The 287,561-nt window shown below is 41.0% G+C and overlaps 10 protein-coding genes and 1 long non-coding RNA gene across 23 annotated transcripts; 8 read left to right on the top strand and 3 right to left on the bottom strand.

Moving 5' to 3' along the window:
- The first annotated feature begins 37,163 nt into the window (after positions 1–37,163).
- LOC101923650 (cysteine-rich venom protein TEL1) lies at positions 37,164–55,712 on the top strand. The gene is made up of 8 exons (XM_027789200.2): positions 37,164–46,004; positions 48,933–48,994; positions 50,285–50,404; positions 50,876–50,963; positions 52,081–52,226; positions 52,967–53,061; positions 54,591–54,679; positions 55,597–55,712. The coding sequence occupies exons 1-8, from the start codon at positions 45,830–45,832 to the stop codon at positions 55,605–55,607; spliced, it is 786 nt and encodes a 261-aa protein (XP_027645001.1). The 5' UTR covers positions 37,164–45,829; the 3' UTR covers positions 55,608–55,712.
- A 32,944-nt stretch (positions 55,713–88,656) lies between these two features.
- CRISP2 (cysteine rich secretory protein 2) lies at positions 88,657–98,807 on the top strand. Its single transcript, XM_027789232.2, has 8 exons — positions 88,657–88,736; positions 92,309–92,370; positions 94,006–94,134; positions 95,404–95,494; positions 96,032–96,177; positions 96,737–96,831; positions 97,546–97,634; positions 98,303–98,807. Exons 2-8 carry the CDS (start codon positions 92,311–92,313, stop codon positions 98,425–98,427), a joined length of 735 nt encoding a protein of 244 aa, XP_027645033.2. The 5' UTR covers positions 88,657–88,736; positions 92,309–92,310; the 3' UTR covers positions 98,428–98,807.
- A 15,240-nt stretch (positions 98,808–114,047) lies between these two features.
- Positions 114,048–133,487, top strand: RHAG (Rh associated glycoprotein). Of its 3 annotated transcripts, none has more exons than XM_013300621.3 (11): positions 114,048–114,270; positions 120,655–120,838; positions 122,109–122,259; positions 122,456–122,603; positions 123,362–123,528; positions 124,423–124,560; positions 125,361–125,482; positions 126,126–126,211; positions 126,835–126,908; positions 128,654–128,735; positions 132,315–133,487. In XM_013300621.3, exons 1-10 carry the CDS (start codon positions 114,135–114,137, stop codon positions 128,729–128,731), a joined length of 1,284 nt encoding a protein of 427 aa, XP_013156075.1. In that variant the 5' UTR covers positions 114,048–114,134; the 3' UTR covers positions 128,732–128,735; positions 132,315–133,487. The 3 variants fall into 3 exon arrangements, with proteins under 3 accessions (XP_013156075.1, XP_013156074.1, XP_005239266.1); XM_013300620.3 differs by lacking the exon at positions 132,315–133,487 and adding an exon at positions 129,060–130,324; XM_005239209.4 differs by lacking the exon at positions 132,315–133,487 and having other exon boundaries at positions 128,654–130,324.
- An 8,362-nt stretch (positions 133,488–141,849) lies between these two features.
- On the top strand, positions 141,850–150,221 carry LOC101923828 (cytochrome P450 2K6-like). Its single transcript, XM_055810138.1, has 9 exons — positions 141,850–142,233; positions 144,027–144,189; positions 144,752–144,901; positions 145,194–145,354; positions 146,181–146,354; positions 146,921–147,062; positions 147,775–147,959; positions 148,162–148,303; positions 149,981–150,221. Exons 1-9 carry the CDS (start codon positions 142,048–142,050, stop codon positions 150,166–150,168), a joined length of 1,491 nt encoding a protein of 496 aa, XP_055666113.1. The 5' UTR covers positions 141,850–142,047; the 3' UTR covers positions 150,169–150,221.
- A 117-nt stretch (positions 150,222–150,338) lies between these two features.
- GLYATL3 (glycine-N-acyltransferase like 3) lies at positions 150,339–164,913 on the bottom strand. 4 transcript variants are annotated; one of them, XM_055810141.1, is made up of 6 exons: positions 164,263–164,913; positions 163,706–163,813; positions 162,360–162,486; positions 161,514–161,640; positions 157,737–160,626; positions 150,339–155,391 (listed from the first exon to the last, which is right to left on the bottom strand). In XM_055810141.1, the coding sequence occupies exons 1-5, from the start codon at positions 164,338–164,340 to the stop codon at positions 160,020–160,022; spliced, it is 1,047 nt and encodes a 348-aa protein (XP_055666116.1). In that variant the 5' UTR covers positions 164,341–164,913; the 3' UTR covers positions 150,339–155,391; positions 157,737–160,019. The 4 variants fall into 4 exon arrangements, with proteins under 4 accessions (XP_055666116.1, XP_055666114.1, XP_027645013.2 ...); XM_055810139.1 differs by lacking the exon at positions 164,263–164,913 and having other exon boundaries at positions 163,706–163,936; XM_027789212.2 differs by lacking the exon at positions 164,263–164,913 and having other exon boundaries at positions 157,750–160,626; positions 163,706–163,936.
- A 3,242-nt stretch (positions 164,914–168,155) lies between these two features.
- On the bottom strand, positions 168,156–174,135 carry CENPQ (centromere protein Q). 5 transcript variants are annotated; one of them, XM_055810142.1, is made up of 9 exons: positions 174,115–174,135; positions 173,091–173,217; positions 172,313–172,370; positions 171,579–171,693; positions 171,244–171,312; positions 169,895–170,024; positions 169,510–169,629; positions 169,158–169,235; positions 168,156–168,717 (listed from the first exon to the last, which is right to left on the bottom strand). In XM_055810142.1, exons 2-9 carry the CDS (start codon positions 173,211–173,213, stop codon positions 168,589–168,591), a joined length of 822 nt encoding a protein of 273 aa, XP_055666117.1. In that variant the 5' UTR covers positions 173,214–173,217; positions 174,115–174,135; the 3' UTR covers positions 168,156–168,588. The 5 variants fall into 5 exon arrangements, with proteins under 5 accessions (XP_055666117.1, XP_027645014.2, XP_027645015.2 ...); XM_027789213.2 differs by lacking the exon at positions 174,115–174,135 and having other exon boundaries at positions 173,091–173,265; XM_027789214.2 differs by lacking the exon at positions 174,115–174,135 and having other exon boundaries at positions 171,579–171,690; positions 173,091–173,265.
- Positions 174,136–175,413: 1,278 nt separating this feature from the next.
- Positions 175,414–197,946, top strand: MMUT (methylmalonyl-CoA mutase). 2 transcript variants are annotated; one of them, XM_005239210.4, is made up of 13 exons: positions 175,414–175,529; positions 175,994–176,405; positions 178,510–178,877; positions 179,581–179,738; positions 181,180–181,351; positions 183,621–183,869; positions 185,155–185,266; positions 186,589–186,704; positions 187,370–187,485; positions 193,374–193,505; positions 195,754–195,901; positions 196,013–196,180; positions 197,528–197,946. In XM_005239210.4, the coding sequence occupies exons 2-13, from the start codon at positions 176,027–176,029 to the stop codon at positions 197,654–197,656; spliced, it is 2,247 nt and encodes a 748-aa protein (XP_005239267.1). In that variant the 5' UTR covers positions 175,414–175,529; positions 175,994–176,026; the 3' UTR covers positions 197,657–197,946. The 2 variants fall into 2 exon arrangements, with proteins under 2 accessions (XP_005239267.1, XP_027644996.1); XM_027789195.2 differs by having other exon boundaries at positions 175,423–175,488.
- A 2,793-nt stretch (positions 197,947–200,739) lies between these two features.
- Positions 200,740–203,633, top strand: LOC129784872 (uncharacterized). The gene is made up of 3 exons (XR_008748063.1): positions 200,740–200,879; positions 202,351–202,485; positions 203,502–203,633. It is a non-coding gene; the product is annotated as an uncharacterized LOC129784872 (long non-coding RNA).
- LOC101922254 (opsin-5-like) lies at positions 200,893–229,342 on the bottom strand. The gene is made up of 4 exons (XM_005239211.3): positions 209,317–229,342; positions 205,762–206,055; positions 204,824–205,155; positions 200,893–203,944 (listed from the first exon to the last, which is right to left on the bottom strand). The coding sequence occupies exons 1-4, from the start codon at positions 209,387–209,389 to the stop codon at positions 203,597–203,599; spliced, it is 1,047 nt and encodes a 348-aa protein (XP_005239268.2). The 5' UTR covers positions 209,390–229,342; the 3' UTR covers positions 200,893–203,596.
- Positions 229,343–236,430: 7,088 nt separating this feature from the next.
- LOC101924349 (zinc finger protein 91-like) lies at positions 236,431–242,696 on the top strand. Of its 3 annotated transcripts, none has more exons than XM_055810819.1 (4): positions 236,431–236,572; positions 236,785–237,414; positions 238,053–238,736; positions 239,088–242,696. In XM_055810819.1, the coding sequence occupies exons 1-4, from the start codon at positions 236,530–236,532 to the stop codon at positions 240,530–240,532; spliced, it is 2,802 nt and encodes a 933-aa protein (XP_055666794.1). In that variant the 5' UTR covers positions 236,431–236,529; the 3' UTR covers positions 240,533–242,696. The 3 variants fall into 3 exon arrangements, with proteins under 3 accessions (XP_055666794.1, XP_055666795.1, XP_027645032.2); XM_055810820.1 differs by having other exon boundaries at positions 239,387–239,522; XM_027789231.2 differs by having other exon boundaries at positions 238,053–242,696.
- Positions 242,697–243,634: 938 nt separating this feature from the next.
- CDC5L (cell division cycle 5 like) lies at positions 243,635–278,740 on the top strand. Its single transcript, XM_005239212.4, has 16 exons — positions 243,635–243,794; positions 246,040–246,143; positions 247,052–247,213; positions 248,058–248,185; positions 249,007–249,106; positions 249,362–249,580; positions 250,717–250,861; positions 250,986–251,174; positions 252,576–252,724; positions 255,342–255,504; positions 256,953–257,117; positions 258,931–259,011; positions 259,371–259,616; positions 262,266–262,463; positions 276,271–276,483; positions 278,239–278,740. The coding sequence occupies exons 1-16, from the start codon at positions 243,750–243,752 to the stop codon at positions 278,341–278,343; spliced, it is 2,412 nt and encodes an 803-aa protein (XP_005239269.1). The 5' UTR covers positions 243,635–243,749; the 3' UTR covers positions 278,344–278,740.
- The last annotated feature ends 8,821 nt before the right edge of the window (positions 278,741–287,561 follow it).

Below are 287,561 nucleotides of genomic sequence, written 5' to 3'. Positions count from 1 at the left end.
CTATTTCACCTGGTCAGACCAGGAGCCTGGAGCAGTGTCTGCCATCAGTTCCAGGCTGTGACCTTGAACACAGTGAAACTTCATGGAATAATTTTTTTTCTGATTATGCAATTGATCAAATCCCAGTGAATAACAGCCAAACTGTAGTAGATTTTCAAGTTCATCAGGTCCAAGCAGGTTTTCAGCCTCCTGTACTGTTTTGAGGCAGAGATTATGGAGAAAAAAATAGAAGCTGAACTCTGAGACAAATGTCTCCTCCTTTTACTGCTGCGTTACAGTAGAGCTAACGACTGGAGACATATTTGTATGGCTCATACTTTACCTTAACAGAATTCTTGAGAAGTGGCTTTTCCTTAACAGAATTCTTGAGAAGTGGCTTTTACAACTGGCACAGTAAGAGTTTATCTCAGAAAGAGGTCTGCTGGAACAATAAAGTAATTGTACTGCCGTTCCTACACTAGGGGTTACAAGGCCTGGTTATTTGAGCAAGCCGCACCATCTGAAACGCTAACCCCTGTCTCCTGCCTGCACAATTCAGCACAAACAGCCTTGCTGCTCTTGCCACTGAGATAAACCTGGCAGAGCAGAAGGGGGAAGGTCCCCACCAGCACTGCCATTGCCTTTCCCAGGATTTCTTCTGCCCTGAGCCCAGCTTCCCAGGGCTGCTCCAGGCAATTTTTCCCCCCATTCAAACCCCCTCCCACTCTTCGCTGGAGCGATGGGAGCCCAAGAGTCCTAGGAAGTCAATCATGGCCAATAATCTCCTGGGCTGCATAAAAAGAAGGGTGACCAGCAGGTTGGGGGAGTTGATGCTCTTCCTCTACTCCACTCTCCTGAGACCCCACCTAGAGTACTGCTTCCAGCTCTAGGTCCCCCAGTACAGGAAAAACATGGACCTGTTAGGTTGGGTCTGGAGGTCTTTTCATGTGGCACCTTTCATAAGAAAGGTGGAGAGAGACTTTTTACCCAGGCTTGTCATGACAGAACAAAAGGCAGTGGTTTTAAATGGAGAGCAGAGTTAGATTAGATATGAAAAAGACATGTTTTATGGTGAGGGTTGTAAGACACTGAAACAGGTTGCTCAGATAAGTCGTGGATGCCCTGTTGTTGGAAATCTTCGAGGTCAGGTTGGATGGGGCTTTAGCAACTTGATCAAGTGAAAAATCCCCTGCCTGTGGCAGGTGGGTGGGAGCTAGATGATCTTTAAAGGTCCCTTCCAGCCCAAACCGTTCTATGACTCTACAGTTCTGTAAGGGAACGTGTGAGATGATAGAAGGTGCTTTTGAGGGAGAAAAAGACTGGGAGTGGAAGAGCATGCTGCAGTCGCACTGCAACCTCGCAGTCTGATCAGCTGTCAAGGGGAGGTTAATGAAAGGTAAGAAAGGAGGAAAGGTAGTTTTCTTTCAGGAATAACTTCTTGAAATTCTTCACTGCTCTTCAAATGTTCATCAAACCTTGCTGGTCTTATCCCTAAAGCCCCCCTTCACATGCCTGGAGCTTTCTTTAAACCCACATCTTCATCCTCCAGAACCTCACTGATCCTTCTTTTGACTTATCATCACATCTATCTCCATAAAAACCTTCACACTTCTTCTGTCACAGTCACAAAATGCGATTTTTCCTAAGATGTCTCAAATCAGCTCTGCTACAAGGCATGGGAAAAGATTTAAGATGCCACAACAGCCTTAGAGAAATCACTAACAGTTGCAAACACGCTATTTCAAGGGAATGCAAGTGTTCCTGAACATCTGTATTGGTATGTGCTCATGCACAGTGGGGTGCATGATATAGCCTACATAGTAGAGACCCATACTGCTTGAAGACTTGTCTTTCCTTTCTAATTAACTGTTGAGTAGTAAAATAATTAACTTAAGATGGCTTCTACAGCTGTTTGACATTTCTCTTTATGACAAAACTCAGATCATTGTGTGTGGACTTGTATGTTCCCTTCACTGAAAAAGGGACTGATCCCAGTTTGGAAGAAAATGTAGTTGGTCTAAGGATATGTATCAGCGAGGCCTTATGCTCCCTGGTAGGTGTTCAGGAATTCTGAATTCTTTACTTTAGAACTGGGAAAATCACAGTTTTCTCAGTCCATTTTAGCAGGAGCCTTTTGTTTTCAATCTTTTAGGGGTATTTTCTACAGCTGGACAGAGGAATTCAGGGGAAAGGTCAGTTGTGCCCCAGGGAATATTTATTTCACAGAGGTACTGCAGCCAGCCTACAGCAGCTCCTTTCTGAACACTGACTGAACTACAACTGTAAGCAGATTTAAATTGCTGTAAATAATACCCTTAGTCCACAATTTGTGGCAAATATTAGAAACCAGGAATTTTATCTTCACACCTCTGCAGAATTTATAAATTGTCTTATTTTGAAGAGGTTCAGTCACGCATGGGCAGGGAAATTGACATGTTAAGGACCTTGAGATTTTGCAGAACCTAATTTTAGGCTTCTTTCTCCAGAGAAGATTTTCCAATTTTAAATTAGTTAACCATGCCCACATACAATACAGTTGTCACTTAAGGGTGAGATTCACACAGTCAGTGGACTCTGTGGAGAGACACTAGAGCTAATGGCAGCCTTGCACCCCAAAGATAAATTTACAGTGGGTTTCCATCACAGCCCCTCTCTTAAATTTAGATATGTAAGCTACTTAAGTGTCTTCTGATAATAAAATATGTAGCTACAGATGAGAAACAGGGGTTTTAGGGACATTAAAATCTTTTCTATTACAAGGTATTTTATTACAAGTGAACTAGAAGTAGATAAAATACTCAGGACTTGGAGATATGATTTCAAATGATGACACAGACTGACTGGGTGCAACAGAAACAGCTGGTTTTCCACAGAACAGGGAAGTGTTCTGCAGCTGTCAAGGAATACAATGACACTGCCTTACATCTCTCCAGCTAAAGTAATAGTTCATTATTTCACCAAAAATTCAATTGCTTCAATAGGAGAGACTGGAAGAACTTGACTCCAGATCACATTTTTCATCTAATCTGCATTATATCTTTTATTTAGTCTAATTTGGAAAAGTCATTCCATATTATGCATGTAAGGGGGCAGAAAATAGAGGAGTATTTCTGCTTGCACTGTATTCTGTGGTGCATTTTCCTATAGTGCTTTCTTCCCTGATGTTACTCTTGCTCCTAGATAAACTATCTTTTAAAAAAAGTAGCCTCCCTTCAGAGCCCAAAGAGCAAACAGCTTTGAGGGTATTGTGAATAGGCTCTTTGAGGGTATTGTGAATAGGCTCCCTGGTGGAAAAACAAAATCAAGGAAAACACAAGCACAGCCGTTGTCTCCTCTCCTCTGGGATAAATGCTATTGCCATAAAACCCTCAAAGACTACCCTCTGGAGACGCTGTAAACAGGATGTGCTCCACATCTCATACATCTTTTTTGAACATTACTTTATTCCTAGCAGTGTGTTCATTAGTTCTGGAAGTGAGAAAGGCTGCATGCTGTGGGATGTGATATTAAAGATGAGCAAGTCTAGTCTTCACACTGTCATTAGGAGATGACAAAGATGATCAGGTTCACATCCCCAAGCTTCAGATATTGACAATCCAATTGCCTATGTCTGAAATCACTGTGTGGTCAGTTTGTAGTCCATGGAAAGAAATAGATACATTTAATATGTTGTGTCCCACCCTTATTGGCCATCCAGTTAGGATAACATGAATTGCAACTAGAAACTTTCTCTCCCAGACTTTAGAGAGAGTCTAGATGAAGAACTTAAATTAAGACAGCTATCCAGTAGGTGTCTAAAGGTAGAGGAAATGGATCATGCCTGAAGTGACTCTCCACTTGTTCAGTTGTCAGACTCTGTGCCAGCGAGATAGCTAAGTTAAGCCTGGTCCCCTGGTTGTCCTGCATGTGCTACATGATGGCACTCAGGATGATGTGCTCCATAACCTTCCCTGGCACCAAGGTCAGGCTGACAGGCCTGTAGTTCCCTGGATCCTCCTTCCTGCCCTTCCTGTAGATGGGTGCCACATTGGCTAAACTCCAATCTTCTGGGACCTCCCCAGTTAGCCAGGACTGTTGATAAATGATGGACAGTGGCTTGGCAAGCTCCTCCACCAGCTCTCTCAGCACCCTCGGGTGGATCCCATTCAGCCCCATAGACGTGTGTGTGTCTAAGTGGAGCAGCAGTTCTTCTCCTCCTGGACTGTGGGAATTTCATTCTGCTCCTTGTCCCTGTCTTCCAGCTCAGGGGGCTGAGGACTCTGAGGGTAACAGTAACTGGTCTTACTATTAAAGACTGAGGCAAAGAAAGCACTAAGCACCTCAGCCTTTTCCTCATCCTTTGTGGCAACATTCCCTGCAACACCCAATAAAGGATGCAGATTATCCTTGGCCCTTATGAATATTGAATCATGAGTCATGACTACTGTGTTTGGTGTTGGGCCTCTCACTGCAGGAGGGATGTGGAGGGGCTGGAGCGTGTCCAGGGATGGGCAGGGGGCTGGGGCAGGGGCTGGGGCACAGGGCTGATGAGGAGCGGCTGAGGGACCTGGGGGCGTTCAGCCTGGGGAAGAGGAGGTTCAGGGGGGACCTTATCTCTCTCTACAACTATATGAAAGGAGGCTGCAGGCAGGTGGGGGTAGGCCTTTTCTCCCAGATAACAAGCAATAGGACAAGAGGAAATCCCCTCGAGTTGTACCAGGGGAGGTTTAGTTTGGAGATTAGGAAAAATTCATCACTGAAAGGGTGGTCAAGCACCAGAGCAGGCTTCCCAGGGGTGTGGTGGGATCACCATCCCTGGAAGTGTTCAAAAAATGTGCTTAGGGACCTGGTTTAGTGGTGGACTTGTCAGTCCTGGGCTAACAGTTGAACTTGATGATCTTAAAATGTCTTTTCAAAACTAAGTGATTCTATGATTCTTTGATTCTATGAATGAACTGTTAATGCTAAGGTTTTATTAGGGTAAAGGTTATTGCTTACATTTTATAGACGCTTTCATATTGCAGAATAATTTAACTCCAGCAATCATTCAAGCAGGCCTCACTGTGCTACATATTGCTGAAGAAATGTTTGAGTTAATGCTATGAGTTGTGACCAACTATCTCCCTCTCGCTTGCTCTCTGTATAGATACTGTAGTTTGTTGCTATGTAATCTACCTACAGTACATAGGCATACAGAATTATATGGCTACATGGAGGTAAGAGTTCAAAAGCCATAAAAACAAAGCACCTCTTCCAGAAAGGAGAACATTGTTAAAGGTTAACCAAACTTTACAATTAAATGGGAAGCCCTGGTTAATGATCCATATTTCAGTTTCTTTCCTAACATTTTAACTACTCTGTTGAGCAGCTTGCTGGTACTAATTTATTCATCCTCACTTCAGTTCTGAATCCCTTTCACTTCAGTCAAGCCCTGAGCAAGCAACCAAGGGAAAGGTTTCTACAGGGACACAGGGATGGAAATAAAACAAGAAGTTGGAAGCAGAATGATTTCGTGCTGGGGTTCTGTCTGAAAAGACCAAACTTCCATTTAGGAAGAAAAGAACCTCAGCCCTTTCCTTCCACATTTTTTGTACCTGTTTTAGCTACTGAAGTGTCATCGGGAAGTGGACCATTGCCAGCTGCTTCCAGGAGCTTCTGTTGCTGATGTTTCACTTCAGTACATCAGAACAGCAGCCAGGCTTCACTGTGGTGCCTGGTCTCTGTGACACACACAAAGCCTGTTCAGAGGATGCCGATGAGGTCAAGGTCTGCTTCCTCAAATGACACAGGCAAGGGAACATTATCTTTGTGAGTCAAAGTTGAACCTAGGCAGAAAATGAATGCTTATGTGCTCATGTACAGTGTATCAAGCTCTGGGGAATTTTATTACTGCAAAACAGAGACAGCTACAGCTCTGAAATGACTATACAGTTGACTAAGGCAGTTGGAGAACTGAACTTTAAAAAATATAATACCTAATCCTATGTAAGTTCCATTATATGTTGGCAAAATATTTTCACAGTTAAACAAAGTGTGTACCAACACACATTTACTTCATTTAAAACAGAGATGGCACTTTGTTGTCCGTATGGGCCAATATATTATAACGGACCCATCCATTAAAGCACCTCCTAGCTCTAATCATGTAAAAGTCTGCAGCTGCATAGGTTTATCCAAACCATTTTCTCAGGTGGTTAAGCAAGGACAGACTCCATTTTCCTTGCACTGACTTTGTAGATACCATGTTTGTACTTAAAAATAGACACAATTTATGTATTCCACTCTCAAGGTCATTGATTGATCAAAGCTTGCAAGTATACTCAGCAGTGAGTTCAGCTAAAATCAAAGACCAGAATAATAAGGAGAGTTCTGGCATTTTAATGAATTCCTTGAAGGTTTGAACACTTTTATCCAGGTAGTAGAGGCTGTTCATTTTAAACATAGAATCATAGGCTGGTTTGGGTTGGAAAGGAACCTTTGAAAGTCATCTAGTCCAACCGCCGGCATTACTGTTCTGGTTACCAAACCTTTATTCTCACCATATTTAGTTTCCTACATAAAATGACAACATTCAATATCTTTGACGATCTTCAGATATGAAGTATGTTGATGATATTTCTGTACATGGGTAGTATCATTACCTTACTAAATTAATTACTTTTTAGACAGAAGTCATCCCTTATTAATTACTTATAAAAACCTTGTTAAATTAAGAACTGAGAGTTGGGTCAGAGACTGATTTTCTGTTCAATTCCACAATGAATAGGAGGTGGGACTATATGACTCTAGAATTCTTCCTTTGAGGCAGTACAACTGGAGCTCAGTCATACAGACATGCAAGATGTCAGCCAGGATATTTGATGTTCCTTTTCCACCCCAGTGACTACACTGCTAATTTCATCAGTGTTCCTACTTTGTACCTATTCCTATGTCTTAAGAGTGCCACATTACTGAAACTGATGATGGTATCTCCTTTTAAATTTGCTGTCCTTGCTTTTCATAAGCAGCGAGATTGGTAGATGTACAGTATACCTATATAGTGACGTTTTTAGTGATTTTTCTTTATTCCTAGCCTGAGAAAAAAAAGGAAAAATTAAGAGTCTAAATCATGGCACTTGTTCATTCATAAGCTTCCCACTTCAGGAAAAAGTTTCTTGCCATGAGGCCGTATGTCTTTTTGCTGCATGTAACATTGCAGTGAGCTGTGCCCGTTTCAAAAAAAAAATCAGGTTTGGGAAGGAACTGTTCTCCACATTAAGGCTATTAGGGATGACGGTCAGCCTGGAAGGGAAGAAGGATGTTTTCAATAACAAACCTGAAAATTTGTTTTGGGTTTCTTTGTCAACTTTTGTGGTTAAATTTTGTGAGAATATTTATGTAAGTAATAATGTTTGAAATAAAAACTTTTAGATTAAAAAAGCAAAAGTTCCTCTTTAAAACGTCAGTATAGAGGAAAATGCAAACTACATATATGTGTATATATTTAAGTATATATATCTACAGACATATTTGTGAAGGTATTTAATTTACAGTTAGTAGACTGATGTTCAATGAAATTTCTGTCATAGGTAAAAAACCAACTTGTTCTGTAAGCTTTTGTCCTTTTCCTAGGTGATCCAGATGCAAGCACAACAAGAAAATAATTGTTCCCTACTTAGATGTTACACTTTAAGTTATTTGCTTGCAAAGTAGGCCATTGAAGTAAGCCCTGAAGGTCAGTTCCTCCAGTTCTGGCAAACAGTGAAGTGAAAATCCTTTTGAAAGCCTATTAGTCTCCCTATTGTGGTCTAAAGAGGAAATGGGTGTTTCCAGATTTCAGTTCATCTTATCCTACAGCAAACACTAAACTCTCCGGTATGAACTACACTATTAAAATGCTGCCTTCTTCTCATTTGCTTCAAAGAGAAATCAAGTTGCTACCTTCAGATGTAGACAACTGTGTTTACAGGAATGCTACAATAATATTTAAGGCATAAGTTCTGTCGCTGTGTCCTGCTCTACTCCAAGTAATTTTGTCCCACCCTTTTTATCTGTCGTGATGTCTGTGCTTTTGGTGGTCTACACTTTTTACACAGATAACCTGACAGTTAAAGGTAGTTACTACTGTTGTGTCATCTTAGTCTGTAGTATCAAAATCAAAACCATAAACATATTACATGGATATGACTCCACACAAAATTGTGAAACTCATGTTTAACTCCTTAAGCCATATTTTTGATATGAGAAAAATTTAAGCTGATCTAACATTCGTTTCATGATAATATTCTAAAGTAATGAGCTGTTACTTCTGGATACATACCTGAGGCCCCATAAGTAGCCTTGCTTATGTGGTAAGTAATGGCAACAGGGGTTATGTGGAAATAGTGTCCAAAGGCATTAGTGGTGAATTTTGGTCCGATCATGCAGGGTGTGTAGGCAGAATGAAGCAACATCTCCAGAGTTCATGAATGGTGTACTTGGAGACAATATGCTGGTGCAGCAAGCAGGAAACCCCAGACAAATAGTGAGAATCTCTGCAAACACCTTAAAGAGCAACCCTATGGTGCCACTGGCTTAGGTGGCTTAAGCCTAGCTAAATGTTTTATGGATAACTGATATGATTTATAACGATATTTATGAACAAAAGTAAATCTCTTTAACCCTCACATATCACTTTGAAAACCAATACCTTGACTTCAAACTCATTGCACGTGATTTATATATCATGAATTATCTTGCTTGCTTTAAGCTATGCCTAAAAAGGAAAAGCAAGCTAAAAAATTGAAGCACGTAGTTGAAAGCGTGACCTGTTGCTTGACACAGATTAAGTATTTTTCGTCTCCGTACAAAAAGGAATCTACATTTAAAAGATACTTTACAACTATCAGACTGTTGATAACCTTGACAGAAAAAAAAAAAACCCCAACAGACTGGGACTGAACTAAAGCATTTGCTTATTTCTGAGGAGGACAATTCTGATCTAAAGTACGTCATATTAGCAAGATTAATTTGGGAAAATTATTGATGTTATTCAGAGAGATTTCAAAAACTAGTGTAAAAAAAAAAAGTGGATCCTATTTTTAGGATCCATAAACAAGGACTACATGGAGTGTCCTGCAAGCAAATTAAATAAGACATTGATTTTCTCTTTATCATCTTTACTTCAGCATTTTGAAAAGTAAGAATTACTTTTTCTGATGGAACATATAAAAATAGCTTAACAGTTCATTTTTCCTACAGATCATTCTATCAACATTTCTGAAGGAAAAACTGAAAAACATTATTTTTATTATAGGTAGTATTGGTTCTTTGAAACTACCTCTTCATTTGAAAACTAATAATTGACAAAGAAGATTCTTCTGCTCCTTGATTTTTGTGAAATAATCAGATATTTTCTACATTAGTGAGCATAAAAATAAATATAATTTAACTCATTTATATTTATTTTATCAGCTCATTATCATCTGATGAAAGATCTAGTTCCCATTCATAAACTTAAAGCTTTTAAAAATTATAGGAAGTTTTACATAAGTCTCATAGTTTTTGATCAGGTAATTTGATGTAAGTTGTGATCAACTGGTTTGTAATCAAACTCATGGGATTTGCTAGAAGACTTTTTTTTTGGCTTGCATAGAAAATGCTTAGCATCTTAAATCCTATCTTCAATATAATTTGCTATAATGGACAGATAATGACTCTAGGAAATGCTGACAGTAGTGTTGAGTTAGAATCTGTAAATTCAGGGTATACTTATATGCTTTGCTTTCCTTTAATTACAGTTAAATCAGTTTAAAATAATTTTCTCATTTTCACTGGCTGAAATTAATCAGTATTCTCAAAAAAAGATTATTACAGTTGATGACCAAAAGCAGATACTGCTTTTTTGGTACTGCAGATTTCTTATTATGATTTTTTTAAACTCAAAGGAAAAAGATAGGAGAGAAATTCTGCTTTTTCACTAAGTATTGTCTACCTTCCAAAATCCCAAAAAACCTTGGAAATTTGTATGCATTTATACAACTTGTCCTTACACTAATTTATCAGTTGATTGATTGATTGATGGATGAGTAATACTGATTCTTTGCCTGAATGTAAATGTTTACATAATTTTTAATTTTGGGGTTGGAAGGGACCTTTAAAGATCATCTGGCTTCAAGCCCCCTGCCATGAGCAGGGACCCCTTCCACCAGACCAGCTTTCTCCAAGCCCCGTCCAGCCTGGCCTTGAGCACTGCCAGGGACAGGGCACCCACAGCTGCTCTGGGCAGCCTGGGCCAGTGTCTCACCACCCTCACAGCAAAGAATTTCTTCTTTATATCTAACCTAACTCTACCCTCTTTCAGTTCAAAACCATTTTTCCTTGTCCTGCCACTACAGACCCTGATAAAAAGTCTCTCTCCATCTTTCTTATAAGCCCCCTTTGAGTATTGGAAGGTACCAGTAATGTTTCCTCAGAGCCTTCTCTACCCCAGGCTAAACAATTCCAACTCGCTCCGCCTTTCCTCATAGGAGAAGTGTTCCAGCCTCTGACTATGGTCCTCCCCTGGTCCTGCTCCATCAGGTCCTTGTCTTACTTGTACTGTGGGTCCCAGAGCTGTATGCAGAGCTCCTGGTGGGGTCTCACGAGAGTAGAGGGGCACATTCCCAAGTCTGTGTTGATACTGGGGATTGCCCTGACCCAGATGCATGACTTTGCAGGTGACCTTGTTGAACTTCATGAGGTTTGCACAGGCCCACACCTCAAGCAGTCAAGGTCTTTCTGGATGGCATCCCTTTCCTCTAGCAAAGCAACAGTACCACTCAGCTTGGTGTCATCTGCAAACTTGCTGAGGGTACACTTAATCCCACTATGTCACTGATGAAGTTATTAACCAGTACTGATCCCAGTACAGAGCCTTGAGAGACATCACTCGTTACTGGTGTCTGCACGGACATTGAGACATTGACTATAACTTTGGATGTGGGCATCCAGACAGTTCCTTATCCATATAACAGTTCATCCGTCAAACCCATGTCTCTCCAATTTATAGGCCAGAATGTTGTGTGGGATCATGCCAAAGGCATTACAAAGCCAAGACAGAAAACATCAGCCTTCTATCAATTTATTGATTTTTCATTCATTCTTTCTTCATCAAACAAAAATAAAACAGTGTTTTGGTAGAATTTTTCTTGGAGATGATTTCCAACATAAAAAGCATTCCCCTGACTTAAAAACAGAAAAATCATACCTGAAAATTATTTAGTCAATAACCAAAGAAGAAAAGAAAAAGAGTTGTTGAATTTGTGTTCCCTCAGCCAGAGACTATTTCAAAGGTACTTCACTGCTTCTAATTAGAAGGTGAATTAACAATTCAACGAATATTTTCACCTGCCTTCACATTTGCAGGGTTTTTTTTTCCTAATTAAACCAAATGTCACACACACGCACACAAAAATATCTTAGATATAATTCCCATCAAATGTCAGTAACATAACTGACAAAATGCATTCAAATCAAAACCTGATTCCAAATATCCCTAATGTCAGGGAAAATTCAGTTTCAGGCTCTATTTTGTTTCTCAGCTAGAGGACTGTCAAAGAAAGGAGTGTGCATGTGCCAATATGGGCATACCAAGGCATTTCAGTGAACCCTGAATATACCTATATTTCTTCTGATTGTTTGGAGTTATGTTTCTTCTGACGTTTAAAAGTTGTTTCATATGTGAATGGAAGGGGAGCAGCTGACACCACAGGAAAGGAAAGATATTTAATGTTACAAAGATTTATTGCAAAATGTTTTTCCATGCCAGACTTCCCTATCACTAGGCTTAACACAGTGTCATTAATATAGCAAGTTTTCAGGAGATATTGATGTAAAGATATTGACTTCAATTTTGTGATGATCCTCCATCAAACAAATCCACACCCATGAAGAATAATGTACTATTTGCCATGTAGGCAGAGCAGTACTACTAGGCATTACTAAAGACAGTTGGATTGAACTCTTTTTTTGTATCCATTATGATTCACAACAGGATTTTTCGTAAGAGGATTTGATGTCATTCTTTTTTCCCCCCAAGATTTTAAAAAAATATTTCAATATACATAAAGACCCTAAGCACAGTTTTGGGAACAGAAAGTAAGAAAGCTCCAGAAGAACAATTCATTAGACCCACAGCCTGCTCTCATCAATTATTTTACAGATTTTCACACTCAGGTAAGGAAAAGTTTAAGGGTAGGCACCATTTGTTTAATGAGGCATAAGAAGGCAACATGAGAAAGGAACAGCAAGCTTTGCAACTCAGAATTAGGTCCTGTTACATAGTAACAAAGAAATTTGTTTTGCATGACTTGTGCACTTCTAATCAAGTCAAATCTCAACTATGAGAGAGAATTCCTGGTTTATCTTCCAAACCACATTGCTTGAAAGGTAGGGCTGTTGAATTCAATGAATGATCTGCAAAAGAAAGCAAGGAAGGTCTTCTATGCAGCATGGAACAGCATGCAATAAAGAATCATCAGACTGGAGCCAACCTGAGGCAACAAGTACATAGTGTTTGGTGCTTCCTGGCACAGATAGATCAAGGTAAGCATTTGTGAAATTTACTTTCAGCACTTCAGGTTCTGAGTTAACTCACGCTATACCTGCTGGGATGTCTTTGTGGTGTGGGCATAAGCTGAAAGCATCTTATTCTCCTTAAAATAGTCAGAACTTTTTTAAGTTGCAAATTTTGTTGCAGAATAATATGATTTATTACAAGTCCTCAGACTAAAGGTCATTTCCTAAGGCTTTGGAGGTCATATCCTAAGAGATTTAGCAAACACTTCTATTCAGAGTCCCACTAACACCATGTATTCGTCCACCTCAGTGGAGCATTGCATGTTGTACTGTACTCACTTAAACTACATGTCATGTTCAGAGGGTTAGTGAAAGACTGTGACTGCTGCTTGAATGAACCCATTCTCAGAAGCTTCACCTGTATTAGTGAATCCAACAGTGGTGGGGAACACGGTTTTGCACTAGAATTTGAATTTTTCCTATGATGCTGAGGTGTTAGAATGGTCCCTGGATCTGGCTTGGATCCGTAAGCACCGTCCCATATGTTTCTTAGGCAGGGTTCAGGAGTTACACCAGATCTTGTCTGAGCACACAGTGAGGTGCACACTCCCTCTTTCAGAGCACGAATGGGGCAGATTGTGGCAGTTGGTCTCATGGCAGCAGAATAGGAGCTGACAATGTTTAGCTTACCTAGGTAGTTTTCCAATAATGAGGGGTCTGTTGGCATGCCCTTGCCATCTGTGGATATGACAGAATGCACTAAATCACCACACTGGTAAACACACAAGTCCTAGGGCAGTGGTGCGGTTGAAACTTCTCAGAGATGACCTTCAAGATGAAGCCATGGCAACCCACTCTTAGGTAAATATGAAATGGTGTTTGTGTCCCAGATATGACTTACATGATTTCAGGTTGGTATAATTGAGTCATGCTTACTTCAGATAGCGTATTATTAGCCTCGTTAAAATGCTATCATGATATCTAGTCACCTTTCATCTGTACACCTATTTTTGGCAGCCATTGTTTACCTGAACAATGTTCGAACCCACTCTTCACCCTCCTATGTTTGCCAGATTTCACCGGCTGCAGCTAAACTTAACACTGTGCCCATAGGCGCAAGGGCATGGACCAGCCATGCCATACTATCACAGCTTTGTAACTTCCCAAACCGGGTAGCCACATCCAAACAGTCTCTAGTAATGGGTTTTGGCCCATGTTAACCCCCAGATCATGCCCAGGAGGTGTTTGGAAGAACACAGATTGTCCCAGGCCGACATCAGGCCAGGACCCACGCAAACGCAGCAACCATGTGCTCAGGATCATTTCCTAGCATTGCTTCACTTAGTGCCATCAGACTCATTGTAGGTATGTAACCTAAAATGATGTGAAAATCACTGACTAGATAGAGAACAAAAATGGAAATTTGTGCCCCTAACAGGGGAAAGTTGGTGATAGTCTTGGAGCTCTTCAGCCAGACACGTGGTCAGCAGAACAGCAATAGGTTTCGCTGTATTGTCTGAGCTCTGTTGACTGCAATGTGATCTGAATACCTAGCGCACACCTACGTGTAGTCACTTGTAGACATCTTAATTTGTCAGCTAAATCGCATCTGCAGCTCAGTAGCTCCACTGCCCACAAAATTATTGTTTAGCAGTGAGAGTGCTGCAATATAAAGTTGCCAGCTAGCATGATACCACATCTCAGTTTTCAGAGATATTAGAGGTGACAAAAACTCCCTTCAGTTGCAATAATTATAGTGTTTCCCTGTCCAACCACACAACCTCCATGCCAAACGCAAACTACAAAAATCTACGTTAGCTATTGCTTCATTTAGCATTAAAGCTCCAATTAATAAATTTAATGTTTATGGTTAGGATGCATTTGCAATAATAAGCATAGTAGGCTGGGATTATAATTAAGCATGTTCTGTTTTGCAGGATTCAGGAGCTGTTGGTTAATGAAGCTCGATGTGATACTGTCAGTAACAAATCTGATAATTGCTTACAGGGAAAAGGCAATTTCAACAAATGCTCCTTCATGCAGGTGGCTGGTAGAAATTGCTTTCAGTCAATTATGCCTTCAATTACTTTGGATGGATGAGGCAGGATCCTTCAGCTCATTATAAGCCCAAATCCACAATAAGTAAGTAAATATTTTGACAGTGTTGAAACTGTCTTCTGTAAAAGCACGTATAATATTTATAAGCATTGAAAAGGTCACATATTGTATAATCATCATCCATTACATTCAGTGCCAGCTAAAGGAAATTCATTATTTTGCTAGCCAGTCGATATCACGGGAGTAATATTTTAATACTGTGAGCAGTCAGCAATTTTCTGAAATAGTGTTGGAGATGATACGGCCTATAAATACCTGTGTCTCATACCACCTCTAAAAAAGGAGGAGGTTAAGCAATAGGAAAACATGTACCTTAATTATGGGATAAAGTATATGCTAATATATACTATATTGGAAAAGCCATATCTATCCCTTTTGGAGCATTTTATATCCCTTTACATTAGAGAAGAGGTTGAATAAAGGTAAGAAAATAGCAAATATTTTGGCCTTCTACAGCAGCAAAGGTGAGGGAAAAAAGGATACTCTAGCTACCCTGAAGATACATTTGCCATGGCCCAGGTTCAAACTTTGTAATCCTTGCTTTATCTCCCTGTTTATCCGGAAGGAAATGCAAATATGAGATTACTACCACCCACTTTCAGGACAACTGATTATAAATCATCACTGAGATGTCATGGAAGAGACTTTTTTCAGGTGAACAAACCGACACACAACAATCATGCAACCAGGGTACAGGTACATGGAGCAATTACTATAAAGGTTAAGGTTATTCTGTGCAATCCTAATTTCTTCAATTTTCATAAAAGATTTGTCCTCAAAGCAGGAAATAGGGCATGAAATCCCACAGCATATGTTGAGTAAGGAAATAGACCAGAAATCAGCTTGCCTGAATGTCCCAGGCTCTCTGAAAAGAGATTTCTGTTAAGTAAACTTTGATTTTGAACTGTAGGTACAATGACTGTCTCAAGAAAAAACAGATCACTTGAATCTGTGAATCTGATTGTTATAACAGCACTTCGAATCTATAGCACTTTAGTTAAATTCGATTTTTAAAAAATAATGGTCCAATGTCAAACCTCTGAAAATATTTTTATAACTGCAAGTGAACAACTTAACTAGATTTTATTACCTATTTCTAGGGATCTAATTGAAGCAAATGAAATTGAAGGAAATGAAGCAAAAGGGGCTACCTGCTCTTTTAAAAGGCCTTAATATCATCCTTCATAATTAATGTTGTGAATGCATAAGGCCATGAACTTTATGCAGGGTTCCTATCTTTATGTTTACTCTGAATATTAAATATCAGTACCTCTCCACCACTGCAAATATTTGCATTATTCCTTTCTCCCGTTAAATTGCAAGATTAGAGCTACAAAGCATGCCATTAAAATGCAAGAGAGAGATGCTGAGTGCTCATGATTAAACAAACGCAACCAACTTACTTTCTGTTTAAACTATGTGCACATGATCTGCCCCATGATCTCATAGTTTCTTTTTGCTATGAGCTGATTACTTCCAAGGTAGCACCTTGCATACATTCAAGAGAAAGGGTCTGTAAAGGTTGCTGAACTGTTCCGTGGTGAATTGTTAAAACTTAACAAGCAGAGAAGTTGTGATCCATTCACAAGCCTCTGACTAAGCTTTGAAATTACTGAAATTTGGCTAAGATACTGCTGCCTTACTCTAACAAGGCTTTCAACTTGTTATCCATGGCACCACAAGGTCTCTGAATACTTCTACTGGTTCAAAGAAAATGGTGATTAAACATGAACTGGTTAAAAAATGAAAGACTATGATTTTATCTTATCTTTTTATATCTAAAATTTTGCTAGTCTCCTTCCTGCTTTCCCTTGTTCAAGGAGGACAGTTGGGAGAGCTCTTCCTGGTTAAAGAATATCAGTGCTTGTATGATGTAAATTTCAGTCAGGAATCCGGATCTGTACTCAGAGAAAAATATAATATTGATTTTCTATGATGAAAGATAATTCATGTTTAGCAAGAAGTCAATTCTTGTTACTGAGGAATGGTATATTCTGTATTTCTGTTTAACATAACTCCCTTAACAACCCAACAGCAGCTGTTAATAGTTTACAGCTCTTGGCCAAAGTCTGGAAACAACTTATTGTGACAAGAAGTATAGACTGCTTTTTAGAGGACATTTTATGAACTGAAAAGAAACTAATTCAGTTATCTGTAATATTGGTGGGACTAGACTTAAGAGCTCAGAAAGTCCCTTCTAATCTTGCATCCTTGAGTTTCCTCTAATGTGGAGCAAACATCTGTCCTACATTATATTTTGAGAACATGATTTGACGTTCTGGGTAAAATCTTTTAACAATCTAATTGCTTATTCCAGCCATTTTTCCAATCTGCTTTTCAGATGCTGCCTGACCATGAGTGCTTCAACTTCTGTCCTCTGGCATTTGCAAAACTATATTAAATATTACTGAGACCCAGTACAGAACAAATTGCCTAAAACCCTTTTTGAGACTTAACCTCTGGAGAATGCGAGTGAATTCCTCAAAGCTAGCTGGGAACGGCTGTACTGTGAGGGAGTCCTCAGCTGGTAAACAGTCAGCGTGGCTGCAAATTGCCTATTCCATAATATACACATGGTATTAGAGAGAACACAAAGATAGCTGCTGTGCTCCTCGGCTGACAGAGTGGCTTTCAGTGCTAAAAGCTGTTCTCTGCACTTTCATGCATACCAAAACCATGCACATCTGCCATAATGTTGAGTCAAACACTAGTATAGAAGGGCCTCAGCATCAAGAACTGGATTCTGTTTGATCTGCAGTGCTTCTACCAGTACTCTGTGGTGGAATTTGTTTTTCAAGGGCAATGTAAGATATTTATTATTTTTTTTTTAATTCTATAAAAATAAGTCTAAAGCTACTTTTAATGCATTTTCATTTGCTCATTAAAATGGACATAAAATATCAGGATTATTTAAATATGACGCTCACTTGGGAGTTACTGGGAGTCATTCTGTGTTAAGCCAGGCTGAACTGATTGTGAAATGATTGTAAGAGTGTATTTGATTTTAAATGATAGTGTCTAAGTAAATGGCAGAGATTAGCTGAAATTTGCACCAGGTGTGGCATAATTTAATAGCTAAAGAATACCTATTACAAAGATTGTCTTCAGAATATATATGAGGCTCCACAGATCCTGAAACCAATGGTACCATGACTGCCATAATAATTTACTGTAATATCAGCAGGTAAATTAACCCAGAGACAGCTTCATATTCTGACTGTGTTGATCACATTGCATGCTACTGATGTCTATAGCAAGAGCCAGGCAAAAAATCTGAGCACAGCTTCTACCACTTGGAAACAGGCATGACAAAGTCAGAAAAGGTTTCTCAGCATGGATGTGATCAGGTATTGCTCGAGATACAAACTCAGAACAGGTACAAATAAAGACGAGTATCTCAAAATACTTCCTATCTTTATACCATTTATTCCTACAGTCTTCCTAGAGACTGAAGATGCATTCTCACCCCTTTCATAAAAAGTCCATTGATTTTAATTTTTAAAAATGGACATTGTAGATAAAGGTTTGTTTATTTACCAGAATTATGGCAAGAAATATTTTTCTGTATCAGTTCCAAATGAGATTATGAACTATTTTTGCTGCTGAAATATGTTAGGCAAAAACTTAGTACCATTTGATTATCTTGGCTATTTTGAATAATCTGCAACTACAAAAGCACTAAAAGCCCAATATATGTCAAGCCTGTTACGTTACGCACACAAAAGTGCAGAAGCTGAACTCAGTGGATTCACAATCACTTTTCTGTTTAAATAAGCATATCTTTATGTCTAGATTAACCTGCCATTCCCAGTAGTAAGCAAAGGTGATGATGATGTGGTTTTCCAGTGTAAAATTGAGCTGGAGTTTGTATCTTTACACAGAGGACTGAGCTGTTATGACTACTGGGCAATTTGGCTCCTCCAGTGCCTGGTGATGGAGATACAAAATGCACAGAAATATTGAGCCATCCACCAACATGTTTGGTTTGCCATCCCACCTCTACTTTACAGGAGTTTGTGCAATAGGACTATTTCTGCTGTAGGACTGAGACAGTTTCCATGGTGTTCTAATTATTCCATATTTTGGACAGAAAGATATCCCTGTTTTTTTCTACCTGAGCAATGCACCCTTATATTGAGGGCCCATAATGATTTAGACCCTTATTTGAAAAGTGATTCATATTCAAAACAGCATTTAAACAATTATCTAAGAAAATGGATGTATTAAAAACTTGTTATAATCAGAGGATTGTGAATAAAAATGCCAGAAGTATCTATTATTTCACCTTGTCCTTAACGAGAATGAACTGGAGCACACATTTCAGCTCTCTGCTGAACAGTAAGCATGGCTTTGTCTTTTTGTTACAAAAAATGGAACAAATAAAAACATTATGTAAGAAATCTCCCCAAATGGTAGCGACAGTTGTGAGAAGTATCTTCTGGAATGTATCAACCCCACCCGTGCCTCCTTGAGTCAGGTCTGCATTCAGATCAGCTTCATGGGCCATTGGGAGGAGGATCCTCTGGTCAGGATACATGGAAACTTTCCATGGGTGTTCGCCAAGAACAATATATCTACCTAAGGTATCACATCGTGTTATGGATGGTGACTTCCTCCTATTCTACAGCAAGAGCCTACCTTTAGGCTAACAAGCAGGGAGAGCTAGTCAGGTCATGCTTAGAGACAGCTCAAGGAAGTTGTTCTGGCCTTTAGTTCATAGAATCATTGAATGGGTTGGGTTGGAAGGGACCTTTAAAGATCATCTCGTTCCCACCCCTCCGCCATGGGCAGGAACACCTTCCACCAGCCCAGGCTGCTCCCAGCCCCGTCCAGCCTGGCCTTGAGCCCTGCCAGGGATGGGGCACCCACAGCTGCTCTGGGCAGCCTGGGCCAGTGCCTCGCCACCCTCATCATTAAAATTTCTTCCCAATATCTAATTTAAATTCACAGTCTTTTAGTTTTAAACCATTGCCCCTTGTCCTGTCGCTACAGACCCTACTAAAAGTCTGTCTTCATACTGAAAGGCCACAATAAGGTCTCCCTGAAGCCTTCTCTTCTCCAGGCTGAGCAACCCGAACTCTCTCAGCCTGTCCTCACAGGAGAGGTACCCCAGCCCTCTGATCTCCATATCCCTTCTCTGGACTGACTCTAGCAAATCTGTGTCTTCCTTGTGCTGACGGCCCCAGAACTGACACAGAGCTGTGGGGGGGTCTCACAAGAGTGGCACAGAAGGGCAGAATCACCTCCCTCGCCCTGCTGGCCACGCTGCATTTGACACAGCCCAGGGTACGGTTGGCTTTCTGGGCTGCAAGTGCACATTGCTGGACCATGCTGAGCTTCTCATCCACCAGCACCCCTAGGTCCCTCCTCCTCAGGGTTACTCTCAATCCATTCTCTGCCCAGCCTGTACTGATACTGGGCATTGCCCTGACCCAGGTGCTGCACTTGGCCTTGTTGAACTTCGTGAGGTTCACATCAGCCCACCTCAAGCCTGTCAAGGTGCCTGTCCTCTAGTGTGTTGACCATGCCACTCAGCTTGGTGTCATTGCCAAGCTTTTGCTGAGGGTACATAGTTGTCTCATTACTGCTAACAAACCATAAACCAACACAGAATTTTATTTTCACCTTGAGCCTTTCCATGCTTTCCACCGTAGAGAATTCAGGTCCAAATGTGGCCTTTATAGGAGACAGCAGTTACTAAACCTTTTTGGATGGTTTGCATAGTAGTATTCAACCTGTGGCTTCTAAACCCACCAAGAACTATTCTCTTAGCCTAAGAACTGCTACTAACCTCCATATATCCTCCCCCAGCATTTAACTCCACTACCTGTGTGATATACAGAGCACAAATGTACTAAATTTACTGCAATGTAAGGTGAAGCAGCTTTGTTTATCCATGTAAGCAACAGCATGTAGCCCTTCTATTCTACAACTGGGACTATACAGTTATATATCTATGTATATGTATACGTATCCAAGTGTTGTGAGCATTGCCAGCCCTGCCTTCTGCCTCTGACTGGGCCCAGCTACTGCTGTTACATGCCAGACAGTATGGCTGGATCCTAAACTATTAGTTGGGGGTGGTCCTTGGTCCATGGGAAATCCTAAACTTTACCCTGGGTTTGTCTGGAAAGTGTTGATGAGCTATGGCCTGTGTTAACAGTTTAAACAACAGACTTTGCATTGCACTGCAATGCATAGGATTGTGCCCTATGTAATTTAGAAGTATAAATATATAGGCTGAGCCATTATCTGCAGAGCTGTAAAACTGGAAGTTGATGGAAATTATCATGAAACATCCCAGTACTGGGGATTCATGTGCAGATGGGCTGAGGGACACACCAAGTAGACATGTCTAGTCAGTATCCCACAGGTATTTTAATTTTCCTTACCAGGGTGAAATCTGGCAAAATTCAGATTTTGTGTCCAGCTCTGGTAAGTCAGATGATATCTTTGGCTGGAGCAACATCCACAGTCAACACTTACTGCCAACATTAAGACAATCTCTTCCTACATTTACATATGTTTCATTACTAGTTATACAATAAAGTCACACTCTTTGATGCATTATGTCATTTGTGAGATAGTTTTACAGGAACTATCCAGGTGATCAAACTTACAGCAGTTTAGGGAATTCAGAAATGTTTGGTTTTTTCCTTTTCTGACATGAGTCTACCAACTGTACTCATCTAGCCAGTTGTTTGGATCACGTCTACCTCAGACAAGTGTGAACTTGAAATTTGATGTACACCCCAGACAGCTGTGGTGTTTCCTTAGAAATCTTTAGAGAAGACCCAACATGTGGTCATCAGAAACCCCCTTGCAGACCTGAAAGGCTTCAAGTATTGCTGGCAAACATTTGTCCCAGGCTGACACCTAAATTAATATAATGTAAGATCTGAAAATACAAATGGATATCTATTTAAATTGTATTTTAGGGCTCTGCTGCAGTTTATGCTGCTTTGTCTACTCACTTGCCAAAGGGACAAGATGAGGTCACTGGCAAGCACACTGACATGCTGTGATGAATAATTCCAACAGCTACCACATGCTTATGATAGTATTTGTGGTAAAGATGTTGCTCATGTTCCTGAAGCAGTGGTTCTCTAATGTTTTGATACCAGAAGCCTCATGGACTCAATTTTCATTAATCTTCTGGTGGAGGCAAGAAAAATGATGCAACCATTTTCGCATAAATGTCTTGACACCTCATCCTTGTCACCACGTATTACAGAAGCTGTGATTTGGAGAGTGTCTCCCTCCATGGAGAGATTCAAAAGCCATCTGAACATGGTCCTGGGAAACTGGCTTTGTGTGGGTCTGCTTGAGCAGGGGGGGGCTTGACATGACGTCCCTTCCAACCTCAACCATTCTGTGATTCTGTGTCTTCCAGACCACCAAATTGTGTATCAGAAATTAGATGGCTGCTCATTTTTACTGAATGTCATGGTATTATGAAGCAATTAAGAACTCCTAAAATTGTGTGAAATCTGGTCTGCCACTGTCTTGTTCAATGCTGACTTTGGGGAGAGAAATTCTTTGCATCCTTTGGCTCAGGGTCAGCTTGTCACAACCTAAAGGGTTACCCAGCTTGCAGGTGTAGAGAGATCGTGACCGCAGGTTCATCGGATTCTGAAATACAGAAAGGCACAGAGGCCTTTATGCTTTAAATTTCTTTATTACAGATTAGCACAAATAATCACCAGTAGCAAGTATACTACCACAAAATCACCGCTAGCAGGTATACCTATGATTAATAGACATAATATATTTATATCTCAAGTTATTAGAAGTTCTATCAGCAATCAATCATATAGTAGCAATTAATAGCATGGCAGCAGTTAATAATAGCATCTACCAATCATATTGCAACAAGCACTAGCAGCCATAACCAAGCAGGTATATATTATTACAGGGTACTGCAAACTTATAATTAGTGAAGCAACTTATCAACAATATAATAGCTGATACACTTATGATAGATTATTTATATGGCTATATAATACCAGTATCAAGTGAATTAGATTTCAAAAGGGGAAAAACCACCTCAAGGGGAAGGGAAAACCAATCCTAAAGGGGGACCCTACCATTTCAGAGGTGGGACGACAAGCCGATCTGACCCCAAAAGTGGACTCAAAGGGGGACCAATAAGATAATGGATGGAATCTCACTTCAAAGATGATCTGTGTCATGGAGTCTGGAAGTGACCAGATGTCCCTGGTGAGAATTCAAGATGTCATAGAAAGTTCATGCAGAGAAATCAGCCAGGAAGGCAAGGCAAGGCAAGGCAGGGCAAGGCAAGGCACGGCAAGGCAAGGCAAGGCAGGGCAAGGCAAGGCACGGCAAGGCACGGCAAGGCAAGGCAAGGCAAGGCAGGGCAAGGCAAGGCAGGGCAAGGCAAGGCACGGCAAGGCACGGCAAGGCATGGCAAGGCAAGGCAAGGCAGGGCAAGGCAAGGCACGGCAAGGCACGGCAAGGCACGGCAAGGCAAGGCAAGGCAGGGCAAGGCAAGGCAAGGCAAGGCAAGGCAGGGCAAGGCAAGGCACGGCAAGGCACGGCAAGGCAAGGCAAGGCAAGGCACGGCAAGGCAAGGCAAGGCAGGGCAAGGCAAGGCACGGCAAGGCACGGCAAGGCAAGGCAAGGGAAAGGTATATGCAGAATGGGAAGCCCTCAGAGGCAGACACTCCATTTTGGATAAAAAATATGTCTTTTTTATATCATAGAGACATACGAGCTTATAGGATATCACCAGTTTGAGGAGCCAGTAGGTGCTCTTAATTCTGATTTTTCACCTGAACCAGCCAATAGATGGTGATGGTTTTGGTTCTTTGAAACAGTTTTATTTTCACAGACTGATTCCACTTTTTCAGGCAATAAATTGCTGTTACAGTTTCTTGTGCTTATCAATGGTATCTCAGGATGCCTCTGTCTTCTGGGTATCCCAGCTATACTTCAAAGAGGCCAGCTGCAGTTTTCAGGGATGTGTCTAGTTTGAAGGCTTAGTTCCCAAGCTCACAGCTCCCAGGCTGGCAGGCAATTTCTCTGCCAGTATTTTTCAGCAGACATTTTCTTCTGTTCAGTAATTTTTGCTTTCTTACCAGGCCACCTTTAAGGCTGCTCACATTGCAGCCTCCGCAGAGGAAGATACAGTCTGCTTGTCCTACATGTTTCTCTTTCTCAGCTGGAACTTCAGTCCCTTCTGAAAGGGATGCTGTTCTCTTAATGTACATATCTACCTCCACCTGTGTGAGCACCTTTATTTTTTCTTAAGAAAAGGGAGACTTTATGGAAAAAAATCTAAGATCCAGTTCTACTTTAGACAGGATTTAGGATGGATAGTACTACTTATTTATGCATTATGCTGTGGAGCTGAGAGAGGTCAAGAAGGTAGATATTATAAATCATCATTCACCCTTTTAACCAGAGGAATAATTAGTACTGATGATGGTGAGAAATGCAGAAAATCGGGGAAAAAAAAAGGAGAGGACCTGTAGAAAATAAGGGCAGAAACTACTGTTAGCCACTGAACACAATGTCATGAGCAGTAAAAAATGCCATGGTTTAGAGTCAGTAAAAACAGGCTGCTTTCTGAGTGGTCTGAGAAATTCTAGCATTCCTTGTGTTTTCAGCCTGTTAGTCTTTAAAATATTTTTTGTCAATATGTATTGCACTTCCGTGTAAGTCAAAGGCTTAATTTGTTCTTAGGTGCTTAGGTAATGAAAACAAGATCTTTGCAAACAGTTAAGACTTAGAAAAATCTGTGCATAAAAAAGTTTGTAAGATAAATTTTATTTTATCTTGTTAAATATTATGCCTCTGCCATGAGCTACCTTGAAATGTTGTCTTCATGATATTTTACAAAGGAAAGCTAATCTGGTATTTATGACCAACTTTGAATTGTCTGCAGTGAACCTACACTCTGTGTGTGTGTGTGTGTGTGTGTGTGTGTGTGTGTGTGTCCCAGTTCCCAAGGACTATAAATCATGTATCTGATGTCTATGTTACCTGACTAAGGGCTAAGGTGAATCACAGTTTCCCTTATAGCACATGAAATTGAGTTCTTTTTATAATCAGTTGTGGATTTTCTGCATTTTTCTGAGATTGACTGTACTTACCAGTGGCAAAAAGAAAGGAAAGGATTTGCAGGAACTACAAGAAGTCAAAAACAGGAACTTGCGGGATTGCAGCAGATCGATTTATAGTGTTTACAGATTGTGTGCCCAGATAATTTCAAAGCACATGGTATAAAGGGGTCAGATCAGCCTCATGCCAATATTTTTTGCAGCATCAGGCAAGACTGTCACTTAAGACCTAGCCAAAAGATTTACAATGTAAATGGCTAGTGCATATGGGCATGAGATTGCCTAAAGTCCCCAGCTGCCAGTGTAGACAAAGCCTTAATTAGCCAATAATGCTGGAAATTTGTGCGAGTATGGAAGTTTTCTTTATTCAGTAAGCAGTTCTTCAAATATTACTGAAATGAAATCAACAACCGGTTTGACAAGCAACCGAGGAATGTAGCTTTAGCTCAGTATTTATTAACTAAAAATTCAATCAGTCAGCTAAGTTAAAAGTTTATCATTATATTGCATGAAACTTTTGGTACACTAAGCAAATGAGAACAAGTTTCTTTTAAGAGATTAGATATCTATATTTGGGGATCTAATTCCTTAAGGAAAAACTTGATTACGTGGCCAGTTTTTATAGATTTAGAGAAATACAGTGCCCATGAGAGTTATAAGCAATTTTAAACACTGCAGACAGTTGAACTACCCGTGCACACTGGGCTAAGAAACTCAACAGGTCCTAAAACTCTGGACACACACAGTTCTTAGTTAGAGGTGTTAAAAATATCAGCTTCTATATTCAACCTTTGATAAAGCCACCAAAGCAGACAAACCTCCTTCAGTAGTTTATTTTATCCTTTGGATTAATTGTGTTACTCAGCCCTTATTTTCTTAATGTCTGAAACTGCTGCAAAGAATGCTAAAACTTAGGCAGACAAGTGAACTTTATCTTATAATTCTAATTATGGAAGTCAATGTGAAAGTAAGTTTGCTTGTTTTTCTCGAATATTTTCTGACTGGTATAAACTTCTTGGCATTCTTTTGTGTATAGGCAAAAGAGGAGCAAGAAGTATAACAACAGTATTTCCAAAAGCACAAAGTTTCTGAATTATCTGATGCACTGGAGCAGAGAATGTAAAGCAGCAAACAGCTAAGCAAGCTGGTAAAATCTACACTAGGAGAATGGAAACCTGAATCTGATGGCACTGAGCAGCTCTGAAGGCTGATAATCTGTATCAGCTGCCAGCAATAATTTTCACTCTCCTCGGCTAAGATAGAAAGGGGATACTAAGGCAAAGCAAGAATCAGAAAAGGGTGAAGAGAAAGCCTTCCTTCAAAGATGAGATCTACCTGATGAGATTCAGGGCATTGATAAGGGGACTCAGGAAAGGGTTAAGGTTTAAGCTGTTTCATACTAAAAAAATGACAGTTTAAAGTACAGAGTCAGATTCTCATATACGCAAAGTCTTTGTGTATATGAGTGTGATTTTGGCAATGTAAACAGGTGAGATGGGATAGTAGCAAGACATTTGCTCACATTTGAAGTTCCCTTTAGGCTGTCACAGTAGACCAAAGAAACCTTGGTAGAAATGGAAGTTAGGTCAAAGTGTGTAAGGTACATACAGGCATGCAAGAATGATCAGCTCGGTGTTGATAAGGACATTTGAGATGTGTCCAAAATACTATTTTGAAGCACTTGCTTTGTCTCATTTGTATGCCATTCTCCTTAATTCTGGAGATGCCTGAATAGTTTCATAACCTTTCCTTGACAAAAGGGAGCAAACTCTCAAAATGTGTATTGTCTAGAGTTTTCCTATAGTTAAAAATCCTGTTATCCAAGTATACACCCCTCCTGGCTATCTTCACTCCAGGACTAGTTTGATGAAACCTAAACTTCATGTTTAATGGTCCAAAAGCATCCAGGACAGTGGTGGGAAACCAATCCTAAGTATTGCTTGAACTATAAAATTTATGCTGCATTGGAAGAACCAATTTGCTGTGTAGCACTGCCAATAGCAGCAACAATGGCAGCAATACATCCCAACATTGTGCCAGGATTTTACTACTTGCAAGAGCTAGGTACTGCTGAGTACTGCTGTTAGGATATATGCTCAGTTTCAGAACCCATCTAATTATGCTACCGTTAAGTTCTCCCTACAACAGATAAGGCTATGAAAATGAGTGAGACCAACATTTCTCTGCCAATCCTAGAACTTTATGTAACTTGGAATTCAGTTGTCTGAAAATTAGATAGACTCTAGGTATTCATTTCTCCCTTGATTAATTGGGTAGAAGCTGCAGTACCAGGGAGCAAGGTTTCTTGTCTTCTTTGCAATAGATAAGAAGAAATGATTTTGTTTCATTCTACATAATTTCAAAATTTCAGAATAAATCTAGTGATCTGGATTTACACACCTTACCCCAAGAGAATCCCCTGCAGACACTGTCCTCCCCTTTGCAACAATGGACTAAGCAGTAAGTGAGTAGATGACAGTAACACTTGTGAAGATTCTGTGTGGCTTTAGTAATGTTGAGTTGGTTAATCCATTCCAAGTTCAGTCAGGAGGATTTGACTTGCCTGCTTGCTTTAAACAATACATGTTTTTATTAACAAATGCATTCATATCTAGTATATAACGGACTACTTGTCATGTAAACCGAGATGGGATTAACTGTTACGGCCTTTTAAATTCGGAACAAATATGAGTAAATCAGTGTGAATATTACCCATGACTGCTTGCTTTACTGTGAATCAAAGAAGTCAACAGAGCGTGGTATCTGTGTTACATACATAAAAGAATAAAAACTCCTACCTCAGTTTTAAAGAACATTGAGTCTTGCAACCTTTGCTAACAGGTACTTTCAGTACATATTGACATGGTCTCAGTTTCTTGAATTTAGGTACACTTGTAAGGGTGAGATTGAGGTCATCTAACTTTAAGGGTGATATTCAGCACTGGTCTGTAGGTTGGAGTATCTACGGTGTAATCTGTACATCTGAGCAAGATGACCAAGTTACTGTTGCTACCAGTGGAAAAATAGGATGGGATTAAACGTTTACATGTAAGGTCATTTTAAGCACTCAGAGGTGTCTCATCTAGCATTCAGCTGCTTCTCCAGAAGGCTTTGGATACGCTATATAATCACCCTTCCCTGTTAGACCCATGCCCAGAGGCATCTCAGATTGCTCTAGATACCTATGATGTATGGGCAAGCCCCTATGTCCACAGTGTTGACAACATGAGATAGTCTTGAGTGTGGCTAAACCCAATGAAGAAGAATGTGAACATCTCACCTATTTTATATGGACCTTAAAATGAGTTTGGTCCCCTCAAGCCCCTATTTTTTTCTGTCGTCTGTAAAGGAAGAATGGGGCTGACCAGATAAGGCATTGGCATCTATATGCTAGTCATATAAATATATGCAAATGAGTCATACTGTCCTACTCGTGGAAGTGGCATCCATGCCAAAGGAGTAACTGCTTCTTATATCCTCTGTTAGTATTGTTGCCGTGGGGCTATTCTCACTGATGTCAAAGAGCAGCTGCATAGAGGGGTAAGAGCCATTCACTCACCCATCCATGGTCAGCTGGAGTGCTGCCTCAGTGCATGTCTGTGAGTATGATACTATTTGCATCACCTGTTGGGAAAAAGCCTCTTTTTAAAAAGCAAGAAGAGACATGCTGCTTGCTTTATATGACTTCAAAGAATAAAAGTGGTAAGTGGTAAATAACACACCTAGGAGTGCAATGACTTCCCAACGTTCAAATGCGATGGCTCCTGTGGACCCATACCAACCTTACAAAACCAGTGTCAAATGAGCTGGTATCAGTGGAGCATATGCATACATTTTGCTGGTTAGCCTGGTGGAACAGAATTTTGTGAAATAAATGAAGTTGATAAAACCTGAAGAGATGGGGGGATACCAAGCCCTTAGCAAAGAGATGATTGTGGCTGAGCCCAAGCTGGAGGTGAAAAATCCCTTCTTTGCCTTTTCCCTTCAGTGTTCTCTGACACTGCCCCTTTTCCCTGTCCTACTCATAAGCACCATCCCAAGCCAACCGGTTGTTAGCATGTTCAACGCCATCCATTCACAATTCCTCTGAGAGATAAGAGCGTCAGCAGGATGCACTAGGGGCAGGGTGTCATTCCTCCAGGACATGACTACTAGACATACCTGCACCCCTAACATGCACATAACCCATAACACAGGGATGCTAAATTAATCCTCTTTCTCTTCTTCGCATGAGAAAGGTTAAAGATGATTGTGAAACACTCATCCTACTGGCCTGGAGCAGCTGAGAACAGTCCCTCTAGTGTCATCAACCCAAACTAAAAAAAAAAAAAAAGAGGAAAACCACCTCAGGTGTTCCTGCCCAGATTATAACCACAACTCTGGGCTTCACGAGAGATGCAGTCTTCGAGGCTTAAAGAACACAACTAATGCTAACTGCAGAGTAATCCATGCTAGCTGCATGTCCCCTTTCCTTTCAGCAGGTTTTTGCAAGTACGAAGGCACTTGCTCACACTGGAAACAGAGACACTCTTGCAGCCACCCACAGATCCAACACACCCATACACCCATACTATCCTGGTTCCTATAAAAGCATCATTGAGGTAGAAAAATACTGAAGAGGGTTATATCATTGGCACAGAAGAGATTAGTACTTGTGGTACAATACAAAATAGCTGTTATAAGAACACATTTCCAAATTTAAATAACAACTAATTATGCCTACTGTGCTGTACAACTATAGTATGGCTGTATTATAACTTATCTATACTGTATCATCTTCCAGTTAACCTTTATTTCCTATTAAGTCTTGCTGTCTATTAACTAGGAATATTTCTGCTTTGCCTCTCCTTGTATGTCAATCAAATTCCCTGCTAAAACAGCTGGAACTTCTTAATCTTTTTTTCCTCAATGTTATTTGCCTTGACACCACTTGAGAAAACTCAAGAAAGATACTGTTTTTACAAAGGTGCTTCCAACTTTTGACCACAATGTAACTCTCAGAGATACTACAATGTTTTTGGTTTTGTTTTTTTGTTTTGGGTTGTTTTTTTTCCCATGTTTCTAAACTCCTAAAGAAAATTCAAGGTGTCTTGCCTAGCTGCAGATTTCTAAACGTTAGGGATCTGATCCAATCTAGTCTGTCCATGATCACTGGAGAAAATGAATCTCTTGCAGAGAATGTTTATCCTACTGTTTGGAGAAACCTGGAAAGGTGTGATGAACAGCCTTCCTTCAACGGTCTCTCCATCTACCACACAGGAAGCCTACACAATCCGTTAGACTGAGATCCTTAAGGTGAAAAGATTCTTAGGTCAGATGAATTCTACCCTCTGTCAAACTACTTTATAATTGCCTTTCCAATGGAGTAATTATGAATAAGATGAACACCAGATCAAAGGAATGAGATCTGATTTCTCCAACATTTTCTTTTGTATATAAGACCCCCTTTTTAATTCTGGAAGAGCCAAATAAAGGAATTTTCTTACCATGTAGGCAAATGTGATTCAGGAGCACACTTGTAACTTTTGCTCAGGCAGAAATTCAAGGATTTGAAGTACAGAAAAAAAGGAAGCCTAACATTTAAGCAAACTGACATCTGTTTCATTAACAGACAACCTGGATAACTTGGGTTTGTGTGCAGGAGGTTTTTATTTGTCATAACTCTGCAGACTGAAGGAACTCTTTAATCAGCTTCAGCAGAGCATATTCCCCTAACTTTGGTATTTTTTCCCTCACCGCATTTAGCAATGCAAACAATATTGTGAATACCTGGAAGCATTGCAGCAGATTCACAGTAGCAACCTGTCATAGTCTGCCCATGTGAAATTGTTTCTGAGACAAAATAAAAGGAAATTACCAAAAGAAAATTACTGTCATTTGGGAAATTCATATTAATCGCCTACAGTCATAGTCAATGTCAACTGACTCATCAAGGAATATTTAACATTAAGGTTTGAGTAGTCCCCAGAAAAACAGGCTCTCTGTTTTAAGTCAGCTGCACGCTGTAACAACTGCCAGAATAGGGTTTTCAGTAAGTCAGGCGCTCCATTGATCTGGAAATGACAAGATTTAGGACATACACTTACACAGAACAGAGGTGGGGACAGCTTGGAAAAGTTAGCAGGGTATGGAAATTTTCAAGAACGTAAAGCTGAGGTTTCCATCATGGACCATATGGGTGCCACTAACAGGCACTGCTAAATAGGTTACCCTGTATAACTAAAGCTATTGCAGATTGGCAGCAAGCACAGAAAAATGGAGAGGAAAGAGTGCTGGGGAGAAATACAGCAGTTATTCAAGCAGAGACGGTTTCAATTAAAAAAAAAAAAAAAAAAAAGCAGAATAATCAGTAGCTATTGTTGTCCATGAGCACCTCTACACAGCTAGACTACAGTAGAATCCCCCCATCTCAAGACAGTCAGAGGAAAAGGAATGAAAAAAGGCAGAAAGACCCAAATCATCTGTACTAATCCCTGGGATCTCTATGATTGTCATGGTGGCCTGGTTTCTGCAGGACACAGCCAATATATTTTTGCCATTACTGAAATTTTTGCTTATCTGTGGGAAACTACTCTCTTCCCCAACATTAACGCTGATGAAGCTCTTATTTTCCTTTCTTGTAAGCTTCTTACAATGTAAGAACAATGAAATGGGACTTTCTTTTGGCCTCACCTCTTCCTCCCACCTTGATTTACCCCCCATACCCATTCCCTTGTGTATTTTTATATATTTTTTTTTGTGCATCTCTGAGAAGAATCTGTATCTGTCTTCTCTACAGCCCCTGCTGAAATAGAAATTAGACATTCCTGGCTGGCCCTCTCTTCTCTAAGCTGAACAAATACAGCTTCCTCAGCATCTCTATTTATGTCATAACTCCAGCCTCCAGTCAGCTTCATGGCCTCTGTGGTACTTGAAATTTGCAAATATCTTGCTTATAATGTGTGCACCAAGCCAACAACACCCATATTGAGAAAATCCAATGGATAGATGGAAATCATTAAGTGTTCTAAACACTGTTTAGATTATAAACCATTAATCTTACAGTGTCCAGGTTACGTACCTGTAGTATGCAGTCAACATATGGCCCGAAATTCATGCTAATTTATAGTAAAGTAAAGATGGCTCTTATTCTGTGTGTACTAAAATGAACAAAGACTTCACTGGTGCAGGATGAGTACCAGTAGGAGTAAAAAAGCAGTGATTTTAAATGTACTGCATTGGTTTTGGGCTTTGGAAAGATCTGCTTCTTTTGTTTTGGGAGTTATTCTATTGTCCTATAATATTGTTCTCTTATTAGAGAACATTCAAATGGCACATTAAAGATTCTATTTTAAAAAAAATAAGATACGAAAGAGATGGAGTAATTTAGAAAATTCTTTACATGTCTATCTGAGCAAATCAATTTAGCTGTGAGTTTTCACTTTCAAAGCTGCCTTGAGAGGATGAAGGTAGAATTCAGCTGACCTGCCCTTGAGCATGTATACAGAGGTGTCCATGTTCAAGTTAGGTTCCTGGGCTCCTGCTACAGCCAGTGCAGGTTGAGTCAACATAGCCAAAATTAATAGCTCTGCAGACTCCATTGATTCTCTCAGCACTGTAACGGGTAGAGTACCTGTCTAAGTCTTTCCCAAATAATGTCCAAGCATGGTTCAAGAACCAGCATGAGGCAGAGACCATCCTGAACAGGCAGTGTTACTGCAGTCATCCAGTTTGGAGGCTGACAGGCTCACCAACTTGTCTCACAGCTAGAGATCAGCCCCTGGCACAGATTTATTTGCTATGCTTATATGTGTATACACATATGTATATTTCTGTATGTATGTACAGAGAGGGGGACAAGGATAGAGAGCCTATGTATGTACATATAGGACAATATATATGTAAATATATACACATACAACAAAGCCTTAGAGGATACAGAGCTAAGACCTAAACTCCAGCCCTTCCATTTCAAAATTTATTTACCTTTTCTTTCTTACAAACTAAATGTGTGACAGCATCACTTATTTGGCAGCATTTAGGCTCATATTTGTGTATTTACTCTTTTTATGTGCTGTGCCTTTCTTCTGGGCTTACTGTGCAAGTTCAAGACCTGAAAATTACCGTTCATTTTATACATTAGGAAAACTCTGTGCTTCTAAAATCAAACAAGGTGTTTCAGAAGAGAAAAACATTGTACATGGAACCAGCATATAGTTCACAAGTCTACCAACAAAATTATTGATGCTTTCTCTAGACTCATTTCTCTAGGCTCTGTTTTGGGTGCCAGCAGGATCCTTGATGGCAATTGCTGAGCTGTGGTTGGATATTTAAGAAATTACTCATCTGGACGAGGTATAACACCAAATGAGTACCCCTTGACATATGAAAACTCATGGAGATTTATCTTACTGAAGCAATAAACTATTTCTGTGCAGAGCCATTGCTTCCTAAGCTAAGCCACTATTACATTACAGCTGAATGACACAAGGTTACGCAGCTACCAAAGCATAGAAAAAAGTGTCAAGAACCTCAGAGGAAAATGAGACATTTATCAGTCCTGGAAGTTCAGGGGGATGGGTAAAAACAGTGATTAGCAAAATGGAGAAAGTGTAAAATTCCACCTGTAAATAACTATAAAAATAGTGTGAATATTTAATATGGATTTGGGGGATTTTTCTTTGTTTCTTTGGTCACAGATTCTTACACAACCTTGTTCAAAGTTTTATTTAATTACTCAGAAAATTTTAAATAAAAAGTAAAGTCACATCTGGCTTTAACAAAACAAAAAAAGAAAAATCTAAGTAGAAAGAAAAATCTTCATTAAAAAGTCAAAATTTTTGAGTGTTCAGAAGAAATTGGGATCCTTTAGTTATCTGTAAGACAGACATCTGTGTCAAAGATCTCTGTAATCAACAGAGTAGTACAAGCATTTCCAGAATGCAATGCATCTTTAGTTGTTCAAGTGGGTTAAATCATGCTCCATTGATGCCTTTTTCAGCTTAATCACTACAGGATATCTATATGACTAGCTTAGACCAGACATTAGACTCTAACATATGAAGACTTTGTTAAAAATTATCTTAGCATGCATACCTAAACATGGTTATGTTATCCTCTGATATAAAAAAGAAAAACACCATCTGTTTTGTATAACTGATCAATAATAGGCCCTTGTTCTTTTAGAAATGGAGTGAAAGCTAATATGAAAAAAAACATTTGCAATGGAACTGTAACTGATTTTGAGCAAGGCAATTCTGGGCTTCGTGTGCAGATCTAGTGAATACAAAGAAGCTATTGAATGGTGAGACAATGGCAACTTCTTGAGATTATAAAAAAAATAATATAGAGAGAGCCCACCTTTGTCTATAATTTAATCCCCAGATGTACTGTCATGTAGCAACATTAAGGCATAATGAATCTGCTCTGTTATTTGCTTCGCTGTGGGCTTGGAGCCAGGGAGTCATTCTGCCCGAGAGACAAAAGACACTCTGTCTGCACAGAGATCCCTGCATCTTCCCGACACGTTTCCTCATACATTTTGTGAACTGTCTTTCCCCTCCCCTCTCCCTCTGTTATGTTAGCTGTGAACTGCAGTGAAAATCTGTCTGTGACAGACACTTTCGGTACTTGGTCAGCTGTCAGACAAGCGTGAGGTGAAAGACTTCAAATATGGCATTGGGCTCACAAACACACATACACACACACATAGAAACAGCCATCACTGGCTATTGCTCAGGTCCAAGCATGAAAACAAAAACAAAACACAGGAAAAAAATCAAATCCAAGGAAGAAAGTGCTTCTATGTAAGTCTCAGATCTTGCAAACAAAGAAGGCGTATTTAATGGTTTCATTAAAATCAGATTCGTAAGATCTAAACTCTAACTGCAGGGTTAGTAACATCTTCCTTCCATACCCAGAACTCACCTGTGGCAGTATTTACTCGAGGAGGTCTCCTCTTTGAAAGTTATTTCCATTAATGCCTAGACAAACATAAGGGAAAAAGGCTTGATGAGAAACCTGTGAATGGATGAATGGCCCAGGCTGAGTATGACCTACAAATCACCCCATCACAATCCACCTTCATTTGGGTACTTACATGGCACCTGGCATTGCATTTTCATCAGTCTACCACGGCAAGGGCCAGGCTGTTAGGATGCTGTATCCTTACTGCATTAGATTAGTACACTGCAGTGAAGTCCACATGAAGTGTTCATCCAATGTGCTAGGGCTCCAAAAGATATACCCTTTTTGGGTCTTGTACCATAATAAAAAGGTGTTGTCTTCTACAGGACCAGCTGAATCCTGCCTGCAAACACAATGCAGGATTCAGGGAAATCAAAGGAAGCATCTCAGCATCTCAGTCAGAGATCAGGACTGGAAAAGCCTTGTTTGCTCAAGGTCTAACCAAATAAAGCATCTGTACTGGAGTACACAAATGGCACAAGAAACTCCTTGATTTTCTGGAGACTCTGAGAGACATATTTTGGATCCACTGGTTGCATGACTCTTTCAGCATAATCAAGAAATCTAAACAAACACCATGGCCCCCATTACTATATCTAATATTCAAAGACATTCCTAATGTCTCTGGATGCCTGTAGACAACTGAATCTGCCAGTGATTACAAGAGTCAGGACATGCAGGTCAAGTGTAGACACCAGCCATTAGGTGTGTGAACTTGAATCCTGCCAGAGGATCACTCAGGCACTGCAGAGATACAGGCGCCTGTAGAGGGTGGTTCACCCTTTCCTAAGACTCAGAAAAGACCTGTACAATAGAAATTGGATAGAAGTGTCTGAATTTTATGCTCATGGAGTATGGATTAGAGTTCTAAGAGGGACTATATGCCTAATACTTAGACAGCTGAGTCTCCATTTCTTTCCCTAAGCTTAGCTATTCCTGGCTGTGTAAGATGCCCTGGCATATCTGAGACAGCCACCCAGGGCTGTCAGATATGACAAAACATGAATGGTAAGCTCAAACTTCCTGATCCAGTAGCTAATGTTAAGGCAGAATATCTTACAGCATCTGAAGACAGTGCCAGGCGATGAAGTTGAGGTAACTGAATTCAACATCTGAAGGAAAGTGACTGGATCAGAGACTGGGCTATATTCAGCTGCCCAAACTTTGGTATTTAGTGTCATTTTAGAAACCATGAAGATATGACAGACAGCTTCTGGGAAATCCCCAAGGTTTGGAAGCATAACTGAGGCCAGGTAACATAACTCATGATGCCTGAAACAATAGGGATGTGATTCACTTGCCTGAAAATAGACATTTAGGGTTATTTTACGTACTGCAGGATGCCCTATCTAGCCTTCACCTGACACTCCAGAAGGGCGGTCTCCTATAAATGCTGTGCAATACCTGTCAGTACCATGCATATGTCTCAACCATGCTATAGCAAAACTAGGAACAGACATCCATGTTTCAGCAACAAAATCCTCTCTTACATGTCTCCACTTCAAACTTCCCTGAGCATGTGGAGATCCAACCCTGCAAGTTGTCACCCACACAGCACAGAACTGCAAGTACCAGCCAGCTAAGACACAGCTAAGCAGTACGGTGCAGTATGGTGTGTGATCAAAGGCAGATAACCCTCATCCCCAGGCAGGGCTCATGGCTCCATAAATGGAGACATTTCTTCCTTCTTGCAAATAATCCAAGCTTGCTCAGCCTTCTTTACTCTTACTACTGAGGACATACCCGAAGAGGATGCTCATCCCCTTCTGGTGGATGTAGAGTATACAAGATCTGCATCGTGCAAATCTCTTGTAATGACATTTTTTGTAAGAGAAGAAGGAGAAAGGAAGGGCTGGCTTTGTGTACAAAAATTAAATTCCATTTGTCACTGAGCCACAAACTTCCTGCATTTGACAAGCAACTGTTTTCCTCTTGTTTCCTCTTATTGCATCCGGCAATTAATATTACTTCCCCTTTTCTGAGATAACTTGGCTGGACACATTCATTGATGCTTATTAAAATATGTCCAGGAATATTTTTACCACTGAAATTTTTAGAATCCTCAGGGGTTCTTGCCAGAGAGATAACAATCACAGTTACAACCCAACAGTACTGAACATTCTCACTTCTCTTCCGCCCCTATGGTCCTTCTTTTTTGCTTTCTCATGAGCACGAAAAAGTCCCTCTTAACCTTCACAAACCCAGCCTTCATCTAACAACAGAGTTCACTTTCTCTTCCACACTTTAGCATTTGGCATTCTCTTCTTGCCCTGGCTCTGACTGGATTCTACTTTTTCTCAGACTGTCTTCTCAAATGTGTCTTTCCCCAGCGCAAGAAGCCAGGGGACATGGCACACAAACCAGAGAAGCTACAGAAATTCCCTGTGAAAAGAACAGAAAAGACTTAACTCTCCAGGGGTTGTGCACCAACTTTGAATGTGCTAGTCCCTTCCTTCACCCATTTCCCTCAGCTTCTGCTACACTTGTGTATCTTAACAAGGCTAACTTTTAGTATCTCTTTCATTAATTAGTTAAATAAAAATATTTTTTTAAAAGGAAGAACTAAAAAAAATGACCATTCAATAATCATAAGATAAAAAGGTACTTCTAGGATGCAGTATGATTTTGTGTAGATGTTAACTTCAGGATGGGATGAAGCATGTCCCAAAGATATCTTTTAATTTCCAAAGTCTCTGAAAGGAGTCTTGCTCAAATGTAGGTGGCTGTGTTTGTTTAAATTAATTCCATTTCAGGTACCAAAAGGACTTGGAGCATGTGGTCTTAATGGCCCTTGTAATATTCTTTCATTCAGAACTTTTCACCATTTTTCTTAGTAAACCTTGTTTTTAAGTGAGTTCAAAGGGGATGTGACTATATAAGCCACTAATGCCAGGGGCAGCCACAGCTATAATGTATAGGCTGCCAATACTTGCTTCTTTAGAAGAAACAAACTACGTGATTCAGTAGCATTGTCTGTTTTTCTTTCTTACATTGTAATGACACTTAGTTTTGGCACAGTGGTTCTTTAGCTGTTTAGGTTGATAGATAAAGTTTCCTGTATTGCGTATGTCTATTAACATAGAATACCTGGGGGAAAAAAAAAAAAGATTCAGCTTTTATTACCTTTATATGTGTAGAATTTAGTGTGACAATGAATACAATACTACTTTAGAAGCCAACTGGAATCATGTCCAGGTACTTGATACCAGGATATGTTTTTAACCTGTAGAAGGAAAAGAAATTATTCCCAAAGATTTTGGGGTTTCTTAATAAAACTGGAAGCACATTATTCATAGAAATGATTGTTAAATTCTCCAACTGTGATGAATTTATGCCTGAACATTTCCTGTTCATGGCATCAAGACAAGGCCTTTTTGTGGGAGACAGTTCAAAAAGATTTGGGGCTTTTCTCTTTCAGTGAAAGGCCACAGGGTGCAATTCTGCACTTCCATTAACGAGGGCCTACATGTGTTCCTGGAGATATTGAAAAGGTCCACAGAAGCTCTGTTGGCTCTTGGAGCCTTCTCCATCCTCTACACGTTGATGAAGGACATAATAAATAGTAAACAAGATACTGGGCTTCAAGTCTGAGTGGACACTCTGGCTTTGGCCGTAAGAGGAGATGTGACACTTTAGTTTTCAGAGTCCTTCATGGATAACACATATGCCACTGCAGCCAGGGAAACAGTGATGGAATTTCTAGCCAAGTTGTCTTGAGTCAGCCCAAAAGACGTGAAGATTTGTTCTGATGTGCATGCTTGGGGAACTGCAGGTGCTGGAGGAAAACAAATTTGCACTGTGAACACAACTGACCTTGCCCAGTGGATTTTCTTCTCTACTCTGAGTCATGGAGAGATAAATGAACATATCCAGGGATATAGAAAAACAGAAATATAGTTTTGCCACAAAATCTTTCTCCACTCAGATTTCTTGATAGAGTTACTTTTGAATTCCAAGTCTACTTCATAATAAAGTACATTACTAGTCTTAAACACAAGATTTTGCTATGTCTGTAACAGACCCTTGCATTTGACCACCTCAGGGTTTAATCAGGCTAAAGGTTAGGCTGTGCCTAAAAAAACCCTTCTGGAAAAAGAGAAATGGGAGCCTCACCAGTCCAGTGCACCGTTAGGTGAAGGTACTGAATTTTGGAACATACCCATGGATGTACTCTTTCCTTAAAAGACCCATGTTCAACAAAGGGTAAGAAATGTATATATCAGACATTTATAAAAATTCACAGAATGCTTCTTTTCTATCATCTTTTCCAGGCCCAAAACAGTTATCACAGATGTTCCCTTCTGTGACATCAAACAGGTTCTTGACATTTTTTAATCGGAACTGATTGATAACAGCAGGCATGCTGGGAATTAACTGTACCAAAGATCTAAATGAGGCCTTATAGAAAAGCATGATATGGTACAAGGATATTGGTATACAACCTTGTTACATTACTAAAATAGTGACAAGTGACATCTCACCTTAAACATGGAAACACTTCTTTCAGATAAACTATGGAAATCTAGTTTTATTTTTAGTTGCATTTTCCTGTGTGACTGCCTAATAAAATAGATCCTTGAAACATAATCCTTCTAAGTAAATGTACTGTTGCTAAATGCATTTTCTATGGTAGAAGTTTGACGTCACTAAATAAAGGAGTTGTTTAACCTTCTTCTAAGTCATGCTTGCTTAGAGTTACTGGCTTTAGTACTCTGGGAAGACCTCCAGAAGAGCCTGGGTATTGTGCTCTGTCTGCAGAAGGGGTGATGGAGAGAGAAGAAAGAGTCATTGGCCCTTGAAAGAAACCGTATCATCTTTAGGATGGAAGCACTGTGCCCCAGCAGTTGCCTTTGCAACCAGCCTGTTCCTAGAAATGCAGAGTGGAGCTTTCAGGATACTGTTCTGCAAAGGTTGTACTTAATGGCACAATATTTCTATCGGTTTGCTGGTAAAACTGAGGCCTTCGGAAACACGAAAGTGAGGCAGAAATAAAAGCTGAGGCATCAAGTTTCTTTCAGGATTATTAATACAGTTTGGACTCTCAATAATGGACTCAAAATATTTAATCGAGCAGGTGTTCTGGGGTTATACTGTTCACAATGGAATTATCTCCCTGAGATAAATGCAGATGATATGTAGGAAAGAACACACTTTTGTTCAGGGTAATAAAAAAAAATTATATGCTTGAGTAATTGAGGACATTTTCGTCATATGGAACATAAGAAAAGAATGTGGCCCATTATGTCTAAAATACCGGTGGGAAAGCTGCCAGCAGGCCTCCTTGGGCTTTAGGAGCAATACATCTATTGACTGTTCCATTTGCGTAACAGGCATGAAATTCCAGATGAGCATTTGGGGTTTTTGCTTGTGGCGAACAGAAAATGAGACAGCTCCACCCATGTGTAAAGCAGGACTGCTGAACAGAAGAGATTGTGTGGTTGGAAAGGTGAAATTTCTCGCTCAAATGTTTTGACATTTGTAATTCAGGTGTCTGTTTTCATGCATGAACAGGGATGTCATGCAAGGTTGGCCTCTAAGTAAGATGAATGTGGAGGCTACCTGCCGTTTTAAAGGCTAAAAATGAATTTTTAGATGAATAAACTTAATTGAGATTAATCCTAATCCATGAAAACAACTATTTTTTCCTCTACTGGAAAAATTTGATTCTTTCTGCATCTAATTCTTTCTACAATCATGAAGTGGAACAAGACCAGGAACATCTAGATATTTGGAGACTGCCTCTAACATATGGGAATTTTTTTTTGCAGAGTGAGGTTTTGGAGGCTTCTGTGGCTTCTAGATTAGGTCAGGCTCTCTTTGTAGCCAGCAAGAACAGAAAAATACTTTCAGAAGCTGATTTATTTAATACAGTTGTCTATGGTAGGAAAAAAGAAAGATGTCACCTACTTTCATGACTATTGAGGGACTCCAGAGACCTATTTTGTGCTAGCTATGCATTATCTGGACATCTATAGACAGGTGAGAGCAATCTGAAGTATGATTCTTCATGTAGTTTATTAGTGCTTTTTGTTCTTACTGTGATAACCTCTGGGACCCTGTTCTGTGCCAAGAAACCATTTTAGAAGATGCTGTACAAATGAGAACAAATGGATGCTTTTCCTCCTAGCTATCTACCAGACAAGATAAAAGAGGGGTACAGATAAACAGGGTTTATAAATGGAGATTATAAGGACAAAATAAAATTATTTTGACCTATTTGTAAGACAATATCCACAGACTAGAACTAGCTAACCTCACTGAAGTATGTTGTAGGCATAAAAGTAAGGAAGATCTAGAGATAGCTCTGCAAATGTTTACTAACCACTTTCCCATAACAAAACCAAAGATGCTGAAAATTTATTATCTAATAGGTGAAAGCAAAAACCAGGGGCTGTGGAAGCCATGGTCAGATCTGAAGAGTGGGTGAAAGATGACTTCAGGAGACAGAGAGGGTCTGAAAATGTCTGAAAAATAGAAACAAGTAGCTTATGATTAATGAGATGGAGCTGGGATAAAAAAAATCATGGTTAGGAATAGTCTTTATATTAGCAATGCCAGTCATACAGACCCATTATAAATGCCTGAGACTTCATGTGATTTACTAGAAAAGTGAGGTTTAGATAATCATGTTTTCTGTGTGCGTGACCACTTTGCTTCCTCAGTGGATGTGATTTACTTCACCATCCTTTAGTCATCTTCAGTATAAAGTCTAGAGCTGAGTTAGTTGCTCTAGGCTTTGTTTAGAGAAAATGAAGTAAAACAGATGTTTGTAAGCTTTTGTGGATATAATATATTTTAGATAAGTAATACAGGATTACATGATTCACATCCTGGAAGTGTCCATTTTTTCCCATATGCTATCAGGGGAGAAGCGCCTAACTAGTTTCAATGACATCAGAGAGTTTAATTTCCCAAATTTAGTGAAAATCACCATAAAAATAAGGCTTTTTTGGGTGGGGGAGGGTATTAGATCAACTATTACTAAACATTCAAGAATTTACATTTCTGTCAGATCTTACTTTAACAGTATGCTTAATACTAAATTTTCCGATTAGGGATAACAAAGCATTTCAGTTCAGTGTAATACTAAAATTAATTCTGAGAACAAAACAGTACAGAATAAACTAAGGAGAGATCACTAAAAACCCAGTTGTTTCCTCTCAAGGGTTAGTGCTGGGACCAATAATATAACCCATCCTCATTAATCACCTGGGTGATGGGACAGAGTACACTGTCAGCGGGTCTGCACATGATACAAAACTGAGGAGAGTGGCTCACACACCAGCTGGTTGTGCTGCCATTCAGAGACCTCAGCAGGATGCAGAAGCGGACCATCACGAACCTTACAACCTTACAAAGTCAAGCAAAGGCTTAAGCAAACACCAGGGTTTGCCCCTGAGGAAGAATAGCCCCATACGTCAGTTCATGCAGGAGACCAACTGGCTGGAAATCAGATTTACAAAGACCTGGCCATCTTGCTATACAAGCTGAATATGAGCCAACAATGTACCTTTGTGGCAAAGGTGGCCAACTGCATCCTGGGCTGCAGAAGGCAGTGTTGCCAGCAGGTCAAGGCAGGTGGTCCTTCCCATCTACTCAGCACTGCCTGGGAAGCTGCATCCAGTTCTGGGCTCCCCAGTGCAAGACAGAAATGAACATATTGGAGCAACTCCAGAGAAGAGATGCTATGACAAAGGTACTGAAGCATCTCTCATATGAGGAAAGCCTGAGAGAAATGGGTCTGTTCAGCCTGGAGAAGAGAAAGCTTAGGGTGGATCTTATAGGTATGTAAAAATATCTGATGGGAGTGTGTAAAGGCAATGGAACCATAATCTTCTCAGTGATATCCAGGGAAAGGATGAGAGGCAGTGGCAACTAACTGAAATGCAAGAAATTATATTTAAACTTGAGAAAAAAACTATTTTACAGTGAAGGTGGTCAAACACTAGAATAGCTTAGCCAGAGATGTTGTTCATCTCTGGAGCCTTTCAGAACCCAACTGGACTCAGCCTTGAGCAGCCTGTTCTATGTGACCCTGCTCTGAGCAGGAAGATTATGCTACATGTTCCCCAGAGGTCCCATCGCAACCTCAACTCTTCTGTGACCCTGAGATCAACATAACTAAGGCCTCCAGCAAGAAGAGATTTCTTTAAAAGGGCAAATTTTACTTGAAGGTAAATAAGATCCAAAGTCTAGAAATGGAAGGCATGGAAATTCAGACTAGAAGTGCTTCATTCAAATAAATCTATAGTTCAAATAAGAGATTGAACTCTAGAGCCAGAGAGGTAGTTTCTAAGCCTGTGTTTATGCAATGCATGTTTTTGACAGTCAAAATAAAAACACTTGATACAGCCACCTTTTATCATCCCTGATAACACATTTTAGCAGTTAGTTTTGCTTCAGAATCTTGGGGGTGAGGATGTCAAGTCCTCTGTGCAGAGGGAAGTGGCAGTCCTCCCACTAGAAAAGCTTTAGTAGAAGTGCTTTATATACAAGTTAAAGTCAACAAGCAGGAAGAACTGGGTCTCCATGCCCATTCTGAGAGTTATGATGTCGTATCGTAACCAAAGAGCCCAGTATAGGCTAGGATCTGTGTGGCTGGGGAGTAGCCTTGCTGAAAGGGACATGAAGGTCCTTGAGGATAACAAGATGAACATGAGTCAGCAGCATGTTGGTGCAGCAACGAAGGCAAATTGGACACAGGGCTGCAACCTCAGAAGCTAGCAGAGATAAAGTTGTCATCATCCCACCCTACTCACTGCTTGTCAGTCCACACCTTGAGTATGGTGTCCAGTTCTGGTACCCACAGTTCAAGAAAGACATGGACAGATTGGAAAGGGGGCAAAGGAGGGACACAAAGATGGTTGAGGGGTTGGACAATGTACCCTCTGAGGAAAGACTGAAGAAGTCAGGTTTTTTCTCCCTGGAGAAGACAAGGCTCAGGAAGGACTTCATGACAGTATTCCAGGACTTAAAGGGCTGCTACAGAGAAGACAGAGGCTGTCTCTTCGCAAGGAGCCACATAGAGAAGGCAGGAGGCAACAGGTCCAAGTTGCACTGGGAGAGGTTTCACCTCAACATAAGAAATATGTTTTTCATAGTGAGAACAATCATTCACTGGAACAACCTCACCAGGGACATGGTAGAGTCCTCATCACTGGAGGCTTTTAAGGTGTGTTTGGACAGGCTGCTAATCTCATCCAGGTTCCCTTTCCCACAGACAAAGATCTTTTGTTGATCCAGATGATTTTTTTGAGGTCCCTTCCAACCTGGGCTGTTCTATGATTCTATGATATAAACTATAGGAACAATTTACGAAATGTCATGACAGAATCTCTGCGCAGGAATGTTATTACAGGATAGGCTGTTGTTCTGAATCATTCACTTGGGTTTGTAGACAGGCCTTACACTTACATGGGAAGTTGATTCAAGACATCTCCGTGTATACAAAGCAGAGAGACGAATGACATGAGCATAACAGGATATCCTCTTTATCTTAGGATCCACAGCTCAGTGATTGCCTGAATACGATCTTTTTCTTAGTAATGGTTATAACGATTATACTGGTAACACTTAGTCCCTCTAACAATTAGAGGTTCCCACTATAACTAATTAAACTGTCATATCTGTCAACAAGTGAAATAAGGCAAGTCTCATTTGGTGCCTTTCCAGTGCAAACAATACAAAAATGACACAACCTTAGAATAGTTTTTGTTATACAGGACCTCTGAAGCTCATCTGTTCTAACACCACGTTCAAAGCATTGCCAACTTTAAAGTTTGCTCAGCACCTTGTCCAATTCTGAGTACCTCCAAGTAAGCAAAAACTACCTCCTAGTCAATCTACTTCAGTGCTTTAACAAGCCTCAGTGTAAAAATTATTTTCATTTATATCTAGTCAGGGTAGCAATCTGTGGCACTTACCTCATGTCCCTGTTGTAAAAGAGTCCATCCCCACCTTTCCCCTTTCCATCATGGTGGCCCTTTGTTAGGCTTACTGCAGTTTGTTAGTGTCTTTCTTGTACTGGGGGTTCCAAAACTGGACAGAGTAGTCAGACAGCTTCAGAAGTACTGAAAAAGTGGCTGTGATCACCTTTCCCAGCACTTGCACTACGCAATGTCTAACGCAGTGCAGTACATGGTTAGCCCTCACTGTTGCAAGGGAGCACTGAGTCATACGCAACTTGTTGTCTACCAACAACCCTCAAACAATTTTTGCTAGAGCTGCTCCTTGGACAGTTGGTCTCTCCCAATTGTTTACTTTCACATCTTTTCCATCAAGTAATTTCTTCATCTTTTTGAGATTCATTCATCCTTATAATCTAGCATATCAACTGCTCCCTGCAATTTGGTTTAACCCCCAAACTTGCTGACAGTATGCTCCTTTCCATGTAATTACAAACCAACAAATCATACCACTACCATTTTGTCTGGTAGAGCCAATAAACAGGTTTCCCAGGTAATGAAAAGCAAAAGATTATTCTGAAGGCACACTTCACCAGGGACTAGGGCAGGATTTGAGTGACCATGAGGAAGGAAGACCTGAATTTAAATAGAAAAATAACAACATTTTATATAAAAGCAGACAATGACAACTGCTCTCGTCAGCAATTACTTGAGACTGAATGTGGACAGAAACAGCCAATGTGCACACAAATTCCCTCCTGATCTGGCAGTATTTCCACCCATTCTCATCTTACCTCACCCAGCCTGAAATGCCAAAAAAAATATATGCTTTAATGTTAGTGCATATGATAATCTTTTAATCTTTATCCAATACTGGGTAAAAGTAGTAATTACAAAAGTATCTTTGTCTCTTTTTTTTTCACTTTTACACTACAGGATTGATGTAAAGAAGCCATAACATGAAGAGGAACTTGGCCCGGGATTTTTTTTAGCCCCATGGAAAAATCAATAAGCAAGATTCCATCTTAGTAACGATAGTATCAATCTGGAGACACCTCAGTAGCCAGCTGAGTTGATTTGCATTGCTGGAGATTAAGATCAAGTCTTACTACAACTGGATGTGTCAATCACTAGCAGTGAGCCCTTGTACCTGGGGTTCGCATGGACTGCAAACTCACATACAAGGAGCAATGCATATACAACTCGTTCCAGTGTAGTTCATCTCTTCCAGTACCAGAAGTAAGAGGAAATAAAAATGGAACACAAACAAACAACCTTCTTCTTGGAAGAATGTGCATTTGACAAATGCACGGTTCTATCTGGTCACTATTTGAATTTTATATTACCTGTGACGCTGAGTCACCTTGTCCTATCAGGAAACAGAAGAGTTATAAATCACCCTCCAGTGAAGAACACCAGTCATTTCCACAACCACCTGAAGAAAGACAGAAGAAACATCTGATCTTCCTGGAAACAAAAGGTACAATTTATATTGATTTCGTTTAAGTATTGCAATTTTTTTCATGTATTAAAATTCAACCTAGTGTCAAAAGACTTCTTGAACAAATTAAGACAGTCACAGAAGGAGGATTTTATTCAGTGAAAAATAAGGATTACATAGGCAGTGGTGTAACACAAGATGAAAAAAGGGAGAGAAAATTGATGAACAATCAAAAACAGATAAAAAGCTGCCTGTATGCAAGAAAGTAGTATCTTGGCAGATTATATGTACATAGAGAAAGAGACAGAGACAGACAGAACATATTGAATTGGATATATATTCAGTTCAGTATATTCTGTTGCTGTATGTAGCTATCACCACCTATTTTCAGAGTGGGGAAATTACCACCTTGTGCAACTTCCCACTCTTGTGCAAGGGGGCTGATAAAAAGGACATTGTGCAACAATGCTATAGAAGTGCAATGACACTTTCTATTATTCCCCTTTAGGTCTTTTTCAAGGATAACAATAACAGGGATGTTCTTTTGTAATAGATACTCAATTGTATGAATAATTTAGGATACACCTTTTTTTATCTGTTTTTAGGAGGAGAGATGGGAAAAACATATTCACACAAGTTTGCTAAACTCATACAAACTAGGGATGCTAAAGCACCATCTTTCAGTGGCAGATCCCTGTACACAGATGGAGTTGCAGGAAAGTCAGTATGACTTGGCACGTGTCCTGATTTATGTTGATTGAGGGGGAACAGGGGAGGGGGACAGAGAGACTGATTTTAGGACCAGTGCCTAGAAATTAATGCAGAGCAATTAAATTTACATCTCATAAACCATAAGCATTTGGTTGAAATCAGTGGAATTGCCAAAAGTATGTTAATATCTTTGAGCAGGAAACCCACTGGGTCTTAAAAAGCATTCCAATGGCATTTTGAAACTTATATCATGTATTACATTACCAATTAAATTTAATTTTAAGTTAATTCATAGAAAATATTACAGTGAATGAATACTTTGCCCATGTCTTTAAGTTAGATTTTTCAGTTTGGTTTCCAAAATAGAAAGCTTCACAATTTCAATAAAGAGTTATTTTTCCTTTAAAACAAAGAATTTGGTTTAACATGTTACAGGTGCAAAAAAGGTTGTTTTCTATTTGCATATCATCACATTTTGCACTCAAAAGACGTATTTTTGCTTGTAACTTGGGTACAGCTAAAAAAAATAAACCACCACCTCTACGTACTTTCTAGTTAGAAATTAAGTGAATTAAGATTTTTTCATGCTATTTGGAGTATAATCTTATATTGCTAAACACCTAGGTCATACACGCTGTGAAGTTTTGTAACATCTCTGAGAAATTAGTGGTAGAAAAGTTAGTAAGAAAAGACTTCTGTGACCATAAAGTACTCCAAGGAGGCATAGGTGATGTCAAAATTAAACTTAAGTGATGCAACGTAATACTAAGAAAAGGAAATCAATGACTTCTACTGTTAATTACCAGTGTGTTTTTCTCCTGGATCAACTAGGTCTTTCCTCAACTACAAGTGCTTAGAATAAGCCACCCTATTTTGAAGGCTGTGAGAGTTTAATTGTACCGATGTGGCCAGTTTGCCCAGTTTTTTGGCCTCTAAGCAACAGCTGCCCACAGCCACAGCCCACTTCAACGGGCTTAGCTCTTTAGTAGGGTTGTAGCCGTGTCCCTGCCTACAGGCTGGGGACTGTGGGTTGCCCAAAGCAATGTGAGCAAGCGAGTGAGGAAAATGGGCCTTGCTGTACCATTTGAAAAAGCAGAGTTTTTCTTACCCACACGTACTCCACGAGCCGGAGCACCTTGTGTTTTATATAAGCTGGTTGCCTCGAGGTAAAGTGGCTTTGCTGAATATGAAAAGATCAGCAAAGCCTATTGGCATTTCCCCAAGAATAAATTAAAACTAAAACCAGCAGTCCCTCAAAAACAAGTAACTTAGGCTAATAATATATCTCTGCGGTAATGTGCCCATAAATTCCCTGGGAGTGGGAAGCTGGGAAAAATGCCAAAATAAGTAAATTTCCCCCTAGTCACCTGCTTGCCTGCCCAAGGTAACTAAGGAGAAAACAGATGAACATAACTCCTATGACTGATTGCAATCAGACACCTGAACACTGAAGTGACTTACGTGACCTCCCGGATCATTGCAGTGGGATGGTATGGGGCTTGGAGCCTCCTGAGCAAGCAGAGCCTTAGAGTCCAGCCTCTGGTGCTTGCTTCTTCCATGAGAGAAGGCTCTCATTTCTGCTGTTCTTTCACGCTACCTGTAATATAATTAAGAGCCGTCTTTGAAAAAATAAAAACCAGAAAAGCTTTCTGAAACAAATCTTTCCCAGGAAGCCAGCGCTGGTCCATTTCTGGTCCAGGCAGTTCTGCTTCAGCTCGTGCAAGGCTCTGCTGTGCTGGTTGTTAAGGGTTTTGAATCCTGACTCGGAGACCTAAGTGTAGAGGTCTGCATCTGGGCTGAGTGTCTAATTCCCTTTTAACCAACGCAGTCCAGTCAAAGCCAGCAACAGGGAGTAGCGGAAGCGTCAGACTAACACAGACACAAACAAGCTAAAAGCAGCATCCCTCCCCAGCCATTCCACAGGGTGGGAAGGAGCAGAAGGTTTCCTAGAGGAAGGGAAGCATGAATGTCCTTCTGTACTGTGAATGCAGGTAAAGGTATTTGGACAGGATTACAGCAGGGAGCATGAGATGGACAAAGCAGTTGATTCATAGAAACTTGGAAATGCAGAGGGGGAATGAATTTTATTTTTTTACTACTAAAAATGGGAGGAGGAGAGAAGGAGGAAAGAAAGTAAACATTACCTTGCTACTCAAGAAACAACCAGGAAATACACAGGAGAAAGAGGCATTATATATTCAGAGAATCGAAAGCTTCACAAAAAAATAAATGAAATCCTCCCTCTCCTCTTTTCAGAGATGATTCTGCCAGTGGTATTTCTGTGTCTCGCAGCTGTGCTGCCTCCGTCCATTGGAGAGGTAGGATCCACAATTTGTACTCGGAAAACGGGGGTGGGACCCGAGGCACTTGTGGTCTAACTGAATATTGGTTTTCCCCTGTGCACCGATCACATGCAGAAAGAGTCTGAGTAGATGTCTAGGATCTGGAAAGCATTTATCCTTGAAGTTTGTTTAACTTCAAAGCAGTAGATTGGTTCCACACTTGCACACTAAACTGTCTCTAGACTCAGTGTTACTTATGAGTTAGGTCAGAGATAGCTATGTTTTCCAGAAGCTTCCATAGACACATCCAGTAATCTGGATCTCCCTTCCTACTAATTCCCCACAGTTTTACAGGCAGCACTTGCCTACTACTCTCCCTTTCTAGTCCGACAGATCCTTGAGCTATGTGCCTCTCCGTTTGTGCACAGTCCCATCCTCTCCACATGTATCACCGATTTCCCTCAAACAGTTAAATGAACTAACATACTCAACACACACTTAAAGTAGTTCCTCCCAACCCATACTTAGTGTGAAGTTTGAAGTTTGCTACTTCTACTTCAGAAAAACTACTGTGACCAAAGGCTTGATTACATTTTCCCCTTAATTACTCAATTTCTGCTCTCCATACTTCAGTCTAGAAGACTAGTGAGAATGGTCATAAAGAGAAGGCTCAGTTCTTCACATGGATGTGTTTTAATGAGAAAACACAACAAGAGTTTGGAAAATGCTGTCAGTTTTGGCAGGAGTGGAAGAAAATCTATGGCATGAAAAACAGTTGCACTTTTTTTGTTCAGTGGGATGTCCTGATGAAGTACCACAAGAGGTCTGTTATGATCTTGTGATTAAACAACAGGTTCCTAGAATAAAAAACATTGATAGGCATGTTTAAAATACTGAAGAAGGGGAACACAAGTTAAGCACATTCATGTCTTCAGATGATTCTTAGATCCTGTTTCCTCAAAATCTCATGAAGGAAATTATGATAATAGTAAAATCAGTCTGATTCAGTTGCCTAAATTTAAGAGTCTACAGGCACACGAGGCATTCCAGGATATCTCAGCCATCACAGAAGGTTGGCAGATATGACACAGGAGCTAGTGTTATTAGTGTTAACCTCTACACTGTGAAACCACTGAAAGTGCTACTTCACATAGAAGCACCCCTAGCGACGCTTAGGAGATAAAGCATCTCACAGTACCTCCTCCACCACGAGGATTCTCTCTTTGGCTGATAGCAGCATCTTGGTATTTTAATATTTCCTAGACAGGATACAGGATTTAGTTACATTATAATTAAAAAGAAATATAACATGTTCTTGCAATTTAGGAACCTGAAGGTCTGGATGCTTTGTCAACTAGCAAAGCAGATCAGCAAAAGCTGATTGTTGACAGACATAATGCCCTCAGGAGAGGAGTGAAACCAACTGCTAGCAACATGTTGAAGATGGTAAGTTGCATGCTGTAAATATATTTTTAATGTGTAAAGGACTCTGAGAGATACAGGACTGTATGCAAGGCCACATTATTTTATGTAGCCTCAAATTCACTCTCCAGACATTTCCTAAGGGTTGAGCGTGGCCAGCACCAAGAGAAACTTAAAACTGGGTAGGTGGAAAAAAAAGTCTGGAAACTTCTCTGGTGTATGAACAATAATGTCTTTTTCTTCTGGAGGAAAAAGAAAAGGAGAAGCCATGGCATGGTGCATTTCTTTCTTATGCATTATTCATCAGTCTTTACAGTTTCTATTCTCTTGGGTGCATAGTGATTTTGTTCCTACTTTCCCTGCCCCCAAAAAAAGGGGAAGAAAAGGATTTTTATTTTTTTTTTCTGATTTGAAGCATAATTTCAAAATTTTCCTTCAGGAGGGGTTATTAATTAGTACACATCTGAATTACTTCTATTTTCTTTTTTCATTAAGGCATGGTGTCCTCCAGCTGCAACGAATGCCCAAGAATGGGCCAATCAATGTACTTTAAGTCACAGTCCCGCTAGCATGAGGAGAACCAGTAAGTGAAGCATGAGTGCTAACTGAATGATGTCATACATGTCACTGATGTGACTGGTTCAGTTGTTGGGGTTTGGTGGGGTTTCTTTGAGATGCCATTTATATTCAATGTGATTTTGTTGGTGCATGAGACAATGGCAAAAATCTAGATATAAATTTGTCCAGTAAGTAAGAAAAGTTTAATCCCATTCTTATCCCAATTGTATCAGTTTTACATAGATGTATCCCATTTTCTTCAGTAGGTGGGGGAAAAAAAAATCATAGTGAGAAAGCACATTCTCTCAAAATATCCATCAGAAAGAAGAGAATCAAGACCCAGTTAGCTGCAGAAACCATCTTGCATGTGCTGGATGAAACTGTCTGGGAAGGAATGGGAAAAGGGTGAAGGTCCAAAACCATCTGGTGGTACTAAGCATAATTTCTAAGACTCATAGGTTTTAAGTCCCCCGGCAGCTTGCAACCTATAACTATCTCAGAGACTCATATAAACACTTCAGTCACTGGATATTGAAATTACAGCTATGCTATGTTAAAAATAGCCATGATCAGTGCCTGATGTGTTGTTGACTGACTTCTGTCTATGCTGTACAAAGATGTGGACTGTCCTTCAGTCCCCATACTGTCTGCCTAAAAGCCAAATCCTCTGCTTCTTGCTGAGCTGAATCCCAGGTGAGAACTAATGTGTACACAGTAGGGTTGGACCGGGATAAAACAGTAAGTGAAGACAGTGTAGACACCTTCTTGTGTACCAGAAGTAAGCTTTGAATTATTTGGATTTTCCCAAGACTACTGAGCTGTGACCTGAATAATTACTAGGTTGCTAACTTCTAAAGAGCAAAATTACACTCATGAATCTGTGGTGCACGTATGCAGGTGTAGCTACAGAGATGCAGAGGGTATGGCAACAAACAGACTACCAGCCAAACAGGCTGGCCATGCTGCAAACTTGTCCAGTGACAACTTCAGTATTGACAAAAGGTGATGTCCCTGAACTGGGAACAAAACCACTCTGCTGTCCAATCTAGGATGAGGACTTCCATGGAAAACATACCACATTTTACTGTCTTTTTCTCACAAGTGTATCTTTTATGTATTTCTCGATACCTTTCTTTTTTCAGCTACACAGTGTGGTGAAAATCTCTTCATGTCATCTGCCCCTTTCTCATGGCCAGATGTTATTCAGTCCTGGTATGATGAGAAGGAAGATTTCAAATACGGAACTGGAGCAAAAACACCAGGTGCTGTCATCGGCCATTACACTCAGGTAGATGCAGCTTTTTTATATTTCAGGCTGAATTTCAGGCTGAGCTAAGCAACTTTTACCCTCTGATTATCTTTAAAGGGAACAAGTACAATCGAGACATGAGAGTTATTCTGACAAAAGATGAAAACTTTCAAAGTAACAGAATTAAAATGAAAACAATAGGCTAAGTGTCCTTACAGAGTAGAGAGTAAAGATACTGATATTATAAAACTTCAGGAAGAAACAAAGGGAAGAAATTTATTTGCTTGTTTAACATCTGACAGCTGCTCAGGCACTGGAAGAATAGGGTTGTTTAACTATCAGGGAGAAAATATAAATAGGTTTGTTACAATCTTCAGCTTTCCATTGACTCAGAGAGTTTCCAGTTGGATAATGGTTTATGATAATCTCCTCTGTTCACCTGCACAAAATACAGGATGCAAAATTTTATATGATGATTCCTACATCTTCTTCAACAGTTTTTAATGGAATGAAAACATACATAATTGAAACAGTTTAACTCAAATGTTTTATAAATGTGTGATAAATTATTATCATTATATCCTAAATGTTCCTTGGATCAGAGGTGAAAACAGGGGGAAAAAACTTTTTTCTAGCAAGGTGGGACTTGCATTTTACTTTAAAGTGTAAATAAAGTGCCTTAACTTGGTTGCAAATGTTTCTGTAATGCATATTGTACTTTAATGATTTTTAAATGAGTATTTTTCATTCTCCCATGATTCTTTTTCTTATATCTACAGATGGTTTGGTACAATTCTTACCAAATTGGATGTGCTGTCGCTTACTGTCCCAACAGTAGATACAAATACTTCTATGTCTGCCAATACTGTCCCATGTACGTATAAATTCTTATTCTGGAACTTCTTTTTACATTATCAAAATTAGTCAGGAGATGGTGAAATCTGTAATAGTACACATCACCCATAGCTGAGGAACAGGTCTGAAGAATGTATTAGGAATATGAGACAACAGAAACATACTCATCAAAAGAATTGTCAAAGAAACAAAAGCATAAACCACATGCAAGTGACACTGATTTTCAGATTAAATACCATTTGCTTAAAAATCCTGATTTTCATAGTAATAAATCACAAATATTTTCCATGTTCTACTTAAAATCTTGGTTCAGAAAGGCATATCAATGTGTACAGTACAGTTGTGACTATAAATAATACTAAAACCTAAAAGGTTGAGTGGGAATTTTGAGGCAGAGTGATGATTTCATAAACTACCTAAAATTTACTTTCATATTCACATTCACATTGCAATATGTTGTGGTGGGTTGACCTTGGCTGACTGCCAGTGGCCACTTGATCACTCTCCCTCCCCAAGAAGATAGGGAGAAAATATATGACAAAAAGCTCGTGGGTCAAGGTAAGGACAGGGAGGTCACTTACTATTTACTGTCACAGGCAAAACAGGCTCGACTTGAGGAAATAAACTTAATTTATTATCAATCAAACAGATTAGGATAATGAGAAAAAAAAATCTAAGCCCACCTTATGCCCACCCCTCCCTTCTTCCCAAGCTTAACTTCACTCAGAGTTTCTCACCTTCCTCCCCCCAGGCAGTACAGGGGGATGGGGATGGAGCTTGCTGTCCGTTCATTGTACCTTGTCTGCACCGTTCCTTCCTCCTCATGTTCTTCTTCTGCTCCAGAATGGGGTTCCACCCATGGGAGACAGTCCTTAACAAACTTCAGTGTGTGTCCTTCCCACCAGCTGCTGCTCATGAACTGCTCCACCGTGGGTTCTTTCCATGGGGTGCAGCCCTCCAGGAACAGACTGCTCTAGCGTGGGTCCCCCACCAGGTCACAGGTCCTGCCGGGAGCCTGCTCCAGCACAGGCTTTCCATGGGGTCACAGCCTCCTTCAGGCAGCATGGATCCTGCATGGGATCCTCCATGGGCTTAAGGGTGGATATCTGCTCCACAGGCTGAGAGGCACAGCCTGCCTCACCATGGTCCTCACCATGGGCTGTCAGGGAATCAGGGAATCTCTGCTCCGGCACCTTGAACACCTCCTGCCTTCTTCTGCACTCATCTTGGTGGCTTCAGAGCTGATGGGCTCATCTTTGGGCAGCAGCAGGTCCAACCTGGAGCTGGCTGGCACTGGCTCTGTCTGAAACAGGGGCAGCTTCTGGTGGGTTCTTACAGAAGCACCCCCTGCAAATCCCCCCTGCAAATCCTGTCATATCCCCCCCCCCCCCCCCGCCCTAACCTTTCCAGAGAAATCCCACACATATATATAAAAGTTCACATATAGCCAAAGACTGAGTGTAAATTACTATAGGTATGCATCTGTATATTATTCTCAGACATGTTATAGTGACATTATAGTTTATGTTGGTAATGTTGATGTTTCAGGGGGAATATACGAAGTTCAATCCCGACACCCTACAAAGAAGGAGAACCCTGTGGTGATTGCCCTGATGCTTGTGACAATGGATTATGCAGTAAGTTTTAAACATTTTTTTTGTGACTTGGGTAAAGTTGATGCTTTTAAAAATACCGATCTGTTTATGCAATTGGAAAAGTTTTGAAATTATTTGTTCAAATACAGGGCCAAAAGTGCTATTACAGACCCATGCTTCACTGTGCTAGGTGCTTTACCTAGGTGGGATGACTTGTGGAGTGAAACTAAAGAAGGAATCTGTGCTAAGTGTGGGCAAATGTTAGACAGTGGTTAGTGTGCATTGGGATGCTGATACCCTCCAATTCATGGATCAAGATATGCCCTAGATATCTTCATCAAAGATGATAATGTCTGGGTTTCCATATGGAAACTCTCATGAATACTTCCTAGTGTAAGAAGACACGTTGGCTGCAAGTGAGGTCAAGTGTATGTTTATACTAATGGTAGCACAAAATATGAGCCATACCAGGAGAGGCAATTGTCATCTTTGAATCTAGGATATGCCAGGGAAGGAGGGGACTCTTTTATCTTTTTTTCTTCTTCTTCCATTAAACAAAGGTGACTGATCAAGTAGAAGTAGCAACACACCTGATAAGACCAAGTAGCAAATCTGAATTTTAAGAATTCTGACAGAAAAGCATATGGGCTGAGTCTCATAATGCAAGATTTACTTTCAATCTTCTGTTACGGAATTAACCTAATTGTCATAACAGGCTGTTGAATAAAGGAATAAACCTTCAGACCACCTTGCAAATTCAGTGAGAAATCTCTTTGAAAGAGTTAGAGATTTTTGTCTGGGTGATCAAAGGTTTTGGATGCTGCTATGGAGTAAATGGCAACAAAGAGGAAAAAAATTTGAGAGAAAAGAAATACTGATGAAAAAAATATTCTGAAAGGAAACATCGTGCATTTTCAATTCCCATTTAATATTAATATTGTGTTTCAATTATTTTTCAGCCAAGCTTTGAAAGTTTGAAGACGTTTATTCCAACTACCTTGGCATAGTCTCCTGGATTTCCCATAGCTTCATCAAGTTCACTGCCCTGCTTCCTGCCAATGCAAAACTGAAATAAGATAAAAGGTGCAGCTTTTCCCTTCCTGGACATCCATCTCCTCAGTGACTTTTTTCCCAAAAATAGACTCAACCCTGCCTCAATTTAATTTAAATTTAATTTAAATTAATAATTTTGCCGATAGTATAAGATTGCACTTAGCATAAATACAGGTAACCAAATCTGCCTTCTAATGAAGAACAACTGACTGAGAAAAGGGCTTAATTCATACTAAAACATAGCTAAGGGGAGAGGTATTTGCATTTCAGAACTTTACTTTTAACACAAGTCTTGCAAAATTATTTCTTAAATATCTGGGTTTGCTCTATCAATCATTTAGTTACACATTTTTCACTGACCACTTCACTGTGATTTTCATTCTTTCTTATCACCATGAAATACAGTTCACTAAACTTTCACCAACTTTGTGACTTTATTAGCATTAGGTCTTGAAGGGAGCCTGATTCATTAGCAGGATACGCAGAAACAGTCCATATGAGAAACTGAAGATTTCCTAGGCAAATACAGTTCCTTCAGACTCTTTCAGACAGAAATGAACTTTAGCATAAACAACATGCGGTATCCACTTCTGTGACCTTTGGGAAGCAGGTGTTCTTCTGTGAAGTCAGTAGTGGGACTAAATGTTATTTTAGTCTCACCTGGCAATGGTTTCGCATTCCAGTCCTCTTTTAGTAAGGAAGCTGCTGTCATAATTAAAATTCTCAGTCCCAGAGTCTTTGGCACAAAATAACTTCAGCACACATTTCTGACTCATTCAGTTCATTGGCAATTTCAACACACATTTCTAAATCATTCATTTCAGTGGCATTGCTTCTAGCATGAAAGATGAGCATTAAGTATAAAAGCCTGGATTCACTATTCAAAGTGCATATTGTTGGGGTTATTTTTTTCTCATTCATCTCCACCACTTTTTCCCTCCCTGATATACAGCCTTCTCATTTGAGTATATCCTTACTAGTAAATTAAGCAATGCCAGGACATAGATGTGAGTACTGGGATGTGGCTTACTGCACTCTTAAGTAAATAGCAGAGGTCCAGGTAAGAATGATGATGCAATAGCTCTTCCAAAGTTACCATTAAGGAAATGGATAGACCTGTTACCCCCACTCCTGTAAAAGTCCATGGGTCTAGAAATCTCTTCCCTGCTGTCATAAACCATACCTCAAGAATTAATTTCTCAGTCACACACAAGAGGAAAGAAGTAATGTAATGAAGTCAAAATTAGCCCTCACACATCTATCTTATCCATGAGGACACAGGGAACTAAAGGTCAATAAGTCTGATTTAGATATCCAGGAAGACAGTGGAGCAAATTGTTTACCTGACATTTTTTAATCAGTAGAGTAGAAAAATACCATAATGGATTTGTCCTGAGCTGATCTTGCCAAACCAAACTTTCTTCAGTGAGTGACTCAGACGAGTGGATGTTGTTTTGGCTTTGGTAGTATGTTCGACAAAGCTGCGGATGACATTTGCAAACTAGGGAGATGCAGTTCAGATGAAAATAATAAGACATGGCACATACAAGCTGCTGAACACACACATCTCCTGTGCAGGGGGCAGACACAAAGGCATCTGGCAATGTGGTTAGATGTCTGCACAGGCGGCCAGTACCACCATCCAGAGCTAATTGCACAGCTCTTGCATGTCATGTCCGTGACCTTTGCCAGCCACAAGTTACGATCACAGCTGAAGACAGCTTTTGCCAATGGATGGAAAGCCCTCACTGAACATTTTTCTTGGGTAAAGGTGGGTCAGATCCTTGCCACAAGCATATTTAGGTCATTTTCTTGGACAAAAACAAGTTCTAGGTTCCCAGATTACTTCCAAGAAACATGAAGAGATGATTCTGTGCTAAGAAATATGCAGGGATTTTAATCCATTGCAGTTTAGTATAAAATGGATAACTGGTACTTAGGAGATGCAAGATATGGGGAGGTAATAACAATCAATAGATTTATAATGGTATATAACAACCCTTAGAGCAGGAACCCCAAGATGTCCTGTGCTGTGCCACAGAAACATTAACCTGCTCCTGTTTGCTTCAAGGAATTTTATATTATTCTTCTCTCCAAAGGGACATACCTTCGATAAGTGGAACACAGAGTGTTTCCCTCACCCATCCCAAATAACATTTAACTTGGGGCTTACAGTACCTTCTTCATAAATGTTGGCTGTTCTGCAGACTGGCATTGTGCCAGTCTCCTATTCCCCCCAACACATTCTTCCCCTACAAAGCAAACTGGTAAAAGGCAGACCTCCAACAACAACCTTTTTTTTATTTAGGCATATTTTGGAAGGAAGATAACTATGACCACTGCTTTATGTGAGGTCCAGCTACTGGTTTCTAGGGCATGAGAGAAGTTTAGTGACTGACTCTGGTACCCAGCGGTCATGTTGCAACCAGGCAGTGCTGGTAAAAGATTTAAAAGCCGTTATACTGTATGCTTTGTAACGTATTGCAAGACAGCAAGCCTTGTCCCTGATAGCTCCTTGTGGTCACTGGAGTCTCCACATCAGAGTGTGCATTTCTCCTAGTATGTCCTGTCCTGGGTGGTTTCACTTTTCAAGGTAAAACTCTTGAAACCCTTCCTGCCTTTACCAAGGATCCAGAGGGCACAAGGAGCTGCCATGGGGAAAACCCATAGAAAGGGGTCATTTCCCATTTCTCCTTCTCGCCTACTTCTGATGGAGCTCCCTTCCGACAGCTGGCTGCTCTAGGACGGTACCTAAAGTATGTCCCATATCATGGGCCCCTGGTTCATGTGGAAAAGTACACGGAAAGGAAAGGAGAGGAAAGGAAAGGAAAGGAAAGGAGAGGAAAGGAGAGGAAAGGAGAGGAAAGGGAAGGAGAGGAAAGGGAAGGGAAGGGAAGGAAAGGAAAGGAAAGGAAAAGGAAAGGAAAGGAAAGGAAAGGAAAGGAAAGGAAAGGAAAGGAAAGGAAAGGAAAGGAAAGGAAAGGAAAGGAAAGGAAAGGAAAGGAAAGGAAAGGAAAGGAAAGGAAAGGAAAGGAAAGGAAAGGAAAGGAAAGGAAAGGAAAGGAAAGGAAAGGAAAGGAAAGGAAAGGAAAGGAAAGGAAAGGAAAGGAAAGGAAAGGAAAGGAAAGGAAAGGAAAGAATTCAGTCGGCATGAGCCTAAGTAGTCAAACTGCCTGACCACAAATCAGTTTAGATTTATGTCTAAACTGCAAGAATTCTTTCACTTGTGCAATGGCGTAACAAGAACAGCAAAACCTGCTGATATGCACAGTTCAGCTAAGGCAGTATCCTGCCTCTTGCTATTTGAAAAATATTGTCTTTTAAAGGTAGGTGGAAAAATCCTGTGGCAGGCAGAAATGAGTTTGCTCTTTCCCCAGATTTGCTATCCGATAGTCATGACATCCTTTTAGTGCTAAAAGAGAAACTTTAAAGTTATCAATAGTTATGAAACTTCTGGATATTCCTAGGATGTATGAAGCCTTCTGAAAGCTGTAAGACAGATGCATTTTATACCTCTCTCATGCCGTGAGCCTTAATTCACTTAGTTTTCAGAATCTGAAGAAATGTTCTTGCAACCTGCAAAGCAAAAACAAACACACAAAAAAAGTAGGCTTTTAAATGTGTGCCTAGAGCCTTGATTGATTTAACACTTTGAAGTGCTACAACGTTTCAGTAGTGAGGATGGAAAAATTTTGAAGTCTTGTTATGTGTGGTGGGTTTGAAAAATCCCTCCTGAAACCATGCATTGCTTTTGACTTAGGCTTTGTCCTGGCTGCATGAGGCAAAAACTCTTTCCCAAAGTTCAAGGAGAAGGTATTCAACATGTTTTACAATAAAATTTCTTCTCTGTGAAAAGGAGCTGAAAGAAACAGAATGCACATCCACCTGAGCAAAGTAACTACAAGAAGGATCTCTAGTTTTTAAATAACATCCCTCAACACAAAGCTACCTTTCCTTAAACCAGTGAATGTTTTAAACGGCAGGACAATACCATTTAACAATGCACCTGTACATCCAATAGGCTTTATAAGAGAAGTAAATAGTGAATAAATGGCAATGCATTTCAAAGCTTGGCGAGACCTATTATAACCTCCAATCTGTATACATGTAATCAACAGCAGGAGAAAAACGACTCCATGTTGTCTTTCTTCAAGACTATCTTCACATGAATAGGCTTTTTTTTTTTTTTTTGCTTCTTTTTGCTTGCATCTTTTTATTTATTTATATCCATATAACATCCAAGGACCAAACTCCACATTTTAAAAGACAGAGCTAGCAACCAGACAATCACGTGGCCTTAATACAAGGATAACTCGGAAAGTGGGCAACACAAACCAACAAATCTCACAAATGAAATTAAACTGTTGAAAACTGACTTTTGATGATATGTCCAGTAAATTTCTTGCAGTTCTTTCTTGATATTTGAAAAGGGAGCTCTATTTCTTTAATCTGCCTGACAGCTTTCACCAAAGTTCTGCCTGACGTGTATCACAAAGGCAAGAATGTACTTACTGCAAAAGGCATCAATCATCATTAGATAATACAGTTGACAAATATTAATGTTTTAAAATATGCTAATGAAATTTAACATCCTGTCCACTTATTAATGTAACTTACTGACAGTTACATTTTTAATGTAACTATCAATTCTTTTTCCCTTTTTCACACTAAACATAAGTTATTAACATTTGAGGAAGCCAAGAAATGTCGGCTCTGCAATCACTTCAATATCCTGCTATGTAAACTTATATGAATTCATTGATCAAAATGTGGAAAATCACGTAGAATTCAAATACAGTCCTAAAGAAAGTCCTAAGCATTGAAAGGAAATACAGCTTGACTTTTTGAAATGCATGTCACAAGTAGCTGAAATTGCATGGTAGATAAAACTTCCCATTCCTGAGCTAAAACTAACTGGATGACAACTAAAAAGAGAGAGGGTGCAGTGAACATACAAAGATTGGGAGTATAGGACCATAATGAAGTTGAATTTAAACCTTTCACACAAGTTTGATTGCTACATTGAATGAATGCATTGTTTTTTAGTATATTTGTTTTCCTGCATTTTTGCAGAAGCACATACGTTTGGCTTAATCTTCTCTCACATAATTATATAAATACAGAGAAATTAGTTGGAATTGTAAGTTTACACAAAACAACAAAATATATGGGGGGTTGGGGTGGTGGGGGTGGTGGAGGTGCTCCCATCCAGTTAATTCCTCTCAGTGCTGTTCATCCTTCCGTACTGTTTGTCTAACTTTTAACCTGTCATACGTAACATTGCTTTCATCAAACACATTTCCTCTGAGGCTGAGTCATCACCCGCTACATACTATGCTGTATCTAGTACCAGACTTTTCACAGTCTGCATCAGGCATGTTTTTATTCAGTTCTGCAAGAGTAATGATGGCATAAAAAATATAATGGACTTCATAATGGCCTTAAAAAAACTGGGACTTTTGTACTTCAACTATTAGTCATGTTGGGCAGACAGGTGTCTTGTCCACTTGTATGGGGATAATCCTCATTAATTTTGTCTGTAACAGTTAGCCACAGATAAGCCTTTAGACCAGTGTTGTACAACAAAGTGATGAACATTGTTCACCTCTTTCCATGCCATTTTTGGATGGATCTTCTGACTTATGTCTGTCGACTTGCTCTGCTACATCAGCTTGCTGGACAGGTAAGAAAGATAAGACAACCTTTAAAGAAAACAGAAATAATCTACAGCTAGTTTTGCATATTTGTAGTTTATTGTTTTATCCTTTTGCAGTTGTAAAAGAATACAATAGGTGTATTCAGATCTTACGAGGACCAGAGATCATCTGTGCCCTCAGCTGATCCAAGAAATGCTGCAGAACCTGACATTTTCCACCCCAAAATCCAGCCGTGGCATCCACAATCATCTGTTTGGCATCCAAGCTGCCTGCACAGTGCCTTACACAAGAGGTGAGTGTCTCCAAATTAGATGTAAATTGCAACAAAAGACTGATGAAGGAGTGGCTTCTTTAAATTTAACACAAAACAAGGTTTTAATCCTCCCACTCCCTCTGTGCTGTGGCATGTGTAAGGGTTACAGATTTCCCTTGGCATGGCAGAGAGCTATCAGAGGCAGTTAGGGCCATACATCTGGATTTAAGCAGCTGTATTTGTCGCAGAGCTCTCTGCAGGAGTCCTTTAATCTGAGTCTCGGCCTGTCCACAGACCAACCCCTCACTAATATGTCAAGAATAAACCTTTTAATTTTTCAGCTGTCAGTGGCAGGGAATGTCCATTGCTATAAGTATAGTTATTATTCTGCCTATAATATGTTTTGGCCATAGTTTGCAAAACTTATCATTTAGCAGTAGTGCCGTGACAAACAATTTATGTCAATTTTTCCATAAGTTTTGCTGTTAATGCTGTTCTGACAGCACCATGGAAGCAAAGTTACCTGGGGTGGCTTACAGAGGTTACCACTGTTGGAAGAAGAAGATCATCTCCAGTGCCACCACTGTGTTTCCTCCTTACTGAGTTGATTCCATTTCCTAACCTGACAAAAAACTATCCACAGTCTGGCTGCTACTGAGACATGAAGACACAGAAAGGAACAGAATCTCCCGCAGCAGCAGTGGGGAACTATCAGATGGCTTCAAATCAGCTTCGTCCCAGGAGTGTATTTAGAAGAGATGGCTGAGCTCCCTTTTTCTCTTCTTTCATCTCTTTCCCCACTTCAGCTATTGGCACGGTCCCTCCTAACCCACAATAAGTTGATGTGCTTGTAGTCCTTATTAAGTAGATGAGCTGTGAAGGGAAAAAATTAAAAGGAAAGAATAAGGAAGGCAGGACTGTGGGTGGGAATTGGTCCAGCAGGCTCACCTCAACTGCAGGAGCTGGTTTGGGTGAAGATTGCCCCATTTTGGTGGGAGGTGACTTTGAGCTCACTCCAGCTTTTTGCACGAGTGAAAGCAGCATCTTATCCCAGCACTTTCTTTGAAAACACTGAGGTCTTCATGTCTGAACAGCCAACTGCAAAGAAAGGGGAAAATCAGCTGTGTGCTCTAACAGAAACACCTGGTGATAAATCCCAAGTATGAGGAAGATAAGAGAGTGCCTCAACAGCTGAGCTTTGTCCACCTGGGGCTGGGCTATGGTACAGACCAGCTGTCATCATTAGGTAGGAAGATTTTCCTGTCTATTCTTCTGCGACCTTCCTGGCTGCTAGACAAGGCAGGGCTCTGTCACTCCAACCGTGACGGGTAAAGATCGCTCAGCAAAACCACAGTCTTTCACTGTGCATCAAACCACTTCCTCTTTACCTTTCATACACCCACTCCCACCTAAGCAGAGAGAAAGCCATTTAGCATCTAAATTTTCTGGAAATGTAATTTGGGTCTCCCTGTGGCCATGAAGAGGGATTAAACACTTCCTAAGGAGAGTGGATTGGCTGCGGATGTCAGTGCCCAGTTCTCCAACGTAGAAGACGCACAAAGCACAATGGTGGTGTGAGTCCTTCAGCTTCCCCAGGACTGGGGCACCGTTGCTGACAGCTGTGCAGCTGATCTACTGTTAACTCAGTCTGTGATGCAACTCAGAGAGAGGGACACATCCAACATTTCTTAAAAGAACGCAGTCCTGCTGCTGCAAGAAAACCCCAGCACTGTACAAACCAGTGCCTTTAATCCCACAGTCCTCAGCAGTAAAGAAAAATGAGTAAGTGAAACAGTCGGGATGTAGTCACAGTGCTGCACTGAAATAATTCCCTGGCGTTTCCAGAGCTGCTTGTGCTCCTCCACCCTATGCACCACACTTCATTCTGGGGACACTTACCAACACGTACACCCCTATGCATGGGACTCTTGCTTCCACCTGAAAGCAGGATCAGTTCAGTTCACACACATAAGGGTGTGAAAATTAGGTGCTTAACCCCATTCTGCCTCAGGCAGCTGTACTAATAAATTTTGCAAATAATTTATCTCTGTATCTTGCATATAGAACATATATTCTTTGCTTGGTTGCAATGTTTGTCCCACCTAGTTAAGGCATAATGATTCTCTGGACAGCAGGCAGGAGTTTCTGTAGCACCCTCTGGGTCAAGCTTCAAACTAGGTTACCTTTCCCTTAACACACCCTTTGCTACAAGGGTGAGTACACCAAATGTATACAGATCAGAGCTGGTCTTCATTTTCTGTATGTCCATACTCTAAAAATCAGTTTCATAATCTACAGCAAAGAAGGCCCTTTAAACAGCAGTTTAAAGCAATCTGATGGAAAGCAAGTATCATCTAAAGACTTAAATACAAATGTTTAGCTGTGTCAGTTCTGGAAGATGGTTGAAAATACTACACGGAAACGATCTCATTACGTAGTGAGTCTTTGCTTTTTGAAAGCTATTTCTCATGACATCTAATACTCACAAATAAAGGTGATTCTCAGTGTGAGTAAAGACCTGCGCAAATAAAAGTAGAGGAAACCTATTGCAAGAGTCTTGAGACATGAAGTGCTCTGTAATAACTGCCCATGTATATGCTCTTATTCTGTAATAAACATGAGGTAACAAAAGGCATGATGAAAAAGAGATGTATCACCTCCTATTTTTTACTGTGTGTGGAGAAAGAGCAGACACTTGAGGAGTCACAGTGGGTAGCCATTCATTGCCAGCTCTAGCTTATCCTGGGATAACTGGATTCAGGTACCTGCATGCTCAGAACCGAGACTTTTTTTGTGTTATTTTGGGGGGACTTTGTCCTTTTGACTTTTGTATTGGTGAAAATCTTTCCATGTCAGTCATGGTTCATTCTGCCTGGTGACCACTATTCCCATTGATGAGGCCTTCCACGACCTCCGTACAAGGTCAAAATTTATGAGCCATAGTTCATAAACCTACAGGCTTGCTTCGAGACCATGACTCGAGGAATTTTTTTCTGTCTAGTTTGGTCTTGTTCAGGGTCTTTCAGGAGGTTTATTCTTAACCAAGGTACTGTGTGGGCTAGAGATCAGGAAAAGGCACTGAGCACCTCTTAGCCATGTGTTAAAGAGCACAAAGGTGTAAGTGCAGCAGCTACAAAGGAGCAATCCCTCTCTGCTACTGACATCAGATAGACATGCACTTGGAAAGGTTTCATTTCTCAGTGCCATTTTTTAATAGAAGGGGAAAAACTTTGTAGAGGGTTTTTTTTCAAAAACGTATGAAATACAAGCTTTTTTGTTAGCTGCTTCCCAGGAAGCTGACATTGGGAAAAGTTTCTTGTGAGACTGACTGGCAGAGGTTGGAACCCCTTGCCCGGCTTAGACTGGTGAGGGGTTTGGTGTCACTGAAAATCCTACCTTTCTGACCTGGAAAAATATAGAAAAAGGATAGTGCATCAAGAAAGCTGCATCTTACTCACTTCCACTTCATTAGATCAGTCGTTTTCCCATTTAAATTAGCTAGGATGAGGACATGGAGCTGAATGGACTTGCAGTGACAGGCAATCTGTAATATTAAGTATGGATTGAAAGCCAGTGCATCTATCACAGGTTTTCTTCCAAATTTTCCACTCTTTATATTTCAGCAAAGCCTTGCCAATGTGCAGACAAGTGTTAAAAATGTCCCGAATTAAAGAGGGGTTGGGCATATTATCACAATTTAGTTCAGCATCATTAGCAAGCTTCCTCTGTGCCACTGAAATAAAATAAACCAAGCCATACTCTTATGATGGTATACCAACAAAAACACTGTTTGTGTCTTAGTACCGTGAGTTTTAACTGAACTAGTCACCCAGCCGGCTTTAGGAATGGGAAACAGCACCAAGCAAGGTGTGGGGAATCCCATGTGCTTGCCTCCAGTGACACCATGGCTCAGTTACTGATGTGTTACTATCTCTACAGGCTATCCATGCTGTTATTAATTTAATAACTGAACACCACGTGGCTCTAAATGGGTTTTTTTGGAACTGATTTTATCCTTGGCTATAGCTCAGGTAGTACCAGCAGCCTTCACTGCTCCACAGAGTGCAGCTGCCCTGGTATTTACCCCCTGACCTGCATGGGGTTTGTAGCCTATGCAAGAGCTCTGGGTTGCCCCCAGGATCAGGCACAGCCTCAGGCGGAAGGGAAGACTGACCGCTCGGTCACACAACAGACTCACACCATTACCACCAGGTGAGCCAGTACTAACAAGGAGCTGCATTTCCCTAACCCACCCCTGATTCTCCCTCCTCACCAAATCCACATCTGGTGCATAGTGAGTAATGAAGATGGTTTGAGCTGTCTTCAACAAAAATGTCCTGGTGCTTAATTAACCCTTGCTGAGGTAAATCAGCATGCTAACCCAGCAGAAAATTATTCCGCCAGTCGTTTTTTTCTTAGAGGGGATCACTCCTCTCCTCTAATCACAGCATCAAAGCTAATCCAAAACAGGACCTTAAGCAACTGGCTGTGTTTGACTTGTCTGTATCCTGCACCTGTCCTGAGCTGCTAGCATTAAACACCCACATCCACACAAAGACAGAAAACTTCCTGAGGCATGGGGAATGGCTAAACAAGAATTTGTTTCTAGTTTAAATGTGCCTTAAGATCTGCAGCTGCAACACTCTAACAAAACAGAAAGCAGGTCAAAAGAAGCACTTGTTAAATGAAACCCCTCTGCAGTGTTACTGCTAAGATTTTTAGCGCCGGGGGAATGCATTGCGGAGTCTGTCGTGTATTTATCTCTCAGCTTATCAGAGGATTGTGTCAAAGAAAATGATAAGTAAAAGATAAGTTAGTTCAAGACTGACAAGACCATGTTGTTTAGGTTGCTTGAACAGCAACACAGCAACATGTTAACCAGCATCGTTAGCAAAATTGTAAATAGGAACTACATGCCTGGTGGCACTTGTGAGGAGCAGCCACCATCTAATGAGTGCCACGGGTCTTTGGTTAGTGCCGTGTACTGCCAGCTACATCTGTGAAACAAGGCGAAGATAAAAGATAAGGAATAATAAAGTAGGATGTCATTAATCAGGTTCTACAAAAGTAGCATATCAGTAGATAGTATTTAATAATACATCGCCCCGAGCAGCTCGATGTCTGAGCCTGATCTCATCTTCTGCATAAAGCATCTCCCTTGAGCCCAAGCTGTCTTATTTCACTTTATGAACCGCAGCATCGGACCTGCTTTGCTGTTAGTGGGTGGTGGCAGGAGGCTTGTCCTGCCAGGAGGTGATACACAAAACATAGGTTACCCTTTTGCTGCATTTAAGGAACTAACAATAAATAACAAGGCCATTCAAGTTAACACATCACCTAATGAGCTGTAACTGCCAACCAGTCCACCCATTACCAATTAATAAGAAACAAGATTGCACATGTTAGGCACTGAACACACCTGTTAGCCCAGAGGTATCCCGCAGCTCCTGCGTCAACCAAAGCAAATGAGCTTACCCATTAAAGCATCAGGAATATCAACATGGGGGGTGGGATCCGTCCTGAATGACTTCAGCCATCTACAGCCAGTTTGGTCATATTGACAGTCTTTAATGAGGAGAAGGGAGAGAAACTGGTAATGTTGTGGAACAATTCACGGGAAACTCAAATTTTTTTCTCCAACAGAGGCATTATGTCATATTCTGGGTTGGCAAAGATTGACACAAGCTGGTGGGTACTCTACATGCTACAGAAAAATGAAGGAATCATTTTAGACTGTTAAAAACAATTTCTATAGGTCCTTGTCTTTGCAATCAGTGAGGCTGTTTGCCATTATATATATTGGTTCTGGCTGGAAGAGAATTAATTTTCTTCATGGTAGGTTGTATGGGGCTGTATTTCGGATCTGTGACCAAAACAGTGTTGATAACACACTGGTGTTTAAGCTGTTGCTGAGCAGTGCTGACACAGTGCCAAAGCGTTCTGTGCCTCTCCCCCCACCAGTGAGCAGGCTGGGGGGCACAACGGGCGGGGAGGGGACACAGCCAGGACAGCTGAGCCCAACCTGCCCAAGGGATATTCCAGACCATACAACATCATGCTCAGCAATAACAGCTGGGGAAAGAAGGAAGAGGGAGGACATTTGGAGTGATGGTGTTTGTCTTCCCAAGTCACCATTACATGTGATGGAGCCCTGCTTTTCCAGGAACGGCTGAACACCTGCCTGCCGATGGGAAATAGTGAATAAATTCTTTATTTTGCCTTGCTTGTTCAGGCAGCTTTTGCTATGCCTATTCAACTGTCTTTATGTCAACTCATGAACTTTTGCACTTTTATTCTTCCAATTCTCTCCCCCATCCTACTGAGGGGGAGCCAGTAAGTGGCTGTGTGGGGTTTAGCTCCTTACCGAGGCTAAACCACAACAACCATAAAAAATTTCCATCAGGATGTTCCTGTCCATAATAAGAGGGTTGGAACTAGGTGATCTTTAAAGGTCCCTTCCAACCCAAATCATTCTATTACTGTGTAAAATGTATTGTTCCATATGAAAAGCAAATCTTTTTCGTGCCACTGTTTCCAGCAGTGTGTCACGTGGAGGTGAGTGTATGAGCTCAATTCTGCAGCAGGCATGTTTTGAAGACAAAATAGCAGTTGTGCAGCATTACCTGAATATTTCATATATATGGAATACATATGGTATGTGTAGTATTCATGCTGGTGAAGAGGTGTTGTGTGACTGTGCAACTGGGAAACACATTAACAACTGCACTGCATTCTAAAAATAGCCCTCAGATCTAGGGCAGGAATAGGTGATGTGTCTACACGTCAAAGCTATGAAGCTTGTTGCAATTAACCAAGCAGCTGAAGAAGTGGAAAGGTGCAATTTTCCATTGCTTCTCACAGAGGAAACAGCACATTTTAATCATTCCTACAGACCACAGAGAGACACCATCAAGAAGGCTCCAAAGGTAACAACACACTGATGAGAAGATGAATCAGTTGGGAGTCAGTTTTCCTCTTGGTGACTTTGTGCTGCAGTTTCCAACAAGCATGAGCCAGCTCAGGCAGGCCTTCCTTACATGTGTCCATTGCAGTTTAACACACTCCCTGTGTATTTTAGAGGGTATGTATACACTGCTGGTCAATCACCAATGGCATCCTACAGCAGGAAGAGTAAATGCTGTCTCCATGGCATGACCTGAATCTGTTCTTTGCTTTATACCTTTTTCTAGATCTTCCTCCAAATGCTTTCCACCCATTCTTTTTTTCCATGCCTATCTATATTGATAGGTTACAGAGAGCCAGAATACAGGCTTGAACACTGATGTGATTTTCTCTACCTTTATAATCTTAGACTTACTATTTTGTCTTAGACCAACTAGCATTGTCCTCCAGAAAAGCCTTGACATGGCTGAAAGGTTAGTAATGCCAAGGGCCCTTCATTACCAGCAGCTTGGAATATGTCACAGTGGTTCAAAAGGCTTTGCTTTATATATGTGTTCAGCTTTTTATATAGATTCTGCTATACCAACCAGAGCTAAACCAGCTGGCCTTACCGCCCAAAAAGTTATCCGAGACACATAGTGCTATAGAGATAGCAGCATTTCTATCCTTACAGTTCCCCCTTACCTCTCTTCCTGAAACAGTTGTTTTCCTCAACCCTGTCCTCAAAGAGATATAGAATAGTGAATGACTTAACTCGCATGATACTTTTTTTTCAAGTCTTGGTGATGCCAAGGCAGTCATTTCACTTCACTGCTCATCCAGCCTCTCCCAGACATCTGCTGCAAGAAGAGATGAAATGCAAACCTGACGTGCCTCTGTTACGTCTCAAGGCAGCACAAGGAGAACAGCTCTGAAGTAGACCCCTAGCTTCTAGAGCTGGATGAGATGAATCCCACCCCAGCGGTCTAGATCGTACTGTTGCAGGGACAGGTCTTCATTATCATCTGCAGCCTCAAAAGCCTTGTGTGGAAGCTAGCTATAGTGAGGCTAACTAATGGCAGCAGGCTTGGCTGGGAGGTGAGGGATCTGCAGAGCATAAGGGTCCTGGCTGAAAAGCAGGAGACTGAATAGTGGAGATACTGGCAGGCAGTTAAACACTCCGAAATTTTCTGCATTGGGTCAAAAGGAGAAGTTTAAGAAGTACATTAAGGTTAGTAGTCGCAAAACACTTCAGAGAAGTGACTGGTCCCATTAGCTGAAATAGCTAGAGATTCCTCCTACTTGAATCCTGAAAGCACAGAGATCAGCTATCTCCTCCTGAAGTGCAACATCACAGGTTCATAGGAGACCCCATATTCTTGATCTCCTTTCGATTACAGTACAGATGATGAGTTTGGCCCAGAACAGACAGTGGCTGAATGCATTAGCTGGAGCACAGGAGGCAGCAAGATGGAGAGGTGCCATCACAGAACAGTGCAGTTAAGGAAGTCGTCTTACTACAAAGCACATTTGTGACTAAAACCCACACAGATTTTCTCCGTGATTTTCTCTGTTTCCAACTAGACCGGCAGGTCACAACCATGTGGCATCTGTAGATCCAGGGAAGACCAGTGATTTTGCAGGCTCCTCTGGTAGAACTATAACCACCTGGGAAAAACTGTGACAGAAAAAAATTGGCAAAGGTGTCCACAGGAAAAAACACAACTGAGAGGAGAGGACTGGGGAAAAAATGCATGCTTACTCCTATGCTAGCTCAGCCTGGCTCTTCCTTGTTGTCTCAGCTGGCTTCACATAAATGCTTCCTTGGTGCAGACCTGAGTGTGAGTCTAATTTCAGGCTATTCCTTCTCACCGGCTTTAGAGGAAAGGAAAAGTATTTACCTGTCCAGTTTAAGAGCTGCTGTGAGAATCTGTTGCTTTTGATATGGTGCCAGAACATGTAAACCATTTGGTGTGTTATACTTCAAATTTCTGCTGACTCTGTTCATATATATTTTAGTCCAATTACCAGAAGAGTTTATTTCCTCCTAAACTGCCTTTGTCGACTACTTCAGTAACTAAACAATTAGACTAACTTTAATAAATCCTTTAGGAGGCAATTCAGCATTGACAGAGCCTGTTAAGAAATGTGTTTAGATAAAACAAACTCCTATTTTTCTCCAGCATTTTTCTTCAGAAAGCTTTGGCTTCCTCAGGTGGATGCCCTAAAAACTGTACCCTCTCTTCTGGCATCGAAAAACAAACTACCTGGATTTTCTTCGTCCAAGATTATTACCTAACTACCATAACATTGTTCTAAAAACAAGTAAAAAAGCTTACAAAATGCTCAGAAAGCCCTATAATATATGGCTCCTGATAGGGACAGAGTCCAGCTAAACTAAGATTCTCTAGTTGCTACAGATTTGACTGCAGATATTTGTTTTTTATTGTATATTAATATAAATTCTCCAGCATTGAAGCTACAAAATCAACCCAAGCTGCATCGACTCTCAAAATGATTTAATATTTACAACAATGTGGATTTCTATGGACTAAGATAAAATCACTGGGCAGTGCAAGGAATGTAATACTCCATAGAAAACACTGAAATTTGGTACCAACCCTGGTGACGCAGGTGGTCTCGTTCCTTCTCAAGAGGAAGACACAGATCCTTTCAATCCCAGCTTAAAGCAGGTCATATCCTGGCTACACCAGACCCTGTGTGTATGAACTGGTTATTTATTTTATGTGCCTAAGCCTGACACATCTGGCGTGCTGAAGACTGGTGCAGGACTGGGTGGCAGCGGGGGGTGCCAGATGATGCATAGGTTTGGCAGATGTGTGACTAGGTGAGACTTTTTTGCATTTTTCTGTCTGTCACGTCGCAGCTAGAATTATAGCAGACACGCCAAGCTCTGCAAACCTGCCCAGTGTGTTCAGAAACTTGCCTTCATTAAAAATATAGGAGTGCCCTCTGGTGGAAAACTGAACATCAGTGTCACTAAAAATCACTTTTTTCCTCAAATGCAAATACATGCAAGTTGTTGCTGGTAGACCAAAAGAAACTGCAGGACCCAAAGCAATTCTTAGTTATGTCCCTGGATATTTTCACCTAACCATTGCCCCTGGCTAGACCTGGAGATTTTATTTTTTTTTCATTAAAAAGTGGGTTGAGATTTCATCTTCTTTCCTACTCTAATAAAAGCATTGGGACACATCTCCTCTTGGTATATTAGGGATTGATGTTTCATCTCCTGAAACTGAAAAATACTCTCTGTTTAACAGTTACTGAGTGTAACACATTTTATGTTGCACATATAATTTTGGTGGGGTTGTAGCATATGGAGTTCTGGTTTAGATGACTAAACTTTCTCTGTATGTACAGGAGAATTAGGCACTGCCAAAAGGCCATCCTCTGTCAGAGATGTGCCAAAAAAACTAATCCTGCCTGTAGGGAGAGCTATTCAGCTCCTCTCCATGTTTTTTGAACTTTGGTGAACAATCTTGTACAAGTGTATCTATAATCATAAAGGATGTCTAGACTTAAATATACAACATTTAGACCTCCATGCCAGGGCAGAAGTAACCCACCCCCTCCACTGGTGACAGGGGAAAGTCTTGGTCTCTTTAATGGCTGTAAATTCCTCACACTCAGGGGAGAGCACAGTAAGAACAGAAAAACAACCCCTGTTCATCCCAACACTAGACTTCTGTCAGCTTGGCCTTGTTATAGAGAAATGGTTTCCATCTAGCAGGATCCCTTCATTGTCAGAATTATTTATTTGAAGCTAACAGTCACGCACACAGAATCTGATTCACCAAGATGCTTGGTCTTTTGGCTTGAATATAAAAACTCCTGTGCTTGAACTTAGATGTGTGCTTAAATATTTGTCTGGATCAGGGCCCAATGCTATCAACTATTTTTTCTGTGAAAATTGTACTCAGAAACTAGTTCAGATATCCTGAAGAGTTTTGCACACTTGTGGGCTTTCCCCCAGTCATAGTCATCATTACTACAGCACAGCAAAGTACTCCAGTGCATGGTATCACAGAGTACAATGTAGTTAATAAATATGCTGCTAGTGCACCCAGAATGGGGTCATGCCAGAAAAGAAATGGCTGAATATCTGGTAAGTATGTGCAACAAGGCTTTATGTATCCTAAGGGACGTAATACAGCACAAATGCAGCACCAAGTAGAGCGCATCAGTGTCCAGGCCCGGAATGGTCGGGTCTGGGGAGATTCTTTGTGATTCCCGGAGTGAGATTAAGACACAAACGAGGTCAAAAGCCATAAAGAAAAGAAGTTTAATGGTACTCGCATAGAGGCAGGAAATGGAGAGAAAGAGAGGAAAAATAAAGTAAAGAGAGGTGCAATAGCTACCACCGCACGGAGCTGGGGGTCCCATCAGCCCAGATCGACTTCACGTCAGGTGGGGAATTCCACTCGGTGCTGGTTGTCACGGTTCTTTTATAGATGTTCAAGAGTTGTTCACCCAAAAGTCTCTGCTCCTTCCAAGAGCTGTTTTGCATAGCCTCACCCCTCACTTGGCAGCAGTGCAAGCACCCATACCGTCTTATCAGAGAATTTTTCATCCTCTGGGGTCTGGGCGTACTTGCTGAGATGAGGGTACAAAACAGGAGATGTGTGGTTTTCGTGGTTAAGCGGATGCAGCGGTGTTTGGGTAAACGTCCGTGGTTCACCGAAGCCAGATATAGACAAGTTCTCTACAGAGTCTCTGTGTCAGTTAGCGGTCAGCCAGCAATGTTGAGACAGATAGCACAGTTCTAATAACGTCCTTCACAATCAGGAACTCATTTCCAATTTATCAAGTTTATGAGTTATTTTGGTGCTAATTTCTACTGAAAAGAAAGGTGGAGGAGGTCCATACAAAACCACAATGACTGGTTTCAAAAGTGAGAAGATTGTAAAACCTGATTTTTATGTTTGGCAAGGTCTTGTCACTTGCCTTTCAGTAGCTGCAAACAACACCTGCAGCATTATTTTAATAATAGTTCACCTTGGGTTTTTGTCATATGAAATTTTCTTCTTAAAACTCATTGCACTATGTTTTTGAAATATTTTGTGGTTTTGAAAGTTATTAGGCCAACTCAGGGAAGAATAATCTGTCAAAGGAATTAAATACAAATACATTGTCTCAAATTCAAGGAATCCAGCAGGGGCTGGGAAATAGTCTGAAAGCATCATAGCTTTATCCTGCCCTTCAGTTCTTCCTAGGAGTTTACTTTTGGCCTTTCCTGCAGATAGACAATGAGGTTAGGCTGACTTTTGCTGTGACCCACTTGTACCATTTCCATGTTCTTATTCATTTATCTATTTAAGCTTGGATTCACTAGGACTCTGCTACAATGCTGCAAGACCAGCTGAGCAAGTTACATGCAGAAGTAATGTTAGCTCTGCCTTGTAGAGCAAAATGATGGCTTGTCTTCAGCCTCAAGGCTCTGAAGACTTCCTTGCAGACTGACAAAGCTCAGGACCAGTTGGAGCTGACAGCAGGGCTCTCCCCATGGCAGGGGTGCTGAGGGGGACCATTGGTTTTGGGACAAGGCCAGGAAGCCATGTAATCCTAACTCTCAGAGTGGATCTATGTCTTTTATCATATCATAAATACCTTTGACATTACAAATAGCACAGAAAATAAGCAATAACTACAGGCAGCACATATTCAATGCAGCTTTTATGTGTACGTATCTCTGTATTTATATATCAATGCAGCTTTTGTGTATCTCTACATTTATAGAGAGAACAATATAACAAGAAAAAAGAGACAATAAAATACAGAAGAAAGAAACGAGTCAAGGTTTTTCATGGGAAATACAACCCACCTACAAACCAGTCACAGTTTGTACAGAATGTGTGTGTTACACATGCGGAATAACTGTGTATTACCGACAAATGACATGTAGCACTGCTGTGGTTTCACCCCAGTAGGGAGCTCAGCGCCACACAGCTGCTCCCTCGCTCCCCCACAGTGGGAGGTGGAAGGGAATTAGAAGAGACAAAGAACCTTTTTAGATAAAGACATTTTAATAGGTAAAGAAAAAGTGTGCACACAAGAAAAGCAACACGGTTTCGAATTCATTTGCCACTTCCCATGGGCAGGCAGGTGCTCAGACATCCCAGGAAAGCTGGGCTCCATCATGTGTAGCGGTGACTTGCGAAGAGAAATGCCATCACTCCAAATGTCCCCCCTCTTCCTTCCTCCCCCAGCTGTTTTTGCTGAGCATTATATTTTGTGGTCTGGAATATCCCTTGGGTGGGTTTGGCTCAACTGTCCCGGCTGTGTCCCCTCCCAGTCCCTTGTGCCCCCCAGCCTGCTCACTGGTGGGGTGGGGTGAGGAGCAGAGAAGACCTTGATGCTGTGTCAGCCCTGCTCAGCACTAACAAAAACATCCCTGCATTATCAACACTGTTTTCAGCACAAATCCAAACCATAGCCCCACACCAGCTACTGTGAAGGAAACTAACTCTATCCCAACCAAAGCCAGGACAAGTGCTAACAACATCCTATCAACAACAGAGAAAGAAAATATTTAATTAGTGATAAAATAAGAAGACAAACATTTTGTGACAGGGTTCTCTTTACTGGCACTCAGCCTGTCTTCAGGCAGAGATTTCCATTCCAATACCCCACCAATATTGGAAATTTTTCTCTGAAGGAACATAATCTTAAATGTCTTTCCATATATTTATTTAAGGTTACATGAGTGAGAAAGAAAATAATGTACAGCTCATCATACTGCAATGTGCAAATGACTGGAACAGCGGGTTATGTTATTTAATAGATAGTGTTGTGTTTAAAGTTTGATTTTATGTTATTTTATTGTTTACTTTGAGAGACCAACTTCTTGGGAGTGGGTGGGGGCTGCAGTTGTCTCCCAGAGCCAACTCAGCAGAGACTAAATTCAACAGAGAGAAAGCCAGTTTAGGCAAACAGCTGGCTGGAATGTCTGTGGATTCTGCAACTGGGCTTTTCAAAATTTCTTCCAACTCTATTTTTTATTTATGCAAGTACCTTCAAAGTCAAATGTAAATTACTTTTAATTGCTCACCATTTGTTTATATCCTTAAAAGAAAAAATGAAAAGGGTCTTCTATAAGGAAAAAATACTAGGTAGGGTGCTTCAAATTAAAATGACAAATCACCAGGGGCTTCTGGAGATACTGTCATCACCCCATGGAAAAGTAAAGCAGCACAAGCCAAGTCTGTAATTTCAGCTGCACTGACATAAAAATGTCCTATAGTGATACAGCTGCCCCAAATGGGAACAGGTCTGTTCTATTAATGTCTAATAAATCTGTGTCAGTATAAAGCCTTTCTGTCTGTGGGTTAGTGTGTGTAGATTTGAACCTGCAATCAGATATCAGAAAACCCTGAGCTTTATATTGCTTTATATTTTGTATCTCTTGCTTGAATAATTTCAGAGCAAACGGACCCAAAAGAGAGGTCGTAACACAGCAGGTGACTGAACAACGAACTGGGAAGCTGGAGGCATCCATAGAACCTCCCTCCAAACTACCTCACCCTCACCCTGGTCCACACATTTGACCAATATTATTGTCACTATACAAGGTTTTCCCTGTGTTTGCTCAGGCCTATCACACAGGAGTAAGGGACAAAGAAAGAAAAATAATTAGGAAGGAAAATCAAGGAAAGGAGTTGTCATTTTGTGATGATGTTCTTTTAAGGTAAATATACATTAACTTGCTTATTGATAAGCTGAATGGAGCTTGTGATTTATTGCTTGGCACTAAAAATATTCCTGGAGCAGATGAAAAAATGCCCTGGTTGTACAACATGAAATATTAAAGAAAAAATACTTTGGCAAACAGAAAGTTTCATGGTAAACACTGTCAGGCTCTGTGGGAGTGGTACGTCACTGACCCAAAGTGTTTGCTTTCCACAAAGCAAAGGACAAGGAAGACGAAAGTCCACAAGACTGTAATCTGCAGATCTGTCATATGAGAATGTCACAATGTAAAAAACTTTTTTCTGTTTCTTTCCTAAAGCTACACAGATCCGGGGATGACCCAGGCAGTGAAATTTAAACACCCAGTCACACACAGAGGAAATGCAATAAACCTCCTTTTTTTAAAGCTGTCTTCACTGCAACAGAAGACAGGACAAATCCATCTGCAAGACTGAAGGTAGCAGTGAGGGGCAGAGGTGTAGTCAAGTCTGGTGAAATTCACTATTGATACTTAAGAAACTAATGGAACAAACCTATGAACCATGAAAAACCAACTTCATTAAAGCAGTCACCTCCTGGAAGAGGTGTTCTAGAGCTTTGGGAAGATGAATTTGGAACTTCTGTCTAAAAAGGAAACAAAAGGAGCATTTAAATCATTGGCCTGGTTTGATCCAGGAAAAAAATCTGGATCACGTTATTGAAAAAGCAATGCATAAATCCATAAATGCTTTGCTAATTACAAAACACTTCCAATATTTCAAATTTCCATCAGGCAGGTCTGCGAGGTGAAGAGGCCTCATGGTATAGCTAAGCCCTTACAAGAGAACTTTTACATTTCCTTGATGTATGCAAAGCAGAAATGTGAAACAAATTACTCTGCTGCTCTGGTATGCAAGCCACTGGCACATAAGACAAGCAGCTGCTTGTGTTCAACTGGAGCTAGGCAGAAGAATCGAGGCTAAAACAGAATAATTATATCAAGTGACTGGATATGATAAAGTAAATATAACCAGTATGAACTGGAAAATGGCAGGGGCATTTGATTGGGTTGCAATGGCACTCACACCTACTGTATCAATAATACCATACGAGGGCAAGGTTGCCTAGGGAATGTTATCAGAAATATCAGGTTTTGCATACACTGGAAGCAAAACTTGGATCAAAGGGGGAAATGTAATTAGGAGAGGAGACTGAGAAGAGAATATGGGGTGCAAGGGCAGTGAAAAGGTGGGCTCAGACTCAGAAAAAAAAAGGAAAATAAAGAATGAAATCAAAGAACAATAGTAAGTGAATCTTCTGGCAGCAAGAGTGTAGACACCTGCAGACATGCCAATCTGCAGACCTGAGTCCACCAGGGCTGTTGAGGGTCCCCCACTGGACAACCCACTGAACTTTGTATTAGGTCAACAGCTGGCGGGGTGGGGGAAAGAGGCTTATTTCTTGCAGATACTTGAAATTTTCAAGTTTTTTTGCTACTAGAAATTTACAGCTGTAATAAGCCCAGTAGCATCATTTCTCCATCTAGAGCAACACTTTATCTCAGGCAATGGGAATTTTGGTGAGGATACATTTGGCCCACACCATATATCAAGACCTTCCTCAGTTTCTCAAGGTGATTGTGAGACTGAAAATATTTGGGAAAAAAAAAAGATAGCAGGAAGCAGTCTGAGTAACTGGAACTAAGGGATTTAATTATTCTTCCATTTTGAGGGGGAAGGAGTAACCAGACCAACGTGAATAGGTGATCAGAATAAAATACAGCATGCAATATCATAATAACCAAGGTCAGGGTTCTGGGTGGCCTATACACTGCAGTGCATATTTCAAAAAAACAGGAGATCCATAAATCAATATTTCTCCTTCATAAAGCAGCAATCTTTAAAAAATGACAGGACAAATAAAAAAAGGGGGGAAATCAACAAGCACCTTTAGCAGAAAGCTACAGCGAAAGCTTTAAGATTTCATCAAAATGCCTTAAATGACAGTGTTAGAACTTTAATTGTACTTGAAACAAGAAGCCTGAAAAAGTCACCATCCTTGGACTCCCGTAGCTGCTTTTAAGTGCTCCCCAAACCAGTCGTACACATTTTGTATGTTTCGAATCCAGTGCATTGTTTCCCCAAGGTTATGAGATGGTTCTTTGACAAGAATTTGCTGAAAATAATTGGCTGGAAGTTATTTTTCAGATCTAGATAAAGACTGTTCCTTTCTCCTACCAGACCTTTACAAATGGCTCATGGGTTGAGATAAAGACAGTTAACAAAGAAAGCAAAAGCCAAGCATGCAAGCAAAGCAGCACAAGGGATCCATTCCCCACTTCCCATGGGCAAGCACGTGCTCAGCCATCCCCAGGGAAGCATGGCTCCATCACACGTAACCATTACTTGGAAGACAAATGCCATCACTTCAAATGTCCCCCAGCTTTATACGCTGAGTGTGACACCATATGGCCTGGAATATCCCTTGGGTCAGTTGGGCTCAGCTGTCCCAACTGTGTCCTCTCCCAGCTCCTTGTGCTACCCCCAGCCTGCTCGCTGGTGGGGTGGGGTAAGGAGCAGAAAAGGCCCTGGGTTGGTGTCAGCCCTGCTCAGCAGTAACAAAAACATCCCTGAATTATCAACACCGTTTTCAGCACAAATCCAAACCATAGCCCCATGCCAGATACTGTGAAGACAATTAACTCTATGCCTGCCAAAACCAGCACACCCATACCCTTCAGGAATAGAAGGGAGAGGCCAGGGAAGACCTACATGTCATCCAGAGCCACTCTAGGCACCTATATCTGTGCAGGGTTTGCAGTTTCTAAAGGAATGCAGGAATACACCTAACGATGCTTCCTAGGGGAGTGTCTTAACCATGGGGCTGCAGAGCTGATGTCAACATGGGAGAACAGCCTCCTCAAAATAATGTACAAATCCCTTTTGGGGAGGTCTGTGAAGAGCTGCTATGTCTTCTCCATTGAATCAGAGAGAATTCAACTGGATTTCATGTAGCCTGCTTGGATGCTTTAGTCCCATGCCAGTAGGAGGAAGGAACGGTGTTTCTCCAGCCCTGAAGAATTACTTCCTGACAAAATTACTGGCTGATGTGACCCAAAACCCCAATACTTTCATGGTAACTAAACCAGTTCTCTTCAGCTAGCTCACAGTTTTCCAAATGAGGATACCAAAGCAACTCTATCCTACTTCTCTAGCTGAACATTCTGGGTCAGAACCAGCAATAATTTTGTTCACAGTTGTAGACCCACTGGAGCTTTCCCACTCTGAGAAACTGGTTTGTAGCTGCATCCTCAGCCAGACTACAGTTCTGCTCTCTCTGAGTACAAAGCCTATTTTCACAAATTGGTTTCTTGCAGTTTTTTACGGGGCTAAAAAAACCTCACAAATTCAAAGCAACCCAGTAATGCATCACAACAGTAATTTCTTCACCCTAGACCATCCAAATAAAGTATTCCTTTTCCTCAGAAAAGGCTAGTATGTAGTTCAGGAGTCATCTAGGTTTAGGGCCAGCTCGTTATGGCTTGCAAAAGGGACAAATTAAAATGTGCATCATGTCAACACCTCTATCTACCCTTTCTCTGTAGGGTCTGTTCTCCTAAGGATCAGTGAATGTCAAGCATTGCTGACTCCACAATGCAAGCTGACATAAAAAAGTGGCATCCTCTCAATATCTCTTCATATTTGGTGTCAGGGGTGGGATGTGAAAGATCTGCTGCTTGCAACATCAGAGATATTGGTTGGTTTTTTTCAGCTCTAGGTTGACTCCCATCTGTGTTCTCCCCCTCTAGACCACAGTTTTGCTATTTGTCTGGCAAGCACATTTGACTGCTTAGTTTGAGCTGGATGGATAAAAAATCAGTCCTGGAAGAGCCTCCACCTGCAATGAACGGCCCTAGGCTACTGCTACACTGCATAGCACTGATTGTAGGCTTCTGACGCTCTGCTTTGGTTTTATGAGCGGTTAGCCGCCCTGCATTTCCTACCCTGCCCATTTCCTCTCTGCACACAGCTGCAGCCTCTGCAAATCCACATCCACAGCTGTCACCACAGAAGTGGTCTCTCCTGGTGCTCTCCAGCTGTGCTGATGCAGTGAGGCACAGGATTCCCATCCCCAACGTCCCAAATGTAAGCAAGGCACTAGCCGAAGGTATTAAGCTGTTAAGAGCTGAGGACAGGAGAAGAGTGTTAGTACCTATTTCTTTTTGCACCTGCAGGTTGTATAGCCAGGAATTTTTTGCGGTGACTTCTCATTGCCAGCAGTGGACATGAGGAGGAAAGCATGTGTGCTGTTCTAGGAGCTGATGGCTAAATTGCTTATTTAGCTGCTGACAGGGTGGTCGATGGATACAATAGAGCAGATTAAGCTCTAACCACCTGAGCAGTTAGGCTCTCTCCTCAAACCTCTAACCACTGTCAGGCTTTCTCCTCAAAGTACAGTTGCAGGTGGGGATGAATTCAAGAGCTGTGGTGCCCTTCAATGCCCCAGTTTTGTAGCTGGCCTTGCTTTGAGTATATCCATGTCTTGCTTTTGCGTGGTTCTCTTTTTATGCCCATTTCTTTCTCCTCCTCCTCACTAATTCCTCCTTACTGTATTTTGCATTAAGGTTCTACCATGTCCCAACACGTACCAGGCAAACCGAAGAGAAAAGTAGGTTTGGTTCCAGTTTTGAATGGAAAGATCAGAATGTCAGAACACAGGACAAAGATGGCAACTTAAACCAGACATGGTCAATAAATGCACTTGACTTTGGAACAGTAGTTGAAACAAAGCCATCAGGCCCATATCTCTGAACAGAATTGTTCTGAGCAAGATTGATTTGGATAGACATAATTTATGAGACTCAGTTACACAAGGAAACCAGAAGGCTGGGAGTATTTATTTACTGTGCTTCTAAAACAACTTCTGGCTGCTGCAAGTTTAGTTTTGCATGACTTTTCTTCTCTCTGCAGATTCATTTTGAGATAACTGGTCCAAACTAACCTTCCTCATAGATAACAGATCCTTCCAGCTCCTTACACGCCATTGCTGAAGAGTAGGAGGTGAAATTCAATCCTCCTGGACTGAAATATCTACAAAGCAGACTAATTGCTCCAAATTACTCTTATTGTTAGTTGAGAAAAATACATGTTTCTAATCCCAGATTTTTTGGTCTGTTTTAGGGTGAGACATTTGTGGCAATGTATATCGCAGAAGTGACTGGTTTTCTTCAGTGACTATAAAGGGGTGTTCTTCACTGTTTTTCTTCAGTGACTATAACATTCAAATGAAGGCAGCTATACTATAAATATATACAGTCTGGCTGTAAGTTGAATTCCACCCTAGTTATTAAAAGATTATTGTGGGTATGTGGAATCATAATGGCAATATTGCAAGTCATGAAATAAAAGGTAGAGGAGTGCAAACTTAGAAAATAGGGATGCCTTAAGTGCTACTGATCTCATCTGTCTTTCCCTTGGAGATTCACCTGATTCTACAAGCATAGCTTTTCCAAAGAACTGTTCTGGGTTCCTCTCCTTGGTGGAGCTAGATCAATGAGACAACACAGCCTGATACACAGTAAACCTGCTGAAGTGTATACATCTTAACATAAAAGAAATATCACCCAAGACACACCCCCATTGTCTCATCTAAGTGTTTAATTCACTTGGGAGTCCCCAATCTCCTGAGGTGCCCCATAGTATCCTGTCAGGGCTCCAGCCACAATTTGGAAGGGCAAAGGTCTTCCAGTTGTGCTTTGTAACATCCTTAGCTCCACAAGGGTGTCTTGGACACCTTGTTTTACATTAAATGAAACCAAGTGCCTCCATATGAGATGCTGGATTTAGACTTAGGTGTCTAACTTAAATGATCTCCTTCCTTCTGTTGGGACAACTAGCTCAGTTGTAGAAACTTACATTTAAGATACCCTCTCTTGGTCAGACACAACTATATTTTATGACTTCTTTCAGAAGAGTCTATTTATTGATTTATTTGCTTTTCCCCACCTTAACCATAGAGAAGCCCTAATACATACACATGTGCTTAAATACCATTGATACTAGTCTAAATAACTGGATACTTTCTGATAGCAGAAACTTGTAAAAGATGCATACCAGTTTCAGCCAGGAAATACGTTTTTCTTTACCAGTTATTTTTCTACAGTTCATTATGGAACAGAGTGTTCCAGGTTCTTCCTGGATTGTGTGTACCTTTTCTAGCAGATCACATCTCTCAAAAAGACAAAAACATTACAGGACACAGAAACAGAAGTCTGTGCCTCCCTTTCCAGTGCTTTTTCTCAGGGCCTTTTTCATGCAACTAAATACCCGCTCTTGTTTTTTTTTCCATCTAGGCCTATGGTTCCTGCACGTCAGACTGTGGAATGGCTCAGCTTCAGCAAGGTGTGTGGAAAGCTCTCTCAGTCAAGACATGCTGTGAATGGGTATGTAATATACCCTCTGGTTATGTAAGTTAGATTCATCTTTTATCAAGTAGTTTCCCATTTCAGACTGTTAACCTTTATGTTATTACAAAAAAGGTGAAAAGCTGCTTCATGAACAGGCTTGGCTGTGGCCGAATGCAGTAAGTTCAGTAATTATTGTGAGTTAAACTGCAATGAATCACCAATATCATTTCCAAATGACTCTTCATGCTGGGATACTGTGATTTTAAATAGAGATTATCAATATTTCTTTTCACTGCTCCAAATGTTTCTCATTTGCCTCCTGCAAGCAGTCCAATAGAACAGGCCATGAAGGACTCACTGACTTGCAAATCAGATTTTTGTGTTTTCTTCTACATTTAAACATGCCTTTCAGTCTCAGCAAGTTCAAGATTTTTTTACCAACTGTACAGTGTTACAAGACCAGCCTTTCTGTGCCATCTACAATACCTCTGATATACTCTTTATGTCAAATGCATGAGAAGGCTAAAATGCTTATATATGTGGAATGAATTTAGGACTGACACATTTTTAAAGAATTCACAGAAAAAGTTCCCACATCGTCATCACTCCTGTTAGATTCGAGAAACACTTTTTCCCAGCAAACACACGTAGCAACCAAAAAGGTATTTATGAAAAACTTCAGCTTGTATAACCTGTTTTACACAGAGATATTTATGGCTGAAGTCATTAAGCATGTAAACCTAAAGATGAGCCTTAAAATCATTTTTATCCATGAATAAGAAACAAATATCTCCAGATTGCCATTACATTTCAGGTATCTGTGATAGTTTGTATTGCTCTGTCTTTCACTCTAAGTTAGAAGGAAAGGGATGTATATTCCACTTCCTTTAAAAAAAAAAAAAACAATACACTCAATAAATCATCTATATCAAGAGTCAGTTTGGATTCTGAGAAATGATGTTGTTTGCTTTGTTTCCTGTTGGCCAGATTTATTTCAAATAACAGATTTGTTCTAAAACATCAGCTGGGCATAGCTATGTTTTGTTTAGTTACATCAGACAGAGGAAGACATACGTGAATAAAAAACCAACACTGTTGTTCCACATGATGTTTCCATACAGAACTCTCCTGTGTTCACTTTCTTTGTATCCTTCCATATTATTAACAGTCACTTAAAACAGGCACTGGTTTACTTGTTTTATGCGAGAAATCTGACTGAAGGGATGTAGCTTATCTGTCTCATTGACCTGTGTCTGACAGATTCTTTTATTCTAATCTAACATTTTAAATGCATTAGTCATGTTGCTTCCTAAAGATGACTTTAAAAGTTTTAGTTATTTACAAGAAATAACAAAAAGTTATTTACAAGAAAGTGAGATGAGGAAGACTAGCTCAAATGCAAGTGCTTTCACTACTGAGTTGTCCCAGGAGTTGGAATGAATTTTGCTCCAGATTTCATTTCTGGATCCAGATCCTTGATGTTCCATAGTATAGGTTTAGAAAATGTTTCTAATTAATTACCGGATCTAAATTATAGCTGAAGTGCTGATCTGTATGCAGTTAAAAAACAACAATGCTACATTTTTACATTGCTCAGCTTCACCACATTTTGACAGAGAAGATAAAAAAGAGCATGAGTTTTCATTTTTTTCAAAATTGAGTTTTGAAATGAAAAGTGTATGATTTTAGTAATGGAATCATTTTGGACTTCATGCAAATGACTTAACCACCCATATGTTAGACTTTAAGAACAGTTTTTGAATAGTAAGACTAGAAAGGAATGAAACTTATTACCCAAGGAAACCATGACTTCTTGCCACAGACTTTTAAGAACCATGCAGAAAAACATCTGTCAGGTGCAGCCTATTTATAATACATCCTATTCTGGGCTCAGAAGGGAGGGAATTGGCCTAAGTTGCTGTGCTTATGCACTGTTACTTCATTTTGTGTTTTGGAGTTTTCCCCTGGCTTACGAGCAGTCACATAGGCAGTGGTTTCAAGTGTCATGAAAGGAGACTTACTGCAATCACTAGGGCAATCACTGTCTCATCTGGGCACTGCAAAAAAGTTGAATTCCTTTAGTGGGGGAAATCCCTTGAGGGGGATCTAGAATCATAATTTTTTGCTTCAGGATGAATCTTTTCATAACTTCTTTGCAGCCCTGACGACTGCAATTTGTGCATTGCAGTCAGTGCTGTCTCCATGTGCTTGAGAGGTCTTGGGTTTTGCAGAAGCAGGAGAGTTTAGAAAAAAATAATATCCCTGAGCCGAAAACATCTAGCAGTATCTTATCCCCCCGCAAAGGGGAAGCATATAGAAAGGACACAGTAGGACTTCTTGTTGGTGTGCTTAGCTCTTACTTCATATGCTCTTAATTGAAGCCACACGCCTGAGACCCCAGACTTCCAATGGAAAGAGTGACCTGTTGGTTACACCTGCCTCACCCACTGAATGCTGAGAGTTAAGACAATGAGTTTGCAATAAATGCTTAACTTCCTGACATCCAATGTTGAATCTCATTTCAAATCTGGTCGTCAAACCTTTATTCAATAAAACTAGCAAATTAGCACATACTCAGTGGTAATTCCTATTGTAGTGATCATAAGTGAGAGAATGGCCAAACAAGATAGACTCATATTTGACCATGAAAAACCAAATTATTTTGGGTTTTATTAACAAATTTTTTTTCTAAGTAACAATATACTAGGTTTGTTATAAGTTTCTGAATTCAGTTATGATGCCATCATTCTCTTTAAAAAATTATTTCTAAGAATCAGACTAGACTTTCGAATAGATTTTTTGACAAACAAAATCTGTATAGGAAATTAAAGGATTTTACCTGGCTAATCCTTGCAGGTAGTTGGAGTGACTAACATGATTATGCTGACAATTTTATCTCTTATTTTATTAATTGCCGTCATGACCTTCGTTCCTGGGGGGGGGGGGGGGGGGGCGGGGAAGTAAAACACACGATATTTTCCTCTCCTGTGCTCTGTTTCTAGGGTACTGATTTCTCTAAGGAAGAATGTAAAAGTAATGAATTCCTGTTTATAAGTCACAAAAAGTTAAAAATCTCCCTTCTTATTGCAAAGCAAGAGATCAGGAAATTCAGAAACACTTCCTTCCTATTTTGTAGGCTATATAGAAATATATTGAACTATTACATCTATTTATAAGATGATTTGTCGGTGGCAGAGGTGAGCAGTTATTGAAATAACACTGCCTCAGGTAACCACAGCCAGGCAGTTATGGGTGTGCTCAGCTCCGCAGCCTCACTTGCTGCGAATTTCCTTGCTAGCGGCCAAAGAGCAAGTAACCAGAGCAATATTTATTCACAGTAGTTTTAAACTTACAAGACAGTCACATTTTATTATGTATATAAACACCACAAGCTCAGTAGCAGCCACTAAAAGGACAAGACCAAACCAATCTCGGGGCTGAGCAGAAGTCTCTCTCCAGATCTAGCTCGTGGGCAATGGGTTGGGTCTTGCTCAGCTGCTCCTTACCCCTCACCGCTTCAGACCTGATTAAGCCATTTCAGCAGAGGCTTAAACTCAGCAGCCAAGTCACATGCAGGTTGGCCTCCCACAGTGGACCTGAGAAACCACCGGTAGGCAACCATGCCTCCAACGCCTCCTTAATAAAATTAAAGCAAAAGTTGACCCTTAAAGACAGTAGCTGTGCCACAGTGGGCAGTGATGTATCCCGTACATCCAAGTGGGCTGAAACATGGTGGGCAAGACCTGCGAGGAGCAGCTTTGCTCTCTGAAGATTGAGGGCAGACATTGAGTGGTATGTCTCTGAGGAGGGTGGATTTGCTCTACCTGCTCTCCGTGCTGGCTGAACACACACCAGCTCAAACCCAATGCTGCGGTAGTTACACCACCAAATTTGCACGTTGCCTACACCCAACATCTCAACCCTGGTAATCCAACAGCCTTCAAAGACACTCGTAGCTTCTGCCTTTATGTGCCTTGCCTTTGACTGGGCTAGCTTTCTTTGTGTGGCATTTACTCCCATCTGGCAGTAACTGCTAGAGTTATTGCCCTGCTGGTTATCTCCCCAGTAATAAGCTGGGGTGGAAGGTGAGTTGGGTTGTGTGGAAGAAGTGGATGATGTTCCCTTCTGCAAAACAAAGTTGGCTAAAAGGATTGGGTCTTCAAGGTGTGTTCTTCAGCTAAGAAAAAGTCTATGTGAAACCTAAACCACACAGAACACCATGAATTTTAATTAAAGGCACTGGTTAAGCTGTCATTAACTAAAGAAACAGGAATTTTACCTTCATTGCTTGAGGTCAAAATAGATTCTTGTAGTTTAGATTTATATAAGGGTTGGAAGAACTGCCACAGTCAAATCTCTCAAGCTGATATTTTTTTTAAAGAACTTTCCATAGATTTATCTTTTTTAAAAATACATAAATTTGTAGAACCCTGTGGAATTAATTTTAAATTTTTTTTAATTAAATTACTCCAGTCCTTCAGGTGATCCACATGAGAAAATGGGAATTGATATATTAAATTGCTCTTTGTACCATGGTCCCAAATGTCAGTTTTATTAATCTTTGATTTCTTCCTAATAATTTTACTTGTAGACCATCAACTGTAGCATATCTAACAGACCTTCTTTGTAGAACAAATGGTTTTCACTATTTAAAAAGGTGTGGCACATTTTAAAGAAATATTTGCAGTAGTATTATTTAATTTTAACAATACAAATAAAGCTCAGGTGACTGTGGAAAATCAATTAAAATTACTGAGTACAGTGGATAGGGTAAAATAATGGAACTATCTCCCAGAACATCAAGTATCTGGAAGTGCTAGACCGTCTCCCCTTACAGTCAATAGAGATGCAATCTTAGTAACTGTGATAGGCAGTTAATTAGGCTTTCTGATGTCGATAACTCTGGTCTCATCAACGCTGTCATGAACAATTCAGATAATAAAGCACTCTTGCCCTTATCTCAGAGCATGGAAGGAAATGGAAGAGCTTATCACAAGCAACTTTCTGTAGCGTTGCCCACTATACAAATAAAGAATTAAAATGCTGGCAACAGCATGTAGCTGGGAGAAATACTGCAGCAAACAGTAAGCAATGAAACAATGTTGAATTGTACTGTGCACTGCCTTGACCCAGCAGAACGAAAATGGTGCTCGGTGTGCAAGGCATCACAGCAAAGGCAAGGACAAAGAAGAGAACTGCAGGAAAGGAATGAGATGTGCAGATGCTTTGTGCCTTCTAAGAGACAACAGGCAGCATGGAGGGAAGCAAGACAGGTTGTGTTTAAATACAGAAGGGCTGAGCACTGAGAACCTGTCAAAGCTGACTTTATGGTATTACCTTATAAATGAGTGGAAGCAAAGATTCTGCAAAAAGGAAAAGTGAGCTGAGTGATGCTGCACTGAAGCAAAAAAGCAAACAAATGCCACACGGTCTTCACACCGCAGGGGGAAGATGCACACGTCTGTAGCCATTCTGCAAATAGGTTACTCTTAAGTAACACATGAAGTGAATAAAGCCTAGTGCCAAAGCTTTTTGGCCTCGGTGAGCTAGTGCAATATAAATTTCATTTTGCAAACAGACATTTAGGAACCACTTGGAAGAAAGTGTGTAGCCCAGTGTGTAGGTGATTCTGTGCATGCATGACTAAGAAGTGAGTTGCTGACTTATGTCTCTGCTTTAAAATATTTATTCCACTCTTTTGCCAGCCAGAAAAGACAATTGCAAAGCAAACATCCCTAAACGTTAGGGTTTGTTTGTTGAACACATCAGCCCTGCAGCTTGCTTATTGGGCTACAAGTGTTCTGGCAAAGTCAAAGTGCTGCAAAAGGACAGATCTTTTATCTTCTCTCTTTCCTTGCCCTGGATACAAGCAAAAAAAAAAAACTAGAACAGTGCAGCTGGATTGGTTCATTTTCAGTCACCTGTTCCTCTAAGAAAACTTTTTTCTTCTAAAATGTGCAGCCCCAAAGCTGATGTCATTTAATGGCAATAAATATTGACAATGGAAGGGAAGGGAACACATACACACACACACACACATATACATATAGATAGATATATATATATATGTATACACACACACAGAGCTCTAGAGTGAGGAGAGCCTTCCTCACTCCGGTCACTCTTTCTAAGATACAGAAGGATTCTGGCTGGACAAAGGTAATGTATGCAGAATTTAATTTCAGTATTAAAGATTTCTTCTATAGAGTCACTTGGTCAGTATTGATTAGGCACTGTGCTACAAAGGCTGATGTAGTTAATATTTAAGCTGTGTCAAATGTGATAATTAAAAGAAAATGTCTCCTTATAATACTGCCAGAGGAAGAATTTAAAAATAAATTGTATCTTCTGCTTAGAAAACACACCTCCCGCCTGTGTGGGTGAGAAACAGCTTCAGTGAAGTCTAATTCCCATATTTCTTTAGATTAGAAGGTAACACTTTGACTCACTTGCTCCATTCTTCAAACGTGAATGGAAATTGATCCATTTTGCAGAGGGTGGCCAATCATGGGAAATGCTTTTCTAAGGTCATTTTTATTATTTTTATGTTGAATTTATTTCACTTGACTGTTGGGATATACTAGTACAGCTGAACTAAGAATTTTTCATCTAGAAATGCTAACTATCTGTCCAAGTTTTCACGTACACATGCTATCAAAATGTCTACTATATCTTATAGCTTGCAGTAAGTTGATTGCATTTTCTTAATGCAGAGTGATTTTTTTATATATAAAATGAAAGTTAAAAATGTAAATTCAGAGAAGGTAGCAAAAAGTTATATCAAAGAGTAAGATAAATATAAATATCAAGACAAATACTCCCACTCTTACAAACTTTCAAACCTGCTATGCCCTGAGAGCTTTACCAGCTGGTAGGAAAAAAGCTCTACTGAAGAGTGAAGTACAAATACTAAACATGAAAATCCTGGACTGTATCTTTTTAATAGAACATTGTTTCTAGATTTTTAACCATAGATTTTATTTTATTTTTTTTACATCCAATCAAATTTGCATGAAATGTCCAATTTTCAAGCAGACCTACCTAAAAGCTTTCTTCTATTTCTTTATTCCTTTATGGGAAAACAAACTAAAGACTCAATATTTGAATGACATGAAGTCTTTGGTGTGATAGAATATGTCTTGTTGATTTATAATATGCAATGGAATACAGCACTGAAATAAATTACCAGTCTAGCTGCAACCTAGTACCAGGAGCATCATAGTCATCAGATCACATTCTTTTGGTGCGTACATGGGCTGGACAGACCTCCTGAGTTAAAGAGTTGTTAGTCCAGGCACAATGCCATCATGATGTAACTGTGAAGCCCATTGGATTCAAACCTACATCTCTGCGTGGTGGTGCTGTGCTACCGTTTTTCTTAGTGTCAGTTTGGGTACGAATACACCAAGCTCCTCACCTTGTGAGCTCATGAAAGACTACAGCATGTGGCACAGAATAACTCAGCAGTAGACCTTTTGGTCTGAACTCAGCCAACTTAATCTCGCCTTGCTACCACACAAGTGAAGAGACAATAGTGTTTTCATTTTTCTTCTTTGGTTTAATTTCCTTAGAGGTAGGTTGAAACTCTGCATAGCTGAGCATCTAAGTAAAGAACTTACCTTGTTCCAACAGTGGCTTGATCTGCTATGTGGACTCATGCCTTATATTTGTTCATGAACACTCTGCTCTGAATATTAGCCCTAAGATCTTTCACCTGGGTCTAAAAGTCACATGGTACATTAATGTTCTTTGGCTGATTGACCTCCAATCTTAGTGGCAAGTCTAGCCTGTGTTGTAAAAATGATTAATGTTTCTAACTATGCCTATAGTTATCAGCATCTAAATTCAGAGGAAATCACTCCTACCCTCGAAGATAAATGCTGGTAAGAGGCTTGCTACAGCAAGCCCTTTCCCATGACATTACACACTGTAACATATATGTTGGAATATTCCTACTGCAAACCAGTGTGAAATATGCATAAAATGAACATAAAAGGGGTCTCACCAGCAAAGGAAGATGTTGGAAAAACTTCATATTTTCCAGTATTCTGGCAGGCCTTTCCCAGGCCCTCTGTCCAGGCTTGAATTTGGTTGGAAATTTAGCTCCAAACGAGGGTTATAAACGGACCTGCTTGTGCCCAATTAGAGACCACCATGTATAGAACTTGATCCTCATAAAGATGAAAGTATTAGAGCTGCTGCACTATTTGCAAATGAGTCACACCAAAGCATCTAAGAAGAAAGGTAACACTTTCTGAACTGCCATCAGTATTAGTATTATCATTATTTTCCTTATAATAAGCAGCAATTTCTGACACGCAGATGTAGGCTGACTCATTCACACAGGACCAGATAGCAAGCAAATCCACTGACCTCAGCAATGTAAACCCAATGTAAATAAAAGGGAGATCAGATCAAAAATCTAGAGGCCATTTCAGGTGTTAAACAATGAACGGGGTATGAAGAATGCTGTAAATGGCACCTCTTCCAAGTCATCGCTCTAGGAACGAGAAATATTCGTTCTACCCAGTGGAAAGGGAATGAAATGTAAGTTGTTTTTCCAGGACGCTGGTAACTTGCTGTAAATTCTTTGAGGTGTGAATCCATCCTTGAGCTCCTGCTGGAAGGAAATGCTCTCTGCAGTCTTTCTTAGCTCATTCTTCTCACCTAACGTCAAAATGTTTATTTATTCACTTAGCAGAGATGGATTGGTGGATTGGTTGTATTTTCATTGTATATTTATGGTTTTAACAGGTGTTATCCCAGTAGTTTTCCTATCCAGCAGCATTGCCAAGACCTCTACCACTGACCTGCACTGCTCACACTGTGGATTTTTCTCAGAAGCCAGCTCTAAGGTTTATTATGTTTGACGATTTTTGTTATGTCTATTTTCCTTGCTTGCTTCAGTTTCTTTTAAAGTAGCCTGTTGAGCTCAAAGTTCCCTTTTCTCTGCATTTTGTCACATCTTTATTCTTTACCAACCAAAAAGACATGATTTCCTGTATATCCTCAGTAATGCAAAGATATATAACCTTTGCTTTTTCTGACACACAGAAAAATTATCCCATTAATATAAGTGGGTTTCAGATTCTCTGTGTACATACTGTGGTATTTGCTTCTATAAGGTGTCTCAGTAGCCAGAAGGCAATAGCCAACATTATTTCCTGAAGGTTTGGTTTATGTCTGTGTGTCAGGTGTAACTTGAAGGTGATCATCACCATTTGCTTGAGCCATTATGATGCTGATTTAATGAGGAAACAGGGAGCAGGAAAGAAATGGAGACAACTGTTTTGTGTGTTCCAAAATAGCTTCCCAATACAGGTGATGCTTGCTTGAGCAGGACACTAATGTGACCCTACTGAACAAATTAATGGGCTTTTATTTACATAAGGAGACAAAGACGAAGGGAATGCTGCAAATTCAAGATATCTTGAATAAAGAAGTTAAAAGGAGGTTGATCCATCTCTTACAAGAAACATGCAATTATATGCTACTTATGGTCCCTGCTTCCATGCAAGGTGGTCTTCTCTCTGTTTCAGCAGTGCCCATGCACCATCATACACTCATTTGCACGGTTTTGGCACATCCCACTGTACTAGGTATCAACTAAAATAATCTATGTGTCAGGCTTGAATTGCAACAGTTTTGTATCTTGCTCACATACCACATTACAACACAAACTTTATGCAACAGAGATTAACGGATTTGGGGGTTTGTTTTTTTCTCTGTAGAAATGAGTCTACTAACTGCAATCATTCTCCTGGCTGCTTTGCTACACCAGTCTGATGGACAGGTAGGAGCATTCGTTTATGCAAGAGAGCTATATCTGAGCACAGCGTTTTTCATAGATTTTTGTATTATTTCCTCTGCCTATCAAAATATTCTTCTTTTCACATGACTCATTTTAAAAATACATTTTCTCAACAAGTATGAACTGAAGCTATTTTGAAATAGTTAAGTATCAGGAATCTAGTCTTCACCTCTCCTTAAAAAGGATTAATCCTGTAAGATGTAGATATCTACTGTGCAGGCACTTGTGTGTGAGCTATTTATTGAGATCTGCTTATTGAAGAATAAAAAGAAATAAGTACTTCAGTTATGCCAATTGTCTTTTTCTTCAATAAATCTCAGGTGAGCTATGTCCTAAGTCGCTTGTTTCTTTTATCTGAGTATAGCAGCAGCCTAAAATATCTGGCTGAGGTGTTATTTCTACCACTGTAATTGTCTTAAGTTAAACAAGGTGTACGACGCCTCTGGGGGGAGGTTCAGCTGCCCGCACAGAAGTGTCTTAGTGCAGCTTGGGACTCTCCTGAGTATCCGAGCCATCACGTGCAGCTGTAAGTCACCTATACCATTCTGGAGCAACAGCCTGAGGCAAGGGACGACTTTCTGGGCATTTCAAGTGGCACTAGGTGCCATTTGGAGCCACTGACTACAGTCTTTAAAACCCAGAACTGAGCTCTGAAGGCATACAGTGGGAGTCATTCATATTACTCGGATATTTCAGAACTCAGTCTCTCTCATTCTGTGCTCTTCTTACTGGCCACAAAGGCAAACTGAGGTATTTTTTAGATATTTACACCTATGGTATACATATCTAAAATTAAATAAGATGAACCAGTGTCTAGAAAAGAGACCAGCACAACAATGGCAGGACTCACCTCACTGACTTAAGCATCAAAGTATTAGCTGTCCAGGTCTCTGCCAGAGTCTCCCTACAAAGGATGGAGAAAGATGTACTTGTAGACAATGGTTCCTCCAGTCCTAAAAAAAGAGTTCAGATTTTGTGGGAAGAGCTACCTCTGCCCTTTTCAGTAATGACAAACAAATTGAAGGTGTCCAAATTTGGTTGGGATGTCTCATTTTTAGACTTTAAGTGGGAAGAATCTTTTCCTGCGGGAGTTTTAGGCTGAAAACTCCAATATAATCATTGCAACTTTTTCTCTGCAAGGATTCACTATGTAAGAGACAGTCTAAATCATTGTTTTCTTGACCTTAGGTATTTCAGAAGATGGTGTGCAAACAGTCCTAAGCTCTGATCCAGCTTCACATATTTCCAAAGCTTACAACTGACAAGGGCTAGGGAGTTTTTTGCACACACAAGGTCAAAGCCGGTCTTGAGTTTGGTTCTAGGTCTTGAGGTTTTGTTCTAGAGCTAAACTTTCTCCATGTTTGATGTGGAGACTTCTATGAGGTAGAATTCCTATCCACACATTTTGTTTAGGATCATGCCTCCTAATGAAAAGTGCAGTTCAAATCCAGGATGGAAAAAAGAAAAATCAGCAATTGTGAGAATAGAAGAACCAGTAAAGGAAAGTTGGGAATTTCCAAGAAGCTTTATTTTGACAAGAAGTTCATAATTTATCCTGTTTATTAAACTTCTGCTAACTGGAACCTTCACTGTCTGATTTTCTTCCCCCCCCCCCAGGGTTTTCAGTATAAACAAGAAGACATCTTGTCTCCTCATTTTAAGTCTCATAACCAAAAAGACATCCTTGACCAACACAATGAAATACGGAGATCTGTAATTCCCACTGCCAGCAACATGTTGAAGATGGTAAGCTATGCATTGCAACTAGGCAACTAGCCCACTTTCCACATCGTCAGCAGAAGCCTGTAGCCTTCTAAACAACCCACTCTTGGTGAGCAGAGAGGGCAGGAAAGGTGCTCTGGGACTGAGGTGAAGAAATCAAGAATTTCTCCCTTTGTTTCTGCAGGCTTCATGCTTAATTTTACACACCTTGATACTGCAATTACTAGGTTTTTTCCATTATTTTTGCAGATTTTTTTTTAAATAATATATATATTTAATAATAATTTTAAATTATTTCAGAGGTCTCAGGACAGGCCACAAGTGCTTTTCGAAGCCTCTCCCCTAACCTACATGTCTTAGTTTCTCCACTTAGAAAAACTCAACTAAGCAACGTAGGAACTGCTCCATGCTCAGGGTTATTTGTCTGCAGGAACAATAAACACAGGTTTGCCTCAACCACATCTCTTTATTACTGTCAGGCATATGTTAACATAGCCTGCACAGTGAATCACGAGTTCTTGCCTTGCCTTTGTTCGTTGCAAAAAAGCACCTTTTCAGGGAAAGCATTTTAAACGGGGAAAAGGTACAAAATGCAGCGGCAGCTCTCAGGCAATGGATAAGAGTCTAGTCTGTGGGATAAGCAGATCCCTTAGAAGAAAACCACCCACCCTGGATGAAGGGAAGGTGGAGCAGGAGCAACAGCATGCCTCGGTCAAGGGGAGTAAAAAATTACCTAGATCTACACAGCCATTTATCCTCAGCTGAGTTTGCATCACCCATCACTGCTCCCATCCCTGTCACCCCTGATATTCTTTGTTATCCCTATCCCACGAGCAGATGAGCTGGTCAGTGATTTATGGCTAAGCCTGTATGGTGAGACTTGCAAACATTCCCCAGGTTCAAAGTCCAGCTGGTGTCTGTCACTACACCTTAGCTGCAGCTGAGCTGAAAATCAGTTTTATATCATTCCGCGCACTGCACCCTGCAACGTTAATGCAGACACAAAGCCAAAATAAGCAACAGTATGTTATAAAATTCCTATTAATCAGGGCCACCTAGAGATCAGACCTGTGTGATAGCGTACAGAATAACCCGCCCTGCAATTTTTAAGAGCTGAAGAAATGTGTTCCCCATGTCCCAGTAGTGTAAACTGGCATGACTCCTCTGCTTTCTGTTGAGGACCTCAGGAGAATTCAGCACACAAAATTCCTAAATTGCACCCTATTGTTTTTCCCCCTGGTGGGCTGCGTTAGCTGTCTGTGACCTGGGTACTTCTTCCTTCGTGTCTTTCAGGTGTGGAGTGAGAAAGCTGCCAAAAACGCGAAGAAATGGGCAAATAAGTGTGGGATGGAAGTGAGTCCAAGCAATCAGAGAGTCATTAATGGTGCGTGAGAAGTATGGAGCCTAAGCTGATGGGTTAATGCTAATTTACACGACTCCTGTGCAGGCGAACTAGAAATGAGGATAACTCTTAATCTGTTGTGGAATATCTTTTTAGGATTATTAAACACAAAACCATCATCTTTGTCAGATAAATACTCTTAAAGACAAATTGTTGGAACTTGACAGAGAGAGGTACTGTGTGCTTGCCCTATATTTGTACCTTTCTTGAAGCGTCCACTTTTGGCTTCTGCTGGAGACAAGACAGCACAGTAGATGGCTGTTGGTATGACTAAGTACAGATACTTTTGTGTAACATTTTGTAGTCAAATACCTGTCACTGAAAGCTCACCAAAACCAGAGTAAGATTTCCTGCAGCTTTCACAGGATCAAGTGTACTATCCTCTTCTTAAAATCACGGGGCAAATAGGGTGGCATCATAGAGATATTTTTTAGGATGTAGCTACAACCCTTATGTCCTACCTCCCACCCTATAGCTTGCTTCTCTCCTAAGTCATAAAATAAACTTACTTCTACTTAGGTGTCACCTGTGGTGAGAATATACTGCTGTCATCTTACCTAAAAACATGGGCTGAAGTAATTCAAGCCTGGCACAGTCAGTCCTCCAATTTCAAGTATGGACTTGGAGCAATCAAGAAAAATGCCAATATTGGGAGCTATACTCAGGTATGGAGATTTGAAAGACTGCAATGATACACTAGAATTACAGGAGTACATTTAAGGGAGCTGGGAGATATTTATCATTAGAAAAAAATGATCATTGTCATCAAACCATTATCTATCATTCACACTCTGATCCAAAGATGAATGATAAATTAAAACTCTTTTTCATTTAATTCTAAGACAATGGAACCAGTATTTTGGAAGAGCTGTCCAGAAGACAAATATTATTCTGTACCAAAAAAAAAAAAAAAAAATAATTAATACCTTCAATTTCGAAATAAATATTTTCTATATAGGGATTGAAATAGCTGATTAAGAAATGTAAAAGCAAAAATATTTGAAATTAAACTTTAGTGTCCTGCCAGAAGCTGTGTTCAAAACCATAGGAAACTGTAGGACACAGTTAACTTATTTTTCTATTTACTTCTTCTGACAGGTAAGCTGTAAACTTAAAAGCTAAACAGAAAACCCAAAAATGTTCTGGTTCTGTTATCTGGTGAGGTCTTTGATGAGAATTCAATAAAACACGACTCTAAAATAATGTGTTTTTTTTATTCTACAGCTAATCTGGTATAACAGTTACCAGGTTGGATGTGCAGTTGCCTACTGTCCTAGGAGCGAGCTCAAATACTTCTATGTTTGCCAATACTGTCCTGCGTACGTACTGACTTTTTACTTATTTAAGATGAGATAACTATGGATATGTTTCCAAAAATTTCTATAGTCCATTGGTCATGTGTAGGATAAAATTATTACAGTTCATTTTAACCATTATAATTTTGAAAATACTGATGTGAATTGTGGGTTTGACATCAGGTTAAATAGTAATATTTATGTTATTTTCACATTGAACCAGATACTAGGGAAATTTTAACAACAAAGATCTATCCCTGTCAGAATCAGGCATCATGCACAAATTATCCTGTAACGTTGACCACAAGCAAGAAAGTCAGATGCAAAGTGAAAGCCAACAGCAAACGAATATTCACAGAGGCAAAGAGCACGTCTGAAAGGCAGAGGGCATCTGCTGAGGTTATTTCCTTATAAGCCACAATCACTTGAAAGCCATTAGAAAAGCAGAACTAGGTAGAGCATAAGATTTTTGTTAATGATAATGCTATACAAATGCAAATAATCAATTAATCATCTTTCTCTAAAACTCATTGTCCCTTAACGTCCCTCATTCTTTAAAATCAAAATTATTGTATTCAATGAATATCTGATACTAAAACATAACTGTCTATGAAAATTATTTTATCCAAAAAAATTCCTGATGCCTTCTATTGTGATAAATATCATAAACTCCTGCTAATGGCTTAGAGCTGTGCTTTGATCTTGTTTTGTTCTGTTTTTTTTCAAATTTTCCAAAAGAGGAAATAATGTAATGCAAATAGCTACACCTTACAAGAGCGGACCAAAATGTGCTGACTGTCCCGGTCACTGTGACAAAGGGCTTTGCAGTAAGTGAATGTCTTCTCCTTACAACAAACCTTGCATTACCTTAGATAATAATGTTGTTCTTATGTAGCACTTTACTTTTTGTATAGTTCCTTCTTGCTAATCAGGACAAAAAATCCTAGAGCTGCCGCTTTCATTCCCCCTCCACAAATAACAGTGGTTAAACATCCCACCAGAACAGGCACAATCTTGAGCAGTGAGGTTGGACCAGATGACCTCCAGAGGTCCCTGCCAACCTCAGCTATGCTGTGCTAACACTAAACTGTGTTGCTGCTGACCAATAGGTGCATTATCACCATCAATCTTCCACTGTCCTCTTCCAGAAAGCTCCAAACAAGGTGTCTTGACATACATCTGTATCTAAGGGCACAAACACATTGATAGGCTTCACATATATGTAGGTACATGAATATCTGCATGGCCCCCTGGGTTCTGCAGACTTCCATGTGGAGCAAGTTGAAGCATGCAAACAGATGAGAACTGTGAGATATCACCTTTCTCCCTGCATTCCCTTTTCCATAATATTCAAGCAATTTTAACAGCAGAGCAAAAGTACGAGGACTATATAAACATGAAAATTTGGAACTTTTGGAAAATACAGAAGTATCAGACCAGGACCTGGTTTTCAATTGATATTCCATTGGTTTTGTTTCTATCTTTTGTATTTTAGCCAATCCTTGCAAGTATAAAGACTCCTTCGAAAACTGCAGAGAACTGAAAACTTTGCTTACCTGTAGCAATTCACTGATGAAGAAGTGTCCTGCTACCTGTAAATGCACCACTGAAATCATATAGTGACCTGGTGAGTGTCATTACAGCTGCTGTGAGACTTATTAGGAAAGAGCAGAACTCACTGTGAAGGGTATTCACTCTGAGTGTCCAGATTGACTCAGATTTTTTTCTGAAATCTCACCATTACTTCAGTCCTAAATAAGTCTAGTAGCTCAAAATAACCTCCGATGTTATTTTAGACTTTACAGAAATCATGCTTCAGCTACTGATGCCTGCCCTTGTGGTTTTCCTTGCAGTAGATCTTCCACCGATTCATTTATTTTTAATGGGAAACACACTTTGCAAATGCTTCACTTTTTTTTCAGATTATGTTAAATGCCACTTAACTTTCCTCTGTTACCTTTTCTTTATCAATGGAATATGTTTCTGCTAAATAAATACATGATTTACCACTGGTTCACAAACAGAGCTTTTCACTGAAGTTATTTGTAATTCAGTTTTTTCATTTGGAAAATTCCTCATGGTTATTTCAAGGTTCTTCAATATTTCATGTGAGTGGGGATGAGACAGAAAAATAAAGTCAAAGCAAAAAGTGATGCATCTTTTTGTACAGCCAAAATAAGAGGCACAAGTTGAATCTGCCAGCTTTTACTCTGTGGCCTAAACACAAAGTTTCTGTCACATCTGTGTCTGCAGGTGATAAATTATATATTTTTTTTTCATATGGCACCAACAGTCAAGAAATATGAAGCTTTTTAAAAGCATTTATATAAAGAAAGAGGTATAGTATATATATATCCCTTCCCATCATCTCTGAGTAAGTTTGCCACACACTTGTTTGGAATTCCTATTGCAGCATGCTGAAAAAATATGCTACCATAAAAAGAAAAAAAAAAAAGGAGAAAAGGAGAAAAAAAGAAAAAACGAAAAAACAAAGGGAAAAAAAGGAGAAAAAAAAAAGGCAAGAGATCCAAGTCCCCCCCAAATCCCCATCAAAATACCTGATTTTCTCCAGAACTTCCCAGCAACCACCTTAGTGCCAGTTCCTACCAGTGCATGCCTTAAGGTGTCTCCAAGAGGATTAAGTTCAGCTGAGGGCCTCAGGTGTGCCTTCTCCCGCCCCTGCTTGCAGGCAGGCCACCAGCTCCTGCCCAGGAAGATGTTTATGGATCTGCTAGTGTCCCCTTAGTTCGTGTATTGCTTCTAACGATGCATTTCCTTCAGTTTTTCATTTCATCTTTCCAGGCCCTTTGCCATGCAGGACATGACTTCAAACGGCTGTGTACGTCTATTGACCCACAACTGAGGACATATATTTGTTACCTGTCAGTGGCACTGGTTACTTGGAGAAACTTTCTGACACATTTAGCAAGGGGCATTATCACAGTCATACCTTTTTAGACACTGACAATATTATTGCAATGATAAAACTGTATTGGAGAATCATCTTATAGCTTTGACCTTTATATTTCGAGCTTTCATGAAAAGGTAGATACAAAGGAAATAGAAGCTCTTTGCTTACGGTTTATAAACCCTGACTGATGCTAAAAAATGAACAAATATCTGGAACAGCAGCTTCTCACTGAACAGAGAAACTCCTTCACACTAACCTTCCTCCTGACAGTTTTCCCATCCTGGTGCCATGCGCTCAGGTGTCCTACCAGACCTTCAGCTGCTCCTCAAGATGAGTGCTGGTCTCCATGAGAATTGAATCACATTTACCAGCCCTGAGCAGGACTGATCCATACCACTTACCACCTTCCCTTCCTATTTTAGACCGGTAAAAATAATTTTCTCTGCAGGACTGCAATTCTGGTTAGAAACACAAGAGGGTGAACCACCCCCAGACATTCAGCTGCATCAGTTTTTCATTTTGCTACCTGTGTAAAAGGCTCCTCCTCGTACTAGAAATTAAAGTTCTGGGCCTTAATTTAATTAGAAATTAACAACACTTTCACAGAATTTCTTAGCTAATACTGGATGAATAAAACAATCACTGCATTATAGAAACGATCTGGTAGTGGCTTCTTCCCCTCCATTATTTCATCCTGCCTCTGTTGGCCAAATTACTATCATATTAGAGCAATTTATCCCATCAAATTAAGGCAATTTATGGTGTCCAGGATATCACTGACTAATTCTAGTAGGTTTCTTGATCTATTTTTGTGAATCTCGGTTTCAACAACATGACTGTGTGCCACTGTTTGAGGTTCCTAAAACCACAGTGGTTTTCTGTAGAAAGTGTAATTCAAAGGGCGTAAATTTCCTTGGAAATGCTCAGAAAATACTGTTCTATAAAACCCTAGTTCTCTTACAGGAGGATACATAATTCTGGCAAAACTCTCCTGTGTTTTCTGGGATATTTTGCAAGATTTAATTTTTGCTTTACAACCAAGGAGATGAGTGTTAAAACTCCTTACACACACACACTTTTCCTTTCCCCTACCTCTCTCTGGGCTAATGAACATTTAAAGAAAAATGATGTTATTATCTGAGATTTCGGAGACAGCTGCCTTCCCAGAGAGCCAGCTTTTAGGCTCTGGGTATCCAGCTAGGGTGTTTGAGCATGGCAGCAGCAGGAGCTGGAAGAGATCTGCGTCATGAAGTGCCACCCTGGAGCATCATTCATTCTGCTGGGTTATTGCAGGGTATTCAGGCATTAACCTTCTTACTTTCACAGGGGGATTCAAAAGGTTCTGCTTCCCTATTGCTGTGGAATAGAAGAAATAGCAGGTGGGATGTAACACTACCTGTGTCATTCTGTTTAGTTGTTCACGTTCTTGGAAAAGCCAAGATGTTTCTGATACGAGTTTCTCATATACAGGTGAGGTAAAAGCAATATGAAATTCACTGAGATCCAGCATGTCAAATATAATTTTTCTTCATTCTCTGACTGTCTTTTCACAGATTTGTTTTTTATACCGATGCCCTGAAAGTCATTTCTTTTGTGGTACTACCTTATGCTTTTTGTCATGTGCTGAAGTTACACCTACAGAATTATGCTATTTTTTAGGTGTGGTTTATGCAAGAAGCTAGTAACACCAAGAATTTCCTACAATTTATATTCTGGTTCTCAAGAAGCACATGTGCTGAGAGATGATAAGAGCAACTAGTACGGTACAAGTCTAAGTCTTATCTGTAGAGAATGATATGAGAGCTCTTCAGCAGTTAGCTTACAGTTTTGAACAAATGTTGTGAAATAACTTGAACAGTCTTAAGGTTTGTGAAGAAATAAATTTTTTTATGTTTAAAATGTGCCAGCTGCACTAGTCACATGATCTAATTTGGCTGTCTGACCATCAGCCTGTGAGCCAAGCAGAATGGAAGGTCTTTCAGTATCACAAAGTCTTGCTGAAAGCAATGGACCTAAATCTTCCCTGTTTTCCTCCACCTATCCATGTGATAGAGAGAACAACTCTTCCAAAAATCTTGCCTTACTCATGTCCTTCACATATCGCACCTACAATAACAGGTTAGGCAGCTAAAGCTAAGACTTTATACTAAAAGGAAAGCCAAGGTTGGAAACCTTTACATGGCATTAGAAAATTTTGTTGTCAGAATATCCAGTTAATGTCCAGGAAAGAAAACTGTAGCAAGATGCTTGAGCAAGACCAAGCAGCAAAGGACCATCAGAGCAGGGACAGGACAAGGATGTTCCCCACCTCTCAGCTGCTCCCAGCTCTTCTAGGCTAGGCAGCCAAAAATTGGATTCCTCTAAACGTAAAGGCCACAGTTAAACTGTGAAAAACGGGAGACAAACTTTCTCGCTCAGAAGCTACCTGACAGCTACTGTCTCCGCTCCAGGCTCCAGGCAAGACATTCAGCCTTCATCCTTCAGTCTCACCAACTGCAATGCAGAGATAAACTGACATAGTCAGCCCAAGGGAGATTAATTAGTGAACGCTGATAGAGAACCTATGAAACACTAAGACCTGTTAATTATAATATCACGTTTGGAAGCCACACCTCCAGTATAACTATATCTCACTTTAACCACAAGTCAAGGGGACACAAGGCATCAGGAGATACAAGTAAGGAAGCGACACTCCCTGCCACGCTGACCCATCGGTGATGTCTGAAGGTTCACGGGCTGGTCACTAGGCTCAGTCGTCTGGTCTTGGGTCTGTGCAATGCAGCCATTGGGCTGTTCCCTAGGACTAACACAGATATTCTGACACATGCATCAATAACAAGTCTTGAAGAAAGGCTTTTTTTTTTTTTTTTTTTTTTTTGAGAAGTTGAGGTAACAGGTTGGCGTGGAATTATTGTCGCATGCATTAAGGAAATGGCCCATGCTAACTATTCATTCTGTTACTGATGGGCAACCCAAAACTCAACACGTGTAACTGAAAATGACTCTTTAAAATGCTTGTTGTCAGATTTTTGGGGTTTTTTTCCACAGTAACAGAAGCAATCACTTTGAATCAAATGACATTTTTCTCATTCTGTTTTGCATCATTGACACTCCTCTGCTTTCTTCTCTTAGACCACTTCTGCATAAAGTAGGAAGTAAAGGTGGAGAACCCAAGCTGCCAAACTGACATCAGATTAAGGCTTTTACTTGTTTTGTTGAGAGATTTTGATTTAAACCCAGGATTTTTTATTTTATTCATTGACTTTACAACACTAATTTTTATTTTAGGGCATGCATAAGAATTAACCTATCATCTTTAAAATTCCTTTCCCAGTGTAAACAAATTCCAGAAACCTATGCTGAAGGTAACAAAGGAAGTATATGTGAAACCATGTTAATTTTATTTAGTGATACACAGCATTCTTTGTGCAGGCACATATGATAACTCAAGTTTTCCACAAAGTGATTCCTAATCATTCAAAACCTGTTTATTCTGGCAAAAGTTGGAATGTAGCCCTTGTGATTTTTGCACAGGATTGAAACGCTGAGGGGTAAGGGAGAGTTTCTGAGCACTACTGCTTCTGAACTACAGAAATTACACAAAACCAGTCATTTCAAAACAAGAATGGATTCACATCTTGTGCAGATGTGACTGTACAACTCTGGCCATATGGTGGAGGAGGCTTTCTGTATCAGAAAACATAAAAATGTCTCCTCTTTTTATGAAGCAGACTCCTCAGTTAGTGCTTTGTTTTTAGGAGTGGTTCCTGTCCAGGTGTCACTATTTCTTGTGTCAGGAGATGTTTCTCAACATATTGGTTATCACAAGTGACAAACTTGCTTTTTTTTTCCCTTCCTCCTTTATTGCACAGAGGGTAATGCATTAGGAATTGATTAAAAGGAATAAATCTGAAAGAGAATCAAACTTTTGCATGAACATTTAATATCCTGGAAATCTATCACATGGAAAAGTTTAATCATTCCGTTTAATCACAAGTTCTAGATGTCCTTTGCAGCATTCATGCCCAATTTGTGGCTTACAGGCAAACCCCCTTGAAATTTTTTTCAATCCTATGCTTGACACCATACATATTATCTCAGTCTGATGAGGAGAACAAAATACAATACCGTTCAAGCACAGTCCGCATGATAGAATGATCTATGGGATTATTTTTTTTTCAACTGTGAAGTGTGAAGAATTCTCACCTCTCAACATTTCTGTGCTGGTGGAAGTTCTACTGCACAAAAGCTTACAGCAGCAAGACATGTCCTTCATTAGAGCTTCTTTTTTAATATTAGAAATGTTAACATAAAAGCTCTTTTGCTACTAAAAGCTGTGCATCCAGCTAGGAAGGAGTAGGCAGGGTGCTCCATTGGTTTATGAATACAGACTTCTCATCTACAGGTAAACTAACTCAAAGTCAAGTTCTGTATTCAACACCTTGATCCATAAGGCAATGAAAGTCTAATGATACACAATTCTAGCCACAAATACTTCCAGTAAGTAGAACAGGCTCCTAATTGCTTGTGACAACAACCTATGTCAGAGCCAGTCAGTTAATATCTGGCAAGATCCAGATGAAGATCTGGGACCATCTAGTTTACACACACTCTCTTCTGGAAGTGTAAGGACAGCATTCTTTCTCTTGTTTCAAGGCAAAATCTGAGTATCTGAGGCAATGGCAGGAAATGGGGCAAACACCTCATGTCTGGCAGTTTGGTAAACCTGGACAGATTTACTTGCAAGCCTTTCCAGATCAAAATCAGGTTCTGAGTCTCCTCCCTGCTATTTTTGCCAAAGCAGGCACTATTGTTGTGGCTTGGTGGTTATCTGGCAGGCTTTTCTGGAATTCTGTGATGTCATGACTGTCCAGAGAACTATTGGTGCAGGTTAATGTGCACTCCCACATTCATAGGCTTTATCTGACAAGCCTGCTGCGGCAAATGAAGAGCCTGGACGTAGCTTGATGCAAGCGAGATGTCGATTTATTTTACACAATCACGAGTTTATATATGTTTTCAGAAGCTGCGCACTTTAAACAGATTGGTTCTTTAAGCTAAGCATTACATACTAGGCAATCCCTGATTGGTGGTTAACTACAGAGGACACTTTCATCAATTAACAGCAAGGTGTTACCTCTCCTTGGTGCCATCCGTTCCTCATTCCTGGCATGACTCATCCTGCTGATTGTTTTCTGTTCACATTCCTTGTCCTCCCAGGGTTTGTGGCCTACAAGCTCGAGCATATTCCTTTCAGCTAACTGATTGCCACTTTATGGTCCTGATTTCCAGGCCCCCTCCTGCAGCCTGCCTCTCCCACCACCTGCCCATGGCCCCAGGAGCCCCACTTTGTCTCAGCCTGTCTCATCTCAGTGAACCTCTCTAGGCTTTTTTTTTTTTTTTTCCCCTGGGTGGTCCTTGGATCATCCTTTATATAATCGATGAACATAAGGATGGGTACTTTTGAAACACAACAACAACCGAGACCATTTTTACATAATATTGATCACAATACGTCATAAACCAATCTTAAATCTTTGGGGCTTAGATTGTTCCAGTAGCCTTACACTAGCAGCCATGGTAGATCCAGTTAGACAGATCAGTTGAACAAAGCACTACAAAAGATTGTCATCCAGCCCTTATATGAGATGTATAATGCTGGTAAGCATATGTTTCAGATGTACCTGGAAAGTGACTACTAAGAAGCATCTAATGAGCTATGGCGTTGTAAAGCTCGTATCTTTCACAGGTTGGTATGGACACTTCAGAGACTGGACTTTTCCATTGCAATTATTTTTCCTTAGATGCCCATTTATTTGCTCTCAATTCATTGCAGTACCTCCAGTGTCAGCTTGTCCCAGAGGGGGTGTTGTATTTTAGACAGTAAGTTGGGTTGCAGTTGGTCATTGAATTTGTGTTTGGCTCATTGCCAGGAAATAATAAATTCATCTTCTCAGTTCAATAGCCCAGAACTACTTCTGCATATTCAGTGATTTAGTACCTATTTCCTGGTAACTAAAAAACAATCACATAAATTAATCAGGAAGGTCAGAGGTCACGTCTTCCATTCAGTCAGCATTCAAGCTGCAGAGTCCCTACTTGCCTAATATTAAGACACCTGAAGGAGATGTTAATTGTACATAGGAAAAACAAGCAATGAGGGAGTTTCATGTAGGAATTTTTAATGTACTGACTGTTCTACCTACATTTGCAATTTGTGCCAAGGTTGCACTGATTAGAACTTGTGAATCAGTGTTTATACATGTACAATATGCACAGTTTATAACAGGTTTTAACTTGTGGTGTGGCTCGGAGTTTACAGCACTTCTTGAGTGCTGAAATCACATATCTCTCAATCTTGACAAATCCTCACATAGGTCAGACCAATTATTTCACGCCTTGCCACTAAACGGCACCTTGCTGCTGTGCCACTAAGAACATTACAGCTTGGCCTCTTAGAGGCTGATGTTTATACAAATGATGAAAGTGCCACAAATAGCGGGAGGTCTTCTGGGATCAGCTCCCTGGAGCCTGTTTCCTACAGTCTCAGTCCACAGGCACCCTCTCTGATCTGGTGCTATGAATGGATTGCTGCACAAAAGTAGCACTGGGAGTTATATTAGCTAGGGAAATTGAAGCTAACACATCTTTTCATTGAGGAATATTCCCTAACCACCCTCTTTGACTTTTCATGCATGCATTGCAATTATTGTGGTAAACTTAGCATTATGTAGCTCACATAAGATTTCTATACCATTTGTGTACTCTGCAAGATTTAGTGGAGAGAGAAGTGCTTAACCTTCTGAATAGGGGGGCACAGTGAAGTGGAAGAGATGGGAACAGACCCTCTTGCTGAAAAAGAAAGCATCCTGATTTTGCTATAGTCATCACTGCGGTGATGCGGCCTTTCCTTAAGCAAATGGAGCACGTGGGACCTTTGCAGGAATAGTACAGCATTGTACTAAGCAAAATTGTAACTGTAAAAGACCGTCAGGGGCAAAAAAATAGAGGATTTAGAAAGATGATTTATCTAGTTTTCAGGAAACAGGGAAACAGACACATTTCACAAACACATAACATTTACAGCTGACAGAATAGACAACCTTAAAACTCAGAAACACAAAAAATTAGTAAAAAATTATATGTTCCTGGGCCACAAGACAGGGATTGTAAATCAGCTTGTCACAGACAAGGCAAAGAGACGAATACACTTAGGATTGCAGCTACATCACCTGATGTCATAGCTCTCTAGAGTCACTATTTCTCACAAGTACTTTTTTTTTTTTCCCCCATTATTCCTCACAGGGCAACAGATCCCCACCCATGTGCAAACTGAGGCACCTAAGTTGATCTTTAAAATTATTAAAGTGGTACATGTGATATGTGCATAAGCCCAGAAAAATATCTTTTGTAAGTATATAAAATGCTTTCTACAATGTGACACTTGGAAGCAAGGGAAGCAAGGGGGGGGGGTGGGGGTGGGCAGGGCGAATCAACTATGTAAACTAAACTGTTAGGGAAGAAAACAATTGGTAGAGGAAATTTGTATTAATTGCTGGAAAGGGTGAAACTAAGAAGGGAAATCAGCGTGTCACAGAATCTGTGCAGATGATCAGGACTTTTACCCAGAGCTGAAAGTCCACTTCAATTTTACCTCAACTAATAGATGAACACAGAAGGGGTTGCTAGAAACTGTTTTGAACATTCTTTTGTGCATAATGTGATCTTCAGGTGAAAGGTAATTGAGAAGAATTCACAACTTCCTTGACACTCGAAAACAACCCTCCAAACTCGGTGCTGCCAATGACTCCATAGCTAGCACAGCTAAGAAATCCTGAAACAGCATTGAAAAATAATTAAATTTAGGTGCATCTTTCCAGGTTTTTTTAACAGCATCCCCACTACTGAGCTTCTACCAATGTCTTTGCTTTGGTAGAATAAAACTTTGTCTCCATTTAAATCTTGTCCTGTGTTTTGGGAAGTTTTTGTTTTTACATGGATGTAACAAGAACACTTTGAAGGCAACAAATCTAAATCAAGGGATGTTGTAGTGTCTGCAACCCAAGAGAAACCTGAAGATTGCTCAGATTGATGTGCACTTGCATTTGTCGATGCCAGTAAGAGCTGTATCATGAGAGGTCAAGTGAGGAACAAAAGACTTCTCAATTTCCCTGATGAGTGCCCTTTCCTTGTGCTCTTCTGGCAAGATGCAAAGAGTAAAGTGAACTCAAATAGAGGTGTATTCACAGCTCCAGGCTGTATTTTGAAAGCCAGAGACAGTCCTCAGTAAGAAAAGACAACTGAGATGATACTTTGCCATGTCTGAAGTTATCTACTTGTGCTTTTTCAAGCAGATTAATTCCTGCTTGTCTTTAGACCTAAGTAAGGGACTTCACATTGGCAGGAACAGCATCTCTGCAAGAGCCACCTCAAGTGCCCAGATATGATTAAGCACAGAGGACTGATGAGGAGACAGAGAAACACTGGTGTTAACACAAAAAAGGACAATAGACTTACATGATTTATCACTAACATATTTTGCCAAGTAGTATCTGAGACTTAAAGCATCCATCTCATGTATACAATTTCTTAGTGCTTTGTCAGGGTAATCGGTAGAGCTTTAAGGTGCATATACAGCATACATGTTTCCTGCTGCACTCCCTTTTTTATCACAAGAGCACTAAAAACTGCCCCTTGTGTCGGGAGAATGAACCCCATTATCTCTTGTAAACAGCTTTCCTGCAACTTTGGGATACACCTGAACTGAAAGCTTCTACTTCTGCATTTTATTCCTTCTTTGCAATAAAAGAAGAGCACCAAAGAGTGAAGATTTTAAGCCCACCATGCTCCTCTTCAACAAGGTACACTTTAGCCACACACAGCTTAACTGGATGTAGTCCTCTAGCCTGCTTTGTTTAGAGGGGAGAACTAATAGACTGAGTCATTCCTTCTAGTCTTAACCTCTACCATTTCTTTGCATACTGGAGAGAGAAAAAATGTTGTATAGGAATCAAGAAAGATCTTTCGTAGAGAAGAAAGTCTGTGTAATTTCAAATGGAAAAATAAAAAACAGTTACTTCAGCAAGACACCCTGTAATAATGAGGGAAACTAAAACATTGTCTATTAAGCTGTGATTGCTATTTGCCCATTCCTCTTGTGATGGACATCTTTGTGTGCCCTGTAATAAATTTTTAGTGGTGCATTAGTGACCCTATTTTCCCTGCATGTGTAAGAAAGCAGGTAAGAGGCTGCAGGGGGTGATACGGATCCAGTCAAGACAATCTTATTGTTGTTATCCAAAGAGTCACAGAACACACTTACTGTTACTTCCCTCTTCAAGGTGAAGAAGGCACTTTAAGGACACTCTGCAGTTACTTGGCCAAGCTTTCAGCCTGAGGCGAGGGAGGTGTCTGCTGACTTAAAGTGTTAATGTTTAATGAAAAAGCTCTTCTACTGTGACACCACAGAAGTGGGATAAATGTCAATGTTCTCAAAAAAACTTACTCAGTTCAAAGATCAGGAGAAGTAGGAAACATTTCTTGTTGCAGTGTGCAGGCAAGCTGTACCTTACCCTGCCTGTCTGGTCTCTGTAGCTATGTCCACAATAACAGCCCACACCAAGAAGTAGCTTAACGATTGGCGTGCACCCAAGTCATACTCCATGTATCCACATCATTGGCCAAGGAATACTCATAGCTGAGACTTCAATGAACTGAGCTTAGAGTTTTAAATAACACCAGCCTCTTCAGCAGACCATGTCAATTCCCTTCAAGGAGGCATCCTGAAGCTGATTTCAGCCTGTGTCAGCCAACAAGCACAACCAAAAGGGCATTGAGTGCCAGGTCCTTGTGTTCACCTGGCCTATTTAGATTATTTTAGATATCTTCCTTTAAGATGAAAACAATTGCCTTTGGAAGTTTCTGTTTCTCTCTCCTGACTTAAAATGGAAGAATTGCTCGTCAGATCAGACACAGAAATGTAAAGCATATGTCTAGTCAGATGAATGCCACTCCTAATGATGCTTGAGGGTATTCTGTAGGATTATTGAATGCAGCTTCTTTCTCATTCTTTAGGTAAGGCTACTGCTCATACTACTCCTTTATCTCTCATTTTTATTCGTCTGCAAGCTTGAAAGTCTGCCATAACTTTTCACATTGATTTACATAAAGGCTGTGATCTCCTCCATACCATATCTTTCCACCAGATGGAAAAGTAGGATGAAAAACCCAACAGCCATTTAAAAGACAAATACCCACGCTTAATAATTAAGATCCAGGTATGCAACAATATTTATCAAAGAACACCCTCACCTAGTCTATTGCATTTATAGCCATCACAATTGTGCTGAAGCTAATAAGGACACACAAGGGAATTTCCTAGATGGGAAAGACCGACAGCTTTAGATGTGTGTATTTTTTATTGCCCTCTTCAGCAGCCGGATGGACATCTAAAGACTACTGGCCTTTGAAATGAGATGTAGCAGGTGACCATTCCCCATCGCTTGGCAAGCTTGTGTCAGAAACAAGAGCATCAGGAAAAAAAGATGGGAATGACAGGCATCCATTGACATGGCAGTGGCTTCAGCCAAGAAATATATCAGGCCAAAATCCAGGACCTACTGACTTTCTCCTATGCACAAAGTTTCCACATGGATGTACGGCTGCAGGATCAAGACCTTGTTTTCATGATGTAACAGGATAAACTTTTTGTACTCTCCACAGATGATATGACCAAGGGCCCACAGCCACCTGTAGAAGTTTTTCAATTTAACAGGAAACTTCATTCACACACAAATCACCTAAAAGGGTGGAAATAATCTCTTTTCCTCTAGAGAAATGAAGCTGTTTCTTTTTTGACCTGTGTGCACAGAGGACAGTGTTTATGGATCACTGTAAATGCCTAATGTTTCCCATGATTTCTTTTCACTCTTTTCGTTGAGAAACCTGCCCGGTGCACAGCGGACCTGGCAGACAGAGGAGCCTGCAAGCTGCAAACGTGCCTCTTCCCTGTCCTGTGAAATTCTCATCCAGTATCAGGTCTGCACGAGCCACGAGGAGTTTAGAAGTGCCATTTTCAGTTCTCAGGTAGAGCAGCATCTTGTCGCAGGCACAAAGAGCAATCCAAGCTTTTGCAGAGGAAAGCTAAAACTGTTCTCCTTGCCACCATTGCTTCAGACTCAGGGCGTGGCTATTCACTCTTCTTCCCCTGGAGAGGCTTGGGGAGAATACCTAAAAGGCCTGCCGTACCCTCAAGCAGCCCCCAGCCCCAAACATGATACAAGCCAAAGCCCATCTCAATGGGAAAAAAAGTGAGACAGGCAGTCAGACCAAACTGGTTTTTCCCAAAGAGTCCAGTGAGCAAAGTAGCCCAGCTCCACTCTGGATAAAGCATCTTCTTCCTGCTGGCAACTGGTGTTGTCAGTTCTTTTTGCTTAAGCCAGTAATATCAGAAGTTAAATGTTGACAGATTAAGCTTCATTCATGGCAAGAGAGAAGAGTTTCATTTATTGAGAAGAGCAAATATTGGAGTACATAAGTATTGGCATACATAAATATCGGAATATAATTCCTTCAGAGTCCCAGTTCACATGTAAATCACCTGTACATGTATAGAGGCTGTTTATCCGCAGCTGCTGGACATTAGTTAGCCTCACTGGGAAAATAGATAAGTTGGTCTTTCTGGCCAAAAAAACCCCAGAAAATAAAAAGGGGGGACAGGAGGAGGGAAAACCAGACATTGAGCAGTCTGCTGAGGTGGCAGTGTGAAGTTTGCTAAGTGTAGCTCTTAAGGACTGTGTATTCCAGTGGCACTGGTACATCAGCTTCCTGGCACATAGAGCCCTCAGGGCACAGCTTTTGTTTGTGCTCACAGGTAACATATCCCTGTCCCACGCACTGCACAGGCCAAGCAAATTACAACAGAACAAACGAGCACATTTGGCAAGTCCTTGAAAATCTTGTATGGAAAGCCCTGTCCCGAGTCAGCTTTCTGGAGTTCAGGTGCTTAAATTTGAACCATTCCCTAAAAGCTTATGTGACAACATATATCTATAAAGTTATATATATATCTAAGCAATGAAGGGAAATGGGTATCTCTAAAACATTATGCAACTTTTCCTAAAACAGCTGTTTAAGAGAGTTGACTAATCATTTTCTTGGGATGCACGTAATTTCATACTAACTACGAATGCAGTACAACATGAACAACTAAGACATGCATGAATAAATACTCTTTCAGTATGGATTGTGTGCCTTCGTGTTTATGTGCCTGCATGCAATTGAAGATATAAAGTAATAATCTTAGAGAAAGTCCGGAATGAATGAACTTGATTTGACCCATTTTAAAATTTAAATACATACTGAAAGGCACATTCCTCAACAAGATTTCAACAAAGAGCCTTTTCTGCACCCCTGAAAGGACTTAATATAAGGATCGCACATATGTCATGTAATATATTCACTAGAGAAAATGTTATGTAATGAATAACACAAGATATTCATGGCTGAGCTATGGGGAAAAACCAATGAACTATACTCATGATTTTGTTCTTTTTTAATGACTCCCTGTGCAAATGAAGGATCTCACAGGTGCTTACAATCAAACATTGATGTCTGTCTTATCCCATGGTACAGCAAGGATTGACAATAGCTTTTTAATAAAGCTCTGCTTCCTCTCTTTGAGCTGTTCAAATTAAATACAGTCACTAGAGAGAAAAAAATATGTGTATGCTTATTTTAGCTTTGCCACTTGCAAGGTTTGGTTCTGTGATAGACTGGTATGTCCTCCTTGCTCGACAATTTGCTTTCCATTCCAAATCCACAGAGCCATGTAGAAAAAGCTGACATCATTTTAAACTTATTTGGACAGTGTCCACATTGGTCTAATTTGACCTTTATACTATAAAACTCAACAGCATCAGGGCTTTTATCCTCCCTAGGATTACCACAGCGGTGTCAAGTAGATTTCGTGCAGGAGTTACCATGAACAGGGCACCATTCTGAAAAGGTGCCTGTTGTCAGCCAACCCACTTGGCAAGCTCAAGACTGGCAAATACATAAATTGGCCTCAGGACCAGAGAAAAGGCCATGGAACTGCCTGATATGCCAGCATACGTGTACCTTAAAAAACCTGGGCTCTTTAAATCTCATAGCATGTGAGCAGTTTTCCAACATTAGTCTCACCAGGTCAGCAGCTTGATGTAGCATCACCTCCCAGAATCTATAGATCATGCTAAATTTATACCCAAGGACCAATGCAACATTTTATTGCTCTATCTTGGCACTACTATTTCATGAGCAACTAGTCTACTACTGCAATATTATCCCTTTTTAAAAAAAAAAATGCAGTTGTTCACAAAATAAAGGCTCATGCCATACAAGTTTGGCCTGTCTCCTGAATACTGGATTAACAGAGGCCAAGTTACTCGGTATCACATCAATAAAATATTTTATCCACAAAAATTTTAAGAGTCAAGACAAATTTTGACAAACAATGTGAATCTTAAGAAAAAGTGATCATCAACAGTAATCTAAGTGAACTTTCATCTGCTCCTTCATTCACGAGAAAGTTGACAAACTGAGTTTTTTAAAACCATTTAAGAGATTTCATCCCTGACCTGTTTTCATTGTCTGAGCTGAGGGAAACACAAAGTGCAATAACTAAAACTGAAAAATTGAGCTGTTTCTTCAAATTCCTCTAGTAATAAACTACAGCTTTATTTTTTCACAGCTAGGACTACCTTCTTTTCTAATGAAGAAGCAAAATTATTTTCTTTTAAAATGAGTTCACAGTAAAAGCTTGTGCTCAGAGTACTTTATTCACTGTGAAAAAGCAAGTACTTCTTCAGCCTACTGAAAGAGATTGTCTTTGCTTGTCATACCCTATATGAAGAGATAGATTATCCATGTCTTTATAAGCATATTTTATAGCCATATTTTATCCATGTCTTTATAACCATAATAAAAAATATTTACCTTTTAAAAGAAAAGCTACAACTTGAAGAAATTATTGACTACAGGAAACACAATCGACTGTTGCTGTGTTCCTTACTATGTGCAACAAACCAGGCTCTGTGAGACTTTCTTTTAGACTAGTTCCTTTTTAAAATACATATAAGACAGTGAGAAGCATATCTGTGGCTAAATGAGCTGGTTTGCGTTACAAATTGAAAAAATATGTAAGCTGGTATTTCATGCAAAGAAATAACCTGGAAAATAGAAATTGCTACACTGACCCACACTATTTCCCTCCCATAGTGGGTGTGACGGTGTGTTTGCCTGTCTCTCTCAGGAGGTTTTTTGGGTCTTTTTTTTTTTTTTCTTTTTTTTGCTATATCTCTCAGATCCACTGAATTAGTCAGCTCCGCTGAAGGCAAGAGTCCTTTATCCAGCTGTCACAGCCACCTGCTCTCCTGCAATGCCTTCAGCCCTTGACACCAACATGAGGTTCAAGTTCTCAATCCTGGCTCTTCTTCTGGAAGTGATCATCATTGTTATTTTTGGGATATTTGTGGAATATGAACTGCATGCTGACATTCAACCTTTATACCCACGTAAGTGTTGCTGTCTAAGATTTATGGAAGTTAGAATTTATTTCAACTAATGCAAACCAAGATTTCTGAATAACTTATGAGACCTGCTGGTATAGCTAGAAAAGAAAGGCATGCTTTGGGGCAAACTAACTTTTTCTACTGTATGAAAGCAGCAGGCTTCAAAGACAAATTCAAGTTGAGCACATACAAAATTCTGAAAGTGCCTAACTGCTGAGAAGTTAGCTGTTCTGGGAAAGAAGAGTCTTGAAAATGCGCTAGTGTTTTAATAGGAGGTTAAAACCTGGAGAAATATGAATTGCTTTGAACAACTCTAGCATTTTCCAGAGATGGATGGTAGTATTTCTTGCCAGAAGTTATATCCTGATTACTGTATTAAATAATCAAAATCAACAGAACATTTATTTAGTATCATCTAGGTTTCAAAAGTTGTCTTATGAGAACATGGAAATTGGGCAGCATATGCTTCATCATTGCAAAATACGTTTCCAGAAACTAAACTCCATGAAGGGCAATAGTTTTTGTCACAGGGTGGAGAACCCCCTCCTATCTTTCAAAGCAGTGGCTGGGTTGTAGACACTAATGGTTCAGCCTGCAAACATTTCTGTTGATTTGTTGTTTCTGCAAAGGCTTGATAAAGTTTAAGGAGAAAGCTTTTAGCCTGAGAAGTAGTTGCTGACTTCTCCCACACTCCTCTTCCTCATGCAAAGATCAGACTGTTGTAAATAAATAGAAAAATAAGTCTGCAAAGAAGCAGCCTGTGTCTTGCTGGAAGTATTGAAGGTTTGGTTTTCATTTTCTTGGCTCTGATGCCTTAATGACTTGTAGCCCCCATTGCAATCCTCTTAATGATGATTGATTATAACGGTACAGGGCTCCTTGCCTGTATGTAGTACCCACATCATTTTGAATGCATCCCTCTTTTTGTCTCCTTAGAACTAGCCTTCCAGTAGCTGTTGCAGGGGAATGTGATCTCAGGGTTACTTCTCTCCCTATAGTCTCGTGTTGTGTATTCTAACACAGAGCACTGGCCAGTTGGGAGGACAGTGAATGCATGGCATTATTCAGCTCCAGATGCAAGTCAGCTGATGAACATCAGGAGTTAATTACTCACATTTGGTTTAGCTCCACTGAGGTGCAGCAGTAGCCCTGAGAGACAGTAAATTAAGCTATGTCAGAGCTCATTCTTTTTCTGAGGCACAACTTGGCCATGTCCATGATATTGAACTCTCCCAGTTCCTAAATTAGGTGGCCTTATCTAGACAGTATATTGGGAATAACTCTTAGTCCACTGTCACCCAGAAGGTGATAGCTGGCCTAGGCAAAAACCATGCCAGAAACCAGACTAATAATTTCACAGCACAGATAATTCTACTCTGGCACTGTTATTTTATTGATATAGCTATTGCCTAGAACACCTGTTCACCTACCTCTTCTCTGGCTCTTCCCCAAAACAACATGACTACAACAGATACAGCCACAGAACAATAGTGTTTTGGGCATCCTTGTATACTTTGGTAAGCCAAAAGGATGTTATATGGGACGTGGGTCCTTCAGACTCGGGTTTAGGTCTGTTTGCCCTGCAAGAACAGAGAAAATTACCTTCTCCGGTCTGAATATCATACCTGCAGGCTCTGGTACTAAGTTGGCCTGCATTTTCTTGGTGCCCCCCTTACCAAGGAAAATTGAAAAAGGTGCATGAGATCCTTGTGCTTCTGCCAGCAATTTAATAGTCTTCAGTGGCCCATTAACAGCACTGTAGTGCATTTCTTAGTAAACTTCAAGTCTTCTCGATGGAGATTGCCTGTGCCACGCACGTCACCAGGGGTAGTGTGCTCCCTGGGGAGCTCCTGGGATAGGCTGTTCTCACACCTCTCCCATCCCTTCTGTGGAGCCCTGGTTTTTAATTGAATATGTCTATTTTAAAAAGGTGTCAGAGAGAGGGCAGGAACGTCATCAACATCAGAAAGAAAGGGATTCTTCTCACCAGATGTTAACACTACAATATAGGCCTTTAAATGTAATCTATCCAGTTAGGAACCACCCATAATTAATTCTTCCCTAATATCAGCATCTAAAATATGTGGGAGCAATTGCCTGCTGTCCCCCATGCTTTCCTGCACAGGCAGTGTATGACTGTGCTAGGCCTGCACATTGCTCCAAAGCTGTCCACACTACTGAACCTCTAGCAAGCTTCTGTCAACATTTTGGCTCATGCAAACCACCACCTTGACCTCCTCCAAGGTATTTCTTCAGGCATAGCATTGATAAGGGGCTATGCTCAATAGGTAGCACAGGTGGGAACAGTGTTTGGGGAGAGAAGAGCACGCAGCTGTGCAGATGTGAGTCAGCCTGTGCCATTTGCCTTTTGGCTAGGCTCTGCAGTTTACCAAAAGAGACATAAATTAAGCAAACACTTCAGGTGCAATGTTGGACTTATAGATGCTGACCTAAGGGTTGATGGATCTTGTTCACAATAAAAAACTGGAATAAAAGCAGGATTTCCTAATATTTGACTTTTCATTTTTAGGCCATCTTCCTCTCAAACTTCCCTGTCTACAGAGTGTACCAAAGGGCACAGTTTGCCTGAGGACCCAGCAGAAAGTTAATGCTATGGTTATATAGATTTATTAGGACATATCCTGAGCCAGGACTTCCCCTGGGTTCACAAAATGACGCTTTCAAACTGCTTCCCGTGCTATCCCCATGGATGTTAACCTATCTGTACCTCATAGATTTAGTTGTTTCATCCAGGGGCCAGTTTATATTCTCAGAACTGCAGTGCAGGGCCTGCTGTTGTATGCCTTAAACACCTCAGCACCACGAATTCAAGCTGTTTCAGTATTTTTGGACTGAAGAAAGATGAAAATAATAATTGAGGATCACCTAATTTTGCACTCAGGTAAGGGGAGCTGAGCTGAGTTCATTCCCAACACACAGCTTTGCATTATATCTATTTCTGGTGCATGCAAGTACAGCTATGGTGAATTGGATGGACAACTTGAGGAGTGCTGTGCCACTAGAATGGGAGGACAAAGGCGTGTGACAGTTCTGCAAGCAGTCCTAGAAGACTTCTTTAGTACTGGTATCCAGTACGTACTGCCTTGTGATCGATCCATGATTCATGGCTTGGGGAAACTGATGTGCTACTCTTGTTCAGGGTTCTACAGTTTACTGCTTTAGGCAGAGCAAAATCACAGCTTTAAGTGTAAACCTAGATGCCACCAGCATCTTTGCATTGAGACCGACCACCATGCAGAGACCGTGATGTGGAATTAGTATGTGGGTCTTGCACAGTCTTGCAGAATCATGCATACTGGTTTCGCTCAGGGTCTGCTGGAGCGTTTTCCCAGTCTTTATTTTCCTGTTTCACAGAATAGAAGCACTGTGTTTTATTAAACATGACTAGTGACTGAAACTTTTTTTTCCAAGTCATGCTGTTTTCCTCACCATTTAAAATCATTCCAGACCTACTCTTCAAAGGGATGTGTAAGGTAGTCAAAGCACAAGGTATAGGCTGAACTCGTTGAAATTTGTCCTCAACATCCATAAATTAACCTAGTTTTAACCAGGCCTTTTAATCTTTTGTGTATGTAAATCCAAACAGTTAGAAAATACTTATATGAATCCTAGCTAGCCCTCAGAAGGACCCAGGATTACATGTCAACCAGATGCTTGTTTCAAACAGAATTGCTTCTAATCTTCAGGCCTGGGGTAAGATTTCTAAAAGCACCTTTCAAGGGACTTGAGCATGCAGGAGCCCTATTGATGGGCACCAAGGATTAAACTCCTTCCGTTATCAACATGCTTTTGAAACCTGTTCTTTCTCTCACATAGTTACTTAAGCAGTAAAGCATCTTTTACTAATATTTTATGATTCTTTTAATCTACTAATTTACTAAATACATGATTTACTGAGATGTTGTATACATGGACGGGACTGTTTTGATGAGAACAGCTCACTTGTTTCATCTGCAATGATTTAACCACGAGATTGCAAACAAAAGCAAGTAACACACTGAAAGCTAACAAACCATAATCTCCTCCGGGAGACTGGAAAAATTTTCTGACCTGGAGCTGACTACCCGGAATGGGCAAAACTAAAACTGTATTGGAAGGTCCACGGCATAGGCAGATTAAATAATAAAAGGAGCAGAAGTAGGTAATTTTCTAACATATCCCTCATTTGTGCATGAAACTCGTGTCACGTAAACTGAAAACTGTTGAAGTCATCTATCACTTTGACTTGCCATGCTAGGCATTTATTAAATACAATTCCATTTTCTTCTGCTAAAGTCAACTTTTGTAGATATTGTTGTGCAGCTTTTATGGATTTTCCCTCTAGTTCTGTATTTTTTTGGTAACATTTACAAGCTTTTAATAATGTAGTTTTATAACAGTCAGACAAATAGCCCAGGACACTTCTCAGATATTAAGGTGCTGATTCCACAGGTTACTGAGTGAATGGTCACTCATAGGAAATTATTTTTAAAAGGGGAAAAAAAGTTTTGCTCAGCATCTAGTTTCTACTTAACCTTGAAAAAGATGGAATGAGATCTGAGGTTACTCCTTCCCTTATTTGAGAAGAGATTTCTCATGCGACCTGCCAACATATTTTTGCCCCACTTAAAAAAAATCAAGGTGGGTGATCACCTGTACCTGAGATCATCAGGGTAGTGTTAGAGGATTGCTGGGAAGGCTCTCCACTCTGAGTCCTACCAGCACTAACCACTGCTACATGTGTTCCAAGGCATTTGAAGGAGAGTTGCTCTGGATGTGCAGTCCTCCACCACCACAAAGTCAGGTACGAAGACACAGCTCTGTGTTCCTGCGGCACAGGTTGCTGGAAGCTGGGAGGGTGCACAGATGGATGTACCCATCAAATGATCTCGTACTTTAATACCCTTTCCCTAAACACCCCCTGCTGACTCCCTGTGACACAGGAGTATGGGCAAATTAATCTGTGGCTGGAGTTCTGCATTCACTGAGACACTAAAGACTTTGCTGCTGGTAGGATCAGGAAGGTTGTATTAGCATGGGTTGTGTGGTCCCCAGCCGTATCTTTTTCATTTCTTGCCAGGTCTTCTGAAGAAAGGGAATATGTTGAGCTCTAAGCAAGGCAGTTATTTTCACACACCATTGCAATACAAAATATGCAAGTATATCAAAAGCAGAAGCCCAAATGGGGAAGTTAATTGATTGTATGTCTTTTAAAATAAGTAGTAAGCACACAACACAAAAGTTTGGATAGTAGGTCTGGAAATCAAGGAATATGGAGGAAAATGGGAAGCTTTCAAAGGACTGCAGGGGCCTCAAAAATCCCTGTTAAAGTCAGGAAATAAATGTGAAAATGTCCAGCCTAAAGAGAAAGCAAAAGAATTGGGGATGTCTATCCTATTGATAATAGAAAAGATGCATTTCTATGGTGTTTCTTAGATGCGTGTAGCCCAGTGTAAAGGATTTTATTACATGTGTGTATGTACTTCAGCACTAGGTCAGGGCTGGCATAGGATACTGCAAATATAATACAGTTTATTGGGAATCTCCAGTAACTTCTTACACTTTTGGGCCCTCGTTTGGCTAAACATGGTAATGCATATGGCAGAACTGATTATGTTTAAAATATATAACGCATATGGTAACATGGTAATGCATATGGCAGAACTGTAAGAATGATGAAACTGCGTAACCGGGAAATGTAACTTTAAGCCAAATATTACACTAAACAGGTCAATGTCTCAAGCTTTTCCCGCATATTTGCTTGTAAGAGGCAATGAAATAGAAATGAAATGTTTTCTCTGTACTGAGGTTCTTATTAACAATAAAATCAGACAAAATGCTTTAATTACAGGACTCTACACTTGTTCGGTGTAGAGCCCATTAAATTATGTAAAACACTTCAGATTAACAAAAAATTTTTCAATATGGTCATGTTTTTAAGAGTATTTTTTAGGGATCACAAGCATACCTTTTCACTGGGCCAGCTAGCACTCTACCAAACAAATCCCATGTACAATTTTGGAGTTACCCAGAACATGCTGGATGTGACAACCTTTATTTAAGGGATAAAAGAACTTTTCTGTAAGGACATAAAGCTGTGATGTTAGCTTCACATGCAGAGAACAGTTCCAGGCATGCTAAATTTGATAGTATAGAGATCTAGTGTTCTTTCCATAATGATATAGCAAGGAATAAAATCGATAATCAGGCCTTGCATTTTCCAGACACTCAAACTTCAATAGTAGACTGGTCATGAAGTGGGGGAAGATGGATCACATTGATTACATGAGTTTGAAACTCTTTTATATTAAATCCTCACTTGTCCCTAGCTTTCCTCCCTTCATAGTCACTCTCCAAAGTCACTACACAGACATGTTTTCCTTTCAGTCTTTCAGGATGTCCACGTGATGATATTTATTGGATTTGGTTTCCTGATGACCTTTCTGAAGAAATATGGATTCAGCAGTGTTGGTATCAACATGCTTATTGCTGCTCTCGGACTCCAGTGGGGAACCCTGATGCAAGGATTTTGGCACATGGAAAGAGGGAAAATTCATGTTAGTATTAAAAGGTACATATGAGTTTACCAAAACTGACATTTCTATCCCTTAAGATAGCAGGAGAAGCCATAAACTAAATCTGTGGGATCAGACTTCTAAGTTCACTGAAATCTGATGGATCTTTACTGCCCATCTCTCAACATTCATCTGCCCATCACCTCTAAAGGGGCAACGCCTGGTGCACTGGGCCACAAGAACCAAAGGGTGGGATGGAATTTGAGGTGTTACGTTGCACATGGGCTATAGGTCATATAGAGGGATTGCTTTGCATCTATGGAGCTGTGGAAGCTAGAAGTCTTCCAGCAGTAACACTGCACCACCTGCAGCCAGCAGGCATGAAGGAATCTGTCCTTCCATGGCACCTGGGGTCACAAAAGAAAGGCTAGAACAGTGTGTCTATCCACTCATGAGGTTTTCTCCTACTTCTCAAGGAGTGATTTGCCTGAGCACCATACTGCAGTAAGTTTTGGACCCCAGTCATAGAAAAAGAGACCTCATGAGCAATGTCTCTAGATGCTTTTAATTCCCCTCCTATCCATCTGTCCTCCTTCTACGAAGGTCTCAGGGTGTTTTCCACATCAGCAGTTCTGTTTGCTGAGACAACACATAGACAACTTCGAAAGGGACAGCATCCAAACTTTACTGAGGGACAAGCAGAAATAATGTAAGCAGCTCTATAACGCTTACAGACTAGCATCTGTAAAGGGACCAATAAGTTAGTGCCCCTCTGTGCTGCAAGTTTTTGACCAATTTGTGGTTTTATTTATCCTTGCCATTCTCCATAACCTGTTAACACTGGTCCTTCCTGACAGCTAGTGCAAACATTAGCACAGTGATAGAAAGGCATGCAAGGCTTTTGAAATGAGATAAACTACCTGACCAAAGCTAAGACCCCCCCCGTCATCTTTGGTGTTCAAGTAACAGTCAGAGCTGGAAATACCCCTGCACATCCACAATGCACGTCTCACAGATTTTTCACTGTAAATTCCACCAGCTAGGCATATATATGGTATAAGCAGAAGGTAACCTTGAGACACTTTTTCCTCAGTAGCTTGTAAGATCCCTACAAATCCCATCTGGAAAGGTTTGATAAAACTTTCATCCGCAAAGATTATCTTGATAATTTTGTATCTGAAGAGTTAAAGCTCTGACATTTTAATGAAATGACATCTTTGGTATTATAGCCTTATTTCAGGTCTCTTTAAGCTGATTTTTTTTCCTGTGCTTTTGGTTTTGCTTTTGTTTGCTTTTATTTGTTTGTTGTTTTTTTTTTAACTTCAGCATGATAAATGCAGACTTCAGTACAGCAACTGCTTTAATTTCATTTGGAGCAGTCCTGGGGAAAACAAGTCCTGTTCAGATGCTGATCTTGACAGTTCTGGAAATCACAATCTTTGCATGCAATGAACATCTAGTTACACGAGTATTTGAGGTACATCTATTTGGTAAAAACTGTTTTCTGTTTATAACAAATGTTTTCACTTTATAATATTTCCACTGAGCATATTCTAGGCTCTAGTTTCTACCATAGAAAATAAAACATTAAAGTCATTCAGACTTCTCTTTCATCAAGTCCTCATCTTTACACAGTATGAAATCGGTGGCATCATTTTGGGTCCTTATTACAGGCCACAGATGTTGGAGGCTCTATGACTATCCATGCCTTTGGAGCTTATTTTGGTTTGGCCGTAACCCTAGTCTTGCATCGTCCTGGTTTGAAAAACAAACATCAAAATGAAGAATCTACCTATCATACAGACATATTTGCCATGATTGGTAAGTGATGTAACAGTGAGTGCTGATCCGCTGTTCATCCCTCTTTCATCTCTATATTGTAATGATTTCCTATTATTATTCTGCATCCACTTTCTTAAGTACATTCTTAGAGGCATATTCTTGTTTGTCTGATGCATGCACATTGTTTTCAGCGACACACAAATTTTTACAGTTTCCCCTTCATTAAAAAAAAGGAAAGATGAAATTAAAGAGGTATTTTCAGTGTATGTTTGTGGTGACTCCTGTTTAATTAAATCTTCTGTTACAAGCAGCATTTCCAGGGAAACTGGCCATAATTCAAAATATTGAGCTGTGCCAGTCCCACTAATGAGTGTTAGAAACCATACATCTATATGTCCATGAGATCTATCCATAGATCACTTTAACAGCTAAAACTATCAGTTATATCAACAGATGACAAAAGATTTACATGTGAGCTGTCTTGCTAATGCATCCTACTCTGCTATGGTTTTCACAGTGGTGGTGAGCCCTGGCAGTGAGTGAGGCATGACAAGGGGTCACAACATGTTCAAGTCTTCCAGTAAGATTTGAAAGAGACCATGTGTCCAAATGCTAGCTGCCAGTGGCAAAATCTTCTGCATAATCTATTACTTCCTCAAGCATTTTGGCTATTTCATGTTTCTTATCAATCACCTTCCTCCTTTCTTGTACCTAGTTCTGCTGTGTTGGTTCTTTCACAGCTAAATGTCCCTTGTGACTGAATAGTCTCTGTTTTGTTTTGACTTACATTCATCCAGGTACCCTGTTCCTTTGGCTTTTTTGGCCCAGTTTTAACTCTGCCATTGTACCTGAAACACCTCCCATGATTACAGCAATTATCAACACTTACTTTTCTTTGGCTGCATGTACTGTTGTAACATTTGCCCTCTCCAGCCTGGTGGATCAAAGAGGCAAATTCAACATGGTAAGAATCACATCACAACCTCTGTTAAATTGAGTCACCCATCAAAAATAAGGAAGATTAGGCAGATTCCCAATGTCCGTGAGCTCTCTGGAACCTTTGCTCATATTGTTGGCAAAATCAGAGCTATTATACTTCTAAAAGCTATAATGTGAGTTTGGGCCCTGAAGCAACCCATCCTGCTTTAAGTATGTGGGATTACTCAGTGGGATCACTGCATCTGGAGAGTGAAAAGCTCTTTGACATTATAGTGGGGGTCCTGCTCCCTTGTTCTCTCTTGTCCACAGAACCTGCTGAACCACAGAGACATTAGACCAACGTTCAGGTGGACTTTGGGGTTTTATTCTGAAGAAGATCCTCTGTGAGTTGCCATATTGCGATAGCCAAGACAGGTTTCTCAAGGCAATGACCTGTTCCCTGGCGATCTCACAGTGCAGCTGTACAACAGGCAAAGCCAGACTAGGTTGGAGCTGCCAGGCTCCCAAAAATCTAGCCCTATGTTTTCACTTATTTCTTTCCAGCAATTGTAGTGTTTACCTGAGCCGGTCATGAGCTGGCATAGTTCCATGAGCTTTGCAGAATTCCATACTGTGGCAGAAGGCAGTTCTCACTGACTCAGCCTGGTTTCTCAAGAGGTCAGATGAGTTTTGGTGACCTTGCAAAAATTGGCCTTTATTAAACTGGTCCCAGCTAAACTGGGTTAGTACAGCTTTGAACCAACACCTTGAACACGTAACAGGGAACCCTGCTTTAAATTCCTGTTCGTTCTTCATTGGAAAAATCCCGCCTGAAGAAAAGGAAAAACTTCTACATGCTGAAAAGCTTTCAGAGTCACTCAGCCCTAAACCAAACCTCTGTTCCACATATATCATCTCCACCTCTGTATACTTTTTGCAGGTTCTCATTCAAAATGCCACCTTGGCAGGAGGAGTAGCAATGGGTACCTGTGCTGACCTGCCAATCCACTGTTTTGCTGCCATGTGCATTGGGGGCATTGCTGGAATCATCTCTGTCCTTGGGTTCTGCTTCCTGACTGTAAGTATTGAGGACCCACCTCTGCTCTCAGTTACTTACTGCTTCATTGGCTTTACTGGAGCTCCTTTGGTTCCCTAGGAGTCTAGAAACTGGCTGACACAGTAGAGAGAGAAAGCTCTAGAGAACAGTTATTTTTAAATCACTGTGATTTAAATATATGCTTATGAGCTAACTTCAGTCCGTCACCTAGCTAAAAAACCAGAAAGATCACGAAGATTTTAGGGCTCATTAAAGCTGGGATTTCTGTTCAAGGAGCTGCCAGAATTTTGAATTCCATGTTTCGATGAAATAGGACTAATTACATTTCAGTCTTTTAAAGCCTCTAAATAAATCTGTAATCAAAAAATACTTTTGAAGTAGGAAATGGAATTATTTCACGTATAAAATGTAGAAAAAAAAATAGTCAGACCAAAAGTGTTTAAACTGGCATTTCCTGATGGAGAAACACCCTGGAAGAAAATACCTGACAGGTGTGTATGTGTTACTTAGCCACTGCTTTCAGCCTTTGCTGCAGTGGCTGAAAGGATTAGGAGTATCAGTGGACTGTCCTGTGTCTTGTATCATTATGTTTATGACGGTAGCTTGGACATTTGTACCATTATAAGGACATACTTGGTTTTCTCTGCATGTAAACTATTTCACAGTGAAGGGAAAGACACAGGTTTTATAGCTAAACTTTGTGTACATGAAATAAGTTAAATTGTTTCTTCTACTTCTGCACTACTTTCTTTTGCATATCATTCTAGACATAATGGAAGACTATAAACTTACTATAAACCTCATATTTCCCCTTATTTCAGCCTTTGCTGGCATCCAAGCTGAACATTCATGACACTTGTGGAGTTCATAATTTACATGGTTTACCTGGAGTATTGGGAGGTATCACTGGCATCGTAGTAACTGCTATAAGTAAGGACACTGGGTGAGTTATAGAGGAAAGAGAGAAAGGAGTTTATTGAATGTCTATCCTAATTTTGCACCTTCCATGGATCTAATTATGATATTTTATTTTTTTTCAGAAAAATGCATCTTTGATTTGATGACATTGTGTTCTGGTTTAAATAGGACTCTTAATAGCCTGCTACTAACACACTGTTTATATACTTGTTCCAAATTAAAAGCTCAAGTAAAAATAAATCAAATAAAGACATCATAAAACAAACAAACAAACAAACAAACAAACAAACCACCCCAACAATTAAATGTAGAAGAATCTTTATTATGATTCTACAATTACGCTGCTGGCAACTGTAAGATCTCCAAGAAAATTTGCAAAATGGGCTATTTCCACTATCTTAAAAGACCCTAAGAAGATGGAATGTTGATCTTTTTGACATTCTTTCAAGGCTTACAATATATTAATAACCTTTTCAAAGAACTTGTTTTCTTCTTTATAAAACAAAACCAAAATAAAATCACATTTTCTGTCCACAGCGATGGCAGGGTATTTTTCTATGAGCCACCTTGCCCAGCAGAAAGCAAGTACAATGTTGTAAGACCTATTATCAGTCTTAATGTGTAAAAAGTTTTTGATTGTCAATGCTTTGTTTTTCTGCCCTTTTCAGGCCAGGTAGCAGATTTACTCCTAGTATGCAGGCTGCTGCCCTGGGCAGTACAATTGGAATTGCACTGGCAGGTGGAGTATTGACAGGTCAGTATGATGCAACTGAAATACATGTGAATTTAGAGGTTTGCCCATGGACAACTTAAATGTATCAACAATTTCATGTGAATAATACAAAATAGAAAAATAGAAATAACGCATGATGGCACACTGGCAGAAATGTAAAGATGGAAAAGCAGTTTTCCAATAATTTAGTCTTCAAATGAAGCCTAGATATCTTACTGAATACATGCCTCAAAGATACTGGCTTGTATATATAGGAATGGTAAGATGTTCTGGATGAAATTCTCTAGATTCAGACAGAATTCTCAACAGAAACTAGTTTGAGATGAAGACATATTTGTTTCAGTGTGTCACATGTTTCCATGTGATTGTGGATACTTTCTAAACAAAAATTTAGGCTGAAATAGAAAATCCCAGTCTGAAATCTGGGAAAGATTTAAGGAGATAAAAACAAGGTCTTATTCATATCACAAAGAAACCTGCTTCGCCTCTCATAATGAGCGACCTGATATCCCAAAATGGTTGGGCATTTCTGTAGATTAGGAAACAGATTAGGTCAGAAAACTTAGGTGATTCCCCAGGGCACGAGGAACATTTACTTGGGCATTTTATCCATTTTTTAACCCCTGATGCTGTTTTTCCTGCAGGTGGTATTCTAAAGCTGCCCTTCTTGGGACACACATCTGACCAGAACTGCTTTGATGACTCTGTTTATTGGGAGGTAAGACACAACCTCCCTTTATTTTCATTAGGTTGGAAGATGTACAGCACCCTGCAGTCCTGCTCTTTTGAGGTTTTTGTGGTTTGCACACAAGTTTCAGCTTTCAAAAATGTTGCTGTGTCTCAGGCTGTGAATGTATCAAAGCCACCTTCAGGGTCTTTTTTGGACATGCTAGCTAGTCATGCCATTTACATTAGACTAACCTTGAACAAAAAGCAGAAACAGACCCAATAAACTGAGACCTCAGTGGAGGTCTCAGCCTCTTCATCTCCCTTTTAAGTGCTTGTTGGGCCAGGTATCTTCTTCCCTCTTGCAGTTCAGCCACATGATAATTGCATTTTTGGCTAAATGGTGCTGCTTTTCTAGTGTCATTTAGAATTTCATGCTGAACGAAATTTAGAGCGCTTTTTCAGTATTTGAAGGGTGAGTGCCCTTAGGCTGAGCGGAAGCTCTTCTGCTTCCTTGTTGAGTGATCTGCCCGCTAAAATTTTCAGAAGATGGGCCTCCTGGCACTATCATTTTATGCGTGAAGACACAACTATGGGGCTTAGAAACCAGTACATCTGAAATGCCCTGCTCAGCTCCCTTTACGCTCAGTGAAGAGGTGGATCTAGATTGCAGGTCATTTGAACCCTTCCCGATCTATGTTCGATTACATGAGTTAAAACCTTGAAAGTCTGTATATTCCCAACGATAATCAAAAACCTTTCATTGCCTGCCTCAAATGTAGAGCTCTATACTCTGAAGACCTAGATTTGATTGGTTGAGTCCCACATACATCTCAGAGTTGGATGGCTACAATCACGTTGTGAGCAGAAACTCAGACATAACTTTCCTCTTGGCTAGCCTAAGAAGCTCCCTGTACTAGTTGTAGGCTTTCTGCACCTCCCTTCATTAGGGACTGATGACAGACTCTTAATTTAGGCAAGCTGAATTTTATCCTTTATGCCATGAAAAACTCAGAAAGACAAGTAAAAATACATGGTCTGCATTCCTTGTAAATGAAATGTGATTTTATTCATTTTTAATTAGATTTTATTAGGGTTTTTTTAATGGATTAAACTCTAGTATGAACCAACCACACAATCTGGCTTCTGGTGAGACAAAGTTTACAGGCTAAGGGGAAGTTTTGAGCCAAAAGATCAGCTGTATCAATGACAATCTGAAAAAAACCTACAACTTTTAATGACAGCTCTGCAAGTCATTCGCTGTTTGACCTTGGGAAAGTCAAAGCACCAGGTTTCAGCAAGACCTGAAATAGGCTGCCATATGTAAATAATAAAAAAATTGTCAGGAAGAGGAAAGTTTTAAAGTGTGGCTGAAGAATCCACAGCCTGTATTATCACAGTGATGATAATGCAAGCCTGCTCAATTGAAGGTCCTGTAGTATCAGCAGAACTGCTCAGGAATATTCTAAAAGAGCATTATCAGGTAATGGGAAAGGACATGGATATTTTGCATACAGCATCGTTTACATTTCATTAGAGATGGTCACTTTGTTTCTTTAGAGCTCTTTGAAAATCCCAGATATTAATTTGCATTCATGTAGCTAACAGCGTTAAGGAATTATTCTGTTAAGAAAACCCTGCAAACATACCTCAGAATTCAGAACTGATGGTTCATGTCAGGCTGGGTCAATAAATGGACACAAACAGAATGACATTTTTAGTGCACTTTAGTCTCCTTTTATGGCAAAATGAAGTCTATAACTCATCAACCAAACTCTCCTCTGATTTTCATGGCAGGTCCCAGAAGAGGAGAAACCATGTGAAATTCACTCCAACAGCTACCATGAGCACATCAGATCTGAAGCCACCATATAGAAAAGTAATCCATCTGTAATATTTGTCCTAATTATGCTCTTTTCAGTTTCTAATGCGAAAATCCAACACCTAGTTATTGTCCTAATGACATTAGGTTTTCAAGAAGGGGCTGCAGATAGTTATATTTTTGTAATATAAAGCAAGCTTGATTTCAGTATACATAGTCATTATGCCAAGCTCAGGTGAATTAGCTAGATCCTTCCAGTATATTTGTTTATCAGAAAAACCAACCACAAGTTGCTCTACAAAATTATCTGTATCTTACCTCCTGTCATCTCTAAGTCGATATAGCCATTGAAACAACCTTTGTGTTTCAAACCTATCACAGGACATGATACTTAACTGCAAGATCTCTGAGTCACAGTCACACCGTTAACTGCATGGGGTAATCAAGAAGAATTTGGATTCTAACAAGCTTTCCACCAGAGCATCCCAGATTAAGTGTTTAAGCAATAGTGTCCTATTTTTGGATGAGGGAGAAAATTTACTGTATTTTGAAGATTGGTTATGGCAGATAACAAAGGGTTGAAATAATTTCCATGGCAAAGCACAGAATATAGTGATCGATGAGGTATACTAAATGGCAATATGAATATTGAGATTCTTTGTTAATATGTTTCTTGAAAAGGAGAAGAAAGTGAAATGGTGAAAAATTTCATTCTTAACATAGATTTATTTAGACTATTTCAAGGACACAATCAGGGAATTGAGTAGGAGCTATGTAAAACAGGTAATTACATATGTCTTATTATATCCAGTGTAACAATTGGATAGTAGCTGATGTCAATAGATATAAACTGGACTAAAGGCAAAGTCCAAGAAAAAGCAAAAGTGTGAGTTGTTAGGAACTGATCAGAAAGCAACCGTGTTCAGCCTACAGAAGACTCAGTGAGAATTGTCTGGTGAGTCGCTACCTTTGAAGGCACCATCTCCTAAAACAAGAGAAAGCAAAAAAAAGAAAACTGAAGCTAAATTAAAGTAAATTAATTCCACCTGAGAAGCGATGATACAGGCTTGTATTGAGGTATCTGAAGGAACTCTATGAGATGACAGTAGCTGGGAGCAGTCACACATCTGTGCCTACCTACATGGAGTCATCCATTGACAGGCAATGGATGGGAGATGAAAATCTAACAGAAGCATCACAGTGCCTCTAGGCATTATTTGGACACAGAGAGCTACCACTGATGTCTCAGAAGGACAAGCTACAGGGGATAAACTTTTATATTGGCACCTCATTTCAAGTCTTACTTAACAGATTTAAGGGGAAAACCCCTCTCACATAACATAGCACAGAAATTTTCAGTTCTGCTGATGTATTTTTCCTTGAAAAAAATCTAGAAAGATACTAGGCAAGGCTGTCCCATATGCTGTATCAGCTGTATACTGCTATATATGTCATACTTCTATCTATGAATGAAAATACATTTGTAACAGTTTATTTCAGACATTTCTTTTGAATATGTGCAATGACTGACTCTTTTCTACCTTGTTGGCTAAAAAGGCATCTTTTATCCCTTCAAAGTTTTCTCACAATTGTTTTTGTAAAAACTGAGATGGCATTTAACAATGTAAATATTGCATATGTAAAGATTTTAGAAGTATTTTGTGCATAATTTACAAACGCCAAGTATTGAAGTACTTGACAAAAATTCCAGCAGACTGTAAAAATCTTTTCAACATATGAAGTTCACCCCTCAAAAACCTACTTGGGGATTTGGAGGGTCTTTCATTCACCTACAGTTGTAACTTCACTGTGAGCGCTGACCGCAAAGGAACACCTGAGTGAGAAAGCACCACATGCTGCAAGCCCATCTTTCAGAATGATGACCTCAACAGTTATCTGTAGTCCTTTAAAACAAAACGGGGGAGGGGGAATAAATTATGCAGGTTTGTTCTCCAGTTCTCCTTATCATCCTTCCATAGTAACCCAGACCCTCATCCACTAAATACACATTATTGTCCTCTGCCTTTTTCAGAAGATTACTGACCCAGAGAAATCAGTCCTGCAGGTTCTCTCCAAAAACAGAGTAGGGAGATGGATCCCTTTACACAGAGGTTTATTCCACCTCACCTAGCTATTGTTTTCAGGAAATTCTTTGCTTCCTTTTTGACAAAGAAGGACCCTAGAAGTAGGGCCTGTAGCAATAAGACAGAGAGTGATAGTTTTAAACTAAAAGAAGGTACATTCAGACTAGATATAAGAATTTTTCTTTTTTTTTTTTTTTTTTTTTTTTTTTACAATGAGGGTGGCGAGACACTGACACAGGCTGCCCAGAGCAGCTGTGAATGCCCTATCCCTGGAAACATTCAAAGCCAGACTGGACAGGGCTGGGAGCAACTTGACTTAGTAGAAAGTGTCCCTGCCCATGGCATGGTGATGGGATTAGATGGCTTTTAAAAGTCCCTTTCCACCCAAATAATTCTGTGATTCTAAGCCTAGCTTAGCCTGGGAAACTATATTTTAGAGATGGCTGAAACCACGTAAGGAGTATATGACTTTAACAACCGGAAAAAGGATTACAAATGCATCTGTGAAAAACACTTTAATAGGTTCATTCTGTTGTTCACAATACTTAAAAACTAGTGAATAATACAGAAAAAGCAGTAGGACCATTAAAAATTTAAAAAACATGTTTTAAAAACATCAAAAAAGAAATGGGACCAGAAGAGACCTCTTGCACAAGGTGGTGCACCCACGTGACTAAACCCCCACATGAAGTTAAGCTAAAATAACAGGATGCCAGAAATTACAGATCATTATATGAGAAAATTGCAGGGTAAGACAGGAAACAATCCAACCCTCTGATAAGAATTACAGAAAAACACATTTTTTGTGCGTTATGAGTTACATAAGAGGCCTAATAGCACAGATAATTGCAAGGGAAAATTGGGGACCTTATGGGGAGCATAACCTTGAAAGGCCAGCAGTGCCCCTGTAAGCACAGCTGAAATACCAGCTTTGGGTATGGCTGTAGCAAATCTGAGATCAAACAAAAATTAGTTAGTAGTAGGCAAAGCAATAGGAAAAGGGACAATGAGGCACAGAAAACAACCTGCAATGAGGTCTGTGTGGGGTTTCTGTCAGGCAGTCCTGAGATATATTGCTGCAGCTTAAAGCAAGATCTTATTTTGATCATCCATACATGTTTGATTTCCTCCTGTGGTCTCCACCCTGCTATGGTGGAGGGTTGCTGATCATGCACAGCCCAAAACTCATCCATTCTCTATGGTCAGAAGTTTTAGACCAGTGCCTTGGCTCAAGACATGAATCCAGGCCTCAGACTTTTTCCACCCTGTATGAAAAGATTGGACACAGTTTCCCAGCATTTCAGACTATCCTTCACCCCTCATAGAGAATCTATGCAACAGATGATGCACAAAGATGTCCATGGTGGTATCATCAGGAAATGAAACACAGCAATTCTCATACAGATAACCTTTGTTTAATCAGAGCTTTATGCATCACTTTCTTTTAAACATGACTGTGCCCTTGAAGCACATGGTTTCCCTTAAGTTTCTTTACCCTAACCACTCACCTCCATAATTCTGATGTCAGTGCCATTTGTTTTTTTTGTCTTAGGGTGTCTTCTTTGGCTGATTATTTCCAGAGTAATCAAAGCTTCGAGTACCCTGAGTCAGCAGAGCTTTGTACATATGTGCAACTTGTGTGATATGTTACTGGACATTATGGAAAGGTGCCCAGTCTTAAAGAAGCTTAAAATGTTTTGCCAAGAACCCTTTTGCACATCAATGAGGGAGCCATACATTGGCAGGCAAGGAAAGAGAGAAGTTAAATGAAACACGTGGTGGAGGCTGAGCTTTGAGGATGGGACTGAAAAGTAAACCAAAGTACAGCTACTCTAAATTTGAAGTTCATGGTGACTAGCATTTTTCTTTCTTAAAGACAGCCAATGCTTTGTCCTCTCCAACAACCACTGACCACTCTGTCTGACCTTTGTTCTCAGCTTGACTTGTTTTTACATTAAAAAATATGAATCTTATTTAAGCTTTTTAAGTGAGTAAAAATTAAATCAGTACTGACATTTGTTAAGCTGTGCATAAAAGTACCTGAAAAAGATGAGTTAAATGGCAGCTACTGTGTGTAACTTTCAACTTGAAGTTAGATTCCACCATAAGGATGCTGAAAGCTCTTTCTTAGATTTCTGTCAGTCTCAGAAGAAACCTTAAGAGACTGTTCATATTTTCCAAATCAGTAGCATGTCAGAGGTTAGGTCAGCTATCCTTTGAAAGGTATTTTCTGTATCCGCTCCTAATCAGAAAAGAGATGTCTTAGTCTCTAAGTGTCAAACTGACAGAAGCCACTCAGATTGGTGGTTTTCAATCTGAAAACTTCAAATCTAGTGTTTTTAAGGTAGTGTATCTTTTTTTAAAAGATATTAAATACAGATAGATTAAATTTTAAGGAAGTAAAATAAAGGATTAGGATTTAAAGAAATAAAAAGTTTCATCTTAATATTATTTCCTTTTATTAGCAATTATTTCTAATTCAAACTCAATATAGGTCAAGTTTATTGACATTCAGCCCTTTTCCAGAACACCAGTGGATGTTCATAACTTTGAAGACCGTCTTACAGATACATAGTACTACCTCTTTCAGAGCAATATCTTTGTATTTCATTAATGAAAGGTAATTTTATTTCAAAGCTAGTTACTGAATATTTGCCCACAAAATTTCTTAACATTTGTATTCAAACCTGTTGCTGATTAAATGCATGAATTAATGATCAGATGATCAATTGTATTGATTTGATATTTCTTGGGGATGTACAGTCTTCTTTCTCTCTCACTGGGATCAACTTGTTAACAAAGTGTGGTGGGTTGATCTTGGCTGGATGCCAGGTGCCCACCAAGATGCTCTAGCACTCCCCTCCTCAATAGAGCTGGGGAGGAGAAAATAAGATGGAAAAAAAGTACTTGTGGGTCAAGATAAAGACAGGTTATTGAAGCAATAGCAAAAGTTGCACATGTGAAAGTGAAGGAAAAAGATGTTATTCTCTACTTCCCATCAGCAGGTGATGTTCAGGCACTTCCCGGGAAGCAGGGCTGCCCTGCTTGTAGCACTTGCTCCAGAAGACAAACACAGCAAATAACAAATGCCCCCCCATTCCTCCTCCTTTCTCTTTTTTATATCTGAACAGACATCATACAGTATGGAATATCCCTCTGGTCACTTTGGGTCAGCTGTCCTGGCTAAGTCCCCTCCCAAGATCTTGTCCACTCCCAGCCTGTTGTTGGTGGTGTGGGGGGAGGTTGGCGAGACAGCCTTGGTGCTGTGGGAGCACTGCGCAGCAGCAGTCAAACCACTGGTGTGATATCCCCACCTTTCTAGCCCCCAGTACAAGCACAGCACTGTGAGGGCTGCTATGGGGCTTGGCCAGACCAAATACACAAAGTATGTATGGTGAGGTTATTGCCAAAAAAAATTGCAAAAATTACTAGCCTCCTGCAGAAGTTCACCTTTCACACTCCCCTAGAAGTTTTCATCCCAGACCTAGACCTCTTCCCCTCCATTGGGTTTTCCATCCACCCATAGTCTTGTAAGGTCTACACTGGAACTTTGCTCAGATGTATTTCTGAATGACAAAAAATACATACATTCAGTAAAAAAACATATGAACAGTCCACTGCCACATATGTGTCCCTACACCCTATGTATCTTCTTATCAAGCAAGCAGGCCAGGGATCAGCCTCCAATACTGCACAGGTCACATACCCACACAATGACACTTTCTCCTCCCTGACCTCCAAGGCAGACCTTGGCTCTTTACACATTCCTCCTCCAAATACACAGAGATGCACACGAATACAAGTACAACCTACTGCAAGAAAATGATAGATATTATCCAGTACAGAAATACTGTGCAAGCATCTTGAAAAGTATCAGGGGAGTTCCTATATTTGGAACTAAGAACTGATTTACTTCAGAATAGTAAACATGAGATCCACTGAACTCTTAAACAAAACCAACTTTCTCACTTTAGAAACAAACTGTCTCCAGCATTGTCTTCAAAGGTGCAGAGATGCTTACTTTATTATGGAGGGCACAGCTAAAGTGACCAAAGCCCCCAGTTTTCCAGTGAATTTGGCCAATGACCCTTATGTCTGCATCCATTTGGAGTATTTGTTTCTTGAGTTCATGTTAGGTGAGGAGAATTGGGACAGTGCAAATGACTAGTCCTGCTCACTGACATGACTAAGCACCACAGAATTTTCTCCTGTTCCTAAAAGAACCTGGCCAAGTTCTCCTCATGCATCATGTAAAGCACCATAAAGCAGCAAAGAATTTGACTGTCATAGATTTAACAGATGCTTTAGAAACAACTTATATGGTTCAAGACATGTGACTAGAGACATTGCCTGTCAGACCTGGGAGGAGGCACAAATATTGGCCCAAGAGGATCATGAATTTCCACTTCAAAATAAGGCCAAGAGGAAGCGTTCCCAAGCAGGGAAGAAGCACTGACAGCCTGTCACTCACATCTGGGACAATCACACCCTGTGGGGCTCACTCATTACCTGCCAGCACTGCAGGAACCAGAGACCTGCTGGCAGAAATCAGCAGGACTGAGCAGGCAAGGGCAACGGGGTGAGGAGGGTTACCTCCTCCCACTGCATTTCTAGAGACACCCCTAGCTCCCACAATGTTCTTCCAATAACCCAGAGAGTCTTGTACAGGCAGGTAAATGCTGCGCCTGTTCCCAAGCTCTGCACAGACACAACCCTGGGCCTGTCTCCTGGGAAACTAATCAGCTGCTGCCTTTCATAACTCAAGAGTCAGTATCTGGCTCATTCTTTGTTAATAGTTAAATCCCAGGTATACATGGGAAGAGCAACATTCTCAGTGCCTTTCTACCTCCTTTGGTGAGGTGGTGTAGAAGCAAGCCAACTGGCAAAGAGCTGGACATAAGCCCTGGGGTTTTTCCAGGACACCTTCCAGGTAGGTGAAATGTCCTGGTCTTTCTTCCAAAGACCCCGAGTGTAGCAAAAGGCTTGGGGCAAGCCTGTACAAGAGCAGGCTTGCTCTAGCTCCTCTTCCATGCTCCCCACCAGATGCTCATGCTCTTTTCCTCTAGGTCTCCCCACTCCCACCCCCTGGGGGGCTGAATCCTCTCCTATGCCTTTGGTCACATCTCTGCAGGGATCCTGAGGCTGTAAAGGGTCAAGAACAAGGGGCTCAGCCTAAGAACCTCACCTCACACAGCCTTCATGTTCTTGCCCCAAGGTCATGTACAATTTACTTCTCTATACTTCTACTAGAAAGCTCTTCCAAACAGTTCTGAAGGCTGCAGCTCATCTCTCATCAGTCTCAGTGAAAGCCCTGGATCATTTCTTCTCCATGCTTTCTTCTTCCAACACCTCATTCAGTGCTGCTCACACTCTCAGACTCCGAGACACATGATTCAGACTGTACCTCAGCCCTTTTTCCCCCAACCAACAGAGAACATCTTTTCCCCAGTTTTCCCCTCAGCTTTGGCTATCCATTTAGAGATAATCATACAAGTTCTTCTCTCCATCTCTTCCTGAAATGGTTACAGCTGGATGTCAAAAGCAATTGCCACAGCTGAAGATACAGATCTTACTGTACAACTGGCTCAAGGCTGCCCTGCTTGAGCAGCAGTGTTGGACCAGATGACCTCCAGAGTTCCTTCAACCTCAGCCTCAACCATTATGTGAAAACCAGAAACATGTAAGGCATGGGTTATCAGATTCATTTCAGCTTCTGGGCTCAGAAGTAAAGGTGCCCCTTGTCCTCTATTCACTTTAAAAGGAAGCTGGGGTCATCAGTTCAATACAGACCTTACCATCTGGCCAGATCAGTCTGAACCTACATTTAACTCTGCTTGAACTTCTGCTAGAACAAAGTGGCAAGACAAATTATTCAGCTAGCTCAGAAGAGCTTGGCACTGTTCTTCCTCTCTTGAGTACTTCTGATCAAGGCAACTTTCCACTATAGGACCCACAGTGCAATAAGTCCACATCTAGGTTACTCAAGAAGAATCTTCACAACTGTCTCAGATCCTTAGTCAGCTGAGCTTCTGCTCTTGTCAAGACCTGGCATACCCACCATCTTCCATAAAGAGAGAAGGGAATGCCTGAGCAATGAGCAGAACCTCATCCTTCTTCTCCCACCTCCTCCCAGTCTCAAAGTTAAAGGCAGTGTTTGAGCTGCTCTGCCAGTGCACAGGACCAGTTCAGACTTTACCCATTAAACAGTAACCAGCACAGGGTAAAATGAGTGCACATGGTAGTGAGAGTGTCTCAGAGATTCTTCAAGGGTAAAACCCCATACAGGCATTTTTCATTTCTTAGAGATGAAGCTCATATTTCTGTTTGTGTAAAAGTGCCATTTAATGCCTGAAACCTCTCAAGTTCTGGCAGGAGATTGCACTGTGTCTGAATTTTCATCTTCTCAGCTAAGCCTTTGCTGAAATGCAATGGATTGAGTCAGTCTTGCTTCTGTAAGGTTACTGTTTATACTCATTCTGCTGCTGATTCTGAGAAGACAGCATATCTGGAATACCATGTAAAAGAAAAGTCCTTCCCAGGACCCAGGCCTTTACCCATCGCTGGAAACCCTGACATCATGGATCTAAAGGGACCTTACCTGGCAAGGCCAGAGGTAACTTCTGTTGTCACTTTTCTTAGAGCTCTAAGGCAATCACTGACACCACAAAAGGGGTACAATTTTTTCTCTGGACAGGTAGATGCAAATGCAGCAGAATTTATTACCCACAGTAACTGCTCTTCCCATCATATGATCTTGTGTCAGTGCAGGGGAATTCACTTGCAGCCACATCAAGATATTTGACCTATTTCTGTGGAGCACAGGAAGTGCCTGGATTCTCCAGACAAGGGTCACTAGAACAGAAGGACCCAACAGTTCCTACAGGAATTTCTACCAGGGGCTGCTGAAACATTCATGGAGAAGCCCAGAACTTTCTGGGGCCGATTGGTGGACTTGGCCATCAGGGAACTGCCAGAAAACAGCAGCTTGATCTCCTCCCTCCATCCTCACTATGGAGAAACTTTCCAAGTTTCCCAAAGCAAAGTAGGAAACAAACACTGGTTATCCTTTTGAATCTGGTGGCAGTAAACTCCAGGACTTCAGGTAAGATGGTCTGTGAGAATCAGATAGTGTGTGATTTTTGGGGTCCTCCCACTGCACTACTCCTCAAAGCCACAAACAGAAAACCTAGAAGTTTCAGGCAGTTTCTGCACCCTGAGCTACTTCCACCTTGAAAAATGGTCTCCTTCTGAGTTGAGGAACATTTCCAACATATCCCTAAGAGTTCTCAACTCCTCAATTAAAAGTTACCTACAGAGTCCGTGTAGCAAACAAAGTTAACCTCATAATTCAAAATGAAGCCATTCTTAACCTGTTTTCCCTGGATTTCATTCCCATGTGAGCCATGCCATCTGTTCTGGCTGCAGCCCTTGCACCTTGCCACTAAAGGCAGTAACTCCAGATGCACCTAAAAGCATCTTCTTTTATTGTCACATTTCTGGGAAAGCCCTTCAATAGGAGGCAGAACATCCAGTTACACATTTCACCAGCATCCTCCAAGATTATTTCTCACTAGGATGTGTTACCAACAACAGGACTTCAGTAGGTAGCCCTTTCAACCAAGCAGGCTTGGGATAAAAAAAAACCAGGTTTCTCCATCAGCATTCTAGCTCAGGCTTCAAGTCCTCATGTTGAACACCTGAAAGCAGGAGCTGTATGTAGCTGCAAAGGGGATGCATCAAAGGGATCTAGAAGCTGTAGCAGTGAGAGGCCCAGGAGGAAAGACTGGGTGACCAAGAGCTACTGAATTAGGAGACTGGACCTAAAGGGACACAGTCCAACTCTCAAAGAATGGTGGTGATAAGGGACAGCCCAACACAGCAGTGATGGAGGATGTGGCAATGCTGAGTTTCCCCTATACCAGGAAACTTTACAGTCATGTGTGCCCAAACAGCCACCTGGGGAAGGGCCACGACTGTCCTAGAGAGACTTGAGAGGAGAACAAAAGGCTTGCATTCAGCCTCTGGTCTGTCAAAATGCTGTTAGGGATGTGCAAACCCCGAGATGGGGGAGCCTTTCCTTCTGCAAGCTCTCTCCTCTGAGAACAGCTCAAGAAGCAGCTCCCACAGAGTTTCTTATGGCCATTCTGCATTTTGTTTCAGGGCAGAGGACCTGTGCTGGACAGACTCCTGCCAAAATGGAGCTCTTCCTCTTCTCCACCACCCTCCTACAGAGGTTCACCTTCCACCCTCTCTCTGGAGGTCCTATCTCAGACCTGGACCTCTTTCCTTCCACCGGGATCACCTTCTCTCCAGTGATTCATGAGGCCTGTGTAGTGCCACACTCCTGGGGCTTGTCTTAGTTATCTCCTTTCACTGAAACATGCAAGTGAAAAAACTGTGCCTCTAGTCCTATGTGGGACGTTTGGTACTTCTGGATCAAGCAGGGATTTTTATCCCAAGCACATCTTTGCTTACAGCTGGAGGTGTCTTTCCCACCGTTACGGCAGGCAGCAGTCCGCACTTCCAGCCATTCCTTGGAAGGGAAGTCATTGTGAGGATGAATCACACAAGGGAGATAGAAAAGTCTATTTCATCCCGCCCTTCCCTACACCTCTGCCTGTTCCCCTCTATGAAAGAGGCCAGGGCCAGACCTCAGAAGGTACTCCACTGATCTACACACATAGGCAAAAGCCCTTGTGTTTCTGCATTCCACACATCCAGCACAGCTACATCCAAACTGCCTGAGGAAAATGGTCCATTACACAATTTATCCCCCACCAGTGCCCTAAATGCACACACACATGGAAATATAACTGAACAGCTCAACCTGAGGCAAGGAAACGAAGATGTTCACCCAAAGCAGATTTGCAGCACAGATGTATAGAGGACTCTTAGATGATTCAACGCCGTCATATGCTGTCTGGAAGTTAAAATTAATTTAGTTTACTATGGAATAATTGCGCATTACTGATAACAAGAGAGTATAGAAAAATTAAAAGTCCTTCTCTATTTCAAATCAAACTGTTGCCAGTAGTATTCAAAGCTGGAAATATCTTCTCTCACACCCAGAAGGCTTCTGGGGATGCACCCTTGCCTGAAACAGACAACCAGTGCTATGCTCTGTCACAGCACTACCCAAACTAGCCAGCTGCAACAAGGCTTTTACCATCACCTACCAGGTTAACTTCAATAAGCAGTTCCTGTGCCTTGCCCTGGCACAACCACCAACCCCCCACAAGGTTTCAAAAGTTCATCCACTGTTCGTGCTATTTCTTCAGCCTCTTCCACCCTGCTTCTTGCCTCTGCTGCATCCGGATTCTTTCTTCTCTAGGCTCCTCTTCCAGCCAGCCTCTCCTCACCCAGGCACCCTTCTTCTCCCAAGGCCTCTCCTACATCTGAGGTGCTCTCTCCCCTCCCTTTGCTTCTTACAGGTCCCTCTTCACACAGTGCTCCTCTTCCATGCCCCTTAGAGCTATTTAACTACTTAGCAGGAAACAGCCACAGCTGCACCTTATCTACATCAGCCAGCCCACCACCCCTGAAGCCAGCCCACAGCTGTATGTTATCAATGCTAATTAACCCAGCTTCATTCCTCTATAATTCTTCTACAATTCCTCTACAGTGCTCCAGCAGGAGCTAAGCAAACCAGTTCTGTGACACCTTTTAGGCCTCTTCATTTCTTTCTCATACACCTTTGCTGTAGCTTTTTAGTCAAAAGAACAAGCTTAGTCACAAGAAGTCTTCTTAAGACTTCAGTAAAGCTTTTGATACTATCTTCCATGAGATCCTCATAGACAAGTTGTTAATGTGTGGGCTGGATAAGCAGACAATAAGATGGGCTGAAAACTTGCTCAAAAGCCAGTAGTGATCAGTGGTATGAAGTCCATTTGCAGGCCAGCAACTAACAGGGTGCCTCAGGGGTCAATACTGGGTCCAGTCTTCATTAATAATCTAGATGATAGGGCAAGTTTGCTGATGGCACCAAACTGGGAGGGGTGGCTGACACAGAAGAAGGTTGTGCCATTGTGTCACTATCTAGAAGTACTTCAGTAGGCTGGAGAAATGGGCTGACAGGGACTCATGAAGTTCAACAAGGAGAAGTGAAAAGTCCTGCACCTGGGGAGGAACAGCCTCAGGCACCAGTACATGCTAGGGGCCACCCACTCAGCAGTTTGACAGGAAAAGACCTGGGTATCCTGGTGGACACCACGTTGAACATAAGGCAACAGCATGCCGTTGCTGCAAAGAAGGCTGTTGGTATCCTGGACTGCATTAGGAGGAGTGTTGATCGAGGGAGGTGATCCTTCCCCTCTACTCAGTGCTCATGAGGCCACACCTGGAGTGCTGTGTCTGGTTCTGGGCTCCCAGGTACAAAAGAGATATGGACATACTGGAGAGAGTCCGGCAAAGGACCACAAAGTTGCTGAAGGGATTGGAGCACCTATTATATGAGGAAACACTGAAAGATCGGGGACTGTTTAGTCTAGTGGAGAGAAGGCTCAGGGAGATCCTATCAGTATGTATAAACACCTGGAGGAAGGGTATGCAGAAGACTTAGCCAAGCTCTTTTCAGTGGTATCCAGTGACAGGACAAGAGGCAATGGGCACAAACTGAAACGCAGGAGGTTCCTTCTGAACATCAGGAAACACTTTCTTACAGTCAGAGTGACCGAGCACTGGCGCAGCTTGCCGAGAGATGTTGTGGAGTGTCCTTCCTTGGAGGCAGTCAATAGCTGGACATAGTCCAGGGCAGCTGTCTCTCAGTGGCCCTGCTTGAGCAAGGGCGTTGGACTAGATGACTTTCAGAGGTCCTTTCCAACCTCAACCATTCTGTGATTCTGTGATTTGAAATTCCTAATGAATTCAATGGAAGCAAAGTTATACCAGTTCCTAAGTGCTTTAAAAAACAAGAAACCTTTGTGCACTAATCACTTGGGCATCGGCATTCTGATTTCTGTTCCCAGCATATCAAGGCTGTGCCTGTGCTAATGACGAAAATATAGCTAATCAGTAACCTGAAGAGCATGCAGAATGTATGACTTTAATAGCAAGCACCAGGCTGATGACCTGTGGTTCTCCATGTTCTTGGACTTTCACACTTGGACAGTGAGGTACACACTCACCCAGTCACACATGCTTGGCTAGGAAACATTTACCTGCCTCTGTACCGTACTGAGGATTCATTAGCAAGCACACAAATTTCACGGGAAATTTTTGCAAGGACTGAGATCTAGAGTCCACGCTTTCCCTTTTCTCTTCTGCAGCAAATACTTGGCTGAATAGACATGGGCTGGAGCAGCTACACTTCCATTGGTTTAGTGCTCATCCTAATTTTTCTGTCAGTTTTGAAAATGGGAGGTTTCTGGAACAACCACCGGAGAAAGAATTTTCCCCCAGGACCAAGAGCATTACCTATAATTGGAAATCTGCACTTGTTTGATTTGAAGAGACCCTACAGGACTTACCTACAGGTAGTCATTATTTTTTCTGTTGGTACCATAATTGCACATATCACCAAGCCCCATAGTCCAAGATGTCAGAGAGTTTTTACTATTGTACGTGTTGCATCCACAGATGATCCTTAGCGAAGGACAGGAGACGGTTATTTGAGCAGAAGACTTTGAATGTAGCAAGATTTGTTCTTTACTGTAATACTTGCTCCATTCAGCTTCACGCGTCTAGGTTTCAGCCTTAAACTCAAATTAATAACAAGTGCTCACTTTATTTTTGTGGTCATTTTGAGGAAAAGGTAACTGAATAAGGAGTGATTTTGACATGTGGTCTGACTCCCTCCACCTGCCAGTGATTGATGTGCCTGGGGTTGTGGCTTCCTGCCTTCACCAATTCAGCAGCCCTTCTCATGTCCCTTTCCTCCTTTCTTCCCCAAAAGCTGAGATAACTATATATCCTTTATATTCAGGGCCAACAGTTGCCAGAAAATGCAGCAAAGATCTAAGCAAAACAAAGTAATAAATCTTGCAAGGCTTTTTTCTAGTGCTTTCTTTCCTAGTTTATTGTAGGACTTTCCTGATTTTGAGCCAGAAGACTTCTATGAACCTGCTCCTTTCTTAGAGTTCTTTCTATGTAGACATTGAAATTACACGTCCTCCTTGCTGACAATTTTAAAAGGGGTATTTGCACCTACACATCAGTATGTATGTTACATCCACAAATCAAAAAAAAAAAAAGATCAGATGCAGTATCCAGAAAATCTCTATAGCTATACAAAGCAACCTAAGCTTGGCGGCAAAAGCAAGCTCCATCTCTTTTCAGGCCAGCAGAACCAACATGTCTCTGCTGTAATTCAGTGAATCTAATGGAGGAGGTTTGTTCTCTGACTTGAGCTTAGCTCAAGGTATGATATTGACACATACATAATGTATCAATGCAACTGGAGACCATATGCTCATCCCGAGCATCACCATTGCAAGCACTGGAAAATCTTTACTGGAGAACAGAAGCAATTATATTCTGCCACAGCTACAGCAGCCTGTATCACCATCGAAGGAGCTACTCCGAATTCAGACACGTGTCACTGCTGCTGTGTTATGTCATATAGTTGGCTGGACTTGCTTACCAGTTGCTGAACATTTTGCATACCAATGCTAAATAGCTGTCTTCTGTTCCTCTGGGCAAACACACTGGAAAATAAGTGCAGTCAGGAAAAAATCCTCCTATTGTCAAGAGAATCAGGAACGTTGAGTTACATGAAAATAAATCTGTGTGTACAAGTTAAAAAGGTACCAGCTTAGGCTAAACGTTGTGTCTCAGACAGATTCATGGTGGATGTAGTCATGTATAAAAAGTGAGAATTTACCTAATGCTAGACCTTGTGCAGAAAAAAACATGGGTTTTTTATACAATAATAGTAATAAAGGTTTGAACAGATTTATCCTGCAAACAGAAGCAGCACATTAAGAACGAGATCAGTGTGCACACATGAGTCAAAGTTTGAATTTACAGGGGTTCTAGAGGGAAGACAGAGCTGTCAGCACAATCCTTGACTGACGTGGGGTTTCGGCTGTTACCATTTCTGCTCTGTTTAACACAACATGACTCCACTCCTGACTGTGCCATTTAGTCATCAGCCATCATAATGGCTGGCACATTCACATTATTTAAATCAATTCTCTTTCACTGTGCTTAGGAAATCATTTAACATTTTAGTAACTTAGAGATCAGACAGGACAATAAGCATCACTGAAAGGGTGGTGAATTTCTTCAGCTGTAAAAGCTGTAAATCACTGTTATCTTCTTCTGACAGCTGTCAAAAATATATGGTCCGGTCTTCAGTGTTCAGATGGGGCAAAGGAAAATAGTAGTGATTTCTGGGTATGAGGCGGTGAAGGAAGCTCTCATAAACAAGGCAGATGCATTTGCAGAGAGACCCAAAATTCCAATCTTTGAAGATTTGACCAAAGGAAATGGTAAGTTGGTTTTATTTTTCCTTCCCATCCTGATTTATTCAAAAAAAGGGTTTTTTCGTACAGATGGAGCAGAAGCTGGCACATGGCTTTAGATCAAAGACCATATAAATGGCACTGGAAATTGAGAGCAATTTTGTTGACTTTAGTGTATTTATTCATGACATGTTAAGATGCTACCTAAATTTTAAAGACATTTGTGCCTAGTCAGGTTTCTCCTGCAATCATCAGATATATAAGATCTCAGTTCAGTTCCAATTCCAGAATATCAGCAGTTTAAACCTGAATTTCCAACACCCTCTTTCTTTCAGTGACAAGTGTCTCTCAGGATATATGTTCTTCTGAAGATTTGATCAAAAACCTTTTAAATAGTTTATCCTCCCTTTTTTGTGCAATAAACCTATTGTTGAGGCTTGAAAATATTTAAGGGAAAGTTGTTTCTTTCCTCAGCCAGGAGGTAATTTAGCTTGTTTTAAAAGTGACTACTACTAAATATCTACATTATATGTCTGCAGATTAGTTATTTAAAATTTTCTGCCACCTTGAAATGTTCTCTTTGTGTCAGGGATTGTTTTTGCTCATGGTGATAACTGGAAGGTGATGCGAAGATTTACTCTCACAACTTTACGAAACTTTGGAATGGGAAAAAAGGCCATTGAGGACCGCATTGTGGAGGAGTACGGGTACCTGGCAGATACCATTGAGTCACAAAAAGGTGGGTAGATGATTCATTCTTCAAACTTCTAAGGTTCTGAACAAGTGCCCAGAGGCTTGACAGTATTCCTCTCAAGTTCAGACCTTTTTAAGACATTTACTTCAGGCTGAATCAATTTGATGAATTGGGCTCCTCTGGCATTTTTGTGTCTTGGCGTGGTATTCTAGCATTGAATGATAACCAACAATAGCAATCGATCATAACAAATAAATAGTAATAATTAGTATTACATTTACATTTACAAATTACATCTCTTGCCACAATGTAATACATTCTTTTGTTCACTGTATAGGAAAACCCTTTGAAGCTAGTAAAATAATTAATGCGGCAGTTGCTAACATAATTGTGTCGATATTACTTGGAAACCGATTTGACTACAAAGACTCCAGATTTGTGAGACTTCTGAATTTGATCAATGAAAACATGAGGCTTGCTGGGAAGCCTTTGGTTACGGTAATGACAAAAAAATATTCTGTTGCTGTTCCACTGCATGCCATAGGAACATAGTAATGCTGGTAGTCAGTTGTTTCTATTAAGCAAAAAAATCCAAGACTCTGAGACATAACAGGTTTACAAACACTTCCTGGGGAAAAAAAAGAAGCTTGAGAGAGAGTCTGGGAATCTTGAAGCCAACAGTCAAACCCTCAGTCTCTCAAAAACATACTTAAGCTGTAGTCTGAAAAGTACTAAATCTGGACTGAAAAGGTCGGATCGTGTAGTGCATGAACAGCAAGACCAGTATTCCCCCAAAAACATGGTTCACATGCATAAAGTGACCAGGCAAACCAGTACACTCTCAGAAAACAGGGCAGGGAGAAGCTATAGAGTATATGGTCTGCCTGTATGAGGAGCCCTGAAATATCTCAATGAGTAATAAATACTCTCTGATACTTGCATGTAATAACAGACACCAGATTCACTTCTGTTCCTTTAGGCTTTGAGACAGAAGAAAAAAGTTAGCAGAAGAGCTGGCTAAAGCTACAAAATTTGCTGGCCAACATTTCCATCTCCGTGTGGCAACTTGCAGGTGTCTGACATTTGACATTGTACACTACACCTGCAAATGAGTAATTTGGAGCTGGGAGTTTTCCACGTATTCAGTGGTCCTTGGATTTTCTACCATGAATTCATCCAGTCACTTTTTCTTGTTCTAAAGAACAAAACATTAATGTTAAGTCTTTATCTTTGTATTTGCAAAATGGGCACAATATTATTAATGTGTTTCTAGAGTGTTTTCAGACCTCTGGCTGGTAAATTCTAACATCTTTCACTCTTGTAGATTTACAATATCTTCCCTTACCTTGGATTCCTCCTAAGAGCTAACAAGACTCTCCTTCGAAACAGAGATGAATTGCATGCTTATGTACAAAACACTTTCATAGAACATCTCAAAAACCTGGACAAAAATGATCAAAGAAGTTTTATTGATGCTTTCCTGGTTAAACAGCAGGAGGTAATTGAATCTGTTCTCATTTATTCCAACTTTTATGGTTATATGAAGGCATTTACCATTTCCTTTCAGTCCATATTTCTTTAGGGAATCTATATTTGACAGAACACATACAACAAACTGGTAGAGTTGAACTAATCTTTCACTGTGTTGCAGTTCCAACACCTTTTAATCAGCAAAATGTTACCCTTATTTAAGGGTTTGTTCAGACTGTATCAATACATTTACAGAGGCTGCATCTTTTTACCTGCACCCTCTGTTGTTCCACCCCTTGTGGCTCTTTCAAAACCAGAATGCATTACAGAACAAAAGTACTACTGGGGCTTTACTGCTGTCCTGGTTTGGGGTCTCTGATACACCTGGGTTACCTTCTTCACAGAGAAACCAGTAAAGGCAGAGCTCAGCAAAACAAAACCTGTCAACACTCTTCTCAAAGTACAAGCCCAAAGCTGTTCTTTGTCTTTCACATTTAAAATATAGTATTTGTTTCTTCATAAATGTTTAGCTATGTAAATTGCATTTCCACATGGAAAGCTTTAAGTTTTCATCCTTTTATCCACTTCTTTCAGGAGAAATCCACTACCAATCAGTATTTCCATAATGACAACTTGCTAAGCTTGGTGAGCAATTTGTTTACTGCTGGTATTGAAACAATTTCCACCACGCTAAACTGGAGCTTCCTGCTGATGCTAAAGTATCCTGAAGTTCAGAGTAAGTGGTTTTATGACATATGCCTTTACACTCAGTGCATTAGGAACTAAATGGAAACCTGGAGGCTCAACATGTCAGTTAATACACTAAGGTACGAAAAGCTAAGATTTCCAGCTAATTATTGTCCAGGAATCACTGTGCCCTGTGGTTCAGATCCAGTAAGGGGCACGCTAGTTAGCCTACCAGTAGATTATAAACAGAGTTTGTGTGGGCCAGGTCTTTTGGTCAGTAAAATCTCATCAATTAAAAAGAAGAGAGCTGTCCTGTGTTGGCCAATGAAATTGGTCCAGGCTTCCCTCAGAAACAGGCTGTTAATAAACCAAAGGCCTGTGCAGATGTTAAATGGACTGTACCAAGGCTTTCAGTAGCTGAGAAGATTCAGGGAATTGCTCTTTGTCTGACATCTCCATTCCAGTCTATGGTACAGGGTTGTTAGGAGTCAAGTCGGGTTTTTGAGACACCTCTTGGTCAGAGCAAGAAACTTTGGGCAGAAGAGAGGGCAGAAAAATACAAATCTTTAGGTTTCTAACTGTTAAAGAAATAATCAAACTCTGCAGTTCTGTCCACCTCCTATGACTCCTGAAAGGAAAAAGGTTTGGGGGGGAATTTATGGTTTTCACTCCAGGTCTTTTATAAATTAGATCAGTAAAGCACAATAAGTTTCAGGGATGCATGAGTCCTTTATCTTACTTATACTTGCTTCTTCCCTCAGGAAAGGTCCAAGAAGAGATAGAGCAAGTGATAGGGTCAAAACCGCCAAGGATCGAGCATCAAACTCAGATGCCATACACAGATGCGGTCATCCATGAAATTCAGAGGTTCGCTAATATCCTGCCATTGGATTTACCTCATGAGACTGCTGCAGACGTCACTCTCAAAGGCTATTTCATTCCCAAGGTAAGGTGGCTACGGGATTGTTTCTTTGCGCATTTCTCCTTTCTCAAACCTCGTTAATGTGATAAACATGAACTGCCTAATGAAGTCACATCACAGCAGTTAGAACAATCTTTTTCTCCAGGCTGAAAATCTTGAAGTCTTATTGCCATTACTGCCACCACAGTATTTTCCTACAAATTAATTCCCCTTTTGTATTTTGCAGGGAACCTACATCATCCCCTTACTGACCTCTGTCCTGCAAGACAAATCACAGTGGGAGAAACCAGACATGTTCTATCCTGAGCACTTTCTTGACATCAATGGAAAATTTGTGAAGAAAAATGCTTTCATGCCTTTTTCAGCAGGTGCCTTCTCTTTTCAATTTACTCCCCTTGCAAGTAGAAATCTTAGACAACAGCTACTTGTACCAGTGTTGGCTTTTGTTTGTTACTGGCCTTCACACTGTTGTTTTCATGGGATCATTTCGCAACCCATATTTCAGAGATGTCTCAGGGCATACCTCTGGTAAGAGTGCTCACAACTGTCCTGTGATTCCTCTAGCCTTTGGGTGTTATGGATTTCTCAGTATTCAACTACTATATATGAAAAATTGTAGCACCTCCTTAAATATGAGGGAGGTTTTCAGCAAATTCCATGATGGGTTAGATAACACATTTCTGCATTATAATCTGTAGCCCACAACTGCTCCACAGCCTGGGTTTCTTTGTCTCTGGCTCTCACCATACCCAGCTGCACACAAAGTATGCAGGAAAGGTGGCTTCTGCGTCTTCCCCGGGAAAAAACAAGTTTTGGTTTTGCACATCCCTTTTAAACAGTCACAGATAATATTAGCTGGGATCAAGACTTCATACACTGCGCCAATAAAGAGGAGTTGCCTTATATAAAACCATAAATTCTGTGTAAAATCAAAGGACAGAAAGGGGTTGTCTTTTGAGGCTTCCACAGAGCGTGACATTCACCTAAGCTTCTACACCTGCACCATTTCCCAAACCATGGGAGACTGGGACCCCTACGATGACTGCTACTTCTCCAACATTCCTCCTGCTTTGCAGGCTTTGTCATTGCTCCGTTAAGTTCCTATATGTCAGTTTCTGGCTAATTTGTCTATCATATTCACAACACTCTGCATTTTTTATAGACCCTATTTGTGTATTTTTAACTCTGCATGATATTTGAATGCGGCTTTTTCTTGTCATGCTCGCCACCCAACATATAGTAAATATTTACTTTTTATTCATAGAAGGATTTATGATAGTTCCAATCCACACACCTTCTTTTTCAGATGCAAGTGTAGGTGTCCTGGCTGAAAGCACATCCAGGGAGTGTCGGGTCTGGGCATTCCCTAGAGGGTTTATTTCATAGCACAGCCATGCAATAGCTCTTAATTTTCCATTTTCTGTTATACAGGGAAGGTAAAGGCAAGTCTTAGTTCAGGTTTTTATTAGTTCTGGCCTTGAATCATCATGCTCTGATTAAAGCAGTTTACAAGCTGCTGAATTTGACCAGGGCTGAGAAAAATTTATATATGCAGTGTTTTTGAAGAAAGGCTTATGTTAGGGTCTCTGTAGATATCTCCAGCACCTTCCTCCTGAGTCCCACTCTAGCCAGCCTTTGCGAGTCTCCACGGTCTTTCCTGACACATTTTAACATAACAAACTGCCTGTGACTAGATTAATAGAGCCAAAATCTAGACCAACCAGCCAAATTTGGTCTGGGATCCAAAAATTGAACCAAGTGGAGGAAAAATCTGAATATGAAGGCAAATACAAATTTTATTCAAAATTGGCATTAAGGAGTTCAGATTGCATTTCCATACATTTCTCCCAACATGCAAGCATTGAGACAAAGGAAAAGAAAAAAATCACCAGGTTCATTCATAGCTAGAATATGACATTTCAAGTGTTCTAGATTCCTGCTGATCTTCCTCAGAATAAATGCTGCTCAGAGGTTTTCATTTCTTCCAAATATTGAAGAAACAGCTCCCAATGACTCTCTTATGGCTGTTCTGCATTTCGTTCCAGGGCGGAGGATATGTGCCGGTGAGACTCTTGCCAAAATGGAGCTCTTCCTTTTCTTCACCAGCCTCCTGCAGAGGTTCACCTTCCACCCTCCCCCTGGAGTTTCCATCTCAGACCTGGACCTCAGCCCTGCTATTTCATTTAACATCACTCCCAAACCCTATAAAATGTGTGCTGTAACACGTCCCTAGAGCTATAATCAGCATCAATTAGTTTCAAAAATGTTTAAATTACTTTTTCTTGATACCTGCCTTCTTAATTCCTTGGCCAAAATAATTCACCTTGCATCTTAATGGAGGTTCCCAGTACTTCTAAAGCAAAGTGGTGTTCTTTTATTTTTGATCTGTTGGGGGAGGGCAGAGGTGGACCTGAAGTGTGGACTAATTGATGGCTCATGGATTAACCCATTAGATCACCTAATCTGGGCTAAATAATACAGACCCTCAGCTTCCACATTGTTACTCGGATTTTCACTTGCTAATGTGTGTTTGTTGGAAACATATCCCCCAGCAACACTCCCAAGTCCCGGTTTATCCAAAGAGACATATGGACCATGAAGCTGTGCCTAGTTTGCACTGTCCTGCTTAAAGATCAGCACTGCAGAGCTTATCACTCTCTGGTGGACATGGGTTGTTCAGAGCTTCAGGTTTTCAGAACAGAAGGGCTGCATGGTCTTGGCACACAGATGGGTTTGAAGCTGGGCCACATAGACCAATGTTCCCCAATACCTCATTGCAGCTTCTCCCCTTGGCTCTTCTCCCTAACAGTTTCCCTCTTCAGGAGCGTTCAGTCTCTTCCTCTGCCTGGGCAGTAATCAGTGCTGACTCTCTGTGGTATGCCTTAATGCTCGGCTTTTCTTAGGTTGGCTATTTTACTTGGCACTAGAAGGACAATGTTCCCCATCCTGCCATTTCTCCTGAGAGCAGGTGCTGAAGCAAGACACTTCTTCCTTCTTCTCAAAGGAGGCACTCCTCTAAACATTCCCTTTCATTCAATCTCATTCCCTTGGTTTGGGGTGTTTCATAGCAACACTTCTCCATATGCCTTTGTCTGCATAGGCAAACCAGATTCCAATTATTAGGCTGTAAACAATTAAATAATCGTGGGGAAATTCAATCCACTTTAGAATTGATACACAGAGCACAATTCAACTGCTTTAACCGCAAGCCTCTAGCACCATTTTAGATACCTTCAGATCTTTTACTTAGGCTTCAGCTGCCAGGCTGGGGGGACAGGTCCGGTGCCACATAAGCCCCATTGCATATTTCAGATAATGTAGATATTTCAAACATCTGTGAGTGTTCAAATGCAGACTGCTACATATAAAGTAATGATTAAAGACTCAAAAGTGAAATTAATATGAGAATCCAAAAATTGTGTGAGTGGTTTTTATGTTCAGGGACAAATTTGCCCTCCTCTTGAATTCTTCTGATGTAACACTTTCCTTTTAATTTTAAGGAATTTTTTTACAAAGAAGTAGTAAGCTTCTCATTTAGATATGTTTATTTTAGTTTCTAGATTCACAAAGGGGTTGGATGAAAAGAAAGTTTCAAACTTCCAGAGGCAAAGACTTAAAATTCGTGTCCTCCTACTTTCCAATCCAGGTAACAGAGCAGGTGCAGGTGAAAACCTTCCCAACATGGAGCTTTTTCTGTTCTTTACAAGGGTCCTGCAGAAGTTCATGTTCTTTCATTCCCCTGGAGCATCCATTTCAGGTCTGAACACAGTAAGATGCGCTAGACTTTTAGTAGGTTTTTTTTACGATCTGGTCTAAGACTTGATAGTCTTTTTTTTGCTAATACATAAATCCACACACTCCTGTGACCACGGAGGATGGTACAGGTGTAATGGTGACAGAAGCCTATTTTTTTTCACTTTTCGCAAAAATTTATAGATGTCTCTAAATCAGTCCTTCAGCCTGGCTATTTTAAATAATACAGTTTTGTCCACTTCCAGTAGAGGACAGACCATAACAGCAATGCCAAAGGATGGTTAAACCTTGCTAGATACAATATTAGAATTTTGCTGCATATCTTCATGGTGCTTATTGAGCTCTGTATCCTCATGTTGTTATCTTCTCTGAAGTGCCAACTGTGCTACTACATATCCTCATAATTTTGCATCTCAGAGGGAACAACTTTAAAAAAAATCAGAGCTGCGCTGGAAGTTGTAGTACTCCAGATCCTCACAGCCTCTCTTGTTATTCAACCGAGGGCTCCCATGAGAAAAGCTAAAGTAACTTGCAGGACATTTCCCTTGCAGCTTTATATGTGTCTGTCTTCTGAGCTGTTTGCACTTGGAGAAGGTGACTTATCAGTTGGAAAATATCTGTGAAAATTACAATTTATTTAGCCTTACCAGGAATAATAATAATAATAATAATAAAAATAATTAATTCTCTGCCCCTGAATTTTAAACATTAAAAACACTTATGAAACTATAGGGGTGTTCCACTGAAGACAAGGTTTGAAAAAGGCAATCACTGTAGAAAAGATACTAAAGTTGATGATGATGTTTCATTTGCTGAAGCTGTTCTTTCTGATATCATTAAAGTACTCAAAACAAATCAGATGTTTCCATTTCTTGCTCCTATTAACCTTGAAACAAACCACATTTATTTATAAGTAAAGATTATGAAGCCATAGAAAGAAAGTGATAATTAAAAGCATGATCACATTGCATGAAGAGGTGGGAGGTGATACAATCGCACTGTCTTTTCCTGAGTGTTTCTGTATGTACAAATCAGCTAATCTTACTTAAACATCTGCATACATATTGATTCACATGACCTAAACTAACCTACCATCTGAGGCTTTTCCACATATTTATCCTCAGAGATAGAATCAGATCAGAATGGATGTTCTGGGTTGACCTTGGCTGGATGCCAGGTGCCCACCAAGATGCTCTAGCACTCCCCTCCTCATTAGAAATGTGGAGGAGAAAATAAGATAAAAAAAGCACTTGTGGGTCAAGATAAAAACAGGTTATTGAAGCAATAGCAGAAGTTGCACTTGTTAAAGTGAAGGAAAACAAAAGATGTTATTCTGTACTTCCCATCAGCAGGTGATGTTCAGGCACTTCCTGGGAAGCAGGGCTGCTCTGCTTGTAGCACTTGCTCCAGAAGACAAACACAGCAAATAACAAATGCCCCCCCATTCCTCCTCCTTTCTCTTAGCTTTTATATCTGAACAGACATCATATGGTATGGAATATCCCTTTGGTCATTTTGGGTCAGCTGTCCTGGCTAAGTCCCCTCCCAAGATTTTGCCCACCCCCAGCCTGTTGGTGGTGGTGGTGGTGTGGGGGGAAGGTTGGCGAGACAGCCTTGGTGCTGTGGGAGCACTGCGCAGCAGCAGTCAAACCACTGGTGTGATATCCCCACCTTTCCAGCCCCCAATACAAGCACAGCACTGTGAGGGCTGCTATGGGGCTTGGCCAGACCCAGTACAATAGGGTTTTCAGTCTTTTCCCAGCTCTAACATTTCAGAACAAAGCCACTCAGTTTAAACACTGTTTTTTCACTTGGAACGTTGGAAACAAAATGATGAAAATAAATTATTTTTTCATGAGCACAGCAGGCCCCTAGTCTTGACTTCTTGCCAGTTTCCATCAGCCCTGGAGAGGCCAAACCTCCATTTCTAGGTCTCTACTAACTTAGAAGAAGGTGGACATCATCAGAAAAATGGCAATGTCAGATTGTTCATGAGTTATTGCACAGTTGCTTAAGTTTGTGAGATCACCAGGATGAACGCCGTTATGGAGGCTGGAACTTCTACAGGCAAGACCCACACATGGTAGGACAAGGCAGAACCCAGTTGTACTAGAAACAGGACATTCATTCACATCTGATGTTCACCAAAAAGGCCCACAGTTATACTTAGAAAAGTACTTAGTCTTGTTGGTCTGCCCAGTTTCCATGGACAGTTTGGGCACACTCCTGTCTGACAGACCAGCTGACTGACTGCTTCTCACTCTGAGAAGAAACAGCAACTTTCCCTCCACCACATGACACTGACAGCTGTAAAGGGGCAATTTAATCTTTTGTAAGTATTTCTCTCATTTCCCTGATATTTTCTGTTGACCTTCTTCCAATGATGAAAGGCCAACAATGCTACAAGCAAATCAAAAAGCCCTGGAAATTTATTTCACAAATACATCTGTGTCAGATACATCTGACACAGCTTACCATGTGCAAAGAAATAACTTCTGTGTACTTGTTATAGCAGATCACTTCTGAGGAAAACCTTAAGCCAAGTTGACCTGAGTCCAGAGGGTCATTAAGATTTTTCCTGAACATTCTGTAAATGGATAACCTCAATAAATAAAGCATGCACTCGTGGCAAACAGCTGGTGCTTTTGTAATGAACCTTCTGATTTGCTATTAAACATTGCATAAACACTGTCTGCAAATTTGAGCGGTCTGAAAGCTCCCACCTCCTGGCAATAGTAAGAGAAAGTTAAAATTGACTGAAAGTCGAAATAGCCCTAGGTTGATACTGCTTCAAGCCTCCGTGTCTGCTTTCTCCCTGTAGGTAGCATGGGAGTTGAGTGGTACCCTTGGTTCAGGCATCCTCAGGGTGCCACCCAGACATGTCAGGGCTCGTTGGCCGAGTGCTGGTGCGAAGAGCATCGTTGTTTACTGAATAATCACTACAGGGTGTGTAGGGGACTCTTCCCTCCCCATGCCTGATGAAGGTCACCTCTTTACTATGTGCATATTGCTTGTCCTGACTTTTCCATTGATTATGAAATATAAAAAGTTTCTGGAATAGACACTGAAGAGACCAAAGCCTTTACATGTCATTGGAAACCTGCTTATCACAGATCAGGAGCAGCCCTCCCAGATATTGCTTGTGTAAACCTTATTTTTCTTCCTACTGTCCCACCATGCAGTCAATGAGCATTTATGATGGTCCTTTCTATCTAAACTTCAACCCTGATGCAGAATGACATATAATAAACCAAACTCCACCTAGAAGTGCAATAGGAGGTAAACTCCAAATACTACATGATTCATTCTCTTTACTGTAGGTGCCCTTTTATCACACTACCATATAATCTTTGATTTATCTCAAAAATATTTTTGGCAATTAGCAGGGATCATCCCAGTTATGAAGAACTCTTATCATTTTAGGACTAATATACAAACCGTGACCAGAAAAGAAAAGTTATGGAAAGGCACAAAGATCATCTATGCCTCTGTGAAAATCCATTGCAAAGGCATCAGAATGTCTAGACTGTGGCCACAGCCTGCTCCAGTACTGAGTCCATAGACCCCGGTATGTTACTTTTTCTTTGATGAAGGAAAAGCCATCTTCTCTTCACATTCCATTAACTGGCAATACTTCTAGGAGTAAGCGAAGAAGATAAATCCACTTCCATGAGAACTTTAAGTTCTTCCCATCAACATCCTTCTGAAGGCAAGAAAATAGAAGCAGCAAAGCTCATGTTAGTGCTTCACTGAGTTCCCTGTGCTGATTATACTTTGAGGGTTTTCAATTAAAAAGTCAACAGTCTTGTCTGAACTGACCCTGCTTTTTGTTCCAGGACCTTTATTTGCCTGAGCAGCCTAAAATTCTGCCTTTCATATGGCAGGTTCCTATGTTGCATGACCACCTCAGGCTCTTTGCTGAGGTATCTCTGTTTATCAAACGGTTGTTTTCTGTCTTCAAACCAAATAATCACTGGATGTAATTACCTGGAAATTATTCTCCCTCTCAATAAATGCAGGACCTTCACAGCTTCTGCAAAAATGGTCTAATCGTGCTGAATGAGAAAGAATCTAGAGGTAGGCATCTGGCCCTATTGAAGGCAATGGCAGATTTTACCTGGATTTGAGAAATACTAAGGATTATAATCTTCATGTATTCAGTTATCCTAAAATACTAGGCTGCCTTAAACCCAGATTGGCCTTTGAATCAGGAGTGTATATACCTGTGCACCTGCTCACATACTACAAAAGCACTGCTGTTTCCTACAATTTTCACTTTTCTGTGGTCATGCAGAAATTCGCTGTTGTATGCCAATAGCTCCCTCCTGCCAGGAATTCCTGCCTCGCTCAAAAAATATATTCAGTTTTTAAAAATTGATGAAGTTGAAGCATAGCTTGGTTTTCCAAAAAACAAATCTGCCAGCCCTGTATGAGTGGCTCAGGTACACATACTTTCAAATGGCACCGCACAAACAAGTGACATTCTTATAGAAAGCTAAAATAATAATATTTGAACATCAGTGATGTTAAATGTCTCAATTCAACTTCTTGCCCTCCTTCTAGAAAATTTTGGAATTTTTAGTCCAGGACCTGCTGATAATTTAAAATCCTTTGTGCCCTAAAAGGACACGTGCCTCCTACTCTGCTCCAGGCATGTATTTAGCAATGGGAAGTGCTTGCCATTGTCATCCTGTCAGGGACACACTGGATTTAGCCCATGTCAAACATGACCTGGTCACAGACCTGCAGCTATCCAGTCCTTCCAAAGGTCTATGTCCATAAACTATTTACCTTCCTCACTCACCCAGGTTGTTGTTAGTTAACCCATTAGATAGCATTGCTAGTGACGCCAAAGGATGCAAGGAAGAAACCCTGCAAGCCAACCAGTTAGGTGTTGTGTCAAGCTTTGAAACTAGGTGAAGCCAGAGCTCACGTTATTTGAATTTCTAGCAGATTGACAGCTGCTGTTCAGAGGCTCCCTGGCAGCTGTTGGGCCAGCGGTATGCCGCCACTATGCTTCTAGTCCACATTGCCTGAATCAAAGGAGATCTGAGTGACAGTGCTGACATAAGTCAAGCCAGCAGCTTTGAGGACAGGCAAACCTTGGAGGAAGAAAAAGTATCTTGGGTATTAAACAATTTGCTTTTTTACTTGAATGTGTTTAGAATGCATTTTTTCCTCTCATGCTTTCTATAATGTACCTCCTGGGCATATGCTGTTTGCCTTAGACCTTCACAGTAATGGAGCTAATTACTTAGCTTTCACATAGGACTGAGGACACCCTGGCTAGCAGTATCAGAAAAAATCAGAAGAAAACAATAACAGCCCCACGGTTCCTCCCCAGTCCCTTCAGAGCCTTCCCATAGGCTTGGTTCTCTAAGGTGCTTTCTCTGATGCTCATGGCTCATTCTCTCAAGTAGAGAGAAGGACCTAACCTTGCTTCTCCAACACTAACGCCAGGGGTCCTCAAACTACGGCCCGCGGGCCGGACACGGCCCCCCAGGGTCCTCAATCCGCCAGGGGTTGGGGGGGGAAACCAAGCAGCTGCAGATGACTGCCTGTCACTGCATCCGCGCACCGTCCCCCTGTTTAAAAAGTTTGAGGACCCCTGGTCTAACCCCTCCAATCTTGTTTCCCTTCCCCGCACGGCGTGGCTCTCTCATTCCCTTTTGCTGTTTCCCAGACAAATCCAGGAACAAATCTGCACAGCTTTACAGGGTCCCCTCCCACCACCTGTACTCTTTGTTCTGCCTTTGTCTGCCCCCCACCTTTCTGCTCACCTTCCTTCGCCAGGTGGGACTGGCAAAACAGGTTCTCATTCTGGCTTTAGTAAATCTCCTTCTCAAAAAGAAATCGGACTTCTCTTATTCTGGACCTGACTCTGTGAGGTGCTGCAATCATTGCCCCTTTCAGTTCAGTAGAAAACCACAAGCCTAAGGCTAAATCTTAATAGTTCCCATTAAGCTTTTAATTCAGGTCTGTGAGGAACCTTACCAGCAGTGCTAGGTACAGGTTTTCACAGATATATCCACCAAATGCTAGACATACATAGTAAACTCACCAGAAAGCAGCATCCACAGGCATCCATCCCCTTCGCTGTCACATCCTGCTTCCAGTCACATCCATTCAAATCCCGGGTGTGAAACTGCAGTGCCAAATGAGAATGCCAACAAGTTCACAGGCTCAGGGGACCGCAGGCTAATTCAGGCTGGAAGGGACTGCAGGACATCAAAGCAGAGTCAGATCATGAAGTCAGAACAGACTGTGCGGGGTTTTATCCAATCTGATTTTTAATCCAGGTGGATCCAAATACAGATTTGTACATACGTGGGTGTAACAGAAAGTACAGTACCTCTCCGGGTCAAAGTTAAATTCCAGGATGGTATAATAAGCTTCCCACTGTTCTGCTTCCCAGCAGAGATCTGATTTTGGCAGACATCTCAGGCTGAGATGCAGAGTCTTTAGATGAGCTTGCATGGTGTGATGCTTATTGTTCTGTTTTGCCATGAGCAGAAGGCACTGGTGTGGTGTTGTAGAAGCAATCGCCACGACAGTGACAAGTTGCTCATACAGCAAATTATCTCTAGACAATCACCACTGCATTACCGCTTCACTTTTCTCTGGGGATATATTTGTAAATAGACATGCTGTAACACAGAAAGCTAAGAAATACTGACTAAATAACAAAGTCTAGTGATTCTTAAAATATAAAAGAGAGTCAGTGTACTGGACCAGGTGCCCTGTAAAACAAAAGTCCTCCCATTTTAAACAATCTTCTGCAAGGTGCTGAAAGAGGTGGTTCAGACTAGTAATTTATACAGTTCCAGGATCCAACAGAAATACTAAAAGTTATGAACATCCTCTGGAATCAACTGCCTCGATCAGCAGAAGTTGATGACCTCCAGCAAGAAAAAATTTCAGAGCTGCTCTTCCTATGCTGCGTGTTGGTGGTACCTCAAGACACATGCTGGTAGTTAAAAGCATGTGCAATTGGCAGGATTCAGCTACAAATTCAGGCACACAAATTTCGGTGTCCGACTGCAAGTGTCTGTATGTGCCCCAGTGACATAATTCAGTTGGCTAGCTCTTGAGTATTTTGAGCATCTTTGAGATGCTTTATGACAGCTGATGCTCAATGAGTAGCCCAGAAGAGTGTTGGTCTCCCACTGGGCCTCTGAATGTCAGAAAGGTATATCAAATATTCTAAGATGCCTAAAGTTGGACTAGACACCCATGCCTAGGCAAGTAAGTAGAGGTTTAATCTACACTGTCATTAGTCAGTGGTCATTATTCTTTGTCGTTATTCATTATTCTTCTGAATACAGACAGTGGAGCCTAGACAACAATTTGACTCAACCTGAATAGACTTAGGTTTGTTCAGCAGTGACTGAACCCTGCCTTTAGCGTCATTTCAGACACCATGCAGCACTGGAGATACCTGCACAGGGTTAACAAATGTGACATACAGAGATTTGTTGCCTTCTGATCAGGAAGGGCACTACTTGCCTTCAGCCAAGTGAATAGAGGCTCTGTTGTATTTTATATCATAGGCAACCTGTCTTTGATAGTTGTGCTGCTCAAGGAACAACCTTAGTTATGTCATTATCCCCCTAGCAGGTTCCTGTGCAAAAGTCTTATCAGCTTTGGCATATACATGACTTCCATCTGCCCTCCCATGGCCTTCAGTGATAGCATCCTCGGTTTTGCTCCCAATACATGTCTATATTTGGACACTCGACTGAGGGACAATATAGGTATCACAGCCTCTGCCAAATTTTAAGTGAGCTTTTAGGCTGGTGTGAAAATAGCGAGACTTACTTCCACTCCTGGAAGGAGCATTTGAAAAGCATTTGGAGTTATTTACTGATAGAATTGATAGAAATGACTTCTAGCAAGCTGTCCTGACTTGTGATAAAACACCTATGTGCTGAAGTTAGAATCTACAAGACTTTTTATCCAGCCTTTGGACGTTTAGCTCTACCACGAGTGGAAGATAGATAGATAGATTTGTCTTGAGCATACAGGAGACACACAGTAGATAGAACTTGTTTGTATCAGACTTAAAAGACTTCTTTATAAAGATTTCTTTATTTCAGATTGCTCCTTGCAAGTTTCTCTGCTTCTTAATTTCATGTACTAATTTTTTTAGGCCATGTTAGGGAAAGGAGAGAGTTGAGAACTTATACCAGGACAGAAAGATGGGGTTAGAGATGTCCAAGGATTCTGCTGTATATATCCCAGGAAATGGTTATACAGAAGGAATAATTCTTCAGTCAGAAGCAGTATGATTACAGTTGAATTACAACAAAACTATTAAACTTATAACCATTCCTAAGTCTTTTGGATTTGCCATGAGCCATTTTGCCTGAGCAGAGAAGTCATGAGTGTTAATCGCTTCAATTTTAGGCTTATGCAGGAAACTCTATGATTTCTGATCTCACCTAAATGATTAAATTCCATCAAAGTGCTCCCACAGTGCACAAAAGTTGATCTGAATGTAGAGGTTTGTGAGGTTTGGCTACAAGTAAGATTTGGCTGAAAAGGTGTATGAATCACTCTGAAAAATGGGCAGGGGAGAAATTGGGCATTCATGCTTTTCAACAATGTTATTGATGGTATATTTGTCTCCAGGACATTACCCTGTGCTGGAAAGCCACAGCTATGTAATTTCTTAGCTAAAGTGGTAGCCACAAGCCTGCTGTAGCCCTTCCTCCGATGCTCTGGAAGAGTATAACCATGAATCATGGTGGCAAACTGGTCCGTCAGGCTCCAGGAGAGGGGGTACCCATTGTCATCCAAGACACAGACACTGGGGAAGCAGCAAATGAGGTTAGCAAGGTACTTTTGGCACCTTGGGTTGTCTCCCCGTGACCAGGTTTTGCTGAGCAGACTGGCATGGGAGATGTCCAGGCAAGCCAACGTTAAGTTAGGGTCCATCCTAAGAGACAGTACACAAAGGGTGTTAGACAGAAAGCTGTGCCTCACATTCTCCGAGCAACTGCACTAGATTTAACGCTGCCTTCTCCAGTCAAATAGATTTCCAGGTCTATAACAGAAAGGGGAATCAAAGCGAGCTGATTTCATTAGGCTGGAAGTTTGGAAATAATTATAGAGGGCAGCACCACCCCATTTTAGAGTTTGAGTTTGAGCTCCTGAGTCCACACAACACGTTCCAGAGGCACCTTGTTCCTTACAGGAAGAGTGGAGAACATGTTAAGGAAGGCAAGGAGCCTCAGTGACATATTAGGTAGCACAGGGGAGTGGAAAGGTTTTGTTTTCCAGTCTCTCAGCCTCCAAGACTGATAGATTCCCTCTGGATTTTGAATCCACTGCTGAGAAATTTATTCCAGGCGTAATGGAGCCTCTTGTTTCCGTATCCTTCTGCTGTGATGTCAGACCAATGTCTTGCCAGCAGAGGGATGTTAGAAAACTTAGAAGGCTTCAAGCAGTTGTATAAAGCTCTCTTGTGAAAAACAAACTGTGGGAGTCCCAGATCCATCTATCAAATCTAAGGAGCCTTAACACAGGAAAAGTCAAAGGAGGTGGAAAGCAGACCTGTGGATCCCACGATTCATGATGAAAGGAGGGGATGGGGACTATTCTGGAACGTAAAAAGGCCAAGGTGATAGACTGACTAAGGAAAAATATTGGTAAGTATTTAAGGGAATGAGTCCTTCTTTACCAAGTAACTCCTTAGTCAGGTTTTTGACCCAGTCACAGAGAAAGCTCAGCAGTCTTCCTGACATTGTTGATGTAAATATACTTTCAGGAAATATATTGCTATAGTAATGACATCAACAAATGACACGGGGTGCTTAAACGTACTGAGGTCTGACATCTGGCAGCGTTTCCGGGTCTGAGTGGATAACCATCTGGAAAGAGGATATTTTCACATCTACCTGCTTAGATAAAGCCACAGTTTTGGATATTTCACATATTCCATCCTGGAGCCCTGTGTATACAAAGATAAATACGAAGACACTTTAAAAAGAAAGCATTTTGGGGGCAAATAAAGTTCAATAGTACACTTTAAATGGAACTAGCCAGATATTTGAAATCTCCAAAATTATTGGCTATGTTCCCTCCACACTCTGGCTTTACATACATGAAGGTCAGAAGGCACCACACTTTTCATCTAATCCAACCACCAGAACAATGAGGACACAGACCCTCTCCAAGTGACCTTCCCATTGAACTTCTACCCTCTGTTTGAGCCACAGTGAATTACCCAGTCCTAACATAAGGATTTCAGTCATGAAGGAATCACCTAATCCATAATCACGTTAAAAATGCACATGTTATTTCCCATTTAGGTCTTGTCTGGGTTCAGCTTTCAAAACTGGCTCTAACTAAGCCTCTAATTACCACATTAACTACTGCTCACCTCAGTCTGCATGTTGTCTACAGAATCCTATGGCCAGTAGCAAAATTAAACATCAACAAACATGCCTTCCTGACAAGGAAATAGCTTCATCTAATTAAAAACAGAACTTGAAATGGTAACAGTGAATATGATATAGACAAAATTCAAAAGCTAGAAAAGCCATATCCTAGATCTTGTGTTTTACTTGAGTAAAAAAAGCCTTTCTAAAGAGCAGAATGGCAGGATCTACACTCCGTGAAGGCTTTGTCTGTTTTGTTTCCTCTAAACCAAGTAAGGCTGGACTGTACCTTGTATCTGAAAAATTTGTCCCCAGTTGACTGCATTTGGGTTTTCCAGTAGCTCCTGGTAAGCCTGTAGCTCCTTGTAGAAAACTGCATAAGCATTGGTATAATGGTCAAGGTCATCCATCTCATTCTAAGGAGAAAAAATATGGAAGTATTAAAAATTCTCTCCCTTCCCACATACGTCTTTCACATTGGAGAAGGACAACCCCAGAGATCTAAAGAATGTTCCAAAGCTTCAGGTTGGCTTCTTTTAGGACATTTTCAGTAGCGACTCTCGAGCAAGACAGTAGAAGTATCTGTTGCTCCCCACAGTGTCATATTAGCAGAAAACAGCAATGGTAGTAAGGCCTCACGTACCCAAGACAGAGTAACCCAAACCTGGTGGCAATTTCTTGAAATTCTTGCCTAATTCATTGTTCAAAGCTCACTTCTACTGCTGGTTGCCCCAAAAACTACACTGTGTTACTTGGTTGCCAAGGTCAACATGTTTAGACCTCATCTCTTCTGGTAAACAAAATAGTACCAATGCTTGCTCTCTGTCCCAGAGCTGAAATAGCACAGGCTGGCCTCATCAATACTATTAAACTCTCTTAGTCTCCCAAGCAGGTTGGAAAGGTCCAAACTTCCAGCTGGGGGTTGTCCATGTCCTGTGCTGACTCCTGGATTGCTGATGTAGGAGAGCTGGTTTTCCCAAGGATTTAATTCTTTCTAAATTGAAAGACAAATTAATCCCAATGCCAAGGATTTAACAGTACCCCATAGAAGCCTACATCACCAAGGGCTTGTTTCCTAGCCTGGCATGGGGGAAGCACTCACAAATGCATGCGACTCAGAGATTGCTTCATCACAGTGGACAGAGGGGGTTAAGACATTGTTCACTCCCAGCTTCTCTTTAACACTGCCTGTTACAGACTAAAAGACTGCAGAAGGACCCTTCTTTCACCTTGTAGTCACATCTGCCCTATCACAACCACACTAAAAACTCTTTTTTTCTGTCTGTGCAAAGGCTAGAAAGACAAAAGAATCCTTGGAAACTTTGGTCAAGTGGCATGAGTGCAGGTAAAATGTGTCTCTGCATAAGCTGTGCAAGTTAATCTTCAGCTGTATACTTCAGAAATAAGTTTGGTTATGCTAAAATCAAGGCAGAATGTTTCAGGATAGAGCACTCCCTATAGTGGGCTTTGTGCTGGCACCCACTGGGATGTCCTATTACACTTTACACCTCCACCTGTTACACACTTCCCAGATAAAGCTAGCTCCATCCATAAAGCTCTCGGAAAGCTGAGAGGGAGGCCACAGTCGCATTGGATCTACCTCTCAGAAACACAGGCAAAAACATGTCAATCTACCTCCCTCTGCGGCCTGGTGATAACAGCTTTGAAATCTGGCCATGAGTCCACCACCACCTCCTTCCTGAAGGGGTTCCCTCGGTTGATGGTCATCACAGCTCCATAAACCTGCAGGATGGAGAGCCAAGAGGAGACAGACAGTTTGAGACCTGCTAACGTGGCACACATGCTATAAACCAGAGGCTGAACCAGTGACATAGAGCTGAAAGCACACATTTAGGTTGTCATACACACACACAAACACCCCACATCATAGGTTGATACCTACACATTCATCAGTACAGCATATCACCATGAAGATAAACCATTGTCTAACTAGGCCAGCCTTCATTACTTTGGAGAGGAGGTGGACCAGTTTGCTTCTTTCTTTACTTAAGTATGTGGGTTTGGGTTAGTAAGTGGGGCCAAACAGGTATCTCAGGTGTAGTCATCTATACAGCAGATACCAGTCTGTCCAGAAAAACCACAACCCTCTCCCCACAACTCTGGTTCCCCAACAAACGTCCCGATTCACTTATGGAAACTCCACAGAAAACAACATCTCAGCACTGTGTTACCTTGAGGGACTCAGGGAAACTCCACCTTAGCATTTTCTCCAGCATCTGCAGCTTCGTGGAACAGTTGAGCACCAGCATCTTTCTTGCTGGGAACACACACAAGGTAGAGTCACTCAGAAAAGCAATAATGTGGAGGGACTGAGTGGCATAATTGCTAATTTCATAAAATACAATAGCTCCCACAAATGCCCTGTTTCCATTTTCCTATGGAAAGCGTTTTGGGAATATTTTTTTTTCAATATCTGGATGTGCACAGAGCAGCAAGATGGAATGGTGTTCGGCAGACCAAGTTGGAGTCAGAAAATCCTGGGCTTAATCTGTTATTCTATACGAGGTTTCTTGTGCAACATCAGGCAGGTCACTTACAGATAGGTTCAAAAAGAGGGCTTTCTCACATATGCCCCACAAAATCGTGTTAGCTTTTGCTGGTAAAACCTGTGAAAATACATTCTACTGATTTCTTTTTTTTTGAAGCCTGGATGTACTATGTTAATTCAGCCTTTAACTTTTTAGGCTATGATTTGGGACAGCTCATCCCGCAGCATAACTTCTTCAGCAGAGGAGTTACTGCAAGAATGACAGCCACAAATCCTATTTGTGAAACAGCTGCCTTGCCTTGGTAATTTTTTTCTTTTCACTTTTGCTGTAAATCTAAACTAGCCCATCCAAAATAACAGTTACAGTCTGTCAAAAAAAAAAAAAAAGACAAGGAACCTACCCCCCTCAAAAAAACCTGAAGAAACCCCCAAACCCTAAACCAAAAAAAACCCCAAGAAGCAATGAAAATCTATCTTCACTTAAGAAGCCCAAGGAAAGAATTCAAACTCTAAGGTTTCTCAGAAGTACCACATCCTTCATCCTCTCTTTTATTTCCTAAATGCACATCAATTAATCTTAAAAGCATTTCCCTTTGCTGCAGTTCATTGTACATCTTAACGTACCTTTACAAATTATCGCAGCCATCAAGTACCCACCTTACTACTAACAAACATCTTGCAAGCAGCCACCTCAGGATCACAGATGGAGCAATACATCCTGTGGCAGGGGGCTGGGTGGTCATCCATCCTCAGCTCCCATGTTCACTTATTAGACCCTATATGGCTACTACAGAGGTACTGATCCACCAGACAGATCGCAGGTAAGACAACAACCAGGTGTTACTCGATCTGATTTTCCTATGCTTTTAAGGGAAATAAAAAGCACCGGCATACTACAAATGTTGAAGGGTCTTAGCAATGACAACTTACCTTGTCAGCACTATATATTAACCTCATAGTTGATTTTCTACTGAGTTAAGTCAAGGAGTCTTTCCAAGACAACTGCTATGTCTGATCTGTTACCCACAGAAAAAGGCTTTTATTCACTTATCCTTAATAAAATGTGCCAATCTGGCCGTTTTCCTATTTTGTTTAATTCTACAGAATGCATGGCGTATATTTTTTTCTAAAGGCTTTTGTATTTCATAACATGCACCTTACTTCTAGGTTGTTTTGGTTTGAAACATTTATTCCGGTTTCCAGGCGACAAGGCTTTAACAGAGAAACAACTGCCTATGCCACAGCACAGCAGTATACATGCAACTACACCTAAAGCAGCGTTGATATGTGTTTGAATATACAGCTATTTTCACTTAAGGACAGTTCTTATACCTCTATGCCTAGAGGAACGTTCAGACTGAAAACAAATATTGCACCGACAGACCACTCGATCGTTTACCTGCTTTCAGTCTTGTAGCTTGTCCTTCCAAAGTGCAATGGTGAACTTGAAGTGAGGAGACAATAAAATGCACTCTCTTTGTGGCCACTTCTGCAAGGGGAATGATGAGACCCCTTGCCCAGAATCTTAAAACTATAATTTCATTGATCCAAATTGTTCCAAACCGGTATACTACTCCTAAAAGCTTTATTCTTTCTTTCTTTTGGGGAGCATGGAAATAAAAGCCAGATCCAGCCACACCTTCAGAAGAGGAGGGACTCTGTAAGCCTAGTTAATAAAGTGTCGAAAGGCTTGTGCAATGGTATAGGCTCTAGCAAGAACCTTTAATTTTTTCATTAAGACACTTGATCTCTTTGCATTCATACCAGTAAATTATCTGCTTTGCACATACTTTATAATTATCCTTTTTCTTCTTAGTGGTAGTGAAATTAAAGTAGTCGGTTCTCATTCCCAGTGGCAAGCTTCATACAATGAAGGAAATAAGAGCCTGAGATAAACAGCGACATATTCTGCCAAAGAGAAAACGAACCCAGCCAAGCGGCCCCAAGCGTCGTTTTGAGGCGGCAGACCTGTTCACCCTTTGACCGATTTTTCAGTTGTTCCAGTCTGTCCAGTTTGATGATACTAACCCATACTGTCCTTTTGATTTGGACTTGACAACCACATTGTTTGTGTTGTTTGACAACACAATTTTAAATAACAACAATAAATAAATACATAAATACCTAAATTAACAACAACAAGTCAGAAGAGCCAATAAAGAAGGAACATCCAATTGTTACGGGAGAGCAGATGCAGAAAGATGTTTCCTTTGAACATGAGGAAGGGTTGATACGGGATACAGACTGATATTCCTGCTCTACTTTATCTGTGGCTTAAAACTTAGCTACTTGAAGCCAAGGTCTGTGAAACTGAAGAGTACCCTATGCTCCCAGGTCAAATCACACAAGTTTACAGCTCCACACACACCGATCAACAGTGAACCTGCTGCTAGAAGAGTCCTCCGATCTCATCAGAAACCACAATCTGATCATTCTGCAGCTCTGCTCAAGGGTATCCACCACCAAGGAAGCTGAGCTAAGACATCCTAAAAGGCTGGATTTATGCTCCTGTTTTATGTTGTTCTCTTCACGTGCGTATGACAACCCTGAAGTAATGACATCCACAGCCAGCCTATCACAAAATCACCCCACGTGAGGAGGAAAAAATAAAATTATGTCTTGCTTCCACAACTATCCAGCCCTGTAATGCAGCACCTCCACTGCTGGTAACAGCTTTACACTGCATTTACAAGGTGTCACATGGAAGGCAGGAGCGGGGAAATTTTCCTCGACCCCTAGTGTTTGATCTATCAGTGCCACAGGAAAGCAGAGACACTTGTGCCCGACCAGTCTGCAGTGTCCCATTACAGGGGCCCTTCACCAAACAGTCCCACCGGATTGGAGGGTGATTCGATTGACTTGTTTAGGAAAATGCACCAACAGCATCATGGGGACCCCTCAACGAGTCTTCCCAATTGATTTGGTTATGTCACCCATGGCTGGCAACTGCTAGTGCCCATGAAGGACTAATACTAACAGTTTACGGAACAACACTATTTATTAATATAAAATAGTGACAAATCCAGATTTGTGATTGCCGGTGGTAGGGACTGTCTGCAAAAACAAGCTTGAAGTGATATACAACCAAACTATAATCACTAATAACAGCCACCATGAGTTAGTTATTCAGTGCTCGTAAGGCAAAGTTCTTACCCAGCAGGTGTCCCTACGGGGAAGAACACAGGTTCAGCTCATTGACTGATCCCAGAAGTTCCGATGGAGTGTTCCCCCGCTTCTCCGCTCATTCATTCACTTTTTATACTTTTCTTTACTCTCAGGTGGAGCTTGAGTGACTGTAGGCATACATTCTTATATTACTGATTGGTGTAAAATTCTCTCGCTTCTTGTTTAAAGATACAGCTGATAAAAAATAGAAAGCGCATGTTCGGTGAGGGGTGGTCATACCTTGGAGGTGGGATAAACCAAGTGTGAATGTCTTTTTTTATTGAAGTAATGAATACAAAAATGGCAGAGGGGGAAGCATCTCATGCATTTGATAATTTTTTAATAAAAATCCACCATGGCAGGGAAATGAATAATTTTAAGAAAGTCAAATAGCAGATTTGCAACTGAGCATTAGATAATCATATTTTTACTACGTTTACTATGTTTCAGCTTTAAAGAGGATTTAACTCCAAAACAAGAGTTAGTTTGGTAAGAGATTGCCTTAAATGATTTACAGATGTGATATAAAAGTTCAAATGTAATGGAAAAAGTTGCCTTGTTCTATAAAAAATGCCCAAATAAACCCAGCATCCCTTTCCCACCCTTCTCCTAAGACAGTATATATAACCATTAGAGGTCATCACAGGTCCAAAAAAACCTTGATTGATTATTTAAATCACTAGAGTCCCAGAATGCATCTACTGATTTATATACCAATATTCATAGAAAGTGTTTTCACCAAAATTCAGCAGTCACAACAGCAAAGCCATTAGGAAGAAAAGACTGTTTCCATGATCGGCATCCTGCTGCTTCAAGTAACACAGCATGCTGGCCTAGGTCATCTTCAAAGGAAGTCCACCTTCTCATAGGTCTTTTCAATGAGGGTTAATATGTTCTTCCAGTCAGCTGACTGCTGGATAGTGTTCATATCCTGCAAAAGACCTTCTTGATTTTTTATCTTCAAAATTTCTTCCTAAAGAATGAAAGAAAGAACAAAAAAAAGAAAAAGGCTTCCACCGAGTCCAGCGGAAACATCACTGTCATGCCGTCCAGCTGTACCTAAATACAGCTAAAATAAAAAGATTCAAAGACCCAGAACAAGACAGCCTTCCTTCCATCAGTTACAGAGAGATACAGTTCAGGAATGGCTACAGGTTCTCTAGGACCACAGGGTTGCTAGGAAAAGGCACAGGATCCTTTAAATGGCAGGTTTCCTAGGGTTTTGCTCCGTTTTAAAAACATAAGCATACAGTTCTAAATGGAAAGAAAAAAAAAAAAGAAAAAGAGAGAGAACTTTCAGATACTTCAGAATTTCAGCACTACCTCCTCTAACAGAGGTTAAGCGATGAAAGCACATTCTGTTGCCTTCCTTCTCCTAGCCCAGGTGTCTCTGAAAATATATTCCATGCTCACCTGCAAAATGGGTGCCTGTAAACTGCGCTTGGGGAGTTCTGGCAGGTGAAGTGCTCCACTGCTATTCTCCTGGAATATCTAGAAAGGGAAAAAAAGAGTAAAAAAATAACCCAAAATCACACATCAAGCACACAAGAAGGAAAAACTAGCTGTTATTATCCAACTTCTGAGAACTAAACTTTTTAATTTTGCAACTGAGGTTGGGAAGACAGAAAAAAAGAGACCTTCCCAGAGGCAAATACGGCATTCCTTATACAACACACTCTGCAGAAACAGCTTGTACGGGACAGCGCTGGAAGCTAGCCCATTCCTCTAGGTTAGAGTGCAGCAGCATCTATTGGAAATGAAATACCTTCCTGGCCTTTTTTTCATCTTCCTCTAACTGGTTCTTGAGCACCTGAATTTTGTACTGCAGGTCACTTATAGTTTCTTTGGTATGTTCTGCTGATCGCTCAGCTGCATTTATTTCTTCCTAAGACAAGATAGACACAAAACCAGAACAGAATTTAGAGATGGTGAGCCTTCTGTGTATAAGATACTGATCATCAGCATCAGCTGAGTCACTTAAAAGTTCAAAAAGATACACTGCTTTGTTGCAAGGGTGGGTGACAATGAATAGACAACTCCTCCACAACAGCACAGACATAGCCAGCAGCCTGTCTACTAAAAAGTTACAACACACGCTGAGCAGCAGCAGATGGGTAAGATACTTTTGTTCCCTTCCTTGCCTTTCATACCTGCAATTGTATCAAAGACTCTTCATTTGTCTCAAGCATTTGTTTCTCTGCCATTAGAAGGCTCAGGACATTCTTCAGGTTGCCCAGCTTCCCTGGGGGCACCTTCAAAGTCTTGAAAAATCTCAGCACCCTTTGTTATAGAAAAAGGAAAACATGACTTGTTTGGATGACTTTGCAAAGCAAGAAGAAAACTGCCTAATGACTTTTCTGGGGAAAAACTAATCTCAGTTCAGCCCAGTTGCTGCCAGTGAAGTAAAAGGATCCAGACAGGAAGAAAAGCTGTCTTGAATTGTTTTCCAAAATCACGTGGAATATATGGCTAAGGAAGGAACCAGGATCAAGAAATCCCACCATTCCAACCTTTACTATTACACTGACATTGTGGTGTTTCTATCCCATTGACCTGTGACACTCCCTGACTGTAATATTTACCCAGTTCTGACTGTTCTGCTTTTCAAAGTAAAACTAAGTTCTAAAATATTCAATTTTAACTGCTTCCAAGCAAAGACTATCCTAGCAAAATCAAACGTGACATAGTTTTATGCCAGGGGAAGTGTTTTAGCTTGCTCTCAAAGGTCCTTCTGATTCTGAAGAAGACCTGAATCCCTCCAAGCTGGATCTGAAGCTGTTAGATACACCAAACTGCCAGAGTTCCTGTGCATCACAGATGAGACTGCAGGAGTTTGGCAACTGAGAAATTAAACAGGTCACAAATCACAAAACAAAAAAATAAAAGAAAACCATTTATGAGAAACTAGCTCCTCATGTTTGAGTCTTGAGGTACTGTACACACAAAGAAAGCGACGTATGAGCTCAGGCTCTATGTCAGTAAAATCCTGGTATACCCCCCCCCCCCCCCCAAATTCTCAGACACTCAAGCATATGTAATTACTCCCAGAAGGAAACAAAAAGGCTGCAAGTTATGCCTCAACACAAAATTTCACTTCTCTTAGAAGTAACTTCAACAGTCACAAAATGAATTAGCATTTAGGAAGATTTAGCTGTATCTGCTCCTGCCACTACCATAAAATGAGAATAAAATAAATAGTTGCCCAAAAATTTAAACCCTGTGTAGAGTACAAAGCTGATTCAAGGAGCTCTTAAGAATACCTCCTAGGTTCTGTTACTCATATAGAAGTAGTTAAAGTGGGTCTTCCAACAACTCTTCCTTGTTGACTTGAATCAACACAGTGTCAAGGTATTTCCCTCCTTGATTTTGCATCAACTCTCCTTTCCAAGATTTCCTAAATGATCGCTCCCAGGAGCAATTCTGTAAGCATGGTACAAAACAACTAGCTAAACTAAATCACTTTTCTCACCTTTTTCTTTTTTTAATTTTGATTTCTTACCTTTCTTTCAGTAAATTGAGGTGCTTCTGAACATTCTTTTTTTTCTCACTATTTTGGCACAAAATAGATCTGGAAAGAAAATAAAGGCAGAATTTTCATCACAAAGCCTGCAAGCACAGAGAACTCATCAAATAAAGTAACAGAGTTGTAACTTCTCTAGCTAAAATTTCCCAGCTTCACATAGAAATTATTATATTATACTGGACAAAAATATACACAGCCAACCATATTACCCAAAAAAAAGCTTCAAAGCTTTTCCAGCTCAAGCAATGTTATGATTTTTACTTTACTCCTTGTGGAAACAAAGAGCCACCGCCAGGATATTTGGCACTTACAGTATTACTGAATCCATTACAGTTTCCAGAAACCACCTACTGCTCTCTGAGAGAGTCTGCCAAGATGCCATTTCAGCACTGGTTAGCTTCACCTTTTTTGAAGGACCTTCTCCTGCTAACACAAAGGAAAAAAGGAAAAGACTGAGAGGGGATCTTATCAATGTCTACAAATATCTTAAGTGTGAGTGTTAACAGGATGGGGCCAGGCTATTTTCAGTGGTGCCCAGCAACAGGACAAGGGGCAACAAGCACAAACTGCAGCACAGGGAGCTCCATCTTAATACAAGGAAAAACTTCTTTACTTTGAGGGTGATACAGCACTAGAACAGGCTGCCCAGAGAGGCTGTGAAGTCTCCTCTGGAGACATTCAAAACCCACCTGGATGCCACTCTGTGCAACCTGCTCTAGGAGAACCTGCTTTAGCAGGGGGTTGGACTAGGTGATTTCCAGAGGTCCCTTCCAACCCCGACCATTCTGTGAATTTTACAAAAGAACACTACTTGCAAACAAAAGCATATGATTAATACGTGCATATACAACACATATTATATGAATGCACACTGGCTAAGACTGTATTGCAAATACCCACTGTTACTGTCCAGAAAGAAAACTTTGAAACTTATTTCAGTGACATCTCAGACATCCATGGTTTCAACATTACAGTTACTTCTACTTTCAGTGGTTTTTTCAAACCACTGGATTTGTACAAGACAAACATAAGAATACAATCCCACCTGCAGGGGAATAGTCCCCGTATTCCTTAGCTTTCCTTTTGACCGTCTGAGTGACCTGCTGAAAAGAAAAAATGTACAGCAAATGTGATAATTTTGCAACATCCTCTGCTGCTCAACCATTCATCTACTACTAGCAACCTGCTATAAATGTTCTGTGGAAGCATGTTAGTGTTCGACAGAGAGCTGTTGACACTGACCTCAAAAAAGACTTTGAGCTGTGAAACAGTAATTTATCTTATGCAGGTTAAGGAGAGCAATTCCCTGTCTTAATTCCTCCCAATCCAAGAATGAGGTCATGAAATAAGGAACACACAAACGTATGGCTATCCATCCACATCTTGAGATGACACTGTTCCTAAGTTCAGCGGTAAAGCAAGCTCTCGCCAACAGAAAGCTGCCTAGGACAATCCTGAGACACGCAAAGAATATTTTCCAGAACTTAATACACTGAGCTGAGTGAACTGTGACTTTATGACTGTTCAAAGAGATGCTATGCAGTTCTTCAGAACTGCACAGCCAGCTTGCCTTCTCACTAATAACCAGGGAATGCTTCCCTCTACTTGTCACAGGCATGGTAGCACGCAACTAGAAATTCTGGAAACCAGACAGCAGCTAAGGCAGTGGGACTCAAAAGATCTGTTCACACTGGACATTTCCTCAAGAGGACGACATTTAGCTAATGAAATATTCTCTATAAATGCCAGTAAAAACTGGGCAAAAAACGCTTCTTTTTTCTTTCATTACTTTTTTAATTTGTTTGATCCGAAATAATGGTTACCTTTCTTTTTTGTCCTTTTGGTCTTCCTTCTCCATCTGTTTCTTTTGTTTTGCTAGATGGCCCTTGCTGATTTTCTGATGTAAACCAGTTTTTTGCTGATACCCAACAAGCAGTCCCTCTCATTTTACTGTAAGATGTGTAGTGGCATGTAAGCCAAATGGAACCGGAAGAAACAAAACCAAAATTAAAATCCAGCAATTATAATCCATACAGTACAAAGCATACATTAAAAAGCAAAATGACAGAAACACCCAATGCTAAATAAGCCCAAATGTTTGCATTTTTTTTAACTCAAAACCTAAATCTTGCATATTTATCCCAGTGTAGGACCATGAAAAAAGCATCTCTATTTGGCTTTTAGACAAGTGTTTGTGTATGTTCCACACATCTTTCTAAACCTAAAAGCCAGTAAGTCCATATGCCAAATGGCAGCAATAGCAACACAACAGTAACTGCACTGAAAACAGACTAATTTGTTCTTGAAGGCATCCAACAACAGAAACTCTTAAATCATTCAGCGCAGTTCAGCGTGGCTATCACATTACTAGAACTTTTTACCCTAGCACCTAACCTTGCTGCAGTTTAATCCTGTAGCTTCTTTTCTTACTCACTATAGAGAAAAAAAGAAGCCACGCGGAAGAGAATAATCATTATATCCCAGTAGCCTTCTCTTTGTTAAGCATGACGACTCAGATGTATTCAGTTTTCCTTTCATCCCCTCAGGCCACTTCTTCCCTCACGCGGAAACCCCGTCACGGCTCGCCAGGTAAATAACACCCGCCTCCAGTACCGGCTTTCCGGGACAGCATTTGCAACCCACCGCAGAGAGCGAGGCGCGGACTGTAACTGCCACCACGCAACGCTGCCCGCCACGGCCGCGGCCCGGCCCCGCCCCGCCGAACCACACTCACGCCGGGAGCTGTAGTCCTCACCACCCACGACCCCCTCAGACCCCCAAACTCCCGGTCCCCGCCGCTACCGGATAACACCGCGGGAACCCCCACGAAACCTCCCGGCGGCTCACCGCTAACCTCGCCTCACTCCGCCTCAGCCGCCCCCCGCCTTCCCGCGCAGGCGAGCGCACGCGCAGTGCGCGCTCCCACCTCCCGCCAGAGGGGCGCGGCGCGGCGCGGCCTTCCGCGCATGCGCGCTGCGGGGTGCGCTGGGAGGCGGCGGCGGGGCCGGGAGCAGGTAGCGCCGAGTGGCCGGGGCTGGGGCCTGTCCTCAGCCAGCCGCGTTCCCCGGCCGGGCAGGGCCGCGACCCCCTGGGGCCAGCCCCTGTGCCGCCCCTGCTGGCCGCTGAGGGGGCGTGTTGGTGGCAGGGGGTGCGGGGCGCTCGGCGGGCCTGTCAGGGAGGCTGTGGGGCTGCCGGGCGGGTGGCCGGTGCTGCCTAGCCGTTGCGCGGGCCGGCTGCGGGGAGGGGCGTGGGTTTGTGCGGCCTTGGGGGTAACGGGGCGGGGGGGGTGGCTCTCATCCCGGCCGCAGGGCTCTGGTGCTGCTTGTGTGTTGTACGTGTGCAGCGCCTGGCGTGTATGTTACGGAAGCACTTGCGTGGGGCGTGTTGCTGCGCACCATAACAGCAATGGAGATGCTTTCCAGTTTTATGCAGATTTTTTCATAAAGGTGGCCGGGAAGCGTGTGTTGCCAGGGGATCATGAAGGAGGTGAGGCAGAGAGGAGGGAGCTGACGCTGGAGCCAAGCTGTAAAGGTTTTAGGTGGGGAGAGAAGTGCAGGGATAGAGTATGGAGAGCAGAAACCGAGTTGCTCACAGCTTCCAGGAGTTACAGAGCTAATCCCCCACATCAATCCCATGCATAGTGGGATGAGCCTCTGCAGCTTGTATCATCCCTGTGTTCTTGCATACCACTTTCTTTTTTGCCTTTCTTTCCGAGTTTATCTCGGATTCCCATCCAGCCTAACCTGCCTTTTCCATAGCGTGTGATATGTCAGCAGTTTTCCGACAGTCTGCTTCTTCGCAGCGGCTCTTTGATGTTGAGGGTCCCCCTGTGACATGAAGGAATTCATAGATGAGAAAGATGGGAAAGTGAGGAAATAGCTAGGCATGCCATTTGTAAAAGAAGAGACTCAAACTCTTGTGGGTTACTCTAGGTTTGCAGTTTTAATCAGTGCAGCAGCGTTGGGTCACCTCCGCAGAGAATGACAAGGTTACAGGATTTTTAGCTCTACATTTATAGTCTCTACAAAGCATTACCTAACCTGTTGGTTTCAAACAAGTCTTTTATTAGTCATTAGCTTGACAGTCGGATTCACAAGTTGTTCTATATCTTGACCACTTCACCATTTTACTTTTTCTTTCAAGGATGATCGCTTCAGGTTCTGCACGTCTCAGTTCTGAGTAATCACAATAGACAATCTCCACCATCTCAGCCTCCTAGAGGTTAGGATCTTCTGTTCTTAGAAACTTCTTTGAACCGTCAGGTACAGTCTTACTAATATTAAACTTTCATTGTCTAGTATCTATTTACTGACCGCACTTGCAGTGCTGGTCTGGGGCTATACAGGGGACGAAGCTGAGGTGTACAGCCTACAGTAGCACTGATCTGGCATTTTCCTCCAACACCATTGTCATGCCTGACACTGACTTTCCAGTGCCTGATTAATTCTGCTTAGGGACTGAAATCAGTTACACATTTTGTAGGTGGATGTAGACCAGTTGTTTTCCTTAGCTAGATGAAAATGTAGGGGTTTTTCCTGAACTCTGTTTTATGCATTGTCTGGTTGAAAGGCAAGGGGATCGATGTCTGACAAATGAGTAAGTGAATAAATAAATACACTTACTTTCTGCTGTTTCAGCTTTAGCAAAGTGCTTCACCTCTCTGTGTTTGCTTCTCCCACGCTGGATTTATATGATAATGCAAAATATATGGTTTTATTTTCTTCAGTTCATCCCATACTTGCCAACCAGTGGGACAGGCATGCTAAGAGCCAAGGATGCTGTCCTGCGCCTGTGGCCCCACCAGTGCACATGCCTGGCACAACTTCCAGCCTGCCAGCTTGCGTGGCGTTCGCTGCATGGGCAGCCGCTGCACCCCGAGTGGGCTGCTCTTGCTGAAAAGCAGCTGAAAGGCAAGAATCCAAAGGATTTAATTTGGCACACCCCAGAAGGAATTGACATCAAGCCCTTATACTCCAAAAGAGACACGAAAGACCTCCCTGAAGAGCTGCCAGGGGTGAAGCCTTTCACTCGAGGACCCTACCCTACTATGTACACTTACAGGCCATGGACTATCCGCCAGTATGCTGGCTTCAGTACAGTGGAGGAGAGCAATAAGTTCTACAAGGACAACATTAAAGGTAAGACAGCTGATTTGGGAAACAACATTGCCTTGCAAAGCAATGGAGCATATTCATATGGTAAATTATATGGCAAATGTTATTATTCTACCTTGTGAGTTTTGCTTTCTGATAGGGTCTGCCCAGTGTTATTGTATTTTTTTATTACAGGGAAACTGGATCATTTCTGAAACTGCCTTTGCATCATGTGTTAAATGCTATTTTTAGTTATTCTGCCTTAACACTTGGAGAGATATAATTTGGCTGCAGCCCAGGGTCCAACTAGCAGGCATCATGGAGCACTTCATACTCATTATGTGAGCATGAGTGAAGATTGTAGTGGGAAGAAAAAGTTGAACTTTGTCACGTAGCTAAACTTCTGGCGTCAGTGCATTCTGACATTTTGGGTTTCCATCCCATATTACACATTTTAGATGAACTCATAAATACGTATGAGTAGTGTCATTCATGGTGTATTAGTAAAGCCGGCTTCCTAAAAGTTTTGGTATTTTCCTTATTTGAGAGTGGTTTTCCCCAAAATTTCTGTGGAGTATTGTGTTTTGCAGCACTTTATTTAGCTAATAGCTGGACCGTCATCATAATACAGTGTTGAGTTAAGCATTAACCACTGCTAAAAAGTTGTTACTGATACACTCAAGAGTTACACACCACCCTTACCTCTTAGCAATTGTTTGAAGCTGTGTTATAACCTTACTGGTCAAAACAGCAGACCACTGAAAGTTGTCTTCTGAGAAATAAATCTGTGACACGTTTATTTCCCACATTACAGTCCCTCCTAGTCAAAAATAACAGTTTAGGGTGGGGACAAGGAATTCTTTGGGGATTTTTAGCTCTTGCAGTATCATGGTTAGCTAATGCGAAGCAATGTTAACTGCTGCCATAGCCTTGCAAGTATTCTTGATTCTTTCAATTTATAAAACTCTCAGTAAGTTGAGAAATTGTAAATACAGGGTATTAGAGGTTTGCAGGCAAACATTTCAATAGAAAGATTGTTCTGAACACACTGTCTTACTGCTGATCGTTGCTGCTGAGGCAGAAGCGCTAACATTTCAGTTAGCTGACAGCACAGCTCAGTTACTCAAGAATGTTTGCTGCCAGTAATTTTTCATTTGAGGTTTGACATTGTGATACTGTAATTTTATCTTGTTGGTAATGGTTGTATTAATACTGAATTATTTAGCATAGATTCTGGATCTGACCTAGTTATTTGTAAAGCATTTTTAATAATTCAATTAAAATCTCTCTGTAATTAGAGGAATGCTGAAAAAGAATTAATTATCAGTTCTCATAATCGCTGAACTTTCTGTTGCTTGAAACTAGGCAGAAATTAAAATTTTTTGTCATTCTGCTTCAGAGCTGACACCTAGCTTTTTAAATCAAAGATGATAGCTGGTCTGACAAGAGCTGTGCTGATGTTGAGAGGAAGATTTGCAAATGCAGTAGATACAGTTACTTAGGAGCAGCAGTGCTGGTCACAGGGTGAGTGCCAGGGGGTAGCAGAGTTTCAGGTGCTGCTTTTGGGTTGCAGCATACAAGTCTGCCAAGAGCTCTAACTGTCCCGTTCCCTGCTTTATGTGGATAATTTTCTCCTACTGCAGATTTAGTAATGCATAAGCAAATTCGTAAGCAGAGTGCTTATGAATAAATAACAGCCAGGGTAACAATCTGTGTGCATGTGTTTAATTTGTGATAAAGAGAAGGTAATGTGACATAATTTATCACACTTTTGTTTCCAACTAAGCTAAGTAGCATTTCTGAATATAAGCCCTGATACTGTCTGTCTATGCACATTTATAACTTGTGGGTAAGTTGTTAAGCATGGTAAGCTGATTGTGTGGCTGAGCTAGAAGGACTATAATATTTTTTCTTCTCAGTTAAAAGCTTTTTCTTTAAAGTTTAAGACTAGATGACCTTGGACAAGTTTGAGGAGGGAGTAGTGTTTTAACATCGAAAATTGGTTTGTTGTCCAAGCCTGGGTCATGTAAAATAAAATTTAAAATTTTAGATCCAGTTGCAATGTAAGTCTGTTCCACACTTCTAAATATATCTCTCTTTCCCCCCCCCCCCCCCCCCCCCCCTTTTTTTTTTTTCCTTTTTCATTTAGCTGGCCAGCAGGGATTATCTGTTGCTTTTGATTTAGCCACCCACCGTGGTTATGATTCAGACAATCCACGAGTTCGAGGAGATGTTGGAATGGCTGGAGTTGCCATTGATACAGTGGAAGACACCAAAATCCTTTTTGATGGAATTCCTTTAGAGAAAATGTCAGTTTCTATGACAATGAATGGGGCAGTCATTCCAGTGTTGGCAACATTCATTGTAACTGGAGAAGAACAGGGAGTGCCTCAGGCCAAGCTGACAGGGACAATCCAAAATGACATCTTGAAGGAGTTCATGGTCCGAAATACATACATTTTCCCCCCAGAACCGTCAATGCGTATTATTGCTGACATCTTCCAATACACCTCAAAGGTATTCATTGTTTAAATGTATTTACTTCTGTTATTACATCTAGTGAACTATTTATGAGGCACTCTGGAGAGCAAAGCAGAAGACAGGAAAACCTGTCATAGTGAAGAATGATGTGGTTGTGGAAAGGGCTGGGAGGAAAAGTTAAGATCCCAAATCACTTACAGCATAAATTTTGAGATTTTTAAGTCAATCCAAGTCAAAGTCAGATTAAGATGAGCTTAAGCCTGAAGGGATGGCAGGAAGCTTGGAGATGAGGAACAGACAGGCTGGTTTTTGTGTAGAAAGTAACAAGCCGCGTAGTTAAGAAGCATTATACAGCTGTACGCAGGAGCAAAGAGGTAAGAAATCTTGCAGGACTTCTGCTGCAAAATTAAGCATGAGAAAGAGGTAACAGAAGGAGTGAAGTCCTTAATGGATGACTGGAAGTTCAGTACTACCAGTTGTTTCATTAGTTGCATTTTCATTGGAGAGGTAGCACGCAGCCTGTAATTGAAAAAGGTGTTTACCATGGTTGGTGATACTTTTAAGCACAATGAATAATGCGAAAAAGTAAAAGGATGTGAAGTAAACATCTGCAAACACCACTTAATAGAGACAAGTTGTATTCACAAGCTGCAAAGAACGAATTATTTGTGAATGTTGATAGAACAATTATCTGACTCTCCCTTCTGTTGTCATACCGTGTTGTCTTTTATTTTTACAGTACATGCCAAAATTTAATTCCATTTCAATCAGCGGGTATCACATGCAAGAGGCAGGAGCCGACGCCATTCTGGAATTAGCTTATACCATAGCCGATGGCTTGGAGTACTGCAGAACTGGACTTAAAGCCGGCCTTACTATTGATGAATTTGCACCAAGGTGAGCTAAAGAAATTTGTAAGTATGAAAGTCACTTTTGGTAAAACCTCTGGAATTTAATACCAAATTCAGTATTTTTATACGTGCAAGCAATATTGGCAGTGCTCACATTGCAGATGGGATTTGTTTTGGGTTTGTTACACAGTTTCAGCAGTAGGAAAATATATCTGGTCCGTCACACACTTAGACTACATCTGCACTAATAATCTGTGTAAAGCTCATGCACAGGCCCAAACGTTGTCAAGGTCTGTTGTGACAGTTGGTCTCTGAGTCAGAAAGAGGATCTCTAAGCTGTTATGTCTCACACAGTTGTAGCTTTAGGACTGCAGAATGCAGCAAGAGCTCTGGCAGTTCTTTTATGCTGTAGTGTTACTGAACTTTTTGCATTAGTATTATTTTGAAATATTTGGGGAAAATGCTTAACAAGGGGAAGTTCAGGTAGTTCAATTTACAGTTGTGAGTTTCCTAAAAGAAATAATTTAATTTTAAGCAGAATACTGTATTTTTATAAGTTACTGCCAAACTAAGCAGAATCACAGTTTCAGTTGTCTAGTTGATTTACAGATTCCCTAACTATACCATGAGTTTAAAAAACCCAAAAGGCAGAGTTCATGTAGCCTGTTGCACATTCAAACTAACTACAGGAGTCAGCTGAAACTGACTCCTACAAACTACAGTAGTCAACTACAGGAGTGAGCTGAGGAGAACCTGTTTAGGAGATCTGTTGCAAAATCAAAGTGGATCATGTAGAAGATACAGCCTTATTGTCAGACTTTCTAGTGATGGAGGATCTGTAAGAGCCTGTGGCAAATTGTTTCAGTAGCTAATTCACTGTTAAAAAAGTATATCTTTAGTGAGTTTTGATGGCTTTAACTATGCATGTTTACACCTAGAAATCAGAGAAGCTATAAGTAGGAAAAAGTAGGTCAGTTAGTCTGTTCCCTGATATGCTAGCCAATGTTGAACTGTTTGATTTGGATTTTGATAAAAATCATCAAGAAAAAGATAAAAGCATGCTTATAATATATAATGTCTTCCCATTATAATTAGTTTGTGAGCATAACTACCCTAGTAGATTGTGTCAAGGAGCATTCCCTGGTACTAGAGCGTCACTGTTTGTATTAGTGACTTGCTGGAACACTGTTTGACCTAGAACTCTCCCAAAACAGTCCCTGGGGACAATTTAGCAGTTCCAGGGACCACTGTCATTGGCAGTTTGCCTGTAGTCACCTTGTTTGGAGGCTAATTCAGTTTATTGGCATAAGTGTGTATCGTTCTTAGCAACTAGCATCGGCGTCCAGGAACATTCCCTTCATCTTATGTCTGGGTTATATCTGTAAAATTAAATTAATCAGAGCCCTTGCTGTAGGACTTCTCCTTTAGTGAAACAAAGTTATTAGAGTGGTTTAATGTTTTATCCTTTTCACATGCTTTTACTGCAGGCTCTCCTTCTTCTGGGGAATTGGTATGAACTTCTATATGGAAATAGCCAAACTGAGAGCTGGGAGGCGGCTGTGGGCTCACCTGATAGAGAAAATGTTTAAGCCCAAGAATCCCAAATCTCTTCTGCTGAGAGCTCATTGTCAGACCTCAGGCTGGTCACTCACTGAGCAGGTTAGAAATTGGATTCTCATCAACTTCCTCATGTAAATACATTCTCATGGTGTCCATCTTAAAGGAGACTGCTGGTTTTATTCATAAAGATGTACCTTTCTCAAGGAGACCACTTGTCTTAGTCTGAGAAATGCACACACTAGCATCAGATACATCTTTTTTCTTACATACTACAAAAAGTTGTGTTGAGTGCCAGAAGCATTGTTTCCCAAAATGCTGGTTTGCAAAATAATTCAGGATTTGGGACTACCCTGTAGCATTCAGGTAAAAGGGCACAAACCAAAGGCTTGAGACTGTATTCACAAAAGGATTCCAGTGTGATGGTAGGCAGTCTCAGTGCCTAACTTTTCATTGTCTGGCTTCATTTTCATTCTGGAATCATTGTTTTTAGCACATGTGCTCCCAGTCTAGTGGATACTGAATTGATAGTAGGATCCAAACCTGCTAAGTAGAGAAGAGAACTGCAGAGAGGTGCTTATCTTAATTCAGGACTCAGAGGATGAATCTCTCTTGGATATATCCTGTAAGTTTTATGCTTTCAAAATGCAGCTGAATGAGGAAGTAGAGGCTCCTTTTTCTCGGGATTCCTGGCTGGAGAATTTGTTTGAGCTGCCAAGGAAGTCATTCATGCCCCTCTCGCTGAAGAGTGAAGTAATGATTACAGCTCGTCTGCTTTTTTGAAACTGGGTGCATTGTCTGCTCTTCCTGTTGAGTTACGACAAACAAATGCATCATTGGACTGCATATAATTTCCCAAGTGAGGTCAGAGCTGGGTTCCAGCTTTTATTCCAAGGCCTGCTTCCCAAAGGCATGCGATATGGGTGGGTCTTAGGTTGTGATTGCAACCATCATCATTTGACTTGTGTGCCTGGGTTTTATTCTTTTTTTTCAAAGTAAATTTATTGTTTACTTACATTACAGGAGCACAGTAAAACTAAAACAGCGGAATTTTCTGAACAGTGGCCTTTGTGGGTCCTCCAATTGTATGAGTGCAAAAATAGTAATACTACCAAAAATACCTTCAACTGTTTTCCAGTGTCCAGTGTAGATATATTTCTGTCTGGATCATAACCCTTTTTTCCTGTCTAAACATTGTTTATCTTAATATAGCTCCTCAGTGCCCAGTGTTTATTCCTTACAGGTTTCAGAGGGCAAATATATTTTCCTTTGGCCTACCTTTAGATAGGTATCCACTCACAAGTTAAGTTTTACATTCTTGCTCATCCAAATCGCACTTTTCTGTAATTCTTTAAATGGAATACTTAAACAAGAAATAGACTCCAGTATAGGTAGAATTACCATGTCCTTGTATAACAATGATATTAATTCCATTTCTTTATGGAAGATAATGTAGTTTGCACAGATCTCATGTTTTATTTGCCTTCTTCAAGGTCCTGTTGCACTGGTAGCTCTTCATTATTTTGGGTGCATTTCATCCCATCTAGGCTTGTCAAGAATTAGGTATAGATTTGAGCTACCATTAAATTCCCTCAGTAATCACATTAAATAAGAAGGCAGCTGCAGCGGGCGATTATTCACTCCATCTCAGAGCATGTCATCTCCTGGAGATCATGATGACACCTCTTTTGACTGTAGACGCACATGTATACAACTCAACTGTCTAGATGAAAAAAGCAGATAAAAAATTTGACCTAAAGGCTGAGATTATGTTTTGTAATGCTGACTGTATTTCTATACCTTGTACTCCAGATTATCCATTTGTTTTGGTTAATATCCCAGTTCTCCCATAGGTATCTTTCCATTCTATAGCACCAGCAAATTCATCTTTAATTCCTATCTTTATGTAATGCGGTCGTCAGTGAAAATACTAAGCACATTTAGTTCCAAAATGGAGCTTGACTAGTAACCTGTCTGACAGTTGTGTTATTCACTGCTCCAAGAATTCTGGAATCTGAAGATGGAGGACATTGGGACTACTTGTTCCATCCTCTCCAACCTGGATTCATTAAGTTATTTGAAACACCACTAAATACAAGTTAGGCTTTGCTTTGTTATCGTGACCAGTTTACTCAAACACTGATAATTTTGGCTTTCTTTATGGATTAATCTCTTTGTACGAGATCTGATAAGTGATACATCAGTTTGATTGTATGCTTGTTATTGACTGTACGTTTTCAGCTTTTGTTATGATTACAGTGTTTTAATGGGGGAATCTTGCATTTGTTTCGTGGCAGCAATATGAGTGTAACTAATTGCCCCCACCCAGTGGCAGAACTGCTGGGCTTCAGAGCTCTCTTTTTCCTTCCAGGACCCGTTTAACAATGTTATCCGTACTACAATTGAAGCAATGGCTGCTGTGTTTGGAGGTACACAGTCTTTGCATACAAATTCATTTGATGAAGCCTTGGGTTTGCCTACAGTGAAGAGTGCTCGCATTGCTCGGAACACACAGATAATAATTCAAGAGGAGTCAGGTATTCCTAAAGTGGCAGACCCCTGGGGGGGTTCTTACCTCATGGAGTGCCTCACCAATGATGTCTATGAAGCTGCTTTAAAGGTCCGTTTGCATAATCTTTTATGTTCTGTGAGAAAATTATAGGTGTAGGAGTTTTGAGGGATGTCTTTTTAGGGACTGTTTGCTATGTTGGTAACTTCTAAAGAGCGACTTATTTTACACTTACGCTTCAGTGATGTTTTTGTAAATTAACTTTACAATAACGCAGTGTATATTTAGAGAAAGAAAGACTTCAGCCTTCTAGCAGACTACATTCAAAAGGGAAGTATCCCAGTGTGGAACAAATAATCAAACCCTGCAAAGTCCCTTGCACGCTGAAGACTCCCAGTTTGCTGGGAACTGTTTTATACACAAGTAAAAAAAGGGTTCAACAGAAGGAGTCATCAAACCAACCTACTTAGTTACATGCTTACTCATGCTTGTGGTGATCTGCTTGAGAGTTTAAAACTAGGTGTTACTAAAAACAAGGTTTTATAGCCAAGCGTGCAGGGGATTCTCTGGCCGTACTTGAATATTACGCAGAATTCAGGAGGAATTTTTCTGTTGGATCAGAATATTTTTTTAAATAATATTTTTGCTGCCAGTCATTACTTGCGTATGAAAAGTACTGTGCAGGAGTAGTCTTGCTGGTGGCAATCCTGCATAAAGGTATACACCTGCATGTCTAGTCTACAGCTAAACCCACTGATTCTCCTTTTGAGCACATAATTGCAAAGTCCCAAATTAATAAGCTGCTACAGGCCCAAACACTAGCCTGGCACTGTGCAGGCACTTAGCACATTGTCCGGTGTGTTTTTTAGGTCGTTATCGACTAGGATACTTTAGGCAGTGCCAGGCATGTCTGATGGTCATTTCCAGTAGGCAGTTTGGATGTGGTCACCGTGTTTTGGCGCTGAATAGTCTTCTGCTGTGTGAGAGCTGAACTGCCATGCCACTTGTCTTCAGGATCAAAGAACTGACCCTGGGTTTTTTTCAGTTTGTATGTGTTTGGATACATGTAACCATAAGGGCTGCTTGGCAGGCAGAAGTCCATGCAGAGTCAAGATCTCAAATTCTAAGCCTTTTCAGCCATGGGTGTTATGATTGAACAATATGCTGTGTCCTGTTAGTGAATTTATGGAATTTTGGTAATAAAAATGCTCTTTTGTTTGAGATGTCCTTTAATTTATATCAAAACCTGTAGTCAGAGACATAGAGATAGGAAGACACTTTCAGAGCACAGGGCTGTGTATATAGGTATAATAAAAATTAGGATGGTGGTACAAATGCAAAGCTCGTTTTGTGAACCTTGCTACTACTTACTTTCTCAATCCTTTTCATTTCTCAGCTTATTGAGGAGATAGAAGACATGGGTGGAATGGCCAAAGCTGTTGCTGAGGGGATTCCCAAACTTCGTATTGAAGAGTGTGCAGCCCGAAGACAAGCCAGGATTGACTCTGGTAGGGAGCAGGGAGATGAAAGAAGGGAAAACTGCTGGTAGAATACCTTTGTATAAAGGATTCTTATACACATTTTCCTTGTTTCTTTTCTTCTTAGTTTAGGAGTAGCAGATTGTGAGTGATAAAATGGTATTTTATCTGTCAGTGACAGTTTTCTGTCAGTGAAAGCTTCTGAAAAGAGATATCAGTGCATATGAAATACAGGACCAGTATGAAAACAGTCTTGCTTGGCATATTTTAAGTCTAGATTAGACAAAGCACTAGAAACACAATTTTGAAGGAGTATTTGGGGCCTTCAGTAGTTAATTGCTTAATTTGTGATCATATCTTTCAACTGCAGTTCCTGAATTTACAAGCATGACGACCAGCAGATGGTGATGTTGAATGTATCTGGTCAAATTCCTGGTGTTATTTCAGAACTGCCTGTTTTTGCTGAAGACTAGAAAAAATGCAGTCAACTCAGATTAGAGGATGATGCAGCTCTTTCTTTGTGATATATATGTATATGTATAGGTAGACATACAGTAGGTATATGTGAAGATATGGGTGCTTATAGCTCTATTCTGCTTTTTGTAGTCTGCGTTCCAGTAGTAGTCCGCCACTGGGACTAGGGAAACTAGGGATAACTCAAACATGAAAGAAATTATATGGATTTGTTTGTTTGGAGAATAAATTTGAAGCAGGTCTTTAATTAAGATCAATAAGGCATAATCAATAAAGTTCTGTATTTTCTGTCCCAAGGTAAATTACTTCATGTTGCTTTGAAGAGTGTAGTAATGTTATTAGGCACTGCAAATAAAAATGGTTGTTTAGTCCATGCTGGTTGAAAGCTAAAATACAGTTTTCTGACATGATAAATTAATTTTTATTCACATAGAGTAGTTTTAGGTAGGAGCTTCACTTTCTTATTTATGTGCTAAATCAGGAAAGTAAAAGCAGAGCAGTGCAGGAGACCAGCACTTCTGCTTAATTCTGTAAGATTCAGTTTTGTAAGCTTAAAAAGAGAAAAATAGCTAATGTATATTAGTGATCATTATTAAATCAGTTTGTAAGATAAATATCATTCTATTCAAAATCTTTTTTCTGGCTCATTATTCACTGAGTTGAATGTTCATGCATCTGATCATCTCATCGTGCAATATGGAAAATACAGACTGAAGTCTTTCCTATAACAACAAATTTTAAGTATTTGAAATTTTTTTAGTCATAAAGCAAAGCACTGCATTATAATGCTCAAAAATTTTCTTGTCCTGTTAATATTGTGTCTTTTCACAGTAGTTTGCAAATGTATTCTGAGTTTCTGGTGTTTCTGCTGGAAATAGGGTCTGAAGTAATTGTTGGAGTAAACAAGCATCAGCTAGAAAAAGAGGAGACAGTGGAAGTTCTGGCTATTGATAATACTTCAGTTCGTAGCAAGCAGATCGAGAAGATTAATAAGGTGGGAACTACCTTCTTAAAAATGAAAGTTCTTGTAATTGCAGGTAGAACTTGAGTAAAAGTAGCTTGCCAGAAAGTTGACCCTCACATTTCTGAGAATCCACTCTCATCTTCAGTGGAGAAGATAGTTTTCTGTTGAGCTTCAATGGAGGCTGATGGAAAATCCCAGGAAACACAGTATTAGAACCCAAACAAAAATGCTTTTGTTACGTTCATTTAGTTTTAATCATTGTACTTCAGATAGTCTCATGTATATATGTCTAGCCTTTCAATATTGAGAGCTTTACCTTGTCTGAAAATAAGATAGCAAATAGCTATGTGATGTTTTGCTCTAAAATTATGTAACATTACTTAATCACTCAGACTATTCCATGCAGCTTGTCAAGTGTGGTTAAGGAGCAGGATTGTGGAACCAGAAATCAACGTCTACTTTCATAATTAGTAAAAACGTAGATAAAATAGTTTTAGAGTTATTTTATGGGCTTATACAAATGTTTTAAGGTCTGAAACGCCTTTTTACTTCTAATCTTGTGGAAATATATAGCCTATATTGACCATTGACAATTCCTTGCCTCTAGAATTAGTATTTGAAATCAGAAAATGTTATGCACTTGACTTCCCAGTTCACTTTGTAGTTTGTGTTAATATTTTTCTCCTCCACTTTAGGTGAAGGCTAGTAGAGATCAAGCAGCAGCCCAGCAATGTCTTGCTGCTCTAACACAGTGTGCTGCTACTGGGGAAGGCAATTTGCTCGCACTTGCAGTGGAAGCAGCACGTTCAAGGTATTGGGGGTGAGGGTGAATGCCTAACTGCTGCTTAAAAATCGATGGTTTATTTTCACCTTTTAACTGTTCTTGGGTATGGTGTCAGTGAGGTTGGCATCTTGAGATGCTTTGTGTTTTGTCCTCAGAAGTGGAAGTAAAAGATGGCTGAAGCTCGACATTGTAAGATAGACTATTACATTTTACAGTCTTTTAAGGCTATGCTTTAATTTCTCACAAAGAACAATACAGATACAAGGAATTTCATATGAAATTGTTGTTCGTACACATTTTGTTGTTTACAAGTTGGATTCTTACGAGTTTCAGGATGTAACTAGGTTTCTCTGTCACCCTGCTGTTTCATAGGTCAGGGAGCTTTAGAAATATCTGAAATGTGAAAATGGATATTCACAGTCTTATCATGGTCTGTTGCTTCATCCTTCCTTGCACCACAGGTTGGTGTGAAAACATTTTTTGATTGAAGGAGAAATAAGTTTGGTTAGTCAGGCGAAGATGTAAAAGATGCTCTTGAGTAGAGCAGTGAGGCATCCTTTAGAGTCCAGTGGAATATTTACTTTTTTCACCTAAGGTGCTTTTAAGACTGTTTTCATTCCCACTTCAAAGTAAGTGTCAGTCTTTAGAATAGATCCTATGTGTCTGTTCCTTAATTAATATATGCCCTCAAAATGAGCAAACCAAATTCACTCCTTATAGGGGTGCTCTTCTATTTTTAGTGTTATGTCTCAAATTCCTTTTTTCCCTTTCCTTGAACACTTAACAGCTGTATTTTGAATACATTTTCTCCACAAAGAGCTTGTCACTATTCTCCAGCAGCATGTCTACACCTGTCTTTGAACTGTAAAGGTCACAGGAGGGTAGTGTTGGATTTACCAGGGATTCATGTCTTCTGTGCCAAAACCGACCAGCTAACTGCTAGTTTCTCTCCTTGGTGACCTTGTTTTTATTATTTGTAAAAGCATTAATGGACTGCAGATCCACTTCCTAAGTGGCAAACACAGAACTTACCTTTGCCCCAAACCTGTACATGGGACATGATCACAGAAAGTAGTTGTCATGGCACCTGATACAGAGTGTTTGAAGGAGGATTATGAGCTTTGCAAACATTTATGGGCAGACCTTCTGTTAGGGGCAACATGGGAAAAGCTTTTCCAGTAAGCACGTTCATCCTCACAAGTAGTAGACAAGTAAGCCAGTATCACCAGCATGTTGGTGACAGATGCCTGTCTCCTGCTGAATGGAAAATGATGGGGTTTAGTCAGGAAGACAAGTAATGTAATCCAATTGAAATAAAAGGAGTAGCACAGAATTTTCAGCGTTGAACTATGGAAAAGACTCCATGGACTACATGTGGAGATTTATTCTTGTAACTGAAGTAATAATAAGGCAGGCCAAAGGTGACAGGGAATGGGAGCAGTACTGCCTCCCTTCTGTACCTCACGTCTCATGAGAAGACACATTACAGGAAAATGGGTGTAGTTAGGGCTGTAAGAAGATTATGCTAAGTTCTTTCTCATCTACCTCACCTGTGGTGCTGTTTTTCTGTTCCTCTCTAGACTTGCAGTTCCTGCTGTGCCAGCTATTGGTAATAGAAGAGGAAGGCACAAGTGCAATGTAGCGTTTGGCACTGCTTCTTTGTCTGCCCAGTCTGTGTCCTCATGGTGCTTTGTCACCTGATTACACACTGCTGCTTCTTATTACTGGTGAAATGCAGAGGTGCATCACCAGTAGCGTTGAGACTGAACAGACAGAAGGTGACAGTCCTAACAGGCACATTGTGGTCATTGAATGTCTTTCTTCAAACTTGTGTTTGTGCAGCATAGGTTCTACAGCTGGTTGTGAACCACTGGGAGAGAGTCACAGCACAAATTGCTCAAGGAGATAGATCCTGTCCCTGATCAGACACACTGAAAGGAACAACATCCTCTCTGGCTGGCACAGCTGTGGTTGTCTTTCATCCCATTGACCTTGTCGAATTGCCCAGAAGCTTAGCCAAGAACCAAGTTTCTCTTGTTTGGAAATAACCTACTGTTGGGGAAGCACGGGGAATCTGAGCACCTGAGAGCTCTGATGTAGCAGTTAGGCAGCAGTAATTCTGAGCGGTGCAGAAGTTCAGAAGACGCAGACCACAGTTTGCATACAAACATACTGCCTTTGCCACCAGATGCTTTGTAAGGGCTATGGACTGATAAAACACAAAACAGAGAATTGTAGCTATCTTTTAGTCTCCACTTCAAAGTTTTAAGTTTACTTAAAACCACAGATTAGGTTGTAAATTACATTTACAAAATTGTAAGCAAAGGGTGCTGTGAAAGCGTAGCTGGAGAGCAGCCCTGCAGAAAGGGATCTGGGGGTGCTGGGACAGGAGGCTCAGTAGGAGTCAGCGGTGTGTCGTGGGGGCCAAGAGGGCAAACCGCACCCTGGGGTGCATCAAACACCATCACCAGCTGCTCCAAAGAGGGGATTATCCCATTCTGCACAGCACTGGTGCAGCATCACCTTGCATACTGCGTGCAGTTCTGGGCCCTGCAATTGAAGAAGGATGTGAATGTTCTTGAATGCATCCAGAGGAGGGCAATAAAACTGGTGAAAGGGCTGGAAGGAATGTCCTGTGAGGAGCGGCTGAGGACTTTGGGCTTGTTTAGTTTGGAGAAGAGGAGGCTGAGGGCAACCTCATTGCTCTGTACAGCTTCCTGAGGAGGGGATGTGGAGAGGGAGGTGCTGAGCTCTTCTTGATTTCTAGTGATAGGACACATGGGAATGGTTCAGACCTGCACCAGGGAAGGATATTAGGAAGCATTTCTTTACAAAGAGGGTGATGAACACTGGAACAGGCTCCCTACTGAGGTGGTCAATGCCCCAAGCCTGTCAGTGTTTAAGAGGCATTTGGACAAGGCCCTTAACAACATGCTTTAACTTTTGGTCAGCCCTGAAGTGGTCAGGCAGTTGGAGCAGATGATTGTTGCAGGTTCCTTCCAATTGAAAATGTTCTGTTCTGTTCTAGCATTCATGAGTACTTTGAAATCAAAACTCCTATTCTTACTTAGGAACTTTAGATTTAAAGGGTTGCAGAGACTTGGGGTGGAATTTTCAAAATACTCTGCAAGGATTTCAGAAGCAGTATTTACAGAAGAAAGAACAGTATTTCATCTTTCATGCAGTACACACAAAAAAATTCATCCCAGTCTCCAGATTATAATTCAATTAAACGGATGGTCCAAACCATTTATTTTTCACTTGTTACATGAAACTTTCATTAACACTTCTACATGGTAGGAACACAGCTATATCTACACGTGCTCTGCTTTAATACTGAGGTTATACTAACATGCTGCTTTTGCAAAAGAGAAGGAGTAAGATTTATCTAAGCTTACAGTTTTCTCTAGAAGAAAAGATGCATTATGCCACTGTAAGCCCTCACCAAACTGCTAATGTTTACACAGGAGTGAGTTGTCAGTGTTTATGCAGGGGATGTATCTCTGTCAGGCTGCAATCTGTGATGTCTAGCACTCTAGGAGGGAGTCAGTATTTACAGATAGTATTTTTAAGTCTGCTGCAAACTTGCTTTTTCACCTTGGGGAAGTCACTTAATCTAGCACTTATGCAGTTTACTTTTAAATTTTTTGTTATTAATATCGGAGAGCAGTAATATTAATAAGATAATTTAAATGCCCTGAAAAACAAAACCTGATGATACAAGAGAGTAAGGTCTGAGAACTATTGGAACTCCAGTAGTGCTTGGTAAGCTTTCTGAGATCCTACAGGTGCTATAAAAATGAAGTATATTGCATTGTATAGCAATGTCATTGGGTTCTGAGGCAATCATGGACAGGTTGCTTTGTAACTAATGCTTTTTAAAATCACTGTTAATAAATAAGTTCAAAGAGAGTACCAAGACTAAGTCACATTCACACATAGCCGTACAGATACTATAAATTTGGTATTACTTTGCGTTAGCTGCTTTCCTAGACTGTGATCGTCATAAATCCAGATATGAACTCTTCAGTGCACTGAAGAAGAAAATGGATAAAAGCAGAGAACTTAATTTTTAAAGTTCCAGAGAGCTGGGGGCAGGGAGGTGACAAAAAGTGGCCAAGACTGTGTCAATGATGCAAGTTAAAAATTACAGAACTGCAGAATGGTTTGGGTTGGAAGGGACCATCTAATCTAAATATACCCTCTTTTAGTTTAAAACCATTGCCCCTTGTCCTGTCTTTCCAGGCCTTGGTAATGTGTGTTCCAGTGTGATACTGGCTTCTAGACAAAGCAGGCCAGCTGTGAAGAGTGATACCTAGAAATAAGAGGCCGGCTTCAGGCCTACGCGTTGCACAGACCTTGATGCTCAAGATAGGATTTCTACCGTTTTACGTTAACATAGTTAGAAATTATAACCGTGGCTGAGTTTGCTGAGTATAAAAAGCATCAGCTAGCAAAAGGGCAGATTGGCTAGGGAGTCAGAGGAAGTAAAATCTCTCTTTGCAATGTATTGATGAAATCAATTAATACAGCAGAAATCCATCTGCTGTTACATTGGATACATGGCAGCTTGCTTGAGGTAGGAATCAGATAATAGCTACTGAAACTGCAGACAGCAGAAAGAAAACCGAGTATAACTCATCTGCCCATCCTGTTCTAAAAGCACGTGGAGAAGAAGTTGCATCTTGCCCAAACATCCTTTGAGCATAAATGCAATATGGCAGGAGAAAATATGAATTCCAGGGGTTTGAAATGTGCTTAGCAGTAGCTGAATGGGTGGGGTTTGGTCTCTGTATTTGTGAGCATACTTCTAAAGTGTTTTTAAGAGTAGCATTTTACTTTTTTCTTTGACAAAGTTTGCAGCAAGTTATATTTGTTTCTTAATATACACAAATCCTTTAGTCTTTTCCTATTCAAGTATAAACTATTTTAATCAAAATATTTTTGATCAAAGATTTCATCAAGAGCTCAGTAGCATACCTTCAAAATCATTACACAGTACCAAATCCCAGTTAATTTCGTATCAGAAGTAAGAAGCTTGCTGTGATGGAGCTGCTAGCTGAACTGCTTTCTCCACAGATGAGTTGGGTTTCCCTTCTAAGTAGGTTCCTTTCATCAGGTATGTGGTTGTGGGCTCAGCTGTAATTAGAGAACAGCATTGGGTTTTTTGGTACAATCTACATTATAGATTTTACACAGAAAGGTGGGCTCCATGAAACGTGAAATTTTCAAATGCTTTTAAACAGAAGCGGTTACTTCTGATGTTTGTATAAGAAGGCAGCACAGCCTAGTTTGCTTCTAGCCCTTGTGCTACAGCAGTAAAATGTGTATTATTTTGAACATGCACAGTGTCTCCAGTAGCCAACAAAGCTTGTAACTTGCATGTAAATGGATTTTGCAGTTTCTTCTGCATCTCAGTGAATAAAGGAGCTATGTCAGGAGTAGAGGAGAAGAAGAATAAACACTAAAATATGAACATCAAGGGAAAGGCAAACAAATTCCAGTTAAAAAGTTAGGCTTCAGTCTTTTCTCTGTATTCTTCCTTTTTTTCCCCCCTCTTGATTTATTCTGCATTTTGAGTCCAAATGCAAGATCTTGCAGTCTGAGCCCAAAAAAAATCCCAGTTGAGAAAATTTGATTTCATTTTCTGAAATATTTTGCTGTTCAGTGGTCCCCATTGGCTTGTCACTTGTAAAATCACTTCTCACATCAGCAAAAAGTATTTTGTTAAAAATACTCTTGCATGTTCTAGTAGTGGATGACAGTACAGTGAGTCAGATGTTCAGAGTTGTAGCACCAAAGGGGAAATGAGTGTAAATGAATTTGTCCTGCAGCAAGGCAAATAGTTGGGCCACTGCCAGTGGTTCCTGTATTCTGTTTTCATATGATCCTCCTGCTTTGTTCCTGTTTCTTAGGTGCACTGTTGGAGAAATAACAGATGCAATGAAGAAGGTGTTTGGGGAGCATAAAGCCAGTGACCGAATGGTGAGCGGAGCTTATCGCCAGGAGTTTGGAGAGAGTGATGAAATTCTACATGCTATCAATAGGTGAGAATAGCTTCCCAGGTAGCCAAACACAGTCTTACGTTTTATCCATGAGATTCACGTGCTGCTCGCTGTGCCCTAAAAAAGCATCTCCGAAACCTGAATGACATCCCCAGAACAAAACAATGACCTGCACAGGCACTCTCATGCCTGTAAGCAAGGAAGCAGAATGAGAAGAAATAAGAGCAGCAAGAGAGTAGTCAAAACTTAACTGAACTTGTATTTGCTTGCAAACAAGATCCACTGAGGTGTTGATATGATTTGAGGATTTTATTCAAATAGGCTATGTAGCCATAGGATTAAGAAGCTGAGAAACATTGCCTGAAACCTGCATACGTTGGATTGCTTCTTTTGAAGACTCTGTAATAGTAATCTCTGAAATAATGCCAGCAGTTTATAGTTACAAAACCCAGGTTTGATCTGCCCATAAGTTGTTCCTGCAACTTCACTCTTACTGTTCCTAAAATTGTAAGGCTAAAATCTGTATAGATAACCACATACAGCTTCTAGTCTATGGGTCTTACTCATATCACGAGGGAGAAAACATCAGAAAGTGGTAGTATGTGTGAAAACATTTGCCTGTTTGTGCCTTTTGTCAGCTTCTGCTTTTGCTGCTGTCCTCTTGGGTAAAGAGACTGAATTGGTGCAGTGGGTGGTGATGTAATATGAATTGATGCTCGAAAGTCCCTGCTGTGTTGGGACTTAAACATTAAAGAGTTACAGCTCTCTTGAAAGGGAATTACTTGATGGCTTCACAATGGTGTTTAGCTTGACCTGAAAGTAGTTGTGCTGGGGGATGTCACCATGGTTTTTTTATTTAAAATATTTATTTTAAATTTAAGTATTTGTAATTATGCATTTACATGAAACGGAACTGATTCCTTGTGAATTGAGGTGTAGCTCCCTTTTTTACATACATGCCTTTACTAACTGGTACATACGACCTTGGACATAAATATGGTAACAAAACTGGATTTACTATATGTCACCTTTGCACAGGCCTTCAGAAGTGTGATTTCACACTTGCCCCACAGTAAGCCAAGCCCTGAACTGCAGTGACTCAGGTGGTCTTAGCCTGGCAGGCTCGGAGCACCTAGAGCTGTTCTTTTTGGGAGGGAGTCTGTGGCAGGGGAAGTAAGAAAACAAGAATATGGAAACAGAACACAAAACAGAGAGAAGGATTTAAAGATACCACAAACCAATTCAGATACCTACTTCACTGATATTCTCAACAGTCCTTGGGAGTAGAGAAGGCAGGCCCAACTCCTGTGCATCCTCAAGCAGAAGCTTTGTCTGTCTGCTCCTTCAGGCTGTCTTCACATAATTCTTTTTTAAGCTGCCTGAGTTCTTACTTTTACCCTCTTACATGATGCATATTTGTGTCCTGGAATCATCTCCCGAGGCTGTTCAAATCTGTGCTGATAGACACTTTAATCTAGAGTCACTCTTTTCCCCAAACTAAGCTGCTGGATTCATGCAGTGATCATCCCAGCCAGGTCAGCATATGGTTTCAAGGCGCACCAAATCCATACAACTCCATCGTTAACAGAACGCTCAGAACAGTGCAATATTTTAAAAAAACAGAAAGAACAAAACAAAACAACCCCTTTCATTCCTGAGAAGTGGTAGTCTTAGTGTCCCACTCAAAGACATACTGGCAATATGTGGATAATGAACAGTCAGATGAGAGATTACTGTCTGAGGCTGTGGTTACACAGTGACATTAATACAACAAATATGAACTGCCACTAAGCAGAAAAACGGAAGCAGTGGGACGAGTGCATAGAATGGGGGATATGGTAGTTTTTTCTGGACAGACTTGTGCCCAATTGAATTGTGATGCGCAGTATGATGTCTAGGATCGACCTCTGTAGCCTGTGTGGCATGCAAGTACTTCTGAAGTAAGTGCTTATAATTATTCTTAAAATCTAAAAATTATGTTAGTTGTAATTCAGCTCATTAATCTCTCAGAGAATTCAGTATTTTGTCCATTAAAAAGCAGGTAAGTAGTGGAGTGATTTTCTTTAAAAAAGAACATTATATTGCTGAGTAAATACAAGAAATCAGTTAGTAATCATATAACATGAATATTAACATTGTATGCAGACTATGTAGACAAATCATGACTTAGATCTTTTCATTTGATGTATAGAAATTATGCTACAGTTGCAGCCGGTGCTTTTTTTATTTGTGGAAATACTTGTAATGATTCTCAGTGACTTACAATGATACAATATGTGTTTTCCATCAGAGTTAACAAGTTCATGGATTGTGAGGGGCGCAGGCCTCGTATACTTGTTGCAAAAATGGGTCAAGATGGCCATGACAGAGGAGCTAAAGTTATTGCTACAGGATTTGCAGACATTGGCTTTGATGTGGACATAGGTCCCCTCTTCCAGGTATGACTGACTGAGCGGTGTCCAATGTATTTCAAATGCAGCAATTCTCCCTCTCTTGTTCAGCAAGCAGGCTGGGGCTCTTCTGTGTCATGTAATCCTCTTTCCTTGTAGACACCTCGAGAAGTGGCCCAGCAGGCGGTTGATGCAGATGTGCACTGTGTTGGTGTGAGCACGCTTGCAGCAGGTCATAAAACTCTTGTGCCTGAACTCATCAAGGAACTCAATGCCCTTGGCCGGCCAGACATTCTTGTCATATGTGGAGGTGTCATCCCACCTCAGGTACAGGTCAAATCCTTCCTGTCAAGACTAAGAGACTCCTTTATTTCTGTCTGTGCTGGTTTTAGCAATTTCCTATATTCTGTTAATGTCAGAGGGGATTTACAGTGCTGAAGGCTGCTGTGTACCATCACCAGGGTCAGCACAGATCTGTGTGGTTGCAGGGTGCTGTCAGGTCTCATTGGTCTGCTTTTCTATACACTGTGTCCTGGTTTAATGTACAGCGTTTGTTGGGTGGAATGAATATTAAGTTGTGTTGTGAAAAGATTAGCCCCATGGAAACGTTCCTTGCCCTCTGTGGTTTCCGATAATCAGTACCTTGCATGTCACTGATAAAGGCTAGCTCCTGTCTCAAGAGACTTTATGACTTCTGGCAACAGTTTGGAGGAGCCACAGCTAGTGACGAAGACAGATGGCAGGTCAGATCACCTATAGGCTACACATATCATGCCCTGTTTATGCTCTCGTCATGTTTCCCACCATCAGGCCTCAGTGCTGCCTCTCATTCCCTCTGCTTTCTCCTAAACCGTTGGACAGTTTGTTGGATTCCCTTGCAGGAAGTGCAAAAAGAATCCTTCCAGATCTGTGCTTTTGTCTTAAAATTTTCCTTAGCTCATCCATCCACAGTTTGCCTGGCTGTATCACCTCTAGGGTCATCTTCTGCCTAGAGAGATCCAAACTGATCTTGTGTATAAATCTCCTGTTACTCCCTTTTCCCAGACTTCTTCCTTTTCTAGCCAATTAAGTAAGAGTTAAGGAATGACAGACTTTTAAATTCAACAAACAAAACTCATAGTATTTTTCTAGGAGACAAATTGTGTTCTGTCCAGTATCTCTCAATGAGATGTTGCTAACCTGTGGTTAAGACAGGTGCAATATATCCTATGTAGAAGTAAGAGAGAATATGTAACTGCTTCCTTGGTCTTTTTGAAATTTCAGGACAGTCATGAAATTAGAGTAACTTTGATTGCAGGAGACCACTGGCAGTCACCTGGTCCAATCCCTTGTGTAAAGCAGTCTTTTCAAAATTAGAAGTCAGATCAAATTTAGGTTAGGTTATTCAGGGTCACATCCAGTTGACTTTTTAGTATTTTCCAAGGATCTGATATTAGTCTGATTCTAAACTAATAAAACCTTTCCTGTGGATGTTTTTGTAGTATTTCTTTTTTAACTCCCAACTACTGTATTTTTCCCATTTCCCTTAATGCTGTGGTGCCTCTCCCTGGGACTTGTTGCATATACTTTGTCAGGCCCAGCATATACGTTGTCAGGATAGAGCACACACCAATTATAAATTATCAACTGTCTGTTGCACTATTAACTGCATACCTTATATTTCTTCCTGAACAGGATTATGACTTCCTGTATGAAGCTGGCGTTACCAACGTGTTTGGTCCAGGGACTCGTATTCCAAAAGCAGCTGTCCAGGTGTTGGATGATATTGAGAAGTGCTTGGAGAAGAGGCAGCAATCTATGTAACACTGAAGTGTCACGCGATGCAACCAGCCTTACCCTAACCGCTTACAGAATGTAATCATCAGCAAGGGATGGCCAGCCACTTCCCTTTGGTTCCACTGCCCTGTAGCCTGGTGTTTTGTGCTTTCTAAGAAAGTTGTAAATTCTCTGCTTGTTCTATTTGAGGATTATTTATGTATTTACCCAGAAGAAGATTTTACCTCTAGAACTATGACTTCAGGGTATTAAGGGAATTCAGTAGGTGGGTTTGGATCTTTTTTCCAGATATACTGATAAATAAAGTATTTGTTCCAGCTCTTTGGTTGATCTCTTTTGCATGCAGAGAGCTTCTTTGGAATTTTTTGGCAGGCACCGTAGACCTAAAAGTGTTTAGGCAAAATCACTAAAGTTCAGCAGAGATGTGATTGAATCCAGCAGCACTTTGATGGTAACATTAATTTGACTTAACTGTGTTTAGAAACGTATAAGTAGACAAACCATATTTTTTCAAAGTTTATGGTTTTTTTAATGAGATACAAATCCTGTATCTGGCAGTAACCCATACAGGAGCAGCCCCTCCACTCTCTCTACATCACTGCCTTCCCAGATACTTCACTGGTTCTCAAATGTTCATTCCAGTGCTCCTTCTCCCGTACTTAGTTCTTTAGTTTTGTCCAGTATTGTTCTTGCTATCCCTGCCTGTTTAGCAGCTGAACTTTCTTCAGGTAAATTGATCATAAATTCTCACTGGTTTTGTCTCCCCTCCAGAAGGAATTTGATTTATACACTTGAAAAGTCCTTTGTGGAATCCATAAAAGGCAAATGGGGCATGGGGGTCTTTTGAGGGGTGGTCTCTGGCATTATGGCCCTATCCCCACTTCATTTTGCCTTGTTGCTCATTGAATCCCGTCATAAATCGAGACTGCAGCCTCCCAGGGGTAATGCTTGTATCTGCCTTGTGGTAGACGAGGCTGTAGCACGCTTCTGAGGTGCTCAGCACCGTCATACTTGATTCAAAATGAGATTTTCTGCAGTTGGCTGGAAATTGCAGATCCAATTGATAGCACTGTATCCTCTCTTCAGAGAGTGCCACTGATGAGAGCTTTACTTAAAACAAGCTTGTTTCATGGGGCACATGCCTGTAGTCTCACGCTGCTCAGAAACAAGGAGGTGAAGTGACTTGCTGTTTTCTTCTCTCTCTTTACAATTAAGGTTTAAAGTATTGATCCCAAACCAAATCTTTGCCTTGAAAACTTCTTGGGAGTTTATCCTCAACTATTTATAAGTATCTGATTCCCTCCAAGAAAGATTGGTATGGTTCAAACCAGAATATACAGGAAGTGACAATTAAAATACTCCCTTTATGTCTTTTCAGAATCCTTCTTGCCTGCCAACTGGAGAAATGACATACTCAAAGTGTCTGTGACCTCTATACTTTGTAATGACAGTAATTTCATTAATTTCTTTCTGTCTATGGTTTCTCAGCTCTTTGATAATATATGCCATCTACCTGTGTTTGCCTTACAGATTCCTCTTTTTTTTAAAAAAAACAAACCTGTCACAATCTTTAAAATCTGCATCTTGTCCCTTTGAATTCAATAAAAAAAATCCTGCAAACTTCAGTTGGAATCACTCCAGGCCTTTAATGCACGAAGGGTGGCCCTTTACATCTCCAGACTAGTACTGACTGACATACATTAATTCTCTGTCATGTCAAGGTTGGTAAACAAAACGGTGGGTCTGGGGAAAGAATGGTGTTCCCACCCGGCGCACAGTGTTTGCATTAGGCCCTTTAAGGAAAAGTATCCAAGTGAACAGACTTCCCTTCCAGCGAGTCGTCGGTTCACTGCCTAGGTAGAGATTCCTTATGGGACGACAAGCTAAGATGGAATGTGCTTTTCCCATATGTTCCCCGCTGCTGGAGCAGCTCAGCAGTGAGCGTAGTGCTTGCTGACAAGTTGATGTCAGGTTGTCAGCCCTCATTGGTAACGGTGAATGGTTGCCATCTAAAATCTCAGATGCTGCACGTGCTCCTCATCAACTTGGCTGCTTTAAAACTGCACTGCTCTTCAGGCTAGTGAGAATTTGGGTTAGTGCAAAAATCAAGTTGATACTCTGCAATATACTGAAACATTTTGTTTTGAGTATTTTTGGCATATTCCAGGACAAAATGATAACTATATATAAACTCTGGGACTAGGCACCCAGATCCTTCCCATAGGAATAAGCAAGGTAGCAGCAGGTTACTGCATGACTAAGTAATTTCCCTTCAGAAGTTCCAAAATGGGAGATACATTTTTTTATCTGTAAGGAAGTTTTGCAAAGATGCAAGGAATAAAGATAGGACAAAGGTCTGAAGTTGTGGAGATACGAATTTACACGTATGATATGAATTTCACTTGCTGCGGTGCATTGTCTTTCATGAAAGAAGCCTTGATAAAGGACTTTTAAGAACTTGAGGGTAGCACCAAGGCCCATGCCGGTGCCCTAACTGCGAAACAAGCCATCCGTTTGATTTTCAATTGTAAAGTAACCTCCTGAGCACAGTAGTCAGATCCTAGAGAGGGGAAATTTCTGTACGGGGGTCGCAGTCTGGTTTTCATTTTTCGTGAATCCCCAGCCCTCAGGACTGGTGCTTTTGCACTTGGGTTAAGCTGTTCATCAAACAGTTGGTGCTTTACAGTGATGAGCAGCAAGACTGTCTCTATTGCTTGGGTAAGAGAAGAACACAAGGCAGAGTTTTAAGTCTTTTCCCCAGAACTGCGCAGTATCACTGGTGAAGCAATGGGGTGGAACGCAAGTCTGCAGCACTAACCTTATGCTCTAACTGCTAGAAATAACTGCTGAAATAATTGATCCTTGTTCTGAAGTGAGTCACATGTAATGTTACAGATGGGAAAACTGACTTTTAACAGAAGTGGTCTAGTTCTGTATTCTTATGCCTAGGCAGAGACTGCCTAGAAGGTTTTTCAAAGCAAGGCACTGAATTGCAATTTATTTTAATGCAAATCAAACTTTGCATGTCATCATCTGAGTAGCGAGCTCCGTTTATCCTCAATGGCCAGAAAGGAGCTGGAGGTGGCTCACTCAGATGTGGATGTCTGCGCTGTAAACCCACGGTTTGTGAGGTAACTCCTAGTGTGTGAGTGGGTCAGACGCTGTTGGAGTTTTTACCTTAAATACGGGTTTGTATTTGGATGGCTGCGCTGGTGATTGCCAGTGTAAGATGCCCAGATTCATTTCTGAGGTAAGTGCTTGCATTCTGCTTTGGTGTCTTAGAAGATCACTCAGTTGACAGCACAGTCCGGGGCTCGGTAGGAAATACCATTAAATGAGAGCTATAATTTGACCATAAATTAACTTCACAAAACTTAAGGAAAAATAACTAGTCCCCTGACGTTAATGCTATATTTGCTTTCCTAGTTCTTTGGTCAAGGGCAGCCCTGCTTTTCAAATTTTCTGTATATGATATAAAACATCTACAATTCAGTTTGTCCTGGGGAAGTTTTGATTTGCTTCTCACCGAGTCTGAAAAACAAAAAAGAAATTTGAGCCATATTTGGTAGAGGCAAACACCTGGACTTTGATTTTTAAAGAGGAAGTACATAAACAGATAATAAATCAGGCTACTAAAGCATTATACCGAGACAGTAACAATATACAGATCTTTTGGTTTTACAGAGATTTTGCCTGTATTGTAGAGTGGCATATTTTTCATATTACATACACTTTCCAAGCATTTACAAGTGGATGTGGACCTGTTCTGCTCCTCAGTTTTTCACAGAGGAAGCTCACGTTACATTACATGACTGATGTGTCTGTCATTGTTCCATTCACAAATCTGCAATTAGCAGATGGGAATATATATTTTACTGTTTATTTAAACATCAAGCAACTGAACAAGTGAAAGCAAAAACTGTTAAAAGACAGTTCCATTTTCCTATCAGGTTATTTTTTAAAGATGAAAAAAATGCTGATAATTGACATTGAGCATAACAGGTCCCTTTCTGGCATGGTAATATTTTCTCCGCTCAGTGACCCGCTCCTCTGACCGGTCGATTGTTTTACATTACCATCCCCTTTGCATTTCCCTTTGCCATGTCCTCACCCTCCCCACTTACATGCTTGCAAAACGTTCCCCTGCCTCACCTCTTCTCCCTATATGTTTTCCTTCAGCTTTTATATGCTCCCCTCTTGGTTACTGGCGTTTTCTCCTGCTCCCCATATTCCTCGTCCCTTTTCCCATTTTCCTGTCAGAGGTGACTTTCCCAGAGGATGCTTCATCTCATTGCATTTGGGAGAGAAGACTGAGCACAGTCTCATTCCTCATGGAGCATCTGCGGAGGCCAACTTAATTTAGGTTTTTTTCACAACTTTTTACAAATAAACCTAGTTTAATCTAGTGGAATATTTATGAGAGTCGGCGACACTGCCAGTGGCAGGAGTTTGGGGAAGACAAGCTCCTAAAAGTCTCCTAACCCCCAACTTAGTGATTATTTTTTGCCTTTGCGTATGTTACAGCGCATGTCTCATTTTGTTTGTTCTCTTGTAATTCACACGCCATAGTAACAGAAATTCTTATAGCCACAGAAGTTTTTAAGCCTGTTTTCTAATCCTGTTCTTGGCCTTAGCTGTACTTTATAAAATGAAACTAATTATTAGGGTTTGAGCATGGTAGAAGTTTTCAAGAACTCAAAGTCCGTTTGCTATTGTTTTAGATTGTTTTGAAAATCTCTGCCAAATCTGCCTGTGATCTAAGTCTTCTTGCCTTCGCCAAAGCTAATGCAAGATAGATGCGGTCAGCTGAGCAAGCAGGGGAAGCAAGAACTGCTGCGGTTATCGAGCCATATTTTGTACAGCATCTGAAACCCTAAAGATACATGTTTATGTCCTTTAAAATCACAGAGATAGAGATGTAAAGTGTAGAGGCTTATCATTTCCACCTCCAAATAAATTTGGTTAAAGCTGGCTAGCAGGATGCTGTTAGTACGTATGCCTTAAAGTGAATCAGTAAACTGTCCTCAGCTGCGGCTGTCAGTGCTCCAGCCCGTGGGCAGCTCGGTGTCTCAGGAGCTGCCACTGAAGCGAGGAGAGCGGGGACTGCATCTGCAGGCTTACTTACTGCCAGGCGGGTTGTCCTGGGGGTGTCTTTTGGCATGCTGGACAGAGTGCTCCAGAAAACAAATGCTCCCACAGCTTTCACGGTGGAAGAGCCGTTACACCTCAGCAAGCGACAGCGTAAGTTCACAGTTCCTTTTGCTAAGCAATTCCTTCACTTCTCATTGCACTATTTGTAATACGCAGGAGGCATCATTCGCCGACTGCCGCATTCCCACTGACCGCTTCAGACTAAGGCTGCGTGACTCCCTTTTGAGCCTGTGTTTAGAGGAGTTGGAACTATACCCCCAGTGGAGCAAGGAACTGCAGATCTCGAAGATATTTTGGTAGCAGCCCCTTTATTGTCTTTTGCTGGCTGTGAATATTTCATGCTACCCATATGGTTTTCTGTCTGCCTTACTGGAAAGCTACACTCTCAGCTGTATTTGTTTGGTAACACTTTGTGTGCAACCTGCCGTTTCCTCTGATGGCTGGTTCACTGACAGAGCCAAGAGTGTGCAGGTAGATTGCATTAAGAAGTCAAAAGTATAAGAAAAAAAGCCCCTAAAATAATAAATCCTCTCTTAATTATAGCTGTATCCCTGAAAATAAGTTTAGTTTACATGTTTTTATGTTTAGTACATAGATCTATCTATTTCCTCTAAAGTGGAAATTCTTGGGAAAAAATAGTGGGTTTTTTATTATTCTGTTTAAAGACAATATTTGAAAGTTGCGTAAAAATATATACTTAAACCTCTGTATTTGACATAAGATATGCAGTGACAACCCCATGTGCTGCGTGCCTACGCATTTGGACCCACGAGTGAGGCCAAGCTTCGACCTACGTCGTGAAACTATCGCTGCATTTCAGCGACTTGCAGCAGCCTGGTTCTCCACCTTCGCAGCTGCAGAGAGACGTACGTTGTCTCTCCCACTCCACATCATCGACACGGGATTTTCAGCAGAGTTGTCGGTGCTGAAGAAATGAACTCGCCAGCCACAGCAACGCTGCAATTGTTTAATTTCACAGCGGAAAGTTTTGCTGAAGATGTAGTAAATAAAAGGGTTATACGCTGTTGACGATTTGGCAAACAGACAGGGCAGCAGTGTAACAATGGGCTGTAGGGAACCGCTGGAGTTAAATATGGACCAGAAGCTGGCTGCTGCATACGGTGTCCATGAGCTCAGGAACCCGACTGAGATGAGCACGGCCATCTGAAAGGCAAACAGGGCTTCAGTCCTCGGCTTGCACTGACAGGATCTGATACTTAGGTGCGTGCTGTGTAGATGAAACCACACCTGAACCAGCTGAAATACCTGAAACTGTACACTTACTATGTTGTGACATGAGCACAGCTAACACCGGGCAATGCATACATGCTTTTATTCCCACCTAGTAGATCTACACTGTGGGTTTCTTATGATGCAGCTGTTGTTTTCATCTCCTTCCCTGACACTGGCTTCAAAAGGTCATGGAGACAGCCCAGCCTGACAGTACAGCCTAGCAATAGGCTGGCCTCTGGAACACTTGGGTCAATTCTGCTTTTCCACAAGAAAAGTGCTTATTTGAAAAATTTTATGTTAAAAAACTCTGTTTCCATACAGAATTTCTGTGTAGCTCTCGCTCAGAGTAGCCACTCAGTTGATTAAAAATAGCTGGGATGATAGAACAAGACCTCAACCCAGCTACAACACGAAAGGATTTGACAGCTGTTCTGGCATGACTGGAAATCTATATGTCCATGAAAGTCTTGGATGCAAACTGCCTAAAGATTGTTAAAGCTGCATTGTAGCTATGATAGATTGCTATTGGTATAATATGCAATGCAATTATAATCGATCATAATATAAGCATATAATATGCAATGATAATATTTTACTATATCGCTATAAGCTACTGACATGACAAGGTTTTCAGGAACCCCCTGCTCCTCTGAGGGGTGCAGAGTATGGGTGAGACTGGAACCACATCTCCATCTTTCACCAATACTAGACAAAAGCAATGAAGGGTCATCACGAGCCATGCATGAATAGAGCCAGTTCTCCATAAGCTCCTGATTACTGCAGACTCTTCTTATCACTGGGATAACTCACCAATGTCAGCTTCTTCTCCAGTTTAGCTGCATTAGGGATCCTGTCAATATTCTGGATCTCTTGGTATGCTTTATGAACCTTCCAGGCGATTCCCAAGTAACAGGCAACGATGGTCAGTGCAGGCAGGACTGTGCACAGGAGGAACATGCTCAGGATGAATGAAAAGCCATTGGAGGAGCTGTGGAACTTGCTCCAGGCTATTGTACAAGAGATGCCAAATGGCTCAGGGCCATAGTAGCCCCAGCCTACCAAGGGCAGAATGGCCCAGAGCAAGGAGTAGAGCCAGATGAAAGTAATCAAGATGCGAACAGTGTTCTTGGTGATTTTGTTACCTGCAAGAAAGAAACAGAGCAAGCATATATGGATCTCATCTCAGCCACGGTTTTTTTGCTATAACTTCTTCTCAAACAGAAGAGTGGTGGCTATAGATATATCTGGGCTGCTGCTGCGGTTCCCTAAGCCTTGGTCTTCTTGAGAAACATAACAAAGAGAGTCCATGGATTGGGTGAGACCTGAGTGCAGCCCTCAGTGCTGATCTTGAGTTTACCAAGTCAGGGAGCTTTACAAGATCAAGTTGATCTCAAACGTACTGTGCTTCCAGGCCAGGAACACCAGGAGAATACTCCTTCCTCTCAAATTCCAGTATGTCTGCTTGCACACAAATAGGAAGACAAGACAGTCTAGTCCAGCAAAACATTTGGGCTCTCCACTCTGAGGTGGTTTCACTTGGTGTTACTGAGAAGTGAGAATTCTCGTTGTTTAATAAGAAATTTAAGCAGATCCTTCTAGGAGTACAAGGGCTTCATATTGGACTAAAATTAGAGGCTTATTCCTACAGTTACTGAACTGATGCTCCATGCCACATTCCACAAAGTATGTCTCGGAACACAATAGCCCAAATGCATCACTACAAGGTTACCAGAAATGTAATTACTTACTGTTAGATTTGGATGAATTGGTAACAAGGAATCGAATCACAGCCATGGCACATAGGGTCATCATGCTGCAGACACCAAAAAGGAAACCCATCAGAGCATAATATATGCAGGATGCATCTCCTCCCAGCCAAGCATGGTTCCAGGCGGATGCAATGGCCAGTGGATACATGCTGATTGCCATTCCAATATCTGCTACTGCCAAGTTAACTGTAAGCAGCTCCGGTGACTTCAGGAGGGAAGAGCGTTTCACAGCTGTAGCAAGGACAGCTGAATTTCCAAGGATTGTCAGGATGGCTGAAAGAGAAGAATCAGCACAGACAATAATATCACATAGTTAACACACCTGTGAAATCCATTGATTATACAAAGGATGTGAAAAATTATGGTCATTAGCCTAAGACTAAAGTCTAGAAGACAGGACAGACTGGGAGACTAGCCAGAATTCAGCACCTCCCAGGCCAAGACACTGCTGTGCTGATGCTTTCAAAAGACACCGGTGTGCACCTGCTATGCCCTGCTATGAAACCATGTTCTTCAGCTCATGGTGAGGAAACTTGTTCTCTTGGGTGGCAGATAGGAAATGCCACCTAGATGGCATCTCTAAGAGCTGCTACACAGCTCAGCATCCTCACCACAGCATCCACTGCTTTGCTTCAGCCAGCTCTTGGGTTTCAGTTCCTGCCTCCCTGCTAGACAGGGATTTCCCAGTCAGGAGGTATTTCACTATGGAGCTGCTAGAGCAAAGAGCGCTTCAGATTTCTGTTCACAGCCTCCTGCAGTGCTGACCAGCCTTATCCACTGGGGGAAATGTTGTCATATGAGTAGCAGACCATATCTTGCCCCTTCATATCACCACACTATAACTCTTCGCTTCCATGTCACACACCCCTCTCCATGCACTATATCCCACCTATTCCCCTGTGGCTCCTACCTCATGTGAATAGCTCACATCCATTCACTCCACTCTTACAGTATCTTGCACAACACACCATCAAGTAAAATGGACCTATGCACCTTCATTTTTCCCTGGTAATATCCTCACTTCTTCCTCCTACTGAAGAACTCCAGCTGTCCTGCCTGCTTGTTCTCTCCTCTCATATGGTGCCCTCCACTTCCCAAAGCCTTCCCTCTTTGCAGTGCACCTTCCACTGGAGCCCCAGCACAAGCCTCCCGGCTCTGAGCTGCCTCGATAGTCAACATGTGCTGGCCGGGCAGCTCATGGTCCTTGCTGGTCAAGCAGATGAGAATCATCGTGTGTCGCAGTTCAGGCACCCACACTGTTCTGGTGGTCTCTGAGTGCAGTGAGACAGACCACAGAAACTGTTTAGCCAGAGGCATGCAACAGACTGGAGATCACTTTGCAAAAGGACCTGTCGGACATACATTATTCAGATATGCCATAGGGCTTCAAAGCATTCATGACAACAGTGTCAAAAGTACATATGACGAACAACTAATTTTCTCTTTTCTTTCAAGTGAACGTTGTGCTGGAGCTACATTTTGATCAAAGGTTTTCCTGAGAAGGTGTCCTCTAAAAGTCAGAAGTGAAATAGGAAAACAGAAAAAAACGTTCTGTCATGTTCCCTTGTCGCTGTGAATGCAGAAAGGCTGCGTTTGCTCACAGATGCCACATAATGAAGTGCCCATGGAGGGAATTAATCAAGGCACATGCAACAAAACGGAATAAATACATTGGCATAAATCCAAGAATAGGCAGGAGATGTCAAGAGAAAGCCTTAAATGAAACAGAGGTACAAATCTGAGACACACCCCCCCCCCCCATCCCTCATTCATTCACTTTCTGACAACATTCACTTGGCACCTCTGGATATGCCTGAAGAGTCCCCTCAGCTCTCAAGAGGCAGGTGTCTGCTCGCACAGAGATGCCTGCTGTGGCTTGGTGTGGGACCACCTGCTGACAGGCAGCAACCTGGTGAGAAGAGCACTCTCCTGCCAAATGACAGCCGCAGGCTGGAACATCCTCAGGCTTCAGGAGGCAAATGAACCTTGTTCACTTCTCTGAGAGCCCTAACCACTAGGCAAGGGGTAGGGAAGCAGCTCTTAGTTTTACCATCAGAGGTGGACATCAAGGTCCACCCTCTCTTTTGCTCTGACGGATGCTGTTCCCCTCCGTCCCACTGCCTGTGAGGCTGCTGGCTGGCGTGGGACAAAACTGCAAGAGCGGGCTAGTAATCAAATAGCAGAGAGGACTGGGGGGAGTGTTGCAGCCCATGCCCTGGCCTTGTTGCTTCCTAATGAAAACATGTTTTCAGGGGACAAATAGGCCTTCCTGCAGCCCCCAGTGAGGTGGCAAAGCTATGGATAAATACAACATGGTTTTCAGTTAAGCTCACTGCTTTGTATATGGGATGCTTGTGAGACTCCCTACATGATGTAGTGAGCCTGGCTGCCACACTGGGCTCTTGATCCAGTGCTGGAAGCTATGCCTGAAGTTTAGGTGCCTAAAAGCCCTTTAGAAGTGTGAGACTGTAGCATGGTGGCACAAGAGCAATAGCTGCAGGGGGACCTCCAGCCTCCAGCCCTTTGTTGCTGCCCCATCCCATTACCTAACTGCATCTACATATTTACATTTGTGTGAGAAAGGAGCAGGCACCCTGGCTTGGATTAGAAGAAAAACCCTTTGTTGTTTTGCAGATAGTGATTTTTCTCACCCTGAGTTGTGCTCTCTGCTGTCAGTACAACTGAGGGGACAGCACAGTGCAGTGCAGGGAAGTGTGCACGAACAGGGGTGAGATGTGAAATGCTAAAGCCCAGCATTGCCGCTCAAAGCCTCTTTACTGAAGCACATAAAAACACACACCTGTCTTTCTTAAATCCATCCCAACCAGGGTTTTCAAGTGAGCTGAAGGGAGGAAGGTACTTGCATCTTAGCAAAATTCAGTGGGACTGCAAGCCTAAACCAATTCCGCTCCTCTCCAAATCTATAATGGTAGTAAACAAATCACATGGGTACATGCAATAAACAGACAAGGAAGAAAACACTTAGCTAAAGCCATGGTGAAGCAGAAGGAGATATCCCCACTTGTATTTCACTGTTAATCTGCCTTCAGCAGGGCAAAGAGGCCATTATAAAACCAGACCTGCTATTTGGAAACCCCTTGCTATTTTATACCAGTTCACCCTACCGAGACACAGCTGCTCTTCAAGCATAATGACACCTCCTGCCCCCACCAAGGGTCAGACCAAAGCTGCTCTGCCCTGCTCAGCCTTATGAGATGGGCTGCCTCCTCTCCCAGTTCACGGGGCTGATATGCCAGGATAAGCAGCAGACAACTTATTTTGAACACTCGTGATGCCGCAAACTTGTGCTGGCAAGTCTTCAGCATCGAAACAAAAGATTGCAAACCTGAGAGTGAAGATTAATCCTGGCATTCAATGCACTCAAAAGCACTAAGGAGGGGATCCTGTGTGGAAACCGATTTTCTGTCATTTCCCTCCAGCTTCCTCTGGCTGACCGCAGCACGGATGGGGCAGCCCCCATGTGCCTGCTCCTAGGCTTCAAGCAAACAAGCAGGCTGTGAAGGCAGAACTCACCTATGATCAGAAGAAAGACCCCAGCTCCATAATCCACTATGGGGTGGAGTTTGGAAACGTATTGCTCCTCCATTGTCCTTTGTGGAAGTGGGTGAAGGTTTTAAATCAAAGGCGAAGTGACTGTAGGGGCAAAGAGACTCTTCCTCATGGTTTGCCTGCTGCAGATGTGAGCCAGGCAGTTGGGTGCTGTCAGTGTGAAGGGACCCTCCTGCTTTCTCCTCTCTCCCTCCCTCTCATGTGGCAGGGGAGAAGCCTGGAGTGAGGGAAAGGCTCCCTCCCTGGGGAGGCAGAGTGAAAGCTAGGCAGAGCCACTGCCAGAGCGATCCCGCCTGCCTGGCTGCCTGGCTGGCAGAGCATCTCTCCACCCACCCCCTCCTCTCACACCGCTCTGCTCCTTGCCTTGTCAAGAAACTTCACAATGCAAATCCCCTCAGACCGCCATCGCTGAGCAAAAACAATCGTCGTTCAACCATCAGCAGCCTTGGGAAATAAATCCAGGCTGTGGGATCAGGCAGGGGAAGGAACGTTGGGAGTTTTGTTTCCCAGCGTTATGGCTGAGTATGGGGAATACGAGGCTGGGGTGGGGGATTGCTGTGTTGAAGTGTCAGAGGAAAGCTGTTTGCTGCAGGGCTTCGGAGGGGTCACAGTCACACCACTGAAGGCAGGACTTCCAGAGCTGCGCTAGAGGATGCTCAGCCCCGAGTGCACAGCTGCAGAGCACCACAGCAGAACCAAGCTCTGAGTTCACTCCAGTGACACACCAGTGTTTTACTTGGCAAGCAACCAGAGCAACACCTCATATCCAATACCTGAGCCTAAAAATCATCATAATGCTCTCTTGGTCTTTATAAACAATGCCAAATTTTGCTCCAGCCCCCAAATACGTGTTACAGGCTTATCTATCAATTTACATATGCAGGGTTTGGGTTTGGTGCATGCAAGTTACAGCTCTGTAGTTGCAATGCCATTAACTTGACTTTTAGCCTGGGCACACTGAAGCACAGCCAGCACGTTGAAGAGCAGATATATACTACATTATTTAATTCCAGTACCTGGATATGCTAAGCTCCATTAGCATCATTCTCTGCTTGGCCTATTTTACTCTGTTCAGACATAGGGAATTTTAAGATCCCCAAGAGCATGTGTGCAATCTAAGTGGAATATAGGTGCTTCAGTATAGCAGTAGCAGCCTAAATTCTGAAATCTCTGGGAAACTGAGAGATTTTAAATGCTTTGAGTTTCACCAGAAAGCAACTCTAGCCATGCACAGGTATGCTGCCACCTCAGCTTTGCTGAATGCCTCTGTGCTTTTTCCCTGCTGAAGCTGCCTGGGATTTACACACCAGGGATCCCAGCACTGAAGACTTCGAGGAGTTTAATTCAGCAACCAAGTACACACATGCAGCCCAGGGCTCAGCAGCACTCACAGCCTTCTCAAGGCAACTTTGTCCTAAAAGCTTAGCCATCCTCTATGAAATGGAGAAATCAGTTTCCTCCTCTGTTTCACAGACTCAGGTACATGTTTTTCTTGTAAGAGGGCTTCATTCTGCAGGTTATAGATGCTTTGAGATGAGGAGAATGACATAACAGGGAGATGCTTTCCTCTCGACTTGAAGCTGGATCGCTCCACACTCAAGTCACAAGATTGGAGGGAGAAAAACCAGATGGTATCAGACTAGTGTGGTGCTGAAGGGAGTCCTTGCTCCAAAAGTTGATATATTTTGCAATGGACAGCTACGGCATTAAAAAAAAATAAATAATCCCTCTGCAGGGGTAATGGTGGTTCAGTATTGGCCACTAGCTACAGCTTCAAAGGGAATCAGTCTCACAGAGGTGCTGCTCAGGGTATAGTTATCACCTCAGAGAAACAAAATCCCTTTCTCTGGGACCATGGCCCCACATCAGGATTCCCCACTGGCAGCATGCTGGGTGTTACGCTGACACAGACACAAACCTTATTTTTAAAGGAGATTGAGTACTACCAAGAGTTAGGTGGCTTCATTAGCCCACACAATGCTCTAGTTCCCAAATCCCGCTGCTAGGAGCTAAATGTAGGCAAGATACAGAGGAGGAGAGCAGAAAGGGAATGTCTATTTTTCCATCAGAGAACAAACACTGTAGTTCATACCATTATCAGAATGGAGATTTCAGGAGATGCTACAACCTAATGATTCCCATCCTCAGAAACCACTTCCCTGCGCTAAGCTACTTCTTGACTGGGTCTGGCTTGTGTGTAGTCAGCTCAAGTGTTTCTGAAAAATTCCCCCAGCCCATCCAAGTCACTCCAAAGTCAGTAGAAGCACAAAGGAGTCTGCATGTATTCATGGCATAGATAAGTACTAGGAGATGGAACAGTTCTTCCCCAGAGCTTATAAAATTCTGATTCAGTGACAGAAATTGCTGGCCTGAAAAATCTGAACAGATAAGACAAAAAGTTTGTGAGACTGCTGTTTAAACTGGGCAGCTAGCAAAGCACAAGTTATGGGTAGAGGGGAAGAAAAAACAGGCAAAAGGGACTTTGACTCTTATCTGGGTGAAAAGAGACCAATGTTCCAAACCTTGATCCAATGAAAAGAGCACATGAAGTCCTTACAGAATCACTGAGGCTGGAAAGCACCTCTGAAGTTCATCTAGTCCAAGCCTCCTGCTCAGAAAAGGATCAGCTACAGGATTGTGCAAGGCTGTATCTGAGGGTTTGTATATCTCCAGGGATGGAGACTCCACCACAGGTGGAGCTCCTCCACTGACAACTTATTCCAGTGCCCCTTTGTGGTCTCATTCAAAGTCTCATACAGTTTTCAAATAAATATACCACCGAACCCAAGAAATCAAGCATCTACTCATTAGATGTTCAGTGCAGATGTCCTTCCCTGAATGTTCCTTGGTAGCAGATATTCAACTGAATGTGGCTGGTTGTTGCAATGCTTCTCAAGGCTTGCCTGTATAAGCAAGTATCAGTTTAGTCTAGGAAGGTAGAGTATATATGATATTAATTATAAAAGGAAGTTGTTCTATAAGAAAAGGCTAAAAAAGGAGAGATATGGTGTCTCAAAAACATGGCTAGTAATGAGAGTGAGTCTTAAATAGCTTGATCAAATCAGTGTAGTCTTTTCAAGAGAGAGAGTTTACCATTTGATCCCAATTTGGGAAGAACTGTCTGCTAGAGTCCACAAAAGACACAGTAATTCCTGTGACAGGAAGCAGAAGATTGCTGCATTCTGACAATTATACCAATATAGTGCACACAAAACCATGATATTGGTAAATTAAATAATGCCAGCACCACAAAGGTTCTGGAATTCGACTGTTCACCTTGTTAAATTCGTGGAGCAGTTGTCAGCACTGTTTTGGGCTGGGCCAGCTACAACTTTTCTAAGTCATTCCAAGGTTCAGGTCAGCTAAAATTGGCCCAGAACCATTCCCAGCAAGGTCATCAGTTTTGAAGACAAAGTGGCTCTGTTTAGTTCCCTAGTACAGATGTTGCCCGTGAGTTTTGTTCTTATCCTGGGTACACACATTTATCTAAGAAATAGATTCTCAAGGTGCAGTCATTAGATGGGAAGTAACTGTTTTAACGGATTGTTAGCACTCAGACAAAGCTTAAAATGCTGATAAAGAAAAACCTTTGGAAAGTTTCCTGATCTGTGCTACGTGATCAGCTTACCTAATGTTTCTTTTTGTCCTTTCTTGGTGAAAGCATGACAGAAGGCTCAGTTCAGGCAGCCTGATGTCACTCAAACCAAGCCAGATCTCCTGCTTTCCCACTTGTTGCATGGTCCATCCTCTCACTACTGAAATAAGGCATTCAATTTCTTCAGGCAAGCAAAGAGAAACCAGAGGCAAGATTAAAACCTTTTGCTGAGAATTTAATAACTCCCTCGAGACCCCACTGACTACATCAGAAGCCTAATCCTCTTCCAATTTTTGTGGGCACCTTAGATTACACTGTGTGGCTATTTCATGCTGGTTTAGATGGCATCTCATTTATTGTGAAACTCTGATCTTAGCATTCACATGGGGTAGGATTACATCAACAGTTCGGTTACGAAATGGAAGAAAAGAAAATAAATGATTAAAACCAGAAGAGCTGACTGATCCCAAATCCAGTGCATTATTCATATGTCGTTTAACAACAGCAAGTTGTACCCAGCATTATCTTTCTGCACGTCAGATCAATCTAGATTATCTGTTTACAAACAAAGCATGGTCAAAGTTTATACATCTTGGCAGACCCAATTTTTGGGGACCGTAGTTTAGAATTGTTTTGTGAAATTTTGCTTCAGTTTAAGAAAGTCTTCTTTAAATTAGAGAGATGGAAGAATAAAGTTGCTATGTATTCACTTCTGACAGGTTATATGAAACTTTGAATGAAAAATGAACTCACCATGAAATCATATATACATATTTGTTGTAAATATATACATATATATAAAGCAAGTTCCTATTGTTGATGTAAAGCAGGGTATGGGTTGAGTAATTACTTGATGCTACCAAGGTAGAACATCCTTCAACTTTATTCTTACTTTCCACTTGTGGGGTGTGGGGGGGAAGTATCCTTAATCTGTAGGAACAAGGGAGTTATTCTGAATTACCAGTTTGCCAGTACATGGTAGTTCAATTTGCAGAGATAAGATGTCTCAATGTTTGGAGCTCTTTCAGCTAGGAATATTGAGTTGGGTTTGGTATCATTTGTCAATCATTGATATCTCCTGATATCTAGAGAGGGCTATGAATCTATGTCCCTATCAGCACAGAATTCACGTCTCTCAAAAAGAGTCATGTGTCATTTAGAAAAGCAGAACGGCTTTGCTGTTCCAGTTTATCTCCAGCTGCTCTGTCCAGATCTTTTCTTCTGTGAAGACTCTGAGATTTCAGGCTGAGTAGAGGACTGCAAACAGTCTACTTGGGCAGTCCCTTTTGGGTGCTTTCTCCTTACTTCAAAACAAGTCTGATGCACACTAAAGTTTTTTCATTAACAAATGCCACCTTTTTCAAACTCCTTGGAGGAGATAATTTCATCATATTCTCCAGGAATTCCTACAACTTCCTACCATTTAACTATTAGGCTGTCTCTGCAGTCTTACTTTTGGAAGCTCATTTTTGAGCTGAGACCTCTAGCTGAGCTTCTAGCTTTCACCTCCATTTATGAAAACCAGAATCAGCATTTAAGTTGAATTCTCAAGAGTCTGCTCATGAAGTTTTATGTTTTCAACAACCAAATCTTGTTTAAGCTGGTATTTGCAACCTCAAGCATAGTAATTTGTAAATTGTTTTCTTCTGGATGTCTGCACTGACTTGCATGTTATTGCCTGAGGGGTTATTTACAAAGTCTAAATTTGGTCTAGGGACACCAGCCTCCCTAACTTCCCCCTACAGTAACTGAAGGTAGCTGCCCCCTTGAAGAATCCAGCTTGGATCAAGAAATTTTGCTCTTTCACTAAAAACATTTTTACATATAATACTGCTAGTTAATGCAGTCAAAGTGAGTACAGCTCTCCACCGTAGCAATTAGAGACTCACCAGGAAAACCGGACTTGCAGCTGTTATTCCAGAGTGTTTGACCCCAGAGCAGAAAATCGACCCCAAACACAAGAACACCTTGTATGCGCAGGACTGAAAGATGATTTTAAGACTTTTTATATCACCTTTATTCTTCACTTTTAAGAGCTGTTCAGTGCTACTGGCAGTTTGAGGTGAGAGTAAATAGCAGTTTAACACTAAATGAATGACCAGCGATTGAGATGTGAGGAAACAAAAACTTGTACAGCTTCCACACTAGGACTAGTAAGTATATCATGGAACTAAAGCCAGAAGCTCACATGTATTAAACAGTGATGCCATCAGCTTTTGTAGCTGGTAACCATTGATACTTATTCTGCATTGGTGAAAAAGAGAGGACAAGATGTAAGCTGTGAGAACAGTTGCATGTGGAGTAAAGCTGTGTCATGTCCCTGACAGGACAAGCCAGCTCTTTTCAACTGGGCAATAGGCTGCCCTCTGAGGGATAATTTTTTTAAATTTTTTTTTCCCCAGAGTTCACAAATATGAAATGAAAGGCACTAATTTGAGAAGCAATATGAAAACAAGACAAAGCAGAAACATAGCATGAGGTGGAAAGGGAAAGATGGTAATGCGATATGAAAAGGTTAATTCAACATCCAAGTATGAAGCGTATTATAGGTTTTTCTTTCAAAGGCGTAAGAAGACAGACACTAATTCACTGCGAGTGGAAAGGAAATGGCACCAAAGGTGCTAACATAATATGAAAACTACTATTATGTCAGGAAAAGAGACAAACAAAATGTATTGCCCGTGGTGTGGAATTTGACGATGGAAACCTGCTCACACTTAACACGGTGACAGTGTTCCCAGATCTCAGTTTAATAGTAGTATGAACAGCGCTAACCCTCTCATTTTCAAGGTTTCAAAGACAAATTCATATCCTGTTATGCTGGATATTGCATCAATAATCACGAGGGGACACTTGCTTGCAGTTCACGTAATTTTCCAACCGTTTATTCAGTAGTTTTTGGTAGCAAACTCCACTGAATTTTCCTTTCCTTTGCATTTTGGTCCTGCACTTCATGGTTCCTCTGTGTCATTAAGACCATGGGAAAAAGTCATACAACTTGTAGAATGGACCACCCAGCAGTCTACCATCACAGGAATATCATTGTGTAGTAGCTTTGTATCTTCATCCTCTGCGCACCTCTAGGCAGACTGCAATGACATGCAAGACATGCAAGAGCATGGCTAAAGGGAAGGATGAACTGGGAAGCAATGCATTGCAGCCGCTTGCACACCAAAAAGCCAGTGAACAGATTGAATCGCTTAAGACTCTACAGTTCTGTGTAACTGTAGCATGGTGGCAATGAAGACTTGACTGTCTGTGATCCTGAGCTCAGAAGTGTCCTGGAAGCAACAAAATAGAAATAATGCCACTGGGAGCCAGACATCAGAAAGGGCTCACAGTGTGTAGGGTTGGGACCATACCTGCCCAGATCCCTCCAGCAGCACTGGGAGCAGGAAGGCCAGCTCTTCAGGACTCTCCCCAGCCTCAAGACTAGTCCCAGCTCTTCTTCTCCTTTGTCTCTTTTTCATATGACCTAGTGCTGATTTGGACTCATTCCTTCCTGATTTGAATGACAAAACTCAATTCTCTCCACTTTGTCCGGGAATCATGCTGAGAGGCAGCAGTGCCCCAACAGCACAGGTGAAACTGGTCCTTCTCTTTGTTCCTTAACTTTGGTAGCAGGACTAGGATCTGGCAGAATCAAGACAGGACAAAACAGGCTGTTTGTCATGCAGGGTCCTATGGAATGGCAAATACTAGAGGGCCCTTTTGAACATAGGCATGAGGACAATAAAACCCACCCAGTGCTGCCTCTGGTAGATTCCATTGATTGCATTCTTGCTTGTGTTGGTGTTGCATGTTCCACTGAAGGACGGAAAGGGGAATTTGTTTTGAGGAGAGTTTGTTAGATTTATTTAAAGGTAGTCAGAGGAAAGGCTTACCAGAGTAGGAGATGAGATCAAGGTATTTTTAATACTTTTGGGGACAGAGCTGAAGTATATACTGATATTCTTTAACCAAATGGTGCAACCTAGTTGTGTTTACACCATGGTGTCTCTGGACACTCTGGGTTTACAAACACTGCCTGCAGAACTGAAGCTCCAAGGCTTCAAAGGCAGGAATACAGCAGACCAGGAGTGTGACACCAAAGCAAACATGGCTGTTTATCCAGCTACTGCAGACTGACAGTGGATTAGGGTTCAAGTGTGCAGTCATATGGCACTAGAGATGAACTTGATGGTACTGCTCTGGCCCTGCTATTGCCTACTGTGTGATACTCATTAAGTCACTTTTTTCTTCTTTCTGCCTCTGAGTTATTCACTGAGATCGTACATTTTTCAAGGTCTGACTGATCTCCTACTATTTCTGCTCAGTGTCTGGTAACAATGCAGTGCCATTACCGGCTTGTGCCTCTCAGCACCATTGTGATACAACAATAGTTTTAAGAAGGAGGCCAATTTTCTTTCATATTAGGATTTGGGTAATTTTACTCTTACTAATTTATAAAGGGACCCACACTGGGAATTCAGAAATGCCAGGATTACAACTTATTATTTAGAGACACTTGGAAGAGAAAAATAGCTGAGAGACTGAATCCCATAAAAATATGCTGGAAAATATGAGTGGAAATTCATGGAGATGCTTCTCTTGGATGGAAAAGAACAGGTTTCCTTGTTCAATCTGAAACACAATGTTTAATGGAGAAAGAAAACAGAAAGACTGGGAAACAGACACAACAGAGACTTGATGATAACAAATCTCTTATTAGGTAGAATGGGGAAGACAAAACTTCTGTTCCACAATAAGCTGTGGTGGCACCAACAGTACCTTTTAAATGACTCTGTTAAGGACAGCATTCAGTGTAGCTGCCTGCCTGGCAACTACTAATGCAACAATGCACTGCTAAGGCAACATCCCTGGACCTTAACTTCATGTGAAAGACATTGCTTGGCTGAGTGTGTTTAAGGGTGCTGAGCAGCAGGGATGGCACCAGAAGCCTCATGTCAAGACCCTCTGTTGTTTTCATGGTCTTTATCAAATTTGCAAAATCACGTTCAGGTCTCTTTTTCAGCCTTCAGATTGTATTTATGTGAGTGAGAGAAGTCACAGGTATTCTGTCTTGAGTTCCTTTCCGTGGCCTTTTGACCATTTCAGCCAAGTAGTGCTTAATCCTCACTATACAAGTGCCAGGCTTCAAGCTGGCTGTGAAAATGGCACAGAGTGGAACTGTGAGACAAAGAAGAGAAACTACCATACTACTTTCTTGATATTATTAGATATTAGGCACTAACATTTTAATTGCTTGAGTTTTCCAAGTTAACTGAGTTGCAGCTACATGTTGCTTTCAGGCAGCACATCCCACACCTCTGCACTGAAAGGTGCTTTAGGGTTTACTTCCTAGCACTTCACCCCTTTGCAGTGGTGAGAAATGTCGTTTTCAGGGGTATAAGAATCATCAGATGGTTTGGGTTGGAAGGGACTTTAAAAATCAAGTAGTTCCAAACCCCCTGCCGTGGGCAGGGACATCTTCCACTAGACCAGGTTGCCTAAAGCCCCATCCAACCTGGTCTTGAGCACTGCCAGGGATGGGGCAGCCACAGCTGCTCTGGGCAGCCTGTGCCAGTGACTCACACCCTCACAGCAAAGCATTCCTTCCTGATATCTAATCTAAATCTACCCTCTTTCAGATTAAAGCCATCCCATCTTGTCCTATCACTCCATGCCCTTGCAACAAGTCCCTCTCCAGCTTCCTTGCAGGCCCCCTTTAGGTACTGGCAGGCAGCTATAAGGTCTCCCCAGGGCCCTCTCTTCTGGTTGAGCAACCCCAGCTCTCTCAGCCTGTCTTCGTAGGAGAAGTGCTCCAGCCCTCTGATCATCTTTGTGGCTTCCTCTGGACTTGCTCCAACACCTCTGTGCCCTTCTTATGTTGGGGGCCCCAGAGCTGGATGCAGTACTGCAGGGAGGTCTCATGACAGTGGAGTAGAAGAGATCATCTAAGTTGCAGAAAATAATTCCCACAAGTGTTAATAACTTGCAGTCAGGTGCTGCACTCATTGCTCTTGATACTTGACAGAAAACAAAAGTGGGATCAGGGGATAAGTAAATAATTTAGTGGATATTTCCTGTATTTGCACAGAGAAACTTTCAGCTATTTCCTCCGTGTTTAAAAATGGCTCAGCTATGCTTTGCTAACATGGAGTTGTCCCTCTGATTACCTTCCAAGGGCCACTCTGCAGTTAAAAACTAGTAAGAAGATAAAAGTCCTTCAAAAAGCTATGCATCACTGCAGTGTTCTGCATCTCCAGGTATGTATGACACAAATTCCTCCGCTGCTTAAGTAATCTGTACATTGGAAAATATAGTCTCACTTTTAAGACACTGGCTCAGATAATTCTGTAATAGACCATGTTTAAAAACAGCAATTGTGAATACTTTCTGCACTCAATTACACTGAAAAAACAGAGATGAACCTAGCCTCAGAAAAAAACCACCAAACAGTCTTGTGGTAAGGGCCCTGGGGAGTGCTGAGTTCAGTTCCTTCCCTTGCCACAGCCTTCCTGTCTGCTTTTCGGCAAGTGATTAAATCTTTCTGTGCCTTAATGCCCCAAAATTAAACTATGGATATCAACAAAGCTTTCTTCTTCTTCTTCATTACATTCCTTAAATTGCTAGCACGCTTCGTGGCAGAGTTCTGGCCTGTGCAAAATCAGCATTCCCTCAGGCAATGTCTGGACATGATTCAAAGGCTATCAGTATGCCAGGGACCATTCCTGGTGGGCAGTTTCCCTCCTGTGTTGGGATGCAAGAAGGTTTAGGCAGGTAGATCCAAGCTGTGCTACGCCACCTGCCCTGCTGCTCAGAGCACAGCTAATGGCTTGTTTTACTCACATAAGCACAGAGCCTGGGAGCCAAAGGGGCTTGTTGATGTGGTCTTGTTGAACTCACATCAGTGCATGGGGGCAAAGCCCCATGACCCACTTGGGCTTATCTGGAAGTAGAGATGCTTGTCATTTGGATAATCCTTCCCCAAGAGCATTTTCTATTCAGTCTGTATTGCAAACATGTTTGTTTGTTTGTTTGTTTGCAGGCTCCACCTCCTCATTAGGAGAGAATCTCTGTATTCATTCAGAAGGAAAAATTCTAGGCCATCTTTATCCATTACAGTTATTTAGAAAAACTCTGGCAGCCTGAATACAGCAGACACAAAAACGATGAGGTAAATAAAGAACCATAATTATGAAGCTTTTTTTTACTTATCATTTCCGTGTTACTGACTTGTGACCATTTTAATGCGTGGAGTTGACAGGATAATATTAATCTATTTTTGCCTGTAACTGGATATATTAAAATATTTGTCTGTCATGTACTTAAATGGATTTTATAACCCTAACATTAGAAGCAAAACTTATTTATCAGCTTGTAACTGAATATATTAAAAACTGTCACATGTACTTTAGTGGATTTTATTATCCTAATATTAGAAAAAAATCTATTTCAGCTAAACAAAACCATTTAGAAATTTCAAATCTAGTTTAGACTGGTCATCCAGACTTCTAGAGTCGATGGTGAAAGACAGGCGTTCTTGGTGGAGAAATTATGCACCTTATCTGAATGAGACCGGTTGCCATTTGGAAGTGCGTTTTGACATTACAGGGAGCACAGAGAGGTGTCTTAAGCAAACCATTTGGTTTGTGGTGGTTGGATTTGCTTGAATTAAATCCTGTCCTGACAGACTTAATCCAGGCAACACAAGAAACCTATAAGGAAGGATGAACTGGAACCCAGGTGTCTCAGATATTGAGTTAAGGCTTTAAACTTTGCGTATATTCTCCTTGTTTCCATTACTACTAAAATCTGAAATTCCTCAGACCATGCAACAGCCATGAATCCTGCTTGCTATTTAAAATGAAAAAGTATTTTAGCCACCCAACTTTAATATTATTTTCGCAAAGTTTTTAAATTACCAGTTTTTTCCTGTAGAAATACAATTAGGACAATGATGTTATCAGTACTTGAATGATCCTAGTTTGACTAAGTCCTATCATACTGACCTGGATATATGGGGGAACATGAGTTTGCTACTTTGTTGGTACCTGTAAAGCTCGTAAGGCAATAGTATGTCCTCTGAGGTATTCTCTAGGCACAAAAGAGTAATCTCTCCCAGAAACTGAAAAGGAACATTGTAGCAGTGGGGTGAGTAAAAGTATAAGTATTGCAAAAGCACCCACAATGCCACAAAAATAAGACAAATCCTTAAACCCTCATGTTTTCTCTCCAAAGTCCTCACTTGCCCCAAAAGCTATAATGTCCTTTCGTGTTAGTTACTGTTAATTAATGAAGTTTCAAACTTCAGTAATACAGTTCAATAATGTATCTCCTCTTATCAGTTCTCCCTTAAATAAGCAACACCTCTGCCTGTCTGGGAGGGAGGAAGAACATGCAGTTTTATCCCAAAAGTTTTGTCTACCTTGAATTCTTACCAAAGGTACTTTCAGTCCCCTCATCACCAGAGGTAGGTTGTTTAATCCACCAGACCTGCTAGCGAGATATAGGCTTCAAGATGGTCAAATGGTGTAAGGATAGAGATTGTATGTCATGGAAACAGTTATTGACAGATTCACATTCTGGTTACAGTCCTGTAAATGTTAGTTACCCACAGGTACCCATTACAGCACAGTCAGAGACAGGAACCCTCCACATGAAACATCATCCCACCTCCCTTCAGCTGGAGGTAACCTGCCCTTCATAGATCATAACAGGAACCTATATAATCAGTTTAAAATAGACTCCTTCACTTACTCCTGTCTCTGGTGGGCCAGCTGATCAGACTGCTGTGGCTCTTTGAGGAAGGAGGTTAACACCCAGATTGGATGGGGAAGCTGTTCTTTGTAAACCACAGACCAGTGGCAGCCTTGGATCAGATGGACAAAGGGAATAAGTATTGGTTGCTGTGATAATGAAGACTGTGGAGATCAACCAAGCCAGAGGAGACTCAGGCACCAAGGGAAGGGATTCTTGTGCTAACGTATACTAACAGGACAGCATATACACAGCACTTACAACTGAGTGAGCCCCCATATTAGTCTATGACTCACTTTGTTCTGCCAGCACTGCTGCAAGAGTGGCAACCTTTGGCAAAACATTAATAATAAAAAACAGAAGAATGATGTTATCTTAAATTGTGGCACCCAGCTGCTAAATTAATGTATGCCGAAATCCCAGGGTTTGCAAAGCCTGCTGAAGCCAGTGGAAAGATTCCCCTTGACCTCAGTGGGCTGTGAATCATTCTCAAATGAAAATGGAGCTCCAGTTCTAGTTGCTGTTCTCATCTCCATGCAGATTAGTTTCGGGACAGATCCCATATCAGCCATGATGTTGGTAAAACTATTTGCTGCTGATAAGGTGAAGCATATCCTCATTGTACTCTGAAGTGAGGATGGGATGAGTTCATGTAATCCTGTTAGACATCTACATCTAAGTTAATTACCCTCTGCTTCTCTGGTACTCAATGGAGAGAAGTCAGCATTTCATCTGTAACTCATCACTCCAAAATGGACATCTAAAATAGGTCAGATGACTCATACTCTAAATGCCTGTTTCTTCCCATTGACAATAAAGGGAGCCTGAGGTAATTTTCTCAGATTCAGACATTGACATGTGGTCAGAAGAATTTCTCTCCAAGCATCTTCATTAGACAAGCTTCAAAAATGTTGTTTTTATATCTGATTGCTAAATCAAACAGCTCAGTCAACACAAGATCCTAGTGGAGACAGGTTCAGGTAAACGCAGGTGGCTTGGAGTTGTCTTGCATTAACTACAGGGCTTTGCCTCAGCAGGATTTGATATTAACAGCTTTAAAATATACTAAGTTTTTCGGTGACAAGATGGCCTTCGATGTGCCCTGATCTGGTTACGTGTTCTGGGTGACAGGTTCAAAATGGTCTCAGGTATATTCCAAAACAATAACGGAATGGACATGCCACTTCAAATTATTGCTATTACTTTGTCCTCAGCAAGCCCTCATCCCACTGGTGAACAGGACAGCATGAAATTCAGCACCAAATTCAAACCTAAATGTGCATGTCTACCACACAATCCAGGCTGTCCCATTGTACTTACTGGAGAACTAGTCAACAGAAGCAATAGAGACTGGAAAGTAATTCACCTGCCTAAATGTAGGTATCTACTTTAGAGTGACTTGGACTACAATCCAGGCTCTGTTTGCTGTAGGAAATCCCTCTCCAAACCAGGAATTTGGCCACCAGCTCCAGCGTAGTCACTACACAAAGAAAGTAGCTAAAATTAGGTAACTGTAGTTTAATCCCGTCCCCTGGAAACTGCTCACTTGGTTGCCCAGTAATAACATCGTTACCTGGACCATATCCTGACAGGATAGAGAGTGATGAGATGTGCCATATCCTGGACCACTAGAACTGTTATGTCAGGAGATGATGAACTAGTACATAGATAAAAAGAATCCAAAATAAGCTTTGAAGTAACAATTTCATTCTGAAGTAAAGTTTTCTATAACATATAACATAACATTAAATATATGTTTCTTTAAAGCAGCACTTTTCTAAAGGGACAGGAAATTTTTTATACTTGTGGTTTTGCTCATACTGGAAATGAAAATATACAGTGAAACTTCGACATTTGCCATGAAATGGAAACACTGAGTTTCAGACAGCTCAAGTAAATTCAATAAAGCCCTGCAAAGACAAAGTGTACAATATCTTTAGCACAACCAAAACCATAAACTGCCTCCACAAGGGGACATGTAAGTATGACTGCCAGTCTTTGTTCTGTCGGTCTGATCCCTTCCACCAGATGTTTCTTGGATGATAGTCCAGACACACCAATATAAAGCTTCTCACGAAATTACCCAAAACATAATAAGAGTCCTTGTGTATTTGAAAAGCTCTATTCAGAAACACAGCTTCTAACTTGGCACTTACCCTCAAAATATTCACGATTGTCAGCAGCTATTAAAAACAATAATAACAATGGCTATTTCCATAATAGCTGTATTTTGAAATCTCAGAGCACTTTGTGAACTTAAGAGACTTATCTGAGATGTACAGACTCATATCATCTATTAGGGAATGCAGCTCCCTCTGGGGCATGAACTGGACTTCTGTTCTCAAAAATTCTACAAAGAAATACAGATAAGGCATGAATACAGATTTCTGAAAATTGAGCCCAGTTTGGATTTTCAGGTAGGCTGAGTAAGTTTTGCTGTCAGGCTCTGCCTGGAAACTATACTTAACCTTAGAAAGAGGGGAATGATTTCTTTTTTAATGAGCAGCAGTACGTAGAATTTCTCTTTTGCACTAGAGAGATGGCATAAGGTTTCAAGTACTATAATAGTAGACAAGGGAACTGGTGCAAGGAGATAGCATGGGCTGCAGAATTGTCACAGCAATAAATAACATTAACTGTCTTTTGGGTTCCCATTGATACAGCACTGAGATGGCACCTGGGACACTAGGACTGTGTTCCAGCTTTCTGTTTAGGCAAGAGAGTCCTTTGTGTTGTTTTTTTTTTTTTATCTCTAAAATGAGATCTCTCCTTTGTAATATCTTTTGAGAAGCCTGTCTTAATACATATATGGTTTGTTTTGTTTCTGAGTAAACCACAACTACTCAAGTAACTTTAGCTAGGGAGAAGTCTGTCAGTGTGAACCTTTCCACTTCTGGAATATGTGCTAAATGCAGGCACAGCAAATGATGTTCTGGAAAAAAAACAAATGCTGTTTTTGTCTGCCAGGAAAAGAATGAAGTGTCTTCCTATAGCAGGTCACAGGTTGGTGTCTGCGGAATCACCAGCTAGTGGCTTGGGACAGTTTAGAGAAATCATGTGTGCCAAATAAGTTTCTTCCTACTCCCTCTCCTTGGAAAACTCTTTCAATTGAGCATTATATGAACTATATTTGTCAGAGCAATGCTTGCTTGTGGGCCTCATCTGGGCTTAACTACAACATAGCCATGGCAAATGTAATGCCTTTTGACTGATAAGTCACCTTAGTAATCATCCTACTCTAATGACAAGTCCATGCCACTCGGTGAATGCCTCAATCACATCTAACATGCTGTGTAATTGTCACTTATTCAAAACAAAATGATGGGGAAAAAAAGACTATTTTGTATTTGCATTAACGGAGTTTGCTTGAAGCTAGACTTGGTACTCTGCAATGTGCGGAGGGAAATCAACTATGGAGAGAAATTTTTTATCACATAAAATGCCCCAGTGTTTTTCCATTATTAAAAGTAACCTAACTATTTTAGGATGGAATGATCTAAGGTGGAAGGAACATACAAAAATAGGCTAGGAGGGACCTGATGTGTTTAGCTGAGGAAAAGGTTGCAAATATGAAAAGCTTTGGCTTCTTTTCCCTAATTTTCCATAATTTTAAATCCTGACAGCATGAATAATATAGTTGATTTTTGCTATGATTATAAAGCAGCTGCAGAATATATACCAACGTTGAAAAACAGCTGAAAAACCATTTATGTAGTTTGTTTTCAATTGAGACACCCCTCCCAATTGCAGAAAAGTAACCAAGGTGACTATAATTCCATAAGCTGCATCTGATCAGCATATAGTTCAGGTTTTGGAGGGATTTTTAAAGAAATCTTCTGAAACAAACAAACAAAAAGAAGTTATTCATATGTTATAGTCAGAAAAAATATCTTTTTATGTAGTCAAATGAAATATCCTTTTGGCAGCCCATAACAGAAATCCTAACTGAGGTTTCTTCCTCTTCATGTACCAATTTAGTCTCTCTTGCTGATGACTTTAGTGATTAGTGGACTAAATTTGCAGACAGAAGCTTCTCAGGAAGTTACAAAGGTACATTTGGAAGGGAGTCATCTAAAGTAGTTTCTCTGGTCATTCCCTCTGTTTCTCTGTCTTGGGAAATTATCCTTGGCCCATGTTAACTCCTGAACTCCGTATGGAAATCTCTTAGGAAAGTTTTAGTTTGCCTGGATCCAAGCCAGGCCAGTACTTTGTTGACAGTATAGATGGATTGAGTTCTGCTGCCTTGTGCAGGTGTCTGTCACTGTTTAATTTGTTGGTGTAGCCTGGCAGAGACAGAGATGGATAGATAACTTCCAAATGGCAACTGGGATCTAGCCACCCAGTTTTGGAGGGTAAGAGAAATTTACAATAGGGCGTGACCAGATGACACCAAAAGGCCTCCAAACAGCAAAAAAGGACTGCCACATGCAAAAAACATGTCAAGAACCAGCTAAACGATCAAGTAATATCCAGTCAAAAGAAGCAGAACGTTCTCCATTTTGAGTGAGGTGCCCTAGCCATTGAGTTCAGTTTATCATGCTTTCAGGTTGGTTTTCAATTCTTGTGCCTGTGAAGAAACTTTTCCATAAAAAAATCATGTGTAGTTTATTTGATCTGGTGTGGATGTTTTATTTGAGGTTATTTTAAGTCCATTAAGGAATACACCAAAACTAAATAAAGAAGCTTTTTACTGTTATTCATGTTCAGCCAACTGAATTGAGCTTGTAGCCAATATTATCAATGGAGTCTAGAGAGGGATTAGCTGACCAAATGTAGCAGGTAGACTGCATTGTCTAACTAAAGGTGTTGACCCATCTGAGATGCCCTGATTTATCTTGCCTGGTCTACAGATGGTCTTCCAGAAGGGCTCATTTTCCCCTTGTATCTGTCATACCTGCCAGCTGCCACAGATATCTCATATGCCCTATGAACCTCAAATGGTTCTAGACACCCATGTTTAGGCAACTGAACAATGTCTGTAGTGGCTCATCAGCTTAATTGCTCCCCAGGGTCTGCCTTCTATAATGGGAGCTTAGACATTTGCTCCACCTGTAGACACATGTGGTGAAGGTCTCTTAATCTGTAGCTCAGTGTAATTTTAAAGACTTGTGTCAGTTCATAGATGGCCTTCTAGCACTGTTTTAAATGCTTTGTGATATGCGTGACATTTTCACGGGGCTGGCCAATATGACACAATTACGATACCTGCTCCTTCTAGACCAGCATCAGAAGAACCAATCGGGTAGGCTAAGGTTTCCCAGTCAGCCAAAGGCACCTACCTATGTGCAGGTAACTGCACTGAGCTTCATGTCTTGATCATACCCTGTCCACCAACAAAGCTGGTTGCTTCTTGTCTGCGCAACATGTATTTTAGTCTTACATGCTTCACTGAAGAAAACTTCACACAGATGGTAAATCATTAAATTCCTTCCATTAAGCAAACATACTTTCCTTCAGCTGCGGGTTACCCAGCAACAGACAATTTGGCAGCAATAGACTTATTTTTATGATTAACCTTGTCAATCCACAGGCACTTGCTTTCCCAAACAGCTGACCTTTTCCTACAATATTATTTTTGACAAGTGATGGCTCATTACTCTCCGTTAAACTGTCAGTATTTTAATGTTCAGTTTTCAAATTATTATCAAAGGTGGAGGCACCAATATCCTATATTAAGATTTCCTCACATTTTCCACAATGAAGCCTTGCTATGCTGGAACTTTCAAGCTGAAATTTCCTTTGCCACATTTGTTTCACATGGATATTTTTTCAGAAAGGTTCAATAAAAAAAATAAATCAGTCATTTCCAAGACCAATGTTAAGAAATATTTTTTGTATGGAAAATAATACAAATAATCAGTCATACACTATTGCTGAAAAGCTCTAGCATTTCTGTGCTTTGATGCAGGAATCTGAACTCGAGCCATACATATAACCCTGGGACAATGTTGTGTCTTTGGCTGTTCTCATTATGTTCTTCCAAACACAATACAGCTCTGAGCCCCTCCAAAAATCAGTTTATACATGCTCAGGAGAGACTTAGTTTGACAGCTGTATTGTCCAGTGTGCTGGCATTCCTCCCAGCACACTCCTTTTTCCACCACCTCTTGCATCATTAGGCCCATCCACCCTGGAGTCACTGAGGCTGAGCAAGGCCTTCCCTGTAAAGATTTCTCCAAGAAGCTGCAGGTCACCAGAGTGCTGGAGAGAGATACAGTGAACAGAAGGAATTGCTGGAGCCCCTACCATGCAAAGAAAGTTGTGAACTGAAGCAAATTAAGATTTCTGAAAAATTATGATAAGCCTGGGTGTCAAAAGATTTTGGAGAGAAAGAACAAGGCAAGAGAGCAGAAAGATGAGAATCTGGGGAATGCAAAAAGAAAACTGGCAGGTAGGAAAAAGGGACAGAAAACTATAAAAGAATAGAAATAACAGCAGAGGGAAGAACAGATTCTGCAATGTTTCTTGCAGAACATGGGCAAGAGATGAAGGGAAGTGGATGGCTTATATGTTTTACCATTAAAACACAAAACCTCCAGGACTCCCTCTCTTCTAGGGAAACAGCTGTGACCAGGACTGCAGGACAGAAATATTTGGTATCATCTCTTGTTCCTCTCTTAAACTGCAACAAACCCCACAACCCAGAATTTTTGGCTAATTGTTCAGACCAAAACTGAAACAGAACAAGGTCTTAAAAAAAAAAAGGATTTGTCAGGATGGGTTTGGTACAATGCTCTGGGTGATGCTCTGTTTGTGTTGAGAAAGGAATGTACTCTGAATAATTAGAAAAGGTTCCACTGACAATGTTAAAGGAATGTGCTCTGAATAATTAGAAAAGATAAGGTGGGCACCTGAAGGAGATAAGGAGACCATTCAGTCAGGAAATCGTTTAACAAAGAAAATTGAAACGTCTATTCCACCTCGATCCCACCTATTATGAATGGAATGACTTGGTGTCAAAATCAAATGAATATGTATGTAAAAGATGTTGTAACCTCTCATGAAAACTGTATAAATCACCTAACTTTTCACTGAAAACTTTGGAGCTAGTTGGTCCGGTGTGAATCGGGTAGCTCCCCAACGTTGCATGAAATAAATACCTTTGCTGCTTAAAGACAAAATTAGTCTCTGAACAGTTACTTTGTGCCGTTTTGGCATCAAAACAGGAAACAACATTTAGGTTTTAGTGTGTTACGAGCTCTTTCTGCATACCTTCAAGAACAGCAGCTTTGGTATCAGACTGGTCTCCAAGTGTGGCTTTATAAAAAGCAGTTCTTTGATTCAGAACTTCTCAGTCCTTGCTGGCAGGCATTCTCCATCTTTCACATCAGAAAGGCACAAGAGAACTGCAGGGAAAGCAAAAGAGCAAATTCAGAAGAATGGACTATGCTCAATTTAGCAGAGAAAGGGCTGTGTATTTCCAGGTTTTCCTGAATTCTACCTTGGATATTTTTGCCTCCTGATTTAGGGAAATGCTGTGTATGACAATAAACCAAACTCTGTTTCCAATTACCAAGAGCTGCAAACACTTGCATAATAGCACTGCACTGTTCTCTTAAAGCAATGTGAAGAACTTGAAACACTTTGCAAACAACAGTGATTTACACAAACCTGGAGAAAAATGAAGAGGGGAAATCAAATTTCCTGGCTCCTATGCCCTAACCATAAAACCAAATTTCTTCCCCAGTCTCACAGTTTTAACAAGCTCAAGGTGAACTTAATGACAAGGAGATCAGCTTGGGGCAGAAAGTATTTAAAAGAGGAGTGCACTGCGGACTTTCTGTGACTGTCTCAATCCCCAGCTGCACCTCTCTGTGGGCATTTGTTGCTAGAAGGCTCTGTCCCAAAGTGTTGCTCAGCTCTTTGTCAATGACTAGCTCCTCACTGATGTGTTCTCTTCCCTCTGGAACATACTTTAGTGAAGCTGTTTGGAAAAAAAAGAGTTGGCAGCAGTGTGAAAAACAACCCAGCAGGTTGTACAATAAAAGAAGCCATCTAGTTACTAAGTCTTGGTCTGTTATTGCAACATCCTGGCTCTTAAAAAGCTCTCAGTCATTGTAGATCATAGTCCTAATGCAGCTGATATTGTGCTGACCAACCCTCCTAGAGATATTTTTCCTCTTTATGTTAGCTGATTAATGATTTCATTTCCAACTCATCCAGCCTGCTTCTATGCTATTCCAGCTGGATCTGTATTCAGTTACCTCTTCTCCTGCTCTAATTGCCAAACTGTAACTGCTCTTACATTATCTTCCTAGGAAACTTTCTCTGACTCCCCCTAGTCTAAAAGTGACATTATATTTTACCCCTGGAGCTTCAGGCTTTTTGCTCAACTACAATATTTCCAGCTTGACTTTTTGTTACATGCCAAACCCCCAAAGGTTTAGCTGAAATTACTAATGACCACTATGAGCAGTGGATGTCTATGGCCAGATGACAATCTGAAAGCATCTATAGGTGACCATATTTGTCCTGAGGTTTTAAACAGTACATTGTAATGCCTAGTAACGGACTTGTGTTGCCATCTGCCAGCATTTACAAATGGCAGGTTCTGCTGGTATCTGTGTGAGTGATAATGACACACAGCCACTAATAGAAATGGAATCAGGAGCATGAAATACAAAGTGGCATGTGCAACTGCTGCAATAATAGTATTTATACAGGAGCAGCACTTAGAGACTGTGGTCACTGTACTCCACTAAGCAAGGTCCTATGCAAACAGATACTTATGGAGAGGGCCACATGTACTCCATTTTAGTCTAGTAGCCAAAGATTGCAGATTAGGAGTGTAATTTCCATGGATTTCTCCCATAATCAAGAAAGACACACTCTAAAAGTGATAAAAGTACCTCACCTCTGCTCTCACTGTACAGCCATGGGTTTCAACCTTCTTCAGCCTGCAATAGTCTTAATGCTCTCTCTTGGAGGTACAGAGCCCTGGCTGGCAAACTGAAGCATAAGACCTTATGAAACTACTCTCACAGGCCCTTCCAACGTACAGCATTAGAGGCATGAGGATAAAAAACCCCACTGCTCTAGAAGCAGCTTGGGGTGACTGCACTCTCAAGTTAGGCATTTCAGGCCAATGCCTTCATAGAATCATTGAATGGGTTGGGTTGGAAGGGACCTTTAAAGATCATCTCGTTCCCACCCACCCCCACCCCCCGGCCACGGGCAGGGTCCCCTCCCCCCAGCCCAGGCTGCCCCCAGCCCCGTCCAGCCTGGCCTTGAGCCCTGCCAGGGATGGGGCACCCACAGCTGCTCTGGGCAGCCTGGGCCAGCGCCTCGCCGCCCTCACAGGGAAGAATTCCTTCCTAATATCTAATCTAAATTTACCCTCTTTTAGTTTAAAACCATTCCCCCTTGTCCTATCACTACAGGCCCTACTAAAAAGACTGTCCCCGTCTTTCTTATAAGCCCCCTGTTGACAGGCCACTATAAGTTTTCCCCAGAGACCTTATGTTAGTTAAGGTAAAACTGGGCCACCATTCTGGCCGCAGAGGTGTCAAAAATTCACCCTTCAAATATTTACATTTTATTGGGAATACTTCAGTTTCTCATAGCATTCTAGATTTTCTGTATTGTCTTTCAAAATTTATTATCTTCCATAAATACAAGAGACATATTTGATTGTTAATCAGCACAGACAGTTTCAGTACAAATCAGCATCTGATTTTTATCTTGCAGACAGGAAGCTGTAGGTTGCTGGGTTGTTTTTGTCGAAGTACATTTTTCAAAAATGTAGTATCTCATATGCATTTTCCTGTTTCTGTCACTGCTATCTAGAAAATCAAAGACATTAATTGGCCAAGACACACACACATGCATGGATAGTTATAATCGAAGCTCATAAATAAAGACTTTCAGCTATTAATAATTAGTGGCAACTCCTCCTCCAGTTAACAGTGGATCTGCAGATGCCCTCTTTCTCTCAGATTTGTCACAAAGTTAGTAGGCAGAGCAGGCACAAGCATTGTGGCAGGCAGATTTCTATCACTCTACTGCAGTTTGAATTTGCAGAACACAGTTTTGTGCAATGGGCTTGGAAAGGCAGCCCCACTGTTCCCCAGACTCACTTTCCACAGGCCAGATTTATTCTTCAGCCATTGCATGCTCACTCTGTTTGCTGGATGATAGTACCAAGGAGTACTAGGCTGCAAGTTATAGTTTGTTACTTTAAGGGTGGAAATACTCACTTTCAAGAAAAAAGGCTTCTCATTTATAGCCTTGTAGAGTTTTCACGGTTTCACAGGTGTTTTTTTTTTTGAGGGGGGAGATATTTTTCAGATAAGATTGTTTAAAAGTTTATGCTTTAAAAAAGAATGGAAACAAATAGTAATCTCCTTCCAGTGAGAATATACAAACAACTAAAACATTCCCAGTTAAGCATTTCCTCAGATGCAGACACAGATTACAAGAAACACCAGCTGTCTGAGTTGTGACATCCTTCTCAGCTGTTAACCCCTGCACTTACAAAATGCAAATTTGGGACTAGCTCAGGAAAAAAAGATTCAGCAAATGGCTGAGGCATAAATCACTACAACAAATCAGTGTATACATCACTGAGAATTCAGGTATGACTCTCAGTCAAAAAACAAATCCTGTTCACAACGGGTTTCTTGCAGTTTAGTCTCTAAAATAGCTGGGGTTTGTGCATTTTCAAAGTCACCTATGGAATGGGAACAACACATGTGTGGGATATTACCTTTCCGTTAGCTTCAATAATTACAACAGAGATGATGTACTTCTCCCCTTAATTCTACTTGAAATTCAGATGTTATCTGTCACCTCTTTCCATAAGAGATATTCTGAACCAGATGAACAGGACAGGATTATGCTTGATCTGGAGGATTTTCAGGCACCTTCATTGCAGAGCATTTCAGAGCAAACCCAGGGCCATAGAGCCCTCTCGTGGAGGAAGTTCAGACGGTTCTTGCAGGAGGACACTTTTTTTTTGTTTGGTTTGTTACTTCTTTTTGCACAGGAGGAACAAGAAGAACGATGTCCTATGGATTGCTGTGACAGGAAAAAGGCTAGGCAAGACATCCTGCTCACCAGCATCTGCTTCACCCAGCTTGGAGTATCAACTCCAAGTCTTCTAACTCCAGAAAAGATTCCCAAATTCTGTGAGAGGTGAAACACAGAAGCCAATATTAATCTCATCTTTGCCTAATTTAATATTCCCAATTAGGAGGGTTTTAACAATGCTCCTGCCTAGTGGTTTTGCCACTTTATTTGAAGATGTAACTATGCCATCTGAATTTCACTAAGTAAACCAGTGTTTCTACCTACAACGGCAGGAGAAAGACGGGATTTTGGTTACTCATTCTAACAGTCCTGGAGTTTCATGTTAGCTTCTATTAAAAGGAGGCTGAAATCTTGCCTTTAGGAAAAGTTATCTTATTTTTTTAAAAAAGGCATCTAGAACCTCATGATGTTCAATAAGGCCAAGTGCAGGGTTCTGCACCTGGGTCAGGGCAGCCCCTGGCATCAATACAAGCTGGGGGATGGAAGGATTGGGAGCAGCCTGCTGAGAAGGTTTTGGAGGTACTGGTGGATGAAAAGCTGGACATGAGCCAGCAATGTGCACTTGCAGCAGGCAAGCCAACTGTACCCTGGGCTGCATCAACAGCAGTGTGGCCGGCAGGTCAAGGTGCTGTGATGGAGAGACGGGACGCTGCTTGATGCAAGCAAATGTCAATTTATTGTACACAATCACGAGTTTATATATGTTTTCAGAATCGAGGGAGTGATTCTGCCCCTCTGCTCTGCTCTCGTGAGCTGCATCCAGCTCTGGGGTTTCCAACGTAGGAAGGACATGGACCTGTTGGAGCAAGTCCAGAGGAGGCCACCAAGATGAACAGAGAGCTGGAGCCCCCCTCCTACGAAGACAGGCTGAGAGTGTTGGGGCGGTTCAGCCTGGAGAAGAGAAGGCTCCGGGGAGACCTTATTGCAGCCTTTCAGTACTTAAAGGAGGTCTACAAGAAAGATCGGGACAAACCTTTTAGCAGTGCCTGTTGCAATAAGACAAGGTCATCAGACAAATGGTTGATTTGAAGAATCAGTTACCAATATTCGAGTGAGCGGAGGTTAACTTTATTTGGTAGCGCTGGGTGCATGTGGGATCGTTCCACCAAAGTCATGCACACCCGAAGTGATGAACCATCTCATATTTATACAATAAAACAAATGAATATTCAATTAATGCCTATACATATTCGTTACCTAAACCGTGCCTACTCTCGTTTCATATGATAATTAGCTTATCAGTCCTTTGCCTGGAATGTGGTGGTCTTGCAAGTTTGCAGCTAATTCGTGTCCTTGTCAGCCATCTAGTTTTCTTTAGCAAGGAGATTTAGTGCTCCCTCTAGATAACATTGGAATGTTTCTCATCCTTTTTGTAAATAGCCCCTTTTGTTAGAGGAAGAAGAACAGACTCTTTCTTTCATTAGTTATTTCCTTAAAACTATATGGTTATGTGACCAATCACCACACCTACACTCCTTGAGCAGATGTATACAATCACAATCGATGTTTATTGTCGATGTTTATTGTCCCTATTTCGCACTATTTCTTCATATCATGGTGATGGGGCAGATCCAAGGTCAGGTTGGGAACACAAGTCAGCAAGTCATGGTCAGGATCGGGCCCCATGAGGGTTGCCAGGATCAGGTACAGCCCAGCAACAGACAAGCAAGTCCGTGGTGCTGAGGCCAGGCGAGGTAGGGAGCCCACAGATCAGGGTCAGGGTCTGTATTAGTGGGTCTGTGGCCAGGCACAGTCAGCGCTGCGACACTGCAGGGCTATAGCTGAGGCAGCAGCCAAACACAGAACCTACTGTCAGTATAATCCAAATCTTAAGAGTATAATCATTATTAGTTATGATCTGATTTTACAGAAAAATAAATCATAATCAATTAAATGTTTTACACACACTTAGCTTCCCACATTTTCCTGGTTATGTGCTCACCCTTCTCCTGCCCCTCCCTAAGGCAGGCCATTTCATTCTGGGCTTGTAGGGGCTGTTACAGCAAAGTGTCCTTTGTCTAGAGGAAAGCTCCCTGCACATACAAATTTCCGTGAGTTAAGATCTTCTTTGGGACTATTTAACTTTCCTAGAGATTTTATACTCATGTTTGCAGAAATTGTAAGCCCTTAACCAAGCCGTTAATGAAAAACCAGGACTGGGAATCTGAACCAGATTCAAAGCCCCGTTAGCTCCGAAAATGAAATTAGCGTAGGTACCTGCATAATAATTTTCCAGCATACCCATTTTGTTTGTAATTTGCAGCCACTCTGGATGTAGGGAGCCACAGTACCACAAAACCAGGGGAAGAAGCAACAAGCTATGGCATATGATCATATGCCCTCACTAAGAATGGAAACAATTCACTTTGTGTGAAGGAGTGGTGCCAGTATGGACCTTAGAAGACTGGTGTTACATCATAGGAGGCAGATCAATTATAACTCGGACAAAACATAGACTCTCGAAGTACACCATGTCAGGAAAAGGAACAAATAGGCATGTTTCCACTTTATGGACTACAGGGTGGATACTTGCCTCAATGAACTAGGAAATTACCATGAAATTAGGACTAATTTTGTAACTCACAGCTTATGGACTGTTCAGTATGGGGGCTGAACATGAAAGTCCACTACTGCAAGAAAAAGAAACCAGCAACATCTACACCATATTCTTACTAATGAAAGACTTGAGGATGACAATTCAGGTGTTATTCTCCTCACTGTCAAAAACTTAAACAATGAAAAGGTGAGCATAACACCAAGAAAAGGTGAGAGAAACTAAGTACATATTTTACAGTTCTAATTGAATTGCTATTACTGAGATTTCTTCTCCACAAGTATTCTAAACACCATGTTATTCTTTTTTTCCCCTAATAATTAGATCTAGACTAATAATGATTCTTGAATTAGGCTGTTAAGATATCAGCTGTGCAAACAAATTCTTGGCTTGATATATATATATCTCAATTCGATATTTATTGATTGATATGAAGTGTGCTGTTTCTTTGCCCATAAACAAGACCTTGAGCACAACACCAGCTATTGCAATGATCTATACTGTGTGTACATATATATAGTATGTGTCACAGCACTCTCCAAACTAGCCAGCTGCAACAAGGTCTTTTACCATCTCATACCAACATACTCTTCATACCAGTTCCTCTGCTGCCTTCTCCTCATCCAGGGCTTACATTCTCTCCTCTCAGCTTCTTCCTCCTCTCTCTTCCTTGACAGCTCCCTCTTAACAGAACAGCTACAGCTGCACCTTATCTACATCACCAACCCGACAACCCTGAAGCCAGCCCACAGTTGTATATTATCAATGCTAATCAACCCAGCTTCATTACTCTACAATTAGTATGCACATACATATATATATATATGTATGTATGCTCATTCCATTAGCAGAATCCCACTGTGATCAGGCAGTGAAGAGGCACAGGATCAGGCCATCTCTACCACTCGTATTTGTGCGAGTGCTTTACGTTTTCTGTCCGAGTTTACCTGTGTGGCTGGCCATGTGTGTGCAGGTAATGGGTAGGGGTAGGTAATGGGTGAGTAAATTGATTTTTAAACCACTTACACCGAAACGCCCGAGCGGCTCCCACCGCCCGCGCAGTTACCTCAGCTCGGGTCAGACCCCGCCCGCCTCCTCAGGCCACGCCCCCCGCCGCTCCCTCCAATCAGGAGGCAGCAGCTGTGCGCACCGGCCCCACTTTCTCCCCACCCCCGGAGGGTGATAACGCAGCGCCGCTGCGGCCCGGAGAGGGTGGTTTCATGCGAGCAGGGAGCCGTCCGTCCGTCCGTGTCGGGACATGTCAGTGAAACAGGGGAGCTCGGAGCTGGCCGACGACAGCGGTAGGTGCCCGTTTTCCTGGTGGGGACCTGGCGGGACTCTGAGCGGGCCGGGGGAAGGCGCAGGGGGACTCCGTAACTATCCCGTCCGCGCGGCGGCGGGGCAGGTGTGCGCACGCGCAGTGGCACGTAGGCCCGGCGGGGTGTCGGGCGGCCTGCGAGTAGTTGAGATATTTTGAAAATAGCCTTAATAATCTCATTTTTCCTGTCCTCAGAGTCGAATGTCTTTGAAATCGTTCTCCCGATCACTATCTTAGTGCTGAGCGATGATGACTTTCTCTGGGCGGAGGCTGAGGAGCAAGCAGCCAGCGTTCCAGAGCTGAGGAAGGAGAGCAAGCAGGAGGGTCACCTAAACAACAGGGTTTTCCTCAAAAGTGATGTGACACCGGCAAATGACAGTGATAGTTTAAGCATTTTGGAAGAAAACAAGCCTGCTTCAAATAAGGATTGTAGTGTGAAATACTCTGAAGAACATTGGGTTGCTGAGAGTGCATGTAACAACCATTTTGATCTGTTAAGTGACCACTGTGATGCAGACACAGATAAATATAGGCAAAATGACATGTTGCCTACATTGTCTTGCAAAACACAGCTTACAGAGGTAAACAAAACCAGTGACGGAGAAAAATGTGATAGTGATGATGGCTTTCAGATTCGGCTGCCTCTCTCCTCTGCTGACAGTGAGGGCAGAGATGATACCGTTGGGACAAGCGGACAGCTGACTTTGACAGTGGTATCCCAACATGAAGAGGAACTTGTCAGTGTTGCAAGTGTTCTTTCTGATGGTGGTCAAGAGACACAACCAGAAATCCACAAGGAGACGGAGGCAGTTGTTAAAATGGAAGGTAAGTTGTTAATAAGACTAGTGCAAGTTTTTTAAATGGGTGGGAAAGTCTATGGAAAGAATGCCAAACACTTATTTTAGAGTAGGCATTTCAGTGTAGATTATGCAGCAGAAAGAGAACATTGGCTGGAGTATGCTTAGTTCTTTCACAGACTTCTCTGAAAAGTAGTGAAACTACAATAAGTTGGTACTGTTTCGTTCTGCTCCAGTTTGCAAAATGGTGGCGCCTCATGTGGGAAAAAATGAAATACAAAGAAGAAATCAGAAGGAGCATCGTACTTGTGAGATTGGAGTCCTAGCAAAGTCTAGTGGCAATACTTTCACAGTAATTCTGGCATAAAGCTGTTTCATCAAAAACCAGGGGATGCAGCATTCTCCTGTGAAATTCAGAGCTTTGAATGAAAGAAGAAAGTGGGAAGAAGCAGGCTCATAACTAAGATTCCTCTTCTTAAAACATTTAAATGTGGGGGTGGGAAGCATTGAGAGAAACATTACGAAAGAAGTGGAGATAAGAAAATATTAAGGAAAGAGTGAAGAGCAAGCAAGTCATTAGACAGTTTGGGATTGTTACTACCAATTAATCATGAACATTAGTGATTGTATGAAATGGCATGTATGTGACTTTTTATCCCCATGTAGATCCTGATTCTTCAAAGAATGGAGAAAATGAAGCTAATAACATAAAGGGAAGCAAATATGAAGGTGAAACTCTGAGTTCTCTTTTGGAACATGGCTTGAAAGAACTGAAATTTACCTATAATTGTTCTGCTCCACTTCTTAATGGATGTTCTCCTAATTCAGAAGAACTGCTAAAAGATGTAGGGAAACTGGAGACAAACACTTCCCCTTCTGCTGCATCAAATACTACTGGAGAGCATATTTGTGAGACATTAAGGCCACATGCTAAGAAAAGAAACCGGAAACAAAAAGTTGTTTCTCCTCATGCAAGCCCAAAAGAATTCCAAAGCCAGCAGGAAGGTTTGGCATGCCTAAGTAATAGTGTGACCATCAAACGTCTTTCTAAAGCATCTTGTTCTTTAAATAAGAATGAAAGGTTGAATTTGAAGTGCAGGCTTTGTAATTCTGTATATAAAAGCACTACACATCTAAAGAAACATATTTATTCAGCTCATAAATATAAGAAAATACACAAATTCTACTTTTGTAAAAGAATCTTTCTCTTTTCTCTCAACCTTAAGAATCACCTTAAATTTCATAAGAAAATCACTAGGTTGCAAAAGGCAAGAAAAAATAGAATAAATGCGAGAAAAGTTAGACAGAGAAGATCCAAAGAAAGAAAATCTGACACCAAGAAAAAAGAAAGTAAGTATGAGAAATTTTTCATCAGAATTAAACGGGACTTTACACCTCTGGGTGTGCCGATTAGTTTTTCTTGCAAAATTTGTTTCTTTGCTTCATCAAAGCCTAGGATTTTTATTCATCACATGAAGGGACATAAAGAGAGGCCACCTTACCAGTGTCCTCAGTGCGATTACTCCTGTGTTAGCTTATCCTATCTGTTAAATCACATGTATTGGCATGCTGGGTATAAGCTGTACCAGTGCAGGTTTTGCACCTTTTTTTCGTTGTATTATGCAAGCATGGTAAGGCATAGCTATGTACATACTGGGACTAAACTGTATTCCTGTGAGTTCTGCCAGTTCTCATTCACAGGCACCACGGGGTTAAACAGACACAGAAGATTATGTGCTGGCAAGGAAACATGCCAAGAGCAGCAACTCCACCTACGTGGAAGAAAGAGAACTCAAAGACCTTTAAAGAATTACACATGTGATGAGTGTAACATAGTGTTTTATACGAGAGGACGTCTCAGCTTCCATAAGAAATGTCATGAACAGTTTAAGGCTACTGCTAATAGTTATACAAATTGGAGCAATGAATATCATAAAAGCAAAATATGTGAATCTGACAGTGATTCTAAGGACTGTGCTTCTCTACCTCTTTCTGGTAAGGAAAATTGTCTCAATGGGGGAATGCTGGCTTCTGAAGTAGAATTTGAGTGGGCAGATGATGTGTGGGACAATAAGAAAATGTGCTCTGGAAAGAAATTCCCTGAAAACAGCCATGGAAGCAGCAGCTTACCTGTTATCGGCAATAAATCAGAAGCTCCTCTGAACTCATACAACACAGATGCTATCATTTCCAAAGAGGGACATCTCTTTGACTCCAAGGCCTGTCATTCACAAGTTCAAGATGATAATGCATATCATAAATTTGTGGAAAACACAAAGGATATGTGGCCTTTAAATTTGTCTACATTCAAAACGTACAAGTGCCAGCACTGCAACTATGCTACCGCTGTTCATAGTGACTTTAAGCTGCACCTAGAAATACATACAGATGGAAGGCCCTTTGTGTGTAAAGAATGCAATAAGACATTTAAAACATCAAACCATTTGCAGAAACACAGTGTTACCCACATAAGGGATGGATATGAGTTTGGCCATAGCTTCTATGTAGATAACAGCTTAGAGAATCTTGAATTGTGTCGTAAAATCAGCCTGTGTCCAGAAAGAGACTTCGCTTTCTTGGAAGGTTCAAACGGCATCCATTCCTTGCGTGGTTCAGAAGTCCGTGGACTACAGCCAGATGTCCGAAGGGGCGAAGAAAATTATTTGCTAACACAAAGTCAGCCACAATTCTATCAGTGTGCACAGTGTGAGTATGCTACTTATGTTTTAGGCAATCTTGAAGTACATGTAAGAACTCACACAGGTGAGAAACCTTACAGCTGTGGTGTTTGTCAGAAGAAGTTTCGTACTTCCAGTCACCTGAGAAGACACAGTGTGACACATTTTAATATAGGGTATTTAAAGTGCAGGAGCTGTGACTATTCAACAAACAAATGGTTGTCCTTGAAAAAGCATCTGGCCTCACACTCTTCTGAGGAAAGCTCATCTACTGGCTGGCTCTGTGAACAAAAGCTGCTACCTTTCAAAATACATACTTGTGAAGTGTGTGGCTATTGCACACCCCGCAATGGAAACTTGAAGCTACATTTGAGAATTCATACAGGGGAGAAGCCATTCAAGTGTGGTCAGTGTGCTGTTGCTTTCCGCACATCTAGCCATCTGAAGAGGCACTTACTGACTCACTAAAGTTGCGCTGCAAGAGGTGTAAATTTTCTACGGTAGATAAACGTGCTTTCCAAAAGCATGTAAAAGCACACACAAAAAAAAATCCAAGTGTGAAAAGTCTGATGTGAGACTGCCTACCAAAAAATGTCTGGAAAAGCATAAGCAGCAACATAAGCTTCAAAATTGCAAGTTGGCATGTGATTCTGGACAGATTTGCATGTCCTGAATTTGTTCATTGCTGTTGTCCCCAGAGCAATGGCTGACCATGGGTGCATCCAGTGTTTTGGCCCAGCGTGAAACTCAGGGTAACTTGGGGTACTAGTTTGCTCCAGGTTCTGCTGAGAGCTTCAGCTTTAGCACCGACTCTGCTAGAGAAGATCATGGAGGAACTTTTTCATGCCCGAGTAGCTTCATAATAGCATGAGGTCAGTTATAATTTGGGCAGTGTTCATCAGTTTAAACAGTGCCACTTCTTTTCTTGTAAAAAATGAATTTAAAAAACCCAAAATAACTCTTGTCTAACTGACACAATGTTTAAAGGGAGGGAAGGAGGTGCACGTTACATTGTATAGTAATAACTTTTCATTTAAAAATTGTGTTTGGAGGCTTCATGGTACATCCCATCTGCTGAAAGTTGCATTCCCTGATCCCAGGTTCTCTTGCAATACTTGTGAGAGGAAAAAAAATAGTATCTCACAAAATTTCAGGAACAGAAGATTTGTGTCATTGCTGGGTAATTGGGATATGAACGTATTTTCTTTATTAGGCAGTTCTCTTGTCTGTACTTCTGATAATTCTTTGAGTAGTCTGACGGAAACAGTTATGTCCTTAATCATATATTTTATACTGAGAATTGATAAATTAATCTTCAGTTTTAAGTAAATACCTGATATTAATCTAGTATGAAATTCCTTTTCTCAAGCTGGTAGTTACTGTGCTCCTTGTTTCTGAAAATAGACAATATAATACTTTTCAAGGAACTTCTGTTAGTTTAACGTCTTGCTGATACATTGCAAATGCTACTTAGTTACATGGAAAACCTTAGCAGTATCTTGAACTGTAAAATGTATTTTCTTTAAGAGCTTTACTGGTTTCTAAAATACCACCTATAAGGACCACTTGTGCCAAACAGCAGCTGTTACCTGGTGCGGTGAAGGCAGGTGGATGCTTCTTCCACTTTATGGTCAAATCTAGACAAAAAAATTGTTTTAGAGAGTTACACAGAGCTGCGTGTGGATGTTGCTGAATGTTCCATGTTCAGTGTTATTGTTAACAGTGGTGTTACCCTCTTGAGCTGAGGAAAGACAGTGCAAAGGGCTGGTGCTACCTGTCCCTTTTGTTTATAAACACAGCTCATACTTTGCAGAGGCTTTCTGGTAATGTAGGAGGCAGGTTGGAATTGACTGTCCAAGGACATAGGGGCGTCTCCCACTTTGGAGATACTCAAAAGCCATCTGGATGTGGGTCTGGGCAACCAAGCTCTTTGTGGCCCTGCTTGAGCAGAGCTTGGACTAGATGACCAGAAGGCTTGCAGCCATTATGTGATTTGGAATGCAGCTTTCCAAGAGCGGATTGAAAATCACAATTGCTGTGTGTTTTTAAGGCCAGCTCAGCAAAGTTATTTAAGTGATCTAGTTCTTTGTAGTTGCACTAAAATCAGACAACTAAATATCTGACCCCTGGTGTTTAGAGATGTTTTTACTGCAAGGGAGGTCACTGTTTGGGAATAAGTGAATGATTGAGTAGCCACCTGATACATTTGTGAGAAAGAAGAACCTTATCCTGATACAAATAAAGAAAATTACTTCTGGGCAACAGTGTTATACAAGCATGGAGGAATTTTTCCCTGCATTACTGTACAACTGATCATTTATTTGAAGAAAAACTCCAAAGAACAGGTACAAAGAGGAAACAAAAATGAAGAGAATTGTAAGCCTATATATCAGATGAGACTAGGAAAGCTAAATCTGGGAGAGTAATTGTTTGAAAGTATGGTGTACAGTGATGAAGAAGGGAGCCCAATTTAAGAGGGATAAATCAATTGATGAAAGCTTTAAAAAGGCTTTGTAAACAGTGTGAATTTCTTTTAGTTGTAAGGAAGAACAACAGAAGATGTTTTCAGTTGGACCTTAATGAGTTTGTATCCAGGTCATTGCCTCTAATAAAAATAAATAGTGTTTCATGACTCCTGAGGTTTCCTCTCTGTTCCTTATGCAATTCACTGCACTTCTAGGGGCTGGAATTATGATTCTGACAAATCAGAGAAATATAAATGTGAAGGCATACTTGTTTAAAAATAAGGACATGGGCTGTTTTTTATTTTCTATTTTTTTTTATTGGTAGCTAAAGGTATATTTTTTATTTTTGCAGAGTTTAAAAAAAATAAATCAAAGCCTTTCCTAAATCATGCCATGAAGTTTTCTATTTCAACCAAGAAATATTTTCTTAATTTTCTTTATGAACACATTATGGATTTGGATAAAGCAGTACAATGTAGCAGGCAATTACACTAATGACATCTCGAGCAAATAGGTGGCAGTTTATCTGCTATGCAGCTGCTGAATAAATGAATAAAAGTTAAACGTGAAGTAAATGTGTATAGGTGAATCAGACGGTGCTGCAGTATGGTTCACCACCAAAAAGGTTTATTTGCAGCAGAAGGAAGGAAATTGGATTTATTTATGTGTTTTATTTTTAAACTGTACATTACTATATGCTTCAATTTCCTTTTGGGCTACAGCAAAAGCAGGTGTTTTTCTCAAGATTAACCACACTGTAAATGTAGCATTGGTGAAACCCGAATCGCTTCTGCTGTCCCCTTCCTTCCCCGTTTGTTCATCCCCCTTGGATGAACGCTGCCCTTACCGTGGTCAGAGCAGGGCAGAGCGCCTCCTTGAAGCGCCCCCCCCCCCGAGGAGGCGCAGGGCCGCCGAGGCTGCGCCTGCGCACAGCAGCTGCAGCCCCCTCCCCTCCGTGCCCTGGCCGCAGTGCGCCTGCGCACGGCCCCTGCCCCCCCCGCCCCCTCCGTTCCGTGGCCGCAGTGCGCCTGCGCCAGCCGCCTCCGCCCCCCCCCACCCCTCCGCCCCCCTACCCTTGCCGCCGCGCGCCTGCGCAGAGCGCGCGCCCTCAGGGCGGAGAGCGCCTGCGCGGGCTGAGGGCAGGCCCCGCTGAGGCGAGCGGCGCAGCCTACGCTTCCCCGCTTCTTCTCTGCAGGGCTTCGAACCCCTCCGCCGCCAAGATGCCGCGGATTATGATTAAAGGCGGCGTGTGGCGGAACACCGAGGTGAGAGTGGTCTCTGTAATTCCTCCGCCCCCCCCCCAATGGCTGGAGCCTCAGGGGCTGGGGGGGGGGGGCGGCGGCCTGCCCTGCGCCAGTGCGCAGGCGCTGGTAGTGGGGTCGCGGCGCGCAGGCGCGGGGGGGGGATGTCATCTAACGGGGTGTCTTGTAACGGCAGGGGGGGAGATGGGGATATTGGTCCCTCTCTGGCGGGGGCTGTAGAGGGTTAGGCCTGTGCAGGCGCTGTGGCGCTGGCGGGCTCGGTTCCTCAGCAGCCTGGGCCAGGCCTGAAACACATAGCTGTCGTTTCTCCTGAAGGCTGCATGTGGAGGAGCGCGGGGGGGTCGGCCACGCGTGTGTGGAGGCTCTCCCTCCTGCAGAAACCATCCCCACAGCACCCGGAGGGTGTGCGTGGGCCCTGTTGTCTTCAGAGGTGTCCCTTTTGCAGACTGGACTGTGTCTTCCACTGCATAGGCAGGTTTCTTATTCGCTAGGGGTATGAGGCTGCTGAAATCTCTTGCCCTTGAAGACCCTTCTAAATGTGGCAAGGGTGAAGATGGGTGTGGGCTCATCACTTGCAGCCCGAGGTGTTTTGTACACAGAAATTTATCTGTTGTTCCAAAAAAGAGGGGGAAGTCCCCACCAAAACCCAAAGCCCTCCCATTTTTGCCCACACGTGCTTTCGGAAGTGCAAGCGATCATGAAAAGGAAAAGAACATGATAAATCAAGGATGTGAGTTTTATTAGTTGCATGTTTAAAGCAAAATGATGTACCCAACACTGTAAAATCCAGACCTCTGCCACTGTATACTGCGAACACTAGGCATGTACATAGTTCCAGAAAGCAATGAGGCAAAAATAACAGAAGGTATACATATTGTGTGCTGTATGTGCTTTTAACCACATGTGACAGAACAGCTGTGTGCCAGGAGGTAGCTGAGTTGGGGGTGGTCAGCAGAAAGCAGAAGAACCACTGTGTGCTTATCCCATCCTTGCGAGCTTCCATAATTGACTAGTTTTAGCGACTGTTAAGAGAAACAGCAGTGCATTAAATAGATCATTGTTTTACCAGTTTCTGTGTACCAGAGATGAAATAGCTCTCTTTGGTGCTATTTTTTTGATCAACGTTTTGATTATACATACAGCATTAGAAATACAGAAAATGGAACCAGTTGATGTCTGGTCGTTTGTAAAAAGACGGATTACTTGTGAAAAAGCCTGCTTATGTCATCACTATGGCTACTGCCTGCCATATAACACCAAGTAAATTTTAAAACACAAGAGGATTTTTTTTTTTAGTAGAAATTACATAAATTGTGATTGCTGGCTCAGGCTAGAGCTTGTCATCAGCTTACAGTTAAAGCTGCTGTCGGCTCTGAGAGATGTCTGTGCTAGACAGAGTATCTGTCCTTGATGACTAGCATCTGCATGGTACAGCTGAACAGATTCTGAACACAGCTACAAGTACTTACTGGATACAGAAGAGGAACATCTGTGGTTGACAAGGCTGCAAGAATAGCTTTGATGTATTTAAAACACTACTTTCTGACCTGTGAGGAAACCAGAAATAATTAACCCATTTATCTGGGGGGAGGAGAGGGAGGGAGGGGAGGGAGGGATGGACGGATGGGTTGACAGACAGTTGATAGGACCTGTAGCTTTTGATCAAATCTCAGTACATACTTCGAAGTGTATGAACAACCTGGCTCCCAAGCTGAATCCTTTACATTTACACATACCTCCCTGATTTTATAATCTTTGGGATCATCACTTTTGGACATTCTGAACATTAAAGTGATTCATTATGATAATTATATGGTATTATTTAAAACAAGCCACCCAGAGACATATATTATTTCTGGTGTTTTTTTCCCCAGTGTTGTGTCATTACCAGACAAACACTTCCTTACCTCTTTATTGCTGTCCTTCAAGGAAGACATAGAGAGCCTTTAAAGACTGTGCTTTAGAGGGCATTGAAAGCAGTTTTGGAAGTTCTGTTGGGTCTGTGAAGTTAGTCACAGTAATCGTCACGTGTCTTTTTCCTTTAATCTTTGTGGATTTGATTGGCCTTTGAAATACAAATCCTCATTAATCTTGAGAATGAGATGTGGAAAAGAAGTAACAGTGCTGTGCTGTTTCTAGTGGGTCGGCCCATTAGATGAAATCTGCTGTGTTCTCCTCTGCTTGAGCTGAGCTTCTGTTTTGCAAGTTTTTGCAATTCATAACAGTTTGTTGGTTTCTTCTTTTTAAGGATGAAATTCTCAAAGCAGCTGTGATGAAATATGGCAAAAACCAGTGGTCTCGTATTGCCTCTTTATTGCATAGAAAATCAGCAAAGCAGTGCAAAGCCAGATGGTAAGTGAGAAGTGCCATGTCTGGGAACGTGAGATTCATAATCAGCAGGAATTTAGAAATTACCACAGATTAATTGATGTCCACAGAGGAACAATAGTTGTAAGATTGTTTGAGTTCTGTTACTGTGATATTTCGAATTCCTGTTGCTTGAAAGTAATTCAACAAAAGTAGCCAGATATTCTCTTTGTCAGTGACTGCAGTGTTAGCGAATGCAGGATCACTTAAAATTGTATACGTGACTTTTTCCCCATATTTACACGTTTTAATCAACATAACAATCATAAGCATTACCAAGAAAGTAAAACTGTAAGATATTAATCTCTCTTACTTTTTTAATTTTCTCATTTTTCATAACGAGAGTTTGGCTTGAGGATAAATTTTTAGAAATTGCACTGTGGAATTTAATTTTATATAAAAAATTGGAAGCTTAAAACTAATGCAGATACATGTATCAGAGTTAGTTTCTTGAGTACTGAGCTGCACGTATTTATTAGAATACTTCTGTGTAAAGGTAACAGTACTGGCACAGTTAAAGATTAGTAAGGTAACTGTTGAACGATCCAGACCAAACAAATCTATCATTTCTGGTACCTTTTGTTGTTGCGATACTTACTTTTCTTTTTCTGGATTAATTTTGTGACTCCTTACCCTGCCAGAATAGAGATGAGGAAAAGAAGAAGAGGCAGTATCTGTATGGAAAATAGTGTGTTTTAAAGCTGAAATACATATGTCATAAAAATACTATGGAGTAACATCCTTTTGTACAGAAAAAAAATGGTATGAAATATGCATGACAAGATCTTGAAATCTCATTGTGATGATTGGGGTAAACACTGTTCTGAATTAATTGAAGACAAGTCAATGGATAGCTTGGATCTGTCATCCTTAAGTTTTTCACTTTTTAACAGGTATGAGTGGCTAGACCCAAGCATCAAAAAGACAGAGTGGTCACGGGAAGAGGAGGAGAAATTGCTGCACCTGGCCAAGCTAATGCCAACACAGTGGAGAACCATTGCCCCAATTATTGGAAGAACCGCTGCACAGTGTTTGGAACACTATGAATTTCTGCTGTGAGTTGCTGTTTTGCTAGAGGTGTATAACAGGAACGTCTGCAAAGTCTGTTGTAGTGATGTGTTGTTTCTTTCTCCCATGGTGCTGAAGTATGATGGTCTCAAGTTGACCAAGTCCTTTTGTAAGCAAATCCTTAAGGACCATTCAATGCCTAGCTTGAAAGAAGTTGTTTCTGGAACCTGGAGAGCAAGCTTGAACAGAGATAGGTGTATATTTTCTTGCTTCTGGTCATTCTGGCTAGGGGAATGTCAAGATTGATGCTCTTGATAGGCTTCCATTTCAGGTTTATTTGGGTATTTTTTGATTGGCTGATCAACATAAATGGGTATGTGACAAAGAAGAAAAAAGACAAGACATAAAACACATGTTGAAATGGCTGAATGTGCAGCTGTCATCTCTGTATGCTACAGAGGGTTTCTTCAGGCCATGAGAAGGAAAGTGCTATTTTCCCTTCTGAGCTTTCTTAATTCTGGTGTGATTGGTTGAGTATAAAAGCATAATGGGAAACTCGATTGTTTTGTTACACTGCTTGAATTCCTGTTCTTACTGTTACAGATTATCTGAGGAGAGTTCACTGCTATTAGCTTTGTCAATGTTGTATTTTATATAATATTTTATTGTTGTAATGTAATACTATGTTGGCTTCTCTCTCGTCTCAATTTAAGATCATGACTACCATGTTCATGAATCTTTCCTGCAGTAACTGTGTAAGAAGTTTAACGTGTGGTGCATAGTACAAGGTTAAGTTCTTTGACCAGTCTTTAGGGGCATTTAAGGGGTGGTTCTTATGAGTCTGGGGGAACACAAAGAGCCAGTTGTGACATACATGCAATGTGGTTTTAGGGACAAAGCTGCTCAGAGAGACAATGAGGAAGAAACTGCTGATGATCCTCGGAAACTTAAACCTGGAGAAATTGATCCAAATCCAGAAACCAAACCAGCCAGGCCAGATCCTATTGACATGGACGAAGGTAAGATGGGAGGTTGTTTACCATTTTTTGGCAGAAATCTGATCTCTTTGGTTTTCCTTTTACACAGCCTCTGTACCCTGGGTTTCTTTTGTCCTTTTTTTTTTTTTTTTTTTTTCCCCTGCTGTTCCCTGATCATTTTTTTCTTACAGGTTTTGTCTTATTTCTGTGTCTGGTCAGTCAGTTACACTTTTTCAGTTTACTTTTCCTTTTCTTGGTGTGTTTTCTGCCTGCTTATCTGTTCATCATCTCTTACCATGACTGACTGTCTTTGCTTTGGCAACTGCTCTGCTTGTTTGCATTCTTATTTCTGTATCTTCATCTTTCCTCATTAGCTCATACATCCCAGATGATTCTGTGTGGAAGCGCAGGAGAACTACATGACTTTTTGCCTTGCAAACAGCAATATTATGAACTGAAATAATGAAGATTGCTAAAATTCCATTAATGGACCAGTGGTGTTTTTGAACAGTCACAGGTTCACAGCACTTTTGGGTCTGGATGTAAATGAAATTAACAAGTTCTCTAACGTAGTACTCTCAGCTGAAGATGTAAATGAAATTGTAATTTCATTAGTGTGGTCAGTTTGAATATTTTGCAGTTAGGCATTTTTTTTCTTAAGTGCCTTCATGTCATCTGGCCAATGATTTAGAAAATGTATTGGAGCTACTTGGAGAAGACTAGTTTAGCGATCATGCAGAATTCCTGGGAAAACATTGATTCATTCAGCTTTTAAAGATTGCTTTCTGCTCTTACTGTCACTTTTCTCCTTACTTCCATCTGTAAGTGCAAATTCATAGGTGTATTTATCTGTACTATTGTAGATGAACTTGAAATGCTGTCTGAAGCTAGAGCTCGTCTGGCTAATACGCAGGGAAAGAAGGCCAAAAGAAAAGCAAGAGAGAAGCAACTGGAAGAAGCTAGGTAAACTTATTTTTAGTTTTATATGTTGGGACTGCTTTTGTTCACCCTGGAGCATTTACAGTGCATAAAGTGAGGCAAAGCATTAAGTCATTGCAGAGTCAGACTGTTTGGTAGTCATTTGTGGCAAGGCCTTCATTCTTTTTTGAATATGTACGTGCAGCCCTATCTCAGCAGCAACTGATTAAAGTAGTACCAAATCTTAGGAGCCGTCTATAGGTGTGTACTTTAGGTCACATAGTGTTACTGTTTCTTTAGACGTCTTGCTGCTCTCCAGAAAAGACGAGAACTTCGGGCTGCTGGAATTGAGATCCAGAAGAAAAGAAAAAAGAAGAGAGGTGTGGATTATAATGCAGAAATTCCATTTGAGAAGAAGCCTGCCCCTGGGTTTTATGATACATCAGAGGAAAACTACCAGACCCTGGATGCAGATTTCAGGAAGCTACGTCAGCAAGACCTGGATGGAGAATTAAGATCGTAAGTGTGTTTTACTAATGACGTAACAGTACATTTGGGAAAACGACCCAAACAAACAAACCATGTATGTATAAGTGTTAAGTCTTGGAAATGTTTGAAATACAGTATTTTCAGTGGGACAGATAGTAGTGCAGTTTGCTTCTGCCTTTTCAGTCCCCTGTATTTTTTAATCTTTCTAAAAGATCTAGTTGCCTTTTTTCCCATGAGAATAAAGTTCCTCATGCACATACTTGCTCTTTAAATGGAAATGGTAAGTTTTTTGAGGTTCATTTTCTTAGTAGCAGTAGATGGTTTTATACCAAGTACAAGTAGATTGCTTGTGTATTTGCAGTCCTTTCTCCAAGTAATAACATTAAGACTGCTTACAGGAGTAGATTTTACTTGTAGTGTTGCTTTTGATGGAATTGTTCTGAAGTAGAATCTCCTTAAATGCTTAATTTCTCCCCTTCCCTCCAGAAAATCCCAAAACATGCAGTTGAGAAATTAAATGCCCATCTTCATCTTGAGCAGTATGGTACATATTTAATTGTGGAATTACATTTCCCACTACTTCTGCCAACTGCTTTTTACTGAGGGTGGAGGTCTGATACTACATAATGATTTGGTTTATTAGCTTGCGATCTAATTGATTCTTTCTGTATGGTTCTTAGTTCAGAGGGTCTGGCAGGAGCTTCAAACTGAAGCTTATGATTTCACAGGCTGACTCCACTGCTATTTTAAATAAATACCATTTTTGTTAAATACTGAAGAGAAATTGGTTTCCATATCCCACAGAAAACTTAGCAGCTGCTGGAGAAAAAGGGACTGTTCACATCTGATTCTTGCTATCTAGATTATCAGACTGACATTTTTCTTCATGCTCCAGTGACACTGTCGATTGTAGCTGAAGCAACCACCTGTTGCTTAATTCCATAGTTTAGAAGCATTATACTGCCTTGTAGGTTCTGCTGTGAGACCTGCAGACCGTATCTAACCACTTAGTTTCTGCACCACAAGGTGGTTGCTCTTCCTGGTATGTGTTTCATTTCCTCATGTCCAGCCTTTGATCAGGATACAACCTTTTTTACTCTGCTTGTTTAGTTTACTGTGTAGCTGTTCTGTGTGTTCTAAAATTACTCTCTCATCCATAACGACAGTGAAAAGGAGGGAAGAGAGCGCAAAAAAGACAAGCAACATATGAAACGGAAAAAAGAGTCAGACTTGCCTTCAGCTATTCTACAGACCAGTGGAGTGTCAGAATTTACCAAAAAAAGAAGTAAACTAGTGCTTCCAGCTCCTCAGGTAAGCTATTCATTGATTAAAGAATTACTTAGAAGGCCAATGCCAATCAGTGGTTTCTGTTTTAACAAGTGGATCTTCTGGTTTTATTTTATCTTACTATCCCTTGGAATTTTCTCTTTTAAAGATATCTGATATAGAACTTGAAGAAGTTGTAAAAGTAGGCCAGGCAAGTGAGATTGCACGCCAGACTGCTGAGGAATCTGGAATTACAAACTCAGCTTCCAGCACTCTTCTATCTGAGTATAATGTGACCAACAACAGCATAGCACTAAGGACTCCCAAAACTCCAGCAGCACAGGACAGGATCCTGCAGGTAGAGTATGAACGTACAGAATGGTTTTTTTTGTGTTAGTGCAATGGTCAACTGAATAGAAGGTGTAAATACCGTAGAAACATTCCTTAGATTATGTGTGGTACTGGGATTTGAACTGACACATGATCTCCAGGACACACTGGAAGGCATAGAAGCAGATCTGCTCCTGTATGATCGGTTGTCACCATGTTTCAAAACACTATGATACTTTTTTGTTTGTTGTAACATATTGCATGCAACTTTTAGCGTTAACCTGTCTCCTGGGGTCTTAGATAATTTCCGTTTGTCTTGGGTACCTCTCAGCATCAAAGATGTAGATGATGTTCATGTCCTTAAAATAGCATATTTTATGTTGTTTCCTACTTAGCTTTGCTATGCAGCTTTTATTTCAATTAACAAGAAGTAATTAACTGCAACAACGCAAGAATATTTTCCTGGAACTTTATTGGCTTAAAATTGCTTAAGACAAAGATTGTAAAAAACCTACCTTTGCAAACTCTGAATTATATATGTTACACTGATTGTGTGAGTGTCTGGGTTCTTTCAAAAACTAATAGTGTTCGTTAATGTTTTGTGGAGTGTGGAGAAATGGCTAAATGCCATCAGTGCAGCTAGTGTATAAAACAAAGAAAACTCCTATGTTGATAATGAGCTATAATTTAACAGTTTCATAGGAGAAAAAAAGTTCCTCACTCTACAGATCATAACCTAAGTCTCTGTGCAGTGCCGTTTGAAGGAATGGTCACGTTCCCCTTCAAATGGCGTACTCTGACATCACATATATCACAATGTTATGCCTATAGACAGTTCTGTAGATTGAGGAGTAGCCTTTGTGCAGTTAATTGCTATAGGCAGTTCATTCATTATTTCAGCTCATTTTCAGAGTGACTTAATTCTTCTTTCTAAAAAGGAAAAATAGGGGAGTATTCATAAAAGCCCCAATTGACTCATGGACCAAAAGTCTGAATAGTGACCATCTGTTTTGGAACATTCTCTTTGAAGTGCAGTTTGGATAAACTTCACTGATTTTGGATTTCAGAGTGCAAGTGTGCTGTTCCCTCTGAAAATCAGTATCCTTAGGATAACTAATAAATCTTGCAGGTGTTTGGAGTCTGGCAAACTGAAGGAAGTTGAAACATTAAGTAACCCATTTATTTTTGCAGTTCCAGTTTTTTCCATTTTACTGAAAATGAAGTTTAGAATACCTTTCAGTAGAACAAGTAGGGTTTATAAATAGGAGGCTATGGATGTTGAAGTTAAGTGTTAATTATTTTCCACAAGCTGATTGATCATCAAATAACTTCAGCTGTTTTTACTGCTACTGAATCTGTTAAACATGTATAATAGAGTGTGGCTGTGAAAGTCTTAAGTGATGTACTGCATGTGTTGTCTGTTATACAGGAAGCCCAGAATTTGATGGCTCTCACAAATGTGGATACCCCCCTGAAAGGAGGTCTTAACACTCCCTTGCATGAAAGTGACTTCTCGGGGGTAACGCCACAGAAACAGGTTGTTCAGACTCCAAATACAGTGCTTTCCACACCCTTCAGGTAAAGCAGACTCCTTTTCTGATGGGTTGTTGGCTGGCTACATATCTAGTGGTGGGGGGACAGAGTGGATTTTGATCTGTGAAACAGTAGGTCATGATCAGCGCTTCAAAACAAATTCTAACTTGCTTTTAGTTGGAGCCCTTAGGCAACTTTCTCCTTCTCTGTGTCTTTCACAAGCTCAGCCACATCATCTGTATTTTTACAGTGTGTAGCACACTTGAGTTTTGGCCCAAAATGAGGCCTTCTGTGGTCTGGAGCAATACAAATTATACTGGAGTAATACAGGAGTATAAATAGTAAGATGGAGTGTCATTCTGTATGTGGATCCTAGCCTTTCGAAAGTGTTACCTCTGATTCAAAGGTGTGGGAGGTCCCTTAGCCAAACCCACACTGAATTTTTGAGAAGTTGAAGTAAATATTTTATAAGCCATATATATCCAAAATAAAATATTTATTATATTGCCAATCTAAATAGTATGGAATTGCTGGTTTAACTCTTATGGTGGGTCCTGAATAAATATATATCCCACAAATGCCAAATACCATACAGCTAAAAAATATTACACTTGGTACATTTTGTCTGTCAATTTTTTTAATTTAGGTTCTAATTTTACTTGTGTCACGCTAGTAGGCAAAGTGGAGAATGAAATAAAAAGGACCTTTATGGCAGCTTTTCAAAAGCAGCTTTATTTTGTTGTTTAAAAGCTGTGTGCAAAAGCCCTGCTTTTTAATTGGATCTACATAAATAAATCCTTTTCTGGAAATCTATTGCTGTCAGTGTGATGCATAATGAATGTAGAGTTTGGCCTGGAGTGATCTGGCTGTTCATTTGGGTTATTTTATATTAAAAAATATAAAGACATTCTGATTTTGTTGTTAATTTGGTGTGGGGGGGGGTTGTGGTTTTTTTTTTTTAGCTTCTGAAGTTCAGATTTGCACATGTAAATATGGTGCCTCTCTATGAATTTGGCTTGTTTTGCAGAAATGCTCTGTCAGTGTGAAAATTCAAGACCCTGAGCAGAGAGAAAAAAAATAATCCATTAAATGGTTCAAAAAAATAAAGGGAAGCCATAACTTTTTAAGGAGGCAGAGTAGTGAAGCAGAGCCATCATCTTATTATGTAGGCCAAAAAAGCAAGTAGTAAATTAAGCACACCTTTTTTTCCTATGATGGTATGAAATTTGTAGTATTTTGATGCAAGGTGTTTATGGAAGTTGTTGCCTTGCATTAGGTTTTTTTGGGGGGCGTTGTTGTGGTGGGCTTTTTTCCCCACATCCTAGTTACAAAAATTTTCTTAAAAGGTATTAAGTTGGAAATTGTAATAGGGTTTTAAACACTAAATGGAACTGAGACAACTAGAAAAAACCAACTCCCTTACTTGGAAATTGTTCCTTCTCAAAAGCCAGCATAAAACATTTTCTGCTAGTATAATCAACAAAGTAAATATATCCTATGAAATGTTCATTTGAAAACGTAAAAATTAATTTTGCTGGGTTTTCTTTTGGGGTGTCATCTTACAAATATTATTGCTGGTAGTTTTTTATCCTAATGAGAGTTCATAAAAATCTGTAAAACCTCAAACAAGAGGAAAGAATCACTTGCCTCTCACAGACATACCCAGTAAATAAGGGAATGTTGTATCCCTTGAAAGAGGACCAGTAGCCTGTCAGGCCATAGGTACAATTGTGTTTATCCATCATCATGGCATCTTACTGGCACTACAGAATTACAGTAACTAGTAGTGGAAATGACGTATTAAGTCATCTTGTTCAGTTTGTCTCTGCTGGGCTTGTCATCTACAGCACACATATTTGTCATTACTGTTTAAAACTCTTTCCATTAGTGTAGATGAGTACCATAATACAGGCTTTTTTCTAAAAGTTTTTCCTTTTCCTGAACTTGTTTTCTTTGAGACATTTAAGAATATCTTACCAGTTTTTTGTTATCATCATCACTAAGTGAAACCTCATTCGTTGTAAGTTGGCAACAGAAAACCTGTCATTGTATCCAAGACAATGTCTGCAGGCCTTCCATGTAGTAGGTTGCTGGGACAGAGAACGTTTTTTCCCAGTCTAGAGGAGAAGCAACTGAGGCCTACAAAGTCTAAGGCTTAATCCATTTTGCCTAACCTTAGGTGCTTACAAGTAATTATTGTGATGTAATTACTCCTTCAATAATGGGTGAAAGCAAAGAGGCATCTTCAGAGTGATTCATTCAGTTGTAAGATGGGCCAGCTGTTAAGCCTTGATGCATTCAGAATGAATGACTTGTCATGGGCGCTAGGGAAATGACAGCTTGCAATTAAATCCTGATTACTGTATCCCAGAATAGTGCCTGGTAATCCCTTCTCTCAAAAGCAGCAGTTTGTGTTAATATAGTTCCTGGAACTTATCTTAACGTAATGATGTGCCTAGATTTCTGCTGGACAGGTCCTTGGTTACCCCTTGACAGGTTTAAACAACATTTTGGATTCTTCTAATTGCATATTATAGTTCCACTGCTGCTCCAGAAAAAAAATTAGATTGAATTTATTAACAGTACATAACTTTTTGCAGCATTCACTGAAAGTAGAGCTCTTTAGGAAAAAAATAAATGACTGTATCTGCACTTCCTCTAGAACACCTTCTCATGGACCGGAAGGCTTGACTCCCCGTGGAGGGCTGACTCCTAAACCTGTGGTTGGTACAACTCCTGGTAGAACTCCACTGCGTGATAAATTGAACATCAACCCAGAAGAAGGAATGGCAGATTACAGTGACCCATCTTATGCAAAACAAATGGTAAGAAGCACTTAAGAAGTGGAAATCAGTGCTCTGTTAATTTTCAGGATTTTTAGTTCTCATGTCCTGAACAGAATTTTACTTTATAGTAAAAGCAAGTATTGCTTCTACTGCTTGTCTACAGGTCTGTTCTCACCACCTGATAAATTCAAATCTTTATTTGAAAGAACAGAAATCTTGCCACTTGGAATGGCTTTCAGTGTGCTCAGTAAAAGCACTCTAAAGCTGTTTGTGAAAGAAGACATAGTTCAGCTTCAGTCCTCCTTGTATCTTTGAAGTTGAGCAGGAAATACGTCTCAAGCAAAGATTCATTTTTCTTGCAATCCTACGCAGCCCTCAAATCCCTCATCATCTTGGCTTCCTGATTTAACTACAATACCTTTTCATCAGTCTGTCGTGTTGACAACATTGAGCTAAAGGAGTTTAATTTTTGTCATTAGGAGCGCTTGGGTTTGAGATGTCCAGTAATCTGAGTCCCATCCAGATTCTTTCATCGCCTTTGGCAACAGATGTTTCCATTCTTGGAGATTCAGCCAGATGTACCCTGCCAATTAGACACGGTATAAAAGGGCATATACCTAATAGGTAGCACCTTGGGAACTCCTTTTATGTGGCTGAATCTGCAGCCTTGACTGTGGCTTTGGGATATCTCCCACCAGAGCTATTGACATTTTTCTTTTTGGGCTAGCTAAGGATATCCACTTCAATTTTTTTGGCGTGTTCTTCTCACAAAAATAACTACAGGTTCAGAATTTCAGGTTTCCTCTTAGCTTGAAGAATGAGGTTTATTTGGTGTCCTTATACTTAGTTTGGTTTTGTCTCAGCCTTTTTATAGTAAAAAAGCTTTTTGCTGCTAGAAGGAAAACTGGGGCTTCAACTTTGTGATTGACTCCACTGTTTCCAGATCTGGTGCTGGTGGTCTCCGTTTTGTACTATGTCACAGTCCCCAGATTTGTGAGCAACGGCAAGGAAACAAGTTCCAGTTAGGCTTGCAAGTAACTGCTGTGTCCGTCATCAGTGTGTGCAGGTTTTTACCTATTTTCAGTTTCTTGAAAGGTATTTATGTGGGTCTCTGCTGTTGTCTGAAACTACTGGGAGGTGTAGGTACCATGCTGCTTTGCTTGAAAGTATTTCAGCCTGTTTGAAGATTTCATTAGCTATCTTTAAGAAAGCTGTCTGATGGGTTTTTTTTTTAGTATCACAGAGTTTCTGTGCTTAATAGTGCATAAACTCTGGGGTGGTGGTCTGCAGGCCAGCCTGGATTAGTAACATGCCTCTTCTGTTAGACTTCAATTGGATTTTGTTTCTGTTGGCTTTGCAGCAGACTAAGATGGCTAGGTGATGCTAGTTGTGTATTGTTCATATTTGTTAATGTAGGTGAATGGAATTTGATTGTATTGCACCTTAGTGTGTGAATCCAGTGTTATATCTTACTGTTATTTCAACAGGAGAGAGAGTCTCGTGAGCATCTGCGCCTTGGACTCATGGCCCTTCCTGCACCAAAGAACGACTTTGAGATTGTTTTACCTGAAAATGCAGAAAAAGAACTTGAGGAACATGAAGTAGATGAAACCTTTGTAGAAGATACTGCCGATATAGATGCCCGCAAGCAGGTTGGTGTGTGTGTGTGATACAGATAGTGCCTTTTGTGTAAAATAAAAAGATGTTCCTTGTATGGTTCCCATAGTTTCATACCTGTTCAGTGGAAGTGGTACAGCTTCTACAGGATAACAAAGTAAAATTTACCTGGTTTGTGTGTTGCCATCAGAATATACACACACAGGTGCTATATATTAGTTTTCTGTCTGAACCCTTTTCCTAATTTGTTAATGTTACATATCACGTCGTTTTCTATGATGAAGAGTGTGTATGTCCTACCTTGTGTGTTTGTCCCCCAAAAGATAAAAACACAATTAGAAGTTTTTCTACAGGGGCACATGCTTGATTTTAAGCACGTGAGAATTGTGGGGTGGTTTTAGTTATTTTGGGGTTCCTTTTTTTTCATTTTCAGGTTATTTTCTCAAGGTTAAAAGTTACTGTTTGTGAAATACAAGACAGATGTATCCAAATTCAGGCAGGCTGGTGGCACACAGGTAGAAATCTACCATGCAGTGAATTCACCTCTTTTGTGTGACTTGTACCACAGGATTACCCAGACAGCCAAGGTGTGAACAGGTCCCTGGTTTCGTTTTCTTTCATTTCAGAATCAAGGAAGGCTGGATAAAGTGCTGGCTTAAATTCTGGTGGTTAAATAGCTGTACTGGCCAGTAATTAGAGACACTTCAAACTTTTCTGTTTTGTCTCTTTTATTGCTTATCCTAATTTTTGTGATGCAAGTCTGATTTTGTTATATACCTTAAATCAGGGGTCCTCAAACTTTTTAAACAGGGGGCCAGTGTGGGGATTAAGTGGCAGGAAGTCATCTGCGGCTGCTTGGTTTCCCCCCCCAACCCCCTGCGGGGGGGGGCGGGGCAGACAGGGGGGTTCTGTAAATACCGGGGGCCGGATTGAGGACCCTGGGGGGCTGTATCCTGCCCGCGGGCCATAGTTTGAGGACCCCTGCCTTAAGTAAATGGTTTTTTGAGTTCAGAGAGAGTTTTGCCAATGACACTACTTTGGCAAGTGAACAAAATACTTTAAAAAAATTCTATGCTCTGCTGTCTTCTAGTATGGTAAGCATTTCCCAAAATATGATTCCTAGCATGTCCCATTTGGGGAGGAACACATTATTTGCATATATACGTGTATTTTATGCATAAATACCCTAATAAAAAGTCTGAATAAATACATACAATTTCTGTGTGTAGAATAGAGGAAAGAATTTGATTTGTAATATCATACAAGGGAATATCATCCTGCCTTTTGAATGAAGGTGTGACATGCCTGGGATAAGAACATGGAAAATCCTGGTCACTGTTCCTGAAGTTTTAGACAACACTGCCTTTTCATGTTAGTTATCGCCTGAAAGTGGGATGTAAGGAAAAATCTCATGTTTTTACACTTCTGAAAGTATTGTTTTACTGAAGTAGTTACTTTAAGTCATTGAAGAGGACAAATTGAGTACTAGCTGCAAATTTATGCGTCTTTCTTTTCCTGGTGGATTTCATGTCTGGAGAATTAGAGCAGTTGTCAAACTTGATGTGGAGAAATTTGCAAAGAAAGAAGTCTTCTGGGTTGAGGGTGAAGGAGAATTTTATGGCTGAAAATTACTTTTTAGGATATCTGCCCTCTTAGAGTTAGTCTGCTGGGCTCATTTACTTTAGAGGCAGTGAGTGTCATCACATTATTTGGTTTTGGCTACGTAACATGAAGTCTTTATAGTAAAGGAATCTTTGCTGCAGTAATGAGCTTTTTTATCATATGCATTTCTGGGAGGCTTCTGATTATATTACAGTAGCTGGAGTAACACTTAGCTTGTTTGTCTAGGCTCTCAGAGATGCAGAGCGTGCAAAGGAACTGAAGAGAATGCACAAAGCTGTTCAGAAGAATCTACCACGGCCCTCAGAAGTAAGTGGAAACAAAATTCAGTTACGGAAAAAAACAGAAATGAAGGTTTTAACCATTATAGGAGGAAATACAGTCTAAGTAGATCATGAGAGAATGAAATCTTTATTTGAGTATGCTGATTTCACCATTACGGGAAACTTTCACAGCAAAATTGTCATGAGGTATTTCATATGCACAAATGAAAGCACAATTGAGTGTTCAGGTTGTTGTATGCATGTCACATGGCAAGGGATTTTTGCACCTGTTCTGCATGGTTTAGCTGATGTATAAAATTCATACTCAGGTAGAGGTATATGAATTTAATGTGTTCTTTGGTGTATATGTTTGTGAACTTTTTTTTTTTTATTATTCCTGGGCAGGTTAATGAAACAATACTGAGACCCTTAAATGTGGAACCACCTCTAACAGATTTGCAGAAGAGTGAAGAGCTAATAAAGAAGGAGATGATTACTATGCTTCATTTCGACCTTTTACATCACCCATTTGGAGAACAGCCTAGTGGTAAGAAGGGGAAAGGCCCAGGATTTGGAAGCAACAATGCAGAACATATGGCTTACTTGGAACAAAATCCTTATGAGAAATTCTCCAAAGAGGATCTCAAGAAGGTGAGAATTGTGTGGCCTAATTACCAGTGACCTAGTGTCTCCTTATATCACGGCTCTGTAATCTTGCAAAAAAAGGTGGATTATTTGGGAGGTCTCCAGAGGGTTGTATGGAGAGCTGTAAGGGTAACTGAAGTGCATATTCTCTTTTCTGTGAGCTGATGTTAATCTAGACACTCAGCAGAATGATGAGAGTGCTGTTATTTGTCGAGACATTGTCTTTTGGATACAATCTTGAATGTGGTGTGATTGCTTATTATTTTAAGTAATGTTAGGAGCTACAATACTCCAACAGTTACCAAATTCTACTTTGCTCTTTCTGGAAATTGGTGTTAAATCATTGAGACTTTAACTAGGTGTGATATTCACCGTCTGCTGCCTATGTAGTTTGTTAAGTCAGAATTATTAAGCATTTTTTTCATAGTGGTGCAAACTAAACATGACCATGGTAGCCAGCTTATGAATTGGAGCAGCAAATCAAGTTGTTTAATTACGCTTGTCAAGCTTGATCCAACAGGGCTGTGCTAGTGCAGAGCCTGCTGGGCTGTGGCAACTGATCTTAAAGCATACCTGGTTAAAAAGTGCTGAACAGGCAAAATAGGTTACTGCTGGTTGAAATGAGTAGGCTGTCTGGGCAGTCTGTCCTGTTTTGCATTGTAATCCCAAGTTAAATAGCAGTCATGTACCGAAGAGTTCCGGTTCGGGTTGTTCATTTATTTAAGCAACTACAGATGTTGCCTTTTGCTGCCAAGTGACAGATAGACAGTTCAGACGCACAGTGCTGCGGTTAGCTCTTTCAAAGAGTTTCACCTGTGAAGTTGTGCCAGTAACCTTTGACCAAATGCTTACAGGAATAAAAATGAGTGAAAAGGACAAAATCACGTGCCACCGAGTCATCTGTTTTATGCAGACTGCTGCTGAGGCTTGCGTTCTAACAATAGCTGTGGTATCTCTACACCTAAATCCTGTATTACTTTAAAGATACACAAGCAGATTTTAAATCAGTCTCCCTGACTATATCAGACCAATGAATCAGGGGCCTAAAATGAGAAACACTGAACAGTATGTACTTCCAGTTTGCTGTTAAATGAAAAATTATACTTGAAGATTTCTGAGCAGAAGTTAAAGATGGAAAATACAGTTAAATCATGAATTTCCCTGCTCTGCCAGTGTGAGATTGTTCCCTTAGGAACACTCTCTGAGTGCTTTCTCTGGTGGTTTTGAAGTACAATGAGAATTGGGTTCTGTATCTCTTCCCATAGAGACTACCATGCAGTCCAGTAGTTTTTGTCTGGAAACTTTCTTCAGAGTCACTGAAAATTTTGTCTCCTAACTGATGGGCAGAATTTTTTTGCAACCTTGCGCCTGCTTGCTCTCTACCATTCAACATAATATTCCCTCTTTTGTCTAAAGTCACATTCAAACCAGGAAGTTTTCCTATCTCCATGCTCTCATCAGGGCTTGCTTATTTTGGTGTACTTCATTTGTTTTTAGAACATCTTCCTACTAAAATCCCATCATAAAATGTTTCTTTTCCTGGTGTGTAGTGCTCTTTTGGCAAAGATTAGCAGCGGTGCTGAGCTCTTAAAGCTATCAAACTGTTTTGATACCACAACTACATAGCCTTAAGTAGTTCCTTATAGTGTACAAATAGAGGCTAATTGAAAGTGAATCTTTATAATATTTAGCTTTGACAAGTGTGGTTGGAGTACTCCTGTTTTACCTGTCCTTTCCCTGGTGTTCCTGGAGTTGTCAAATCTGGTGATACCTGGATTAATTCCTGGGCAATATGTATAAATAATATGCAAGAAAACATACATCTGCTTGCAGTAAGGTATCTACTGCTGATACAGAAATTTGTGATGCACTTGTAAATCCTGTTTAAAGAGAGGACGTGCACTTAGAACCAATGAAGTCCAGACTGGCAAAAATATTTTAGTTATTTAGTGACAAATAAAACGGGAAGTACTTGGGTGCCTGTGTAGTTGTGTGGCCTGTAGCCAGGCTCTTTGTCAGAAATACTAAGTTGTGAGAACAACATGAATCTCTTCAGTTCTGTCTAAGTTACTTTATAAACTGAACTGGAAACAACAGAATGCTCATATCTCACTAGTAGTTTTCTAGCTACAGAACGTATGTTAGTTAAAGTCAGAGTAGTATTTTCTGCAGGGGAGCTTACGCAGCTCACCCGTTAACGTTTAGAGTTGACTTTCCAGGTTGTGTGGAGAAGGGTAAGCAAAAGGAAATGAAAAGTGAATATTATTTTTTTTTTTTTTTTTGTAGAACGGCTGCTTCTGTCTGTACAGTTTTCCCTCCCCTCAAGGTCCTTGCTTTTATCTCTTTTCTTCTGCAGCAAGATGAAGTATCTAGCTGTGCCACAGCTTTCATTAGCTACAGCAGAGTGATGTCAGGTTTGGCCAAATTACAGAAAATGAGGGATAGTTGTGCTGTGAGTAGCCTTATAGCCTGGGTTTCATTTATAATCCACAGCATCTGTGTTAGATTTCATAGTTAGCTTAACCTGATGGTGAGCTTTTAGTATGAAAAGAGAAACTGCCCCCATGAATTGCACACCGAAGGATTGAAAAGAAGAGGAATTTTCTTGTATCCCATGTATTGTAACTGCAGTTTATTTCTCATCATTTCCAACAGGCACAGGATCTACTGGCACAAGAGATGGAAGTGGTAAAGCAAGGAATGGGGCATGGAGAGCTTTCAAGTGAAGCTTATAACCAGGTGTGGGAAGAATGTTACAGCCAAGTGTTATACCTGCCTGGACAGAGCCGCTACACAAGAGCTAACCTGGCCAGCAAAAAAGACAGGATAGAGTCACTTGAGAAGAGGCTTGAGGTCAGTGTCACTTTTTTTTGCTTTTTGCGCCTGCCTCTTCTTTTTTTCTTTTTTGAATTTTCTCCTCGTGTGTTTTAGGTTTTTTCATTTATTGAAGAGTTACAGGTTACTTTATAAATCATTCAGGTCATTTGGTGAGATTCCTTTGAAGAAGTTGTTGAGGAAAGTTATGTTTGAATGACCTTCGCTCATCTTCCTCCTCCTTTTCTTAGAATATTCCCACATGCAGTTTCTTCTTGCACTATTAGCTGTAACAGCTCATCTCATCCACTTTTTTCTCAACTGGAGAAAGGGTGAAGTTCTGCTCTGTCTTATTTCCACGTGGATCTTGTGCTGTTTTCTCAGTCTCTGCTATTAGCAGATCAGATACCTGACCTTTCTAGTTTGGCACTTTGTCCCTGATAGTGGCCAGTATGAGATACTTCAGTGAAAGATGCTTAAAACCAACATCTCTGTCCCAAAACTCTTCTGAAGTTCTTTCCAACTTAAGATTTGGTTTCTGATTGACTATTATGTATGCAAAGGTTGAGATAATCCTGAATTCTTGCCAGACTGGCTTCCTCTGCCAATTCCAATGATTCCCTCCACAAAAGAGGACAATAGATGTTTGTGATGCTGTTCGACTTCAGCAGGAAAAAGTAGGCTTCCTTATCGGTACATTTTAAACCCTGATTTCAAGTTTGCCATTGTGTATTTGCATAACTAATGTTTTCTGCAAGTACAAAATGCCAGAGTTCAGGTGGCAGCATCTCACCGATGTGTCTGTGTGCAGTTTGAGTCCTATTGCAGGGCACTAATGGACTAAGAACTGAAAACTACATCTTTTTCTGCTGGATGGTGGAGTACAGCGTCCTCCGCGCAACAGTCACAGCCCTTAACAAGGCGTCAGGTTTTGGTAGGGTGTCCTGGGACTGAGGGATTTGTGTGTGGAGAGGAAATAATTTGAGGTATGGTACACCAGGCAGAAGAAGGCAATTCAAACCCTTAGACACTGATTTCCCGTGCCCCGTCCTCTCTCTGGAGTTTCACCCAAACACTCTACACAATACACAGAAATGCACAGCTTTCATGAGAAGCAGCAAACTGGTTTTAAATTGGTTCTTCCCACAAAACATGTGTTTGTTCAGACTTGCAGTAAGTCATGAACTGTTTTCAAAAACAAGTCTCTTTAAATTAGGCAGGCATTGGGTTATTTTTTTAATCTGGTAAAAGGAAACTTTTAAGAAAGTTCTTGTGTATTTAACATCGGACATAGGCTACTGTTGCTAGAAGCAAACCTCCGTGAACAGCTAGTACTGCAGAAATGATACGGGAGGCCGGAAAGGCCAACTTCTCACTTGGTGCATACATATGAAATACGGCGTGGACGTGTGTTTTGGACTCAAGAATGTCACCCAGGTACAGCCTTGGCGGTCGTTAGCCCCCGGCTGGGACCAGGAGCCGCGCAGCCGCAGGTAGCCGGCGCACCCAGCCGCTGTGGGGTTGGAGGCCGAGCCGGTGCCGTGCGGCGGCTCCGCCAGCAGAGGGCGCCATTGCCCCGCACAGCGCTGCCCTGTGGCCGCAGGAGCGTTACCTGCGCGCGCGGGGGTGGGGGGGCACTGCTGGCCTCCCGCCAGCAGTCTGAGGGCTGGACCTCATTTGTCTACCAGTGCTTTTGAAATCTAAATATCTTACGCTCAAACCTGTGTTAGAAGGGCATTTTTTTAAAGTTGCAAAGTCAAAAAGTTGAAGTCAGGGAATGCACAAACGGCATTACTCCTAGCAGCCTTCATTTGCCTATGCATATGTGTTATGAGACAGTCTTTAGTTGCATGATTACATCCTAGTTTTTCCACAGACTCATTTACTGCACGGGGTGGACGGTACTTGCTTAATAAATAGCTATTGAATATTTTTTCTTTTTATTGTTCAGTGTGTGGCCCTGTGCCGTTATGCTGTGCACTGTTTCTGCATTCTAAATTGGTTACTTCTGTGTAGGCTTTCTTGTACTGTTGACTTCTGTTGGTCTCCTCCCAGTATTTGAATGAGTAGGTAGTGGTATGCTTATTGAGGGTATTGAAGCAAAGGAAGTAAGGTCAAGTCATCCATTCGTCAAACTCCTGTTGCATTTGTTCATACTGTAAGTGCTTATTGCTCTGTAGTCACAAGACAGTCATCCAGGAAGCAAAATACAAGTTGGAGGTCTCACCAAGGAAAAAAAAAAGGCATTTCGTTTGCTGCCAGTATTGCATGGGACTCCATGGAAGCCAGTTAACAAAGTCCAGACAGCTGTGTGTACAAACAATTGCTGCAATCATGAGACTTCGCGTCTTGCTGATGTGGCTACATCTCTTCAGATTAGTTGGGAGCTTGGAGCACTGCTAGATAGGGCTGATTGCTTGGTGCTCTTACAGTAAAGTGAGAGAGCAAGCTTGTGTATGTGTTCAGAATAGCACAATTCGGTCAGGCACCCAGGGCCAGCAGAGCTTGCTGTGCCTCACAGCTGCAGGTGCAGTGGAAATACTGCACTGTCTTTCACAACTCATTGCTTGTGGAGTGCAGGTGGACTCTTTGCAAAGTTAAATTTGAGCTGAAAATCTGTCCCAAGTGTGCAAACTGCAGTTTAGTGCAGCTCTGTTGCCTGACCTATTTAAAAGGCCCTTCCTAAAAGCAAGGTACGCATATACAGTTTTCTATGTATAGCTCACCAGCTAAATAATTTTTAAAATAATAAATAAAACCCATAGCAGTTTAATGAAGAAACGAATATGCAATGAAAAAAGCATAGCCATTATTTTTTTTCCTAACTCATCCTCAGCAATGGCAAAAGCCACCTTCATTTTAATGTTTTTTTTTTCAAGGAAAATTGTCTGAAAGCAGTATCAGTTGAAATAGATATTTTAATGGGAAGTATCAGACAACCTTAATGAAAAGCAGGGATATTAGCTCAGCTTTCAATACCCCAAGATACTGCTTGTACTTTTAACTTCCTTTGAGAGAAGAGTAGAAACTGTAAAATAGAGTTTGCCAGCAACAGAAACTGATGTTGGTCAGCTTTGGGGGCTGCTTCTTTCCCTTTATATTGCACTAAGATCATTAGGAAAAAACCATGAGAGTTTAGTGATACTTGCTGGAAACAGCTGCACATCGGGTAGTCACTAATCCTTCCATATGGGACTGCTAACACCCTGCAGATCCTGTTCAAAAAAACCAGCTATTTCTAGTGCTGTCTTCATTGCTCAGAGATTACTGGGTGGATTGATGGTGTGGACAAACAGTCGTCTTTCTCTAATTGGCCTGTTTTCACTGCCTGAGTGATTTAGTGGTAGCAGCCCTGTATATGTTGACATGACTGAAATTGATGGTGGTATCACAAACAGATTTGTGCTGTTATTGATGAACTTGAGAAGGCAAAGTGGAGCAGTTGTGGAGAGCTTCTGTTTGGCTAGATATCCCGTCCAGGCATCAGCAGGGGTAATGCACAACTCAGCAATAGTTTTAATATTGGAATATACTGCTATGTATTAGTAATACTTTTAACTTCTCCTTTATTTTGAAGGTTTTGGACTCTGAATGTGCTACTTAATGTGGTTAAGAGCGCTACAGAATTAGCGTGTGAACTTTTTTGCGTTACGGATGGGGAGTTTCAGGTCCGTGCAAGTGAATCCTGGTGACCTAACTATGTCTGTGGTACAGCTTAGATTTGGCTTGAATCCTGGTGGAATTTTCTGATCTTTCCAGTAGCTTCTAGAAGTCTAGTATATTTGTTCAAGGCTAGGCTACACTGCAGACCTGGTCATTTCAGAAATGGGAGTTTCCTGGTGCTCACAGTTGCACTTAGTAACTGCTTCAGTTCCCTGCAGTATCTTCACTTCTTCCAAGCAATATATTTATAAAGAAAAGCATTCCTACCTAAGGTGTATGTTAAAGTAGGAACCGTATTAGATAAAATGAGATAGCAGAGGCATTTATGTAACAAGCTAGTTGCTTGCCTTCATAGTACATAATGTAGAAACTGCCTGCCAGCATTACTTTTCCTTTGAAGATGGTTCATAGTTGGCTTGCAGCGTGCAAATATTTTTATTAAAACTGTGGTAGTTAACATCATCATTTCAGTTGATTGTTAAATTATAAACACCATGAAAGTCTGCAGCGGAAGAAGCTCTAGTTACACTGTATATGTAAAGCATAGTAAATTAGCTATTCTTTGCAGTATCCAAGGTAGACCAAGATGATAATTTATCAGACCAAAGTGTCCACTTTTGCTTTTGGTTGCAGCCCAAGTCCTTTGAATTAATTTACATTGAAATTCAGTTGCTTAGCTGCAGGTTTATAGGTTACGTGGTACGTTCTGCTGCAAGGTGTATCCGTAACTAGTTTATCAGAAATTGTATTTTAATTTCTCTCTAGTTTACATGCTTCTAAAGCTTGCATTTTCTTTGGGATTTTCAGGTGTGCTGTTACTGAGAAAACACCTGCAGAAAATTTATAAGACTAGGAATAGAGAAATTACTCATAAAGCTAAACTATGGTGGAATCCCCGAGTAGTCAGCTTTTATTGTCACATATGTTCAGTTATACTACTGTGTTGCTGTTGTGGAATATGATTTTTTTTAATAAGGTCTGTTGGGACTATAGTTGGCACCAGGGGATAACATCTGAGGGTTATCAGTGGTCTTCAGTGGTTGTCACGGTCCACTGTCAAGCTGTTCAGAATCTGATAGAGCTGACAGTTTATGCAAGACCACTGTTGCAGTGTCTGATCTCTGCTTAATGTACAGTTCATCATCGGAGTATGTGTATTTATAGTTCAGTGGTTTTGGAGGGTATATACTTCTCCTGGGTAACTCAGATTCCTAGGGGTTCTACCCAGATAATTGTCTTTATCAGTGTGAACATACTTTTACTGTTTACCAGAATGGTTACCATGCAGCTTGTGCTATGGCTGGGATGGTTTTATCATTTGAAGCATTTGAAGTTAGCAAATGTGGTACTCATCTAAAAGAAGGGCCAGAAGAAGGATCCGGGGAACTACAGGCCTGTCAGCCTGACCATGCTGCTGGGGAAGGTTATGGAGCAGCTCAGCCTGAGCACCATCAGGCAGCACATACAGGACAAACAGGGGATCAGTCCAGCCAGCATGGGGTTATGACAGGCAGGTCCTGCTTGACAAACCTGATCTCCTTCGGTGGCAAGGTCACCCTCTTAGTGGATGAGGGAGAGGCTGTGGGTGCTGTCTGCCTAGACTTTAGTAAAGCTTTTGACACCATTTCCCACAGCATTCTCCTGGAGAAACTGGCTGCTCATGGCTTGCACAGCTGTACTTTTTGCTGGGTAAAAACCTGGCTGGAGGACCGAGCCCAAAGGGTGGTGGTGGATGGAGTTCAATCCAGCAGGCGGTGTTCCCCCGGGCTCAGCGCCAGGGCCACTCCTGTTCAACAACTGTATCAGTGATCTGGACGAGAGGATCAAGTGCACCATCAGTCAGTTTGCAGATGACACCAAGTTGGGGGCGGGGGGGGGGAGTGTTGAACTGCTTGAAGGCAGGCAGGCTCTGCAGAGGCATCTGGACAGGGTGGACCGATGGGCTGAGGCCAGTTGTATTGAGGTTCAACACGGCTCAGTGCTGGGTCCTGCCCCTGGGTCACAGCAACCCCAGGCAGCACTACAGGCTCGGGGCAGGGGGCTGGGAAGGTGCCTGGTGGGAAAGGGCCTGGGGGTGCTGGTCAGCAGCCGGCTGGGCATGAGCCAGCTGTGTGCCCAGGTGGCCATCAGCATCCTGGCTGGTATCCAAAACAGTGTGGCCATCAGGACCAGGGCAGTGATTGTCCCCCTCCCTGTACTCAGCACTGGTGAGGCTGCATCTCAAATCCTGTGCTCAGTTTTGGGCCCCTCCAAGGAAGACACTGAGGTGCAGGAGGGTGTCCAGTGAAGGATCTAGAGAGCAAGTCCTGTGAGGAGCAGCTGAGGGAACTGGAGTTGTTTACCCTGGAGAAGAGAAGGCTCTGAGGGGAGACCTTATGTCTCCCTACAGCTACTTGAAAGGAGGTTGTAGTGTCTTCACTGAAAGGGTTATCAGGCATTGGAACAGGCTGCCCAGGGAAGTCATTGAGTCAGTATCCCTGGAGGTGTTTAAAAGGTGCATAGATGTGGCACTTGGGGATGTGGTTTAGTGGTGGATTTGGCAGTGCTGGGTTAACAGTTGGATTTGATAATTTTAAAGGTCTGTTTCCAACCTACATGATTCTATGGTTTCAGCTTGTGTCAGATAGGGTCAGTGCTACTTTTGTGCAGCTGCCCCCTACCATTGCCTCTGACCTCATAACCATTGCTCTTGTAACTCTGTTGTAGTCTGGATCAGTTCATAGAATTGCCAAAAACCTAATTATTTTTAGATCAAGCAGCAGACCCTTTTCCACAGTTGCTGGATTATTAGATCATCTTAGCTATAGCACATCACATCTTTGCTTGGAGAATTTTGGAATCATTGTGGGATCCACAATAAAGGTAACCCATAACCTATAATGAGGAAAGCAATACATAAAAGGTTTTTGTGTTGCCAGGGATAACTTGTGTCTGCAGTAAGAAAAAATGTGCCAGGGAATATAAATGGATTTAGCCAGAAATCTTGCCTTTTCTTTGTAGTGCAGGTGTGTATTCATTGCCTGGTTTTGAGCAAGTCCCATGAGTTCAGATTTGATACACCTTAGTTTAGCCTCCTAACTAACAGATCTGCAGTTGCCTTAGGTCCCCTTTGGTTTTGGTACAGATGAAGCTCCTCCTGAGAGCACCTCGGCCCACTGAAGAGTTCAATTTCCCTCTCAGGTTTCCTTTTTTTTTCTCTTTTTATTATGGAGGCACCTAGAGCAAGTCAGATCAGTGAAACAAAACTGGGTCTTATTGTCTCCCTTGATTCTTCTGTCACTGGGAAAGGAGTAGTGTCTAACTTATGGGGCTCTGTAGTTTTGTTTGCGAAGCACTAGTAGACCTGTGACTGAAAATCACTATCTAAAACTGCTAAATCTTTAAGTGTACTTGTACTGTCTGGGAAATAGTTGTCTCTTCCATTTACAACTTGTTGAGTTGAGCCGGAGCTTTGTATCTTTGCATGTTAGAAGTCTGGGAAAAAACCCCAGTGTTCACTGCCCTTTAGGAGAATTAACTTACTGTGTCCTTGGTTTTCTCCACAAATGACATTTGCAGTTGGCAGCTGCCCTCCCCAAAACCTTCATTACCATGAGCAGGAAGGAGGAAAATAGATAAGAGTTTTATTCAAATCTAACTAGTCAACTCTTAAAGCAGTGACATTTCCCATACTGCCAACTGAACAGCTTTAGGAAACCAAACTATACTTCTTCTGTTAAAGAGTTATTTTCAGAGGGAAATGCTACTAGTTGACTTTATACCAGTTCTGTTACTGTGACTGACTTTGGGACCTTTGGAAGGAAGCTGATGAATGCCAGTAAGGAGGGTTCTTCCTATACACATTCTGTGACCATGCCTATGAGTCTGGAATTTGTCTTCAGATTGGACTGTTGTGCTAGCCTTTCTTCTAAGGTCATAATTTTTGGGGAGCTGGATAACTTTTTGTATAGAAAAAAGTTTTTCTGCATGTCCTCAGTCCAGGATGTGCCAGAACGGAAATGAGCAATGCAAAAGTTCTTTTAAGAATAAACTTAGACTGCATAACAGTTAGTTTTTATTTGGCCAGTTGCTCGTAGTAGGGTAAGAGGGGTTTTTGCTCTGTGTCTAAAACCATTGATTTCTTCTGCGGTGGTTGGTGAAATCAGGTTTCACCTTTGGAAATATAGTTCATAATGGGAATTTATGTGCTTAGAAATAAAGGTCAGCATTGACAAAGCTCTTCATTGCAAAAGGCACACCATCACTGTTGAAAATTGTGTTTGAACAGGTAAAAGTATAAATTGATATGGAAGCCACCTGATCTGCAGGCCTATTGCTCTTTACAGCCTGTCCTAATATGAAGCAGCATTGTCAGAACTTGTGAGTTTTGGGCCAGTGTGAGTTGCTGCTCATAAAGTAACTTGCTTCATTTATACTTGCCTAATAGTAGCTGCTGGAATAGAGTACTAGTGTACTAGTGACGTCTGTAAGATCATAATGGGGCTTCTGCTATATACTGAGAGGGAACCAGGCTGTTTGCTAATTTATTTTATGAGCTTCCACAAGATTGTTAGCCTCTTCTCTGGAAGGGACCAGTCCAAGAACTCTGGGCTTGCAGTGATAGTTTTTGAAGGTAATTACACTGTGCTCTCTGCCATATTACCTCATCAGACACAGCAGTAATCCATGTTTGCTTACAGTTAATCAAAGCTGTTAGCCTGAGGTAGCTGTTGCTGTATGTGATCTTACTGTAACTTTCCTCCCACTACCCCCAGGGAGAGGTAGTGTTTTCAGGAAAGCCTAGTAAAAAATAAGTTAGTCGATTTTCTTCTTAAAGTATGCTCTTCTAGATGTGTTTTTACTGTGATTGTGATATATGGGTATCACTGATAATACTACTAGTCTTAGAAGCAATTCCCAAATAAAAATTTTCAAAGTGGGCTTTAATGTCATCATTGTAGATCAGTAGTGACTGCTAACTTGCTCAGTAACTTTCTGTATTATTCTAGACCTAGATAGGTGGATGCTGTGAACTTCTGTGGGAACAGTTGCTCTTGATGTACCCTGTACTGTCTTTACTCAACAGTCCTGCCAGCTTGTGTTAGATGTTTGAAGGCAAGTTGTCATAATTTGTGAAATGTAGTTCAAATGGAGATTAATCTTGGGTTATTAGTTTTGACTGTGAGTAGAGAGAATAGCTTTCTGCAGGTATCAGTAAGCCTTAATGGTATGTGATCTACATAGCAAAGTACAATATAGGTATTTATGTTGAGGGTTCCGTATTAAATTGGGGAAAGATAGTTTTATATGTTCATGCAAGCTTTGAACATGTGGTTTAGTTTCAGCTGGGAGGTGCAGTTGCATACCAGCAGCACCTTAATTTGAGGATCACCTGTGACTGAACCTTTCCATGAAAAACTGTGATACCAGTCAATTAGATGACAAAATAAGATTTAATCCTCTTGAAAGTTACTCACACTGTCCCTTTGTGACTGCTGTGACACTAATCATCACCTTGTACCCCATCATAATGTGAAGTAAGCATCATCTTCAGTTTTACAGCAGTGTTGAAATTGTGTCAAGCCGTGAAGTGGCAGGCTTTGTAAAGAGTTTTGCCTGGTCAGAATTTAGACAGCTGAAACAGTGTTTCAAGCCAAAGAATGGAGAATTCTGTCCAAGAGCATGGAAGTGGGAAAATATTTTTAAGTAGAGCAATTAATGAATTTATTTTTCAAAAACATGCTATCATAGAGTGCACCATCAAGTTTGTAAAGGCCACCTAAACATGCACAAAGGATGCCATAGTGTTACAGTCATTGTCCCTGGGGTGGTGTGAAATGCTGGTGAAAATTGGTCAGTGTAACCTGGCGTTGAGCAGAAGGCTGTCATCTTAGTGTGCATTGTCTCAGTCCAGCTACTCTGGCAGACTGAGTCAATATGCGGCAAGTTCACAAACCCTGCTATTTAAGTTAGTGGAGCTCCTGCCAGCAGAATTGAGTATGGGAGGACCACTTGTGGGTCTGAGGTGAGGAAGGAAGTTATAGTAACATTTGGAGTAGTCCTATATAGATTCCAGGAGTAACCTATTCATCCAGCGTAGCTGAAGCTGGCAGAGGATTTCTCTGCACAAGCTAAGCAGCTTTATGATAATGTGTTGATTCTCCAAGGTCGCGGAACAAGTTGGTTTACTTTTGAATATGGTTCTGGTAAGAACATGCAGCAGTTTTTCTTCCATGTTTTTTATCCATCAGGCATGATTCAGAAGATCAGTTGGAAGACAAGAGAGCTTAGTGCTCTTCAGGGATTTTCAGAAGCTCCATGTTTAATGGAGGGAAAACAAAACAGTCAGTACAGGGAAAACCAGCCCTTTGAACTGAAGGAGTGGTGTCCTCAGCAGACTTAGTGAGATGAGGAATTGTGAAAATGTAGTTTTGAGGGCACTTGAGCCCTTCCTTCCTCAGGGTCAGTTTTTCTTAACATTTTTCCCACTGGATGTTAGTTCTTGTAAGCAGTCTTTCCCTGTTCTTTGTTGTCCTTAGTTAAACCTTACAACCAACCTCCTGTCTAAAATGTCCTTGCCAAATTTAAACCCATCTTCCTTTCTCAGTGGACATAAGAACAGACTAATTTTTCACAGTGATCTTTGGCATATTTAAAACATGTGTCTGTCTTCATTTTCTAACAAAAATATGGTAGTGAAAAAAAATTATAAACCTCCCTGTTTTTTCAGTTGGTCTTCCTTTTCTAGATCATATTTTATAAACCTCCAGTTATGTCTGTTGCTTTGTTCTGGTTTCTCTTCTTTGACTCTCTAGTGTAGTACTGAAAACTGAACACTACTAGGCATGAGGGAAGGCTTTTACGCAAGAGATTTGGGATGGGATGAGGCGCTCTCACTTGCCCTAACATCATATATAATTTTACCCCATGTATGTACATGCTGTTCCCGTTTTGCTATAGCTGGTACAAAAGTCAGTGGAACCAAAGCCAGCCAAGGAACAGTACAAAATAAATAAGTGGAGAAATCTTTCAGATGTCTTTATGTTTTCTGCTAGGTTTTGGGGGGAAATAGTTGTCAGATTTTACGGAAATCTATTTCTTAGCTTTAAGCAAATAATGTAGACTACTGTTTAAACACACCTCTTCATAACTGCTTGGAATTTTTAGCTTGGTATCTGAGCCTTAAAATTTTACGAAGCTTGACCTAAAAATCATACGCAGTTGTTGGCATTAATGCAGCAGTCAGCAATTTTTAATAAATAGTATTTGTTACAAAAGCTGAGACCTTCTTTTGACCTTTTCGTAGTAGGTCCTAAAATCTCGTAGTTGAGAGGAAGGACGAAAGGTGATGAGTGTTCGCATTTCTCTCTATAAGCAGAGAAGGAAGAAAGGGCTGTTAAGAAGGAAGAAAGGGCTGTTATTTCTGGGTTTAGATACTTGGGAGGCTCTTTTTTTTTTTTTTCCCCTTTCTCCCCCTCTTACTTTTCTTTTTACAGCAGTGAAGCCTATGATAATTCAGTATAGACAAGGAACTGAGTATAAAAGCCAGGGCTGAATAGCAGTGTGCAACCTAAGGAGCTCTGGTAGTTAAAAATAAGAATCTATGTCCAGAACAACTTGGAAATATGCAGTCCAGTTCTCATTGTCTGAAAATTTCAAGAGTGCTTAAATAATCAGGGTCTAATACTATAATAAGCATTAGATTTGAGCTGGCTTTGGTTTTCCTTGGACAAAAAAAAATGCTTTATTGTATCTCATACATTAAAACAGTAGATGCTTAGGGTGGGACTGATCCACCAGACCTTAGGTAACGGTGTCTGAGCAAGCAGTCTGTGCTCCCATCTCAGTCACTGAGGAGCACTTCAGTGGTGTGCTTAGTCTCGTTCTGAGGCCCTGGATCAGTTGAACCATGCCCTAGAGTTGCCAGTTTCTCTCCTGATCGTGGAAGGACCTCAGGTGAGAGGCTCAGATGTTGATGTCTAAAGCCAAGCAACGTGAATCCCAGCCTGAGTGTGTAAAGGTGCAAGATCAACCCAGTAGTGCCACTGCTACTGGTGATACTTGGAGCATGCAGCTAATTCAGGACTTCTGACTGCAGTGCCTGATCCAGTCTTGTTTCTGTGTGGTGGAGATAGTGCTTTTAACTGTATTTCATGTTCTCAGGTACTCAGTGTTTAACATTTTATTAGAAAATTAGACTGCTGACGGATCTTCACTTGGGATGACAGAATAGTGGAGCTTTTCTGAATGGTCTTTTTTAACCTGTTCTGGAAGAGTGACATTCTGATGGAAATTTCATTTCACACCAAGCATGCTCTACGTTGTCTGTAATGCTGTGAAACAACATGGAACAGTTGATCTTTGTTACATTAGACCGCTGTTACAAACAAAATTCTGTTTGCCTGTGCATCTGTCTATTCCATGATCTCTAAATGTCAGTGGCTCTCAACATACGTTTTTCATCCAAGAAGCAGTAATTGGAAAATAGTTCATTTACCGCACAGCTGTATTTGTTGTTGCAGTAATAGCATATTATTTACCAGTGAAGACATTTAAAGCTTTCATACTTTTCCATCAGAGAGTATCCTCACAAATCCCTAATCTATTTATTTAATTTTCTCTAGATTTATATAAATATTGAAAAAGAGACGCCTTTCTGTATGCTTAAAGCACCTTGGGCATAGCTTAAGTCTACTTTGCAAACAGAATCTGAAAAGCATAGCAGTCTGCATCTCTTTCCCCAGGAGCAAACCAGACAGCTCAGAAAGTCAAATTTCTCTTTCACTCACTCATTAACAGTTTGCTCCCTTGACCATTCACTATGTTTATCTCTGCACCACCTACTAAAACTGTTTTAAATGAGTGAATAAATTGTTAAGGAGTAGAGCATTTTACAGAATCATGCAGCTGTATAATAGAAGGTACTTTAATAAAATTGGACAATAGAAAGGTTGATGAAATAGCTTGGTGCACAAGATTGTGATGGCTGCACTAATCCTAGTGGCTGTGGTGTTTGGCTGACTGTAGTTACCACTGTAAAGGATACATCAGAAAGTAGTGCCTTCCCAGTGGAGTTTAGTTTCATTGGTAAAAGATGATATCTTGGGTAATTGTAGGGTTCAGAGCAGGGAAAAGCTTCTGCTTTTTGGCTTTGTATGTAAAAGCGTTTGCCAGCAAAACTTTGATTTTTAAATCTTACTTGATTACTTGATACTGGATTAGTTAATCGAGTAAGCTGACCAGCATTCAGCTACTGAGACATTTGAATCCAAGCAGTCTTTCTGAGATGCTTTATGATGACCTCAGGAATGAAGGGTCACCACCTGTTGTGTTCTTGTCATTGCACCTGGGTGGTTCTTGGGATATGACCACATTTGGGTTTTTTTGGATTTGCCTTTCATGCCTTTTAGAACCAGACAGTAGTTGGTGTCTCTATTCTGTCCTACCTCTGTGAGGATTTAGTCTTGGTTCTTTGTCTCCTGGTGTCCTGAGAAAGTGCATGCAGAAGGTGGTAGGGTTGAATTACCATTTTAACAGTCCTTCTGCTGTTCCTTGCAGCGGTGCTTCCATGTCCCAACATTGGCATTCATTTGCCACTCAGACCAGTCTAAATGTTTTCATTATGGTTCGCTGCAATGGAGAGACAGATTCAGAGCTGCCTTAATGTTCCTGATTGCTTTTTTGCTTTATGGAGTATGATTTAGGTGAATCCTGTTAGGATAAGCAGAAGAATTGAAAGATGTGGCTGGTTTTGCTGACTAAGAAGATAATTTTGAAAAATAGGAACACAATCTCTTTATTTAGTTTTCTTTTACTAAGGCAAATAGCATCTCCTGTGTAAGTGGGATGTAGCACAGCAAGCTGTCACATCACTTGGCTGCTTACTTAGCTCAGCAACTGCAACAACTCCTGTCTGTTAAACTGTATTCAATATAGTGTGTTGTCACCCCTGTTTTGGCTAGTGGATTTCACCCGTGGAATAATGTATTTACATTGTAAAGATTTTAATCCAGAAATCTAGGTTGTTGTAAAATGTGCAGTATGATTTGTTAATAGAAATCAAAGAACTTGATCAACTTGATAATAGTTCCACAGACAGGGTTTTACTACTCTTTTTTTTTTTTTTTTTTTTTGTTGTTGTTATTTTTTCTCTTGACTTTTGAGTTCTGGATAAATAAAACAATTCTTGGTTTCCTTCTGGCAGATAAACAGAGGTCACATGACAACTGAAGCAAAGAGGGCGGCCAAGATGGAGAAGAAGCTGAAGATCTTGCTTGGTGGTTATCAGTCTCGAGCAATGGGCCTCATCAAACAATTGAATGATTTGTGGGACCAAATCGAACAGGCGCATCTGGAGCTACGTACTTTTGAGGAACTGAAGAAACATGAAGATGCTGCAATCCCTCGGAGACTGGAGGTGAGATTCCTAATGTAATAGGTCAAGTACAGGCACTTTATGGAAAAGATGGTTTTTACAAGGCATGGGCTCTGGGGTTCACAGCCTGAGTTTGTATCAAGTATTTAATGTTCTTTTTAAATTACGCTTTTGGCTATTACCAGACTTCTCTGCTATTTGCTTCAATATCAAAGCTTCTGTGATATATATTAGAAGCTGGGACTAATCTACTAGTGTGTTCTTCAACTTTGTTTTTATTTTATTTCCTTGTGTGGTTTATTTTATTAATCTTCTGCAATGCATATCGGCAGAAGTTCCATATCTATCTTAATTCGATTTGTTTTGTTTTTAATTACTGTTAGAACTTAGGGTAGATCTGAAACTTCAGTGAAGCTTCCTACTTCCTTAAAAGTCAGTGGACCAAATGCTAGTATGTACTACAGGAGAGTCTCATTTCTTTTCACATGTCGATTATATTACTCCCTCAAGCTGACAATGTTGTCAGACTTGCGGATGGCTGGACTTGTAGAAAGCCAGTACTGAAGTGGGGTTATTGTGCTGATTTATACATGGCTGTCAGTTTCAGAAGCTGAGCAGTTGTTCTGTAATCAAAGTTTTGAGCCATCCTCAGAGTTCAGGGTGTTTGTCTGCAGTCCTGTTGCTGGCTAACAGTGTGTGCGTGTGTCATCTGGACCATTGTTCTTGAATACCATCACGTGCCTAACTGGCTGGCATAGCTTTGAGAAGATACTTCTTTCTCTTTAGCAGCTTTAACTTCAGCCCAGAACTAGCAGAAACAGGTATACTCAGATACCTGAAAACAGTTCCTCAGAACCACTGATCTTAGTTTAAGAATCTCCAGGATATTCTTCTCTGCTGTATTCCACTAACAAGGCAGCTCTCAACCAAGACTCAGTCCTAGGCTTGAGCCAGTGCCAGGCTTACTTTCCAAGAAATAAGTACTCATTTGCACAGTTTTTCCTTTGATGCCTTTTTTTTTTTTCCTTCCAGAAGAGAGGGCTCCATTCAGTTATAATCATCTCAACCACTTGCTTTTAGAAAGATAAAATGTATCAGTTGTTAGAACTGACTTTGTGAAGAGCCTTCAGAAATGCTGATAGATGTGTTTACAAACTCAGAAGTGATGATTGATTTAGTGAAAGTTAATGGTAAAAATGTATTAAATAGCTTGATAGCTACTAGTAGCACCTGTTTTTTAGTAAATAACACTTTACTTGTTGGGGCTAATCCTCAGAATTCATTTACTGTCTCTTCTGATACAAGAGTAAAGGAAGATCAAATGAACTAGCAGCTGACAGTTTTAGAACAAGCAGTAGTTCTTCATGCACTATGCAGTTACAGGACAAAGGCTTGTGGAAGCCCTTGTTGTAGGATGCAGGGTTAATTAGGAAGATTGCCAGAAAACTGTTTTGAACAAACTCAGGGAGGAGGAATCTATGGATAACTGTTAAATACAATGCACTGCTTCTGGCAAGTTTCCAATTTGAATTCTCTTCTCTTAAAGCATTTGGTATTAACTGCTGTCAAAACCAGGGTAAGGTACCTGACATTTGAAATATGATAACTGTGATTCTTAATGTTCTAGATCAACTGCTCCATTTTACATTTATATTTTAAATAAGTAATTTTAGCAATGTCCTGTCTCAGTTCTGACCCCTTCTTCTGAAGGAACTAAAATATAACCTTTGGTAAAGATCTTCATGGGTGTGGCTGTTGGAAAAACTGACTGGTTGCTTCATTTAATGTTTTCCTTAGTGTCTGAAGGAAGATGTGCAGCGACAGCAGGAGAGAGAAAAGGAGCTGCAGCAGAGATTTGCTGACTTCATGTTGGATAAAGAGACTTTTCAAGCAAAGTATTAAAGCACAAAATTTCCATTTGTCACTGATGTAACATTTTTAAAGTGTACAGATACTTCTTCAGCAGCTTTTCCCATCAGTTGCAGAAATCAAGTGTAGTCTGCTGTTCACAGCTTGTGAAGTTCTGTTCCTTTAATGAACTGTTTCAAATGCTCTAGGTATGAATGGCTTTGGCCAGTATTAAAAAATTGATTGAAATGTCCAAAATTTTATTAAAATAATATTAAAATAATCACTGATATGATTTTAGCCATGTCTTCATTTGCTAGGGTAATCACATTATTCCTAGTGTTTTATCAGTCTTAAGACCTGTAAGATACATGCCTGCAGAATGTCTTTTGAATAAACCTGGAATGTTAAAAAATAATTAAGAAATAAAATGCCTGTCTTTTAACTGAAATTGAATCCTCCCCTATCCCAGGCATCTTCTGTGTTTCTATTAAACTATCTTTCTTCCCTTCCCCTGCTGATGCTTTTATTTTCCAAAACTAATTTCTAATAGGAAGGACCTGTGCGGGATAATTGTGGTCCGTGTAATACCATGCTTCTTACTCTTCCCTGTGCATGTGACTGAACACTCCTGTTTGTGTCAGGATGTTCAAATGGTCATCCTGGCAGTAAGCATAACTTCACCATCCTGAAACAGGCTAGATTTAAGCTTCATAAAAGCATCCAGCATAGCCTAATGGTTCCCGTAGATTTCAGAAGAAAATATACTCTTAAATTTTCTAAGTATTGATGCTTTTAAAATCATCTGTGCGTAATGCATGGGCCTTCCACCTGGCTGATGAACCTTTTTCTGCTGACTTTTATACAGTGGGCTGAAGGACATGGGTAACATCACAGTCCTACCTTGGCCCGGGCCTTGTGGAAGATGGCTGTGAGGGCTGCATCCATGTGACTTACACATCACAAGCACTGGAACTCAGTTGCTTGTTCTATTCAGTGTTTTGGATTGTCCTTTGTTCTGGCTCTGGACTGTTGTCTTCAAGCACCTCCAGGTCACAGTTTGTGAATTAGTGTAGCCAGGGACACTGGCAATGATGTGGCAGCCCTGATAGCTTAATTGCGTGTGTCTATGCTGTGCCAGTTAGCCTGAGTGCTTGGGGGCGTGCTGGAAACACAGTTGAGATTACTGCTGCAGGCACAGACATGTCATCTCACAAGGTCACCGTTGCATGCCATTGTTGGGAGGTTTGTGGAGTACCTCCTGAGCACACAGTAATTCTGTCATCCTTGGTAGGATTTCCTGTTGTTCCTTGAGAGCTGGTTACTCAGTGTGCCTTGTTGCCCAGAGCAGCCGTGCAGTGAGGTGGAAAAAAGCTCCCTATTTGCTCATCCTCTCACCACATCTCAACAGGTTTTCATTTTCTTGCTGCTTTTGACTGTTCTGAAGGGTAAGGGTAGGATTACTGAAAGAACTGAATACATTATTTCCTATTCACTGAGGTACTTTCCTAAATCGCACCCAGAATCTTTCTCTCAGACTGTGTATCCAGACCACATGAGTTAGATGTTACTGTTTAAAATTGTCAGCTCTTCCCAATGGTTTTAATACATGCATTTGCCAGTCAAGCATCTTACTAGAGAATTTCTTTCTTGTTTTTATTTTTGTGGAAGTGTTCGTCACTTCAGGGATCCATCTTATTTCCAGCTCTTACACTTTGGGTGTTTTGAGCAATTGTTTGTGGAAATGCATAGGGAAAAAGGCGAAACCATATTGTTAACGGCACAGAATTTAGCAATTAAATACATCCAGTTGTATGCATCATGCAGTTATGTTTGTACATACTTGAATTTAAATAAGGACTTTGCTGTTTGCAATTTTACCATGTCACAGAATGTCACTTTGTTTAAGCCTTGGGAATATTACTGGGGGATGCTGTCAGGGTTGTGGTTGTGTAGCTGTTTAAATGCCATCCACAGTGATCAGTGGTAATCGGATTAAAGGCAACCTGTCTGCTTTCTGCTGATCACTGGCAGAGGAGGTACACAGCCAGCCTTAGAATATCTTTCCTTTACTCACCAGGACATCATTCTTCTGAAGTATTAATGCAATTATAGACTACATACTTCTAGAAATGTGTTAAATATTTAACCAAACCAGAGCACATCTGGAAAGAAGTTTTAAGCATCAATCTTTTAGCATATGGGATATTTTAGCTTGGATGGTTATACCCAAAAGGAAAAATCATAAATGCAGATCATGACAGTTCTTGTGGTTGTGTGGTAGCTAGAGATATTAACAGAAAACCCTTGTAGGTTTACCAATACCACAACTACAATTATTTCCTTTCTGTTTAGGGCTGCAGCAGAGCCTCTTTGATGTTTTCTGTATTTTTGACAGCTTTGGAGCTAGACAGGTATTAAAACACTGCCTTAGCAAATATTTCTAAAGGCAAATTCAGGAGGACTGATAAATCGCAAAAGACTTCATTCTTGAAATGCATACAATTAAGCAGTCATTAATTGTAGGAGATAAGTATTTGTGGCATGCAAATCAGCAGATGCAAGGTGATTATATTTGAAAAGTACCTCCAGGAGCTTTGTTCACTGTTTTCTCCAGTTTGCTTACACGATGCTTAAGCAATTCACTGTTTTTAGTCAAGAGTTTTTGCCCTGAAGTTTCTGCCTATCTCAATAATGAAAGAAAACTAATGAAACAAAGTCTCTAGCCTTACTTAAAGCCCAATTGTACCCTACTTTGGCTTTTTACCCGCCTTGAGCTGCCAAGAAATCCTGCTGTGAGCCAGAGGGAGACCCTTTTGCATCTAAAGGTGCTCAAGTCCCTCTGGTGCTTCTTGAGCTCAAAAAGAGTGCTGGGGAAGGCTTGGTGTCAGGTACTGCTGAGGGTCCTAAATGAGCCTTTCTGTAATCGGGACTGTAGCGACCAGAGGACAGAAGGTGCAGAGGTGATAGTAAGTTATAGACACTCCCTCTTCCCCATCTTGACTTTATCCTAGATTACTACTAAAGCTTTGGGCCATTATTTCGTAGACACAAAATACTGACAGAGGTGTGACTGTGGCACCACTGCTGCCTCCTTTTTCAGAAGTATTTTGATGCCATGGGACAGTAACTTACCACTGGCAGATGCTTAAGATGTTGCCTGCAGTTGTTAGTCCTGGCTATCCTTCACAGCCTCAGTGCCCACTCCAAGGCAGCCAGTCTTAGATCTGCTGAAATCACCCCTAAAACTTCACAATGGGTACTCTGTGCATGAGGGAGTGAACTGAGCAGAATCCCCATGTCCTGAGGGATGTGAACTGAGCAGCAGAGCCTGACTAGACTGTCTCAAGATCAAGGAGTTCAGGTGTGGTAGCTTAAGCTGGAGTGCTTAGGAAATTTGTTCAACCGAATTTGGGTGCTGGTAGGTGTCAGTGCTTCCAACAGCAGGTGGTGATGGAGCTTGGACTTTCTAGATCTCTTGTTTGGGCTTAACTCTAGGTTATGTCCCAAACAATGCTCCCTGAATCTCTTTCTAAAATGCTTTGTAATCCAATACAGATGTTTGGTGGACCCAAGAGTGGCCAGCACACCTTGACATCAAATTTTTAAACTTCAGAATCCAACCACTGATTTGGTCTTTGTTTCCAAGAACAATGGTGAGTATAACCACAAACAGTGAAAACTAGTTTACAGCAGTGGGTAAACCATAACCTGACTGAGTAACAGAGGTGGGATTGGGGTTGTGTTTTGGGCATTAACAATTATTTTGAAAATTATTTAACATTCTCCCTGAGAAATTCCTTCACTTCCATTTAGCATGCCAAGATAGAGCTGCAAGTCTTCAAAGAATTTCAGATGATGATTTTCCTCCCTTCCTGGAATGGCATTTACATATTGGATCAATCCTGTAGCTGGAGCCTGCTTCAAAGTCCATGGAGTTGATAAGACTGTCATTTGCTTCAATTGAGTTGGATTCAGGTACCTGGGAAAGCTAATAGGGCAGCATCATTAAATTACAACAGCTGAGTGTCTCATCCAGCCGGCAGATAACAAAAATCAAGTATGAGCTGGAGTTGAGGGGGAGACTTCGCTAAGGTACAGGAGGTTCTCTGTGAGAAATCCAAGGGAGCTGGAGCCAGCTCTTCAAAACATGGCAAATCTCCAGAGGAATAACCACTGTCTTAACAGTAATTAGTCACTCCAGCCAGCAATGGCCAAGATACACTGTAGTTCTCTGGCTTCCTTAAGCAGGGACTTAGAGTGGCAACTAAAGGAGCATCTTGTCTTTGCCCATTGCTGCTTGTTCTGCTTCAGCAACCGTGTTTGCGGGTGCAAGCATTGGGGCAGCCACATCTGTGTTAAAATGCATTAATCCAGGTTGGTTGTCCAATCCCCTGTACAGACATGAAGTGGGGCAACTTTTGAGGTCAAAGTGAAGGTGGAAGTGGGGTAGAATTGCCTCTGTCAGAGGCTGTCCTAGTTCATGGTCTGCTTAAAGTGACTGAAACATGGTCTGCAGTGCTCCAAGACAGGTAGCTAACGTGAGGCAACTGCCCACAACTAGGCACTCTGACCGACTCAACTGGATCTGAACCCCTGATGATAAACACTGGAGATTCATTGCTTTTTGCAAACATGGCCTGAACATAGATTTCTAAATAAAATACATCAAAACCGATGTCTGAACGGGTTTGGGGTTTTTTTTGGCTGCAAACTAGCTAGCAGTATCCTAAACTAATGTGTGAACTTTGGCTTGCCTTCGACATCCCAGGACAGTGATGTTGCTGGAGAAGATGACATTATTGTGGTCTGGATTTAATCTCCCTCACATTCATCTCAGGAATCCAGCTTGCAGTTATCTTCTGTACCGTAGGTTCAAAGCAACACCTGTCTTCCAAGGAGGATTTAGAAGTGAGGTATCAAATAGCATTTCCCCCATTTTCTTAGCTGAGTGAAATGCATGTTGAAAAATAGCCAAATACTCATCTAAAAGCAAAGTGTCCTTATAACTGATTCCAGATTTGTACTTTTTGCCTTTCTGGGACCCCAGCTTGTTACCTTTGCTTATGAACAACAGAATAGCTGTCTCTGCTGGTCTTGGAGACTTGTACTCACGTTAACTCACATGGGACCGAGATCAGACCCTGATTCAGAAAAGGACTTAAAAGATGTGCTTAACATATATGTAAGCCAATCCATCCCTGTATCTCCATTAAGTACACAGAATTGTCCCACTGTTTTAAAAGTTCAACATGGTCTTTAAGGTCTTTGTTGAATTAGTGACTTTGAAGCAAAGGGCAGTAGCAGTGGATAAAAAGAAGAGCGTGACTTTGAAGCAAAGGGCAGTAGCAGTGGATAAAAAGAAGAGCTTCATTTTTTGGTTGCTTGCAGGCACTGCTGTTAGGTAAGTCTCTCCTCTCCCCTCCAGCTCATTAATTTTTTTAATGTATTTAAATGAGGTGGCTTTAACCAATCCCTGCTGCCTTAGGCATAACTGTGATCCGCACAGTAGGTGAAAAGGTAAAGAAGTGGGTAGAAGGAGTGTTTTACAGCATCACTTCTGCTGTTGGTAGGATTACTTACGGTAGGTTTGGTTGTTTGCCAGTTGTTGGGGGGTGTTTTCTGGGTTTTTTCTATAATTTAGTAATAGATGCCTAAGTGTCAGGGTTAGAAAAATCTAGCTTTCAAGTCAAAGTCAAAGGTTTTTCACATATCAGATTAGACAGGGTCTGACTCATTAGATCGCTTTCAGGTTTCCAAGTTACAACCGTGGTTCTGAGGTATCTGGATTCCTTAAGGATTCCTCAAAGGAAATGCAAATACCTCTTTTAAGATCATTTATGTACATTGAAAGCATTTACAAATTGTGATGCGAGGAAACACAGGCTATTTTATTATTTGTTCAGTTCATATATCAGTTCTTTTGCCAAGTACATGCTACAGGTAAATGCCTCATAGGATCAGACAAATGTGTGTGTTAGGTTCCCTTCTTCTCCTCTCACTCCTTCCCCTCTCCCCCCGAAAAATGAAATGTGGGTTCTATTTTGTATAATTATCATGCCAGTAGCATTTTAAAGGGCGTTATGCGGTTTAGGTGAGATTGTGGCCCCAGTGAAACCAATGAGGGATTTGGCTTCGGTTTCAATGAAGCTGAAATTTCCTCTCCTCTCCTCTGCTGTCTGTTTTTGATGAGCCCTTCTGTCAGGAGAAGACAGAGATCCCCTTTTGACAAATAGTCATAGATGCTTAATAGAGTTGAACAAGCCAACCAGGATTACGTTTTTAGCTCTATGGCCAGCAAAATCTATTCCAGAACTAATTCTGATTAAAAGGACTGAATCCACTGGTTGAACCTCAGACACACAGGCACCCCTGAAGTAAATCAACTGTATGATTTATTTTTAAAAAACGCAACTAATTATTGCACTGATCTTTATAATAGCTGGCCCTTGTGTAAAGCATTGATTTCAATGCTGTCTCTCTTATCTATTAATGTTCATTATTAATGTTCTTAGGGCTTGAGCAGGACTATCACTGTAGCTGGATCTTAAAAAGAGTGTTTACTGGCCGCATTAATTAATCTGCATGGCAGACCATAAAATTACTATAAATAAAAGTTAAATTATTCCACAGATTGTGTCCCCCCGCTTTTCTTTCTTAATTCGAACTCACCCAAATCAATTTCTAGCACAGAACAGGCTTGCTCCTCCTTGGTCTGTGCTACCAAAGCATTATCAAGGGTTTTGGAAGAGGTAGGGTCTTTCATTAGACAATATAGGTGAGGAACAGACATTCATGAAATCCTGAACTCTGAAACTAGATTCTCACCTTCTTTTTCCAGCTGGTTTATTCAAAGATATTCTCCTTCCAAACCACACTGCTTCTATGTCCTTAGCTCATCCTGGCTACAGCAGTGACCTTCAAAGATTTTCGTTCCCCTTTTTCCAGGTTCTTTAGTTGAAAAGAGAAAATGCTGGTCTTCTTGCTTTAAGTTCAGAGGAAAACAAGACAAAACCTAAGAGCAGCAAGTCCTTTGGTGAAAGAGAAGAGACCCCCTTTAATACTAATGTCCCCCAGCTTTCAGGCATTGGTGGATCACATGTGCTTCAGAAATCACTCTGTTGACCTGGACTGAAGGAGCTCTGAGCACAGAACCTACCTGGCCATGATCAACCTGCCTGGTTTTCATCACTGTTGACGTGCTGAACATGGCTCAAACCCTGACTGCACCATTGCTTGGTGACTTGAGAAATGGGAGAGGGGGGTTTGAGAGGCCTCAGCTCTGTGGGGTAAATTCCAAAGGTATTACTTTGTGGTGCATCTTCACATGTCTAAACCCAGCCTTGGGCTTTCTGGTGTTACAGAAACCTGCCTCATTACCATGTAATAGCTCCATGGTGTTTAGTTTGGCCATGTGAACCTCTGACCAGCATCCTAACAGGACTCGTGTGCACCACTTGCAGCCTTGGCCAAGCTGAGTCCTGCAGGGTCACCAACCTGCAGAGCAGCTAATGGAGAAAGGACCCAGGTTACTGGGAGAGCAGAAGGAAAGCCTCACCATCCCTGGCTGCATCAGGGCTTCCTTAGGGAGCCAGAGCAAAAGTCCAGAAGATGTAACCTGGAGCAGAGCACAAACCCTGCTTTTCTCCAGGCCAGGGAAGCCCCAGCCCTGCACTTCCCAGAGCCTCTCTCCTGCATCCCCATGTATTTTCATGGTGTTTTCACCCCGTGTATTAAATGCATGTTCATGGCTTTAGAGGGCCCTGGCCAGTTCTGTCCCTGTTCTGGCAGATGATCAGTCACACAACTGTGTCATTTCTGTACGACAAAGTGCCTTTCTGGAAGACATAGCAAATCTTCAGTGCTGTCAGGAATTTGAAGTTCCAGACCTATGGTGACACTTTTGCCAGTCCCAGAAATCAATTGTGTAGCACCACTATGTTGCCTGGAAATGTCCAAATTCCAGTGAAGGCAGAGGTTTTTGGGTCTGGTCTCCTGCCTGGTTTCTAGATAGGAAGATGGGAATAGCCGGCCACCCTCTATCTCACGAAAGGATTGTACAGAAAGGAAAGTAGGCGCAAGAACTGTATTTTACATGGTTTATGCTTGCTATAGCACATCCTGTGGATTTCATTCTGTCATCCTTAATAATGGCAATGCTACCAAAGGCCAGGCAAAAAAAAAAAAGAGGTCCTTGAACCTACCATCAACATAAATTATCCCACCTAATTCTAAGTCACATTAAACCAGGGGTGAACTTAATCATGGGGACGAGGAGAGAGTAGTAAATCCAATTTCCTAGCAGGTCCTATAATGTATTGTTAGCAGCAAAACAACCCCTCCAGCACTGTATTTAACTTCCTTTTATTGCAAATGCCTTTTGGTTAACAGCAAGGATCTGTTTTAATTTTACAGTTACCCGGTGACCACAGGATGCAGATTGTGCATCACCAGAGAATGTACAAACGTCTGTCTGCCTTCCCTTGTTCCAGCAGCAATGAGTGATCACAGGAGCACGGCCAAGCCGATGTGGCCACGCAAGGGGCGGTTGTGACTATCAATTGAAGGAACTGCCAAATCAGCCCGAAGAACAAGGGTTCACAGCAAAAGCTTGTCTTGGAACCACGCATGTCTTGGAAACACCAAGCAAAAGATAACCACAAATAATGGTGAAGACTTGGCCAGGAGAGGTCAAGAGATTAAAGCTGGTTGGTAGGTACCTACCTACCTACTAGGAAGTCTCCTTCAGCAGGACAGAGGGTTGCCAACCCTTTGGTGTTGTAAGGGTCAGATTTTTCTGAAGGATTCCTTGCCTTTGGATGCAGAGATACTGAGTGGTACCTCCAAAAGTTTTGAAGCATATGAATGAATGTAGTTGTGGCTGCTTACACTGTGCTGAACTCCAAAGTGGGGGCAGGGTTATACTGTACCTGGCCCTTCTGGGGACACCTTGGCTTGTGTGAATCATGGTGGTGTTCAGACTAGAAAAAAGCCTCCAGCCTAGGCCAGTTCTGGGCATGTTTGTGACAAAGAAATGAGAGGGCCTAAGAACTGCAGAGAGCTTTTTTGGGCCAAACTAGCTAAATTCTCTGCGAGTCCCACTTGCAAGCACTTAGGTCTTTCTGTTGATCTCACCCAATGTACTTGAGCTATTTCTGGTTTCTTCAGGACCATGAAACCAGCACCTCTGTCCCATTGGTTTCAAGGAGAAACAGACACCCAACCTGTCTGGACACTGCTGAGAAGAGCCCTTGGCACAAAAGGAAAGTTGC

The sequence above is a fragment of the Falco peregrinus genome, chromosome 7 (genome assembly GCF_023634155.1).
Source record: "Falco peregrinus isolate bFalPer1 chromosome 7, bFalPer1.pri, whole genome shotgun sequence".
Lineage (NCBI taxonomy): Eukaryota > Metazoa > Chordata > Aves > Falconiformes > Falconidae > Falco > Falco peregrinus.
Note: the sequence above shows the minus strand (reverse complement) of the source record. Positions and strands in the feature narration are given on the sequence as shown.

Coding starts and splice junctions, on each gene's coding strand:
- LOC101923650 (XM_027789200.2), top strand. CDS start 45,830: ATGCACGGTTCTATCTGGTCACTATTTGAATTTTATATTACCTGTGAC. Junction 48,995..50,284: donor TGCCTCCGTCCATTGGAGAG/GTAGGATCCACA, acceptor CTTGCAATTTAG/GAACCTGAAGGTCTGGATGC. Junction 53,062..54,590: donor GTCTGCCAATACTGTCCCAT/GTACGTATAAAT, acceptor TTGATGTTTCAG/GGGGAATATACGAAGTTCAA.
- CRISP2 (XM_027789232.2), top strand. CDS start 92,311: ATGAGTCTACTAACTGCAATCATTCTCCTGGCTGCTTTGCTACACCAG. Junction 92,371..94,005: donor TACACCAGTCTGATGGACAG/GTAGGAGCATTC, acceptor CCCCCCCCCCAG/GGTTTTCAGTATAAACAAGA. Junction 94,135..95,403: donor CCAGCAACATGTTGAAGATG/GTAAGCTATGCA, acceptor CGTGTCTTTCAG/GTGTGGAGTGAGAAAGCTGC.
- RHAG (XM_013300621.3), top strand. CDS start 114,135: ATGCCTTCAGCCCTTGACACCAACATGAGGTTCAAGTTCTCAATCCTG. Junction 114,271..120,654: donor CATTCAACCTTTATACCCAC/GTAAGTGTTGCT, acceptor TTTTCCTTTCAG/TCTTTCAGGATGTCCACGTG. Junction 122,604..123,361: donor AGACATATTTGCCATGATTG/GTAAGTGATGTA, acceptor ACATTCATCCAG/GTACCCTGTTCCTTTGGCTT.
- LOC101923828 (XM_055810138.1), top strand. CDS start 142,048: ATGGGCTGGAGCAGCTACACTTCCATTGGTTTAGTGCTCATCCTAATT. Junction 147,063..147,774: donor AAAGTATCCTGAAGTTCAGA/GTAAGTGGTTTT, acceptor TTCTTCCCTCAG/GAAAGGTCCAAGAAGAGATA. Junction 148,304..149,980: donor TTTCATGCCTTTTTCAGCAG/GTGCCTTCTCTT, acceptor ATTTCGTTCCAG/GGCGGAGGATATGTGCCGGT.
- GLYATL3 (XM_055810140.1), bottom strand. CDS start 163,921: ATGTGTGCTTTCAGCTCTATGTCACTGGTTCAGCCTCTGGTTTATAGC. Junction 161,641..162,359: donor ACAAATTTTTCAGATACAAG/GTACAGTCCAGC, acceptor TTGTATACACAG/GGCTCCAGGATGGAATATGT. Junction 160,627..161,513: donor CTGCCAGATGTCAGACCTCA/GTACGTTTAAGC, acceptor ACTGTCTCTTAG/GATGGACCCTAACTTAACGT.
- CENPQ (XM_055810142.1), bottom strand. CDS start 173,213: ATGAGAGGGACTGCTTGTTGGGTATCAGCAAAAAACTGGTTTACATCA. Junction 171,313..171,578: donor GTAATGGATTCAGTAATACT/GTAAGTGCCAAA, acceptor TTTTCTTTCCAG/ATCTATTTTGTGCCAAAATA. Junction 170,025..171,243: donor CTCAATTTACTGAAAGAAAG/GTAAGAAATCAA, acceptor TCTATAACAAAG/GGTGCTGAGATTTTTCAAGA.
- MMUT (XM_005239210.4), top strand. CDS start 176,027: ATGCTAAGAGCCAAGGATGCTGTCCTGCGCCTGTGGCCCCACCAGTGC. Junction 176,406..178,509: donor CTACAAGGACAACATTAAAG/GTAAGACAGCTG, acceptor TTTTTCATTTAG/CTGGCCAGCAGGGATTATCT. Junction 186,705..187,369: donor AGATCGAGAAGATTAATAAG/GTGGGAACTACC, acceptor CCTCCACTTTAG/GTGAAGGCTAGTAGAGATCA.
- LOC101922254 (XM_005239211.3), bottom strand. CDS start 209,389: ATGGAGGAGCAATACGTTTCCAAACTCCACCCCATAGTGGATTATGGA. Junction 206,056..209,316: donor GGTCTTTCTTCTGATCATAG/GTGAGTTCTGCC, acceptor CTTCTCTTTCAG/CCATCCTGACAATCCTTGGA. Junction 205,156..205,761: donor CAATTCATCCAAATCTAACA/GTAAGTAATTAC, acceptor TCTTTCTTGCAG/GTAACAAAATCACCAAGAAC.
- LOC101924349 (XM_027789231.2), top strand. CDS start 236,530: ATGTCAGTGAAACAGGGGAGCTCGGAGCTGGCCGACGACAGCG. Junction 236,573..236,784: donor GGAGCTGGCCGACGACAGCG/GTAGGTGCCCGT, acceptor TCCTGTCCTCAG/AGTCGAATGTCTTTGAAATC. Junction 237,415..238,052: donor GGCAGTTGTTAAAATGGAAG/GTAAGTTGTTAA, acceptor ATCCCCATGTAG/ATCCTGATTCTTCAAAGAAT.
- CDC5L (XM_005239212.4), top strand. CDS start 243,750: ATGCCGCGGATTATGATTAAAGGCGGCGTGTGGCGGAACACCGAG. Junction 250,862..250,985: donor TAGTGCTTCCAGCTCCTCAG/GTAAGCTATTCA, acceptor TCTCTTTTAAAG/ATATCTGATATAGAACTTGA. Junction 259,012..259,370: donor ATCTACCACGGCCCTCAGAA/GTAAGTGGAAAC, acceptor ATTCCTGGGCAG/GTTAATGAAACAATACTGAG.